This window comes from Marmota monax, unplaced genomic scaffold, assembly GCF_021218885.2.
Source record: "Marmota monax isolate L192 unplaced genomic scaffold, Marmota_monax_Labrador192_F-V1.1 WCK01_AAM20220418_F8-fsc00328, whole genome shotgun sequence".
In the NCBI taxonomy this organism is placed as follows: domain Eukaryota; kingdom Metazoa; phylum Chordata; class Mammalia; order Rodentia; family Sciuridae; genus Marmota; species Marmota monax.
Window position 1 is genome coordinate 312,810 of NW_026693470.1, and position 259,995 is coordinate 572,804.

General features: G+C 35.7%; 2 protein-coding genes and 1 long non-coding RNA gene across 14 annotated transcripts; 1 reads left to right on the forward strand and 2 right to left on the reverse strand.

Annotated features, from left to right (window-relative positions):
- Positions 1 to 4,935: 4,935 nt before the first annotated feature.
- Positions 4,936 to 158,255, reverse strand: Ankrd12 (ankyrin repeat domain 12). Of its 9 annotated transcripts, none has more exons than XM_058583464.1 (14): positions 157,924 to 158,255; positions 130,491 to 130,625; positions 108,310 to 108,457; positions 98,629 to 98,697; positions 94,293 to 94,439; positions 91,775 to 91,975; positions 90,513 to 90,655; positions 85,596 to 85,743; positions 66,572 to 66,607; positions 50,460 to 55,144; positions 43,488 to 43,586; positions 39,018 to 39,161; positions 38,073 to 38,168; positions 4,936 to 5,739 (listed from the first exon to the last, which is right to left on the reverse strand). In XM_058583464.1, exons 2-14 carry the CDS (start codon positions 130,575 to 130,577, stop codon positions 5,644 to 5,646), a joined length of 6,099 nt encoding a protein of 2,032 aa, XP_058439447.1. In that variant the 5' UTR covers positions 130,578 to 130,625; positions 157,924 to 158,255; the 3' UTR covers positions 4,936 to 5,643. The 9 variants fall into 9 exon arrangements, with proteins under 9 accessions (XP_058439447.1, XP_046313736.1, XP_046313737.1 ...); XM_046457780.2 differs by lacking the exon at positions 4,936 to 5,739 and adding an exon at positions 36,015 to 37,279; XM_046457781.2 differs by lacking the exons at positions 4,936 to 5,739; positions 157,924 to 158,255 and adding exons at positions 36,015 to 37,279; positions 157,761 to 157,906.
- A 2,364-nt stretch (positions 158,256 to 160,619) lies between these two features.
- Ndufv2 (NADH:ubiquinone oxidoreductase core subunit V2) lies at positions 160,620 to 192,499 on the reverse strand. The gene is made up of 8 exons (XM_046457787.2): positions 192,343 to 192,499; positions 177,921 to 177,986; positions 176,433 to 176,495; positions 176,223 to 176,339; positions 173,167 to 173,335; positions 171,606 to 171,715; positions 169,519 to 169,595; positions 160,620 to 160,772 (listed from the first exon to the last, which is right to left on the reverse strand). Exons 1-8 carry the CDS (start codon positions 192,394 to 192,396, stop codon positions 160,679 to 160,681), a joined length of 750 nt encoding a protein of 249 aa, XP_046313743.1. The 5' UTR covers positions 192,397 to 192,499; the 3' UTR covers positions 160,620 to 160,678.
- Positions 192,500 to 192,561: 62 nt separating this feature from the next.
- LOC124101677 (uncharacterized) lies at positions 192,562 to 226,039 on the forward strand. Of its 4 annotated transcripts, none has more exons than XR_006854686.2 (3): positions 192,562 to 192,714; positions 218,554 to 218,615; positions 225,137 to 226,039. It is a non-coding gene; the product is annotated as an uncharacterized LOC124101677 (long non-coding RNA). The 4 variants fall into 4 exon arrangements; XR_009228053.1 differs by having other exon boundaries at positions 225,195 to 226,039; XR_009228052.1 differs by lacking the exon at positions 192,562 to 192,714 and adding an exon at positions 192,737 to 195,930.
- The last annotated feature ends 33,956 nt before the right edge of the window (positions 226,040 to 259,995 follow it).

Below are 259,995 nucleotides of genomic sequence, written 5' to 3' on the forward strand. Positions count from 1 at the left end.
TTATCAACCAGGTGTTCAAGTTATAAAAACCACTAGGTTCTTATCTACATGAGCATAGCTCACTTATGCTTACTTTAAAGGTTTCTCTAATCTCTTTGGTAACTATATCCTTAGACTTTTACTAAGGCAAACGACAGGATGGATAGTCATTAAATATCCAGGCATTTCCCCATAGGATAATATATTAATATGTCACTAATAGAGTCAAGTGTATATACATTGGCTTCTTAAATTTTATAAAAAGAAAATATAATTGGATTTTTTCACAATTATGTCCTTTTACTCAATGAGGAAACACATATTTCTTAAAAATCATTAAATTGTGTTAATTTTCAGAATTATAATTGTTAAAGTATTAAAACTACTGATTATTCCAGCTACACAGAAGTGAGAGGTAGGAGGATCACAAGTTCAAGACGAGCCTGGGAAACATAGTGAGACCTTGTCTTAAAATAAAAGCAAAAGGATTGGGGATGTAGTTCTGTGGCAGAGCACTTGCTTAGCATGTGCAAGGCTATGGGTTCAATAACCAGTACTGCAAAATACATGTATCCCTCTCCAAAACTGATCCCTACCGGATCTGAAATTATTTATGCATTTCCTTAATTTTATGGTAATAAAGTTGTTTACATAAGTTCAACAAGAACTTTTCTCTTTACAATGGTGGTATTGTGTCCAGTGCATTGTATGGAATGGTACAGCTTCAGATATGACCAAACTGAGTTAAAGAACAGAGGACTGGCTTTGTGAAGCCAGTAATAGTCGTGGAGAAACTGGTTTTGGGTGGTATCAATTATTCAGAACAAAAGCCACTGTCCAGAAAACCAGGGATGAGAAATTTCCCTCACCTGGAAGGTGAATTTAAGCACAGCAAAAGGCAGAGCCAGAGTTAACATTCCTAAAGGCCAAGAACCTCTATCCCTTCCAGAAGTCTCCAACTGGCTGCAACCAGAGATTGGAGGATGAATCTGGAGGAAGAACTATATAGAAGAAGGGAGGGTGAGTAAGGAGGGACAGCCCTGGGCCAACTGTACCTGATTCACACTCCCCTGTCCTCTTCTCTTCCAAGAAGCATTCCCAGAATTGCTCCCCACAATATGGGTAACCTATTGTCTTCTCTCTAGTCTATCTTCCCTTCTCCTGTAAAGCTCAGAGGAGGTGCTGATTTACCCTGAATCTCTGCCTGCAAGGTCAAGCCTCCACATACCTAGACACACTGGAACACCCTTGTTCTCACCCTGACTTCACCCAGGACTCATCTTCACTTGTGAGAACCCAAGACCTGGGCTGGAAATTCTAGGTAGGCATAATCTAGTTAGTAAGTCCTATGGAGCTGGAGGAGACCAGCACCTTTCATTTACAGAACACTGCAGCTGCCTGTCCCTCAGCTGCTAGTGACCACTCCCCTAGGTAGGTGGGGTAAACTACAGAAAAGGTCCCCAAAGGGCAGTGAGGAGGAGACAGAACTGCCAGGATCCCACAACAGAAGGCAAGAAGGCACAAGGCAGGGAATAAAACCATTTTCCTACCTTTATTTTTTGGAAAGTATGTCTACTGGAATAAGAATCTCATGAATCCCTGGTGCAATGGTGCATGGCTGTGATCTCAGCTACTCAGGAGACTGAGGCAGGAGGATCACAAGTTTAAAACAAGCCTGAGTAACATAGAGAAACACTGTCTCAAAGTGAAACGTTTTAAAAGGGTTTAGGGACATAGTGCGATATACAGTATCCCTGGGTTCAATCCCCATTATAAAAAAATAAATAAAATAATGACCACCAACTTGAGTTTTTGGCCCCCATGTGGCTGGACCCTGAGGAAGAGGAGTTAAGAGTAGGCATTAGACAAATTTGCAGAAGAAACTATTTGCCTAGCACGGGGGGTCTGGATTTAATCTGCAGCACTATAAAAAAATAAATAAATAAAACAGAGCACACATGCACACACGTGAGTGTGCCCCCCCCCCCATATACACACATACACACTATCATAGAAGTTGATTGGATCACCCAGAGGTTACAAAGAGAACATTGGATCAGCAGGCAGGCATCCCCCTCCAGGCCTCTAGGAATACTAGACATGCAGAGGGCTCAGGCAGGATGATGAGTCCTTGAAGAGGGACCGAGGGAGAAATGGAGAAAGTGATGTGATGCTCTGACTAAACAAACTCTGAGGCTTTCCTTATCATGCACTGGCTAGTGCCTCCCACCCCACCCCCACATATATCTCCTAGTAACATCCCTAAGATTTAAAACCTCCCCTAACATGGGTATCCATGAATCCTTTCATTCCTTCACAAATGTATTTTTCTTTGTTTAAAACATAAAAGCAGGGGCAGGTGATATAGTCCACTGGTAGTGTTGTAGGAACAGATGAGATCAGACCCCAAGGAAGTACCAGGAAGCAGATGTATTTGGCTGCAACCAGGTTCAGAGGGGAAAGCTTTCACTATAATCAATCAATCTCCCTGAACCCTGGGTTCATGAAGTTTTAGAGCTTCATACCCAGTGTGTAGGGGAAGGGGCTCAGAAGTTCACAATCTGCAGAAGTTCACAAGAAGGCAGCTTTTTCTTTCACTGTTCTGGACAAGTTGCGTGAGAAGAGGAGAGCTTCTTTCCCCCCTGCCAGCTGTTTCCATGAAACCCAATTGGTAACATCTTCTCTTGTCTTTGAAATGTAAATATCCCTATGAAGACCCTCCAAGGCCAGAGATCTTGTTAAAGAATCCAACTTCCTAATCACACTCTGCATTTGTAAACATACTTCCCACTTGGAAACCTTTACAAACTACTAGATCATTTCAAACTAGAGAATATTTAATAGTCCATAAATGTTGTGAAAAGCTAATAAAGGGGCTTTCAGCATCTGGAGTGCTGATCTCTTTCAGGCCCATGGCCAAATTTCATTATTATAAGATAGAGCAACAGGAAATAGGAAGTTTAACTACATTGAACTCTTTTGTAGAGATCCTTTCTGCTGATAGTCCGAAGATCAATTATGGGGAAAATTTCTGGAGAAGCTTAACTAAGATTTTCTGTGGAGGAGGGTGTGCCTCTACAATAGAATGCTTGGATCATATGCTCTGGGCCCTGGGTTCCATCTCCAATACAAAAATCATCATCATCATCAAAATACAACTGAATGTGCAAGTTAGACCACAGATATCATCCAGGACTAAAATGTAGATATTTTTGTTTTGTTTGTTATTGGTATGTTATAATTTTACATAATTGCAGAATTCAAATGGTGATTCCATTCCTAGTCTTTTGAGGAATCTCCATACTCCTTCCTTTATTATTAGAGTGGGTTGAACTGCAAGACCCAAGTATGTGCTGTTTGCAAGAAACTCATATTATAGGTGAAGAAATCCACAGGCTGAAAGTAAAAGGGTGGAAAAACAAATATTCCATGCAAATGGAGTTCAAAAATAAGGAGGAGTAGCTATACTCCTATCCACCAAAGCATATTTCAGGCAAAAATTCATCAGAAGATATGTTGAAGGTCACTACATACTGGTAAAGGAACAATCTAATAAGAAGATATGGCAATGGTAAATACTTATGCCCCAAACATTGGTGACCTAATTGAATAAAATAAGTGCCCTTCAATATTAAGTCCCAGAAAGAACTCAATACAACTATACTGAATGATTTCACCATACTTTTCTCACCAATAGTCAGGTCATCTAGACATACAATCAATAAAGACTCTTCTGATCTAAATACTATAGTAAATCAAATGGATCTAACAGACTTCCACCGAATATTTCAGCTACTAACAATTGAATCATTTTCTTCTCAGAAGATCATGGAACCTTCTCCAAGATAGATCATATCTTAGGTCACAAAGCAAGTCTTAGCAAATACCAAAAAATAAATCCCAGTATCCTGCCTTACATCTTATGAGAACATAATGGAATGCCACTAGAAATCAATAGAAAAAATATGTTTAATGTATTTATTAATGCATTATAGTTTACATAACAGGTTTATTTGACATAATTATGCATTCATGAAATGTAATTTGCTCCATTTATCTACACTTCTTCCTCTATTCCTCCCAACCTCCCTCCCTTTGCCCGCCCCCCCCATCAACTGCTCTACTGGTCTTGCTTCTATTTATTTGTTGCTTAATTGGTACTTTATAGATAAATATAAAGGTGAAATTCACTTGGAATATTCAAATATGTACATAGCATAATTTGGTCGATTTCATTCCAAAGTTCCTCCCTTTTCCCATCCCTGCTTCCTCTTCCTTTATTTCCTGCTTCTACTCCACTGATCTCCCTTCTGTTTTCTTGGATTCCTGCTTTTTCCCCTTACTTTGCTCTAGCTTCTACACATGAAAGAAAACATTCTACCCTTGACTTTCTGAGTCTGGCTTATTTCACTTAGCATGATGTTCTCCAGTTCCATCCATTTACCAGCAAATGACATAATTTCATTCTTCTTTATGGTTGAGTAAAACTTCATTGTGCATATATGCCATGTTTTCTTTAACCATCCATTCATCTGTTGGTGGGCACCTAGGCTGATTCTATTAATTGGCTATTATGAATTGTGCTGCTATAAACATTGATGTGATTGTATCACTATAGTATGCTGATTTTAGTTCTTTTGGATAAATACCAGAGGACAAGATACCAGTATCATATGGTGGTTCCATTCCTAGTCTTTTGAGGAATCTCCATACTTTTTTCAAAAGTTGTTGTATCTATTTGCAGTTCTACCAACAATGTATGAGTGTATACCCTTCCCCACCCCACATCCTCACCAGCATTTATTACTGTATTCTAGATGATTGCCATTCTAACTGGATTGAGATAAAATTTCAATGTAGTTTTGATTTGTATTTCCCTATGTAAAGTGTGTTGAATATTTTTTTCATATATTTGTTGGCCATTTGTATTTCTTCTTTTTGAAAAAATGTCTTAACTAAAGTACTTTTGTTCATTTATTGGTTGGGATATTTGGTTTTGTAGGGTTACATTTTTTTGGAGTAATTTATATATTCTGAGTATTAATTCCCTGTCATAGAGTGTCTGACAAAGATATTTTCCCATTCCATAAACTCTCTGTCTAATTGCTTTTTTTGCTATTTGGAACTTTTATAATTTGAAGCCATCCCATTTATTGATTCTTTGTTTTATTTCTTAAATCAAATAATAACAGTGAAACAACATATAACAATCTGTGGGGCATTAAGAAGGTAGTTGAGTGCCAGAAAGAAAGAAGAGAAAAGAAAGAAAAAATAAAAGTTCACAAAAATAAATTAAAATAAGAAAGAAAGATGAAAGAGTCCTCTAATTTCTCCATTCTTTCAAGTCATTCAAGAACATTCTTTGGTTTGCCTAAAAACATTCTGTGAGGAAATAAAAGATTTTTTTCTATAGAATTTAAATTCAACTTACCTAACTGGAATTAAATACCTAGATATCACACCTTTCAATTCTCAAGTGATAATTTTTCACATATATATGATATTACACATTATATATCATATATATACTGTTATATATTATACATATATTGTATAATTACTAAAAGTAGCCTGAAAACCACTCTAGTTCTTTCCTACTAAGGTAGGACAGAAGAAATAAAAGAAATAGGTGGAAAAGAGATAAAAAGGAAGGACAAGGGAATATTATTTTAATTTTACTTCCATATGTCTTCTTCCAAGCCTGTCACTCTCCAAGCCAGTCTCTCTTCCGGTCCTGCCACTCCCAAATTTCCGGTAAATCTGTTAAAAAAAAAAAAAAGTTAACTATACATTCACTCACTTATGATAACTGTATTGTGTACTGTTTATTAGCACAACAATAAATGTACTAAGCAAAGAAAGACGATTTTTAATATTTTAGTTGTAGATGGACACTATAACTTTATTTTAATTTTATGTGGTGCCGAGGATAGAAATGCAGTGCCTTCCACATGCAAGGTGAGCACCATACCACTGAGCTACAACCCCATATCCAAGAGAAAAATATTTTAAGAAATCTATAATTTAGGTGATTTTCCAGCATTGTCTTCTGATTGGAAAATTGAGACCATGTCAGCCTAAGGATCCTGAGAATGATCAGGCCACCATAAACCATCTTGTGATCACCAGATTGATGAACCTAGGTTTAGTCCCCAGTATCACACACACAAAAAAATTTTAATGACATAGAAAAATGCCTCACATATATTATGTGAAATAATCAAGACCACTAAAGTAAACAACACACATTCTGATTTTTCAAAAATGAGAGATGTGAATCCAGTTTATTAAAGAGTCAAATCATTGTGGTGGAAACATGAAAATTTTGTTTTTTCTAGGACCTGCACTCCAGCTGTACTATACTAAACTCTTTTTCTGTCCTGGAAATATAATTTGACCATTTGAGGGGAGTGGACAGAGACATGAATTTTTGTTTCTCCTTCAGAAATTGATAATTGATAATTGAGGTCTTAATTGGGACACACTCAACCACTAAATAGAAAGCTTTGAACTACAGAGAATAGGCTGTCCTGAAGTGTTCTAAAACCAATGCTATTTCTTAGCTGTACAAAAAATGGTTGGCTGGGACTGGAACCAGAGGCACTTGGACACCCCCTCTCCCCAACCACACAGACATACAGTTGAAGGTATCCCCAACTCTAGCTTCCCTCGTTCTACTCCTTAGTCATAACTCTAGTTCCTAGACAAAGACATGTCAATCACAGCAACAGATAAAAATAATTAACCTAGAATATAAATAAGACCACTGGGGCTATACTTCAGGCCAGTTTCCTCATCTCTACACTGGAAATAACCCCACTCATTACCTCCTAGAATTGTTGGGAGAATTAAGTGAAACAGTTATGTAGCAGGCTTTACACAATGAACAATAGAATTACCCATTATTATTATTATCAAGATATCAAATGTTGTAAATGTGATAAATAAAAATTTGGTTCAATTTAAAGGGAAGAAATCATAAATTGGTTCTAAAAGCTTTTGAAAAAGTATGCAAGCAAGCATAGACAAAACTATCTTCACCCACCAAGTGTTTGCTTTTATTATTTTTACAATCAGTAGACTTTTTTATTAATTTTTTATTTATTTATTTATTTTTTATTGGTTGTTCAAAATATTACAAAGCTCATGATATATCATCTTTCATACATTTGACTCAATTGGGTTATGAACTCCCATTTTTACCCCAAATATAAATTGCAGAATCACATCGGTTGCACACTCACGTTTTTACATAATGGCATATTAGTGACTGTTGTATTCTGCTACCTTTCCTATCCCCTACTATCCCCCCACCCCTCCCCTCCCATCTTCCCTCTCTACCTCATCTGCTATTGTTCAATTCTCTCCCTTGTTCCCCCCCTTTCCCCTCACAACCTCTTATATGTAATTTTGTGTAACATTGAGGGTCTCCTACCATTTCCATATGCTTTCCCTTCTCTCTCCCTTTCTCCCCCCCACTCGTCTTTGTTTAATGTTAATCTTTTCCTCATGCTCATCCTCCCTGTTCTGTTCTTAGTTGCTCTCTTTATATCAAAGAAGACATTTGGCATTTGTTTTTTAAGGATTGGCTAGCTTCGCTTAGCATAATCTGCTCTAATGCCATCCATTTCCCTGCAAATTTTATGATTTTGTCATTTTTTAGTGCTGCGTAATACTCCATTGTATATAGATGCCACATTTTTTTTTATCCATTCATCTATTGAAGGGCATCTAGGTTGGTTCCACAGTCTAGCTATTGTGAATTGTGCCGCTATGATCATTAATGTGGCAGTATCCCTATAGTACGCTCTTTTAAGATCCTCAGGGAATAGTCCGAGAAGGGCGATAGCTGGGTCAAATGGTGGATCCATTCCCAGCTTTCCCAGGAATCTCCATACTGCTTTCCAAATTGGCCTCACCAATTTGCAGTCCCACCAGCAATGTACAAGAGTACCCTTTTCCCCACATCCTCGCCAGCACTTGTTGTTGTTTGACTTCATAATGGCTGCCAATCTTACTGGAGTGAGATGGTATCTTAGGGTGGTTTTGATTTGCATTTCTCTGACTGCTAGAGATGGTGAGCATTTTTTCATGTACTTATTGATTGATTGTATATATATAAATGAACACTGCAAGCATGCTGAGTGAAAGAAGTCAGACACATCAAGTCACATGTTGTATGGTTCTACTTAAACTCTCCAGAATGGGCAAATCCATAGAGAGACAGTTGATCAGTGGTTTCCATAGGACAGGAGGAGGGGGACCAGTTAGGGAGATGGTGACTGTTTAAAGGTTTGTTTGTTTGTTTGTTTGTTTTTAAATGATGAAAGTGTTCTAAAATTGATGAACCAGAATTCTTTGAACATGTCAAAAAAACCATTGAATTTTACATTCTAAAGAAATCTATTATATGGTATAGGACTTATATCTCAATAAATCTGTAAAAAAAAGAAATAAAAAAAGTCTTCACTACAGTTCCTAAGTTTGGCATTAGAAATAGTTTTCATTACTTGATTTACTGTGTTATTAAATTCATGTTAAAATAATATTCATTAGATAACAGGAGATTTATTAAACATTTTTATTTTCCAATCACTTCTGTAGTAAAATCCTCTCCCTCTTTCCACATATACTTCCACATAATAGTTAATGAAAAGTAAAACATACAGAATCAGCTTTTAAATTGAATAGCTCCAAATACTCCTCTTACCTATATAAAATTACTGAAAAGAAAGATGATGAGATATCACAGGCAGATACTTGCTAACCTGCCCTAACAGGTATGTGACTATTAGCAGATCAAAAATTAAGCATCAAAAAAATATATATTAAGTATCATGGTGGAGCCTGATGACATTGATCAGATATCATCTGTAGGCATGTTGGAGCCTGTGGCAAATATGTAGCGTTGGCATTCCTTTTGGTTTGGTCATGTAGTTAAAGTGAAAGTTCTCATCTCTGTTCCTCGAGTTGAAGACAAAGAATCACCACACACCCACATACCCAGCCTTGTGCTGGGTGTACCTGAAGGTAACACCTCACCAGAAGAAAAGGCATCACGTCTTCTTGTTTTTGATCACCCTCCTGTTGTCCTACTCTCTCTCTCTTTTCCACCTGCTCTCTGACCTCCAGGTGTGTGACCTCTGGACATGTATATAACCCTTTCCTCTTTCCAGGATATAAGTAATTACATCTTTATTCCACTCTCACGTTTCTCCTCGTCATTGAGGGGGGCTCTCCAACTAACCAATCTTAAATTACACAGTATGAGAACGGAACCCAGAGAAACCTAGCTAGTGAATGATCACCAAGGAAAATGAAAAGGGAAGCTTTGTTTGGTAAACAAAGGCACTATTCACCTGGAATAACTCCCATTTCTTCTTCTTCATCTTTGAATTTAGAATTCAGAAAAAAACATTGTCCAGAACCATGTAGAATAGAATATTCTACATTCTAGAATAAGAATAAAACCTGGTTTTATTCTTCCTTTCTTTTTAACTACAGAAAATAATTTGGTCACCAATAAGTGACCATAATCCATGACCTCTCTTTACTAACAGTGACTATAGAATTTGAGGCCATTGGATGTGAATACAAGCATCCCTGGGATTTGGGGGAGTGTGTTTAGATGGACTTGACATAGCTGTAGGAGACCCTTTGATGTTTCTTTTCTCCTTCCTGTCTTTGAAGTGCACATCATAGCTAGACAAGGCTGGAGCTCCTATATCATCTTGAGCCACAAGACAGCATAGAGAATCGAAACCACTTACTCAGATGAAATTTAAGACAAATGATCATGATTGACATGGATAGTCCAGAGTCAGCATAGACTGCCCACCTATAATTCTTCTATATGAGAAAGAAAGAAATCTCTCCCTAGTGTGCAGTACAATTATTTGGGGTTTTTTGCTATATGCAGGCAAATATAAACCTAACTGAAGCACTAGATTTACCATGGAATCATTGTTGGATGTCAGATGAACACATCACTTCTCTGGGACATGTCTCCAATCTGCAAAGTGGGAGATGGGGCAGGAGTAGAATTGACCTATATGATTCTGAAGTCTGGTTCTTTTTCTAAGCCCACATCCAGGTCTTCCACTTCTAACAGCGTCTCAGGTTTTCTTTGGGAAACTACCAGTTCCCTACCATCAGTACAAGTGTTGAATGAGGCTAGCACAACCTCCTGCTCCAGAGGACAGGAACAATGCTGAGTATTCCCTGTGCATAGGTAGTGGGACAGGGGAAGGCTGGGCTCACATGCTTGCATTGTCTGGGAACACTCAAAGGGTCCCGTGTACAAGGCTGACCATAAAATCAAGATCTGACTGTGCAGTGTGGGATATGTCTGTTTGTTCCCAAGTGAGGGAGGCCCAGAAACACCCTGACCATGCCCGTGCTACAAACAACCCAGGGGTAGAGAATTTTGGCCAAGCCCATGCTGATCTGTGGCTGAAACAATTCAGCATTCAACTTCTCATGGGAAAACTGGGAAACAGAGGCCCATTGGAGAGGCAAGTACTGCTTCAGGGTATCAGAAGTAGGTAGAGTTTGAGGGAGAAGGGAGACTTTGTATCTTCTAGTCAGGGTTCAACAGGCTTATGTACTTTTCTTTGGAAATGAGAACTTCTAGAATCCTGGGGTACCCCACCTATACCCACTTATGTGGAACTTTTTCTTTTTTGCATACCCACAAGTACACATTAACACAGATAAGTCCTACCAAGGCCCTAGGAGAAGCATATACTGGGGAAAATAACAATGGAAAAAGAAAAAGGAGCTAGACACAATTCTGCCATGGAACAGAGATATCCAGTCTCTTTGCAACACATCTGGGCCCCATAGTATGGAGAGTGGAAGAGATGAGAGAATAATGGGCAGGAGATCCTCAGGGTTCCTACCCGGATTGAAGCTGTCCTCAAGGAAGCTTCTAGATGACACAATCAAGTAAGATTTCTCTACCACTTGCCCTGGGAACCTGGAAATAGGATGAATAACCTTCTCCAGTGTGTAGGGAGCTGCAAAAGAGAAAAACTCAGCTTCTTCTTATATAATTTGGAGTGCTTAGCTTAGGTGACAGCAAAAATCCAAAGGTTTGGGGAAGTATCTATATATTGTCTTTGTTTATCCACCCATGATTTACTGCACCCTGAGAGCCTTGGGAAATGCTTTCTACACCTTTTGAACAGAAAATGACCTGGAGACTTGGGAGACTGAGTTCTTGATATAGTACAAAATTGGCAGAGCATGGGTCACTCATCTCCAGTGTCCAGGGACAAAAATCGTTCTTGTTGGAGCCTCAGGGTCCTCAGTTGAAAGTGAGCTTGGGGTCATTATTCTGGCTGTGATGAGACCTCATGAGTGAATTGGAAACCAAAGGGAAGAGATAGTAGGGAAGTGATACAGCCTTTTTAAGCCATCTTTTATTGCTTCTGGAGCTAGCAGATATGGCATCTTTGCCCCTTTGTAACTTGGCAAGCCACTGCCTTGAGTACACCCTAATAAATGTGTTTATTAGAGAGGACTAGGACTGTAGTGACTGGCAGGACTGGCAGTGACTGGGACTGCAGTGACTGGTAGGACTATTCTTCTGGAAGTATGGGAGCCAAGGAAGATCTGCCCACTTGGCAATCTTGGCATCACCCTTGCCTGGCACCCAGTATGCACTGGTTAGATTAACATGTATGTCTGCACTGGGAGCTGCTCATAGGTGGGAAAAGAGGTCCAAGACCCTCTAATTTCTTCATGTGAATTGTGCCCTCAGCACTCACCCTGTGCAAATGTTGTGTTCCTCCTGAGTGCAGTGCTAAAAATAACTGACAAGGTCCCTGTACTCTCAGAGATCAAAATCTAGAAGGATGAGGACAAGGCCACGAACTTAAATACATGTAAAGAGAAGAACAAGTGCTAGAGTGAAACAAAACAGAGCTGCTCTCAGAGAGAGCTGGGAGCCACTAGGTATGTGGCTCTGAAGGTCTCAATGAGCTGGCATGTAGGCTGTGACCAGAAATCAAAGGGGATTCATCTCTGCACAGTCTTGGAGCAGCGTGTCTGAGGAAAGATTCAACAGTGAAGAGACTCAAAGGAAGAATAAAATTTGCTCGGAGAGGAGGTTAGAAAGTAGCAATTGTGGCTGAAGAGACTGTGGAAGGAGACAATGAGAAGGAAAGAGAAGGATAAGGCCAGATACCAGAGCCTGAAAGAACGTGATAATCATCCATTGCAGTGTGACAGCATCACTCAACTCTTAGCTGTTGACAACAGCACTCATCTCAAGGTTTTTGAGAATGTTACAACACTCCCACTTCTGGTCTGCCCATTGTCTCAGCCAATCCACCCCAGAGGAGAAGGAGCAAGAGGGCAAGCAACAGTTTTTCTATGCCCTTAATTGGTCTGGACTCTCTACTTCTGAGCACCACATTGCTGATTCTATAAAAGGTGGACAGGACAGAGCCCCAGTCCTAGCCTGTAGGAGGGTTCCACAAGGGCAGCTGTCCTTCCTGTGGCCCTACAGCCCAGTGGAATTGAAAACTATTCTGTCAGCTGACTATGGGTGGGCTGGAATTCTGGTGCCGAGTCCAGAGTTCCAGTCTCTTCTCTTTTTTACTTGAGTAAATGAATTCAATCATCTGATTTGAGCTGGGAGTGGTGGTGGCACACACCCATGATCCCAGTTATGAGGAGGCTGAAGCAGGCAAGTTCAAAGACAACCTGAGCAACTTAACATGACCTTATGTCAAAATAAGGTCTTTTAAAAGCTGTTTAAAAAGCAATTTTTAAAGAGCTTTTAAAGGTGTACTGGTAAAGCACCCCTATGTTCAATCTCCAATACCTGGACGAAGGGGAAAAAAAAATTAGCTGATTTGTTTCACAAATTCTGAATCAAATGAGTTAGTTTCTCAGCTTCTCGGCAGTTCTTATGCCAGGTAAGAGCTGTTACAGATGGAAGGTTGTGTGAGGAGAAACCTCCTTTTTCTTGCTTTCACTCTGTCCTTCCTCTGTTAAGTGAATTGCTGAGAAGGTATCAGAAGAATAAGGAAAGAAAAAGAACTACTTTCAAAGGCCTATCACATCTTCCTGTTTTAAACAAAAAGAAAATAGAAATTCTTTAGGGTGTTTTGCCTTCTTTGTGTTTGAATTCCTAAGTCCTTGTGCTTTTCTCTGCAATGAACTTGAGTTGTTAACCCACCAGGCAAGAGCAAGACTCAGTGACTGGCAGCTGCCAAATTGCCAGCTAACTCATAGCCCCACCAACTGAAAGAAAATGCTCTTTCAGCAAAAAAGTATTTGCAAAGGGTCATCCGGAGCCATTGGAATATTTACAAATGTTCTTAGAAGCCTCAAAGGCTTTGCAAAATAAAAAAATTTAACATGTGGCTGAGTGTTGTCTACCAATGTAGACAAGCTTATTTATTTACTTAAAATATTTATTAATTTACTTTTACTTTTGCTTCCACCTACCCAAATTCAGCAGTAATACATTCTTGACTGGGGAAAATCTAAAAATAATGTAATACTTTTATTCCCTAGCAAAAATTTCATGTATATTCCTACTATATTCCTGTGACTTTTTATGGTCATCTATAGATATCTTTGCAAACGAGAGAGAGAGAGAGAGAGAGAGAGAGAGAGAGAGAGAGAGATATCAATCCTCAACCTCCACAGTATTTATATAAAAAACAAATTAGAAATATTACTTTTCCTAATAGGAATGTTTAAAAGAAATTTCTCCCATGTGGATTCTATGAAATGGATAATTCAACAAAAATATGTACTTGACAAATAGTTGCAGGATCTGTTACATGCCAATCTCTGCATTAGGCACTAGCTTATGTTAGGTCTGTAATTCAGGATAAATAACCCAATATCTCTATACCTCAGTGTCCTCACTTGCAAAATGGAGATAATAACAATTCTATAGGATTATTTTGAGAGTTAAATGAGATAATGCCAAGTGCCTGGCACACAGTAGGCTCTCAAGAAGCACCAGTTATTGCCACAATAATGATGATGATGAATAAAATTATACTTGACTTTTGGAGATACAGTTCAGTGTGTGTTGGGGAAGGAGGGAAACTGACAACAAATAGATCAACAACTAAGTCTATAATTACAAAATAGGGTCATTTGTGTGGCACATGCTGGTAATTCCAGGGTCTCAGGAGGCTGAGGCAGGAGGATGGCAAGTTTGAAGCCAGCCTCAGCAACTTAGTGAGGCCCTAAGCAACTTAGCAAGACTATCTCTCAAAATTAAAAATTAAAAAAGACTGGGGATGTGACTCAGTGGTTAAGCATCCCTAGGTTCAAATCCTTGACACACATACACCCTGCAAAAATAGGATAGTTCTCTGAAGGAAATAAGAAGCATGCCAGGAGGACGAATAACAGGGAGAGCATCATTTAGATATAATGATAGGGAAGGTGTCCTTGTGGAAGTGACATGGAAGCCAGACTTAGAGAATGTATTCTAGGCAGAGGGAATAGCATACAGCAAGTCTCTAAGAGAAGAAAGGGCTGGGGGTGGGCAGGCAGGAGGGCTAGAGGTGTAGCTCAGTGGTAGAGCATCTCCCTAGCATGCATGAGTGCTTGGGTTTGATTACCAGCTCTGCAAAAAAACAAACACGAACTAAAAACAAGTAGGAGAGCTGGGCACGATGGTATATACCCATAATCCCAGCGGCTCAGGAGTCTGAATTACAAGTTCAAAGCCAGCCTCAGCAACTTAGCAAGGCCCTAAGCAACTCAATGAGACCCCGTCTCTAAATTGAAAAATACCGAGTGGCTGGGGATGTGGTTCAGTGGTTAAGTGCCTCTGGGTTCAATCCCTGGTACAAAAAAAAAAGGCAGAAGGCACCAGATCATGCCTGGTTTGGACTCTAAGTTCAACAGGACATGGCATCTATAGATTTCAAATTCTTGAAAGATTGACTCTGGCTACTGTATGGAAACTAGATTTGAGGTAGGTATAACTGGAGCAGGAAACCAGTTAGGTTGTTGAGATGAGGCTGGTGGGGCTGGCATAGTGGCAGTGGGGAAGGATGGATATGATTGTATTTTTTAATAGGAACAAGAAACCTGGTGACAGATCCAAAGCGGAAAGGTGTCAGGGATAGATTGGGAATGACGTCTAGTCTTCTGGCTTCAGTTACTGGTTGTTTCATTTAGTGGATCGCAGATGAAAGGAAGCACATTAAGGAAAGGAAATCAAGAGTGTGGGTCAAGTTAGACATGTTTATTAGGCATCCAAATGGACATGTCAGTGAGGTTGACGGATATAGAGCTTGATGATCAGAGGAGAAGTTTGGATTGGTGATTTAAATTTAGGTGTAATTTGCATGATAGTGATCCTGAAAGCCACAGAAGTGAGTGAATTCCCCAAGGGAGAGAGCACAGAGACACTGAGCCTTGGGAAAGTCTCCAAAGTAAGGCTGGCAAGAGCAGCCCAGAAAAGCAGGAAGAAAACCAAGAGTCACACTCATCATCCCTTACCTGGTATAGGTGATGCTGTCTTCAGCACCCCACCTAAAACACAGAATCACACCCAGGGGGAATCACATAAAACACCTTGGCTTTTCTGTGAGAGGCCAAAATAATGTGTTTCAAGTTGTGCAATTCTCTACACATATCCAATTTCCTTAGGTCATTGCAAGCTAGTTTTTTTTTTTTTTTTTTAAGGCCAGGTCTTCGTGGGGGAAAGGGGCGAGGAATGAGAGAGACACAATAGAGTGAATTCAGCTAGAGGCAAAGTGATAGGATAGCTGCAGGTACTCGCCTTCTCTCACCTTCACCACAGGTGTTAGGATGTGGTCCTAATCATCCTCGTGAAGGTCAGGCTCTGGGGTTCTGTAATTTCATTGTGATGAGCCCTTCTGAATATTTTCCTCTGGAACTGCACATGTGTAGTTAGGCTGTTGATTGCCACAATATGATATTTGACATTTTAGTACCAGGAAAAGGGGGCACACTTCTCTGCTCCAATACAGATACTGCTGTACACCAGCTAACAGTGGTTCCAACTGAAAGTGAACAGGAAAGAGTAGGCTTTGATGAGATTCCACAAACAGTAAAATAGCAATTGGTCTGCAGGGCAGGCAAGGCAGGGTCAGAAGGCATGTATACATGTGTGGGAGCATCCCAGGCCTTTCACGATTATACACGCAACAGCATAACTTCCACAGAGACTCTCCACACCTGGGAGAATTGCAAGAGACATTACAGCCAGGAAAGGCAGGAGGATTGCAAATTTGAGGCCAGACTAAGCACTTTAAAGAGACCCTGTCCCCAAAAAAGTTGGAGGAAAGCTTGGGATGTGGTACAGGGTCTCTGGGTTCAATTCCCAGTACCACAACCACAACAAAAAAGAGAACTTAGGGACCTCAAGGGGCAGCTGAACATGAGGAAGCAGGAGAGCCAGGGGTTTTTCCAGGGATGTGGTGATAGCAATCAAAACATGGGGGATTTTTTGGTCAACACAGTAGCAGCAGTCAGGACCCCAGTGTTAATGTACTCATTCAACACACATTCACTGAGCACCAGCTGTCTGTCTTGCATAAGGCTCAGCACTAAAGATACAAGGAGGAGCAAGACCAAGAAGAGAGAGTTGTGACAATGTTGTGCTATGCAAACTAAGAGACTGGTTGACTTTAACTTCATTTTAAAATCTAAATCAGAGTCAGTCTGGTACTTGGACTTTTTGGGTTTTTTTCCTCTATGCATTGAAGATATCACATTGCAATCAGTGCTTTGGACTGAGCTGGATAATAGTTAATATGATGAATTCTTTCCACCAATGACCAGATTCAGGAGCTGCTGACTGCTCCTCCAAGCTCTCCCACAACATCAACAGGCAGCAATTTTCTGGAACTTGACCACATATGACCTTCCTGTGGTGGCAGTAGTGAGCACCTCCACCATCTCTACAAGTTACACAGATGAATCCAGTGTGCATAAACAGAGCACCCTGTAAAGTGGAAACCTGGGTGCAAAATAAAGAACTGACAAGGCGTATACAGAAATTCTGAGATCTGTGCAACAGTCGACTGCATCTGCACAACCTCCCTTTTTGTCCAAGTAAGTCCTCCAATGAACAGTTAGGTAACCCTTCCCTTGTGCACTGTTTCCCTTGTACTCCAGCACAATATAGTCCCTAGGAAGCCCCAATAAGGCTTCCTAGGGACTATATTGTTTGCCTTTTCCTGATTTCTATTTTAAATTGAGCACAAGAGTCCTTGGGTAGCTGATAGCACTAAGAGCTGGGAGTTGGTGACACTAAGAATTAGTAACATCAAAAAGTGCTATATTTTGCCTTTTCATAATTTCTACCCTGAATTGAGCAAAAGGAAACCATGTCAGTTGACAACGATTTCTCATACCAGAAATCTGACCCTTCATGGATAACACAGCCCTGTGCCTGGCACAAAACAGGTGCTCAGGTCTTTTAATAAACTAATGTCTCTTAAAGGAGACACATGAATCTTGCCCAAGTTTGGAAAATAATTTAAGCCCATAAAAAAACAAACAAACAAACAAAACAAAAACCTTGGTGATAGAGCTGATATAAAGAAAATTATAGCATTTTAATTTGAGTTAGATATAAGTAAATCTCTGCTCAAGTAGCTTCTAGCCCTATCTTTCCACAGAAATTTTTTACTAGTATGTTCCATCTTTTAGTTATTATTGCTACATAACAAATCACCCCCAAATTCAGTGGTCTATAACTGTAATAATCATTTCATTCTCTCATGTGTTTTATGGGTCTGGAATTCAGGAGAGGTGAGGATGGGTGGTTTTCATCTTAAGGTCTCCCATTTGGGTTCTGGTAGTCAGTCTTCAGCTGGAAGGGAGAAATTGGGGGTCATTTACAATAGCTGGGGTAAGCTGGGCCTTATTCTCGCTTCACCTAGTCTCAGACAGATCCTCTCAGGTGGTGGTTTGAAGGAGTGCACTGGGGCTTCCTCTCAATATAGTGGCCTTCTGTGGTTGGGCTGCTGATACAGTAGCTCAGGACTCCTGAGTATTCTGGAAGAATACCTTTAATGACCTAATTCTGGAAGTCACATTGTGTCACTTTTGCTGTAATCCCAAACCCATCCAGATGAAAGGAGTATCAGTATTAGAGCATGTGGAATGGGAGATATCATTGTGGCCAACTTTGGAAAATATAATACACTACATACAAAACTCAAAAGATTGGATCCTTTTTGTTTGTTTTTGTTGTGTTTAACTCTGCTAAGAAATAACTTAAAATTCTCCATTGGTGTCCCCTGCTCTGGATTTGACAGATAGGTTGACAAAAATAAATCAGTGTGCCCCTAAAACTGATGTGATTGGCTATTGCCTGAAAAAGGTTAGGCAAAATAGAGATTTACCAGGCATCTTTATTATCCTTCCTCTGTGGTTTTAATTTTATTTTCATGTGATTAGTAATGGTGAGCATCCTTTTATGTGCATATTTGTTATGTACATAGCCTCTTTAGTCAAGATTCTGTTTAAATTTTGGCCTAGTTATAAGTTGTGCTTTTGTTTTATTGAGTTGTAAGAATTTATGTATTCGGAAATCAAGTATTTTATCGGAAATATACTTTGCCAATATTTTCTTTCAGTGGATGCCTTACATTTTCATTTTCTTAACTGTTGTCTTTGAAAAATAAAAGTTTAAATCCTAGTAAGCCTTAATTTATCAAATGTTTTCTAATGTATCATGCTTTTTCTCTCTTAATTAAGGAACTTTGGCTAATTTTATGTCACTAAGATTTTCTCTTGTTTTCTTCTAGAGGTTTAATACATTCAACCCTACATTTATGTTTTCACTTTTTTTTAGTTGTAAATGGACATTTATTTTATTTACTTATATGTGGTGCTGAGAATCAAATCCAGTGCCTCATACATGCTTGGCAAGTGCTCTACCACTCAGTCACAATCGCAGCCCCCTGTCTTCACTTATTTTAAAATATTTTGTATATCATACAAAATAAAGGTTCATATTTTTGCTAACTTGTTATAGCATTATTCATTGACAAAACTATCCTTATCTCCATTGAACTTCTTTGGCACTTTTGTCAAAAAGCAATTGACTGTGGGTCTATTTCTGCAACAACTATTTAGTTCTACTAATATATGTCTGTATTTATTTCTCTACCATACTCTCTTGATTACTATAGCTTTATAGTTAAATATTGAAATTAGTGTAAATGTTCCACCTTTATTTTTTAAATTTTAGACCATTTTGATTGTTTGGAATTCTAAAAATGTTAGAATTACTTTATCAATTTCTGCAAAAATGCCTATTTGGGTAGCAACAGGAATTGGGTATAGACGACTTTCAATATTGATTGAGAAAAATTGATACCTTAACAATGTTGAGTCTTTCCTTTCTTAAGTACATTTGAATATTTTAATTTTCATTTTTTATTTCAATAGCTCATTACTATTATATAGAAATACAATTAATTTTTGTACATTAACCTTGTTTTCTGTGATTCTGCTAAACTTAAGTTATTAGTCCTGGTATGTTTTGTGTGGAGGATAGGGTAGATTTCTTAGGATTTTCTATATAAAGCTCATGCCATTTTTGAATAGAGATTTTTTTTCTTCTTTTCCTCTTATATACCTTGTTTGCCTATATTGCCTTGAAAAACTGATCTGGACTTTTTTTTTTTAATCCAGGACTTCTTGTCCAATGTTTAATTGAACTTGTGAGAGAAGACTTTCTTGTCTTGCTTTTAATATTAGGGAGAAAGCACTCAGTGTTTCACCATTAGGTACAATATTATCTGTAGTTTATTTATCGATACCTTTATCAACTGAGGAAATTCTTTGGTATTTCTCTTTTGCTACATGATTTTTATGATGATTAATGCTTGAATTTTCCAAGTGCCTCCCTGAACCTAGTGAGATGTTCTTGTTTTGCTTTTTTAGTCTCTTAATATTGTGAGTTACACTGATTTTCAGTTGTTAAACTGAAAATTTATTCCTGGAATAAAACTCATTTTGTTATATTATCATACTGATACATTGCTGGATTTGGTTTGGGTTTGCTAATTAGTACTACTACTACTACTACTACTACTACTGCTGCTATTAATACTGGGGATTGAACAAGGGGTGGATTTCCACTGAGCTACTGAGCTCTATCCCCTGCCCTTTTTATTTATTTTGAGACACGGTCTCACTAAGTTGATAAGGCTGGCCTTGAACTTAGATCCTTCTGCCTTAGTCTTCTGAGTCACTGGCATTACAGGTGTGTGCCACTGTGCTTGGAAGTTTTGCTTAGTTTTTGTTAAGGACTTTTGTGACTATAATCATGAGAAATGTTAGTGCAGACTTTTTTGTAATTTGTTTTTCTTTTTGGTATAGGGTTGTTGTCTTCATAACACAAGCTAGAAAGCATTCTATTTTCTTCTTTTCTGAAATTTCTCTTCTGCTTCCTGCTTTGTGCAGAATTGGTTTATTTCCTCCTTAAATATTTGACAGAATTAACCAGTGAAGCTATCTTGACCTAGAGGTTTCCTTTTGGGAAAGATTTTAAATGTAATTTGAATTTCTTCAATAGTTATAGGACTGTTCGAGCTATTTATTTCTTCTTGATATTTGCTTGGCTATGTCTTTCAAATAATTTCTCCATTTTATTTCGAACCATAAGATTTTGTTTTGCATAAAATAGTTATAGTATTAGGCTATAATAGGCTATAATACATTAGGCTTTCATTGTAGGATCTGAAATGATATTCACTTTCATTTATAATATTGATAATTTCTTATCGTCTATTTTTTTATTCCACATAACTGGCTAGAGGCTTTTTAATTTTTTATATCTTATTGAGAGAACCAGGTTCTGATCTCATTAATTTTTCTTTATTGTTCTTCAATTTTCTAATTCATTGATTTCATATCTTTCCTTCCTTCTGCTTTCTTTGTGTTTAATTTTTCTTATTTTTCTAGTTTCCTAATATAAAAACTTACTTAACTGGTTTGAGTACTTACTTTTGTAACCTAAGTACTTAATAAGTTCTTTAAAAAATATATTTATTTTTTAGTTGTAGCTGGACACAATACCTTTATTTATTTATTTTTATGTGGTGCTGAGGATCGAACTCAGGGCCTCGCATAGGCTAGGCGAGTGCTCTACCACTGAGCCACAACTCCAGCCCTATAAGTTCTTCTTGAAGAAGTATCTGAAGTCTTTTATACATTTCAGTCTATGGTCATTAGACTCCATTATTTTAGGCTTATGATAAGGCAGAAAACCATAGTTGGGAGCGTGTGGTTGTTATGGTTTAGATGCGAGGCATCCCCCAGAAGCTCATGTGTGAAACAATGAAAGAAGGTTCAGAGGTGAAATGATTGGGTTATGAGAGTATTAACCTGATCAGTGCTTAATCCCCTGGTGGGGATTAACTGAATGGAGAATGTAGGCAGTTAGGGTGTGGCTGAAGGAGGTGGGTCATTGAGGGCACACCTTGGGGGTGTATATTTTGTTGTAGTACAGAGAGCTCTACCCACCTCCCTGTATGATGTCTTGAGTCACTTTCCTCTGCCACATTCTTCTGCTATGACATTCTGTCTTATTTTGGACTCAGAGCAACTGAGACAGTCATCCATCGACTGAGACCTCTGAAACCATGAGCCCCCCCAAAAAACTTTTCCTCCTCTGATTGTTCTTTTCAGGTCTTTTGGTCCAGCAGTAAAATAACTGACTAAAACAGTAGTAGAAGTGAGCTGCTTGCCTCATAGCAATCAAGAAGCAGAGAGAGAGAAGGAATGGTCTGGGTTCCAATATCCTTTTCAAGTGCACATCCACAATCATCTAACTTCTTTCCACTGGATCCCACCACTCAAAAGTTCCACCACCTCCTAATAGTGCCCCAGTCTAGTGACCAAGTCCTTAAAACATGGGACTTTGGGGACATTTCAGATTTAAACTGCAGAAGATTTTTCTTTCTTTCCTTTCTTTTCTTTTTCTTTTTCTTTTTTTGAGACAGGGTTTTACCCTACTGCTCAGGCTGGACTCAAACTCTTCACCAGCCTCACAAGAAGCTGGAGCTACAAGCTTACAATACCATACCTGGATAGATTCTGTCAGCTTTTGCTTTATATGTTTTTGTTTATACGCTTTATATGTTTGCTTTATTACTAGATGTGTAAGTGTTTAGTATTTTGATATACTGATATTAATAAAGGCTCCATTTTTCATTTGATCAATATTAGGATGTTATCTTTTTCCATTCTTTTACTTTAGAAAATATAGAATTTAAAAATAATAGCACTTTTGGGCTTATGGCAAAATCAAGTGAAAAGTACACAAAGTTCCTATATATGTCCCTACAGACACCCACAGCCTTCTACAGCATCAACATCCCTCTTTAGAGTAGTACATTTGTTGCAATGAATGAGCCAATATGTGGGCACATCATTATCACCCAAAGTCCATAGTTTATATTAGGGTTCATTCTTTTCCATGATGTTATACAGTAAGAATTATACAAAATGGAGCCTCTCAAATTGGCTTCTTTCACTTGGTAAGATGCATTTAAGTTTCCTCCATGTTTTTCATGACTTGATTGCTTATTTTTTTAGTGGCAAATAGTATTTCACCATCTGGATATACAGTAGAGTTTATTTTTCCATTCATCTACCAAGTGACACTCTGATTGCTTTCCAATTTTGGCAATCATAAATAAAGCTGCACCTGTGAGTAGGTTGTTTGGACATAAGTTTCAACTCATTTGGGTAAACACAAGGAGTACAGGTGCCGAGTCATATGCAAAGAGTATGCTTAGTTGTGTAAAAAAGCTGATAAACTCTTTTCCAAAGTGATGATATGACTTCACACGTCTACCAGTCATGAATGAGTTTCCATTGCTTCACATATTTGCCAGCACTTGATGTCAGTGGTTTGGTCACTCTAATAGGTATGTAGTGGGATCTCATTGTTTTTATCTTTTTGACTTGTCTTTGCCTTTATAATTAAATTGCATTTCTATAGAAGGAAGATCAGTAGAAGAAGGGGATCAAGAGGTAGGAAGGAGGGGATGGCCTAGGGAAGTACTGGGGAGTAAAATCTACCAAATTATGCTACGTTCGTAAGCAAATACAACACGTGTGCGTGTATATAATCATAATGCACTAATAAAATAACAACATTGATACATGGGAGATCAGTAGAATAGAGCAAGCAAATCAGGGGAGGGATGAAGGGAGGGAAAGAAAAGGTATTAGGGAATGAGATTGATCAAATTACCTTATGTGGATGTATGACTATAGCATAATGAATCCATTAGGTATAATTTTAAAGCACTAATAAAAATATTTTTTCTTTTAAGCATCAGACAAGTCTTGCTTTTTTTTATTCACTCTAACAACCTTTGAATTTAAATATACATTAACATTTAATGTGGTCATTTAGAGGGTTGATCTTAAATTGTTAATATTGCTGTCTCTTCTCATTTTCCAATTTTTTGCTGCCTATATGTGTGTGTGTATTTATTGGTGCATTACAGTTATACAAAATATTGGAGTTCATTTTGACATAATCATACACGAAGCATGGGAATATAATTTGTTCCAATTTAGTCCCCAATATTTCCTCTCACCCTCTTCTCCTCCCAACCCTGTTCCCTTTCTTTTACTCTGTCTTCCTTCAATTTATTTATAGTTTTTTTAAGTTAATTCTTTGTAGATACGTGTAAAAGTAAATTCACTGTGGTATAATCATACATGTACATAAGATAGTTTGGTCAGTTTCATTCAACAGTTCCTCCCATTTCCTGTTTCTCCTCCTTTCCCCTCAATCCCCTTCCTCTACCAAATATCTTTTCTATTTTCATGGGATGTCCCCTATTTTTTCCCCTTATTTTGCTCTAGCTTCCACATATGAGAAAAAACATTCAATCCTTGATCTTCTGACTTATTTCCTTTAGTACAATATCTCCAGTTCATTCCATTTACCAGCAAATGACATAATTTCATTCTTCTTAATGGCTGAACAAAAACTCCACTGTGTAGTATGTATACCACATATTTTTATCCATTTATCTGTTGATGTGCACCTTCCCTGGTTTCACAACTTGGCTGTTGTGAATTGCACTGCTATAAACATTGATTTGGCTGTATAGTATGCTGATTTTCTATTCTTTGTTTTTTGAGGAATCTCTTACTGCTTTTCAGAATAGTTGTATTGGATATCCTCATGTAGGAAGAATGAAACTAGATCTCTATCTCTCTAGCAACTTAAAATAGGCCACTAAAATTGCAACTGCTAGAAGAAAATGTAGTCTCAACACTCCAACATGTTGGCATGGGCACCGAATGCTTTAACATGACTCTTTAAGCTCAAGAAATAAAACCAAGTATCAATGAGTTGAACTGCATCAATTAAAAAGCTTCTGCTCAGCAAAGGAAATTTTAAAAAGTGTGAAGAGAGAGCCTACAGAATGGGAGAAAAAAAAATTTGCCATCTGCTTCTCTAACATGGAATTAATATCTAGAATATATAAAGAACTAAAAAATCTTAACATATAAAATCTCAACTAAATAAACAGACAAAAGAGCTAAGCAGACACTTCTCAAAAGAAGAAATACAAATGGCCAACAATTATATGCAAAAAACGTTCAACATGTCTAGCAACCAGGGAAGTGCAAATCAAAACTACATTGAGATTTCATCTCACTCTAGTCAGTCTGGTAACTATCAAGAATACAAACAATAATAAATGCTGGCCAGCATGTGGAGGAAAAGGAACACTTATACATTGTTTGTGGAAATGCAAACTAGTACAATGCTTTGGAAAGCAGAAAAAAGATTATTTTTAATGAAGTGTGTGTGAGTATGTGTTTGTTGCTGATTCTGGGGATTGAAATTAGGGGTACTCTATCACTGAGCTATACCCCCGCCCCTTTTTATTTTAAGACAGGATCTCACTATGTTGCCCAATCTAGCCTCAAAATTGTGATCCTCCTGTTTCATCCTGCTGAGTAGCTGGGATTACAGGATGTACTACCACATTCAGCTTGATAACATATTTTTATGACTTTATTAATATTCACTATTGTTTTATTAGCTATCTCTTTTTCTTTAGTGACTGCTTTAGCATTAACAGCGTACACATTATAACTTATCACAATCCACCTCAACTAATAATCATATCACTTCCTGCACTTCATATTGACTTACAACTACGCTTTCTTTCCCCTCTTCTAGATATTGTACCACATTTATCATACGTTTTACTTACACATTATAATATCTACAAGATCTTTTCAATCATTTTGAAAGTTTCTTGTTCTTTTATGTAGTTCCAATTTTCTGTCTTTCAGCTTTTGAAAAATATATTTACTTTGCTTTCATTTCTGAAAGATATTCTGGGTTCGTAGGTTTTTTTCATTTTGCCATTTTTTCATCAAATGCTTCTTCTGTTGTTCTTCCCCTTACTCTTCTTCTGGGACTCTAATTGTATTTATGAGGCTACCTGGTATTACTTATAGTTGATACATTTTTTTAGTAATTTTTTCTCTTCTTTGTTTCATTTCGGATAATTTTTTCTTTTCTTCCCCCCCACCCTCTTTTTTCCCCCTCTATGCACCCAATTGATCCCAGAGTCTTGTGCTAAAGCATTTACTCTTTCACTGAACTATAACTCTGACCCTCAATAATTTCTTATTGCTTTCTTTAAAATTCACTGGTTTTTCCTTCTGCAAATGTCTACTTTGTTCATCTCATCCATTGTATTTTTTTATTTCAGGTATTATATTTTTCATTTCTCCAGAAGTTTAAAAAATTTGGAATTTCAAAACTTATCTCCCATTCTTTCCTTATGCCATGCCCCCCTATTTTATGTACTTACACAAAATATTTATAACTCTATTAAACAGACTTGTTCACTAGTTTATCACATTTTTATTTCTAGCTCTAATTTTGTTAATTAATTTTCTTCTGGTCATGGGTCATTTCGATGCCTATGCGAGGAATCAAATCCAGGGCCTCACATATGAGGGAAATGCTCTATCACTGCATTCCAGTTCCCTATTAATTTTTGGCTGAATACTGACATTGTGCATTTTCCATGTTTGGTTGTTGGATTTTGTTATTTAAGAGCTGTGGATTTGCTTATGTCATATAATTAAATTAGTTGGAATAAGTTTGATCTTTTTGAAGTTACTTTTCGAGATTCTTAGAGTAGATTCAGAGTTTATTTAGCTCTGCCATTGAAACAGCATTCTTCTAAGTACTCTATTTGGTACCCTGTGTATGAGGAATCCTTGGTTCTTGATTGATGATAACACAAACTAGATTGTTGTTTCTTCTTTTCATGAATGACAGTGGAGGTTTGTGAGCACTACATGTAGCATGTAAAAAGAAAGACTGTCCTAAATCAAAAGTAGCTCTCTTGCAAAGGAATTGTGGTATAAAGTGATGGCTCTTGTACAGAGCTAATAAGAGCTGTGGGATACAATGTTGAGACTACATTTTCTTCTAGTTGCAATCTCTCAAAGTAAGAGCATTAACCAGCTTCCACTAAAAGCTGCGATCTGTTTTCCAAAAAATTGTTAATTAAGGGAAAATACTGGTTTCATTATGTAATTTTTTTTTAAATTGATGCCAAGAGTTGGCAGTTTGGTTCAATAATTATTTTTACTTACAATTAAGAACCTCAAGATTAGGAGAGTTGTGTTTACCACAGCCTACTGGAAATATACTTTATAGCAAAAGACTGCATAGTGTAAAAAACACCCCATGCAACAATACTAAAATGATGCCAAGAATTAGAAGAAGCACATTTTTAGAATCATATATTTTCTAACGTTAGGGCATTGAATTGATTCCTAGTCAATAATTTTTCACCAAAGTTCATACTTTAGTATATAACCTCTGACTGATCTTTACCATGTGGGAAATTTTCCATAGCAGAGTTTGGGGAAATCTCCTAATTCTTGTTGGCCAGACCAGTTCTGTAAATAATCCTACGTATCATATTTCCTGAGCAGAAAATCTTATGGCTATGAGATTTTGAAAAATAATTAGGCTCCTGAGCCTATTCTAAAGTCAACAGTTTAGTTATGGTTCTACACACTAATTTTTGTCACCACTCTCAGTGGTATAGCACTTACCTGGCATGTGTGAGGAATTGGGTTCGATCATCAGCACCAAATGAAAAATAAATAAAAGGTATTGTGTCCATCTCCAACCAAAAAAAAAATTGTTTTAAAGTAACTATTACCAGAAGTTCATTTCCCCTTAGTGAAAGAGGGGGGGGGGGAATGACTGCTGAGATTGATATAGCTTTTTAAAAAAATTTTATTTGTTCTTTTTAGGTATACATGACAGCAGAGTATATTTTAACATATAATACATACATGGAGTATATCTTATTCTAATTTGAATCCTACTGTCATGTAGGTTTTTTTGTTTGTTTAGTTCTAATCAGTTATACATGACAGTAGAAAGCTCTTCAATGAATTCATTGTACACAAATGGAGCAGAATTTTTCAATTCTCTGATTGTACATGAAGTAGAGTCACACTATTGTGCAATCATACATATACTTAGGATAATGATGTCTCATTCCACCATCTTTCCTACCCGCTTGGCCCCTCTCTCCTCCCCTTTGCCCCATCCAGATTTCCTCTCCTTATCCCATGCCCTCTTCCATTATAGATTAGCATCCACTTATCAGAGAAAATATTTGGCCCCTGGTTTTGGGGATTGGCTTATTTCACTTGGCATTATATTCTCCAACAAGGATACAGTTTTAACATCAAGGAATTTATGTCAGTGCCAAGATGTTCACTGGACACATTTTCACTAGTAATAAAGATTACTTAAATGTCTAAGAAAGACCTGGATAAATAAATTATGGCATGTCTATAGGATGAAGGGTAAAATTATTTTGCCATTGAGCTAAGTGAAAAAAATATATAACATTAAACTTAACATACTGCCTTTTCATTAAAAAAAAAGTGTGCCTACGTGAGTGGTGGTGGGGGTGAGGTATGTGCACATCAGGTACTCTAACTGAACACCCAAGATACATTCCATACTCCTCCCTAACAGAGCCTGATTTTCTGTTGTGTCTAAAAGCAGTCACTTTCCCAGACTCTCTTGCAGCTAAGATGCCAAATAAGCCAATTGTGACCAATGAAACAAAAGAAATAGTTGCTGCATTGGCTTCTGGGAAAATTTAAAGAAAGAAGATGGATGTAGTGCATGGGAGCACAGCAATTATTTTGTCTCCATGAATATAAAACTACTTACCAATAAAGGTGAACATAAAGAAACAGCCCATTTTTTAAAGAGCACTGCCTACAGGAGAGTATAAAATATAAAATAAAGTAGTACCTGATGTGTACATACCCCACCCCCCACCCCCACTCACGTAGGCACACTTTTTTTTTTAATGAAAAGGCAGTATATTATGTTTAATGCTATATTTTTTCACTCAGCTCAATGGTAAAATAATTTTACCCTTCATCCTATAGACATGCCATCTTTATGTGTACCTTCATAAATATCTGCTCTTTTTTTTTTTTCCTGTACTGGGGATCAAAACCATGTTCTCATGCATGTTAGGCAAGTCAATATCAATGAGTTATACACCCAGCCCTCTGATCACTTTTTAAAAAATGTATTTAACCTTTTTTTTTTGATACCAGGGATTGAACCCAGGAGTGCTTAACCACTGAGCGACATCCCCAGCCCATTTTTGTATTTTATTAAAGACATGGTCTGGCTGAGTTGCTTAGGCCCTCCCTAAGTTATTGAGGCTGAGTTTGAACTCACAATCCTCCTGTCCCAGCCTCCTAAGCCCTGGGATTACAGGTGTGTGCCACTGCTAATAGAAGAAAAAAAATTAATGTTAGGCTAAAGGAACTGCCAAAATTTAAAAATAACAGATGTTTATTTCTAAAAGTTTATTCTAAATTTAAAATAGAAATAAGAAAATCATTAGAGGATGAACTTACATATTTTAAAGTAAAAGTTTTCTTAATGTACATAGACACAGGTTTCCAATTGGTAAAGATTACTCAACTGTCTCATAAGTCAGAAAATACCAATAATATGGCAATAACCTGCTTTTCTAAAGTGAAACAGGGCTATGGGCATAGTTCAGTGGCAGAGTGTGTGCTTAGCATGCTCAACGCCCTGGCTTCTAGCCCTAGCACCCAAGGGGCAGGGGTGCAGGAGAGAGAAATAGGGAGGTGGGTCATGAAGAAAGGAAGAGAGGGAGAGAGGGAAGGAGAAAGGAGGGGTCGAAAGAAAGGAAGAAAATAATACTAGCCTAATTTTACAATGCTTCTTAAGAGAAAGGAAAATTGTCTTTAGGCAAAATATTTCTTAGAAATGTCAACTCTTTTAGGGCAAAATAAAACAAAGAAGCACATAAGAGAAAATGATTATAAGCAGTCGTATTAGAACATAGAATATAAAAAAGTATGCATGAATTCAAAATTTCATGTTTATCTTCCCATCTTCCACTTACTTGACCAATAGAGGTTATACTTTGTTTCCAAAACCATTGCTCTTTATATTCCGACAACTGCTTGAAATTGCACCAGCTTTCCCCTGTTTACAACACAACCTTTTTTGCAGAACTTTTAATTTTACCAACTTTGTTCAATTCATGTTGAGCAGAAAAGCTATATCTCTGTTCCAACCACTGTCTTTCCAAGTTCCTAACAGTACAGTGTGTTTTAATTAGCTTTTTATCTCTATTACAAAATTCCTGGGAAAATCAACTTTAAAGAGAGGTTTATTTTGGCTCACCATTTCAGAGGTAGTCACTTGGCCTGGGCCTTTGGGCTTGTGGTGGTGCAGAATATTAGGCCAGGAGTGTGTGGTGGAAGAAGGCTTTTCTAGTCCTGGTAGCCAGGAAGCAAAGAGAGCCAAGAAGGTACTAGGGTCCTCCTATTATCCCATTCAACAGCACATTGGGGTCAATGACTTAATATCCTTGCTCTATGCCCTGTTTACCAAAGGTTCTACTCCTAACACTTCTAATAAGCCTTCAACACATGGGCCTTCAAGGGATTCAAGATTCAGACCATAATATTCAGTGTATATGAAGTATATTTGAAAGAATTGTATTTTCCTTTGGAAGATTCTATTCATAGCATCCTCCCCTTTCCCCTCTCTTCCTCTTCCTTCTTCTTCTTCTGTACTGGGGATTGAATCCAGGGCCTTGAGAATGATAGGCAATGCTCTACCACTGAACCCGATCCTCAGCCTTTTCTATTTGATCCAGGATCTAAGTTGCCAAGGCTGGCCTCAAACTTCATGTCCTTCTGCCTCAGCTCCTTGAGTAGTTGGGATTACAGGCATGTGCCACAGTGCCCAAATACCAACCCCACCAAACTTATTTTTCCCCAGGAAGAGTACATGAGTTTGCATGTTAACCAAAAGGGGAAAAAAAAAATCTTAATTCTTCTGGGAAAAGAATTTCAGTTTAAATTTGTGATAAGCAGAATCTGAAGTTGAACCCAAGGACGCTCACCATTGTGATCTCATTCTCTGGAGGATGTCAGGACTTGTCATTATGGCAAAGTGGTTTTGTGATGTAATAAGGTCCCAATCAGTTGACCTTAATATAGTAAGATCATCCTGTGGGCCTGACCTAATTACAAGAGTTCCTCAAATCTGGGTCTGGAAGTTAGTAATGGAAGAAGCTCCAGTATATCATAAGAGGAATGTGTGACTGAGGAAAACTGTTCCACTATTCCTGTCAATGCATAAGAAATATTTGAGCATCAGGGGCCTGAACAAGAATATGAGCAACCTTTAGGAGCTAGAGTATCCCCTAGATGACAATCAGGTGACTTCAGTCCTCCTGCAGGGGACTGGATTCTGCTACAAACAAAATTTAAAAAATAAAAAATAAGGCTGGAAGTGGAGTTTCCCAGATTCTTTCAGATGAACCTCAGCCCTTGATTTCAGCCTTATGACTCCTAAGAGATCCTAGAATACAGCCAGAGTGTGCCAGACTGGGTGTTGTTTTAAGCTGTTGAATTTATAGCAATTTGATGCCTCAGGAGCGAAAAAAAAAAAAAAAAAAAAAACTAACGCAAAAAGGCCTTCTCTCAGAATCTGAAGACCCTATACTAAAGGCAGTACAGTCTAGTGATTATAATCACACACTATGGACCCAGACTGCCTGGCTTTCAATTCAGCTCTGCCACTTAATTGTGTGATGTCAACTCTTCAGCAAGTAATTTAACCCTCCGAGCTTCAGTTTCCTCAACTGTGAAATGAGGGTGAAAATAACAGTATTTAAGAAAGGGGGTGAGAAGATGCACATGGACTCAGCATGTCCCCTTGCCCTAGCCAATACCCATCCTGTGAGGACCTTGGAAGCACAAGGTGTAGGGCAGGGACCCTTCCTGGTTGGGGCTAAGTCCAGGCTGCTCCAAACATACCTGGGTTACACTTCTCACAAAGTGATTAAGAGAATCGGAAGTGTTGGTCCAGAGGCAACAGTATCATCAGTGAGTGGACTAGGCTTTTGGTAGGAGTTTTCTAACAAAGGCATCCAGAAATAACTTCAAATGGTGTGTCCTCAGGCTGGGGTTGTGGCTCAGTGGTAAAGCGCTTGCCTTGCACGCATGAGGCCCTGGGTTCGATCCTCAGCACCACATAAAAACAAATAAATAAAAAAATAAAGATTTGTGTCCATCTGCAACTAAAAAAAATTTTTTTTAAAAAAGTGTGTCCTCAATTTAAAGTCTTAAAGCAAAGACGGTCAGATTTACACCTCAGGCAGTGTGTACCTGATTTTTACAAGAAAAGTACCAGCAGCCATCAAGACATTAGTGTGGGGTAAATTTAGGTTTGTTTTCATTTAACCCAAGATACTTTCCCTTCTATTTATGAAGTAATTCTTTGTGCAAGTTTGTAAACTATTTTTAGCGCATCTTTATTTTATAGACAGTGCTAATCTAGGCCGGTAGTTCTCAAAAGTCTGACCCAGAGAACTTCTCAGGCCTAGGACCCTGAGGTGGTTTTTGAGATCAGAACTACTTTTAGAACAATATTTGCCTTTGTGGCTATGTTGTCATTTACATTATGGAAAACTGCTACGGCCTTAGCACAAATTGAGGCAGCTGCACCAATTGTGGCATCGAATTCTCCTTTGACAAAATGTTAAAAAAAAAAAAAAAAAAAAAAAAAAGCAGTGAAAACCACTGATTTTATTAAATATCAATCTTTGAGTCTCTTTATTTTGTGTAATATTATATATAATCTTGTAGCACTTAAGATTGAACCCAGGGCTTTGCATGTGCTAATATTCTACAAGATGCCCAGCCCTTTTTATTTTTGAGATAGGGTCTCACTAAGTTGCACAAGCTGGCAACTTGTGATCAGCCGGACCACCCCAACCCATGGGAATATATGTTGAGAGCCACGGCCGAAGGGGCCCCAGCAAACTTCCAGCTGCCAGCAAACTTCCAGCTGCCAGCAAACTTCCAGCTGCCGTCTGATGATTGGCTCCTTGGCCCCAGCAACATCTAGCTGATTGGCTCCTCTGCGGTGATGCTCATTGGGCTGTTTCCCTGCCCTTTCAGACCACGGAGATGCTCATTGGGGGACTTTTTTGGCTCCGCCCACGTGACCCAGCCAATCGGCCTCAGGAGCAGGAGGATTGTGGGAGGTGGGGAGAAGCTTGTGTGGGAGAGAGAGGCTTGTGGAAAGCCGGTGGTGGCAGTTGAGGCTCTGAGGGTTTTTCCTGAGAGGCTGTTTTGTTTGGCGTGTGTGGTTCTAAAAATAAAGTTAGTTTCCTTTGACAGGTGGCTCCTGATTGTGTCCAGCCAGACTGCGGCATTTATATGAAATGGGTTTATTGATATTTTTAAACTTTTTAAAAAAAGTTTTAATTTCTGGTATCAATAAATGTCTCAAATCAATTTTTAAGAGTTTGGTGGAGAGGGGTGTCCTACAACCAGAGTTTGAAAACTGATGACCTTAGGTAAAATTTGGGTAAATCCTCAAGTGACACAGCCCCTGGCATACTATATGCACTAGGTGGTGCTGACCAAATTCATGAATGGATATGTATGAATCAGCAGGAGGAACTGGAAACTATGCCATGGCATAGTTCAATTTGTCTTCTAAAAAATCCACCTATGACACTGAGCTTTTTTATGACCATCCTCACACACTGCTAAACAAACAGTAATAGGAATTAATAAATAAAGTTCTACAACCTAGTGTCAAGAAATAATAGGTTAATTCATGCATTTTTTAAAAAGTTCTCATAGACAAATACTAACAGCTTTAAAGTAAATGGAGATGGACTTTAAGAGACTAAAGGTATGATTATGTGGCTTCATGGTTGTAGTAATTAAAGAGAAAACATTGTTTAGGGGTGTGGTTAAGAAAGTCACTAAACATTCCAATAAAATCTTATCAGTGTAAGTGTTATTAAAAAAGTGAGGAAACCATGGAAAGGCAAACCACACCCTGGATAAATACATCCATGATGTACTTGACAAAAACTTTTAACAGAATATAGAAAGGATTCCTACAAATCAATAAAAGGACAACCCAATAAAAAAGGAGCAAAATACTTAAGAACCTGACAAAATTAAGATGTATAAAAAGTTTTGATAAACTTATGAAAAGATCATTAGCAGAGGGATGAAAATTAAAATAATCAGGTACCACTACACAGCCATGATAATGGCTAAGTTGATAACTGATATATTTTTTCAGAGCTGATCTAATCCAGGATCTTGCCTCATCCTAGGCAAGTGATTTACAACTGAGCTACATCCCCAGACCAACTATACCAAATATTGATGAGGATTAAGAACAAGTGGACCTCTCATAGGTTGTTGTTAGGGGCAAAAGGGATACAATACTTTTGAGAAATGTCATATTTTAAGAACAAATCAAAAGAGATACTACATATACAAAGGAAAAAATTTTTTAAATGTCCATAACAAAAGTTTGCAGTGCTCATGTTTATTCACAATAGTCCCAAACTGTAAACAACCCATTTTTTAGGTGAAAAAAAAAACTGAGAATAAAACATACTGCTTTCTGGAAAAGAAAAATACTAAGTTGTTTTGCATTCAATTTCTAGAATAACTATATAATCCTAAGTCTTATTAAAATGAGCTTCCTTGGGTCTTTGCTTGATTTCTGCAGTTACAAGATTTGCACCATGTCTTCTACTAAAAATTCATTTGTGAGACTTTTGACTATTGAATACATTTCAACTTGAAAGGCTAGTTCTTCAGAGGGTTGTTTTCCCAAGATAACATTTTCTCCCCTCAGTGCTGGGGATTGAACCCAGTGCCCTGTGCATGCAGCGTAATCACTGCCCTCCATCCCCTCCCAGGTTGAATACTTAGGCAATCTTGCCAGCTGCCCAAGTAAACATTGTTAATTGGCTTATAGTTAAATGGGAGTAAAATTTTATGTAAAAACATTTAGCACACATTCCACTTTTTCTATAAAAATATAACTCTTTATTAAATAACATGCACAAATATCAACTAGTCATTTATTAAACAGATATGATTTAGAACAAGATTTAAAGAAATACAAATCCTTAGGTACAATTTAGTATCTTGTTCATGATATTTGAATAGTTTAAAAAGAATCACTGATTAAACTAGCCATCATTTATTTTTCTTTCAGAATCCAGAACCTTTTTAGGTATATACCCCATTCCAAGTTTTTTTTTCCTGGTAATTCAGAGCTTCAGAATATCTTTAATATCAAGAGCCCTTAACTATTTACTTGATTATAAATTTCCAATAAGAAGGCAGCAATGTTTCTTTTATGCTATCCTGATGAGCTTTTAGTCACCTTACAGAGAAAATCTGTAGAAGTAGAATCATGGCAGAGGCTCCAGCTTTTTGAGGTACCATTGAAAGGGGGAGTACTATGGTTAAGACTAAAAAGCTGGGATGACTGACATTTGCCAGATTCCTGGCTTGTTTGCTTTTTTTTCTTCTACAGCTTGTTCTGTTTGGCCAGTGATATTTCCCCCTACCTTTTCTCTAGCTGGACCATCAGAACAAAATGCTCTATACATTTATCCCTTTTATTTTTCATCACTTCAATGCTTAATAATCTGAGTTTATATATTTTATGACTTTCCACATGATCCCATCAAATTTTCTTTTGAGGTGAAAGTATAAATAAAGGTTGCAGTAAGTTTTTCCTATTAAAAAGTATTGCTTTTATAAATTAGCTTTTAATGTTCCCAGCCTTAATAAACTTAACTTCAACAAAACCAGTGCTTTAAAATCTACCCTGCCTCTCTGGCCTGATTTATCCAATAAAAAAGGCCAACATCGCTCACCTAAAATTCTAAACAAAACAAACTATATCCAACTTTTATAATAAAGTCCTTGCACTGTGTATTTTTTTTACACGTGCTGCTTTATTGCGCATGCTAAGTACAGTAAGAATGAAAATAGAAACTGATGTAAAAATTCAAAAATCCCTAAGCTTAATATGTACCTTTGCACTCAAAAACATTTTGACATTCTCTCCCAATAGCTGGCATTTTCAACTTGAAAGTTGAATTTAAACCACCTTCATTCCTCATATTTTCTTTTTACTTTTTAAAAACATCCAGCGTTATTTTATAAATCAAGAAAGTACTATGGAAAGTTTCATAAATTCCATCTCATATACTTATGATGAATTTTACACTAAGATAATTTTCCTTTCAAAAATGTTCTCCAAGTTCAGCAGCAGGTTTTAGATCTGAAATAGTCCTGAATATTTAATCTATGTTATAGGAGAAACTGGATTTTTCTAAGCATACTGCTAATTATTATAAAACAGCATACCAAATCTTAATTATAAAATTTTGCAAATTATGTCTTGCATCTTGATACACAAGGAAAAATACGTAACATATTAATCTTTCATAAACATTCCAGAGATCAATTGGAATATTTCTAAGAAGCTTTTGCTTATTTTGACTAGCAATATCTCTTTTTTAAGTACTCAGTTTTTATTTTAAAAGTGCAAAGGTTATTAAGCTTAAAACATTAAATTTAAGCAATGTAAAAAAGTTTTACAATGATTTAACATGACCAATAAAATTTATTAAACATATTTACATATATTCACAGATTCTTTCATAGTTGAGTATTAAAATAGACATTTACAATTTTCATTCAAAGGCATTTTTGTTGTTGTTCCAGCAGGAAATAGGCTCTACTGTGAGATGAAAAAAGAGCTGAGCTTCTTCATTTGACTAATTCTAAATAATGTGTCCAACACAGTAAGTCACAGGTTCTATCACAAGAGACGAGAATGAAACGCCTCACACTGTTCCAGGCATCAATATGGACAGAATTAAATTATAGGAAGCATGCAATACAATTAACTCACAATCTTTACAGTTATGATGATGAAAACAAGCTAACTCAAACACATGCATGCCTTATTTAAAGGTTTGCTACCTGAACACACTGCTAGTACACTCCTTACAAACTACAACTTTGGTCCAATAAAGCATTAGACAAAACAGTTTTACAGTTATTTCTTTGTACATGTTTTGACTACCAATCCCTTTGTATACACATTTTGACCATTAATTACAAGATGTACATCTGCACAATATGTATAAAATAAGTTATTAAAAAGGAAGACAATATTAAAACTTTCAAAAAGAAAACTATACAATTAATTTACAGATATAATAAACTGAAGAAATTTTGTGCCAAGTTTTTCTTCCACATTAGAAACTATTTGGTAGTAATGGAACTTTTTAGTTTACTGATAAATTTTTAATAAAACCTGAAAGAGATCTGAATACTAGTGGTTATCTTGTGACGAAAGAGTGCTAACAACTTCCAGCGCTGTTAGCAGATTCTCAACTTTTTAAATATCTACTACAGTCTGCTAACGTGCTTTAACCAATAGTAACCTTTCATCAATATAAATAATAGTTTTCTGTTAGAAACTGTGTTTGGACCTAGGATCCAAAATATTTCTCATTTTTATAAAATGACAGTGTTTACTACATAACCAACTTTAATCCAATTTTACGAACAACTGTAAAGGCATAGTATCAGTATTTTTGTCAAAAGGCAGTATTCCACAGTATAATGCTTGAGCATCATCAGTTTAGAACACACCACCAAGAAGTTATAACTGCTATATAGGAGTCAATTCAAAGTCATCATTAACATCAACAAGGGGAACATAGAACTCCTGAATTTCGTAAATGCTGATAGATTTATAGGTGGCTGGATCAAGTTCCTGGAGTTTGAGCTGCCATTCTAATCTCTGGACAGCATTTAAAGCTGCAGCTTCATGTTGTTGCCTCATTAAAAGACAGGTCTATTTAAAAGAGAAGAGTTAATCAATTATTATGTTAAATGTGCCCTGTTCAAAAGCTAATTTCCCCAATGGTTTCTTTTTTAAAAAAAATTTATTTTTTTTTTTAAGGTGTAGTTGGACATAATACCTTTATTTTATTTATTTTATGTGGTGCTGAGGATTGAACCCAGTGCATCGCTGGTGCTAGGTGACTGCTTACTGCACTCCACAACCCCAGCCCCACCCAGTTTCTTTAGGGACTTAGATATTTACACACATTAGGAATCCTAAAAAAAAATAAAACACTGAAATTAAAAGTCTACTTTTGTTTCACTCTATTGATATCAACACACCAACTATTTTTGGGTATGCACCTTCATATTCATGAATTTTGATTGAAAAATATTGTTTCAAATTATGAGATTTCAAATTACCAATGGAATCATTGAATCTACAGAGAACTGCCTGAAAATCTTAAATAATTTCCTGTACAGATCTACAAAATATATTCCATCTTTTAATGTTTTCCTTTTCTTCATATATTGGGACTATAACCAGACTGGTCTACTGGGGAAGCATGAAAACTCACATCAGAAGCTGCTTGTTCGATGGTAGTTTGGTCTTTTATACATTAGTCCTTAAAATGGACTTGCGGCCTTCATTTCCCTTTAGCTTTCCAATTGTGGTCCACCAGGAAACTCATTAACCATCATTAACCATTATTTCTGTTCCAAATTATCTCTCCCCAATAGAGAGGCAGTTTCCAACTCAGAAGGAAGAAACATTTATTTAAATTACTTTGAAACATACTTACCTTTAATTTGTCAAATTTATCATCCACATCTTGTAACCAAGACATGAACTGTCTTGCATTAAAGCGATCTCTCACAGAAGTTTTACTGTCATCAGACTGAAAGAAAATGTTCAACATAAAAGAATACTGTAATAAGCCACTTTAAAAATCTGTATGTCATTAATATACCTTTTTAATGGAATACATTCATTTTCCAGTAATGATGAAAATATATTTTGAAAATATAAATATAAATTGAATATTGTTAAATTTTTTAATTTTTCTATAAAGTACAAACTAGTTATCAGAAGTCTCAGGATGTTGTTTTTAGTTTTTAACTAAATAAAATCCTACTGCTCTATGAGTCTCAGATGTTTCTTAAAAGACATGACATATACTGTACACCTGTGACATTGTTACTGAAATACAATTAATTTCAGATTTAATTTTAATGTTAGAAGTTTACCATACATATGGAGAAAAATGTATTCAGGTGTGATAGTTGCCACTGAGACTGGCACTTCTTCCAAGACTATCTATATTTATACTTTTAAATTGTAATCATTATGTTTTTTTCTCTTCTAACAAATGAATTTCTTTCAGCTTTATGAGACATAAAAAGGTCTGACAACTGATATGGCTGATTCTGAATTCATGTAATTTATATGTGGCAGTAAAACTTATTGAAAATACAGCTCCAGTTTTTCACAATTAACTTATTCCACCAAAACCCAAGATCAAAATAGCCTACCCTTGGTCCATAGCTCTCTCACACCTAGAGGTTCTGCCTGCCTATACCGTGTTTCATGTCCAACAACTTCCTAGCTACATGAGGTCAGAACTAAATGTATAAACGTCCACTTTAATGACTGTTTAATTCAACTTTCTTCTACAGAAATAATAGATTTTAAAAGTAACAAACTTGTAATTTTTGAGAGCACACTAAATTTATCAAGAGTACTTTACCTGAGAGTCCAATGGTACATTATACACTTCTGCATCCAGTAAGACAGTACAAGCACTAAATGGCAGTGTCTGATTTGCCAATGTTCTTGCAGCTCTGTAATGAACACGGAGAACTTCCTGTTCATTGGATACAATAAGCTTTTCCTAGGTGAACAAATTAAAAAAAAAAAAAAACAACCTTGAACAAAATGTTTTTGAAATAAGATAAAATCACTTAAGATATGCTAAATAACTATAATCTCAGTTTCCTTCACAGTAGGCTTGAGAAATTAAAAAATTCCTAAAAGTATACAATTTAATTCCAGAACATTTTATCATTCCAGAAAGAAATCCCAATGCATTAGCAGGTACTCACTCTTTCCCCATCTTCTGGCATCCAGCAATCTATCTTTCATTTCTATGGATCTACCTGTTCTGAACATTTAATATAAATGAAGTCATACAATATGTGGCCTTCTGTGACTGCCTTATTTCACTTAGCATAATTTTTTAGAGGTTCATTCACATTATAGTATGTAGCAATACTTCATTTCTTTCTATGAAAACAATATTCCACTCTATGGATATACCATTTTATTTCTCCATTTCACCAGTTTATCATTGTGGGTTGAGAGCGCAAAATATGCCACTCAAAGCATGCCATTAAACATGGGAATTATTCTGAGCTGAAGTCACTTGAAAAATAGCAGGTGCAGTAGCACTCTGACTTCCCCCTTTCTTCCTGAAAGGAGGACATAAAACTCCATGGGAAAGATGTCCTCTCTATACCAGGAAGAAAAAACAAAAAAAAACCCAAACAGTTTTATTATCAGAGATGGAGAATCAAGGCCAAGTGAACTCTACAATAACATTTTATTAAAATAATTTATATCTTCCTTTAGTTTTTTTCCACAATTGCCTTTGTCCAAGTTAATATAAAAGCATTTAAGTTTTATTATTTCAAGTCTTCATTTCCTTATGAGGGCTCCGATGTTATATAAAACTTACATGAAAGGTTTTCTCTTGTTAATCTGCCTTATGTCAATCTAATTCTCAGGCCCAGACAGAGGTCCTAAGAGGGCAGAAGCAATGTTTTGCCTCCTCTACAGGCTGTTATCCTTTGGGGCTATCCTTAAAAAATGCTATTATGAATATTCAAGTTCAAAATTTTGTTTGGACATGTTTTCTTTTCTCTGGGGCAAATAACTTGGTATGAAACTGCTGGGTCACAAGTTTGTTTAACTTCTTGAGCAGCTGCCAAACTCTTTTCTACAGCAGCCTGAATCAATCATTTTACACTCCTACCAGTAATGCAAGAAGGTTCCAATTTCTTTATATCCTTCTCAATGTTTGTGATCTTTCAAATTATTGTTCTTCGAACAGATGTGATGTGGTATCCCTTTGTGGTAACAGCTTCTCTTTTATAATAAATATTTTCATATAAAATACTGTTTGCTGATGCCAACTGATTTAAACCTCTGACCATCACAGTAAAATCTTGCTTGAAGGAAATGAGGTCCAAAATGTAATAGAGTCCTAAAGCTAACAAAATGAAATAAGCAATTTTCTGCATATAGGAGACTAAGAATTCCAGGGGTCCAGTTGAAGATCTCACCCATCTTGTTCCAGTCTATAGACATGTGCCACCAAATGGTAACTAATTTGGTGCTTAAATATGAATGGGAAAAACTCTGGAATCTGTGGCTGGTAAAAACATCAAGGATAGAAGTAGTGACTCCAGCTACTACGCAAGTATGGTATTCTTTCATTTTGTTGGCCTTGTTTGGGAGGCTGGGCTGGGAGAATACAAAGGATATATCTTATCTTCTCACTACATGTTCTCCACTCTGTCCTCAAATGACAAGGACTTTAGTTTTCCTTCATTTGAGAATGCAGGTGAAAAGACTAAAGAATGATGGTCCAAATTAACTTGTTATGTGACAAATGATATTGAAAAGGGGTTTAAGTCTAAAGTTTATGATTAAGTTTAAAGTGCAACTTGAAATGATAAACACCCCAAAATTTGATCTGATAGTAAGAGAAAACCAGCTTAAAGAACTTTCCTAAGAAATTGTTTAGAGTCCTATAGAAATAAGAGCACTAATTAAAATCTTTCAAAAGCAAATACTGTGTGAAAAACATATTTTTCCTTCTCTTCATTTTTAAGTTTTTATTGATTTTGGTGCTAGGGTCAAAGCGCATTTTGTAAAGTTAAACCCTTCCTCTCTTCAAATAATTAAGAGAGATATGCTGCTTAATTGCTAGTCCAAATATGCCATTTTGGATCAGTGTTTCTAATTTTGTGTCTCTGAATGCCTAGAGCAGTGCTAAAGTACTGCTTCCTCTTATTTTCGGTGGTGCATGGGGCATTTCTGAACAAATGAGCCTGGGGCTAGCTGGGGTAGCAAGCCTTGTTCATTCACTTAGCATGGCATTCAAATGGTATCATTTTCTGCAGGGAAAATAACCCTATGATAAGAGTTCTTAACTTGGGGTCCTCACACTCAAGAAGCCTTTTTTAAATTAAAAGAAAAAAATTTTAGTTGTCAATGGACCTTTATTTTTTTTATTTATATGCAGTGCTGAGAATTGAACCCAGTGCCTCACACATGCTAGGCTAGTCTCTACCACTGAGCTACAACCCCAGCTCCCAAAAGCCTATTTTTAAGTGTGTGGAGTGGGGGAAGTGATCTGTAAAACTGGATTGGACTGTGCCATTCTGAGAAGCATGATGAAACCTTGGACCATTATGTTCTGCCCCATCTAGGAGGTGAATCATTCCTTTGTCCAGAATATTCACACTAAATGCTCCCCTCTTATTAGTAATTAATAGCTCATACAGCTTAGTAGTTACCAGCAGTTATCAGGTTGATTGGTACTAGTGTTTTGGTTCAAAAGTACCCTTATTTAACTTAGTAATGCCCCCAAGGTCCAAAGAGAAGTGATGCTGGCAATCTAGATGTGCCAGAGATGCCAGAAAGTGTTTCCTTCAAGTGCAAAGTTAAAAGATTAGGACTTAATAAGGAAAACAACAACAACAACCTGCATAGTAAGATTGCTGAGATCTAAGGTAGTAACAAATTCTGCACAGTCTGTGTATAGTATAGGATTTTCAGACATTGTGAGACAACCACATAACTTTCATACAGTCCACTGTTATAATTAGTCAATCTCTACTAGACCTAATTTTTAAATTAAACTGTATCATGGATGACTGTATAGGAAAAAAAAAACTGTGTATGTACATATGTGCATATGCACACACACATACACACATGCACATATATATACACACACACATGATGGTTTGGTACTTTTTGCAGTCTCAGACCAAGGGTCTTGGAATATATCCTTCATGGATAAGGGGGGAACTACTGTATTTGTCTGCTGCTGTAAGACATGACAGCAGTTCTTCTGGTAAAAACATTTCTGCAACACAGCCCAGTATCAAGTTATTCTGTAGCTAGTAGTTATTCATCCACCAAATGATAAAGCTGATCTCATGGTGGTCAGATATTTAAGATACTTTGTAGTAAGCTGCGATTTAATTGTTTGTTGGTCAATATGTAGGAGATGGCAATCCTGTTATTTGTTAAAATTCTGCAAAGTGCACAATTCAAATGAAAATCCTGAACTGTAACAAGGCATAGCTTTCTATAACCTGAAGAGGAGTATAGATAAATGCTATCGAGGCTTCAAATAGGCCTAATGGCTGAAATAGCTACTGACACACTGAATGACCTAATTGCTTATTGCTGTTAGGAAATTATGCCCAGTGCTTCTTTATTTGTTGCTTCTCTCTGTGATTCTACTAATTCCACATTATTCACTTAAAAACATTGTTCTAATGGATTCCAGATTGTTTCAGAAGTCCATTGTACAAAACACATAAAAAATTTCTGTCATGGGGAACCAATTATGTATGAATCAAAGGAGACTGTATATTTCTATGAAGGAGAACAATTTACATATTCAGATTCACTTGACCCTCCCACAAAATTAAGAAGGTGTTATATTTTTGTAAATCCAACTGAAATGACTTTCATGATTTTTACAAATCTGTTTTTTTTCCTATCATTTTATGCCAAGACTAAACACTGAAAACCAGACACTAGGGCAGAACTATAAGGCCAAATAAACATAGCCTCTATAGCTTAGCCCTAAAGTGGACAGTATCAAGTCAAGGATTCAAAAACTTGGAAATATGAATATCCTTCTACGAATCTATTGCTATCATTCTACAAACTCAACAATGATAATAAGTGTTTACTAGAGACTTCTATGTATCAAAAATATACTTAACATGGAACAACTATACTAAAAGAGGTATAAAATTTTTCTCTTTAATTGGATTAGTACAAGCTAACAAAGTCAGTTTAACTATTTCCCAAAATGACTCTAAATAAGGAAAATCCACTAATGGAAAATAAATTATAGGCCATTTTGTCACTAAAATAAATTATTGCATAAATGTATTTAAATGTACCTTACCCTTTCAATACTGTGTTGCAAACGTAGTTTCATCCTTACAACTTCTTGTTGCCGAAAAAGCTCTTTAAGTGGATCTGACAGAGAAGGTGGTGGTGTAATCTAATTAAAAAATTGGAATCAGTTATTTACAACAATGGGCTCTTTTTTTTTCTTTTAAAATTAAACTTCTGGCATATAACTTAAAATCCTGATGTTCTGTGAATTAAATAAAGGTACCAATTACACAACTGGTTGTTACTTCTCAGTCAATTCAAACTGTTTGAAATATAGCAGAATGTGCAATATGCATAGGTGTTTTGATTCTGAGGCCACAGAATATTTCAAAGAGTAAATCAGAGGGATTAAGGAAGTTATTTACTGTAGAGGACAGACATAAGCTTCTTTGTGGACATGATAAAAATCAAACACTAAAACATTTGAGCATTAAATTTAGTGAACTATCTCATATAAAAGTAGATGAAATGGTCTAATAAATTTGTAGTTTTCAAATTTCATTACTATGTGTGATATCATAAATTTGCCCATCTGTACTCTAAAATTAAAATTTACTGGTTACATTTCCATTTTGATATTAGAGTGTGCTTTTTCTGATAGATGTTGGTGGTTAAGGAAGTTGACTCAACATATGGATGCACTCTACTGATAATATAAAAAGATATCTAAATATGGATGTGATCTCTAAGTTTTCTCCTCTACCCCTTGGAGTATCTGTATTTTCCTTGCATATACTTGCTGTCAGTGTATTAGGGGAAAGTAAAATATCTCAGGATATTTGACTGCTTAACTGTCAATTCCATATGAAAGTGGAAGAATTCCCAATGTGGTACAAGAATCATAACAGTATGCATCAAAGCTCTTAGTGAAGAATTGGACATGGATCCACTAAGGCTCTATAATTAACAGATAAGAATTATGGGAAACCAAAATGTATTAGATAAAATCACAATAATTGAATCATTCCAATCAGAATGGAAAATGCTATATGGCAAATAACTTACTGGGCTAATCATTTTTCAGATCTCTAATTGCAGTAATATATTCGATTTCTGTCCTGTGAACTGCTTTAAACAAGAGCTATGAGTCTGGTGCTCTTTAGTTTTGCAAAATCTAGCTATCACAACTATCACAGAGGAAGAATATCCCGTCATCTAAGTTGGGGTACCAGAGACAGCTTCCTTGAATGGATTTAATGTCTAAGCTGTAGAACAGAAGAAATGAGTTCCCGTGGGGGTGGGGGGAGAAAGAAGGGAGGGACATAGTCACCAGAAAAGAGGGGAGCATGATCCAAGGTATGAAACAAAGAAACAGAACAGGATCTACAGGAAACTACCAGAAGTTTTAAATTTCTTTCAGATAATCTTTTTTCTTCCTATACAGGAAACTAAACCCATGAGCACTTTACCACTGAGCTACATTCCCACCCTTTTTAAAAATTTGAGACAGGGTCTAACTAAATTGCTGAGGTTGGACTCAAACTTGCCATCCTCCTGCCTCTGCCTTCTGAGCCACCTGCCTGCCTGGCTTGAAACATCAAATTTGAGGAAAGGAATGGTGAGCTATGTGGGTGAAGAGATCAGCAAAGCAATGAAGTTTGTAAATCAACCTTTACACAGAACATATGTCCATACAGATAATGTCCAGGAAATGATCTCAGAACAAGTATGTTTGGGAAACACAGTATACATGTATTTACGTAGGAGTTGCACAACTACACATTAAAGGTTCTAAGAAGTCCTGCAACAAAGCAATCTATTTATTTTTAGATAAATAGCATTTCCCAAAGTTCTGGACCATGAAAACTCCCACACAACACACATATAAAGTATTTAATTAACATGCTGGAGAAATATGCATAACATAATAAGTTTGGATATAACACGGAATCACTGAAAGAGCTTATGGTTGACTGCTGTCTCTAAGGAACATAATACTAGGGGGACAAGATCAATGTTATGTTGGTGTGAGATGCAAGATGGAGCTGTGAGGCAGGGTCCAAAAATATTAGTGATTAAGAGGGATAAAAGGAAGGAACTAGCTTAAGCCTCTAGTTCTCAAATTAAAACCTACACATTTTGAGAACAAGAGGGTGGTAATAGTGACAGAGACCACAGAGTGGAGAGTGGAGAGGAGAAAGAGGTTTTTTATTGTAAATCCAGTTCAGTGCTGATGTGTTGAGTTTGTGAAGTTTAAGGGACATATGCAGAAGCCAAGGAGTGAGAAGTCTGGGCAGAATACGTAAATTTGGCAAACAACATATATCACATGCAGAAAGAGATAAAAATCAAAGAAATATATGACTTTCTGAGGAAACTTTTCCTGTGCAATTTTCCTCAACTTCAGTAAATTATGCTTGGAGATCTTTTTGTTTGGCAGAGTGGGGAATGAGCTCTTAACTTAGGAATGCCTTACTACTGAGCTACATTCCCAGCCTTTTATATTTTTTGAGATAGCAAGGGCCTCACTAAGTTGCTGAGTCTGCCTCAAACTGGAGATTCTCTTGCCTCAGTCACACTGTAATTACAGGTACATACCACCACAGCAGGCTCTTGGAATTTTTTTTTTAATATTTCAGTCCCAGAAGCCCTGAAAATACTCTCTTGACAGATTCTAAGGGGACATACTTTCCTATTATCACTCAATCTTGGAAAACCTCTGAAGGGTTTCTGTAAAGTGTGTTTTTACTAGAAACCCCAGTAGATACCAAATTGGACATTTTTTCTCCCTGCTCATTTGATTTGGGAAACTTGTTGTGCAGTTTTATTTTTTGTCCGTTGATTTCTTCTGGGAAAATGGCAACATTCTGGTTAAAATGTGAGGGTAAGAATTTAATGGAAGAATAAATATATAAACTGACTTTGGGATGTTTATAAAATGTGATGACTTTGGGATAAATGTGAGTCAATTATTTTGTTAAGACAAAAAGTCATTGACTGGGAGAAAACTAATGGATAATACCATATTGGAAAGTACAAAAAACAATGTAGTATCAAAGTAATTGTTATTATTTCTGGTGTTCATTAGTGTTCAAATTAAACTACAAAACAAGTTTCAGTTCATAAATTCAAAAGCACAACTTTCTATAAGCAAAATATTGGATTCCATACATCATCTCTAGTAAATATTAGCATAAATTCATTTGGTGTGGGATACAGTAATGGTAGCTTCTTAAATCAGTATTGTTTTATAAAGGTTTTAACAGGTTTCAGGATCACAGTATTTCAAAACCGGCTTCAGGGTGGGGCAGACATTTTTCTTGTTTTACAGATGTGGCTGCTAAAGATCAGAAAAGTAAAAGGAATCATTCAAGAATGCTGGTGTGTAGCAAAAGCTGTATTTTAACTCATGTATGCTAAATGGAAATCTGTTCTTTCTACTATATTGTGCTATGTGTCTCTACATAAGTAATTCTTGCTATAGGAAAAAAATCCACTACAATCACAGATATTTCTCAGCTCTGCTTATAGACTCTTTTGAAACAATATTTGATACAACAGAGTTCTTACATAAGCAAAGACATTCCTTAGAACTACTTCATAGGAATCAAATTTTTATTATGTCACCTTTGCAGGAGTAAGATGATAGTACACACAATAACTTCTCTCTCTTACAGAGACTGTGCAAAGGCAGCAACCTAACATGGTTTATTTGAAACTTTTCTTAACCAAGGTGTTCAAAAATGTAATTTAAATATGCCTATGACATTTAATATTATAGACTATTATATAAATAATATATAGCCTATGATACTATATATAAATTTCAGTTAAAATTTCTTATCCTTTAAGGGGAAATCAAATTTAGAAATAAATAAAAAAGTTACTAGCTTAACATGCTTTAAATTATTAACAAATGGTTTTGCTGCAAGTCTATGAATGACAAATTTACCATTCATTACTATTCGGCCACTACTGCTATCTAATTTTCTTTTAAGATTGAAAAGGCACTGGCATTGGGTATATTCTGTGGCTGTAAGGCTATAAAACCAACTTCTAATTTTCTGATCTTTTCTGAACTGAGCTTGAAAGACAAAACAACATCTGTAAAGCATGATGCAAAATAGCACACGATAGTCAGCAGACTTCAAGTATAGCCAGTGTACAGCACAGGTAGTAACTAGTGTCAAGTATAGAAAGTAAAGGAAGAACACTGTGTGCAAAAATATGAAACTGTGACTTTAGCCTATAGAAAACTGGTAATCCCTCAAGTCTGGTAGTCACATAATCAGGTGTGTTTTATAATGAACCCAGACCGTAACAAGGCTAGACTGAGAAATTATTAGATGAGAACTACGGAAATAAGGCAGCAATGCTTTGTTCTGATATCTACTCACTAGCACAGTGAGCATACAGTAACTGGCATATAGTTATGAATTATTTGTGAATGCAACATGGATATGTGAATATGCAATATTTGGTGAATAGTTCAAGGAGTAAATGAAATCCCTGAATGGCAGTGGTAATAAAGAAAGAAGGAAGCTGGGTACAGTGACACACACCTGTAATCTCAGCTACTGGGGTGGCTGAGACAGGAAGAGTCCAAATTCAAGGCCAGCCTGGGCAACTTAGTCTCAAAAAAGGCTAGATCTAGAGAGAAAGCTCTGGGGATATAGCATTCTTGGGTTCAATTCCCCTGTACTATGCTCCCCAACACACACACCAAAAAAAAAAAAAAAAAAAAGAAAGAAAGTTGAAGAGGTGACTTAACAACATTATTTAGTGACAGATTTGATGGGAAAGCACAGAGGAAGAAATCAAACCTTCAAGGAGTTTCCTGTATGGGAACTGGAGAACAGGTAACAATAATTAATTAGTTTACTATTACTTAAGAATGTTATATATTCAAATATTTATCATATTGTACATGCAAATAATTTTGAGGTAAGATAAATGGGTTTGATATTAGACCTATGATTCTAAGAATCTTGAGGAACATTTATATATTCAGAAGGATATTCAGGGCTAAAATTGGGAGTCATTCTATAAAGGATGAATAGTATCCTATCCCTTAATTAGATTATAATACAGAGGCAGAGATCAACTAGGATATCATAGGGAAGAGATAAGGAAAACACAAGCAATTCTGCTTTGACAGAAGCAGAAGTGACATCATGGCTAGAACCAACACATGCAAAAATATCAAGGGGGTCTAGTGAGAAGACCATCTTAGGGAGAGGGATATATAGCAGTTCTATCACTAGGGTATCAAAAGTACTGAACCAGAGATTCCTGTGGAATAATGAGTTCATTTAAGGTACTAGGTGAATCTGGAAGTAGTACTGAGAAAATGAAGCTAAATAGGTAGACTGGGGTCAGATTGGTAGAGCGCTTGCCTTGCACTTGTGAGGCACTGGGTTCGAGCCTCCGCACCACATAAAAATAAATAAAATATTGTGTTCATGTACAACTGAAAAGATATTTTAAAAAAGAAGAATTGGATTTTAAGCTACAGCCCATGCAAAGCCAATAAACAAGAAAATGGCTTTTTAATTTTTATTGATGAATTAAGTAATTTTTTTGGGGGGGTACACGTTAGAGCTTGAGGTCTTAATGCAAGAATGAGGTACTCACTACCTAGATCCTGGGAGTGCTGGTAGATGAGAGCTCATGCTGGAGTCCCTCTCAAAGAATTACCTTTCAGGAAAGAGTGCTGGCTGCCCAAGGGCATGCTCCCTCCCTGAGGGCAGGACAACCTGTAAGATGGGCCATTCCACTCCCAAGGATTCCACTGAGATCACTGTTTTGCATTTCAGTTCAACTTCTCATTCTGTTCAGTTCTGCTTCCTCACACTTATTTCTCATTACACACCACTAATAAACCTCTAGCAAAATATTTCAGAGTCTGCTTCCTAAGGAACTCAACCTAAGACACTGTTTGAAGGATAGTTAGGTGATGATGCTCAGAAGGCACCTATTTGATTCTGGAAGTCAAATGATATGGCTAAGTACAAAATCTCTGAGAACTATCACCTGGAAGAGTCCTGAAAGCAGAGAAATAGATAATTTCCATATCTGAAGAGCTCATAGAGCAAAAAGTTGACTAAAGAATGGATAGTCAGAGAACTCATGTCTAAAGGGTGGGTATAAAAATGAAGTCATAAAGAAAGAGAAGACGATTTGTCAGGCAGAGAAACTATAAGAGAGCATCATCATGACTAAGAAAGGGAAAATTTTATGAAGAACTAGATGGTACCAATGTCAAATTTGCCAAAAAAAAAAAAAAAAAAAGAAAAATGAAAAGAGGCCAATAAATCTGACTCAACACATGAGCTCACTATTTTTCTCTGCCAGTAGATAATGGCTAAGGAATTAATAGGAGACGACACAGGAAAAACATCATACAGTCTATTCTTCAAGAGTATGGCAGTGAAGGAAAGAACCAGGGGCAAGTCCCATGAGCTATAATAGGCAAGGGAGAACTTTTTTCTCCTCCATTCTGGGGAGACCCAAATATATTCTGTATGGGTAAATAAAGAACAACAGAAAGGCCTAGTTTTATATACAAGGACAGTGTTTTAATAGAGGAAGGTTCCACATAGAATTGGAAAGAATAAAACCAAAAGAATATGGAGAGGCATTAGACTTCAACAAAACAAACACACCTCCTCAAAAACAAAAGCAAAGCAAGGAATAAAAAGAAAATATGGTAGACTTGAGCTATCCAGTAAGGAAGCTACTAGTTGTAAATGGCTATTGGGCACTTTCTGAAATGTGGTTAGTCTGAATTGAAATATATTGTAAACAAACCAGATTTCAAAGATTCAGTTAAAAACAAGTAAAATATCTCAATATTTGTCTACATTGATTAGGTGCTGAAATGACTCTTTGAAAGTACAAAGTTACATAAAATATTACAATTACTTTTAACTGTTTCTACTTTTAAAATGTTGTCTAGAAAATTAAAAATTACGTGGCCTGCATTACAATTTACATTGGACATTGTTGTATATGTGTATCAAGTGACACTTATACTTACTGTGGGAATACAAATCTTGCTTAAAGGGTTTCCATCCAGGAGGTATGATCCATTAAATGTTACATATTCATCATAATACTGAGGTGCTTGAGGAATAACACTACACAATAATTTGCGCTTTTCTTCAATTTTTTTCCTTATGTGCAAGTACTCAAAATATGGATTTGCTCTCTCGGAACTATATGGCTGAATCTCATCTAGTTTCAGAGAATCTACAATGGCTGCCAGAGATTGCTGTGTTTTCTCTTTTGCTTGTAGTAAAGAAGGACTCACTTGCACAGGCTGAGGTACACGGGACACTTTCCTTTTTCGAGGATGGTGAATCTGAGGATCATCATCTTCAGTTAATCTTATTCTTCCCCTAGGAGATGAAGATTCACTGTCTTTTTCTGGCAACAGTGCACAGCTAGAAAGAAGTTGTTTGCTTTGATTTGCCACCATATTTGCTTTGTTTCTAGTCATTCTTTGAGGGATCTGGTTTTCAGTTTTATCATCTTCAGCATTTTCTTCTAATTCTACTTTGACTAATTGACCATATTTATGCATTTCTGGCTGAGCTGACTGCTGCGAGTGGTTCTCCAGACTTGATAAAGTGCTTTGTTGAGATTCTTCATCTTCAATGGAAAGCAAACACTTTTCACTTTCAGGACAATGTTTTGGATTATCTTGTTCATTTAGGTTTCCTTTTGGCATCCCTCCATTCATTTCACATAAATCAGAATCGCACTTATTCAAATGAGATAAAACCAAACTCTCCAATTTGTTCTCTTTTTCATGTGAAATAACCTGAATGTCAGGTGAGCTGTTTTCAACTTCATGGCTACTGGAAGATTTATAAGCTAGTTTACTAAATGCATAATGTGGATTTAGCTGAGGGGAGGTATCACTTACGTTAAAATCTTTTTCTGATGGTAATATAGACAAAGTGTTAGCTTTCTCAAAATTTGGTGATGCTTCTTGACTAGTGCTTTCAGAGTACACTGAAACATCTGCTAGAATGAAACTACTTTCCATATCTTTTGCAGATTCGTTATCAGTATCCAAAACAGAAGTGATCGTTTGTACAGTATTTTTCTGTTGTAAAATACTGGGCTCTTGATTGGCAACATATGACAAAGACACATGTTTGGAGATAGATTCAGCATCTGAAAGTGACTGACTGGGGAAAGAGCAAGGTTGCTGTGAAGGAAGAAAGGATGCTGCATCTTGAGCACAAGAGTTTCCTGGCAGTTCAGTCTGGTGAAGAGATAAAAAATCAGTATGATGTTCTTTCAATACTTTGTTTTCTGAATTGCAAAAACCCGGAACAGAGGAATCTTGATCAGGTATACTAGTATTTGTGCAGATAAAGTCACCAGTACTTAGTGACTCTAGTCTATCCACAGGTATCTCCCATGATTTATTCTGGATCACACCAACCTGATTAGATGGTTCCACGTGCACAGGACTGTCCATGGCACCGACTGGAGCAGTATTCTTGATTACATTTATATCAGTTGAAATATATCTGCTGTTTACAGATCTAGTTGGAGAGGTTACAAAACTGGAATGTATGTTAGATACATTTGAGAGGTCTTTTTCAGGCACATTTGATGATAACTCAGGTTTGGGAGAAGGGCACATATCTCTTGGCACAGCTAATAAGCTACCTTGATTGCTTTCTTCTGATACTGTTTGGAATTGTTTCGTGTGTTCACAAATGACAGATGGCATGCTACATCTTCGAACTTCTACAATAGGTCTCCCCTCATTCACAACTAGTTTAACATCTTCTACAGAAGATGACCTGAGATGGGATGCTGGAAGTCTATTAGCATATGATGGTTTAATCCGTTCTGGCAGTTCAGCAAGGCTGTCCAACTCCCTATCGTGAAGGGCAGGAGATTTGGCAATTGGCAAAAATGGTGACTGGGAAAATGACATTTGGGACTCAGAACCCTCTAACATAAAGTCAGAGTCATATTCAACCAGAGGCCTTGGAGTTGTCACGGTAGTATGGCAGGAATCTTCTGAACTAGCAACAGAAATCATGGATACAGATCTGGAGCTGAGACCGGGCTTTTCACTTTCTGATCTAGGAGACCTATTTAAACTACTGTCTGAAACAAAAGATGACTTCCCTAAAGTGATTACATTTTTGGTGTCAACAGATTGTGATCTATTACTAACTGCATCTTTAGACTGTTTCTCCTTGGTATAAGCATCAACCAGTTCTGAACTCTTTGACCTACTAAGCTCCTTGTTTTTGGATTCAACTAGGGCATGTTTTGCTTTTTCTTTATCTTTCACTTTAACTTCTAAACAATTTCGATTTCTTAATCGTTCCTTTTCTTTTTGCTTAATTTTTTCCTTATGTTTTTTATGCCACTGTTCTATTTCTAGGTCTTTAAGGCTAAGCATTCGTTCAAAACTTGTCTGCATTAAATCATCATTCACTAACCTCTTTTCTTTGGGTCGAATATCTTTTGATGCTGGTGAAGATTTAGATTTAGACTTATCTGTTTCAGATTTTAATTTGAGTAAACTATTTAGATGGATTTTATCTTTATGTTTGTCTCGTTCTTTGTATCTATCTATATCTCTATCTTTTTTATCTTTTTCTTTTCCATCTGGTGTTTTCAAAGGTTCATCTTTTGTTTTTTCTTTAAGGGATATAGTTTTCTCATGTTGTGCTTTACTACTACTGTCTAATGTACTTGACTTTTTCTCTTCCATTAAGTGTTTGGAGTTAGCTATATTTATACTTTCTTTGTCTCTGGACTTTTCCTTTTTATCTACTTCCCTGTCTTTGTCTTTACTTCTGCCTTTTTCTGATTTAGCATACTCACTGTTATCTGATTGTTTATTTCTTTTCTCTAAGTGTTTTTCTTTGCTTTCTGCTAAATGCCTCTCTTTTTCAGTTTTTTCTTTGTCATGTTTTCTATCCATCTTTTCTCTATTTTTCTCTCTGTCATCAGTTTTTTTAGTAGTACTATTTTTAATCTTCTCACTTTCTTTATAGCATTTTTCTGTGTGATGTGAATACAGCTTGTCCTTTTCTTTTATTCTCTCAACACAGTCACTAAAATCTAATTTGTCTTTTTCTGACTTATGCTCATGTTTTATCTTCTTCTCTTTTTCAGAATTTTTTCTTTCAGTCTTTTCAACATCTTTCTCTTTAGTTGGAAATCGTTTCTCAGATTTTTCCTTACTTTCTTTTGTATGCTTTTCTTGTTTTTCAATGTCCATTTCCTTTTCTATTGAATGTAGCCCTACAGATTCCTCATTTAAAATTAAACATGAAGAACTGAATTCTGTTTCTTTATCTGTAGGTACATTTTCTCTTTCTTCTTTTAGATCTTTTACCTTGTCTTCCCTGAAAGTTTTCTCACTTTCCTTCTTAATCTTTTCCCGTTCTTCTTTAAAGTTCCTCTCTTTTGAGGTATGCTTTTCCTTAGTTGGTTTATCATCTTTTATGTTTTTTTCCAATTTTGATTTTTTTTCTAATGTTAAGGACTCATGCTCCATATTTAAAAACAGATCTTCAGTTTCATCACTTTTAAAAAAATTCTCTTTCCAAAATTCTCTATCAAATTCTACGCTCCTCTGCAGTTCCTTAGTGCCATCCTTATTTTTATATTTTTCCTTTTCACCATCAATTTCTTTTTTGTGCTTTTCTTTTTCCCTATCTTTATGTTTCAATTTATGTTTTTTCAGTGTTTTGCCCTCTTTATCCATTTTTTTCAGTGTACAATCAGAATTTTCAAATGTTGGACTATGATCTTCATCCTTCAATTTGGTATTTGATTTTTCACCAAATTCTAAGTGAAAATCTTTCTGATGTTTGTTTTTTTCCTTATGCTTATAAGATTTTACACAGGAACTTTCAGGCAAGAATTCAGATTCTGTATTTTCATACCGAACAAGATCAGGCTGTAATGACATTTCAGAGCTTCCTGGAGATAAACATGTTTTAGTATGTTCTTGTTTCAGTGGTGTTGACTGTTTTTCACTCAATCCACAAGAATGTTTGGGAGATTTACCAGTGGAAATATGAAATAAATGTAATGAAGTATCATCTTTTGGACTAAAAGATTTCCTGAAATTCCCCTCCTCTCTGGTCTTTTCTGGACAATCTAGTGCAGTAGTAACTGTCAAGTTTGTTACTCTGGTATTTTCTTTTCCCTCTTTTTCTTGCTTTAACTCTTGGTTTTCTTTATTTTTGTTCTGGTTTTTTAATTTTCTTTTAACTTTGCCTTTCTGCTTATATTCATATTCCTTTTTGGTTTGTATATCAGAATTTGATGTTTCAGGGATAGAACATGCAGTAGAAACCTTTTTGTTCTGAAGAACTTCTTCATCAGAACTTTCAGTACTTGAATACAGAACCCTAGACGATTTTTGTTTTTTACTTTTAAATGATTTAGAATAGAAGGATTTCTCTTGTTTTGCAAATAAACTACTCTTTTCTGCTTCAGATTCATTCTCTTTTCGTTGTTCTTTCCTAAGAATATGCCTGTCATCAATCATTTTATTTATTTCTTCTTCATCATCGTCTTTGAACTCATATTCATCTAGGGCAGATGGAAGAGGTGCTTTAGTGGAGAGAATCTGTTTACTTTCACAGAGGAGAGAGTCCTTTTCTGTTTCAGAATCAATATTTTCATCAACACTAGATGGATTGACAGACTGAGCCTCTTCAGAATCTAGAATAAGAAAAGTAAAGTCTTGTTGGTCAAAATACAATTATGAGAAAAATAAGACAGAGGAAGAAACATAGCTTAAATAGTAAATATTTTAAATAATTCAGACAAAATCATTTCAGATTTACATGTACATCATGCAATAAAAATATGCAAGAGAGCTGGGGATACAGCTCATTTGGTAGAGTGCTTGCTTTGCATGCACGAGGCTCTGGGGTCAATCCCCAGCACCACCAAAAAAAATATGTGTGTGTGTGTGTGTGTGTGTATATACATATATATAATGCAAGAGCTCTGGTACAGTACTGTAGAACAGGTTTATAGAGAATTACCGTTATGATGATTTCCTTTTGGCTATTCTACAAGTATATGTTAAATTCAAAATATATAAAAATACATAAAGAGCAAAGGACACTGTACTCAGCGCAATCATTAACTATCAAATGATAAACATAAAATTCTATATATATCTTTTCTGGAGAGAGAACAGTTAAGATCTTTAGACTATGAAAATATTAAGAACTATCAAAGGGTTTAAGTAAGTAAACATGATAAATTGTTTTGTTGTATCAAAAAACTTATCAGTAAAACTGGAAATGATCACATGATTCCCATGAAGGGCAATGCTTTATAAACAAAGGTTAAGTTTCCCTCCAATGCTGGTAATTGAAACCAGAGCATTGTGCATGCAAGGTAAGCTATACCACTGAGCTACACATGTAGCCACAAAAAAATGGATTTAACCATACCACAAACATGATTCTTGGGGAAAACAAGTTGTGAAAAACTAAAAGAAATAACCCACAATTACATAATCAAGATTGTAATAGATAAATTGGAATAAATATATAATTTGAAAAGAGGTGCTCTGTTCCTTAAGTTGTTATCTACAATTTCAACAGTTACTAAGATACATTTAGTTCAAAAGGGTGAATAAGCACATGAAAGCTTAATTTTATGAAATTACATCTAGCCTATTGTATAAATATAGCCAAAGCCTTGCTAGATTCTATTTTAGTAAAATTTGTTTAACAAAAAGAATGATTTTCTTCCCAGGTTGACATCTTTTCTTAGCTGAAATGTATACATGGAGTTGCAACTGAAAGAACTTAGGACTCTTAAGGGAAAAGTAAACTGAGAACTCTGACCAGGAGGAACTTCACTAAACTAATCACAATAATAATTAAAACACTTCATTTACTAATTGTGTGTGTATGTGTTCTGGGAATGGAATTGAGGGCCTCACACATGCTGTATCTCTAGCTCCTGGCTTAATATTTAATAATAGAAAAATGACACCTTATATATATTAAGCTTCCTCTAAAGTAATCTAGCTCCTAAATATTCTCTTCAAAGGAAAATTCAAATTCTAGAAAGATTTTTGAATGGCTATAAGGTACTGTCCTAGGATCTCTGAGAGATCACAATCTTCTTTTGAGGACAGTAATATTCCCACACATATCATTATAAAGTGCCATTCAATGATGTATTTACTCTCTATGTACTCATACTTGATGTACTGTCTATGTACTCACCTATATACTATAAAAAAATTTTAGAACTGAAACTCTACGTTCATTTAAAATGCTCTTTGCAATCATTAATTAGTGCAACCACTCTGCAAAGCAGTTTGGAGATTCCTCAGAAAACTTGGAATAAAACCACCATTTGACCAAGTTATCCTACTCCTCAGTATAAATCTAAAGGGCTTTAAATGAATGCAACTGGAGACTATAATGTTAAATGAAATAAGCCAATCCCCAAAAAATAAAGGCTGAATTTTCTGATATGCAGATGCTAATACACAACAAGGGGGGAGGTTTAGAGAATAGAAGAAGTACTTTGGATTAGACAAAGGGGAACAAAAGGAAGGGAGGGAGAATGGGAATAGGAAAGACAGAAGAATGAATTGGACATTACTTTCCTATGTTCATATATGCATACATAACCAGTGCAACTCTACATTATGTACAAGCACAAGAATGGGAAGATATACTTCAAGTATGTATAATATGTCAAAATAGATTTTACTGTCATGTATAACAACAAGAACTTAACAATCCTATTTGTAGTCATTAAAATTGCAATATGCAATATCAAGTCATAGAACTTTATCCAACAAATCTGAACATCTATTTTGGGGCTGTATTTATATTGGGCCTTGAAAACATGAATCAAAGAATACGTATGTGAACATCTTTATACTTTTAGTCTGGAGGACATTTCTCTCCTTAACAATTTTCAATATTTCGTTTTTCATGGCTTCTATTCACCTTATTTCTCAATAGATTATTAGTTTTCCTGGAAATTGGGTTCCCTTTTATTGTCCCATAAAAGACAATAAAAAGTACAGTGCTCTACATTTAGACTCAGTCTTGGGTAAATATTTATCTAGCTCCACTAGGCAGAGTGCTAGGTGCTAAGGGAATATAAAATGAAAAGATCACAGTCCTTGCCTAAAGAAGCAACTGTACTTATTTTAAGTTAAATGGCACAATAACTGGTAAAATGGCATTAGATACCATGCCCACAGGATATACTCAAGAATGAGCTGCTCAGAAGGAATGGAGAATTAAAGAAGGTTTCTCAGAAGTAGTACTGAAATGATGCATGAAATATGCACAAGAATTTCAGGTAAGATTTAAAGGCATGAAAATAACTATTATATAAACAAGAAGCTGAAATCACAGTAGGTAACATTCCCACCCCCATTCAATAGATTGTAGACACTTTGACACTGTATTTTCATTGCTGTTTTTAATAGCTGCATATTAGACTATTAAACTAATTCCTCTATTGAGGCAACATTTAGGTTGCTACTAATGACTTGATATTACAGATATTCAACAATGAAAAAGAATTTTAGAGTGTACTGTTACTTGGAAATAGCAGAATATAGTATTTGCATGTGTGTAAGAAAAAGGGAATAAGAGAAACATATTGAAATAGTATCTGCAGGAAACTAGTTGGAAGAATTATGATTTTTATTTTCTTATTTAGAGTTTTCTACATTTTCCAAATTCCTAGCACAATAGATCAATTTATTTTGTTAGGAATTTTTTTTTTTTAAGTTCACTGCTACTAAAATGGTCCCACTAACTTTTGTGATTATTGGTATGGATTACTGTTCCATGCATGTGTTCTTCTTTTTTGTGTAATGTCACTTTGTAATTTCCTCAGCTATTTTCTTCTAACCTTTTTATGCCTATGAAAAGATCACAGTCCTTGCCTGAAGAAGCAAGTACACTTTTAAGTTAAATGGCACAATAACAGCTCAATTATACTATACATATGTTACAATATTTCATTTAACATATCATAGTTTTTAAATTTTTGAATATATGTATTAAAGGTTAAACACAAATTCTCTTAAGGGAGTTACACATACATGTATACACTGAGAGATACATATTTTGTCTTTTACGTTCTTGTTTCATCAATTGAATGTATGTTCTTCAGTGTGTAAATGTCCTGACTTCCTCCTCTTAATGCTTCTTTTAAAAAGATATGTCCTGTTTTAAAGGCAAAACTACAAATTCTAAAATTAACAAGTTAGTTCGACAGGAGCTAATGTCCACAATGACAGTCTTCAGAAATTTCCCTGGGTGAATGAACTCAATCTGACCTGGAGTACCAAGTCACATGCTTACCAGGCACACTCTGACAGTTTTTCTGCGCCATCTGTGATGATCTTATACTGCTTGCAGAGGCAGAAGCTGATCACCAGCCACTAAACCTCAGCAAAGACCATCACCTCCCTGATGCCATTTCATTTGCAGAACAGGCTGAAATCCTTTTCCTTCCTTAATTACTCCTCAATTTTTAAAATCTTCTTTAACCACTAAGAAAAATCAACCTAGAATCTGGATTCTAGTGGGGCAGTAGTTTTTCAAAAAAATATTTGTCCTGCCCTTCTTAGTAGATGGCTGCTTAAGTGAGAAAATCCTCTGTGTCCAAATCCTCAAATTCCTACAGTCAAAAATGGCCATGGTTATTGTTATACTAAGCTATCATTTTGTCACACTTTTAAAAGTCTCTAATGTTTATCTAATTACTATATTTGAACTTTTACTTAAAGTAGCTTATAAAGTTACTTTTAAAAAGAGGCTGGAGATATAGGTGGGTTGTAGAATGCTTCCCTATAGGGGTGAGGCCCTAATTTAGATTCTCAGCACTGCAAAAGTAAATAAACTGTAAACAAAATGGACTTTTAAAATTTTTTAATGTTTATCATGAATCAATTTATTCTCTACAATCTTATAATCGTATTTGGGAAACTAGGAAAGGTAATGAGAAATAATCAACTGTTGTAATGTCTTATTGGAAATTTTTAAAATAATTTCTTTCCCATAAAAACTAACAATTAAGCTTCACTTTAATACTTAGCAAATATACTTAAATACATTTGAAAATTGCTCTTTTACATCTCAAGACAATTTTAGATGTCTGTTAACTAAGACTAATGTCATTTAAACAATGGCTAAATGTTATAAGAGTTCTCTAGTATTCTAAGCTTAACTAAATCTACCATAAATGTTTATAATTTCTTATAGATCAAAATCCAGATGTGACCAATTTGGGGAGATCACAGTATAATCAGTAAATCTCTCCCCTTGAAATCTCTCCAAAATAACAAGTAGAGAGGTTTTGAAGGACTTTTGAAACTATCTGCATTGTACATTACACATTTTTAGGAAAATAATTATTCTATTAACATTCACATACATTTCAGGAGGGTGTGATGTTGACACAAAATTAATATACCATCACTCTAAAAGTACAGTCGAGTCCAAGTCTCTACCTCCCACCTTTCCTCTGACATTCAGCCAACCAACTGTCTGGACTCCTGTCAACCACCTCAAAAATCAAGACTAAAAACATTAACTCATTATTTCCCTTCCATAAGTACTTCCTCTTGCTGCTTAAGCCAGTCTTCCCTACCTGAGCAATAACAAACAAGAAAGTTACTCAAATTAAAAAATCCCAGAGGCATTTTCTTTTTTTTATTTATTAAAATATTATTTTATTTTTCCAGAGTAATTTTCAACTGTCTCAATTCCTCAACTTCCAAAAGCAACCATTCAGTTTCAATCTCTGGAATATCTCTGAAATCCGTGTTTCTCTATTCTCACTGCTTCTGTTGAGCTCAGGTTTTCACCAGTTCTTGCCTAGGTAAGTAATTATCTTAAAACACAATGTGGTCAACACTACAGACGGTATTACATCTTGCCTTATTCAAGGGCTCTGCACGTTAGTATGAATCTTCCCAAGAAAGATCTAGACTACCACCTTTACTATCTAGAGCCCTGAGATGAAAGAAGAAATCAGCAATGCATCAGCCAGACAGCAAATGCTAGCTGAAAACTATATGAAATTACATAATGAATAAATTTATACTTGAAGTTTTTATGTTGTTCTAAAGTCTAAACAAATAATATCTAATCTTTACAGTAACTATTATTATTCCCTTTTAAGAGAAAAGCAATAGAACCATTAAGGAGCTATTCAAGGTCACCTATTATAGGATGTAACCCAGGGTGTCTGACTTTATAGTATGTTCTACATTGCTCCCTATGTTTCACTCCTTCTTCCTATACTAGGATAGTATTTAATATTCCTCAAATTTCAACGCATATCTATATAAATTCTCAATCAGTTGCTTCTCATTATTTTCCATCTGCTTAATTATGAACAGGGAGAGAACCAATTTAAAAATTTTATACAAGGGCTGAGGTTGTGGCTCAGTGGTAGAGCACTTGCCTAGCGTATGTGAGGCACTGAGTTCGAATCACAGTACCACAAAAAATGAATAAAGTCCACTGGCAAATTTTTAAAAAAGAGAATCAAGAAATCAAGTGTGATGGTGGGATTAAAAAAATGTAGGATGAGATAAAAATATCACATAAAAATTTATTCATAAAAATTTATTTATATAATTCTGTGTTGTTTTCGGGTCACAACTACAAATTCATTCTAAACTCAATAATTAGAAGAGATGGCTAACATTTCCTATGTGTCATTACGTCCTGTGGAAGTACAAGTATATTTGATTAGCTTTACAAGCTACCTTCAGCTGCCACAAAGCCTGTCCTTTCATAAATTACACACTGATATGCCTAATTTCCTTTTCTGAGCTTTTGCTTTTATATATAAATTGCTGAAGCTTTGTGGTCAGCCAAAAGTTTATTTTATACAATAGCACCATTTTTATATAGCAGTGTTTATAGTTATTTGGAGATATGTGTATTTTATGAAAATGAAAAAAAACTATTGATTCTAGTAGCAATTAAGATAAAGATGAAAACTGATAAAAGTGTTTAGAGAACCTACATAAAATACTATTATCTATGCATCTGTGTATGTAGACACACAAACATATAAGTGTAAGAATGCATGAGCAAGCACACTGTACAGAAAACATCAACATTTAGAGAAGTGATGAAAAATGGGGTTTGAAAAGTATGGGCAAAATTAACATGTAAGTGATTTTAATAATTCATGTAAGATATTTCAACATTATGAGCTGAAAATCCATGCAAAAGAAATCCAATGTCTACCTCAGTTCTTGACAAAAATTACAACTGATCAGAACCAAGAAAATTAACATTATGATATCCTATTCAATTGCCATTGCAATCTTGCAAAATCACCACATCAAGCTTTTTCTTCTCAACACCAAAGCCACCACAAGCAAACAGAAAATTTGAATTGGAAAAAAGAAAATACTTTAAAACACATAACTCTTTAAATCACACGATGAAGATGCTATGAATAAAATCTAGACACTGGCAAAATTTGAAGATATGATCAAGTTATTTCAACTCAAAATTGCATGAACATAAGAAAGTAAGATATAAGGATACTCAATTATGTGAATGTATAAATACATCACAGTGAACTTCACCTTTATGTACATATACAAAACACCAATTAAAAATAAGTGATTGGAAGGAACAGGAATACAAAAGAGGGAGATTAGGAGAGGGAAGAAAAGGTGGGGTGTAAGGAACTGAAAAGAATTAAATCTATGCACGTATAATAATATAAAAATAAACCCAATTATTATGTATAAATACAACAAACTAATAAAAGCATAATTGCTTCTCTGTCTTTTGGCTAAGATCAGGTATAAAAACATTAAAGAGATACTTGAGACATTAATTTCAATGTAAAGACTTCATTTGGATTCTGATTTTGAAAAAAAAATTTTAAATATGTAATTGCCTTTATTAACTTACAAAGTAGTGGTATAAAAAGATTTTTATAATTAAATAGGTAATTAGGAAAATTTTTAACATAAGGATTGTCCTGGATTCAGTAAGTTCAGTCAACCTTGGGTCATTCAACTTAACTTTTACTTTTAGCAACCATTGCCACTAATTTCCATTAATAGTGTACTGTAGGGCTGGGGATGTGGCTCAAGCGGTAGCGCGCTCGCCTGGCATGCGTGTGGCCCGGGTTCGATCCTCAGCACCACATACAAACAAAGATGTTGTGTCCGCCAAGAACTAAAAAATAAATATTAAAATTCTCTCTCTCTCTCCTCTCTCTTTAAAAAAAAAAATAGTGTTCTGTAAACTTTGGTTCAAACTAGAATTAGGCTTTTCCATCTTGAGACTAAAATTCTGTGATGATGTGACTAGTGAGGGTTCTTATTTGTCCATTCCTATATCTTCTTCCTTTTACCATGACATTCACATGATCAAATAAATGACTACCCAGAAAGAAAATTGTCCAGATTATTCAGATATAACCATGTAGCAGAATGTATGAATAGATAAATAAAATGTAACATAAAAATTCCAAAAACATTCAACGAGAAATGACTTGACACATAGGCTTTCAAGAGCTGGCATCTGTTAGCTGTTATTCACAAACATGGTGGGACTTAAGCAAGGGAAAAAACAGCAAAGTTTATCCAAATTCTCTTTCTTTTCCTCACAAGATAATTTTGGGATCAATGTGGTGATATTTGTTTTTTCTGTATTTCTTAATTAAATATATTTTTGGGATTTCTAAACATAAAATATACTTGGTTTGAAATCAAGTGGTTGGAACACTGTTTGACTTTTATCTCAAGCATGCTGTAGACTTAATACTGAGGAAGGTTTTGATTAACTTATCTTTGTCATTCTGTAAATGGGAACAGCACTTAATGGTTTTACCTGCTTTATTTTCTGGACCTATGCTCCAGGTGGATTTATTTTTTAAAGGGTTTAATTAATTTACTTTGGTACTGGGGATTGAACCCAGAGGCTCATTATGTATGAAAATATATTCTTTCATCAGGGATTTAAAATTAATTGATAGTAGATCTACGGTAAAAAAAAAAAAAAAGTACTATTAATAACCTAGACCTAATTGACATATATAGAGTATACCACCCAACATCAAGCAGTTACACTTTTTTCTCAGCAGCACATGGATCCTTCTCAAAAATAGATCATATATTATGTCACAGGGCAACTCTTAAGACAATATAAAGGAGTAGAGATAATACCATGCATCTTATCTGATCATAATGGAATGAAACTGAAAATCAACGAAAAAGAAGGAAGGAAAAAGCATACATCAATTGGAGAATGAACAATAGATTACAACATATCGGAATCTATGGGACACATTGAAAGCAGTTCTAAGAGGAAAATTCATTGCTTGGAGTTCATTCCTTAAAAAAAGAAAAAAACCAACAAATAAATGATCTCATACTTCATCTCAAAATCCTTGAAAAAGAAGAGCAAAACAACAGCAATCTATGCTAAGCCTCAGGATAGCATCATTCTGAATGGAGAAAAATTGAAGGCATTCCCTCTAAAATCTGGAACAAGACAGGGATGCCCTCTCTCACCACTTCTCTTCAACATAGTTCTCGAAACACTGGCCAGAGCAATTAGACAGACGAAAGAAATTAAAGGCATAAAAATAGGAAAAGAAGAAATTAAATTATCACTATTTGCAGATGATATGATTCTATACCTGGCAGACCCAAAAGGCTCTACAAAGAAACTATTAGAGCTAATAAATGAATTCAGCAAAGTGGCAGGATTTAAAATCAACACGCATAAATCAAAGGCATTCCTGTATATCAGCAACAAATCCTCTGAAATGGAAATGAGGGCAACCACTCCATTCACAATATCTTCAAAAAAAATAAAATACTTGGGAATCAACCTAACAAAAGAGGTGAAAGACTTATACAATGAAAACTACAGAACCCTAAAGAGAGAAATAGAAGAAGATCTTAGAAGATGGAAAAATATACCCTGTTCATGGATAGGCAGAACTAACATCATCAAAATGGCGATATTACCAAAAGTTCTCTATAGGTTTAATGCAATGCCAATCAAAATCCCAACGGCATTTCTTGTAGAAATAGAGAAAGCAATCATGAAATTCATATGGAAAAATAAAAGACCCAGAATAGCAAAAACAATGCTAAGCAAGAAGTGTGAATCAGGCGGTATAGCGATACCAGACTTCAAACTATACTACAGAGCAATAGTAACAAAAACAGCATGGTACTGGTACCAAAACACGCGGGTGGACCAATGGTACAGAATAGAGGACACAGAAACCAATCCACAAAACTACAACTATCTTATATTTGATAAAGGGGCTAAAAGCATGCAATGGAGGAAGGATAGCATCTTCAACAAATGGTGCTGGGAAAACTGGAAATCCATATGCAACAAAATGAAACTCAATCCCTTTCTCTCGCCATGCACAAAAGTGAATTCAAAATGGATCAAGGAGCTTGATATCAAATCAGAGACGTGCCGTCTGATAGAAGAAAAAGTTGGCTACGATCTACAGTCGGTGGGGTCGGGCTCCAAATTCCTCAATAGGACACCCATAGCACAAAAGTTAATAACTAGAATCAACAAATGGGACTTACTCAAACTAAAAAGTTTTTTCTCAGCAAAAGAAACAATAAGAGAGGTAAATAGGGAGCCTACACCCTGGGAACAAATCTTTACTCCTCACACTTCAGATAGAGCCCTAATATCCAGAGTATACAAAGAACTCAAAAAATTAGACAATAAGAGAACAAACAACCCAATCAACAAATGGGCCAAGGACCTGAACAGACACTTCTCAGAGGAGGACATACAGTCAATCAACAAGTACATGAAAAAATGCTCAACATCTCTAGCTGTCAGAGAAATGCAAATCAAAACCACCCTAAGATACCATCTCACTCCAGTAAGATTGGCAGCCATTAGGAAGTCAAACAACAACAAGTGCTGGCGAGGATGTGGGGAAAAGGGTACACTTGTACATTGCTGGTGGGACTGCAAATTGGTGCAGCCAATTTGGAAAGCAGTATGGAGATTTCTTGAAAAGCTGGGAATGGAGCCACCATTTGACCCAGCTATTCCCCTTCTCAGTCTATTCCCTAAAGACCTAAAAAGAGCATGCTATAGGGACACTGCTACATCGATGTTCATAGCAGCACAATTCACAATAGCAAGACTGTGGAACCAACCTAGATGCCCTTCAATAGATGAATGGATAAAAAAAATGTGGCATTTATACACAATGGAGTATTACTCTGCATTAAAAAATGACAAAATCATAGAATTTACAGGGAAATGGATGGCATTAGAGCAGATTATGCTAAGTGAAGCTAGCCAATCCCTAAAAAACAAATGCCAAATGTCTTCTTTGATATAAGGAAAGTAACTAAGAACAGAGTAGGGACGAAGAGCATGAGAAGAAGATTAACATTTAACAGGGATGAGAGGTGGGAGGGAAAGGGAGAGAGAAGGGAAATTGCACGGTAATGGAAGGAGACCCTCAGGGTTATACAGTGGAGGGGGTAGAGAGAGAGGAGGGGAGGGGAGGGGAGAGGTGGGGAGGGTGGAGGGTGGAGGATGGGAAAGGCAGCGGAGCACAACAGACACTAGTATGGCAATTTGTAAATCAATGGATGTGTAACTGATGTGAATCTGCAATCTGTGTATGGGGTGAAGGTGGGAGTTCATAACCCACTTGAATCAAAGTGTGGAATATGATATGTCAAGAAATTTGTAATGTTTTGAACAACCCACAATAAAAAAAAAAAAAAAAGTATTACCAATTTATTTCATTTTTGAGCACCCTTGGGTACAGAAAGTGTTACATTTGTGTACACAATGAAGAGATTAGTCATGCACATTTCATATTGTGTGATTAAATCAAGTAAATGCACAATACTAAATCCATACTTCAGTTATATGCTGGCATCAAAATCATCTGACTCTGAACTTCCTATACAGAGTAACAAACAGCCTGGAACAGTGGAAAAACACCCAGGTTCTGGCATTAGCCTTAGGTTCAAATGTTTTCTCTGCTACTTAACAGATCAGTAATCTGTTATTAGGGATTAATGCTTGCAGGGACGTTATGAGGATTAAATGAACTAATTTATATGAAGTGCTTGGAACATACCTGGCATATACCATGTGTGTGATCTTAATTCCCTGCCTAGAAAAAAAAAGAATGCATCACATGTCTATTAAACAATTTAAGTAACATGCCCTTCTGCCAAATCCAATGAAGTATATGACTATTTAAAAAACCCCAAATGCAATCCCATCACTTTTCATATTTGTTTAACTTTGAACTCTGAGACTGAAGACAAGCTGACTTATTTCATTTATCACAAGGATACAATGAGGACAGCAGAAACCACCAGACATAATGAACGTAAGCAGATATGAAGTTTTTCCCCCATGGCATGAAACAGTGAAGAGAAAGAAGAAATAGAGTGAACCAAAAACATTATATTGATATCCAATATATTATGTATTAGTGCTTGGTGGAATAAACACATACATACAGATATTTCCTCCCAGTGGTAAGTGATCTACCACTAAGCTACATTCCTAGCTCCAATTTATATTTTTATATTTAAAAAAGTATTAGTCACACAACCACTTGTGTAAAATACATTTTAGTACTTCTTGAAGAGGAGGGAGCAAAAATGGTAGTAGAGAGAGAAAAATAAAATGGTAGGAGATAGTAAAAATGTAAACTTTCATTTGCCAACTAAAATTTAATGATAGTATGTAATGATTTTATTAGGTGTTTTTATAACTAAATGGAAAGCTTTTATTGAAAATTAGCCTTGGTAAAATGAACACTGTATTTATACAAGTTCTATTAATTGTCTCACTTATCTGTCCATCTTACATGTTGAGAATGCTCCTATTTAACAATGTTGATACTACTAATAAATTTGTCCAAGACAGTAAAGCTACTAAGTAGCAAAGTGAGGTCTCCAAAGTTAAGTTCCTCTGATATTGGTACTCACAAGCATCATGTTGCATGATTAACTATACAAATGTCCACTAAAATGAGCTTTCCATAAGCATTCAAATGTCTTCTATCTTTATTTCACAATGTAGCATACTTACTGTAATCAATTTACATGTAAAGTGCTTTGGGGAAAAGACCCACAAATTAAACATATCCTCCTGAGTTTGAATTTCCAATGTGAACTTAGTATTTGTTTGTAATTCTCTTGATTTTGAAATATTCACATCTCAGATACAAATGTGTTGATTTATTTCTTAGCTTAAAATTCGGCAGATTAGATTATGCTAAGTGAAGTTAGCCAATCCCTAAAAAACAAATGCCGATTGTCTTCTCTGATATAAGGGGGGTGACTTAAAATGGGATAGGGAGGAAGAGTATGAGAAGACAACTACCTCTAAATAGGGAAGAGAGGTGGGAAGGAAAAAGAGGGAGAAGGGGAGTTGCACAGAAGATGGAAGAAGAACCTCATCGTTATACAGATTACATGTATGATGTAAAAAAAGTGTGTCACATTAGATTGGATAGAGAAATGATGGGAGGGGAGGGGAGGAGTGGGGGGGGATAGGAAGGGCAACAGAATAGAATAGACATTATGATTGCTGTACGTATATAGGTGACTCTAAAAAAAAAAAAAAAGATAAGAGGAGGAAAAGAAAGTCTTAGAGCAGAAGAGGCCTATATTTAAAAGGTGAAGTGAACCACTGTTACAGAATTGGTTGCAGGACCCCCAGACAGATAACAAAATCTGCACATGCTCAAGTCCCTTATATAAAATGGTTTAGTATCTGCATATAACATACACATATTCTCATGTATACTTTAAAGCATTTGTATTTATTTATATTCTTTTTTGCTTGATATGATGTAAATGCTAGGTAAATAGTGGTTATACTGTATTATTTAGGGAATGACAAAAGTCTGTATATATTCAATAAAGTTGCATTTTTTCCAAAAAAAAAAAAAAAAAAATTCTGCAGATTAAAGATTTGGGCACTATATTACTGATAATTGGCTTAGAGCCTCTAAGGATACAATCAAGGTGGTGATTAGGTTAAATTCCTGTCTAGGAGCTCAGGAAAAATTTCCAATTCTAAGCTCATTTTTGTAATAGGCAGAACTCATCTCCTTATGCTTCTAGGACTGAGCTTCCCATTAACTTACTGGTTGTCAAACAGGGGATGCCTACATTACTTGCTATGTTTCCATCATTCTTCAAGCCAGTTATAACTTGCCAAATCCTTCTCATGCTTTAGATCTCTACCTTTCTTTCCTGAGTCAGAAAAATGATTTCATCAGGCCTATTTAGACAACCTTCCTTTTTTATGACATGATCTGTTCATATACTTCTATGATCTGAGCATAGGAGTAAAATCTACCTTATCCATAGTATGAGGGCTTACATGGGATGTGTACACCAGTGGGTAGGAAATCTCAAGAGTCAGCTTAGCTTTTTGTCTATCACAGTAATGAAAGGGGGTTATCAGACCTACAGTCTTTTCAAGGTTTCTAAATTGTGTAGTCTAATTTTTTTCCCAAATAGGCTAGGCCTAATTCATGTTTCATAAATCTTTTCATGAAATGATTATTAAATGGCAAATTTTAACACCATGGAAAAATGAAATCTGATGAAAGATAATATAGGAAATGTCAAACTTTATAGTATACAAATTGAAGGGAAATATTTTGTCACATTGGTAAGATAAAAATGAAATATCAAATATGTATCAAAGTTGTACGGGGAAAAGGGCATTTTCATCAGTTTGTCAATTTAAGATTTTTTTTAATAAACATAATACCTTTATTTTATTTTTACGTGGTGCTAAAGATTAAACCTAGTGTCTTAAGCTTGTGAAGCAAGTACTCAACCACAGAGCCACAATCCAAGCCCCTTTTATCAATTTGAAAAAAAAATTTGAGCATGATTTGGGTGACGGGAACTTAGTGAACAAGAAGCCTGAGAGATACATATACAGCAAAATTCTATGAACAGCAGCGATTTGGCAAATTTACATCAAGAACATAAAATATTCTTATTCTTGATTCAGTAATTATACTTTCAGCGATTTGTATCATAATTTTCATTGTAATAGAAGCTTCAAATATGGGAAACAACTATCAAATCTAAAAAGTGAGTAGTTACATTATTTCATCAAATGTATATATAAATATGTATATCCATTAAAGTACATATTTGAAGAATTAAAAAAAAACAAATGTGTTGGTTTACATATATGAATTTTTACATAAAGATAAAAATAATTCATTCATCATTATTAATAATTTTTTTTAACAGATAATTAAAAAAAATTTTAATTATAGATAATTTCCATGTTGGAAATTCAATAATCCTTGAACATTATTTTCGTATTTCTAGTTTATCCTTATTCACATAATTACTTACAAAGATTATAGTCCTATCTTGTTTATTTATTTTTTTTATTGTTGGCTGTTCAAAACATTACATAGTTCTTGATATATCATATTTCACAATTTGATTCAAGTGGGTTATGAGCTCCCATTTTTACCCCATATACAGATTGCAGAATCACATCAGTTACACATCCATTGATTTACATATTGCCATACTACTGTCTGTTGTATTCTGCTGCCTTTCCTATCCTCTACTATCCCCCCTCCCCTCCCCTCCCCTCCCCTCTTCTCTCTCTGCCCCCTCTACTGACATTCGTTTGTCCCCCTTATATTATTTTTCCCCTTCCCCTCACTTCCTCTTGTATGTACTTTTGTATAACTCTGAGGGTCTCCTTCCATTTCCATGCATTTTCCCTTCTCTCTCCCTTTCCCTCCCACCTCTCATCCCTGTTTAATGTTAATCTTCTTCTCATGCTCTTCGACCCTACTCTGTTCTTAGTTACTCTCCTTATATCAAAGAAGACATTTGGCATTTGTTTTTTAGGGATTGGCTAGCTTCACTTAGCATAATCTGCTCTGATGCCATCCATTTCCCTGTAAATTCTATGATTTTGTCATTTTTTAATGCAGAGTAATACTCCATTGTGTATAAATGCCACATTTTTTTTATCCATTCATCCATTGAAGGGCATCTAGGTTGGTTCCACAGTCTAGCTATTGTGAATTGTGCTGCTATGAACATCGATAAAGAAAAAAAGTCATGCCTTGAATACTTTAAGTGATTTAACCTAGTGAATCTGGATGAAAATTTCCAGTTCAATAACGGTAAACACAAATGATATTTTAAGTTTGAGAATATTTAAGATGAAAATACTGTGTATAGTTACAAATATTTTATTTAAAATAAATGTCTAATTTGATGAGTTATCACTATTTTCAAAGCTAATATGTATTAGCTGCTAATGCTCAGTCAAGTTTTTATGCATTCATGTATTAACCCATTGAACTTTTATCACACCTCCACAAGGTAATACTGTGATTCCTATTTTATAGATGTGGAACCTGTGCACACACAGGTTAACTACTCTGCTCAAGATCAAAGAATCAGGGATCAAACCTAGACAGTCCAGGAGTGCTAAAATATAAGCTCCTACAATTAACATAGCTATTTTTAAAAAGCAGAGTGGGAAAAGATTATTGTCTGAATTATTTCAAAATCCCTACAACAAAAAGTTTGTGCATGTGTTTAAGGCACTCAATCAAGATTTACATATTTTTTTCAATACTAGGAATACTAAGAATTACTTTTACAATGAGAACAGTGTTTGTTTATAAGAATGAGCTAGTGCTTAAAAAAAGTCCCAATGTATACTTCAAGTGATCTTAACTGCTTTATTTATTTAAAAACAGCATTTATGGATTTTTTTGTTAAAAAATAAGACAGTTCATGTTAGAAAACCATAAAAATAGAGAGAGGAAGCTCTGTGCTAGAGTCTTACCAGCCTTGAACTTAATTTCAAACACTCAGCTTCTGGGAATAAATGTCTTATACAACACCAATGTGTCATTGGGCCTAAACCTGATCACCTAACAGTAACTTTACACAATGAGCAATATGTACTAATGATGTCAATGACCTAATGTAACTTATGGATATAAATAAAGCTGGCATCTCAGATGAGCAGCCCCTTTTACTCTGCCCCTGTACCTTGCTTGTCTCCGTATCTTTTTGTTTTTCATGACAATTGTGTGTTAAGAATCTAGTCTTTCCTTGAAAATATTTTCCACAAAATTCTGATCCTCTGTATTAAGGTAAACCAAGTGCTTATTGCTGTCATTCTAGAATTTTTCATCAAAAACCTGAATTTGTCGACACAACTTTTTTTTGCTTTTGTTTCTATCATGTTTCCCTGTTTCTGTTTCAAGAAATTTAAAATAAATCCTTATCCTTAAAGTTATGATATGTGTTGTGCATTTTTTTTTTCTTTTGGTCCCCCTCTCCTCTTTCACTGGAGAGGGAAGATAAAAAAAAAAATCTTTTTGATCTGAAAACATATATCTTTCTTCAGTTAAAAGGCACTTTTCACAAATTAAATTCTTTTCATATCATTTGCTCTTTTTTGGAATGTGAATAAGATGTTCTGGGTGGGTTTTTTTTAAAATAATGTTTTTCTTGCATTTCCAATGTTTTTGTTTACTGTATGTCTCATATACCCTTCTTCCACATCTCTAATTAGATCTTCAGCAATGTCTTAGTCTAGTCCTCAGTACTGTATAGAATATTTAGTTATCACATACTTGAATTTCAAGGTCTCTTTGGCCTCTTGTTATTCTCTTTTACAGCAATCTTCTCTTAATATGGTGGTGGATCCTCAAGAACACTGAGAACTTACCTTTCTTTTCCTGCAATATTTACCATCTACAGACTCAATTTTTGGCTTTAATTCAGTCATTTTCCTCAAACTTGGTATTTCTTTTCAAGTGAATAAAGAGAAAAATCCATTTGATTAAGCAGTTGGTTTATGGAAGAGTCTCCTGTGAGTTAGGAGGTTTGTGGTTAGTAGTCTCTAATCCTAGTCTTCCAGCTGAGAATGCTCTCTAAGTATAAGACTCTTCTACTAAGAAAACACAGAAATTAATAGAAAAAAACTGAGAATCTCAGTTTAAGAGAATATCTAGGGCCTCACTGGGAAGAAAGTTTTACAACTGCAGCAGGATCCTTTTAGTTGATATTTCCTTTGTTCTGCAATAGTTCACTAACCAAAACTACTATATTTATAATTAAAAATTATATAAACATAACTGTTATGTTACCTAGGCAAAGAAAGTAACATTTACAAAATGCACCTGTATTTAAGAAACAAACCTTAATAGCTTTCACATCCCCAAACTAAGTCATGTAGCTTAAAAAAGGGGAAATTAGATAATTTCAAACTGTCTCTTCTAAATTTACATCTGTAAACTTCAATTCTAAATTCTCCAGAATGTTAAGTGTTTTATTGGCAAAAAGTAATTATACTTCTATTTGAAAATAAGTTCACCATGTGAGCATTTATTTTCATTTTAGTTTTATAGTAATAGATATTGGAAAGAGAATTATTGCTGAGAGTGTAGTTGTGAGATGGAGAGGGAAAAGAACATCATCAATAGCTGAAAATACTAAGTCTGAAAGTAAAATCTACAAATGAAATAAAAATCAAGTATCACTGCACTCTATTTACACTCCCATTAGTTATCACACAACGCTCTTCTACTAAAATTGTTGCTAACACAGAAATTGATTCTACAAACAATACAGTTTCCCTCCTTTGAAAATAGGACAGGTACCACAACAGAAATTTTGATGTCACTAAAGGAAACTGACAAAAATCACCCAGTCTCAGATATTCCATCATGAATATATAACATTACATGAAGGTCCTTTAAATCATGACGAGATAAAAACATTTTTCTGCAGACAGGATGATGTAGCTCAAGATGAACTCATTTAAATGTACACACATATAATCAATGTTTTAAAGCAAAAGGGTTTTTAGGGTTCTGCCCAAAAATATCCCTTGAATAGAGTTTTTGTCTTAAATATTCAGCAATATCACACTATAATTATTATGTGACAGACTCACTTTAAGTTACTGACAGAAATTCAGCTTTTTAAAGAAAACCATAAAGAACACTAAAAAAAAAATTAATCTTGATATTTGTGATAAATAACTTTACATTTTGGGGGCAAATATACTTGGAATTTCTACTGTTACATTTAATAATATTACTATATTACATTTCAAAATTTAAACACTTACAACGTGTTAATGTGCAAACCATCCAGAGCACACGGCAGCTGCAACTATAATTTTCCATTTTTCTGATATATATGTGCATGCTATGCAAGTCAAAGATGCAGAATATAATTTTTATTGACACTGCTAAAGAGTGAATTTTTACAATGTATATTAATTTACGTATTCATAATTTCCACTTTTACCTCTACTTAAAAACTGACATATTTTTCTGTAATAAATCATGCCACCTGAAATTAAAAATTCTTAGATTTTGGGACTAGTTTAATATAATTAATTCACATAAAACACATGATAAAATCTGTATTGATTTAAAACTACCAATTTAATTTAAAAAAACTATAGATTTTAAAATATTGGTAGAAGGAAACTGACGGTAATTACGTAGAAAACATTTTAAAAATTAAAATTAAGAACTCTGTGTGTAAAGCATACATGCTACAAAAAAGAGGAGAAAACAGGGCATGCAAAAACACTAGAACAAAACTTCTTTTAATTAGTAATTAAGGAATACCTGATTGCCTATTATGGTGTATGCTCAGTCTTCTGAACATAAGATTCCTAAATAGCTATTTTGAAGTATTGATAATAAAGGGATATATATAAAAGATAAGCACCAAATATGGTGTTTGGTATTATTCAACAATTTCAGAAATAGGCTTTATCAAGAAAATCATTAACAATCTTGGTAAAATAGATTCTTGAGTTATAAATGGACACTGATTTTCCACAAAAGTTCAAATATATATTACAATCTAACAAATACACTGAAAGTTATTAAAATATGCCATTTGGAAAGAAACAAAAAATGCTATTTACATTTTAACTTTCACATAAAGTAGTGAAATCTTTAGTATACCAATATATAAACTACTCTATAAAATGCTCTATTGAGTCTAGAGTCTAATGATCAAACATGCTGACATACATAACACTTTAAGTAACCTCTTCCTAGAATATCCATAATTCTAATTACAGGTTTGCTTGAAGCTGGGTACAGTGAAGCACACCTGTAATCCCAGTGGCTTGAGAGGCTGAGGCAGGAGAATCACGAGTTCAAAGCCAGCCTGAGCAAAATAGAGGTGCTGAGCAACTCAATGATACCCTGTCTCTAAATAAAATACAAAATAGGGCTCGAGATATATGGCTCAATAGCTGAGTGCCGTGTGTTCAATCCTTGGTACGGCTTGCTTGTTCAATCCTTGTTCTACCGCTCAAAAAAGGTTTGCTTTAAAACTTCCTAAGGTGATCTTCTTCCTACTCATAGACAGTTAATATCACATAAGACATTCAGTTAAAAATTCTGGTATAATGTAACTTAAATATTTGGATTGTTTCTAGACTTCTTAATATATTAAATGTTACAATTTCCATAAGCATGTACTGATATTTGTATTTTCATAGTTCCTGAAATATGAAACTGAGGAAGTAAGTTTCAAAAATTATGACAATGTATTTGTGGTGTAATAATACGATTTACTATTTTAACATGGACAAAATGAGGATTCAAAAATACTGCTTGTTTTATATATTTTATGACACACAAATGCACTTAGTAAACACCATATGGTAATTATATATCACTGTTTTTTACAAGTCTCCTATCTCAAAAAACAGCTTGGTTATTTATTATGATGAAACATTTTCTTCCATATAATGTGAGGAAAGTTTATAGCAGCTGCTTAAGAAACAAGGCCAGACTGTTGACAAAGATCAGAAAAAGATGAATAGCTCTTATGACAATGACTGGCATTTAAAGTTTGTACAGTGGGCACTGTTTTAAAGTACTAAAACCAGTATCTGGCAAAGTTGCTAACAAAACCTCTACTTTGGCAATTAGTAAGTATCAGAAATTATAGGGGACATTATATGATAGAGAGTTACCCACTTTTCCATTATCATAATTATGGTTTATGAGTAAGATCTGGCTCTCTATGAATTCTCAGTATGATAGCAAGAAGCAATCATTGGTAGCAAACATTGTTATTAGATAGAATTTGCTATAAGAAGGTAATGTGAAATAAGACTACGGGAGAAGACTAAAGGGAAAAAGATTACAAAAGTATGCAAAATTAAAAGAACCACACATTTATACACAAATAGGCTATATTAATCAGAGCTTGTATTCCTGTAACACTTTCATGTCTGATATGCATGACACAAAACTGCTGCTCCAAGTGTGGTTCATGAAGTGAGGCCATCTGTAATTTATTTACTACTGATCTCTTACAAAAAGAAGGCTTGTGCCAGAAGTGGAAATTAAGTATGTCATTAAGCACACTGTTAATTTTAGTTGACTGTTAATTTTAGCTGATATTTTTCCACAGCACTTTTTTCCTTTTTGATGAAGAAAGTACTATGTTGATTTACATTTTGGCATGAGCTCCTCATCTTGAAGACTAGTAACAGATTATAGAATGGCTACTCTGAATAGAACTGACTAAAATAAAGCACAATGCCTAATGGAACAAAACATATGTGGAGTGCTACTTAGCTAACACTCTTCCATTTACTCCAAAATTTTTAAGTTCTAAAATTCAGTCTTGATTATTCTCTAACTTTGCAGCACTTAAAGTGTATCTGTCACATGGATGACATGACATAGCAGATAGATAACAATGCTTTAAGTCTTTCCACATATAAACATCTATGGGCAGTTAAAGTAATTCTTTTCCTTTTTCTTTTTAGTTGTAGATAGACACAATATCTTTATTTATTTATTTTTATGTGGTGCTGAGAATTTAATCCAGTGCCTCATGCACGCAAGGCAAGTGCTCTACCACTGAGCTACAACTCCAGGCCTTAAAGTAATTCTTGATTAAATACTAGTAATTCTGAATTTAGAGTGAATGAAGTTTGATAATAGTTAAGTCTAATAAGGACCTCATGTAAATTAAACTTTGGGTATTTTCATCAGTCTTTTTTTAGCAACTCCAAAATCTTTGTATGATACTTACTGATAATTTTTGCATCATTTCTTGAGGGACTTTGATTAAGCAATAATTCAGGCACATTCACCAGGTGGAAAGTAAATATTCTGAAAGATCAATACATAGCTGATGAACACAGGTAATCATTAAGATCTGTGAAAATTAAAAAGGTTCTAAAATATGTGTTCTGCTCTAATTAAACACATACGTTCCAATAAAATACCTTTCTTGTGGGAAAATTTTGTTGCAGCACATCCTTATATGGAAATGTTTTTTAACAAAAGCTGTTTTTCACAATGCCATTTTTCAGAAGAGACCAATGAAGAGTTCATAGCTATAATAAACAGAATATGCCGCATAAAAACGTCTACGTTTCAATCTTATTTTCTTACTTTCTAATGGAATAAAATGCAATTTCAGATAATATAATCCTGATTCCACATAGCACAAAAAATGTTTAGAGAATTTTCATCTTATGGCTAGCAGATGGAATTAGAAAATATAGGAAGCAAATGAAAATGAGATTCTACAAAGGCAGTGTGGGAAGCTGGGTGAAAGTCAAAGAGAATTATGTCCCAGAAACCAAGGTAAAAGAATTTTAGTAAGAATATGATCAACATTAAATTCTACATAGTCTGAAAGACAAGGACTAAAATATAGCTAACAACCTGTGTGCTCTCAGTAAAAATAGACTCCATGGAAAGTAGTCTATTACTTTAAGAAACTTAGTTATGAATGGAAGAAGTTAGAAAAGTAAACAGAGGGCAAACCAAGAGCAGATCATATTGACAAAATTTGTATATTAATATGCACACAAATACTGTCACAATTGTGGCAAGCTTAACATCTACCTTTTCCCCTCCACCAAAATCATCACTTCCTCTGCAAGTAGTCCCCAACACATGCTTCATTAGCAGTATGCTTACAAAATTTTATGCTAAAATATTATATGTACATATACAAATACATGTAGGTTTTCAAAATATTCTTCAGGGCCACTGGTATTGGTCAGCAGTAAAGCATCTGCCTACTAAATGTGAGGTTCTGGTTCCATTCCTAGCACCACAAAAATAAAACCAAACAAAAAACCCTAAAATTAAGGAACACTGCTTTCTTAATAAAAATGACCTCTGACTATTCATATTGATCTTTCTCACTCAATATCTTATGATAATCTCTCCAAGAAAACTGTAACACAAAGTATATTACTGACATTCTTTTTTATGATTGAGGGTAATCCATGTTGTGGCTGTATCTTGATTTAATAAAACAAAATCCCCTAGTGATCACTGTACACTTACTTTTACACCAACAACATCACCACAATAACCACAAGGTATTCCCAGAAGTATGCTGCTATATCAAAAAGTATAGGTATTTTTTTAAATGCTTTTTTTTATTAAAGTTTGAGCTTTCAAAAATGTAGGCAAAATATTATTGCCTTAGCTCCAATAATCATTAATCTTTGGCCAATTCACATCTTCATTCACCCCATTCTTACATCATTTTGAAGTAGAACTCATTCATCCTACCATTTCATTATGAATGCTATATATATCTCTAAAATGATAAAAGCTCTTGTACTTTTGTTTGCAGTTGCCAGACTTGACACTAAGAATTCACATATCCTTTTAATCTCCCTCAATTAGGTACTACATTTATAAGTTGATTTATTCTTCTGTTATTTCTCTCTAAAAAAAATCTATATATTTATATGCTATTTAAGTCTTTATCTGCAACTTTTAAAAATCTGACAAGTAAATGGTCAGGTACAGGAGTCTTAAGTCATATTTATTTTCTCTCAGTAGTCTTTTCTTCCTCTTTCGCAAATTAGAAGTCAAACACTGATCTGACTTTTTCTTTGTAGGTAAGAGCTACATTCAGAGCTAAGGAATTTGACTAATGCATAATCTAGAGATTTTTCACTAATTCACTTGGGGAATGCAATGAGTTTCACAATCAAGAGACTAAGGCATTTTCAGCTCAGAAAAAAAATTATTTTGTTGATTATATTATCGTTGCCTAGGTTCCTTGTTTATTTTTCTTCTACATTCCTATAAATTTTATGTTAGGTCTATTAGGGTTCCCTAAAATGTTTTAATTTATTTTTTTTTTTAGTTGTAGATGGACATGATGCATTTATTTTTATGTGATGCTGAAAATCAAACCCAGTACCCCACATGCTAGGCAAGTAGTGCTCTACCACTGAGCCACAACCCCAGCCCCTTTTTACTTTCATGATTCTTTCTCTTAGTATATTTTTGATGTATTATACAAAACAAGTTTAATTTTTTAATTTGATAATTTAAGTCTCAACAGTGAACATTCCAATCTTCCTCTACTAAGCTGTTTATAAAATTGTTTGTTCAAGTCTTTTTGTGCTGTATCTGAATTTTTAAATTTTTTTTTTCGTTGTTGATAGACCTTTATTTTATTTATTTACATGCAGTGCTGAGAATCAATCCCAGTGCCTCACATATGCAAGGCAAGTGCGGTATCACTGAAATCACACAGCCTCAGCCCCTGAATTTTCTTAATGTCCATTTCTGTTGCTGAAGTTGTTTCCTCTAGTTGTTTTATTTAGCTTGGTTAACACTGTTTGCTTATTCACATTGATTAGTATCTTTTATTTCTTGGAGGGTTGTTATTTTCTGTTGTTGGCTATCTGCAACTTAATGTTGGAGTAGGTTAAGTGGAAAGTCTCTGGCAAGTGGTGAAAGACAAAGTGACCTCTACCTACCCCTTTGGTTCCCAAGCCAGCAGCTGAAGCACCAGGAAGTCTCTCTGTTCTCTAATTCCAGGTCCTTTCCCAATCCTAATGATAGACTCAGCCTCCAAACAGGTTCAGGTGGTTCCTTAGATTTATAGGGGATGAGAGCCCTGGCATAATCTCCAAGAGCCAGTGTCTTATCCAAATTCAATAAATATTTACTGAGAAATATTTATGTACCCTACACTTAATAGAGTCCAAATTTTTTTACTGAAGGATAATGAGATAAAAAATAGAGACCAAGAGCAAAGTGGCAACCTTCATAATTTTGCCTAGTTTTAGCTCTATTCATTAACATTACTTTCAAGTAATGATTGATGTCAACTCTTTACCAAGATTATACTTTTCCCTTTATTCACCCCACATCCCAACTCCTTTCAACAATTTGTCTCACTTTTGGATAGACAATACCTTTGTGGATCATTTCCTAAGTGAAACCAAAGAATTATCACTATTGCTGGTCCTTTCTCAAATGACTTTCTCTTTTTTTGATACCAGGGATTCAACGCAGGTGTGCTTAACCACTGAACCACATTCCCAACCCTTTTTAAAATGCATTATGAGGTTTTTCCTTTAACACATCACCTCAAGAATTTCTCAGGATTAAAAAAAAAAATGAGTTTATCAATACCGCGAAACATATATGTGCCATTTAATGACTTTTTTTGAAAATTTTTTGTAGCTGTAGATGGACAGCATGCCTTTATTTTATTTGTATGTTTTTATGTGGCGCTAAGGATTGAACCCAGTGCCTCCCATGTGCAAGGGAAGCACTCTGACACTGAGCTACAGCCCCAGCCCTAATGACTTTCTCTTTTTTTGATACCAGAGATTCAACGCAGGTGTGCTTAACCACTGAACCACATTCCCAACCCTTTTTTATATTTTACTAGAGACAGGGTCTCACTGAGTTGCTTAAGGCCTTGCTAAACTGCTGAGGCTATGTTTGAACTCATGATCCTCCTGCCTCAGCCTCCTGAGTCAATGGGATTACAGGCAAGTGCCACCATGCCTGGTCATCTAATGGTTTTAGAAAAATCTTCTACAGAAGAATAAATAATCTATTAATTTTTTAGTTGTACTCATTATTGGAAAAGTATAATGTGCCTTTCAAGTCATTTTTATTCCTACATGTTCTTTTTTGTTTTTGTTTTAAATACAATTTATCTGTTGATTGAATCGCACATTTGGGTTTCCCACAATCCAAATTTTGCTGATTTGCAATTCAATATGCTCTCTCACCTTCACATTCCCTATAAACTGGCAATTGGATTCTGAGAGCTGAAAACACTGAGGATTGCACCCTTTGACAAGGCCACAGAGGGAGTTTAACGTGTTCTTTCATCCATGGCACATGTTTTCTTATTTGCTTTCTCACTTTTTATTTAATGTTAGCAACTGCTGATAATTAAAGCTTAGATATATTAACTGGGGGTTGTAAGATGTTCATATTTTAATTTTTCCCCACTTATTTTAACTGAATTAATTTTATAAAAATACTTTTCCTTGCCCTCAATGAAGTCCAGTGACAGGAGTTCACAGAGGAAAGAAAAATTATTTTTCTCTTTATTACTTAATTTTAGAGTTAAATACTTCATTGTCTTCTGATGACAGATTGTTTTTAAGTTATCATAATAAGCTCATGGACTTAACCATATTTGATGGGTTCCAAACCTTTGTAATTAATACCCTTTTCAGAGCTTAAATTCCATCTTTGACCAGTGGGAAAGTGCTCCAAGTTGTCTCCTATTTTTGTTTTGCATTGTTGGGAATCGAACCCAGGGCCTCATGCATGCCAGGCAAACATTTTACCACTCAGCTACAACCCGAGGGCCCCAAGTTATCTCTTAAGGCCTTCTGACAAGACTTCATATTAATCTTTGATTCCTTCCTTGAAATCTGGAATGAAAAGATGCTTTAATCTCATCTTACATATTTCCTACTCTTGGTTTGGAATCATCCTTTTCTAAATAAGTCTTCATCTTCTTTTAGTAGAAAATGTTTTTAAGATCATAATCTGAGAATTAGAAATGATTATTGCTATTGTCTTAATGTTCTTAAGTCTTTTTAATTGACAGAGCAAGGAAATTTTTGTGTATGTATATATTTTAAATTTTATTTGGAAACAATTACAAACTTACAAAAAGAAAAATTAAAAATATTAAACATTATATATCCATTATCTATCTGGACTTCTATATTATTAATCTTTTACTCTCTTGCTTTATGATTTTTTTTCTTTTGTTATCTACACATGCACATGTAAATATATTTTTCTGAAGCTTATGATAGTAATTGCATGCATCACAGCACTATACTAAGGAAATAAGTATTTGCTAAGATAAAGATGTCCTTGTATGTCATCACAATACAGCTGTCCACCTTATAACACTAATCTCCTGTCCATATTCCTTGTTAAACTACCTGATAATATTCTTCATAATCATTTTCCCCATCTAGTATAGGATCTAGTTTATAGCAAGTATTGCCTTTATTATCATCTCTTCAAATAGTCTGAAACATTTTATTGTCTTTACTGAATAATGAGAATAATCTTTCTCATTATCACTGCCATTTCTAATCTTTCATATCATGACCCTGTCTCTGTTTAAAAAAAAAAACAAGCATTCATCATGATTATATATAATCAGCTATGAACTAAAAAGTGGTATTATATACCCTCTCAGGATATTATATCTGGAAGTACATTATGAACATCTTTCCTTTCTGGGATGATGTTAATTTTGATCACACAATCTAGGTGTGCTATATTTCTCTACTACACCGTGATTGGTTTGTTTTCTTCTTCCCTCTCTTTTGTTGAGAAAAGGCTAATATGCTCACAATTTCTCCTATATTTTTCAAGTCATGAGTGATTCTTTGCTAACCATTTTTATCATGATGGGTATAAAATGATCAACTGTAGGAGAGGGAACTGACTCGGAAAGGAGGATGAGGGAATTTTCTGGAGTGTGAAGGCATCTTGTTACCTTGAAGGGGTTAGACTGCAATTCAACGCATTTCTGAAAATCCACAGAATATTACAGTCAAGAGTTGCAAGTTTCACAATGCAAATATTACTAAAAATTATAAACAAACATTGAACTCAAATGAAATGTATGCTAAAGTACTTAGGGATGTATGTAACTTATAATGAAATGCATAAAAAATAAGAAGAATTGGTGATTATGTAATAATGTAATAAAGGAAGCAGCAAAAGTTAACAATTATAAAATTAGTTGATGGATGTAAGTATTTACTATACCATTATTAGAATTTTGCTATGTGTTTAAATATTTTCATGATACTGAGTTTTTTTTAAAAAATGGTTTATAAAGACTATAAAGAGTGTTTGCTAAATGAGTCATTATAACTTGAGATAATTTTCTCATGTTAGCATAATATCTAGATTTTGAAAGTGCAACATATATAAGATTCTGGATGTGAATAAAGTTATTGTGTTCATCCACGACTAAAAAAATTTTTTAAAGGTCACTTCATAAGACACTAGAGCAGTAACAAAAACAGTACTTCCAAATAATATATGTGTGTGATTTCAAATGAGTACATTTAAATTAATAAATAGTTTAATTAGAGGTCTATTTTCTCCATATCACTAAGCAGTTTACTTATTTAAGAAGGCCATAGCACTTTCTTTTAATTAAATGTAGTTTACCTTTTATTTTGAAATATACACAATAAAGAAGCCAGTTTATAATGTTATTAAAATAATTAAAAACAATTTTAAACAGCTATACAAGTTACATATGCTTTAAAATTATTTCTCTGCTCATTTAGGGGCACTTAGTTCATTTAAAATTTTTAGTATAAGCACTACTATAATAATGGCTTTATACACATACTGCCAGCATTTCCAGCTACATCTTTCTGAATTTTTCATACATATAAAAAATGATTTTCTAGAAAGTCAATAAGAATGTATGAGTCCTCTCAATAAGAGTCACTGCAAGTTCACCAATGACAGAAAACTCTTTTAAAAGCCTTTAGCAATTTTATATGGCAGTTTTTATTAAGTACTTCTGTATGCTAGGTACTATGTTATAGTGGAGCCTGTTTTGAATATTTCTATTCTGTCTTATAGTTAAAGATCAGCATTTCACTGGCTTAGAAAAAGCAGCAAGCAGTTCTTTATAATTTTATATGTTAAAATGAGTTAGAGTTGCAAGACAACTTGACTTTTTCTGTACCTGCCTAATCTTTCTCCTGTCCCCTCTCTCTCCTTTTGTCTGTCTCCCCCTGTAGCCGCTTCTCTTGGTATCCCTGTTCTCTGAATTTGTGTGTATATGTCCTTTTAATTGTTTTGGTAAGCTCTACATATATTATTGTGCTGAAGTCTAAAAGCATCTTTCACACTTTTGGAGCTCTATCCATCATTCTTCAGTTATGTTTATAAATTTTCCAATGATTAGATCTGCTGTTTATTGATTTAGTTGATCTTGTCAGATAAGCTACTATTTAATAAACTTCATTCCACTATTCTACTTAGAAACATTAGAAAATAAGTTTTTTTAAGAAAGAAATTATACTTAGAAACAATACCTAGAAAATTTATTTTTCACCATTGGACTCTGCTCATTATTAATATTTTACCTTTCTTTCTTCTCTCTGATTTCCTGAAGTTACTTATTTTCTTTCTTTTTAAGTTTAATGATAGCTACGAACTTTTACCAAATATAGCACTATTTTGGCTCATTCTGTACATACATATTAATAGTTATGTACACACTGTCTACAATTTTGAGATATTCATAATATGCTGGAAACAATGCTGCAGATTCAAAGTAGGACTACATTTCTGTCAATTTTACCATAGATTTCTAAGTTAACGTTTTACATATTTACATAATTCTCAGCTTTGAATTATATGTCCTTTATTACCACAAAATTATCATCTTGCTACCATGGACTAGTTTCTGACTTATCCAATTCTTATCCAATGTTAATACGATAATTCTTGCATTTTCAAAAGCATTTGTAACTGATATTTATTCAACTACCATAGAATGTCATTATACAACCTTTCATATTTGAAATACAATTTTACTAAACCTTTAGTGTTGTCTTTTCCCAAAGGTTTTAACTTGATACTTAAACTCAATTATTTTTATTTTTCTTATGTGATCTCACATTTATAGTCAATTTGATATCTATAGCTATTATTTAAATATCTCTTTTGTGGTAAGTGCTCACTGCTGAATCTTTTATTTCTGAAATTCCTTATTCTATTTATCATAATTTGGCACCATATCCTAATCAGTTGGAGTATAATTGCAACTAAGTTTTGTTCAGCAAGGCAGTAAAGATGTATTATTCAGAAGGTGGGTTCTTTTGGTTGTCCTATCAGGTGAAAAATAAAGTTGTATCATGTAAAATAAAAACTAGAACTTCTCTGCTTCCAACTGTAGATGCCTGTCTATTGCTCTCTCAAAATTTCTGAGATGCAATTAGGTAACATCTAATTGCTTACAGGAATTCTTTAAGCTCTTGAGGATATGGCCACAGATTGAAAAAAACTCTATTTTTTTCTTTTTTTGGAACTGGGGATTGAACTCAGGGATACTAGACCACTGAACCACATTCCTATTTTGTATTTTATTCAGAAACAGGGTCTCACTGAGTTGCTTAGTACCTTGCTTTTGCTGATGCTGGCTTTGAACTCTCCATTCTCCTGTCTCAGCCTCCTGAGCTGCTAGGATTAGCAGTGTACACCTCAGTGTCCAGCTTAGAATTCTTTTTCATTGATTTTTGTCTGAAATATGATTGAACCTTTTCCATCTATATACACAGACTTTTTCAACATAACCAAAAAAAATTGTTATATTCTTTTGGCTCTTTCTTTTTAAAAACCGTTTATAAGGAAATTGCCCCTACCCTACAACAATGTCCAGAGTGAAGATGACTCATTAATGCCAGAAAAAGAGAGGATTTGCTTTTTAGGGGCATAATACAGAATAGACTGAAAAGAAGTCACAGGAGCAGCTATGCATGGGGAGAGGATCTACAATATACTTGAATATAATAAAGGAATAGCTCAGCAATTTTGTGGAGAAAATACAGAAAAGGGGTGGAAAGCACTATGACGCCATTCATACAAGGTATGTGTAGCAAAAACCTAGATTACTGACTACATCATTTTTAGGTAGCTAAGATTCTAATAAGAGCTAGCAAGCATTATTCTACAGTATTTAAATTTCATGTATTAAAAAATCAATCCAGAATGAGCTACCAAAAGTTAAACAGTTGAATATAAATTATCTAAAACCAACCTGTATAACTTTCATCATCATCAGACAAAGGCACCTCTCTTTTTAGCAATAACTCCAATTCCTCTGTTTCTGCTACATCCACTGGGCGCTCCCCATGTTTATTAGCTTGAAATGGGTTTCCACCATGACGAAGCAACAGTTTCACTATCTGCAACATTAAGTGGTAGGAAGATTTAGTCTCTTTATAGATGATATCGTTTTGATCATTCTCTTGATAACACAATGTTCTTCCCAGTGTTAATTCTACTCTCCATCCAATACTTGCATCCTATTCTAAATCATTATTCTCTTCCAGTTCCATTTTCACTGACACCTGCTTCCATGTGAAGACTGGCATCTACTAAAAAAAACTTCTGCCTTGAAGTTTAAACAGGGGCCTTTTAATGCTTAATTTCATTGCTTTTCTTCCTGTTTTATCATAAAATCAATAAGAATTTGAATATCTATTAATAAGTACTATTTCAGGTTCAGAAAAATCAATGAGTAATAACATAGCCACTTGAATTGTGGAAATTCAAGTAGAAATCACAAAGGATCTAGTTCCCTTCTTTTTAAAGCTAATACTATATTATAAGTGCCCTAATCATCCTTTCTTCCTCATCTCCCAGGAATTTCATCTGTCATATGCCCACACAATTTACTTAGAACTAATGAAGCTTAGACTTTAAGGCCTTTCATTTTCACGGGAACCTTACAATTCCTTACATCTGATTTTGTATTCACTCTTTAAATTTTTTTCAAAAAGGACCCCTTCTTCCCATCAAAGTATATAAACTTCAGGAATCATAAAACCAGGATCTGTCGGGTTAGTCATCATTTCTTTTCTTTTCTTTTCTCTTTGTATACTCTTCCTTTCAATATTTTTGAAACCCTTTTAGTTTGGCTTCTATCTAGAAGACAATCTTTTCAGTTCATGTCTCTTTCTACCTTAAAAAAAAAAAATAATGTCAATGAAGAAATAAAACAAAGACAAAGAAAAAACTGTGTTCAAAACTATATTTCCAATCCTAGATGCTTGGGAATCTGAGGCAACAGAAAGGCAAGTTTGAGGTCAGCCTGGGAAACTTAGGAAATTCTGTCTCAAAATAAAATAAAAAATAATTGGGCATGTAGCTGAGTGGTAAAGAGTCTGCCTGCCATGCAAAAGGGCCTGGATTAGACACTCAGTACTACCAAAAAAAAAAAAAAAAAAGAAAGAAAGAAAGAAAAGAAAAAAAGAAATACAACAACAAAAAATCAAGTTCCTGAAAAAAATGTTTATCTTTGCAGCCTTCTCTTTTTAAAATAGCTCTTCACTCTTCTACCTGCCTGCATCAGTCCTATGAAGTACCTATCCCTGATCTACTTTTTCAAACTTTAATATATATCACCTCTTTAGTGTTCTCACCTACTCTGACAGAATGTGATCAATATACAATTCACTCATTTTCATTCTCTTGTTCTCTTAATGCTAAACCCAAATATTCAAATGTTCATTGGATATATCCAATTGAGTATATGTGTATTTCAATACAAAAGCCCCAAATCAACAAGTTTCAAATTAAGTTTATTAAAACTTGTACCTTTAACCTTGCCATTCTTAGTGAAATCTACCCATTTACCAGAGTTAGCCAACTATTATCAATTGTGACTCCTTCCCATCTCTTCTTGTTTTGATCTTTTACTTCCACTGACATTGATGTGATCTATGTGACACAAACCTACATTAAAATTTATTAATATATATTTCCCCCCTTATTATAAGACTATAAGCTTCACTTGGGATCAAGTCTTAAATATATTACTCTCTGTATCCCCAACAATTAACAATGGTGTTTTTGTATACTTAGAAAATATATAATTTAAAAGACTGTTTAAACAAATAACATGAACAGATGAGTATTAACTACATTGACCATTAAAATAATAATTTAAAAAGATACTGTAAATCTAGAATTTCAAATTATTTAAGAATGAAGATTCACAATGAATTAAATGAAAAAATATTCTTGACTATTTTTGTAGAAAATTTGAAATGTTAGAATGTATAGAGATAACAATTTACTTTTGACTCCAAATGCTAATATTTTATTCATGTTTATGATTATTAAATTACAAGTGTTTATCCTTTTAAAACATCAACTAGCTTTCCAAAGCTGCTACTGAAGAACAATTGTTCCTGATCCTTAGCTCCATATTGGAAACATCTACCAAGTTACAAGAGGTGAAATCACCTGGCTATGTAGGATTGGGGAGGGGCTATAGAAGAAAAAAAACAAACAAAACATTGATTCAGTTATATTATTTGCAGTCCAAACAAGGAATTCCAGAGGCAAATGATGCCATCAATTCCTGAGCTTCAGTTTCTCTACAATTCTGTGCCACAATGGCTTTGGTTTCAATGTTCTTATCTCTCCTATATCAGAGGTAGACAAAATATGGCCTTTATATTTTTAAAGTTTTGTTAAAAGAGAAAAGAGGAAAGAGTAAAAAGGAAGAGTAGAAAAGAGGTGCAAAGTTTAAAATATTTATGATTTAACCTTTATAGAAAAAGTCTGTCAAACCCTGTACTGCAATTATATATATATACTTAATTTCCACCTTTTAAAATCTTCCTTTTCCATTTCTTCTGCTCTTTGTCATTGTGGGTCCGTGTCTTTTAAAATTTCACTTAGGAAAGACATTTGAGAAGGTTAAATAAAGTTTAAAAAAAACTCTAATCATTATAAATAACACTGTAGTGAACATTTTAATGAGCTGAAATGTTTTCCATTTTAAGGTTTATTTTCTTAGAAAAAAGCCCTAGGTTGGGAAACCAGAAAAAAGGATCCTGACATTGTGTCCTATGCACCAGGAAACGATCAATAAATATAGAGTACATGTCTAAGATGATGAGTCAGGTAAAGATTCAAGCATGATGCAAAAATTTTAATAGCCAATATTTTATAGACATCATTCTCATATGCAGATATTTATTCTAAAAAGGACTTAAGGCAAATTAAAGTTACTTGTAACAGGCAACAAACTAGAAGTATGTAAAAATGATAAGACAAAAAATGATAGATACCAAACAACTAGAACTAAGACTAGTATAAAATTATGTATTGTGAGGTATAATACACTTATACAGCAGGTCAAGGAATACATTGCTCAGAAGCAAGGTTAATCTTTTCTTATTCTAAATAATTTAGACCTCGCTGTAAAGAAGCTATGTTTCTGCTTCTTCCACATTAGGAATTTTTAATGGATAGTTGAAGTTGTCATGGCTATCTCTGAATAAAAGAAATCCAATTCCTTAGGGAGAGGCTCATAAGACCTAATATATCTGTATGCAGAATTGAGAGTTTTTGGTAGATCTCAATTCTCTTTTCCTTAGACTCAAGTAAAAACAACAAAGAGAAAATAGCTCTCAAATTGGGACTCCTACTATCCTAGGCTTGTTGGTAGGAGGAAAAGCAAAGGTCTTTTGAAAATAGCATGCCAATCTTGCTCAGAAAGAGACTGTAAACAGTGTTTGAATCCATTTTAGTACATGAGCCAAAAGGTCGGCTTCTAGAAATATTTTGCAGCTATGTACATATTTAGAAACTTATACTCATGTGAACAAACATGTCTTAGTGACAAGGCATAATTCTTTTAAATTACACTTGGAAATCAAGAAACCTTTATATACCACATTTAAAGGAAAGTTATTCATTTTTTGAAACTATTAATAATGCATTTTTTAAAAAATGGTAAAGTATGGCATTAGCTAGAAAACACATCTCTTCTGATAAAGTCAGAGGAAAGGGCAATGCCTCCTATATTTTGTCAGGCCTTATGGACTAAGCCTTTGCCCTTTTGCCTGTCCTCAGTTATCTATCCACCTATCTATCCATGCATCCATGCCAAATTTATTATTTCTTTTGCAACAAACATTTCCAGGATCAGTAACAGAAAACACAAAATGCCTGTATGTATGATATTCACAGACTAGCACAGAAAACATGACAATAGGTAAGTAAAGAGGAAGAAAAAAGTGGTATCACATAGATATGTACCAATTGTTGATGCAGCAGAGAGGAAAGAATGGTCAACAAGACCAAGTAAACAAGACCAGTTTAGAGAAAATAATAAAGATTACATTTTCCTTTTAATAGAACTTAATGAGTAACATGGAAAAGTATATTATAAAATTATAAATAAGGAAAATAGCATTTTTAATCTAAATTTTAGTTTCTAAAATATTTGAGTATATTTGAAGTAACAATTCAGGTATAGTTTTAATTTTCCCCCTGATATTTCTACAATATTTTAAGAGTTTAAGGTGTGCTTACATGCAGTGTCTTCTTTTCCTTAACCAAATTCCCCTTAGATAGGTATTATTTATTATATGATTTTAAGATGAAATGGAAGTATAGAGGAGAGACATAACTTGTTCAAGATCACAAGCTTCTAAACTAGTAAGGTCGGAATTCAATTCATACTTCTCTTCACTCTGAATTCCATTTGTCTAAGGTAAAAATGCTTTCCCAAAGATACATAGTCCAATTTTGTAAAAGTATTATAAGTAAAATGTGCTTTAACCACATTTGGTTATCTGACACTACAATGTCTTAAAATAAAATTTCTTCCAAACTGTTTTAACAATCAATTACCAAATCAAAGATTAAAAGATAATGCTATATGTGACTGCATGACCAATGTGATTCTGCAACCTGTATACTCAGAAAAATGAGAAATTACATCCCATCTGATTCAAATATATGTCAAGATCACTATACTTTCATGTGTAACTAAGTAAAACAAAATAAAAAAAGATAATGCTAAATCTGACTATAAAGTAGCAGTTAGGAAAAAAAGGGACAAAAGATCGTAAAACTAAGAAGTAAGCTAAATTATCCTGGGTTGAAATCTATGATGGAAATGTACATTATTGATTTCTTCTTTCATACTTACATCTCTGTGCCCACTACTAGCAGAATCATGGAGTGGAGTGTCATCATCTAATCCTTGTGTGTTAACATCTGCTCCAGCTGCTATAAGTATCTTCGCAACATCGTAATATCCAACATTGCAAGCTTCATGCAGTGGTGTCCAACCTAAAGTTAGAATATTAATTTAACATACAATTTTAAGATACATGCAAGATATATGCAAATTTATAAGAAACATTTACTACCATTACTGATTATGGATATCAAAATTAAAATTTTAAATTATTAGATCATTAATATTTAAGTTAATATCTTCAAGTTGAGTAACAGACTCTTGATGGTAGTATAAACTGACACAGGAGCATTATTTTGGTGGGCAGTCTGCCATTATTTCAAACATTTTAATGTGCATTTGCTTTGTTACAACAACAGTTTCAATTCTACTAAAACAGTTCCAAGCTACACACAAAGTTGTTTTTTTGTATTGTTTTTTAGTTATAGGTGGACACAATGTGGTGCTGAGGAGAACCCAGAGCCTCACGCATGCTAGGCAGCACTGTATATCTGAGTCACAACCCCAGCCCACAAAGTTGGTTTTACAACAGTGTTCACTAATGATAATATTATGAAGCTGTTAAAAATGAAGTAAATTTACCTATATGTACTGAAAGAAATACCTGTAATTACAGACAGGCTGCAGAACCACAGGTGGAATAATAATATTTTTTTTAAAAAAGTTTATAAGTAAATGTTCATATTTACATATGATCATGAAAATAGTAAAAGAATAACCTACAAATTATTAATACCATTTCTTTGGAAAAAAAAAGCAGAAGGGAAACAGAGTAGTATAAGATGGGAAATTAACAAGAATTTCTATATTATTTGAATTCTTCATAGTAAAAATACATTGGCGTATTATTTGAATAATTAAAGTTAAAATAATGCCACTCTCTTACAATCTTCATGTTCAAGTTAAAGTTTCTCAAGAATTATTAATGAATTAACTGCTTTGAAAACATCATGTACTCAAATTTACTTTGGATAGAACCAAAATTTAAAAACCATTATACAGTAATGTCAACTAAAATTTAAGTTCAATATGCAAAAATGTAATTATTGACAAGAAAATACAGCAGAGAAGAAGGTTTTATGCACATACAGCAAAATTATTGTAATAAAATATATTTTCAGAACTCTTTTGCAAAAGAAATATAAATAAAACTGGAACAAGAATCTGTTTCAATATTAGATCCTGAATATCATTCTTGAGTTTAATCTTACCTGCAAAATCTTTCACATTCACATTTGCTCCTAAACTTATTAATTCTTTGACTTGTTTCACATCTCCTCGAATAGCTGCCATGTGTAAAGGAGTTTCACCACGCTCATTTCTTTTATTAACTTTATCTTTTTGTCGAGATGAAGAACTGGGAGTTTTCTTTTGGGCTGCTGCTGTTTGTGATGGATGGTTTGGTGTGGAGTCTATAAGAAAAAAGTTCACAAAGGTTCTAGGCTAAATATTGTATATATTTACTAAAAGATTCTTAGTGATAATGTGTCTATTGCTAGAACTTTCTAACACCACAAAACTTGACGTGGATGATACGTTAATAAATTTACACAAATACATAGAGTAAAATTTCTTTTAGGATTACCAAAGATCACAAGTTGATGAGAAACATTTTATTCTGTCAACTTATAAAACTGGTTTAAAATGATAATAATAAGTATCAAGTATATACCTTAAATGTATCTGTTTAATGAATAATCAATGAACTGCAAACAACTGTATGTTTCCTGAGCACTTTATACTATTAATTTAACACCTAGATAAAATTAAATTGAAGGCCAAAGTTCATATCTCTAACTCAAAAGCACTGCAGTTTTGTTCTGATGTTGAGTGCAAATTAAGTTAGAGATGATCTTAGTATGAAAATAAAGCTAAAGATCTGAAATAAGGGCAAATGGAAAAAATCCCATAGATGTTATTCTTTGCTTTGATCCCCAACTTTTGATTTCTATTCTAGTTTTTATGTCAAAATCAGGAAAGTTAAACTAGATGATGCCCAAGGCACCACTCTCCTCTCTTTTTAGAACCACAGGGCAGGGAGAATGGGATGATGTTTTCTTAATTAAAGGTATGACAATATTAATTAATTCTGAAAATTTATAGCTATTTAAAAGAGTTAATACACTAAGAACAAACAATCTTGGAAAATAATTTTCCATCATCAATCTTGCAAACTGATATAATTATGGAGTTCTAAAGCAATATCAATAAAAAAGTAAAGTTTTACAGTTTGGATTTTGAAGTATGTTGTCTCAGTAACAGTTTTCTACTTATTTCTAGAATGTATACTCCCATAAGAGTAAGAATTTCATCTCTCTTATTCATCAACTATCTTTTTCAACTGTTTCAAAGACTTCTTGCTACATACTGTAACTCAAGAAAACTTTGCTAAATGAATAAATTTTATTATACACTTTATAGTAAAATTTTTAAGACAGTTATTTTGTTGATTTTCTTAAAAACTAAAGGACCAAATTAATGGATAATCAATCCTAACCTCCAAGTACATCTGTTTGGTAACACAGCTTGATGTCAAGCTTTCTACTCCAGTTATATACATATTAATAATAAAAAATGACAAGGAATTATCCTTAAATGAAAAGAGCCAATAGAACAACAATGTTATTGTGTAATTGTATTTACCCTAGGAAAAAAAATAAAACAACCAAAAAATGTATATTTATGCCTAAAAATTCCCTGGAAATATAGATAAGAGACTCTGAAGAGTAGTGCCTCTCAAAGGGAGTCACTGGAGATAAAGAAGACTTCTACTCTTTGTCTTAATGTATTAATTCTTTAATATTCTGAAGACAAAAGTTCATGTTGTAAAAAGACATTTTTACAAAATAAGTCTTTGTAATTCAACATTTTACAGAAACATTTAAAGTTGTAGCAGTGTCAAATAATTTGACCACTCTTCTACCCAAGTTACTGGCAGAAAAGGTGAGAAAAATCCAAAAATACACTATTTTAAAAAGCACAAGGATCTACAATATTTGTAGGAGTGAAAGATATTAGATAGGCTCATGCTTTGATTGAAATCAGGATACTTAGAAACACTAAGAATTTAACCATCATGTCCCCAGGTGCTTACCCCCAATCCCTACTCCCACTAAGAGTCAGTATAAGAAAAGTTCATTGGAAAAATTTTCTTTTTCAATACATTTCTTCATCAATATATTCTTATATAAAGATGCCTTAAATTCAGAGCCAAATTTTTTTTTCTTCAGATACCTTCCTGTCTCAGTCAGAGAGAAGCAATGTATAATAAAACTGCCAATTTAAACAGCAGGGGAGTAGTGAACTGGAAGCATAGAAAACATTTTTACCGAAATTGGGATAAATCATTAGTAAGGTAAAAGCACAGTTTTGCCATGAACTTCCCATGTTGTTAACCTATTTCTAAATGACTCATTTTATTTAACAATTATCCACTTATGAAAAATGAGGGAAAGAATCCCTGCTCTTATACACTTTCTATTCTAGGGGAGGATTCATATCATGAACTTTCACACAGATAAATTATAACATTACAAACTGATGTTATAAGTAATTCTGATTAAATTCAAGAAAGAATAAAAATTAAAAATAGTTAAAAGTAACTGTCAACACAATGCAGCCAGCATTCTCCCTAAGTGCCAGGGAATTCAGACTGAACTAGATTCCATAGGTACAAACATACATATACTAGATTATACTACAAATTAACTTAATGATGTTAGGTATCACCTGGACTGTTGTCTCTTGCTGTCATCTGCATAAGAAGTGCCATCTGCTTTCGTTCAGAGAGTGGATAACCAAAAAGAATGCTAACTGGTGTGGATTTCTTATTTCCAGCTTCCTTTTTTGTTTTCTTCTTTTCTGGACCTTCTTTCTCTGAAATTATTAAATATGTAAGAATTTGAAGAAAAAAAAAAAGTACTCCAAAGCAAAACATAAGACAACTTTTTTGACAGCTGCTATAAATATGTATGAGAATCATTTATAATATATAAACTGGTAGTAGCCAGAGAAAAGAGCACTGGCCTTTAATTATATGAGAAAATTTTTGCTAAATGCTTTGGAAAAATTATATTCTTGTTTTATTGCTTCTAGGCACTTGAAATTTTTATTATTTTTAAGATTTGTATTTTAGTGATTAGTTCTGCTAAAATTTAATAACTTCAAAAACACTTCAAACATTCCTTACTATAGTCATCCCTTAGTATCTGCAAAGGTATGGTTCCAGGAACTCCTGCAGATACTAAAATCTAGTGCTCAGGTCCTTGACATGAATGGTGTAGTATTTACATACAATCTGTGCTAATCCTCCCATATTCTTTAAATTAGCTCCAGATAACTTATAATATCTAAAGTAATGTAAGCACTATGAAGTTATACTGTATTGTTTAGAGAATAATGGGGGGAAAGTCTGTACATGCTTTTGTATAGAGCAATTTTTAAAAAATATTTTCAATCTATGATAAGTTGACTCTGCAGATAGAGTGCTAACTTGTATATGATATCTTTGAAATTTTTCTTAACTACCATTTTATTCTTATTACTGCTAAACATACATATCAATGCTTCTTCAAATTACTTTCCTAATTCCAGTAATGATTTGTACAACCTGCCAAGAAACTAAGTAAGACAATTCTAATCACTCAGCAGTTAATGGAATAAAAGCACCAAATAAATTCCTTTGAGTACAGGACAGTGGAACATGGGATGATATTAATCAAAGTTAAAAAGGTACAAATTAAGGACTCTGTGTGCCTGTGCGTTAATGAAAAAAAAAAATCTTACAAAGATTCAAAAATTTCTGAGGCCCTTTTCAAAGAGACTCCATCTATCACAAGGTCTGATATCAGATTTCGTTTTTGGAAATCCTTTGGCAATGCAGCCAGCATTCTCCCTAAGTGCCAGGGAATTCAGACTGAACTAGATTCCATGGGTATAAACATACAAATGTCTTTTCTTTAGAAATCCTCTGGAAGTGAATGCAGTTGCTTTGTGCAAGTGAATACTGAGTTCTGACTACTGTCAAGGCATCTATTTCTTGGAAAGTCATATATAAATATTTGATATTGCGGTGGTTTAGGAGTACATGTAAAGTGCAGCTAGAAGTAAACAAATTCAAAAATGAGTGGAAGAAGTGAAGGCTTAGTAGTCAGTACAATGTTTTTTTTTTCCCCCCACCTCCCCTCCCCAGCAGGAAGATGCAGCAAGCAGGTAGGATATTTTGAGAGAAGCATTTATTACTCTAGTAAGTCCAAGAAACTAAAATCTGGCATTAGTAATCATGAGAAATTAAAGTAATGATGATTCAAGCATGCCACTTTGGATTATTAGGATAACTGGCATCCTAATCACCTAGAAAAATTAGGCTATAATATTTAAACTCTGATGGCCAAAAGTCACCCAAAATTCAATAATTCCTAATATAACCACTGTATTAAATTTTTATTTTACATAAAACCAAACATTTCAAGACCTACTAAAATCAACTTTTTAAAATATCTCTAATATAATCTTTAATTTTCATATTTCTCATTATCAATAATGATCCAATTTAGTATAAATCTAATCTCAGCACAATTTTTAACCTATTACTACAATTATTATAAAGTCCTAAACAGGTCTTTGAAACAGGCTATTGTTTTACCTGCAATGTATATTCTTTCTCATAATTTTCTGTACATTTTGGTTTTCTAGTATTTAGGAAACACTACAATTATTGTTATTTTAATGATTTTTCAGCTAAATAAACATTTTAAATATAATAAACATTTCTCTACTATAATTAAATAATTTAAATATTGTAAAATTTTACAAAAAGCAGACGAGATGTTTCAAGGAAAAGTAGTAAAATCTAATCATAGGCAGAAACAAAAAATTCTTAGTATCTATCCTTTAAATGATTTCTAAAATTTGGGAGAAGGAGTAACTTGTATTTTTTTTTTTTTAACTGACAATACAGCTAACTTTTTTTTATACTTTCTGCATTTTACTGCAGTTTTATAAAAGACACTAAAGTAATATATACCTGGGGTACAGAAAACATAAGTTCATTAATAGAACTCCATTCTGACAAATAATCAAACATAAACTCATTATAACCTGGAAAAGAATTAACAAGTTGGAATACTCCAAACATTTAAGCAAAAATTCAAATTAGATGAATTAACTTTAAAGGACAGGTATGGTCTGAATTCATGTTTTCCATAAATTGGAAAAAGGTGGTTAAGTGATCAGGAGCTGGTATAAGTTAGATGGGTGTGAGATCAGTATACTATTCAAAAATTTTAAGTGCTACAACTATTATGTACCAAAATATGGTGATTTTGTTTTCAAATTTAATGCAGTCAATAAGACTTTGACTATTCAGTATCTTGTATGAATAATTCATTTCCTCTAACGTGTCATAAGTAAAAAAAAAAAAATGATACAACAGTTCTCCAGTTTTCAGTTATTCTAAAAATTTTTTTTCTTCATAACAGACTAGAACTTCAAAATTTAAACCCAGGTATAATTATAAACATTCTCATTTAGCATAGTCTACAGAGCCCTGAAATTCTACTCAGTTAGCCTGGAGATTTGAAGGAAAAACCTGACAGATTTATTTAGACTACCCAAGACAAAAAAAAAAAAAAAAAAAAAAGAACTTCACATCAGTACAACTTCTTTCTTTCAACATCCAGAGGTGCTCCAGAAAAAGAGAGATGTCCCAGTTTTATAATTTGTAAAATGTATGCTTTCTTTTCAGGTCTTGCCAAAAAAGCAGAAGTAATATTGTTACTTCCCAATTAAGTGTAAAGTACATTATGAAAAGATAAAACTATTCTATTTTTCTTGGGGAACTAGGTTCAAAAATAAATGAATATGACATTTCCCTACAAAGCAGTCACTGTAAAAAAAATAATAATGAAGCTACAATTAAAAAACAGATAAAAGATACTTCTATCAATCATGTTTGTAGTGTGCATACTTCAATTCTGATAAACAAAATTTGCCATTCTGGTTTGATTCTAAGATACTGTGAATTTGTAACCTCTGAATGTCAATACTATAACTTATTTTCAGCAATTACAACTCAGATCATGAATGGCTTCATCACATTTAGCTCTTTTAAGTATACCTTTTAGGTACCTTTCTTAAAGGCAGGCCTGATTCCATAGTAACTAGATTGTAAATATAACCCCCACCCAATTTTTGTAATAAAAAATGACTGACTTAATACCACATTTCAATTAATAACTATCAGAATAATTTTAAGGATAATTGTTTAGTTCTGCTATTATCTCCATCCAAGCCCCCACAAATTCATAAAATAAATAAAAAGCACATCATAAAAGTTTTATCTCAGTTTCATACCCAAATATTATTAAAAACTGGACACTTAAATACCCAGGGACTTAACAATATTTACATTTTAAAAAGTTCAGAAATAAGCACATCATGTACTTATTCAAAAATACTATAATCAAAACACTTAACTAGCTTTAGGGGTAGTATTTATATATTCTTTGGCCTTGTTTTATATGGAGTAATTATAAATCAGTAACATATAATGACTGGTGCCACAGTCAAATAGAGAGGTTCTAACAATTAATGGTAATAGCATTTCTCCAAGCAACCTGTTATTTTAATGTACTTAATTCAACCTGGGCAGCAAAGTCAATAATGAGTTATGAGTACAATGGAAAAAATTTTAAATGTGCTTTTAAATAAACATTATTTGACTAAAGGGTAAGAGAAACTGTGTATAGAACTCAGTGTATTTGGTGTACCTAGTGATGGAAATATAACAAACACACTGAAGACCTTGGCTATCTTCACACAGAGGTCCAACACCAGGGAAGGGAATTGACTTTCATACTGTTTTCCAAATAAATGGTACCTTCATATTGTGTTATACAAAACTTAAGTGGAGGTATTTTTAAAATGTGTTAAGATAAAATATACTAGATTTCTCAGAAAAATTAGATAACTACTAGTTTGAAAATAAGTTATTTATAGTACAATGCTTAACTGTAAATGTGACAGAAACCACTCACTGAACATGAGCACCTGATAATCTAATTACCTGAATATGTCCTGTAAGAAGATATAAGTCTCTCCCCCCAATTTTCACTTGTATGTCCTGGGTCTGAATCTACAGAATGAGAAGAGACAGGAGAAAAGAAAAAGGCACACGAAGGGAAATACAGAATTCAACAAACCAACATTATTTAAAAGACCACCAGTTAGTTAGGCAATGATCTATTATTGTTTTTCCAAAAATTATTTTTAAGGTAAAGCCAAAAGTACATTCAAAACACAGGTTTGGCCACCACCTACGATTTCAGTTTCTTCAAATGGAATTCTTAAAATTAAGAAATTCAAACATGTAGTTTTAATAACAGACATTGCTGAAGTTGTTTATTAAAACACAAATCTTTTTATGCTGTATCTTTTTTTGCAATATCTGAATAACAGTAACAGGCAGCACTCCTACATCACTGATTTTTCTCTTCAGAATTTGTCTTTGATGAACTTGAATCACACTTTTTGTTCTGAGTGCCAAAACTACTCTGAAGACATAAAAACACTTTGGACTGCAGTATCATGTAAGACGGAAGACCTTCTATCCATAACAAATATTTCAATAGACTGAAGTACTAGAGATCACTACTGAAGAATCTTAGGGAAAAAGGCAATCGAAATCAAAATAAAGTTTATTAATTAAAAATATGGACTTCTCCTTAACAATTCATGACAGAGAAACAAGAATATGAAGAACTGATTTTGTTGATTTGGACACAGCATGTATTTTAACTTTTAAATAATGTGGCATCTCAACTCACAATATTATTATTCTGAGCAATCATATCGTCAATTTATGGACATACATTTTTCTTTCCAGGGTCGTTCTGATAGACAGGATTCATGATTTCATTTAGGTGTAAGTAACCAAGTGTTGAAAAACACAAACTTAGCAAAAAAGTAACCCCTAAACAGAGTATTTGAAATTTTTAAAGATAATCCTAAAAGTTTAGTGATGAGAAGATTCACTCATTCAAAAGTGTAATCATTAAGAACATTTAGACCAATTCTAAAGTAAGTAGATGGACTGTATTATAAGAATTTTAAGGAACCTTGCATTTCAAAATCGAAGGCATTAATTTGGCAAGCACAAGAATTCCATGAAATCAGTATTTTACATTACATATGAAGACAAGCAAGAGACTGAAAACTGCTTCCATACATTCAAAGCAAAAAAAAAAAAAAAAAGGTGGCAACCAATTAAGTTATATCAACCAGATTAAATGGTTATTGAAAGCAGATTATGTTATTTAAACATATTAAAGCACAGTGGATAAAATGACTTTCAATTATATTCATTAATGCAAGGAAGCAGTTTAACAGTTCAACCAACTCTTCCTTTAGAAGTAAGCAACTCACTCTGACCCAATACCCCCTCCTTTAGCTTTCACTTGAATAAGTATGTTTATATTTGTAGCACTCAAGCATGTATTCTGTAAAGATTTACTTCAGGAGCTGAAAAATAACTATTATTTTGGTCCATGCTCTACTGAGATGAGGTTGTATGAGACTACTGCTATTTGTCTTTGAGGCTGATGTAAAGCATTGTTAGGCAGAGCAATTCTCTCACCCTAATGAGTTCTTTATAGAAGGCAAGAGAAGCCAACACCTGTATTTGAAAAACAATCTTTTTTAAAGTGAATATACTCTGCTTTATGAGTATAGTAGCATAGGAGAAAAATACCAAGAATGATTTTGAAAGTCTGTATTACAGGTTGAAACTTTTTATAATAAAACATTAGGAAGGGGGCAGGAGTTAATCTGTAGTAGAACATTTGACTTTACCTGCTACCTTAACACAGTTCTCTATTTAAAAGTGTTAACCTCTGCCAATTTGTTTAAATCCCATTAAGTAAGGTAAATCCTTTAATGGCATCTAAGGCCTCAGGAGAATAGAACGTCTAAAACTGGTTATCTGGCAGAGAAAGTTAAAAGCTTATGAAATCTCAACATGTTCTTCAATTGCTCTCAGAGACTTTGGGAAAAGATCATACTAAGTCTCTGAATTTTCTCCAATTACATTATCTAAACATGCCAAAAGAAAAAACTATAGTAAACAAATAATACTAAGACGAGACAATTATTAAATTTTAAACAGTGAAGCATATTATATCTTTCTAGTTACTCAAATATGCAAATTAAAATTATGAAATACTGCTGGTTTATTTTATTAGGATATAAAATCTATCAAACCTAAAGAAAAACATATGTCCCAATACTTAAAGAACACTGAGTCCAACAACATTCATATACTGATGGAAGCTTTTAAAACTAGGTAGGATTATTTTGGAGAAACATGAAGAATCACAGAAATGTTCCCATTTTTGATAAGGAAATAGTTCAGAATAGGACAAAAACATATAAAGATAATCTTCATGGCATCATTCATAATGAAATAATTGCGAATTTAGTTTGGAGCCCAAAAGGAGACTTTTATGCAGCCCCCAGAAAGCAGCTTAATACTTTTACATGAGGGGTTATGACATTATGTTAAGGGATTATGGTTTTCCCTGGATGTAGGAGATAGGGAAAGAAGTATGATTTTATGACTGACAGTACAAGAATAAAGTTAAAAACCTTAATTGCTAAAGTTAGTAGTTATTGATTAGATTTTATATACAATACAGTGGCAGATATTATAATCTGCCTACTCAACATTCATTCTCCTCCTCTTCCCAGAATAACCCAATTAATATCAGGGTGACAATATGCCTAGTTAAAAGTACTTGACTTTTCAGATTCCCTTGTAACTATAGTGGCCTAACCAATGAAATGGACAGATGTTTTTAGAGATATTGTTTTATCAATAAAAAGGACAAGTCTCACTTGGAAAAAGACACCTTTTGGGGGGTATTTCACCTTCTACTTTCTCCTAGGAAAAAGCAGCAATCCTGTGACTTCACATCTCCTGCTCAAGAAAAGGAGAGCAGAGAGATGAATCTAGTCTCGGTGTTACTGAGCTACTATACTGACTCTGGACTGCCTAAGTCTAGTGCTCTCACTGCATTAAATTTAAAAATCCCCATCTGTTTAAGATGGTATTCATCTGTTTTGTTGTGTTTAATTAACATATCACAAAGTGAATTTATGCATTATGTCACCTAAAGGTCACAATTTTCTCAGGCTGATATTACAAGCAGGTGAGAAAACTGGGGCTTATTAAGAAGTAAAATTAACTGGCCAGTGTTGATACTGGTCAGATTCCAAAATCTTCAAAATTAAACATTATTATCATTTATCTCCATTACAGCTATAAAAATTTATCTTATGTCAAGAGTTTGGAAGAAGACAGTTTGAAAATAAATTTCAAAAGCTAAAAATAAGCAATGAAGCAAGTTGATATGGGAAGCATAATATCTTCTACATCAGTAGTAGTTGCTTTTAGGCTTCCATATGTTCAACGGGTCTTCACTCTATCTATTGGCTTCTTAGTATTCCATACAACAAAAATTGTAGGAATTTTCTCACAGGATAAGAAAACATGGATACATACTGGAACAGATATGTTGGTGATTTTTTGAAAGAAAGTAATTCAGAATAAATGGTACTATCATGTAGCTAGCTACAAGGACCCACTGGAAAGACTTCAAATTGTGCTATAATTCTTTCCAACATTTTATCTGTCTAGCCAACCACCTACTTTTCTAGAAAGACTTATCTTTTCAAAAAGTTATTATTAAATAATTAAAAATTTGCAAAGTTTTAAACACACTAGGTTATCATAAGACCAAGAATTCCTTATTCAGTTGCTGGCATTATTGCTGATTTAGGGACCCCAGGGCCTTCTATGCAAACATCTTTACAAAAGATAACTTAAAGATATGCTTATTTTTTAAATATCCAACCTACAAAAAAAGAGTAGAAACAAGCAATTAACAAACATCCTAACCCTTGAGAATAAAGTATAAACATTTGGTGAACATCATTCCAAGCATACCTCTAAATATATACAAAGACACAGGGACTAATGGAGAAGACACAGGAAGAAATAAAATTTATGTAGGAAAAAGCATATAACATACATACACACACACACACATACACATCTTAAAGTTTATTAATTTAATATTACTCCAACATAAAAGAAACTGCTTTTATTCTGTTAGAGACAGTGTATACGAAGATACAGACAAATATACACATAACCTTGCTATAAGAGAATATGAGCCAAGTATTAGTATTAATTCTTGCCATTATTCCCAATTTCCTGTTCTTTCATTCTTTCAAGTCAGGGTTTAAAACCTTTATATTTTGATCTGGACCCAAAATACACCCACCAACATTAGGCTTAGTTCCTACAGTGAAAATGACTTTTATATTCAAGTCTTTATTTTATCTTTTCATATGTGTGTTTATATGTTGTACACATATGTATATGCATATAAACACACCAATGATTTTAATGCAATGAAACACTATATATTATTTCCTGACCTGGGTTTTCACTTCCAATAACATAAATGTCTTCCCTATCATGCATTCTCCGATGTTATTTTTCAGTGCAAAAAACTATTTGCTCACTGGATTTACTATAATTTAATTAATCCTTTATTTATGACACTATTTTCCTAGTTGGGAGGGAGGATTTTCTTTTATTATATATTCTTAAAGATAAAAATTTGCTTCCATCAATAATTGCTTAAAAATCATTGGGTAGTAATTTTATCAATTATTATGAATCATTTCTCTGATTACCATTGATAAATTAATCAAGCTGAGTGGGGTGGTACATGCCTATAATTACAGCTATCCTGGGAGTTATGGAAGGAGGACTGCATGTCTGAGGTAAGTCTCAGCAACTTACTGAGACCCCATCTTTAAAAAAGGATGGGAATGCAGCTCAGTGGTAGAGACATCCTGGGTTCAATAGTTTAATTGCCAGTACCACCAAATAAATAAATAAAAATCGATGTTAAACAAGTTTGATGTTATATTATTTTTCATATGTAAGATCTTGCTTAATAGTATTTGAGATTTCTTTCTCATTTTTTAAAATAAAAAATAAAAGAGGCTGGGGCTCAGTGGTAGAGCGCTCGCCTAGCATGTTCGAGGCCCTGGGTTCAATCCTCAGCACCACATATACATAAAGTTATTGTGTGCAACTACAACTAAAAAAATAAACATCTTTTAAAAAAATTAAAAAATAAATAAAAGACAGTTACACTGCTTTGGGCCTACAAAAATTCTTAATGTCTTGGTTGTGTGTGGCATATAAAAAGCAAGATTTATAAATTCAGCCTAATCAATACATATTTTAAATCCAACAAAACTTTAGAGAGGAGAACTTCTAGAGCTAATAAATGAATTCAGTAAAGTAACAGGATATAAAATCAACACCCATAAATCAAATGTACATATACATCAGTGATGAATCCTCTGAAAAAGATATTAGGAAAACTACCCCATTTGCAATAACCTTAAAAAAAAAAAAAAAAAAAAAAAAAAAAAAACTTGGGATCAATCTAACAAAAGAAGTGAAAGACCTCTACAGAACATTAAAAAGAGAAATTAAAGAAGACCTTAGAAGATGGAAAGATCTCCCATGTTCTTGACTCAGCAGAATTAATATTGCCAAAATGGCCATATTACCAAAAGCAATATATACATTTCATGCAATTTCAATTAAAATCCCAATGTCATTCTTCATAGAAATAGAAAAAGCAATCATGGAATTCATTTGGGGGAAAAAAAAGACCCAGAATAGCCAACACAAACCTTAGCCTGAAGAGCAAAGCAGGAAGCATCACAATACCAGACCTTAAACTATACTACAGAGATACAGTAATGAAAACAACATGATACTGACACCAAAACAGACATATAGACCAATGGTACAGAATAGAAGACACAGAGACAAACCAAACTAAATACAATTATCTCATACTAGACAAAGGCACCAAAAACATACATTGGAGTAAAGATAGTCTCTTCAACAAATGATGCTGGGAAAACTGGAAATCAATGTGACAAAATAAAATTAAACCCCTATCTCTCAGCCTGCACAAACTCAACTCAAAGTGGATGATCAAGGACCTAGGAATTAGACCAGAGATTCTGTGCCCAATAGAAGAAAAAGTGGGCCCAAATCTTCACAAGGTCATCTTAGGACTTGGCTACCTTAATGATACTCCTAAGCACAAGAAATAAAATCAACAATAATAAATGGGAGGGATTCAAACTAAAAAGCTTCTTCTCAGCAAACAATCAGTAATGTGAAGAAATTGCCTACAGAATGGGAAAAAATCTTTACCATACACACATCAGATAGAGCCCTAATCACCAGGATATATAAAGAACACAAAAATCTTAACACCAAAAGAACAAATAACCCAATCAATAAATGGGCTAAGAAACTACACAGACACTTCACAGAAATTATACAACTAATCAACAAATATATGAAAAAATGTTCAACATCTCTAGCAATTTGAGAAATGCAAATCAAAACTATTCTAAGATTTCATCTCATTTCAGTTGAATGGCAATTATCAACAACACAAGCAACAATAAGTATTGGTAAGGATGTGGGGGAAAAGGTACACTTATACATTGCTGGTGGGACTGCAAATTGGTGCAATAACTATGGAAAGCAGTACTGAGACGCCTTAGAAAACCTGGAACGGAACCATTATTTGACTCAGCTACCCCACTACTCAGTTTACCCAAAGGACTTAAAATCAGCATACTACACTGACGCAGCCATATCAATGTTTATACCAGCTCAATTCACAACAGCTAAAGTATGGAACCAAGCTAGATGCCCTTCAACAGATGAATGAATAAAAAAAAATGTGCTACACATACAAAACTGAATATTACTCAGCCTTAAAGAAAAATGAAATTATGGTATTTGCAGTTAAATGGATAGAGTAGGATAAATACCATGCTAAGTGAAATAGGCCAAACCCAAAAAAACAAAGGTAGAATGTTTTTTTCTAATAAGCAGATGTTGATCCATAATGGGGGGGGGGGGGGCTACAGAAGAATGGAGGAACTTTGGATTGGGAAAAGAGGAGTGAAGGGAGAGAGGGTGGTGGTGATGGGAAAGATGGTAGAAAGAGATGGACATTATTACCTTATTTATATGTATGATTACCCTAGGTGTGACTCTGCACTATGTACAGCCAGATGAATGAGAAGTTGTGCTCCATTTGTATACAATGTGTCAAAATGCATTCTACTGTCATGTATAATAAAACAAATTGAAAAAATTTTGGTGAGTTCATATAACTTTTCTAAAACAAAAATAGGAGTTATGAAATGTTGTTCGTTCCTCTTTTTTTTTTTTGGTACCAGGTATTAAACCCAGGAAATCTAAACCAATGAGCCACATCCCCAGCCGATTTTTATTTCTATTTTTTTATTTTGAGACAGGGTCTCACTAAGTTGCAAAGGATGACTTTAAACTTGTGATCCTCCTGCCTCAGCCTCCCAAGCCACTGGGATAACAAATGTGTCTCACACAACCAGGTGTTATGAAATGTTCTTAAAGAGAGCTGTAATTTCATTCCACTAAGTGGAAAAATTATCAGGAAAACAAGTATATAATTTGATTAAATTCTAATCAGATTATGTTTATTCAGTGAAGTTAGTTTACTTCTATGTAACATTTTCTCATCTGTTCCTAAGTAACATTTTCTCCTTAAATGGTTAACTATATTTGATTTTAACAAACTCCCTTCTTCAAACTAATATCAGAAAATATCACTGTTCACCAAAGGGGCTTCCAAAAAGAAAATATGAGAATGGTTAAATCCATAATAGGTATCTGAAGACACATACAGTTATACAACAATTAAGGATGGGGAGATGCTCTGAGGAATGAGCCATTAACAGAGTTCACTGTTATGCAAATTCATAGAGTGCCCATATACAAAGCAAAAAGGCTACATCATCATTAGGTGATATAATGTTGTAGGATCATCATTATACATGCAGCTTGACTAAAATATTATATTTCACTGCATTGAGGTATATTCACAAGTATTCTAGGTATCCTATTCTTGGACAAAAAATAATTTAGTAATAACATGATTTGTAAGTAATATTGGCACAATTTTTCTAAAAAAAAAAAAAAAAAAAAAACACATAAAAATCCTAGGCTGGGCACGGTGGTAGAGCATGCCTGTAATCTCAGCAGCTTGGGAGGCCAAGACAAGAAGATCATGAGTTCAAAGCCAGCCTCAGCAATGGCAAGGCACTAAGAGCAACTCAGTGACACCCTGTCTCTAATAAAACACAAAAACTGTGCTGGTAATGTAGCTCAGTGGACAAGTGTCCTGAGTTGAATTCCCAGTACCCTCCCCAAAAAATTAAAAAAACAAACGTCTTCACACAATGTCATACTCCATTTCTTGACAAAAAGAAAAAAAGGCGTAAAATCAGCAGTGAAAATTAATGCAGCGAAATACAGTATCTGGCACAAGACGACTTCTTGGCTACCTGACTAGTGGTAGTTTTAGAATACCACTGAAGTAGAGTTGGGGTTCAAGAAAAAAGTTTCTGAATCTCTAGAAGAAACCAGTGCAACTTAAAATGAACAAAACACATCGTTTCTTAATTTCTGCAAGAAAGAATACACTTTGAGGTTTAAAAATGTCATGACTGAGAACAATTTCCAATTCAAACTAAAAAACAGTGAAATACACAGAAGGAGATCTATTTACTAAAGGTGTACACTAAAAATTGAGTATTTACTAAAGCTATGATAGCACAAGGTGTTTCAAAATCTTCAGAGTATTTTCAATAATTTCTAGAGTTAAAACCATTTTGGTATTGATGATTAAAGTTTTCTAAGAAGATATCACTAGGATAAAATCTCTGCACAGAGCTCAAAGTGGTGGCATAAACCTGTAATGCCAGTGGCTCAGGAGACTAAGGCGGGAGGATCACGAGTTGAAAGCCAGCCTCAGTAAAAGAGAGGTGCTAAACAACTCAGTGAGACCCTGTCTCTAAATGAAATACAAAACAGGGCTGGGATGTGGCTCAGTACTCAGTGGTCGAGTGCCCCTGAGTTCAATTCCCAGTGCCTACCTCCCCAAAAAAGTCTCTGTACATAAGCTCAAAATGGAACACTAACATTCTAAAAGTAAAGCAAAAACATTTTTAAGAAAGTTTATTAATATTTCACACAAGGAACAGAACACCTGTGACAAATATATTGAAGTTTACATTAATTTAAAAAAATTAATAGTTTTTTTAGTTTAGTTCAGGGCTACAGTACAACCTGGTAACTTATTAGACAGTAGTAATATTAGATAGTGGTTCCACCTATTATGAATAATTTGGATTGACTGATTTCAAGTTTTGAGAAACAAACGTCCTATGAAGAGCAGTCAGTCTCTTTTTTGGTGTTCTTTGGTATGTTCCATCAGTCCACAAAACTTTTTTTCCAAATCTACTATATTCTAGTGAATACTTATTAACTGAGCAAAATTTCACCATTCTTAAGAGAGTAAAGAATAAATTTTTCTTCTCTCTGGTGAAAAATCACATTTGTGTGATGAATTAATTTATACCCTCGAAATAATAAATCATAAATAATTAATAAATAATAAATCATACATAATAATACAAATATTTCTCTATAAACTGGGGTACCAAAAAGAGTGATACATATGAAAAGAAAAATCACAGTATGGAAATAAGTAAGATTTTACCAGAAAATAACTATTTATTTTACCTGTGTCTGAATCTCGTTCTTCATTTCTTGATGGGCTAATAGTAAAAGGAAGTTTACGTTTCATGGATGATTTCTCCTTCATCTCCTTGCCGACATCACTTCGGTCAATTTTTGGAGTTTTGCTGTAAGATGCAATCTTGTCTTTACTCTATTAAAAAGCCAATTATGAATAAAGTTATATCAACATTATATAAAGAAACACTGTATTTAAAAACTACTATTGAAGGAAATTTTCAGACAGACAAAAATAGGTCTTACAAACCATCACTGTATTCAATATACTCATGACACAGATTTAACATTTTTTCTAACTTCTTTCATATATCCCTGCTTTTTATTTAATAAAAAAGTTTTAAAATGACAATAAAATATCTTCAATATAACAGTCATATATCAAACTGGAGTCTAGATGTATCAAATGAATAAATATACAACTCTGAAAACACAATTTTGGACTGAATTAAATGGATATACATATAGATAGATTATAGATATAGATATAGACATAGATATAGATATCTATATTCTGGCCTATTATATCCTTGAGTTCATCCTCTGTAGATTAAATCAACCACAGAATAAAAAACATTTGAAGAGAAAATTATATCTCTATTAAACCTGCAATTTTTTGTCATTATTGTCTAAACAAGAGTATAATAACTATTTATACAGCATTTAATGTTGTATTAAGTGTGATTAAGTAATCATCAGGCAATTTAAAGCTAATGAAAAGAATATGTATAGGGTATCTGTGGGGTGTCTTAGGACAATTCCCCTACAAATCATCTATACCAATTCTTAGGGGATGCTAGACTAACAGTATCAACTTATTAGAAATGGAAATTCTCTGGCTCTATCCTAGACCTACTGAATTACAATGGCAAGGGGCCTAGTGATCTATTTTAATATTCCTTCCAGTTTAAGAATCACTGCTTTTAATCAATAAAAAAGTAAATATGGAGATCAAAGGACTAGAGAACACTTTCCAGCTGCCTCAGAGCTTGGGATTCAGCAATCTGTGTGATAGAATTCACTGAAATTCACATAGGACAGTACAAGACTTAATAGAGATCCAGAAATTCAGGTGTTTTGGACACAGGACAAAAACGAGTACATTGGTGCCAAGCAGGCAGTAGCAGTGATGACATTTCACCACAGAGGAGAGGCGTAACACAAAGTAGAGAAAAATATAGTGGAAAAATTTGGCATGGGACAAATTATAGAATAGTCCGAATTTGGATGAACCAGAGGATTAACACCAGATGGTGTTTGAAAAGTGCTCTATGTTTCTCGACTGGCAAGTGAAGTGCTGCAGCAGGGAACCATCTTGAATAGGTCATGATGCAGCTTGTTGCTGTAGAAGCCCAGGAAATTATAACAAATATTGTCATATCCTCAGCAAGCACCCACTGTGCTGCCCAGGGTGTACCTAGCAGAATGCAATTGAAACAAGCACAGAGAAGATTGTACCCAGGGTTATTCAGGTTAGAGATATAGAGGGGAATGCAACATGCTTCCCTCTGAGTCTTGCTGGTCTAGAAACTTAACCAGCAAACACAAATACAGACCCTAAGCCTGGGAAGGCAGTGCATGTGTGGGCAGTGTAGTGATACCTGTGAGGGGTTGGTTACAAAGTAGAATTCTCAGGACATCCCTGAGATGGAGACAGCCAGAAGAGATGAGCATCCACCTGGTCCTAGAGATGTGCTGATTCACTCTCTCAGGAGCAGATACCATCCCAACAAAGTTCCCAAGGGTATGATCAGAGCTAAAACTTAGTTGACAGAACTTCCTATTTAGAATTCAGAATCAGCCCCACAGAGGGAGGATATCAATCTAGTCTGTTCAGATGAAACTGCAATGGACAATACTTCTCATTTTATCCTACTGGTAATCAGGGAAGCTGAAGACTAATTCAACCCGGTTTGTGTTCCATGTAACTCCAGCTGGCAGCTTGGTAAGTAACAACAAAAAAGAAAAAAGGTTTAAATTCCTCAGCTCTTGTTCTAAGGGGTGCAAATCCAAAGAAGAAATGGAAAATAAGGCAGTTATGGCATAGGCAGTGAACACTCATCCTTGTTGTTGATAGTTTTGACTTCGGTGGAGATAATTCTTTTTTTCCCCCTTTGTATGGTTTTCTTGCTGTGCTGATTGAGTAGTTCATGAAAAAACACACGTATTATTTTTTTTTCATTTTATTTTGTTTTTCTTTTTCTTTCTTCTTCCTCTAATACCCAAGTTCTCTTGTTCTCTATTAGCCCCTACTTCATTTCTCTTTCTCTATTATTTCTTTTGCTCTACTACCCCATTTTCTTTTCTCCTAATGAATTATAATTTTACTGTATTTTAGACCTCTTTAGTTTATATAATTTCTGCCCCCACCATTCACACTGTCACAGTTATTAGTACTGTGGATGATGTAGCTGATGCCTGCTATTTATTTTAATGCTAGACCTAGTTCACTGTCGTCTACTACTACTGCTGTTAATTGTTGACGTGCTGTTCTTGTTTTTGCAGCAGTGTTATACATGCCATTGCAGGCAACAGATAAATTTTAATGTTGCATATTATTCACTTTTTTTTCATGTGTGTGTGTGTGTGTGTGTATTTCCCTTTTTATGAGTTGTTGGGAATCTACTAGGATCCTATGAGTTCACAAGGTAAAGACTCTGTTGGTAAACTAAATCCAGTCAAGAGACAGCACATCTTGCTCCACACATAAAATACCCCTGGCTCAAGCTTCAACAATCCTTTAACACAAAGAATAGATAACAAAAGCCCCATACCAACAACCAGGCCATAAGTAAAAAAGGCTATAGGAAGGTGAGCTCGGATCCCACTCGTGGACATCTATTCCTACAACAAAACAGGCAGAGGCTACAACACTGCATCTCACGGAACATACTGTTGCACAGCTGAGTTACACCAGCAGGTCTGCAGTGGTACACTGAGAGCCACTAGAGGTTGAAATTTACATCTTAAGCCTGTGTGTCGAACTAAAATATACCAAAAGCACATAACTTCAACAGATACTCAACAAAGGACCTCTTTGTAATAGAGAAAGAGAACTTCATTTCAACAGATGTACAAGTACACACACCAAATTTAAAATTACCCAACTAAGAAATACTGGGGATGACTTTCCAGAGAACATCTGTAAAAAAATTGATTATTAAAATGATTAATGAGAGGCTTGGGTTGTGGCTCAGCGGAAGGGCGCTCGCCTAGCATGTGTGAGGCCCTGAGTTCGATCCTCAATACCATATAAAAATAAACAAAGATATTGTGTCCAACTAAAAAATAAATATATGTAAAAAAAACTTGATTTCACAGAAAACAGAACTTCAGGCTTCAAAAAGACAGGTATAGGAACCTGAACACTCAGACACAGTAAATAAAAAAAGGCAATGACAAGAATATACAGGAATGTTGGGACAACATGAAGAGATCAAACTTGAGAGTCACTGCAACTGAGAAAGGAATGAAGATATAGGCTCATGGTATAAGAACCTTTTTATCAAAAATAATAGAAAACTGTCCAAATCTTAGAAATGACATTAACATTCATATATTAAAAACATATATTCCATGCTTATAGAACCCCCCAAAAAAAGAACCTTTCCAAGAGAAATCATAATCAAAATGGAGAATAAGAATAGAATATTAAAAGCTGCAAGAGAAAAAACATCAAGTTACATTTGGATGTAAGTCAATAATGCTTATGTCTGACTTCTCAGCTAAGACTCTAAAATCCAAGAAGGCTCAAATAAGAGAAAAAAGCTTGGGGAAAAAAAAAAAAAAAAACCCTGTCAAACTAGATTGCTATATTCAGCAAAGCTATTATTCAGAACTGAAGAGGATATAAAAACTATCCACTGTAAGGATAAACTAAAAGAATTCATGATTACTGAGCCAGCACTACACAAAATGTTTAAAGATATACTATACACAGAAGAACTCAAAAACAAACCTTAAAGCTCCCGAATGGATGACACTCATAAGAAGAGCAAATAGGAAATGCAGATTAAGACTAAATTCAATATATGAAACAAAGCAAAATGTCAGGAAACAGTAATCACCTCTCCATAACAACTGTGAATGTAAATAGCCTCAATTCTCCAAATAAAAGACACAGACTTGGTAAAGTGGATTAAAAACATGATCCAAATAAATGCTGTTTGCAAGAGACTCATGAAAGGCAAAGACATGGACAGGTCAAAATAAAATAATGAAAAAAGATATTTTATGCAAACTGACTCTGAAAACAAGCAATAGTAGCTATTCTCACATTCAACAAAGCACACACACACTTCAAGCAGAATTAATCAAAAGAGACAAGGAAGGTCACAACATAAAGATAAAGGGAAAATTCCCAACAAGAAGATATAATAGTAAATATTTATACCTCAACCTTGGTGCACCTAATTACATGAAAAAAGCAATTCCTGATGTTAACATTCAGATATCTCAATATGGTAATACTGGGAAATTTCAACACACCCTTGTCACCAATAAACAGGTCATCCAGATATTATATGAACAGATACTTATGACCAAAATAATAGTATAAGTGAAATGGACCTAACAGACATAACATTTTGTCCAACAGTACCTTCTCTGCAGTTCATGGAACCAATTCCAAAATGAACTTTAATTACAAAGTAAATCTCAGCAAATACAAAAAAAAATTAAAAAGATAATCCTTTGTATATTACCACCAGATGAAAATGAAATCAAATTAGAAATCAATAGCAAGAAAAACTATAAAAACCACATAGTCACATGGAAATTGAACAGTAGTCTTTCTTTAATTTATTTTTTAGTTGAAGACAGACACAATATCTTTATTTATTTTTATGTGGTTCCATCCTTGATCGAACCCAGTGCCTCGAATGTGTGAGACAAGCGCTCAACCGCTGAGCTACAGCCCCCAGCCCCTGAACAGTAGTCTTCTGAACAAGGAATGGATCACTGTTAGAGGAGATATTTAAAAATTCTTAGAAGAAACAAAGAATTGTGAAACAATATACCAAATTTTCTGTAACACTACAAAAAACCTAAGGGTAAGGTTAAACTATTTAATGCCTACAATAAAAAGAACAAAGATCTCATATGAAAGGCTGGGGATATAGCTCATTTTATGGAGTGCTTACCTAGCACATACAAAGCCCTGAGCACCCAGCACCACCAAAGAAAGAAAGGGGAAAAAAAAAAGAAAAAAAAAATGGAACTATCTAATGTTACATTTCAAGGTCCTAGAAAAAAAGGAACAAACTAATTCCAATACCAGTAAAAGACAGGAAATAATTAAGATCAGAGGGAAGTAATACAATTTTAAAAACACAAATAAACAATGTAAGAAAGATAAATAAACTGTGAGCTAACTACCCAAGAAAAAGAAGACCTAAATCATGAAATGGACATGAAAAAGGAAATATCACCACATATATTCATGAAATTCAGAGTAACTACAGACTGCTTTGAAAACTTACATTCTAATAAATTAGAAAACCTAGAAGAAATCGACAAAATTTATAGATGCATATGACCTACCCAAATTGAACCACGAGGATACACACACCTAAACAGAGGTATGGAAGAAGGCAGAAGTGAACTAGCCAGCTGATGGTGATCTACTCACAACACAGAAAGGAGGCAAAGGAAAAGCAGAATTGAGAAATCACCCAAGGAAAATCCACAACCACAGTTTCTGTGCTCACAGACAGCCACCAAGATCTTCACTACCATAAAAAGAATCCAGTAGGGGGTATGGGTATACTGTGACCCACAGCAAACACAGGGTCACTTCAGAGCCTGCATCCTGAACTTACTACACACAATAGAAAGAGCCAACTCACAACACTGCACCCTGTGAGAAGTAAGCTTTAGGCCTCTGAGTTGTCAAACCAGAGACTGTTATAGGTAGTTCTAATGGGGAAAGTTCATAGCATTTAGCTCATACATTAAAAGAACAGAAAGATACCAAATAATAATCTAATCCAACTCAATGTCTGAGCAAAAGAAGAACAAACTAACAGAAGACAGGAAATAATTAAACCCAGAGGTGAAATCAATGAAACTTAGATTTAAAAACAATACAAAATATCAATGAAACAAAGAGTTGGTTTTTTTGAAAGGATAAACAGTATTTATAAATCCTTATCCAAACTAACCAAAAGAAAGAGGAGAAAAAAACTCAAATTATCTAAATCTAAGTTAAAGTGGTAGTTTGAAAAAGGAAATACCACCACAGACACAACTGAAATCCAGAAGATCATAAGAAACTATTTTGAAAATTTATATTCCAATAAGCTAGGGTATACAAAAAAACTCAAAAAACTTAACCGAGTTAATAAGTGGACAGAGGAACTAAACAGAAATTTCTGAAAAGAAGAAATACAAATAGTCAACAAATATATGTAAAAATGTTCAACATCTCTAGCAATTAGAGAAATACAAATTATAACTGCACTGAGATTTTACCTCACTCCAGTCAGAATGGCAATTATTAAGGATACAAGTAACAATAAATGTTGGCAAGGATGTGGGTGGGGTGGAACTGGTATACTTACACATTGCTGGTGAGTCTACATACTAGTGAAATCACTAGGGGAAGGCAGTATGCAAATTCCTGAAAAAACTAGAAATGAAATCACCATTTGACCCAGCTATCCCACTCCCTGGTATATATCCAAAGGATTTAAAATTAATATGCTACAGGAACACAGCCACATCAATGTATATTACAGCAACAAAATTCACAATTGCTAAACTATGGAGTCAACTTAAATGCCTTCCAACAGATGAATGGATAAAGAAAATGTGCTATATAAACACAACAAAGTATTACTCAGCCACAAAAAAAGAATGACTTTTATGGTATTTGCCAGGAAATGCACAGAAGTGGGAGACTATTATTTTACTAAGTGAAATAAGCCAGTCCCAAAAAGCCAAAGGTTGAATGTTTTCTCTGATATGCAGAAGCTAATCCAAAATACATGGGGCGGGGGTGTAGAAGAAAGATGAGTGGGGTAGACATAGGGGAATGAATGGAAGGGAGAAGAAATGAGATGAAGAAAGACAATGGAATGAATCTGACCTAACATTCCTATGTACATACATGAATATATCACAGTGAATGCACACACTATTAAAACACACTAATTAAAAAAATTTATAATAACAGAAAGATCAACGGAGTAGGAGGAAAGGAACAAGCATGGGAGGAAGAAAGAGGAAGGAGAAATACTAGGGACTGATTTAGAACAAATTGTATTTTTTGCTTTTAAAGTCAAAATAAATTCTGTATCATTTATAACAAAAAAGGGCCAATAAAAATATGTTAAAAAAAAAAAAAAACTAAACACACCAATATCAAGTAATGATATTGAAACAGCAATTAAAAGCTTTCCAAAAAAACCAAAAGATTAGTACCAGGTAAGTACTCAGATGAGTTCTACCAGGCCTTTAATAAAGAAATAATATCAACTGTCAAACTATTCCATAAAATAGAAAATACTCACAAATTCATTCTATGAAGCCAGTGTCACCCTGATGCCGAAATCAAATAGAAATATGTCAAAGAAAGAAAACTACAGCCCAACATCCCTGATGAACATAGAAGCAAAAATTCTTAATATGAGAAATCTGCATTCGAAAGCACAATGCAGACTGTATGAAAGTGATTTCATCCCTGGGGTGCAAGATTGGCTTCACATATTCGAATCAATAATTGTAATTCACAACATAAATAGAACTAAGGACAAGAATCACATGATACCTCAACAAATGCAGAAAAATCCTTCAGCAAAATTCAGCACCCATTAAAACACTGAAGAAGCTAGGGAAATAAGGCACTTATCTCAACATAATAGGCTATTTACAACACACTCACAGCCAACATCATACTAAATGAAAAAATAATGAAAATATCTTCTCAAATCAAGAACATGATAGAATTTCCACGCTCACTGTTCCTAGTCAATGTAGTTAGTGAAATTCTAGTCAGAGCAATCAGGCAGAAGAAGATAATTAAAGGGATACAAAAAAGAAAAAGAAACTTAAAGTACTTTTACCTTAGAAGACATAAAACCTCCACCAGAGGGCATAGAGAGCTGATAAACTCAGCAAAGTAGCAGGATATAAGATCAATATACAACAATCAATAGCTTTCCTATACACCAATAATCAATCTGTTGAAGAAAAATTTAGACAAATAATTCCATTCACAATAGCCTAAAAATAAAATCAAATACTTAGGCATAAATCTCACTAAGGAAGTTAAAGAACTGTGAAAAGAAAAGTACAGAGCACTGATGAAGGAAACTAAAGAAGATCTTAGGAGATAAAAAGACCTCCCACGTTTTTGTTAGGCAGAATTAATATTGTCAAAATGCATGTATGACCAAAAGCAACTGCCAGATTCAATGTGATTCCCATTAAAATGCCAATGACATTCTCCACAGAACCTAGGAAAAAAAAAACTCCTAAAATTCATATGAAAGAATATAAGACAGAGAATAGCCAAAGAAATACTAAGCAAGGAGAGTAATGATAGAGCCAGGCACATCACAAGTTGAAAGCCAGCCTGAGCAAAATAGAGGTGCTAACTAACTCAGACCCTGTGTCCCAGTAAAATACAAAACAGGACTGGGGATGTAGCTTAGTGGTCGAGTGCTCCTGAGTTCAATCCCAGGGACCCTTCCCCCCCATGAAAAAAAAAAGAGTGATGATAGAGGCATCATAATACCTGATCTCAAATGATAATACAAAGTGAGAGTAACAAAACCCGCATCTTACTGACATAAAAACAGACATGAAGACCAATGAAACAGAAGACACACGAGATAAATCCACATAAATTCAGTCATCTGGTCCTTGAAAAAAGTGCTTAAAAAATTTGGAGAAAAGATAACATTTGTAACAAATGGTACCAGGAAAACTGGATATCCATTTAAAGAATAAAATGATGTACATCCCACTCATGCTGTACAAAGATCAACTCAGTGTTTCAAAGACCTAAGAATTAAACCAGAACACTGCAAGTGGTAGAAGAAAACACAGTGTCAACATTCCCAATATACAGGCACAGGAATCGTCTTAGTAAGACTCCTGACTCTCAAGAAATAAAACTGACATTCAATAAGTGGGATAACATCAAATTAAAAAACTTCTGCACAGCAAAAAAAAAAAAAAAAAAGGACATAAAGAGAGAGCATACAGAACGGGAGAAAATATTTCCTAGTCACTCTTGTTATAGGGGATTAATATCCATAACATAAACCAATCAATAATATATGGGCAAACAAGCTAAATTGACATATCTCAAAGGAAATACAAACGGTCAACAAACATATGAGGAAAAATGTTCAGCATCTTGTAAATAGGGAAATGCAAATCAAAACCATGAGATTTCACTTCACCCCAGTTAGAATGGCAATCAGCAGGAGTACAAACAACAATTATTGTTAAGAATGGGAAAAGGTATAGCTGTGCAGTGTTGGTACAACTGCAAATTGGTACAATCACTTTGGAAAGCAGTATGGGGAATCTTCAAAAGTCTAGGAATGGATCCACCCATAGGACCTAGCTATACCACTATCTGGTTCTTTATCCAAAAGAACTAAAATCAGCATACTATAGTGATACACACATAGCAACATTATAGCAGCACAATTCACAATTGCCAAGTTTCAAACCAGCCCACATGCCTATCAAGACATGAACAGATAAAGAAAATGTGGTATACATACACAATGGAGTTTTACTCAACCATAAAGAATGAAATTATGTCATTTGCTGGAAAATGGATGGAACTGAAGAATATCATGCTAAGTGAAATAATCCACATTCAGAAAATCAAGGGTAGAATTTATTCCTCTCATGGAGAAGCTAGAGAAAGAGAACCAATCACACAAAAACAGAAGGGAATCCAACAGAGTAAGGTAATCTTGAAGACGGGAGGAGGAAAGGAGGGAAGAAGGGTAGAAGGAAGATCTCTGCTTCCCATCACCTTGAGGTAAATTTTGTTAACTAGATAACAAAATCCACCAAAGTATGCTATGTCCATGTGCCACTACAACACAGTGAATTCCACTTATGTATATAATTGTGAAGTGCTAATTAAAATAATAACAACAGTTAGAAGGATATCAGTAGAGCAAGCAGATGAGGGGAGGAAGGAAGGAAAGAAGGGGCAGAAAGGAAACATACTAAAGAAAAAGGCTGATCAAATTATGTTACGTGCATGTACAAATATGGCATAATGAATTCCACTATTATAATTCACCATAAAAAGATTAAATATTAAAAAATAAATAAAAGTTCTCATTAACCTTAGAAGGAATATTTATACTAAATGCTAAACTAAGTTCACAGTCATGAGCAACACATGACGTTTAAAAATATTCTAACAAAAGTTAAAGTAAATATATTTGGATGGAAGAAAGCAAAGGTTAATCTATCTAGTAAGAGACTACCACACTTCTTTCATCAGAGAAACAAAAGTAAATTTCTAATTCAATTTTGAAAAAGAAAATATATCAAATAAAAATTTCATGTACCCAACCACTCAGGTCAAGATATCCTATTCTCCTGCTCTACAGCTAAAACCCACCATCCAAACAGTACAATACATCTAAACCAGGCTATGAAGCCTCTGTTGTGAAAAGTAAGCAAAAGACTATCAATAAAAGCAAAGGGTATCCTAAAAGAACAACAGAATAAACAAACTTGTGGGAAGTTTAATTGTGAAAATGAGAGAAAAGAGAAAAAAGGTATTACACTTAAACACAACTTCAGAGTGGATATTAAAGTTACAAAACCATGTTGCTGTTTCTTTATACAATTTAAAACCTAAAGGCCTGGAAAAACTGATAATTTTCTTAGAAAACCTGAATCACTAAAAACTGGCTTATGAACAGAAGAGAAAACCTGTATCCCAAAGGTTCATGTGTTAAAGACTTGGGTCCCCAAAGCAGCAATGTTCAGAGGTGGGACTTTTGGGAAGTGACTAGCTCTCATCAGTGGATTTGTCCACTGATGGATCCAGGACTGAATGGACTATTGGAAGGTGATGAAATCTATAGTTGAAAGGAGAGCATGCCCTTGGGGACTATGTCTTGTCCATGGCCCCTTCCTCTCTAGCTCTCTGCTTTCCAGTCACCATGAGGTAAGGGGTTTTGCTCCACCATGCTCTTCAGCCATCATAATACTACACCTCACAATGGGCACAGAAATAATGAAGCCAGCCCACCATGGACCAAAACCTCTGAAAACAGGAGCCAACATAAATCTTTCCTTGTCTTCTCAGGTATTTTGTCACTGTAATGGAGAGCTGACTAACACAGAGGCTTAGGGAACAGGCATAAATGCTGAAGTTCTGGCTACTGTTATTTCTATTAGTAACAAACATTCCTCTGTGTCTCCCCAGGAATCCTGTGTCATCTGTGAGCATCCATAAAATTGATCAGCTTCCAAGCAGGGTAAATCTCAGGTCTCTCCTGGTTTTTGATAAGGTAAATTTAATTTTCATTATTTTTACATGTATTTTGAAGCTCTTCCACAATAAACGTGTATTATGTTACCCAAATAATAAAATTTCTTTATAATAATTTGGATAGACAATCAAGGACTTAACTACACTAATGATGATGAAAGGATAGAACTATTTTATTCAGAAGGTTAAAATTATTAATATGCTCTCGTATATTAGGAAAACTCAGGTTTTAGATTATCACATGAAGCTTTTTGTAAGATCCTATTTTATTAGTCATAAATATTGATTAAACTATGCCTAATTTAAATGCATTTAAGAAGTTAAAGTTTGGCTCCAGATTTTTATTAGGATTTCAAAACAATAATATTTTGTCCCTGTGTCTTCCACAGACCAAGGGAGTGGAAGACACAGAGACAAAATATACAGACACTCAGGGCTGGGCTTGTGGCTCAGTGGTAGCGAGCTCACCTAGCATGCGTGAGGCACTGGGTTCGATCCTCAGCACCACATAAAAATAAAGACAATAAAGTCCATCAACAACTAAAAAAAATTTTAAAAAAAACATACAGACACAGTCACCTGATCCTTTAAAAAGGTTCAAAAAGACACAATGAAGAAAAGACAGAGTCTTTAAAAAAATGGTGCAGGAAAGCTGGATATTCATATGTAGAAGAATAAAACTATATACCCAGCTTATCTCTCATCCTGCAAAAAAAAAAATCAACTCAAAATCAATCAAAAATATAGTTATAAGAGCATAAACTCTGCAACTGCTAGAAGAAAACATAATGTCAACACTCCAACACACAGGCACAGACAGCAACTTCCCCAATAGAATGCTTAAATATCAGGAAATAATTCCAATAATTAATGGGATGGCATCAAATTAAAAACCTCTGTATAGAGGAGATTCAAGATGGCTGATGAGAGGAAAACTGTATTTTCAGTTGCTCTATGACTCGAGTTTCAAGCAGCAGGAGTACTGCTTTTTAGTGAAGTAGGTCAAAGAAGGATTTCACTAAAATTCAATATTGGACAGAGTGCCTTAAAAACTCAGAAATTTGGGTGCCCTGAACCAAGAACAAGAATCAGTACATCCAAGTCAAGCCAGGTAAAGTAGCAGCATTGGTGCAACACAGAGGGGAGGGAAAACAGAGAGAAACACAACAGATTTGGCATGGAAAAACCTATAGATCAGAAAAGTAGACTAATTTAGTTGACGCAGAGACTGCACAAAGAACTGGTATTTGAAAAGTGCTCTCTATTTCTCAACTGGCAGGTTGAAAGCTCACATAATAGTAACCTTAAGGAGTCCACATTGCAGCTTGCTGCTGGAACCCAGGAAATCATAGCAAACATTGCAACACTGCCCCATCAAGCACAGGACGCACAGCCTAGGGTACAGACTAGGAACACAAGTGAAAAAAGGCACAAAGAAAATTGTACCCAGGGGAATTCAGGTCAGAAAAATGAAGAGAAGTCCAGCTCGCTTTCTCTTTGAATCTGGAAGCTGTAGAGGGTAATGAATCTGAATAGATGCGTGTGAATACACTCAGGGACTAAACCTAGGAAGACTGTTCATGGGCAGCAGTGTGTGGGAAGAATTGACACCCCTGATCCATGAGCATAACTGTTAGGAGGCTCCTGAGACCCACACTCACATTGGAGACTGGCATCTGCTAGGGTCCCATGGTGTGCTATCTAATCTCGCCAGAGCAGACACCACCCAACAAAGCCCCTAAAGGCCTGATTAGACCAAGTCTCCTTGATAACAACTCCTCTCATAGAACTCAGCAGCCTCTCCCTGAAAGTACATGAATCTGGACGGTGCGCAGAAGACTCCTATTCAAAGTACTACCGTCCTACTTTATACTAGTGAGAAGGGAAGCTGAATGTTATTTCAAATACCATCAACTTTAGACCATTCCAATTGGCAGGCAGTGAGCAACATAAAAGCAGGAAGGGGTAACTCTCAGCCCTGGCTCTTGCTTGCTATCAATACCAATGCAAGAAGAAATGGAAAGAACAGTTGGGTATAAGGTGGTGACCAACCAGTCTTGAATACCTTGTGGAGATGATTCTTTCACTGTTCATTTAAAATAGTCCTCCTTTGGTGTGTCTTTGTGTATGTGTGCTGTTGGTTCATGGACATATGTTTTGTTTTTACCATTTTTAGCATTCTTAATGTGGTTACTTTTCCTTGTTTTTTGAGGGTTAAATTTTTTGTTTTAGTTTGATTTTATTTCTTTCTCTTTCTCCCTTTTCTTCTCTAACAGCCAAATTCTCTTATTCATTGTCCTATTTAATTTCCTACTTTTTTATAAACATCAGTAGTTGCATCTCTTCCGCATTCTGTGTTCACATTTTGAACACTACAGACTCTCTTCTACCTTCCTATCACATTTTCTTTTCTATTAATGAACTGCATTTTATAACTTCTTAGAACTATTTGGTTTATGTAACTCCCACCCCCGCCAATTCTGACATCTTAATCATTACTGCTGTGGATTACATAGCTGGCACCTGCTGTCTAATGCCAAATCTATTTCACAGTTATTGTTTTTGCTGTTGGCAACTGCTGACCCCCACCATTCCTGTTCTTATGGTAATCAGTGGTCACTGTGGTAATTTAGTGGTGTTATAGTTGCAGCAAGGTATTTATTTAAATGCTCTATATTGTGTGCATCACTTGTTACTACTATTTCTTTCCCACTTTTCTGTAAGGTTCTGGGAATCTATTGGGAGACTACAAGTTCACAGGGTAGAGACTCTGCTACTAACAAACTAAATTCAGTCAAAAGACAGTACATCTTGCTTCACATGCAAATTACCAACAATCAAACTTTAGCTATACTTTAATATAAACAATAAAAACACACACAAAAAAATCAAAACAACAAGTATCCAAGTAAGAATGGCTAGGGGGGGCCCTCCGGTCCTACACATGGACCTGTACTCTGATAACAAAAAGAGAATTAACTGTACTCTGATAACAAAAAGAGAATTAACACAAAGGCTGTGGATAAACCTCTGAGGGAGATCATAATCTAGAGCACTCTAGGGCACTCTGGCAACAGAAAGCTGTGCTCCTAAAAAGCCACACATAGTGTGGAAGAGAAATCTGTCTCAAAAGATACATAAAATCCAATACAGGAATATAAGAAATATGAAATGGTAACACAACACCTCCTAGAGTTTATAATTCACGAACAACTGACTTCAAAGACATTAAAGTGGATGAAAGAATAAACAATGCCAAAGAATGATTATGAAAATAATCAAGTAATTCCAAAGAACATAGAAAAATAACAGTGAATTAAGGAAGTCAGTACAGAATATGACATTAAAAAAGGAGATAGAGATATTGGAAAAGAACCAAACAGAAATCCTGGAAATGAAAGACACAATAAATTAATCAAAATAAAATATTCAGTTGAAAATCTAATAATAGAGTAGACCATGCTGATGATAAAATTTCAGAACTAGAAGACAAAGTGGCTGGCCTTGAACATTTACACAGAATTAAAGAAAACAAGCACTCATGATCAGAGTATACAAGAACTCTGGGATATTATGACACCAAATTTAAAATCACTGGAATTGAAGAGGATTTTGAGATATAGGCTAACAGAATGGATTTCTTCAGGGAAATAATAACAAAAAATTTTGCAAATCTTGAGAATGAGACGGACATCCAGATACAGGAAATTCAAATCCCCAAATAGACAAGATCAAAAAAGAACCTCTCCATGACATATTATAAAAAAAATGCCTAAAATATAGAAAACAAAATTTCAGAAGTCTCTAGATTAAAACATCATGTCACATTTAGAGGCAAGTTACTTTTGATTTCCAAGATAAATAAAAACTAACAGGATTCATGACTACTAAGGCAGTACTACAGAATTTCCTAAAAGAAATACTCCACATAGAATAAAAACTAAATTCCAGAAGCCAAAAATAAACAAATATCATTTGAAGAACAGTACCAAATTAAATATCAGAAATTAATCAAAAGGAAAGAATTAATAAACATCTCTTTTTTAATAAATACTGAATGTAAATGGACTCTCCAATTTGAAGGCATAGGCTGGTAGAATGCTTTAAAAAAAATAAGACTTTAATATATGTTGTTGCAAGACACTTTACAGGAAAATACTGCCACAGGTTCAAAGTGAAAGGACCTGTCAAAATTGAATAAATTTTGATATACTAATATACTATACAAATGGAGCCCCCAAACAAGCAGAAGTAGCTCTCCTCTATCAGACAAAGGCAAGTTCAAGCCAAAATTAATCAAAAGAGACAAAGAAAGTCACTTCATACTGGTATACAGAACAATTTGACAAGAAAATATGATAGGAAATACTTCTGCCCCAAATATTCATGTACCTAATTACATAAAAGAGACACTATGCAAAATAAAACCTCAGATGGAGCCCTATGCAATATTACTGGGTGATTTCAACACACCTCTCTCAGCAATAGATAGGCATTCAGGCATGAACTCAAAAAGACTCTTTGGATCTGAAAAATATTATAAATCAAATGGATTTAACAGATATCTACAGATTATTTTATCCTAAAATACCTAAATACACTTTCTTCTTAGGGTTAGGGTTAGGGTTAAGGCTCATGGAATCTTCTCCAGATGAAACATATTTTAGGTCACGAAGTAACTCTTAGCAAATACAAAAAAATCTGATATAATTTCTTGCATCTTATCACATGATAATGGAATAAAATTAGAAATCAATAACAAAACATCCTACAGAAACTATAAAAACACATGATGTTTGAATAATACACTTTTGAATGATGAATGGATGATGAAAGAAATCAGGGAGAAATTTTTAAATTCTTAGAATCAAACAAGAATAGTAATAGAACATACCGGGAACACTGGGACATTATGAAGGCAATATAAAAAGAAAGTGTATTACTATGAGTGCCTACATAAGAAAATCAGAAAAATCCCAAATAACTTACTGATGCATCTCAGGGATCTTGAAAACAGCAAACTAATACCAAAACCAGTAGAAGGAAGGAGGAAATAATTACGATTAGAGCTGAAATCAATACAATTGATAACTAAAAAAAGACTCCCAAGGACAAATGAAACAAACAGTTGGGTCTTTGAAATAATAAGACTGATGAGCCCAAACTATCCCAAAGAAAAGAAGACTCCAGCCAGGCACAGTGGTGCATGCCTATAATTCCAGCTGCTCAGGAGGCTGAGGAAGGAGGATATTGAGTTCAAAGCCAGCCTCAGCAAAATCAAGGCACTAAGCAACTCGCTGAGACCCTGTCTCTAAATAAACACACAAAACAGAGCTAGAGATGTGGTTCAGTGGTAGAGTGCCCCTGAGTTCAATTCCCAGTAAAGAAAGAAAGAAAGAAAAAAGAAAGAAAGAAAGAAAGAAAATAAGACCCAAATTGATGAAATTAAGAGATGAAAAAGGAGAAACATTACAGAGACATCATAGAAATCCAGAGGCTTACCAGGGACTATTCTGAACATACTCTCATAAATTGGAAAACCTAGAAGAAATGGATACATTTTTAGATACATGAGACCTGTCAAAATTGAATAAAGAGGACACATAAAACCTAAACACACAGAACTAGCAATAAGATAGAAGCAGTAATAAAAATACTTCCAATACAGAAAATTCCAGGACAAGGTTGATTCTCAGTTCTTCTTTAGAGGTCTGGTAGCATTCAGCTAACGCCAATGCTCTTTAAATCATTCCATGAAATAGAAAGAGACGGAATACTTCCAAATTCACTCTATGAAAACCAGTATCAGTCATACAAAAAACCAGATAAGGACACATCAAGGAAGAAAACTGCATACCAACGTCATTGATGAACTTAGATGTAAAAACCTTAATAAAATACTAGCAAAACATATTCTTCAACATATTAAGAACATTGTACATCTTGACCAAGTTGGTTTTGTCCCAGAGATGCAAGGATGGCTTAACATACACAAATCAATAAATGTAATTCATCACATAAACAGATTAAGGACTTAGACATGTCAATAGATACAGAGAAAGCCTTCAACAAAATTAAAAATTCAGCACCCATTTGTGGAAAAAAAAAAAAAAAACAAACACTGAAGACACCAACCTCAGAAAGAGAAGGAACCTATCTTAACATCATAGAGGCTATATACAAAAAGCCCAAAGCCAACATCATAATGAATGGGGAAAAACTAAAAAGCATTTCCTTTGAAATTTGGAACAAAACAAGTATATCTACTTACATCACTCCTATTTATTATAGTACTAAAAATTCTAGCCAGAGGAATCAGGCAAGAGAAGAAAACAAAAGGGATAAAAATAGGAGAAGAAGATGTCAAATTATTATCATTTGCAAATGACATGATCCTGTACTTACAAGATCCAAAAACTCAACCAAAAGACTGCTACTGTTAAAAAGCAAATTCTGTGAGTAGCTAGTTACAAATTCAACAAATAAAAATAAAAAGCTTTCCTATGAACTAATGATGAATCTAAGAAAACACTTAGAAATAAATCTAATCACGGAGGTGAAAACACCTAGAAATAAATCTAATCAAGGAGGTGAGGACAGAAATTGAAGACTTCAGGAGATGGAAAGATCTTACATGTTCATGGATAGGTAGAATTAATATTTATTAAAATGGCCACACTACCAAAAGCAATATACAGATTCAATGCAATTTCCACCAGAATACCAATGACTTTGGTCACAGAACTAAAAAACACAGTCCTAAAATTCATTCGAAAGAATAAACACCCAAACAGCCAAAGCAATTCTAAGCCAAAAAAAACAATGCTGGAGGTATCACAATACCTGATGACCTATGGTAAAGAATAGAAGACACAAGTACATACAGATACAGTAATCTGATCCTTAATAGAGGTGCCGAAACATACACTAGAGAAAAGACAGCCTCTTTAACAAATGGTGCTGTTAAACTAGTTATCCATATGTATCAGAATGAGAATAGGTCTTTATCTCTCATCCTACACAAAAATCAACTCATAACAGATCAAAGATCTAAGAATTAGACCAGAAATTACACAACTCCTAGAAGAAAACACAGGGCCAATGAAACCAGTCCCAAAGGGGATGTGGGTCAGGGGAGGGAAGTAAGCTTCTGCACAGCAAAAAATTAGAAGCATGAAGAAGAAAAACTAAAATACAGGAGGAAAATCTTTACTACTCTCTGACAGAGAATCAATATCCAGAATATATAAATAACTCCAAAAAAAAAAAAAACCCCACCAAAGAAACAACCCAATCAATGAATAAGGAAATGAACTAAAGATATTTCTCAAAAGAAGAAATAGAATTGCCAACAAATGTATGAAAAAAATGTCCAATATCTTTAGCAATTAGGAAAATGCAAATCAAAACTACACTGAGATTTCAACACACTCCAGTCAGAATGGCAGCCATCAAGAATACAAATAATAATAAACACTAGAGGGGATATGGGAAAAAAGGAACACTTTGGTGGGTGAAAAGCTGTTGAGAGCCACAGCCGAAGGGGCCCCAGCAAACTTTCAGACTGCCAGCTGATGATTGGCTCACAGCACCCCAGCAAAATCTAGCTGATTGGCTCCTCTGCAGTGATGCTCATTGGGCTGTTTCCCTGCCCTTTCAGACCACGGAGCTGCTCATTGGGGGACTTTTTTGGCTCCACCCACACGACCCAGCCAATGGGCCTCAAGAGCAGGAGGATTGTGGGAGGTGGAGAGGCTTGTGGGAAGCCGGTGGTGGCAGTTGGGCTCTGAGGGTTTTTCCTGAGGAGCGGTTTTGTTTTGCCTGTGTGGTTCTAAAAATAAAGTTCGTTTCTTTTGACAAGTGGGTGAAAAGCAGTATGGAGGTTCATCAAAAGACAAGGAATGAAATCCCCATGTGATCCAGCTATACCACTCCTTAGCATTTATCTTAAAGAATTAAAGTCAGCATACTGTAGCAATAGATGCATGACCATGTTTACAGCAGCAAATTACAACAGCAAATTATGGAACCAGCCTAGGTATCTGTAAACAGTTTGATAAAGAAAAGTGTGGTTTATAAACACAATTCAGAGTGAAGTTATATCATTTGCAGGTTAACAGATACAACTTGAGAGCATATGTGAAGTGAACTAAGACACACTAAAAATTGACTGGTTCATGTGTTTTCTCTCCCATGTAGAAGCTAGAGAGAAATAAAAGAGGAAAAGAAGGTGAGAGGGTGAGAGAGAGAGAGTGTGTGTGTGTGTGTGTGTGTGTTTATATATAGCAGAGGTCTCGTGAAAATAGAAAGGAGAATAGTAGAGTAGAGGAAAGCAAGAAGTAATGGGGAACAAAATTGACCAAATTATAATATGTACAAATATGTAACAACAAATTCCTTTCTTGTGCATAATTACAATGTATCCTAAAATAAATAAACAAATAAAAAGTTTGAGGCCAACCTGGACAATTCAGCAAGAACCTATCTTAAAAAAGACTGGAAAAAAAAAGGTTGGAGATTGTACCTCAGTGATAGGGTAATCCTAGATTCAATCCCTAGTACTGAAAACCAAATAAATAAATAAATAAAATAAAAATCAGAAAAATAAAAATACTGAAAAGTATTTAAAACAAAAAAAGGCAACACAGAAGAAGAAACATGTATGAACAAAAAGAAAAATAATAGATATAAACTCTGACTAGATAAAAACCACATCAATAATTATGTTAAATGTCAGTGGACTAAATATGTAAATGCCCGGGACTGCCAGTACAATCAGGAAAGAAAACATAAAATCCAGACTGGCAAATAAGTAAAATTATCTTAAGTCACAGATGATATGATCTCACATGTAGAAAATCCTAAGCAATCATAAACTCTTAGAGCCAATAAACAAGTAAGGTCACAGGATACAAGATCATTATATAAAATTAAGTTGTATTTCTATTTTATCAACAAAAAATCTAAAATGAAAGTATCTAAAATAGCATTGACATAAAAAATACTTGTAAATAATTTAACAATAAAAGTACTAAATTTGAACACTGAAAACTACCACATAGTTTTAAGAAAAACTGAAAAGGACCTAAATAAGTGGACCAAACAAGCTCGTATATTGGAAGACAATATTGTTAAGATGGAGATACTACCCAAAATGACCTAAAGATTCAATACACAGGGCTGGGGTTGTGGCTCAGTGGTAGAGTGCTCACCTAGCATGTGAGAGGCCCTAGGTTCAATCCTCAGCACCCCATAAAAATAAATAAAAATAAAGGTATTGTGTCCAGCTACAACTAAAAAATAAAAGATTCAATACACAGCTTCAATAAAATTCCCATTAAAATCCTAATAGGCTATTCTTTCAATGGACCCCGAATAGCCAAAACTATTTTGAAAAGAAGACAATATGAAAACAGATACTTCTTGAAGTTTGAAAGCAGATTTAAGATTTCCTGGGGATGGGATAAGAGTGGGGACCAACTGCAAACAGGCAACAAGGATCTTTTCACAGTGATGGAAATAGTGTAAAACTAGATTGTGATGACAGCTGTACGGATCTGTTAGCAAAAAACCAGGGGAAACCTCAGATGTCCTTCAACAAGAAAATGGCTTTAAAAGAAATAGACTCAAAACAAAAAAAAAACAAAGAAAAATTTGACATAATATATAAAACCAACTAGAAAAGGAAATTAGAGATAATGAGATCAGTTAGAAGACATTAGTTTATAGGTTCTGGGTATCTAAATAAAATAGGATGGAGAAGGACAGATGGAAAAAGAATCACCTGTCATTGGCACTAATTACTAAGACAACTGCTAACATTTATTAAGCATTTACTTTGTGTCAACCCTTGTGTTAACTATAATATGCTATTTCTCCAACAAAACAACCATTTAAAGCATTATTTCCCTCTATTAGACATAGAAATACTGAGGATGGAGAAGTTATATAAATTTACCCAAGTTACAGACCTGGAAAATGTGGTGGCTAGTGTGTATATGTGTTTTGTCAACAAAGATTAGGAGGTAGGGAAAGAAATGCCAAATAACTGTGAAGTCTTGGCACTTCCCCCTTTCTTGTGATTAATTATTTTTTAGTTGTAACCATGTTCATATCAGGGAATGAAATAATTGTATCCTCAGGAATCCAACTGATTTCTGGTGCTTCGATAAATAGTTTGGACTTACCTGGTATTATGGTTTAGACATAGAATGCCCCCCAGAGGCCCATGTGTTTAAGGGCTGTGTCCCCAGCATACACAGTAGAATTAAGAGGAAGTGGAACCTTTAAGAGGTGGTGCCCAGTACTAAACCTTAGGTCATGCGGTGCATGCCCTCAAAAAGATAATGGGAATCCAGCCCTATCTCTTCTTTTCTTTTACTGGCCATGAGGTAAATGTCTCAGCTCCTCCAAAAACCACTTATTGCCTCACCACAGAACTTAAAGCAGTGGGCTCAACTGCCCATGCACAGAAACCTGCAAAACTGTGAGCCAAAATAAACTTTTAAACCTTTCTTCATTGCAAATCACCTCAGGTAAATGTGTTATACTAATGGAAAGCTGACAAACACATCGGACATCAATGTGGCTTTTTATTTTATGAGTAATTATTAAAACTACCAAATTTGGTGTCATTTTCCCCAGTTCCAAAAGAGTAAAAACAACTTAAGTTACAATCATGTACCTTTCTTCCATATGGCTTCTCTACCATATTGCTGTCACTGTCAGAATTTTCACTCTGAACTGGTTTTGCAAACCCAGATTTGGGCATTTTATAGCTGTTCAGCTAGCTTCTTCTATCAGTCTTCTCATCCTGGATCTGTAAAGAATGGATATATGAGTTATTTGTGAGTGTGTGTGTATATATGTGTGTGTGTGTGTGTGTGTATACACACACATACACAATAGAACCTCTTAAAGTTAGGCACCACAATTAAATTAGGCACCACGATTAGTCCAATTTTTTGTTTTCTCCATGTCTCTATAAGATCATTTATTTCCTCAAAGCTATTCCAACCTAAAATAAGTTTTTACTTAACAATTTGAGGTTCTAATTAAAGTTCTGTTGTTCAAGTCCACTTAACTAGTCACTGACAAAAAAGAAAATCATGTTATTTCCCATCTTCTCTACACTACGAATACCTTTTGCTTTCTGAATAACCACAAGCAGTGAAATCTCCAAATACATTCCCTACTAGTTCTGTGTTGGCCGGAATTCATTTCTGAAGATTCAACCAAGAACCTAATTAGTCTGATTGGTTATTTTACATCATGTAATTTCCTATATTAAGCCTTTCCTACTTAAAATCCCTAGTATAATTTTTAATTCTTCATTGAATATCCCAAGACATTTAATAATTTTATTAACCTGTTCACCAATACAATATTTATGTTGTATTGTAATTATTACTATTTGCACCATTTGATTTCCAATTTGTTCAGCCTATTCTCTCCTACTCTGTATCCTGCCAAAAGTTATACTTAAGACAAGGTTATGCTTGAGAAAGCTAGAAAAAGTTTTTGAGGTTTTATATGTAAAAGAGGAAGATGATGCTAGACTTGTTTTGCTGTCTGATGAGCTATTAGCTATGCGTGGCAATTTAAAGCTTAATTAAAATTAGATGACATTAGAGTAGCTATTGCAATTTACACTGCAGATATATAATTCTATCATCCCAGAAAGCTTTAGTGCACTGTATTGGGTTAGACAGAGGCTCCTGGCCAAGAGCCACACAATAAGCAGAATGACTTATGAGTTTATTTTTAACTCTTCATGCTATAAATTTCTTATACGTGAATATCATTGGTCCAAGAAAACTGTCATTCTGTGAATAATTAAAATCTAAACACTGTCAATCAAATATTAATGAAATCTACTATGCTCTTGAAATTGTTCTACTGGTTAAAATTTTGGTTTTGATGTTTTCTTGACTTTACAGAGAAAAAATACAGCTTATACCTTAGGGCCACTCAACTGTTTCAACTATTACCAAATAAACAGAATCATTTAAACATCAGTGTCTTCAAAGCTGGCTATGTGTAAATCTTAGGCAGAGATAGAATTATATAAGTCATAAAACACAAACTCAAAACTGAGCATTATAGTAACACAAATCATCAGCTTAAGTGAAACTAAGAAAGTAATAGTAATCTCTCCTTTATAGATGAAGCAAAACAAGTTACTAGTGAACTAAAGGAGTGTGGTGAATATTAAAATACTATAGGCAATATATTAAATAGATTATATTATGAAACTTTATTTTTTAAATCTCTACTTGGAAAAAAGTTAGCACTTATGTCATAAAAATCACAATTATATTCCAAAAATATTGCTTTAATCAACAAATATTAATCATTTAATATATAATTAGGTTCTGGTCCTGAGATGTAAACTATAATCACTAGATCAACCACCATATAAACTATACAAAGTAAAACCAAAATCACAGTAGATAATTAAAATAGAATGTATAAAAATGTACAAATAACCCAACAGAAGGCAGGAAAAGGAAATTGAGGAATGAAGTACAGTGGAAACTAAGCAAAAAATGACAGATCTAATTCAAAATACCAAAAATTATGAAATACTAATGTTTTAAATACACTAACCAAACAGAGATTGTCAAAAAAGAGGAGAAGAATGGACATGAAGAAATTCGCTTCAGATATATTAATATAGGTAAGTTAAAATAAATGCATAGAAAAACAGTATGCCATGTAAGTGTACTAATCAAAGGAAAGCTAAAGTGGCTATATTAATATTAGTACAGATCTCAGAGCAGAAAAACATACATATTACTTGTTGATAAAAGGGTCAATTCACTAAGACATATAAATCATAAATACATATATAACCAACAGAGAACTATAAAACACATGAAGCAAAACTTGATAGAACTGACTGAAGAAATTCTAACAAATTCAAGAAATAAATTCAAGTAGGCTTCAACTACTCTCTAAGAAAGAAAATTAGCAATAGTGGATCTAATTGACATTGACAAATAAGCTTTCCCATCTAGAATAGAATACTCATTATTTTCAAAGGCACACAGAATATTCACCAAGATAACAAATTTAAAACTTTAAACAAATTTAAAGAAAATTAAAATTATACACAATTTGTTATCAGAAAAAAAGAAATTACACCAGAATTATAGAAGATTAAAGGACTATATCCAAACTAAAAAGTCAAGAAAAATTAATTGAAACAGAAAACTTGTTCTTTAAAAAGATCAATAAAATTGATAAATCTCTAGACAGATCAATTAGAAATAAAACAAAACTATACCCACATGAACAATGAAAAAGGAACAACATGCAGATACTATGAATACATAAAAGACAAAGGGATATTACTAATACATGCAAATAAGTTCAATAAATTATTATGAAATACACAAGTTCCATCAAAGACACAAACACCAAAGCTCACTCAGGAAAGATCACCTCAAAAGCTCTGTATTTATTAAAGAAATTAAATTCATAATTAAAAAAAAAAAACTCCAGGTAAAGATGGCTCCAACGGTGAGGCCCATAAAATATTTCAGGGAAGAAATAATGCCAATTATACACAAACTCTCCTGAAGAAAAGAGGCAGGAACACTTTTATGAGGACACCATTGCCCAATACCAAAATCAGACTATGCCTTCTACAAAAAATATTCAGACCAATATACCTTATGCAAACTAAAAAACAAATCCCTCAAAAATATCAGCAAATCAAACACAATTATATAAGGATATATACCATGAATGAGTAGAGCTTATCTTAGGAATTTAAGGTTAACTTATTCGATATAATTGCTTTATTAATTAAAGCAAATAAAAAAGAATATCTCATATGACCCAATGTTTGATAACATTCAATACTCATTAATAATAAATCTGCAAAATAGAAATACAAAACGGAATTTGAATGCTTTCTATGATTAACAATGAGTCAAGGATGTCTCACCACTATTATTCAACACTGTACTTACTGGTGGTCCTTATCAATTCAATAAATAAAAAAAAAAGAAGTAAAAGGTATATAACGTGGAAAGGAAGGAGTAATAGCAGGCCTTATTTTCAGACACCATGATCACCTATGAAGACAAAGCCAAAGTATCTACTAAGAAGTTAACAGTACTAATAAGTAAGAGCCAGGTGTGGTGATACACACCTCTAACGCCAGCAACTTGGGACAATCACAAATTTGAGGACAGTCTTAGAATTAAACAAGACCTTGTCTGAAATTTAAAAAAAAAACTTTTTTTTTTTTTTTTGTCTTTTAAGAAAAGGGCTAGCATGCTCAGTGAAAAAGTGCCCTGGCTGTGTGAATAACATTGCTATAATCTGTATTCTTAAGTAGACCAAAGGTCCATGTGATCAATGCTTGATATCCACAGTGGCATTATTAGTAAGCAGTAGAAAAAGACTTTAAGAGGTAGGATCCACTGGGAGGTCTTCAGGTCATTGGGGGTGTGTCCTTAAAGGAACTGTGGAACCCCAGTGTCTTCCTCTTCTTTTTTTTCCCCCATCTCTTTTACTGCCTGGCTATGAGGTGAGCCATTCCGTATCACTTTGAGGTTCCACTAAGGTATGTGGCTTTGTCACAGCCCTACAACAACAGGGCCAATTGCTCACGTCTGAAACCTCTAATTAAAATTTGAGCAAGAATAAACCTTTTCTCTTTATAGGTTGATTACCTCAGGTATTTGTTATAGAAAGGGGAAAAAATGACTATCACAAATATCAGAAACACTAAATCCTTAAGGATAAATATAACAAAATGTATTTAAGGCTGTGCAGTGACAAACACAATACATTGATGAAATTAAAGACCTAAATAAACCTATACCATGTTCATGAATCAGAACATTACCTGATTTCCTTCCATTTTTACTATAAAGATAGAGTAATCAAGACAGTATTTACTAACCTAATGTAGATATGACACGTAGGAATATCCAGAAATAGATATACAGGTATGGCCAACTGCTTCTCAAAGAGTTATCAATACAATTCATGGGGGAGAAAGGATGCATTCTTTTCAACACAGGTATTCTACAACTGCATATCAATATGCCAGAAAAGTGATATTTGACCCTTTCCTCATATCTCAAAACACATCATACATCTAAATGTATTACTAGCAGTAAATATGAGAATATTTCTGTGATCTTGGATTACACAAAATTTTCCTAAATGGATTATGAAAAACAAAAACTTTATAAAAGAAACAGTGAATAAACTGGATTTCACAAATAAAATCTTTTGCTCTTTAAATGACCTTGTTAGAAAATGAAAAGTGCCAGGTGTGGTGGCGTATACCTGTAATCCCAAAGATTTGGGAGGCTCAGACAGAAAAATCCCAAATTCAAGGCCACCTCAGCAACTTGGCAATATACTGTATCAAAATAAAAAATAAAAAGGTAAAGCACTCCTGAGCTAAATTCCCAATAGCCACCTCCTCCCCACAAATGAAAAGCAATTCATAGAAGGAAAAAATACCTACAAAAAACATCTCTGCAAATCACATCTTTATAGAAGACTCATGCCCAAGACATATAAATATAACTCCTGTGAATCAATAAGATAAAAAACCCAAATTTAAAATGAATAAAAGATTTTAAAAGTTCATTAGAGAATATAGAATAAGCTGGGTGTAGTGATGCGTGCCTGTAATGCCGGTTGCTAAGGAGTATTGCATGTTCAAAGCCAGCCTCAGCAACTTAGCCAGACCCTGTATCAAAAGAAAAAATAAAAAGGGCTGAAGATGTGGCTTAGTAGTTAAGTAACCCAGAGTTCAATCCCTAGTGGGAAATAAAAATTGTGTGTGTGCGCCTGTGCGCGCACACTGTATATAATGGCAAATAAGCACAGGAAATGATGTTCAACATCATTAGTCATGCGGAAAGTTAGTAATGAACCACAATACACACTCAAAAAAATAAATTAATTAAAGACTAGGATCAAGTGTTGGTGAGGACATGGTGAAACTGGAACTTTCTTTCACATAGCCCTTTGGGTTCAGGAGCAAAGTGGCATAGCCATGTAATAAATGAAAACAGTTGGCAGTATCTTCACGTGGCTAAGAGTTTACACTGTTCCATTCTTTTATAACAGTCTTGGTATCTATTACACTACTTGTACTTTAACCTCTTTGCCATAAGAACTGCAGAGAGGCATTAATACTTGTTTAAGGACTACTTTATTGTTTAAGCCAGACCAGGTACAAGATCTACTTTAGACTTTGCTATCCAACAGCTAAAGGATACAATATAAGTAGTTGATTCTACTTTTGGAAAAATGTTTCTTTCCTTAAAATTAATACATTCTTGCTTCTTACAGACCAAAGACATGACTGAAGGAAGGAGAATTAGGGAGAAACTCTCAGGTGAGGTAAAGAGTCCAAGAAAAAAGAAGTCAAAACTCTTTGCAAGATAGGGCTGAGAGGGAGTAGTAGGAAACAAACAACAACAACAAAAATAATCACCTCCAACTGATAGTGTGGTTAGAGAACTTTCAGGAACAGAAATAGAATTTGTGGGGGTGAGGTTGTGGCTTAGTAGTAATGCACTTGCCTCAAATGTGTGAGGCACTGGGTTTGACTCTCAGCACCACATATAAATAAAAAGTAAAGGTCCATCAACACCTAAAATGAATAAATAAAACTTTAAAAAAGAAACAGAATTTGTGGATGGGTAGATTCTACATGTAAAAGTTTTTACAAAAGTATTCCTCTAGGAGTTACATAGAAAAAAAACTATTTGAAGATTGCTTTTATAGTCCTCTGCATTTACTGAGTGCGGGGGCCCTCAAAGTCAATGCTTTAAACATTGTTATTTTGTTTGTTCTAATTACTCCATCTTATCGCTTTAGGTTCAACCTGAAGACTGTTCATGGGAGTCTAACAAAGCACTACCATTATCCTTTAGCTTCTATTTTAAAGGAAAGAAGGGACCCAAATAAAAGTCTCTAAATCTTTCTTTTAGTTGTTCTTGCTATAAACATGACAGTAGAGTGAATTTTGACATATTATTCATACATAGAATAACTCGTTCCAATTAGGATTCCATTATTGCATGCTACATGATGTGGAGTTACGTCAGTCATGTATTCATACATAAGAAAAGATATGTCTGATTCATTCTACTGTCTTTCCTATTTCCATGCTCCCTCCTTTGCATTAATTCCCCTTACCTAGTCCAATGAACTTCTAATCATTCCTACCCTTGATGTGGATTAGCATCTGCATACTACAATGATGCAGCCACTTCAAGGTTATGGCAGCTCAATTCACAATAGCCAAGCTAAGTGCCCTTCAACAGATGAATGAATAAAGAAACTGTGGTACAACAAGGGACTATTACTTAGCCATAAAGAATAAAATTATGGCATCTGCCAGTAAATGGATGGAACTGGAGAATATTACACTAAGTGAAATAAGCCAGTCCCAAAAACCCAAAGGCAGAATGTTCTGTCAACAAAACTTTCCTAAAGTTACCAGGTACACTTAGCTTTACAACAAATCCATAGCTAGCCACTAGTCAATTAGCACTAATCCTGTAAGACTGCATTTTGACCAAAGCATTGGGGCCTGGAATATTGGGGCCTGACAGGGCTATACAATTTTTTTTAAAAAAAATTAAGCAGGTGGGAGAACAACAAGGAGAGCTAGGTGTGTGGTAGAACTCAGTGGCACAGTGCTACCTAGCATACACAAGGACCTGGGTTCAATCCTTGAAACCACAACACAAAAATAATTTTTAAAAGGACAAAAACAGAACAAAACACATCAAAAGTGAAAAATACTACATATTAAAACTTACCCTGAAATCTAAGCACTGATGAAAAAAGCTGACAGTTTATAAACTGGTTTCTTTCCCTCATTTCATGCTATCTAAGCAAACTTTAAGGATCTTCAAACTTTGCTGGCATTGTTTTTAGTTTTGATGAGGTGATCCTTGAATTTGCATTACTGCTTCTAGAACATTTTAATTTTTTCTCAAATTTTAAAAAGCTCTGCTTTTAGGTTCCTGCTACTTGATAATTCTAGCCTGCCTGGTTACAAGAAGCAAGAACACTTTTTTAAAGATACAGATTCCTAGCTTCATTTCAGAATACTGAATCAAAATATCTGGAGCTGGTGGTGGTGGTGTGTGTTGCGGGGGCGAGGGTGTGCGCAGGGGTAAGAAAATCACTTTCTAAAAAGCCAACTTAGTAGTTGCTGGTGAATATTGGAAAGGGGAACTGCTTGATACTTCTTGATGAGTACCAGAGGTTTTTTTGGTTTTTATAAGGTGACAAAAATATTCTGGAATTAGTGGTAACATTTACACATCATTGTAAATACACTAAAAACCACTGGAATGTACTTCAAAACACTGAATTATGTTATGTGAATTTTATTTAAATTTTAAAAAGTTTCTGGGAAGGCATGGGTTTAAATTCTGAAATCACTATACATGCATATACTGGAAATGAACAATTGAATAAATGGATGTTGAATGGTTGCGCCAGATTTATCACTGTGAAAGTGGGAAGTTAAAAGTAAGGAAGTCAGGAAAATGCTAGAATGTAGTATCGGATTACAGCTGGAGATATCAATATGAACTCATGTTTGGTTTAATATATAGATGCAGATGGTTACATACAATATTTATAGATATGCATATATAATTAGTATACACACATATTTCTTTCCAATATCAGCTGAGAGCTACAAGCAGCAGTAACTCTGCAGCAAGATGCATATATTAGACACAGATCTTTGTTACTATATGTCCTTTTTTTTTATTACTACAATGAGATCTAAGGCTGGTACTTACAAAGTATTGGGGCTGCAGGTTCAAAGGTATGGTACAGGCATCTGCTGATGCCTGCTAAAGGTGGATGGCATAAAAACAATGGGAGAACATGTGAAAGAGAAACAGAGAAATCACACTGTCAGGAAGATGAAGTTATTTCAAGGGCCAGCCTTGCTCTTGTAACAACTCACTTTCTTTAGAACTTTGGTCCCATGAGAACCACTTTAGTCCCTTCCAAGGACACCACACACAGTCACCTAATTCCCATTAGGTTCTACCTAATATCAACACAATGCAGACCAATCTTTCACACATGAACCCTTGAAGGATAAGTCACAGTCAAACCATAGCCATCATCAACACCTTTCTCTAATAAAAAGGTCCCTTGGAGAAACAGGACTAAAGCAGGATATGTACAAGATGAGACTAGAAAATCTTATACTGATAGAAAGTAAGAAAGTGCTCAAAAAGTATGCATAAATATATAAAACACAACAATGGTGACATTATCAAAGGCACACAGGTATCAACTGAAAGAGACCCCACTGGGTAAAGAAAAAAATTTTGAGCAATAGAATGAGTAAAGTACTATTAGATTACAGACCAAGATGTTATCCACAGTGACATAATGATAGAATAAATAAATGGAGACAACAGATAAATCTTTCATGAAGAAGTAAGTACAGCTAGTTTATGTAGATACTCTGCTCCTAAGGAGATGGAGCATGTAAGTCCCCACTCTGTTAAGTGTGGGATAGGCATAGTGACTTCCTTTCCAAGAATACAGTATGGAAAGGCAGGGGAGGAAGTTACAGTACTGTGGGGAGACCTAACAAATACATTGTCTCAGCCAGGTGATCAAAGTTAAAATCAATGGTGTAAGTCATATTTACTGTATATACTCTTGATTCGATGAAAATGACAATTTTACCCATATAATCCTCCTCCCCACAACCCCAGTCTAATCATGAAAACAAAAAACCTAAGACAAATTCCAGTAGTGTGTCATCCTACAAATATCTAATCAATACTCCTTAAAACTTTCAAGGTTTTATTATAGCCAAGAGAAACCCAACACCACATGATTACTAAATGTAACGTTGCATCCTGGATAGGATGCTGGAACAGAAAAAGAAACTCAATAAATCTGAAGGATATTATAGACTTTGGCTAATAATAACATAAATATTGGTTTGTCATTTGTGACAAATTTACCCTATTAGCACAAGTTATTAAGAATAGAGAAGACTAGTGTGATGTATAGAAAATGCTATAATTTTTCTGTAAATCTAAAATTATTCTGAAGTAAAAAGTTCACTTAAAAAACAAACAAACTTCCTAGGTAATTTATTTTGATGGTTTGGCTTAGGAACCATTAAGCAACAACTCTCTCCACCCTTCTCAGAGTATCTACACGCCTTCCAGTCACTTTATGTTGACTTTTTGTCACAGTGGATATTTCTAACTACAGTCCTATCCCCCAATCTGATTAACTTCGAAACACATCTATATCCCATTGCACATTCTAGTGGTTGCTAAGTTAACATCTCACTATCAAAACTTTTTCCACTCTATTTCATCCACTTATTCTGTTTTATCTCTTCAGAATTTCTTTAATACATTTTATAATTTGCCTACTGTGGTAATCATCATTTTCCTGTTTGTGAAAAGAAAAAAATCTATACTGATATTTTTTGTTGCATAGTTTTAAATTTGTGATTAAATATAGATAGCAAAATTTACCATTTTAAATATATTTTAAGTATTTTTAAGTATATTTTAAATTAAGTATATAGTTTTGTGGCATTAGGTATATCCACACTGTTCCACAACCATCACCACCATCTATCTCCAGACTTTTCATCTTCTTTCCTCCCAGCCCCTGGTAATCATCACTCAACTTTCCCTATGAATGGGACAATTCAGGTCCTTTTGTAACTGGCTTAATTCACCCAGCATAAGGACTTCGAAGTTCTGACACATGCTAAAACACTGAATTTCTGTGCTCTTTCCTTTTTTAAGGTTAGGTAATATTTCGTTGTATGTATATAACACATTTTACCAATCCATTCCATTGATCAAAGGGTATTTAGATTGTTTCCATTTAAGGTTTGGATACAAAGTGTTTCCCAAAAGTTCTTGTGTTACTGTGTGAATGTTTGCAAGTAAAAGATTGGATGACAAGAATTGTAACCTAATCAGTCCATCCTAGTTTGAACAAACTAACAGGGTGGTAACTGCTCTTCCTCTCTGCTTCCTGGCTGCCATGGAAGCTTCCTTCCACCATAACCTTCCACCTTGAATTACTGTCTCATCTTGAACCCAGAGCAATGGACTCAGCCAACCATAGCCTAAACCTCAGGAACCCTGAACCAAAATAAAAACTTTCTCTCTTCTAAGTTGTTCCTGTTGAGTGTTTTGGCGACAGTGACAAGATGCTAACACACATATCCATCTTTCAGCTATTATCAATAATGCTGCCAAATATGAGTGAACAACATAAATACATTTTTGATGTCTGTAATTTTCTAATGTCCTTTGCTTTTACATTTTAATCTTCTCTACCCACAGATCAGAAGATACACTCTTAATTTTACTTTCTTTTAATGTTTAAGTCTTCCCATTATTTCTCTGTAATGACAACTTTGAAAATCATAATCTTAATCCTTTATGTAACTGTTTTCTGGGCTTTCTAATCTGTTCTACTCCTCTCTCCATTTTGTGTCAATACTACACTATTGTTTTCTCATATTAGTCTCTCCCCCATTTATCTTTTTCAAAATTATCTTGACAATTCTCACCAAATAAATATTAGAATCAATTTGACAAGTTAAAAAAGATTAGTACCTAAGTACAAGAAATAACCAGAAGCATTAAACTACCTAAGTACTAGGGGGAAAAAAATCCTTTGGTGGGGAAACTTTTCCAAAATGCTAACAAAAAAAAAGAAAAGAAAATTTAAGCCCTAAATAAAAATTTATAACTACAATGCAAATCTCATAAATGGAAGTCTGAAAACATGTGCAATACTTGTGAAGTGAATGATCAAAAAGTTACAGCAAATCAATAAAAAAAAAACTATGAAACTCAGAAAATGCAATTCAAAGAATAAAAATGTTGAGTGAACACACAGAATTCAAACTCATAATTTTAAAGCTATAAAATAATGACACAATTTCTCACTTAAATTTTTGACAAAGATTCAGGCTGTGTTGGCAAGCATTCAGGAAAACCAGCATTTTCATACATTAGTCACTAATAGGGGAAGAAATTTTGGATATCCTCTTTGGAGAGAAATTTGGCAGAAACTATCAAAATAAAAACACATGGCTTTTGTCCTAGTAATTCAACTACCATTATATTTACACAAACATATAAGATAAACAGTCAAAGGCATTCAAGGAAGTGTTGTTATCATGCCTCAAATACTAGGGTCAGTGTGGGGAGGGGAACAACAGGGATTTAAATATCCATTTGAAAGAATATGGGTAAGCAAATTATGGTACCCTTTTATACTGAAAATTATGCAGATGACATGAACCCTCAAAAAGAAGCTTTCTTTTCTTCTTCTTCTTCTTCCTTCTTCTTTCTTTCTTTCTTTCTTTCTTTCTTTCTTTCTTTCTCTTCTTCTTCTTCTTCTTCTTTCTCTTCTTCTTCTTCTTCTTCTTCTTCTTCTTCTTCTTCTTCTTCTTCTTCTTCTTCTTCCTTCTTCCTTCTTCTTCCTTCTTCTTCTTCTTCTTCTTCTTCTTCTTCTTCTTCTTCTTCTTCCTTCTTCCTTCTTCTTCCTTCTTCTTCTTCTTCTTCTTCTTCTTCTTCTTCCTTCTTCTTCTTCTTCTTCCTTCTTCTTCTTCTTCTTCCTTCTTCTTCTTCTTCTTCCTTCTTCTTCTTCTTCTTCTTCTTCTTCTTCTTCTTCTCCCCATTTCTCCTCTTTTAAAGAACTTCTAAATGTGTGGGATGCCTGAGCACCTGATGCTGGGCTCCTTTCTAAATATATGAGTTAGAAAACTCAGTCTTGTGACTTTACTACTATATGCTACTGACATCCAAATCTGTATCTCTAGCTCAGGAACTTCTCTAAAATGCCACACTTGTACATCTGACTGCCTCCTTGACATTTTTACATGAATGTTTAATAGGTTTATCAAACCAAAGGAATGCACAATCTTTTCAATAAAATAATATCAGAAAAATTCCAAAAGCTAAAGAATGAAATGGAAAACCAAATACTAGAGGCTTACACGGCCCCAAATGTGCAATATTACAACAGACCAACATTAAGGCACATTATAATGAAACACCTAGCTTACAGAATAAAGATAAAATTTTAAAGACTGAAGGAGAAAAATATCAGATTACATATAAAAGGAACCCAATTCAGATCTCAGCTGATTTCTCAACCCAGACCATCAAAGCTATGTGGTCCTGGAATAACATATACCAAGCTCTGAAAGAAAATGGATGCCAACCAAGAATCCTATATCCAGCAAAATTATGCTTCAGGTCTGAAGATGAAATAAAAACCCTCCAGATAAACAAAAATTCAAAGAATTCACAACCAGACAGCCTGTACTTCAGAATATTCACAACAAAATATTCCATGATGATGAAATGGGGGAAAAAAAGTGAAAACCATCAAAGGGAGGAACTATACTGAAGGAATGGTCAGTCATAGGAAAAACTAATTCAAATTAAAAACTAAAAATAAACCAAAATAACCAGGAACACAAACAATACCTCAAGAATAACCTTGAACATTAGTGGACTAAACTCATCAATCAAAAAAACGCAGACTGGATTAAAAAACAAGACCCAACAATATGCTGTACCCAAAAGACTCAACTCACAGGCAAAGATATCCACAGACTGAAGGTGAAAGGATGGGGGAAAAAAACATATCACTCACATGTATTGCATAAACAAGCAAGGGTTTCCATCCTCTAAAATAAATCAAATTATGTAAGCTATATATTTGTAATTATTCAATTGTAATACTACTTTAATACAATTTTAGCATATGAGGGGTTGTTTTGATAGCTCTCTTCCTGTTGATATTCTTTCTTGCTTTTTTTATCTTGATTAGACTTGCTAGATTTTTATCAACTTTTAGATGTATTTCTTTTCTACTCACATATTTCTGCTCCTACTCTTATTTTTTCCTTCCTACTACCTAATTTGAAAATAATTTGATTGTTATTATAGCTTCTTTCTGATACAAATACTTTTAAGTTATAAGTGTGCATCTGAGTACTATTTCATACCAGAGATTCTGATATTTTAAGCTGCTATTATCACTCAGTTCAAATCACTTTTTATTTACTTTTCTTGTGCTTTCTTCTTTTATCTGTAGAATATTTATATGTGTGCCATTTAATTTTGAAGTAGTTGAGACCTGCGGGTGGAGTTCTGTATATCTTAAGGTGATTGATTTCTAATGTAATAAATCATGCAGAAAACATAGTCTGCACAATTTCAAATTTTTAATCTTTCTCAAAGCTTATTTTATGACAGAATATAGTCTATCTTTATTAATTTTCTATTTGTCATTTTTTGTATAGTTCTCTATAAATAATAGGTCAAAGTGTCTGATAGTAGTAGTAAGCCTTCTATATCATTACTCCTTCCAGCAAAGTGAGGGGGCTTAAAATCTCCAAATATTACGTGGATTTGTCTTTCTTGTTTTATTTTTATTTCATATATTTTGCAATTTTGTTGTTAGGTAGCTATACACTTAGCATTATTATACTTTCATACCCTATTATGGCTATGAAATGTTCCCTTTTATCTCTGAAAATACTTTTTTTTTTTTTAGTTATAGGTGGACACAATATCTTTATTTTATTTTATTTTTTTAATGTGGTGCTGAGGATCCAAACCCAGTGCCTCACTCATGGTAGGCTAGCGCTCTACCTATGAACCACAACCCCAACCCTGAAAATACTTTTTCTTGAGATTTATTTTACATTAATAGCTCTACTTCAGATTTTTCATGCTTATTTTCCTTCTTCTGCCTTTAACCTACTAGTATGTTGATATTTAAAGTGTGACATATGTATAGAGCATATAGTTTGCTTTTTACACATGTTGAACATTTATACCTTTTAATTACTATATAGATCATTTATATTTAAATTAATTACTGATACTGTTGGGGAAAAAAAAGCACACCTGACATGAAGGTCAGTGGAAAATTGGGTAAAGGATATGTTTCATGATGTAATATTTTGGAAAACAGTTGAACAGTCCTGCTGTCAGACTCAAAGAAAAGATTGTTGGAACAATTGCTGCAATTGTTCATTCTATCTTTATCATATAGTACACAGAAATAGATTTATTTTATTATTTAACACTTTTTATTTTAAAACAAAAATAATACATGCATTACACACACACACACACAACACACTAGTACCAATGGCCATCTCTTAGGTATCCCATTATGGTTTTAATGTGAAATTCTCTACCAACACATAATGCTAGGTATTTTTTCATATATTCATTTGTCATTTGATTATCCTCTCCAATGAAATACCGGTGTATGTGTTTTGTTAATTTTTAATTGCATTATTTGCTGATGTTGACTTTTCCAGTCTTCATATATTTTATAAACAAGGGTGTGTACCACCAAAATAAAGAAAAAAGAAAAAAAGAAACCAACTATGGAAAATCAGTATCAGAATCAATAAAATAAATCAAATTATGCTTTTGAAAACATAATACTATGTGACAGAAGGCATAAAAATATTTAAAAATTGGTAAATAGAAATATAATTTCCAATATATGTGTGATGACAATAAATACAACTAATCAAAAGATTAAAAGTCTCTGAGAGTGGATAAAGAGGATTTAGCCACATTTTTAAGACAGACTACAAAAGGACTCTAAAAATGATTGAAAATAAAAGAACAGAAACAAGATATACCAAGAAATATAAACTCAGGCTGGTACATGGGCCTTTTTTAAAACCCCATTCATGAGTAATTCAGTCTTCCTGGTCTGGGATTTTATTCAAGGAACCTAGTTTCAACTCTCTGCTATTGCTAGGCCAGTGGATTCTACCACTAAACTAAAGTTTACACACTAAGGAGCATCTGTTTATTTTCCCTATGGGACCTGGCTTCAATTTTTGTTTACTGCTATCACTTTGAGTTCCTTTTCATTTTAGGCACCAGGAGATTACTCTTTCTTGCATTCAAGCTCAGCTGTGAATTTTTATGTTTTCTTTCTAGCATTTTTTTATATTTGAAAAAGGGGTTTTCCCCTGTTCAGCACATGCACTTTAAATGCAATTGAACGCAAAACCCAAATTAATTTCATCATTTGTATTATGAAATGATAAAGTTCAACTCACAAGGCTATGAAAAGTAAATAAAATTATCTGAGTATAGTCATTGGTACATAATCCAAAATATTCAAATCTGCCTTCTAAATTACTACCAATTCCACACTCTACTTGAAGAAAGTAAAACAAAACTTTGAGCACGGAATGAGAGTTCCAGTTTCCACTGAGCTGCAGCAGTTTGGAGATAAAAATTTTTCTCCAAAATTTATCTGGAAAAGAAAAAAAGAGGCAACTATAAAATTACAGTAACAGATTACAATGGCCTTCAAAAAACATACACTTAGAAACGTGGTTATTACTTTCTCTGTGATTTGATCTGGGAGCTTGAAGTACAAAATTCTATTCTGAGATCTACCACTGACTTTTTGGTTGACCTTCATCATTGAATTTTATATTCTACCTGAAGAAAGTAAAACAAAATTTTGAAGAAAGAATAAGCTACTAGTCATATACATTAGTATTTCCTTACTTAAAGACCAAACAACTTAACCTCAAATCTGAAAATGGGTTTTGAAAAAAAATAATGCAAAGGGCCTTAAAATAAAGGGCCATGCTTCTGAGATATTAACAGGACTCCCTCTTCCCTTTAACCATTTAAGTCATTCAAGCAAAAATTCAGTCTATCAAAGGGGAATGGCTTTCTCTCTAACAGCTTCTCACAGTAGTAGTGATTAATTTTCACCACCACCTTTTCTGGCAGCTATTCCATAACATTTCCTCCACAAGAATCTAATGATTGCATTCCAGACCAAGAAATTAGTAATACTAAAACAAACAAAAAACAGAATTTAACCAATAGCATGCAAAGAATGCCTCAGGGATGACATTATAGCTCAGTGGTAGAGTATGCACTTATTTAGTATTTGAAAGGCCCTGGATTTAAACCGCAACACCACCAAAACAAAGGCAAAGTAGGATCCTTAACAATAAACTGTCCTCCAGAATGTCCTTAAAACAATGTAGTGAAGAGTTCTTCAAGAACTTTAATGGTCTATCTTAAGGAGTCTATATATTTTTTTTTTATTGAATGTGTACTACGTTTTACAATCAACAACAACAAAAAAAAAAAATTCAAAAAATAAAATAGGCTCATTTCTGCTTAGTTTATTCTGAAGAGCTACAGTGTTCTGGGTAAAATCCAAGAAAAAAAATATGTAAGATTGCAAGTATGAATTTGCTTCAGGCAGATATAGAGGGCAAAAGAAAGAAATAAAAGGTAATTACATGTTTTCTAAACCCATTACCAGAATAAGGAAGGAAGCAAGAGATTCAGGACAGAAGCTTAATCCAGTAAAACACAGGCTTTTGGTTGGTGTTGCTAAATGTGATATGTGCCAGAAAATTGAGAAAAGCAGATAATTCAGAAGACTATGAAAAATAAATTACCTAACAAATGGTTAATTTGGTTTAGCTCATGAGCACATTACCTTCAAATTTCCACAAAGGTAAGCATAGAGTATAGAATTATATTTTGTCAGTCCAACTGCTTCAAATATAAACAATCAAAATCTACTAATCCTAGCCAAGTCTAAGGCAAACTATATTAGGAAAAATGAACAGAGCAGAAAAGAGCATTAGAGGACAGGTTCTAGTTTTAACATGAAATTTTGATAAACTGGGTTTTTAGTTTTCTCATCTTTAAATGAGGTTCATTCCAGCTCTACCATTCTTTATATCCTCCTTTCCTTTCCTCAAATGCATCCTAATAAATAAATGTATTTTAATTCTTCTCAAAACTTCAATAAAAATAAACTGTGACTTTAAATTATTTAACTACGGGAATTTCTTTTAGCTACTATTCATTCATGAGTTACTCTTTTATTTGACATTTACTAAGCATCTATATCCCATATAATAGAACTAGGATAAACAAGACATAATCCTAGCCTTAAGTTTTAAAGGGACAAAAAAAACATGAAATTCATTACCATATGAAAAAATAAGTGCTAGGGAAGTGTGATAAGGATACAAAGGAATGACCCAGCGTTGAGTATAGAGGGTAGGGGTGAGGAAAAGAAGACTACAGTAAAAGAGTCTTAAGGGTGACTGCAAGGCAGGTAGATATGAATGAGGCTAAGATAGGGAAGAATAAGCATGTGCACAGCTGTGACGCATGCCCACAGAATAAAGCAGGCCACACTGCAGGGAGATCAAAAAACGGAAGCACACTGACGTTAAAAAAAAAAAAAAAATGAAGTTAAAGAAAGTAGGAAAAAAACCTAATATTAACATTTTTTCACACTGTAGTTTGACTAACAGTGACAAAAACTAATATAAGGCTTTAAAAAAAGACAGTAACATAATTCAAGCAGTGTTTAGAAAGGTGCCCTTGTTGAAACTCTGGAAGCTGAATTTAAGAGGAACTAGATGACAAAGAGACAACTTAAAAGTATAACCAGAATGTGAGACAGGGTAGAAAAGCAAATAAGAACAAAGAGGCTACAATGACTTAAACTTCTAGCTCCAGCAAGAGGTAAAAATACTTTGGAAATAATTTAAAGAAACAATTAGTGTTTATCTGTTGCATTTTATCTTCTAATAGTAACAAACAATACCTCAAATGTTTAAAACACAAAATTCCCAAAAGATTAGTTTTTTAAAAAAGTTTTTTCACAGTATGAAACATCTGCGTATAAGGGATCCCATTCTAACACCACATTTAGAATTTAGAAATAACATAATTAGTATGTACAATCATCTTGTGTTTGTGTGTGAGTGACAGAGTGAGACATTATCCCTCCAGAAGTTAAGTGGGTATATAAAATACTCATCTGAAGTCCAAAGGGTTGGCACAGCCAACTTTTAAAGATCTAAGATTATGAAAGTGAGTTGCTCAGTTTATTGACATTCTGGTCTGAATGGTTCTAAATTGTTGCAACCTCCATAAACCAGTAGAGGGCTGCAATAGCTCAGAGAAAATGGTTAGTCAGTTTTGCTTGTATTTCTACCAATGGGAATTGAAAAAATTACCAATGCTGTAAGTAGAAATCTAACAGCCAGTACATTCACTTCACTGTCAACAGTGGAAAACCCTTACAGATTCAATTCCTGAAAAGCAAAAACACCCATAATTACAGATTCTGCCACCAAATCCTTTCTCTTCTTGCAAACAGGTAAACTATTCCAAAGTCAAGTAAAATCTAACAGAATAACTAGCAAAAAAAATAAGTTAGCAATTCACAGCCTACTTGGAAACTCCTAGCTCCACAAGGCTGCTACTAATCTTCCTAAAACTCTTTTGTTAGGTTACTCTTGCATCTAGTTTATCAAATCAGTTTGGCAGGTAGTATAATATAGAAATCTTAATTTTCCTTTCAATAAATTTCAAGGTAGATTTCTATCTCATGGTACACAATCTTTTCAACTCCTACTTAGATGCTCTTAACTGTTATACACAATGCATATCAGGGTTAACATGGAAAAGGTCAGATTTCATTGAATAAGTCACACTTGAGGTGAACTTTGAAGAAAGATCCACACAGGCCTAAAGGAAGGGAAAAGTCACTGTTGGGAAGGCTAGTGAAAAGAAAAACAGGACTTCACATGGGGGAATTCAGTATATGGGAGCTTCCTTTAAATTTGTAATGTTTAATTCTTAAATTCTTTATGCTATTTTTGTATCTTTAAATTACCAAAAATATTACAAAATTTTTAAAAATTTAAGTATTTTAATTTTACCTCCTCTTCCACCTCTCCCAAAAGTCAAGCTATTACAGCCAGTCTTCAACATTTCATAACAATTATGAATAAACCTAATAACATTCTAAGCACTTTTTATAGCTTAATCCCAAATAGTACCCTACCTCACTCTTACAGCTTTCTTTTAAAATCATAGACACATACTTCAGCCTTAAGTGAATGGAAATAACTCTTAATTGCAGGGATGACAAGTAGTTGCAATGGTAGCACATAAAGTAAAATAGATTAGTATCATTTTTAAAAAAAGAGTTTACAATAATCACTGCTTCTGCAACGTAAGTCTGATCTACAAAACTTCTTTACTTCTGCTCAAACTCTTTATGCAATTATGTAGAACTGTAATTAATAACCTACAGGAAACCAATTTCTAATTCACATTCAATGCCACTTCTATCCTGACCCAACTATATTGTGGTTTTTAACACTACTTCAATTACAGTTTAAAATTGTCACTTCCAGGACCTCATACCAGGATTGAACTGTTTACGTGTTACTTTAGTCCTGATCTACTACCTCACTTTTTCTCTTTCCTACACACTTTCCAACATAAACCTAGCTCCCTCCTATACTAAGCATAAGAATCTAGGACTACTGTATATTTCAGGGCATTAAAAGGAAAACACTCTACAGTGGTTTAAGATAGTTTTATGTGTCATGGTAGCTCTTCTAGCCAGAATAATTAAGAATTATAAGCTGTTTCCTGCCAAAGTATGCTGACAAGAGAAATAAGGTAATGAGGGACTGGAGCAGAGTAAGTTCACTACAACCTAATAACTGTAACAAAGTAATATGAAGGGCTGGGGCATTAGCTCAGTGGCAAAGCACCTGCCTCACATGCGTGAGGCACTGGGTTCCATCCTTAGCACCACATAAAAATGAAACAAAATAAAGGCATTCTGTCCATCTACAACTATAAAAAATTAACAAAAACAAAGTAATATGAAAGGTTGGTTCTTTGATAACTCCAACTCCCAATGGGAAAAAATAAGTGCATATTTGGCTTCATTTTTTAAATAAAATATTTCCTGACATATAACTATATAAATGTTTTTGAAGGAATAAAAAAGAAAATCTCACTAGTGGTACAAATATTTAAAAGCTTTGTTTGTTAAAGGAAATATAGTATAAAAATGCCTAAAAAAGAAATTTAGAACTATTAAGAATATAAGAGTTATATAAGTTTCCAAGTCAGTGATTCTTAGCCTTTTTTGGCAACCTATTATCTGTTATTTTTAGATTATGCATGACAGTAGAATGTATTTTGATATATTATACATATTTGGAGTATAACTTATTCCAATTAGGATTCCATTCTTGTGGTTGTGCATGATATGGAATTTCACTGTGGTTACTTGGAGACCTGTTTTACAGCCTAAATTCCAAAGATTTTATCCTGTTCATTAAAAAACCTACAACACTCACAGAAACTCTTCCTAATTACAGATCCTTGTTTTAAGTAATTTATCTCCTCCTGCTAGACTTAAAGCTTCCCATAAGAGGAGACTATCTTCTTTAGATACAAGCTTAGCATGAAGCCCAAAACCTTACAACGTAAGAACCTTGCCAATGATCCTTCCTTCCATTTGAATGCCATGTAGTTTCTAGATTATCAAATGTAGAGTATTTGTAATTATACCTCTATCAGTCAATTAGCACTTCATAATGAGTATGACTCAAGTGTGAGACTCCATGCTTTTCTTTGTGCCCAAAGGACTCTCACTGTTTTTGGCTAACAGAAGTGTATACAAAATCTATAGGCAACAGAAACTCTTGGACCAGGGATGTGAATGAAATAATAAAAGAGCTTAAAAAGATATCACTCCAATTAGATAGGCGTCAGTAGAAACCCAGCTACTTCTGGGATTTGCGAAGGAGTAGTGCTGCTTTAAGAGTTATGATGCAAAAGATAAATGGTAAATGAGGAAAAATATTTGTAACATACAAGATACAGACGACACTCTCTAATATACGAAGGTTGTACATTAAGAGGTTGAAAAATTCGGACTGGGGATGTGGCTCAAGCAGTATCGCGCTCGCCTGGCAAGCGTGCGGCCCGGGTTCGATCCTCAGCACCACATACAAAGATGTTGTGTACACCGAAAACTAAAAAAATATTAAAAAAAAAATTCTCTCTCTCTTTAAAAAAAGAAAAAAAAAAGAAAAATTGTTGACCTTTTCATTAGAGTTTAATTATAACAAAAGGATACAGATTATTCCCCTACATACTAGCTAATGATTAAAATTCCTATAGCTAGAGTCAAATATCTTTCACAACTAAAGATAAAAGCTTTCAAATACATCAGTAGTAATAGGATTTATATTTAATAATACAAATATAAGTATTTTTTTTTTTTAGGTGTTTCACTGGGTGTTTGCAAAGCAAGAGAACACTAACACCTACCTGAAAGAGGAGGAGCCATGGGGGGGAGGATGAGTAAGCCAATTTGATGCCAATCATTCTTATTTACTTTCAATAAAAGAAGGACAAAAAAATTGGTAAAGAGGTATTTTTTCAACTGTAGCTCAAACAGAATACTCTTCTTCAGTCTAGCAATGTTTTTACAAATTCTGGAAGATAGGAATAATTTCTGAAGGCTGAGTGACAACCACCAGATAATCACCTCAACTGTAAATGTATGAATGAATTGAGCTGATCATAATCAAGAAAACATTTCTCAAATAGATTGACATTTTTGTAACACTCCTAAATTCCAAGTTAATTCTCAATAGTATCTAGAGTTGGAGATACTCCAATGACAACTAGTTCAAGTGTTTTCATAACCAGACACGTAAAATACTTACTCTTGTCATAAATGAAAATAACAGTATCTACTATACAGCTCATAAAAGTTCTTCTCCTAATAATCAAGAAATTTCTAAATAGAATTAAAATCTGCTCTGCTCATGCTTCCCGTACATGAGTGAATTTCAAAGAAGTTGATCACTCCAGATAATTTTAACCTAGATTCAATCCATAGCTTAATATCATCAGATTAGCTGACAAACTGTTTTGCCTATCTCAGAGTGTAAAATTCAAAAGATATCAGATATAAAAAGTACTCTGTAAAATACAAAGCACTATAATTTTTAAACGGGGGGAAAGAGGGAGAAAGGGAGAGGGAGAGAGAGAGAATGAATATGAATATTTTTTATAGATGGACACAACACAATGCCTTTATTTTTAAGTGGTGCTGAGAATCGAACCCGCGTCCCACCCATAGCTAAGCGTGAGCTCTACCGCTGAGCCACAATCCCAGCCCAAACACTATAATTTTTAAGGTACTCTTATTTTGAGTCAATACAGCTATTTCTAGGCAGAAGAATGCAACACATGGTTCTTGTTCCATTACAGAAATCAGAATGCTGACAATGTCCTACATAGGAGGTAAGATGATATAAAATCTGAGGAGTTATGTAGTACACTTGTAACTCTTTCACTAAGTAGGGTAGTTAGAAAAATGTATGTATACCTAATATTTGTGATACTTCCTCCATTATGGCCCACATAAAAACTGATAATAAAGATATTATGTCCAATTACAACTAAAAAGAATAAATATTTTTTAAAAAACTGATAACCAGAAATGTAACTATTACATATTTTGAATAAATATTAGTGCAGTAGACAGATATTATGGAATTGGCCAAAAACGATTCCATTTTTAAATTTTTAAAAGACAAAGGGTAACTTCCATCCTAAGATTTGCAGCTTCATAAATTATTTAATTTACTTATATAAATCTGGAAGCATATCTGCATTTAAACTAATTTTCTAATGATATGAATTAAAATTTAAATTTGCTAGAATTTTTTTTGGAGGATCTTATTAATCAGAAATCCCAGTCTAAATGTTATTTCTAACTTGGATAAGCTCAAATTTTCTATTGCTGGATCTATTCCTTTACAAAAGTGCTAAATTAATTTGGTTAGTTATCTTTTTTCCTTCTGTGATTATAATTAATGTCTCATTAGAATGACATCAATATTAAGGTGGATTTTGTTAGGCAACCTTCTTGTAACATTCACAACTGTAGCCTTTTTGTAGCAGAGAAGAATAGCGTGCTTCTTACAACATAAAAAACCATAACTACACAGCAACAACTACATGACCATCTCATAAAAAGACTTGTTGACCTATTTTCTATGATTTTTCCATTCTTTCTTGACCACGAGTAGAAGGTAGAATAGATAGCCTCCAAGCATTTTTCATGAAGACTTAAATTCAAGAAAGGCTGCTTTAAAAGTCTTCAAAACCAGTTAACTGCTCTTTATTAGAGGGAGAGCACCAAAAAATGGTTAAGAAAGGGGACAATGAACTCTGTTACTTAGTTGGTAAACATCTAACATCACCATAACTATTTACAGTTCAGTTTCCTCTACCATATGTTAAAATAATAACAGTATGTTTTATAAAGTTAAAAATCATATAAAACACTGCACTTAGAATACTCATATATTCTAAGTACTCATCAAATGTTATCTATGATTATCACTGTCTTTAAGGTTACAAATTTTCAAGGTTACAAATACTTTGGTAATCTATGTAATACTATATTACTGGTATGTTGACTTCCAGTATTTTATCAATTTAAAGAGGAAGAGTTTAAATTTAACACAAAAGTCATGGGCTGTGGTTGTGGCTCAGTAGCAGAGCACTTGCCTACTAAGCATGTGTGAGGCACTGGGTTCAAGTCTCAGCACCACATATAAATAAGTAAAATAAAGATCCACTGACAACTATAAAAAAAAATTTAACACCAAAGGCAAACACAACAAAAACTCATTAAGTATTTCTACATATATTTCAGCTTTACCATATGACCTTAATATGAACTATTTAAAATTGAGTTTATAAAGGAAATTATTTGCATCTCTGCCACATATGCGGACTAAGATACTTTCCTTATTATTTTGAAAAAGATACTGTAAAAGAAACAGCTTATGCATGCATGAGAGTATACAGGAATGTTTTCAAATACTATGTGAAGAAATGTTATATTCTCTAGGGGAACACAGGTTTTAACAACTGCAATGTTTAAAATGTTCATAAGCAGCTTTACTAAGATTAGAACTAAGTGGAGATCAGAAAAATGTTCCTACAGGGAATTACAATTTGAAACACAGCAAGTGCAGAAAACAACAGAGCTAAGACTAAGCAAAAACTTAAGGATCTAAACACTTGACACTTGTCACACTTTAAGAATTCCATTTTTCTTAACAAAAAAAAAAAAGTAGTGTCCCCTTTTATCTGTATGAAATTTATAGCATAAAATGTGTTTTATATACACTACTCTCATTTATTCTGTCCAACACTGTTATAACTTAATATATTTTTATAGATTAAGAAGGCAAGACTCTGAAAGTTAATGTGATTTGTCAAAAACCCCTGTTAGAAAGTGACAAATCACGAATTTAAACACAGGTCATCTTCTCACATTTCAATCTTCTTTCCATGACTTCATAAAACTTTTTTTTTTCTTTTTTTAGGTACCAGGAATTGAGCCCAGGGGCATTTTACCACTGAGCCATGTCCCCAGACATTTTTATTTTTTGTTTTGAGACAGTCTTGTTAAATTGATGAGGCTGGCTTTGAATCTGGAATCCTTCTGCCTCAGCCTCCCAAGCATTACAGGCCTGTGCATAAAGTTACTTCTGAAAGAGAGAAATAAGCATCTCACAGGAAAACAAAAACAAACAAACAAAAAAACCTCTAGGCAAAACCACACACTGTTTAAACTAGCTGCAGACTGTTTTACAGGGTTAAAAATTACCTGACTTTAGACTAGCTGTAAGTGATTTTACCTTGCCAGCCTATATTTTCTCATCTGTAAAATGAGTGACATGTATTAGAAAATTGAGGTCTGTTCCAGATCCAAGGATAAATCTCCAGGACTCTACCATTTACAAAGCAAAGGCATTTTACAAACACAAGCTGTTAGCAATAAATTACAAGTCAAATAAATAGTAGTGTCAACAGTTTCTCAAGCAACATATGGAGATATGTTCAAGGTTATGAGATAGATGTTTACTACCATATTCTTAAATTTATATACATAAAGCAGTCTAACCTCTATTCTCCTTTTAAAAAGACTAAAATGCGGGATGGAGTTACTGCTCAGTGGTAGAATGCTTGCCTAGCATGCAGGAGGCACTGGGTTCAATCCCCAGCACCACATAAACAAACTAAATAAATAAAATAAAAGTATTGTGTCCATCTACAATTTAAAAAAAAAAAACAAGACTGCAATGTTCTTAGAACATTAAAAAAATGTTTTAAATTTTAACTACTGATCAGCTAATATCAAGAAACTGAAAAAAATTACAATTATTCTTAATACTTTTGAGAATAAAAATCTCTTTCCCTAGGAAGTGTTTCCAAATATACCAACTGACTACAATTTCTCCACTCTATTTAAAAAGCAAATCAGTCACATTTTCCAAAAACTTCTAAAGGGAAAAAAGTTAATACTGGAATTTGGATAAACATCTTCCTTCTATATTCATACTGATTGGAGACTTGTCTCCAAATTATTTTCTCGGTTATTAAAGAAAGTAATACCAGACACAGCAAGACATATTTTCAGCTACTGGGTTCTTTCCTTGTCCTAATATTTGTTTTCTTTACTCTTCATGGAATAAACATCCAGAAATTTTCATTTGTCCAGCTCTACTTAGTTCATAAAATGATTCTAACTACAAATTCTAAATGACTATAGAAACCATAAGCCATTAATACTAAATACAACCGATTTTCAGTGCAAATTTTCCTTCCACTTAACACAGTAGGTGTTCCTTCATTTTAACAACTTTCCTGTCTCTAAAATAGAACACATACCCTGAATAGTTAAGCTTAACCGGAGTCAAGCTATCTGAAGAGCTTCAGAAATTTAGTGCTTATATAAATTATAAAAGATTCTTAAGTAGTAAAACCTTTTTTTCCATATCTATAATCACCAGGAGAAATATTTGTAGATTTTTGCTTTTAACCCCAATTAAGGACTATTCTCCACAAGATTAGTTAATATAACGTCTTCATCTTACATAGTCGACACTATCTCATTTTGCTTTTAAGCCACTTGGCACCAATAAAGCACATGTTCTGCCAATTCTGAGCTAATCTCCAGGAAAGCCTTTGTATAAGGATTGAAGAAATTGAAACAGATCAGTGCCCAAAATTTTTAACTACCTACCTGGGCATAAGAACAGTTACTTTAGTCAAAAATAGCCATTTTACTATGTCGCCTTCCTTTATTAATAAAATGGACTGTTAATTATAAAGAATTCATAACTGAGAACACGGGTTCACTTCAATTTCAGGATTAAAAATAATCTCAAAGCGTTTCAGATCACTAGATCTGTACATTTCACCCAACTTCGAGGTTTACCCACGTGTCCAGTGGAAATCACAATGCCGACAAATACACTGCTTGAAACGTTTCCTAGTTTTAACTAGTGCAATGTCGTTCATTTCCCATGCCGAACAGTTTCTTACTGTGATTATTAAAACAGCTGTCAGCTGAGCCTCAGTAACCTCTTTGTACAACCGTTTGTTCAGCGCTTTGGGATCGCGAGGATGCGTCATCCCACATTACTCTTTAAAATGAGATCCAAGAATCCGACGTGCTCCAAGGATCTTTGAACATTATTCCAATCGGCGCTTGAACAACGATGAAGAGACCTGAATGCCCAATGCGGCAAGGACAGATTACGCCCAGGCAGAACTGCAGTGTGGTTCCTCTCCTTTCTCTTGAACTACTAGAGTACAATTTCCCTTCTCGCTTCCACCCACCCACCGCCAGGTCCGCTGTACCTCCGACGGCCCTTGCCAAAGGGTCTGTGGCCACTCTTCCGCACCCGCGCACACCCCGCGGGTGGCGGCGAGAGCGCGCGGCAGCCGGCGCGCCTCCGTCCCGCCCCACCCCGCCGGGTCCGGCCGCGGCACTCCGGCAGCGCCCTCTCGGGCCGCGCACACTCGCACGCACAAGCTCCGCCGGCCCCGCCATGTTCCGGGAGCGGCGGCAAGGGACGCCAGCGCCAAGCCCCACACCCCGCCCGCCGCCCCCCGCCCTCCACCCGGCTCCGCCCCGCCCCAGGCGGCGCCCCCGCCCAGCTGGCAGCTCCCACCTGAACCGCGGATCCTCAGGAGGCCGGGAGGGGCGACAGGCGGGCCTGGCGAACCCGCGCCGGGCCAGTAACGGCCTGTCACTGTCAGGCCGCGTCGCCTCGGGCCAGGCCCGGAGGCGCGCAGCAGACTCTGTGGTGTGGGCAGGGCAAGGCGCAATCCTACCTTGCTCTGGGGAGGGGAGACGGGAGCAGCGCGGAACCGAAGGGTCTCCTCCCAGGCGCCGGGGACAGGCTCGAAACCGCGCCCCTCCTTCCTCTTCTCCTGTCGCCACGCCCCCCTCGCCAGCACGGACCCGAGGCACGGCGGGCACAGGAGGGTTTACCCCCTGAACGAGTGACTCCGCGTGACCGTCGCTGTCGTTGTCTTCGTCGCCGCTGCAACCGCCACTAACGCCGTCGAGACTGGGCTTGAAAACATCTCCGGTCTCGGTCCGTCTCTCACCACAGCCTCCTCGCTCCCAGTACAGCGTCGACCAGCGATTGGCTGCGGCGCGAGCACGTGACTCCCGCTGACACGTGACTCTTGTGGGCACGGGACGGACGCCGTGATGGCCCCGCCCTCTGGCTCCCGCCCCTCTCCAAGCTCTTTTGAGAGGCTTCTCTAGCCGCAGGGCGGGGGAGGCGGATCGTACCAACTGGAGGCGGCGGGGAATGCGGGCCGGAACTCCTCCGTGCTGGTCGGCCTCCTCTCCGCAGTCAATGGCCCGGGAAGGGAGGAGGAACCAAAGGTTGGAATAGAAAGCATCGCAAATTCCTTTGACACTGAGGGGAAAGCGGACTCAGTGTCGCCTTTTGCGGCGACCATAGCAGTAGCTGTGACTGGAAACTTCTGGGAATGGTGGCGGCGATGAAGAGGCTTCATATAGGGTATTTATATGTTATTTCTGCAGTGGGAGGATGGACGAGGTAGGAATTTGGACCCGGGAAAAACAACACTTCGATCACCACGGCGGGAACCTCATGGCTTAAGGTCCTGGCTGCCGGGAGCTCACCTCGCAGTGCGGAAAGTGGGGCAGACGGGGGCGCGCTTGCCTGGGCGGCAGTGCACCTGCACCTGGAGCTCTCTGTACCCTGCGTTAGGTGGGCTCAAATACCGAAAGTCCAGTGGCGTGTACCTGCCAGCGGGGTCCCGAGGTTTTAGAATATGCCTTCTCCCATCCACATCTTACAATGATCTTTTTAACAGGAATTTCAGTACATTTTCAATATGTGGTATTGAGGATTTCAAAGATACAGGAGAAGAGTGCCTGAGAATTTTAACGTCTCAGCACAGCAGTAGTGTGTTAGCTCTTCTGGCTGCTTTTTACCCAGGTAGAGATTGATCTGCAAGTTTGTATATGCCTTAACTACCCAAGGCGTATACAGGCAACAAGAAAGGATCTTTTTTCTTAACGTTAACTGTTGTCTCAAAACTTCAGCATCCTATTTGTTGCCTTAATGAGTGTAGTTACAGGGTTTTTAAGACTTCCTTTATGAGTTTTCTAGAGTTTAGGTGTGATATTCACAACTCGAGGGAAAGCTAAATTTCAGCAAATTACTATATAAAATACAAGCCCGCGTTATACAGAGATTTTTTCCCCTCCTTTTCTACATTCATTTCTCCCACCTATAAAAACAGGTTCAGTATGAAAAAAATGAAGCTAGGCGTGGTGGCACTTGCTTGTAATCCCAGCAAGCCCAGATGCTGGGCCAGGAGACTGGCAAATTCGAAGCTAACCTTGTCCATTTGGCCAGACCCTATCTCAAAATTTAAAAATAAGAAAGGCAGAGGATGTAGTTCAGAGGGGAAGTGTCATTGGATGCCTCAAATAATAAATAATGAGTAGTCAGAGCACCTTATGTCTAGAGATGGAATGGTGTTACATTTGAGTTACTTATGGTATGCAATACAATGAAACAAAAAGTTGCTCATAATACCATTAAGAGGGTTCTCAGATGAAAGGAAGATATTTTGTGTTATGTCATGTGGTGCTTAGAAAATTACTGTTATTGATATATCCTCTCAATTAAAAAAAACTAATTTTTAAAGAAAACAACGTCTGAAAGTGTAATTCAGTTCTACAGTGCTTACCTAGCATGTGGGAGTCCTTGGGGTTGTAAAAGAAATGAAATTTTAGGCATCATAATTACTAGTGAAAGGTGATTCTGTTAAAAACAAGACCAAACAGTGACTGATAAATCCTGAAACAATCTGATTAAATTTGACCATGTAAAGTTGGCTCTTACTTTTCTCAATTTGCAAAACGAATGTACTATATAGCTAACTTCTTGAATTGGTCATAATATACAAATGGTTGTATTCTTACTTCTAAATTATAATATCCATAAACTAAGCAGTAAATTTTGCAGGTGCATATACATCCAGTTTTCTCCCCAATTACTTTTTGGGTGAAGAACATTCTAATACTTGCAGTATCAATGTCAAAGTGTTTTATTCCTTTCTTTTTAAAAGTGATAATGGTTGTAGACAAAACTACCTTATTCCTACACTGTGCTTGAAGTCTTAAGTACCAGTTGGAAAAAAGTATATATTTGTGTGCTGTAAGTATTAAAATAATTGAAGTACTGACATAAATGTAAGTTTATAGAAAGATAACGTTAACTAAAACATAATTGTGGTTAAAGATGGGAAGGCAAAACATTTGAAATTTGATAAAATTTTTACTTCATAAAAACCTAATATTATTGATAAAATGTGATCTGGCAGTTGAAAGTGGGTGACAATGCAGTACATGTTAACTTGATTATATAGTTAGCCATTGGTAGCAAACAATTTTTAAAATGGTGTTGTATTTTGACATAATATTTACAGCAAGTTACTATGTTACTACAAAGATAATTCAGAGTAGAATAAGAAAATATAGTTTATGTATATAATATTTTATTTTTGCAATAACATATTTACAGTTGATTATAAATTAAAGGCCTGCTTGCACACCAAAGCCAGGTCCTTTGGGTGGTTCAGTCAAAGAGGTAAGACCTCCAGCTGGCTCACAACAGAAACGTCCACTCCTGGAAAGACACAGTAACATTAAAGTAACTATAAATGATGAACATTTATAAATTTTTTAAGGTTATAAATTTACTATAACATTTTTTTCTTCCTAAAGATAAAGACTATATCAAAACTCATCACAAATACGAAAAATACATAAATAGCACTGAGTTTCCATCTAGTGAGCAGTGTGTATATATTAGCTTACCTAATCTTTACAATGAGATAAGTGATATTGGCTTTATTTTACAGATACAGAAAGCAAGGTTGGTAGTATTCATCATCTGTCCAAGGATCGGAGCTAAAAACTATGACAAAAATAGCTCAACCCCAGAAGACATTTTTAAACTACACTTTAATAAACTAGGCTATTACATTTCTTCTTTAACACTTTCCAGATTAACATTCACTGTCACAGTGAATCAAAAGAAAACACACACTTGTACACTGCATTTGGAAATAGAAACTGGATTCATGAAGGAATCTGCACAACTCGGAGGATGTCCCTTAGAAGCAGTGAATCTTAAATATATTTGTAATTGGTTTTTAAAGGGTATAATTAATAAGAGTTTTTAAGTTTCTAGACTACGACGGCCACTAACAGCCACAAAAAGAAAATAAGAACAGGTCCTAATGCAGAGGTAGTGAAGTGAAAGGCTGGATATAGCTCAGTGGTTGAGCACTTTTCTAGCAAGCACAAGTCCCTGGGTTTGATTCCCAGGGGGTACGGGGCAAGAGTGAAAAGGGCAGAAGAATCTGTCTTTTTCATCTCCACATACACTTTTCCAAGTAGTTGCTTACCTCTATCCTATTTGACCTCTGTAGCTGGAGTCCATTGCAGTACCTACGTATCACCTCAATCACTACACACTGTTTTCCCTTTCTCCATTCCCTGGTTTTGCTAATTTACATTGTTCCTGTCACAGATTTTAGTTGAAAACTTTACCTAATCTTTTTAATTCCTTCTGGCTTTGCCCCTCATATTCTTTCATCAATCCTATAAGTCTATTCTTTAGGACCCTAGGATATCACTTTTTGTTGACAAGAGAAGAAAATGACATAATAATCACATAATACAAGGAATTAAGTAACTTACACTAATGAACAATGCCTACAAAATCAGAAATCAGTATATGTCAGCATTATAAATCTTTTTTATTTACTATGAAAAATAAATCAAAAAGCACTCACAGGTTTGTACTACCTGTCAGAACCTTATGTAGGTTAAGTAGCAAAATGATTTTAACTTAAAAAACAAAAAGCAATACAAGAATTTTTGGCTTTTTATTTTTCTGGTAATGGGGATTGAGTGCAGTGGGTGTTCTACCACTGAGCAAAACCCCAGCCCTTTTTGTTTTGATACTAGGTCTCCTGGATTGCCCCAGGCTGGCCTCAAAATTGCAATCCTCCTGTTTCAGCCTTCTTTGTAGCTAGGATTAAAAGAGTTGAAGATTACAGGCCCATACCACCTCTCACAGGTGGCTCTGTAATTTTTTTTTTTTTTTGAGGGGGGGTACTGGGGATTGAACTCAGGGCACTCAACCACTGAGTCACATCCCCAGCCCTATTTTGCATTTTATTTAGAGACAGGGTCTCACTGAGTTGCTTAGCAACTTGCTTTTGCTGAGGCTGTCTTTGAACCACAATCCTCCTGCCTCAGCCTCCCCAGCCGCTGGGATTACAGACCTCTGCCACTGCACCCAGCTTGGCTTTGTACTTTTTAAATGTTAATTACTAATAGGTAAAATAGGTACACATGCTGCTCCTTAACTGCCAATGAAATTTATTTTGAGGGACTTTGGTCTCCCCTGTCATCAGATTTCTTTCTCTACCTATAACATTTTTCTTGTTAAATGTCAGAATGGAATGTGATTTAAATGTTTCATTTTAGAAGTCTACTAATAACTGAGCATTTGGTATCTTAAAAACCTCTTACCAGTTTGGATATGAATCTTTATACATTAATGAATTCCTTAATATTGATATATTCTTTATCAATACAAAGGATCAATTTAAGTAAAAAAACTGAAGTTTCTGGAACAATAAATGGGATAATCAATTATATATACTTTCTAAGATCTTCACAGAATTATGGAATTTTACATGTGGAAGTAATTTTTAAAATAATCTAATCCAAAGTTTCCTAAAGTTTTTGCCATGAAATTACAATCCCACAACATATTTAGAGGGGGAAAAGGGGGTCTTGTATGTCTGGCTGCAAATTTTTTCTTTTTCCCCACCATTCACACAATACATAAGTATAAGGCTATAAAAACCACCAGAAAACCCTATAACTTTACTAATCATCTAATCAGTGAACAAAAAGCGATTTTTCTGATACCACATTCTTAAAATGTTACCTATTAATTTCCCTATCTTCATTAAAATCTCAAAAATAAATGGTTTTTCAGCCATTCCAGCATTATATGTATAAGCACCAGTCTAACTCATTTGCATTCTAGAATCTTAGCCTTTCTGTGAATCTTTATGGCTTAAAAAAGTGCTATATATTAAATAGAAAAATTACATTGATTTAGTGCTTATCATTTTACTACCACTGAGATACTTGCTTTTAATATTAAAAACCCAAAGTTACTTTATTGTTTAGAATTATCTATTAACAACTGCACGAAACTGTACCCTAGACATCCATTTCTTACGATTTGGATAGTATCTGCATGCCAGAGAATTCTGCAGAATTTAAGATATCTTTATAAAACCAAATATGAAGAATGAAATTAGACTTTAAATTTATAAATGGATTATAAATGAATACACACCAAAAAAATCATGTATTAGTAAATTGAAAGCATTCTGATAAGTTTTTCAATGCCTTAAATTGAAAATAAGAGCAATCTTAGCTCAAAAATATTAAATCAAGAGTATTATCTTACCATTGTTTAATATAACAGTCATTTATAAAAAATAATTTAAAAAGCAGTTTTCAACTACACAGACACATCAATCTTGAATCATTTTTGCTAGGGTAGACTTGGTGCTGATACTTCAATTACTAGTCAACCAATCTAATTTCTCTCAGTTCTTCAATGCTTTGAAATATGTGAGCAGAGAGCTTTATTATAAAAATACTAATAAAAAAGAATTAGCTATTTTGGCTAAAGAACAACTTCTAACACATTATTGTTATTGCTGCCCTAATGTATTTCATTATCCTACACATCTAAGACATTAACTAACAAGGGGGAAGGAAAAGTGAAAAGTTCTCATTCTCATGTGCTGATAAGACCATATCCAAATACAGGCTTGACACTGAAAAATATTGAAAAATAAGCAAGCACATGTGCGCATGCGCACACGTTTGCTTTTTTTTAAACAAGAGGTGATAAGGAAAAAATAAAAATAGGTTTAGACACCAGTAACTGTTATCAACAAAATCTCAAAACTGTTCAGAATTACTGATAAATGACATCCTTATTATTAGATGTTAACTGTGCTACTTGGTTCCTGCTTACTAAAAATAAAAAATATTACAGTATTTCCCCAAAACTACAAATTCTGTTTTACTCTTTAATCTTCTCTAGACCATGACTTTAAAAACTATAATAACTGATGAATACTCAATTAATATATCTAGCTCTAATCTTAATTACCTAAATTCCAGACACATATTCTACCATAATGTCAAATATGCATCTTACACTTACCATGTCTAAAATTTCTGACTTTCCTTCCCGTAACTTAACTACCTGTTTTGGTTTAGATATTAGGTGGCCCCCAAAAGCTACTGAGAGAGACAATGCAAGAACATTCACAGGTGAAATGATTGGGTTTTAAAAGCCTTTACTCAGTATCCCCTGATGGGAATTAGTAACTGGCAACTGAAGATAGGTAGGGTGTGACTGGAAAAGGTGGGCACTGGGTACATGCCTTAAGATATATGTATTTTGTATCTGGCTAGTGGAGTCTCTCTCTGCTTCCTGATGCGATGCTCTAAGCCACTTTCCTCCACCAAACTCTTCTGCCATGGATTTCAGGCCTTGGGGAATAAGTCAGCCATCTATGGACTGAGACCTCTAAAACCATGAGCTCTAAAATAAACTTTTCCTCCTTATAATTGTTCTTGTCAGGTCTTTTAGTTGCAGCAGAAAAAAAGCTGACTAAAACAGAAACTGGTGGGGCTATTGCTGTGACTAACCAGACCATGTTCAGAAGTTTTTGGAGCTTTTTGGGATTTGGAGATGTTTAGCAGTGTAAGCTAGAAAAGCTTTAGACTGTTACAAGCAGAGCTTAATGGGTGTTCCTAGTGGAACTCAGACTAGAATGCCAATGGGACCATGGACAGTGAAGATGGCTCAAAAAAATTTAGAGGAAAAGAAGGACACTACTGGACTAGAGGCCATTCTGGCTGAGAAGTTGTCTACATTTTGCCCATGTCCTGAGACTTTCTATAAGGCCAATTTTAAAAGTTTCCAAGCAGCATAGAATTCAGGCAGTGACATAGGTATTAGCTTTTAGTCAAGTTTATTGTGATATTCAGGAGCAGAAAGCAGAGCAGAAAGATTTGAAAAACTTGACCTTGAAACATGAGAGTAAAACTGGGGCTAAGGAAATTGGAGCTATAAAGACATTATCAGAACTAATGCTAAAGACCTTGCCCAGAAACAATAAAGATGGCTTGAGAACATCTCAGGAGTTGGCAAGACCATACCCATCTCAGGCTCAAGGGTGTTAAAAGTAAAAATTCTTTTGAAAAGAGACCTATGGGGCATTCTGCTTGCACAGAGAGGCCTAGGAAGTTGTTTCACCATGCTCAGCCACCCAGGCACTCAAAGAAGCTTCTGTAGCCTTGTCCCTAGAGACTTGGCTACTACTTGAGATGGCAGTAGACCTTGGTGGTGCTGATTCTGTAAGATTACAGGGTGCTGGAGTTAGAGGATCACAGAGATTTCCACCAAGGAAAGCCTGGGAGGCCAAGGAAGGTGCAACAGGGTCAGAGTCCCTGTGGGCAGCCCCTGAGAAGGCAATGCATGGAGATGTGAGGAGGAAGACAAAGCTGCAGCGAAACCCCCAACATTAAGAAATATCAGTTACGTGGTACATCTGCCAAGGAAGGCTGTGGGAATTAAACAGACAAGCCAACAGAGACACTGTGGGCTACAACCAACAAAGCCACTGGGGCAGAGCTTTACAGCCCTTTGGAGAGAACATCAAGATACAATGTACTTCAGATGTCAGAAAAAGAACAGGACTTGTTTGTCTAGCTGAATTTCCATCTTGCTTTGGTCCCACCCTTTCTTTTTATGCCCCTATTTTTGCAAATGGAAATGTTTACTCTATACCTTTATATATTGGGTAGTTGTAAATTGCTTTTGATTTTTACAGGAGCTCACAATGCAAGTTTGTCTTGAATCTTAGTGGAGACTTTGGACAATCCTGGAACTGTTGAGACCATGGGGACTCTTAGAAGTGGACAAAGTGTATTTTGCATTGTAAGATGAGCAAGAGCTTTTGGAGCCAGGGGCAGAATGTTATGGTTTGGATATTAGATGTTCCCGCAAAACTCATGCATGAGACAAATCAAGAAGGTTTAAAGGTGAAATCAATGGGTTATGAGAGCCTTAGCCCAATCAATGAATTAGTCTCCTGACAGGAATCAACTGCATGGTAACTGTAGGCAGGCAGTACATGGCTGGAGAACATGGGTCTCTGGAGGCATGTCTTTGGAATATATATGTTGTATTTGGCGAGTGGAGTCTCTCTCTACTTCCTGATCAACATGTCAGCTGCTTCTCTCTGCCACACTCTTCCACCATTATGTTCAGCCTCACATTGAGCCCCGAGGAACAGTCTAAGGACTGAGACCTCTAAAATCATGAGCCCCCAAATAAACTTTTCCTCCTCTAATTATTCTGGTCAGGTCTTTTGATCACAGCAGTGAAAAAGCTGATTAAAACACTACCCTAAATCATCTCCATATTAAAGGAACTAGGGAGAGGCTCAAACCAAAAAGTTAGATTATCCATAATTCCTTAGCTCTATAACACCCATTAAATTCTAAAACTATTCCCTACTTAGCAACTAAGACAATATTTTCAGCAAAATCACATATCATTCCCTATTGGATATATTCCAACAGTAACTTGTTATTATATATCTCACTCATCCCATTGCACTATAGTGATGTCTTATTTTCCCTTTAGAACTTTATTATAACTTTTTTATCCTTCATGGAACATTGCTCATCATTCAGATCACAGCTCAAACATTATCATCTCAGAGAGGCATCTCTTGGATAAATTTACTTCCATTCTCTTTACCCTAACTCTACTTCACTTTTCTTCACAGTATTTTTCACTCAGATATTATATTAGTTGTCTGTCTCCATCAATAGAACATAAGACATATAAAAACTTTATCTTGTTTATAACTGTGTGCACAACCTAAAATAGTACCTAGAACGCAGCAGGCACTCAAAAAATGTTTGTAAAGTACATGAATGTTGAGTATTTAATGAAGTTTATCACGATGAAGTAAACAAACTAACTTCTGTGGCAGGAGAATAATAATATTGGATTAACGCTATAAACCACTGATCCCAGTTCACAAGAAGAGATGTAGGAGGTTCTAAACAAAAATTTTGATCATAAAATTGTAAGCATTCAATCAAAACAAAGGGGGCCACCTAAAGAACCTAAGTGGATTTCACAAGGAAATCTGTCCTTAGGTTTTTGAGGGGGTTGTTCTGTTTGCAATACAGGGAAAAGAAACCAGGGGCACTCCACTAAGCTACATTATCAGCCCATTTTATTTTTGAGATAGGGTCTCATTAAGTTGCCTAGGCTTGCCTCAAACTTGAGATCCTCCTGCTTCAGTCTCCTAAGGAGTTGGGATTACAAACATGACAGTGCATGCAACTCTTGGATTTACATCATTTTTAAAAACATCCAAAAACTGAAAAGTTATAGGTTAATTACAAAAATAGCATAAACTCATTTAAAGACTTCTAAATACTAAAGGATCTGAGGCTTGTGGAAAATACTATGAAATACAGATGTTTTAGGGGATTGAGGGAGAAATCAACTTTTGAAGCAAGAATAAGTTTACACAGGAGCACTGGTTCAGTAAGATCCTATAATGTTAAATGACAAGAAGTTTCACTTAATTTTCATCCAGGAATGATTTTGTACAATGGAATTATTTTATCTCCTGAAAAAGCAAGTATAATCCAATAAAGAGAGGAACCAGGAAGAAATGCCAAATCTCTTTAAGCAAATTCAAGTATATATGCACAGTGTGTTGAAAATAGAACATGTTAGAAGTTAATAGTCAATAGGGTCAGTTAGTATTCACTAACCCTCAAGTTACGTTGTACTGACCTTATTTTCTCATTAAGTAGAATCATTAGTCTGCTAGAATAATAGATGCATTCTTCTAAAATGCAAATTACGAACCACTCTATACTCTTTACTTTATAAGTCAACTTCAAAGAATTGTTATTTATAATAAAAACTAGGATCAGGGACATAAAGAGCACATCATAGCTATTTTAAAACATCAGTTACTATATGAATATTAAAATCTATAAATGTGTTAAAGAGAAGAAAACATTTGATACAAAAAAAAACAGGGATTACAACTATATGAAACCATTAGTGTTGCTAGTATTAATAAAGAATTTTTATTCTTTATTAAGTAACTGAACACTTAGATGTGGAATAGGGGTTTATTTAGCAATAGAAGTTTGAAATTTCAAAGAAATTTTAAAGTTTAATTGAAAGAAAACTAATATAATACAACTATAGGATAAGAACAACCTGGATAAACAGTTGAAAAAGATCTGAGCTTTCTATCTGACTATGTGAGTAATTGTGTAATTAAACTGAAATAAGAGTTGATGCAATTAGGTTACATTATTCTAAGTATATCTGGAACAAAAGGAGGTAGTTCCACAGTGCTCTCTGTATTGATCAGTACATAACTCAAATGTGTTGCTTAATAATAAGAACAGTTTCTGAGAAATGCATCATTACCCAATTTTGTCACTCAAGGTACATCACAGGACTGTACTTACAGAAATCTACATAGCCTCATATATACCTACTACATACCCAACTGCTCTTCATTGCTGTAGTGAATACTACAGGCAACTATAAACATATTTTTATGTCTAACCATATATAAGCATAGAAAAAAATATAGTAAAAATACTAGGTAATAGAATTTTTCAGCATCATTTTAATCTTATAGAGCCTCACCATTGCATATGTAGTTTCTTGCTGACCAAAATGTCACTGAGGTATGTGACCACTGTGATCAGTTTAAATATCACTTTGAAGTCACAACCACAGAAATCCCACAAAAATGGGAAACCAAAACTGTGTCATAGGAAGAACAATCGAAGAAATGCAGATATTCATCTGAAAAAAAGATATGGGGAAGACAAAATAGCTATTTCTAGTACCTGAAGAGCTATCATTTGGAATAAGTATTAAAATTATCTTGTGATTTAAAGGACAGAATTGGTTCTTTAGGTGAAAATTACAGGGAGCCAGACTTCGGGTCAATCTCATTTCAACATAATGTCTGTTTGTAGTAAATTTTTCTTTTCTATAAATATTCAGATATCAAATGATTATCTGATAGGATTTTAGAAAATCAAAATTCTTGCTCTACATGACAGATTGGTTTAGATATCCCAAATCCCTGCAAATTCCTATGAATATAAAATTTTTTAAATTGTTTATGTGAAATATTAATTTATGTAAAGACATTAAAAGTTATTATATATAAATAAAAGCATACCTTGGCCCAGGTTTTGGAATTTTGCCTGCTTTGAGCTCATCAATAATTTCCTCAATATCCTTTGGTGTCAGATCCTCCTAGAAAAAAATTTCACTTGAAATCATTTCTACTGCTACAACTGGCGTAAATCTCCAACACTGGTTAGTTTATTGACTGTCTCTTTCAGATCAGATATACCAAGATAGCAATAACTGAATAACTCCAATATAGAGTACATGCCCCCAAATGTAACATGCAGCAAGAGCTATAGCTGAAGAGGCAAAAGAGAGTATGCTTGAAGTAAAACATATGCATTGGAAACTTGGCTCCACCATTTATGACTAGTCATCTTTGATAAGTTACTCAGCTTTGTCAAGCCTGGTTCTTTAATTGTAAACCAACCTGAACCTGTTTTTGAGGATTAAATGAGAAAATTTATAAAAGAGAAACAGTGCACCAAGGCACAAAACCAATAAATGCTATATTCTTGAAAAAACAGTGAGATACAAATAGTAATTAGTTGTAACTTACAAGTAGGTGTCTAATATCTATCACTAGTCTAAAGATCTAACTACTTATTAACTGAAAGAATCTCTTTTTTTTTTTTTAAAGAGAGAGAGAGAGAGTGGGAGAGAGAGAGAATTTTTTTAATATTTATTTTTTAGTTCTTGGCGGACACAACATCTTTGTTTCTATGTGGTGCTGAGGATCGAACCCTCGAACCCGGGCCGCACACATGCCAGGCGAGCGTGCTACCGCTTGAGCCACATCCCCAGCCCAGAATCTCTTGTCTCTTACACAAAGCTTCTGTAATCTACTGTGTTTAGGCTTATACTCCTTCATACAAAGCCTTGACTGTCTAGCTCCTATTTAAATTGAGAAATAAATACCCAGAAGCCAAAACCTCAATGTAAATCCAAGAAGACAATTAGAGCACCAAGCAAACTTGGCTTCAAATCCTAGAGAAGCCCAAAAGAATCTAAGAGACCACACAAACCACACATTTAAGATCCCAAAAGCTATACCTTCAACATAAGAATAAACTAGAAATTAAACTCTTCCACAAAAACTGAGTCTAGAATCTTTTATGCTGGGGGATGGGAAAGACTTAGGGTGTAAGGATATGGGGGTTGGGGGGGTGATCTTTCAGTAGTAAGAGAGAAGCAAAGTAAAGTCTCTTCTTTGAAGACCTGTTTTTAAAATACAGACCTAAAAGAATTTCCATAACAGATTTCTAAGAAATAGAAGCTAAGAAGACATCACAAATGAAAACCAAAATGATTAAGAAAGCAAGCAGCTTAAAAATGGTAACTAGAAAACTTTATACATTTGAATATTAAAAACCCTTCTAAAAAACTTTTAGCTCAAAGACAAATTAAAATAAAAAAACATCAAACTTTGTAAGATCCAGCTAAAGCAAGACATATTAAGGTAAGCTACCATATCTCTATAATTTTTTTTAAAACAACATAACATTATATATTAGTATGGATGCATACATATACAGAAAAAGAGAATACTGGAAAATAATGGAACTCTCTGCAGATGAAGAGAATAGGATTTGGAGTAAGAGTTTTTCACCTGTATTTGTAACTCATTTTCATGACAAATAAAAATGACAGTGATGATTAATAGCAATAGTACCTGAAGTAAATGTTACAAAATCTTACTGTGCAGTCTCCGTTGCTACACCAAGGTTATTATCTGCATTTGTATGTCAAAGAAGATTAAATTTTTCATAATTTAAAGTCTTTAAAATTTGTCATTATCTTCTGGAGAAAATGCAAAAATGTTTTAAGGTAATTTTTAAAGCCTTCTAGATATTAATACCATTTCTTTTATTTTTTTTTTTTTTTATTTTTTTTTTTTTAAAGTTTATTTATTTTTAGTTCTCGGCGGACACAACATCTTTGTTGGTATGTGGTGCTGAGTATCGAACCCAGGCCGCACGCATGCCAGGCGAGCGCGCTACCGCTTGAGCCACATCCCCAGCCCAATACCATTTCTTTTAAATGAATAATTCAGAACGCAACATCTGAAGGACATGGAACAAAATATTTTAAATATGACATCACAGAACTTTAGCTTATATTAAGTGGAATACTTACATAGTAATTGTCATTTATTTGAACCATCGGTGCATTTACACAGGCTCCTAAACATTCCACCTCTATAAGGGTGAAAAGTTTGTCAGGTGTAGTTTCCCCAACCTTTATTCCTAAAAAATACAAATGATCACTGAGAAGTTATACCATAATATAGGTTATACTCTTGGATCTGTGAGGCTATAGCACAAAAGCAATCTGGTTTAAGCAGGGTGGGAGAGAGGATAAAGAAACCCCACAATATATTGCAGAGGTATACAAAAAGTATTTAAGAGCATTAAATTTCTTTAAGGAAAAACTTCTAATTATAACATTCTAAGATTTTTTAAGTTGACTTGTTCATTTAAAAACAATCAAATTTAGGGACCCTTTTCCAGTATTTATTGTTATGCAGTAGTGTACAAGACTATTATTTTCATTCTGATTGTGATAACTACTAATATCACAGTCTGTGATAAGATCAGAATAATTCCTAATGTCAAAGACTATTACAGAGGTGAGGAAAAAATAGTCTTATACATTTAGGAGAAAGCAATTTAGGAAAATATGGTAAAATCTGTCCTAGCAATTCTACTATAAACAACCTCAGGGAACAACAGGACAAATACGCAAACAGTTTATATACATTTAGGGTACTGAATAATAAAAAGTTATAAAATCTGTAACTAACATACCAAATAGTTATCAGAATATATGCCTGGGACTTGGGGCCAACGTAAGTTTTTCTGCTTTGTACACTTCAATACTGCCCATCTATTTTTACAACATACAAGTACTTATATTCAAAAACAAAATTAAAAGATACTTTCTTTTAGCTTCATTTAACAAATATAAAAGCAGCAATGGCAATTTTGTGTGGAAAAATTCCCCCTTATTTTTTAAATGTTGCTGTAATAACATCTGTCTTAAATTTCCCATCCCGTGAAGCATTATTACTGTTTATATCCTATTTATTCCATGGCTTCTTTAGTAGAATACGCAAACAATACAGTCACTTTTTCATGTACCATCTTCTATCATGAAATAAATCATTTTCTAAGCAATGAAAAAAAAATAGTTGATGAGGGGCTGGAGAGAGAGATCAGTGCCTAGCATGCATGAGACTCTGAGTTCAATCCCCATCACCACATAAAAAATAATCAACAACAATGAAAAGAAACATTAAAAAAAAAAAAAAAAGAGAGAGAGAAAGCCATTCATTAAAAAAAAAAAAAAACTTGATGACTAAAATAGAAAAGGTAAAAACTCCCAGAAATGATGGCACATGCCTATAATACCAACAACTCTGGAAGCTGAGACAGGAGGATCTCAAGTTCAAGACCGGTCTCAGAAACCTAGCAAGGCCTTAAGTAATTTAGTTAGACACTGTCCTTTGAAGCTGAGAATTAAGGACACACACAAAAGGAATGAAAGTATGCAGAAAGTATGCAAACAATAGACACAAATTTATTAGGGATATACAAGCCTACTAAGATGGAAGAAGTTGGAAAATTTAGGTAGAAATACATCATTCTAGAAAGACAATTGTTTTCTAAAATAAAAGTTACAGATAAGCATTCCATACCAAGCTTCTTCTGAATGGCCCCCAGTATGCTGTCAGAGTTTCGAAGCATGCAAGGTGTTGTAGTGCAGACCTGAATGTGATACTTTCCAACTGGTTTTCGATTATACATGGTATAAAAAGTTGCTACTTCATATACTCTCATTGGAGGTACTTGTAAAATTTCTGCAACCTAAAACATTAGGAAAATTTTAAGAAGGTAATTGCCATATTTATATATTTATTTATTTTTAGTTGGAGTTGGACACAATACCTTTATTTTATTTATTTATTTTTATGTGGTGCTAAGGATCCAACCCAGCACCTAACACATGCTAAGCAAGCGCTCTAGCACTGAGCCACAATCCCAGCCCACCATATTTATTAATTGAGCTTCTGGTATGTTGTAAAACATGTAATTTCAATCAATATAGCCTCCATTTGGTTAAAACAAAAATTCTTCAAGAGCAGAATTTGTATTTGTATCTGATAATTGTGATATAAGCCCTGGAATTCTTAGAAACAACTTAAACCACAAAGAGTCCAGAGAACCTAATAGAGTTGTCATACACACACACACACACACACACACACAGTTTAGTAAGGATAGTACTTAATTAAACTAGCTTTATAACCGCTTTCATAGAGGAAAAAATACTAAAGTTCTATACAGTATTATAGACCTGGTCCTCAAAAGGATATTGTATTATTAGAATTTCTATTTTGATCATTTCAAACTCTTAGATGTTGTAATTTAAGCTATTTCATTAATTTTTCAAAGAAGCTTGATGTCACTTGGTGATATGTACGTATGCAAAAGATAGGGCAAAAGAAAAAAGGTCAGTATTGACCCATATGTTTTTATATATCTTTACATTTAGATATGAAAACATAAAATTTTATATTTCTACAATTTTATATTTTCAGAATAATACAAAATTATTTTCAGAATAATACAAAAAAAAAACTACTTTTATTTCATATCACAATACTTTTTACAGAAGCCAGATCTTACAGACTAGTACTTCCCAACCCTCACATCAAGGAATTGCCGGAAAATACCTGATTTTAGGTTTTAGGACTAAGGGGATCACTTTCTCAGCAGGGCATACCTTTTAGGGCAAGTCTGTATGGAAAAACAAGGCTTTGTAGTTGTTAGTTAGGGCTGGTCTATCATTATTATAATCCTGGCTTTAATTTTCTAGATGACATAACATCATTAGTCTATTGAGTTTTCGAAGGCTTGCTATCTGGCATTCTTAAAAATTATGCATATATCTATATCGATATGAAAGAGGTCATTAAATGGTATTTCAGATAATAAACATGTTGAACTTTTTTATATCAGGAATTCTAAAGGGAAAGGTATTGTCAAAAATATCTAATTCAGCTCACCTATGAAAGACATAGTTGTGATATGAAATACACTAGTTCTAAACCAGGACAAACTGCTAAATCTGGGGCACTCTCTTATCAAAATACTCATGTCACAGCCCTACTACTATAAATAATTTAATAAATATGGAGGAAGACCCTGATTATTTAATTTGAAAAGCTACCCCTGGAATTTTGCTCACTTCCTTACACTTTAGTCACTATTAAGAAACTAATGAGTGAGCTTCTGGATTCTTTTGTTTTGTAGGTTGAATGTTTCTTGGGTTGGAGGCAGGTAGGACAGTACCATTAAGTCTTAAATGTAAAGTAGAAAGAACCTTAGTTTTATTCTCTGTATTTCTTATCTCTCCCTCACTTGTATTTAACTCTAAATAGAACAGGACAATATGTTTTAAATGTTCTCACATTAGTTTCTTACATATTTCATATAGCTCTGCTAAGCTTGCCATTCAGCAAACTTCTAATAAGCTTGCCATTATTGAATACAGAAATTTCTGCAAATAAATAAAAACTGTGATTAGAAATATACACTTAATTTTAAAAACAATGTAACTCCCAAAGAAACATGATTAAGGAAAAAAAAAAACTGTTTAGTAAGGATAGTACTTAATTAAACTAGCTTTATAACCGCTTTCATAGAGGAAAAAATAGTAAAGGTCTATACAGTATTAATAAGAGATCAGTCAACCAAAACAAAAATTTTTATTTTTAATTTTATTAGATAAATGGAGGATGTTTCTATTCTCCCCAAAACGATGACAGTCTAGCCTAACAGTTATGATCAAATAAAGTTCAGAAAGTGATAAAAAGAATGAAGTACAGCAGAATCTCTATGATAGCTGATCAAGTAGAAAATAAACTGAATTGGGAATGAATTCAGTCCCAGCTGTCATTTAGAAATCATAACTTAATGACTTTAAAAGCTTTATTGCTAGTGAGAGTAAGCCCAAATAAAAAGATCTCTTAGTTCTAAGTCAAATATATTTTCCATTATATAGCATAGCTTAATAGTTGTGTGACTCTCATAATAATCAAATTATATGTAGTTTTTATATGGAGCTTTGCAAATGATATGCTACATTACCACACAAATGTAGTTATTTTATAAACAGGATATGAATAAACTTGAAATTTGGATTATTGCTAAAAACTGTTAGGAAAAAAATGAGTCTTAAAATATGTATAAGCAGACCAACTTCATATTAAGTAGGTCATGGCATTTCTGGAGGTTGATTCTAACATGGTATAATCAGATGACATAAATACCGCATATTATATAGATTTTTGTTATAGCCTGTAACCAAAGTTGCAAAATACTAAGGGTCACACTGTGAGATTTTTTTTTCCTAAATTCTAGTCTTAAAATACATTAATTTTCAAAATATCTTGACACCAAAGTATATACACTTGAGATCTTTTACCTTTATTATGACCCTCAAACAGGAAAATGTCAAAAAGACTCTTTCACCATGATGCCTTCACTAATTCCTGCAAGAATAGAAGGCTATACTTCAGTTCTCTGTATTAAGAGAACCAATAAATGTATTCAAGGAAACATATAAATGACTAAAGAGCTCCAAACAGCTAGATTCCAACACTAATAATTATCAGTGATTTCTATATAAGGAAGTTACCACACACAATCCTCCCTGCTTTTCTAACTAAAGCAAAAATGAATTTAGTACCTTGTTCATAGCAGAGATGGGCAACCACCCATTCTGCCTTTGGGCCAAATCCAGGACTGGGAGCACAGCTGCTGCTTTATGCCCTGCTGGATAATTCTTTACAATTGCCTCTATCCTCTGTATTAAAAAAAAAAAAAAGGCACCCATTTTACACTCTGGAAGATAATATTTTATAAATGAATTATAATATTAATTTAGTCATACCCATACCTTATAGTTTTCTGGTGTGAAATCAAATGGGATATCTGGGTTATTCTCAGGAGTATCCCTGTGCTACACAAAGAAGAAGAAAAGATTTCCCAAAATTATCAAAATTCTCTCTAAAGTGTGAATAGCACTGTACATTACTATACTATTACTGATCATTTAATCTCTTTGCTTTAGTTCCAACCTATGTCAAACTATCAGAAAGAATGACTAAAATACATTTGATACTATGATTACCAAAGTTAGCAGAGATCAAATATTTCAAAGTTTCAGAAAGCACACATTAAAGGTTAAAAGTAGTAGTTTTCCTCTAAAATAAAAAAAATTTTATCCAACTTCATCAGGAATCAGATCTTCTAAATTAGGTTACAAAAATATTACCAATCATTGCAATCCTTATAAAATTAAGACAAAATTTTGAGTTTTAACATATATGTGTTTTTCCTAAAGAGTGGGTATCAATCAGTATCAAAGGGATCTGAGGTCAAAAAAGTTAAGAACCACTGCTTTAGGTTTTCCATAACAGAAACTAGCAACATCAAAAAGATTTATTTCTTTTCCTTAAAAGAGCAGAGCAGGCTCTATTGAAAAACTGACAAGAAATGGCATGTCAACAGGAAATTAAGTGAATCACACTGAAATTAACACATCAATTAATGCTTTGTATGTGTGCTGAATACAAAACTGAATCTCTTGAACATTAACTCTAAGAGTTCTGCTTTGTAAAAAGACATAAAGAGGAAAGAAAACAAACTCTGATAATAATTTTAAGTATCTGGTCAATATGGTATGTTTTTAGACAAAGGTGATAAAGCAGGAAGCTACTTATTATACCACTAACATTAAATAATCATACAAATCTACTACATGGCCTTTAAACAGTAATCCCTGAAAACTGCATCAAGTCAGAAAAAGTAGACACATAATACTTTCTGAACTGTGCAACTAAGTTGGGGAGTTCATATATTTCTACCTGTAGTTACACCCTGGAAACAAAAATATAAAGACCAAATGCTAATGTATTCACTACATTAGTGAAATCCATGTGTTTCAAATTTGGGCCATTTGGGGATGCCCAAATTATAGCCTCAGAATCTTCAGTTAGCCAACATAACTCACTTTTAAGAATCTAAAGTGTGATGAGAATCAAATGAGGTTTCATAGTAATTTCATCAAAGAACAATCAAAATTCCTATTTCAAGTTTCTCTAGTGCCAATTTATATTTCTATTTGAGAGGTTTAGTTAGAACGATAATTTCTTGAAATGTGGAATCAGTTATGTTTAAATTCCAACAATGGCCAACATACACCAAATATACTAGTGTTTATATTTTGAGTTTTTTTTTTTGGGGGGGGTGATGTTGTGAATTGAACCTAGAGTCTTGCACATGCTAAGCAAGCACTCTACTATTGAGCTACATGCCAAATTTAGATATTACAATGAATTCAAGTTTTCAAGTCTTGCCACTATAAAAAAATCTGATTACTTACCACAAACAAGGCTCCTCCAGCACCATTCTGTACAGCTGTGTTATGCAAATTCTTTATATGTCTTCCCTGAAATTTAAAATGTTAAGAAAATGTAGTAAAAAATCATAAACCTTAGAAAATACTTTCAAATTACAGAGTAAAAGATCTTAAGAGATATGGCCTACTACCCCACTCTTGCTGATCTCTTATTTCAGGAGAGGCAGAAGGAAATGGGAACTCTAAAGGCAAGGTTATTAACTTGCCTGACCACAACCCATGTCCACTGATTTATATACCCTTTCTACTAAGCTCTGCTAGCATGCACGTGGAGAATTAATGTACCATTTAACTTACTAGCTTTCACTTTTGAATCAAATTGGATGCCAGCTTTTGTTTAATGTGGATCTTCATAAACATGTTTTCATACTGTATTGTATGAGTCATATACTCTGTACAAATGAGTCAACATTATCTTCCTTTTTAAATTTGACTATATTAGTTCAGAAACTCCAGCCATATGAGTAGTTTCTGAAAGTTATTTATGATGCCAAGCAGATAAACAAGGTATGACTGCTTTGGAAGGTACATGATTATTCTGTTACATTTCATTTCTCTTTGCCTTCTGCTCCCCTCCTCAAGTAATTCAACTATTCTAAAATCCTACAACTTCAGAGTTCTATACACCACACATGGTAAAAGATTGGATTAAAAATCAAACATGGAATTGATGAAGAATTGGTCAATTCAAAGAAAGTTAACAGAAAAGTAAAAAGAGTAATGTAACATAATAATATATTTAACTTTTCTCTAGGTCTAAGTATTATCTCAACTGAAGAAATAAGTTTCCATGGAACATCTGCTTTAATTAACAAGGGAAAAAAACTAGATACAGAATATAAGACATAGGTATTAAAACATGGGAATGATAAATATCAGTTCCAGGATAACTGAAAGGGTAATCAGAGAGAGATACAAAAATCTCTCTCTGGCATTAAACAAAAGCTGACATCCAAGGGGATTTCAACTCTGTTGGTTTCTCCCAGACCTTAGGTAGCTGGTAGATATACAACTGTTACCATTCTTAATGTTTTCTGATATATATATATATATATATATTTTTTTTTTTTAAAGAGAGAGAAAAATTGTGATACTTATATTCAAGGAGACATTGTATGTTCTTAAACTTTCATTCAGTTTCTCCAAAATTGCTTCTAGGATCAATCTATGAATTAAACAAAAGGTTATTCCTATATCCCTAATCTGCCTGTCTAGATCCCGAATAGATAAAGATAAAACTAAGACTGTGATTCCCAAATAATACCAAAACAATGATATCTGTATAAAACTTTAAAAATTAACAGAAACACTGCTATCACTTCAACTGAGAATGTGTTTTAAAAATCAAAACAATTTTTGAGTAACATAAGTGAGTTATTTAACTAAATTCTGAGAGAAAGGACCTCATAAGGATTGATGCAAGAGTAATATTAAGGAAAATATTCAATCCTCTCCTTTCTGAATTCTAACATATTCTGTTTATTGGCTTTTTTACCCACTCCTTATAAGGTTTTCCTCTGGTTCAGTCATCACTCCTACTTCTCTATAAATCCTTTTTAAATTTGACTATATTAGGGAGGAGGGTTTAACAAAACTAGGTATCAAAGGAGCCATCACTGAACTGCTTGCAGAACTTGCCTGGACTATGTATCACTTGTATGCATTGTGAACTATCTGTTCCTGCAGCAACTTGTGGTACTGTTGGGGTATTTTTGCTGATGGTGTCATCGGTGGTACAATTTTTCCAAAAGGAGCTGTCAATTGGCTTGGTGTATCCTCCTCCCTTCTGCTTGTGATGGTCGTTCAGCTAAAATTTGGGGGCCAACAGAGGTGAGGCAAAGAACCTCACCCCCCTGCTGGTACAAAGACCTATCCACAAGTGTGGCTGTATGCTGGACCGGTAGTCAGTGACGGGTATGATCCAATTGAAATGGTACCAACCCAAGACAGGAGGCTGACGCCTTGAGGTCAGCTCATCAGATGACGGGTAAGGACCATATGTAGTATTGGACAACCTAAGGTAGGCACGGTCCCTAAGCCACACGCTTGTTGTTTAAACAGAGAGGGGGAGATGTTGAGAGCCACAGAGGAAGGGGCCCCAGCAAACTTCCAGCTGCCAGCTGATGATTGGCTCATAGCGGCCCCAGCAAACTTCTAGCTGCCAACTGATTGGCTCCTCTGCCGTGATGCTCATTGGGTTGTTTCCCCGCCCTTTCAGACCACAGAGCTGCTCATTGGGGGACTTTTTTTTGGCTCCGCCCACGCGATCCAGCCAATCGACCTCAAGAGCAGGAGGAGTGGGGGAGGTGGAGAGGCTTGTGGGAAGCCTGTGGTGGCAGTTGGGCTCTGAGGGTTTTCCTGAAGAGCTGTGCGGTATGGCGTGTGTTCTAAAAATAAAGTTCGTTTCTTTTGACAAGTGGCTCCTGAATTGTGCCCAGCCAGACTGCGGCAGGTTCAGTCATCACTCCTACTTCTCTATAAATCCTTTGTATCTGAGAGTTTACCCATTATCATCTATTAACTATGCTGATGACTCTTAAATCTTATACATATTTGGTGACAGAGGTTAATAGCCTGCCGAGATCATACATATATTTTAAAAAATCAGAAATAAAGAATAAAGATCATGAACAAAATTTGACAGAAGTCAATGTTTTAAAAACTTACCAGTACTTAAAAACATTTAAACATTTTTGGCTATCAAGCTAGCAAATTTGTTTTAAAGACAATATTTCATTTTGTTAAACACATGGGGATATGAGCATACTGATATATTAGGGAAAATCTGCTACAGTCTTTTAAAGAAACAAAATTAGCATAAAATTTATGGAGAGCCTAAAAAAGTTTCCATCTTTTAACTTAATAATTCTACTTTTAGAAATTTATCCTAAAGAATATTTAAAATGAGGACAAGGTTTACATAAAAATGTTGCTTCTATCATGTTCATTGTAAATATAAATTTTTATTAAACATAAAAAAGGCCAACTTTGGAATATTATGTAGCTGACAAAAAAAATCTAAAACATGAAAACAGATATGAGGACCAACGGAATAGAAGATATAGAGCCAAATCTATAATGGTGCAGTCAACCTGATCCTTGATAAAGGTGCCAAAAGCAACATTTTTAACAAAGGGTGCTAAGAAAACTGAATATCCAAAGAGTGAAACTACATTCAAATCTCTCACCATGCATAAAATTCAGCTCATAATGGAACAAAAACCTAGGAATTAGACCAGAAACTCTGTAAATACTAGAAGAAAACAAAGGGTCAATACTCCAACGTATTGGCACAAACATCAACTTCCTTACTAAGACTACTAAAGCTCAAGAAATAAAACTAAAAATCAATAAGTGGGATGGCATCAAATCAAAAAGCTTCTGCACAATAAAGGAAATAAGAGCACCAAGAAAGAGCCTGTGGACTGGACGAAAATCTACTATTCCAACAGGGCATCAATATCCAGAATATATAAAGAAATCAAAAACTTACCACCAAACAAATACAAACACAATAACCCAATCAATAAGAAATCAAATGAACTACAAACACTTCTCAAAAGAAGAAATGCTAATGGCCAACAAATATTTGAAAACAGCTTCAGTAATTAGGCAAATGCAAATTAATCTTACATACTCTATTCCTGAAGGCAGCTGAGGTGAAAGAGGACCAACACCAACATGTTCTAGTGTAGGAAATGTCAATTTCATTGTTTCTAAACAAACATAATTCATTATTGTCTACATCACATCTGTAACTGGGACAATCCACTGGAATCTAATATTCCATAAATACCCTATCTAGAGAGAGACAACTTACCAAAGTGGTTAAAAACTCAACTCCAGAGCAAGTTTCTTCATCTGGAAAATCAGTTACTACGTATTACACAGGATTGTTGAAAAAAATGAAAAAAGATATTTCATGTAAATTACTTAATATATTGCCTGGCACATCTTAAGTACGTTTTCATTGTTACCTATCATTAGGTATCAGGAACTAACTTTTAATGTATTATTTAATTCTCAAATTTCCTGCAAGGTATTAGAAAATAGAGATTTAAACAAGTTATAAAAACTTCTCTAGGTTTCATCATTAATTAGTGGCAGAATTCACAGTAAGTCCCAAGATCTTATGGCTATAAAAGTTATGACATTATTACTTGCCATTTAAAGGAATTATTTGATGACATTAGAGCTCTGAAAGAACCAAGATCTAAGAAACTAAGGAGATTAAAGAAGAAAGCTGGGCATTCACATACAGGAAGACAAATTAGAAAAAGACTACCCTACCTCCTTAGCTTATAATGCTCTAATTTAGAGAGAAAGATGTAGGTTAATGTTTTTTACAATTAGGATTTTTACATAATTGCCAACTTTCTCCTAGTCCTGTAGAAAACCTGAAAAAAAATACACACACACACACACACACACACAAACACACTGTATATAAATATATATACATACACATACCCACATACATACACACACACACACACACACACACGTTTGTATAAGGATAGTATTTGAGCAAATTCAATTTCAATACCTGAAACTGACCTCTTCAAAACTATAGAAAAATGGTTCAGATAATATATTTAAAATGAAAGAAGTAAGCAAAATAGTGAGGATAAATTGGTAAACATTAAGCCCTCAATTTTTTTCAACTGGCACAAACTTACTCATCCATGCAGGTTTTATATACATCTTTTCAAAGCTACCCTGTTTTTTTTCTACATTTAGGAATGTCACCTATTTTATATTCACTATAATATTCCTGTCAGACCACTTTTGAATAAAGGAATAAGGAAAATATTTTAAAAGTTTGAATTAACATACATACACTACCTTAACTGGCTATTTAAACTCAGTTTTACTCAGTAATAAAGAGGCACATAAGAACCAACCAGCCTTAGAACTGGCAGGGGAGAGGAACTTAACCTAGACTAGACTGATTTGGAGAATAAGCCGAGTTCTATTCCAGGACCCCCTTGAACTGGACTATAATTTTTTCTCTGTAGTTTCTCACTAGGCTTGGAAATAGCTATACCTCAACAAAATTCCAATTAATTCAATGAACTCCAATTGAAAGTCCAAATAACTTTTTTTTTTTAACTAAACAAGAATATAACCTGATATATGGCACAGAATATTGCACCTTATTCTTTTCCTAAACTGGCTCAGCATCAAGCCCTTCTATATATTTTTTTTCAATGACTCCTCAAAAACCTATGGTAAGTTATTATTTCCATTTTACATTTAAAGAAACTCAGGCTCAGGGCTGGGGTTGCAGCTCAGTGGTAGAGCACTTGCCTAGCATGTGAGAGGTACTGGGTTCAAACCCCAGCACCACATAAAACAAATAAAGGTATTTTGTCCATCTACATCTAAAAAGAAAAAGAAACTCAGGCTCAGTGACAATAATTTGTCTCATACCACAGTGACCAACGGAGGAGGATTTTGAGCTCAGGCTTAAGTCCTGTGCTCTTTCTTCTAGCCTTTCCCTCTTACTATTATGTACAACATCAACACCAAAGCTCAAAATAACAAAAAATAAGTAACATTTTATATTCTCCCTGAACATAGATCGCTTAATGATGTTTTGATGGGTCCTATTCTTTTTCTGAGTTTCTTGTGTTGCTCAAGCAGTAGTATTGTTGCTCAACTCACATTTGAGGTCTATCATATATTTGAATTATAAAAGAACATTTAGCCAGGAGAACTTAATAAGGGACAAGAAAGCTGAAAGAAAAAACTGAAAGACTCATTAATTTAATTAGGTAAGACTAAGGTCAAGTAAATGAAAAACAATCTTTTCCTTTATTGGCAGCCAACTCAGGCAAGGACTATATACCATATTTCAAACAATCCCTCACATTTACAGATTAAACTCACAAAGATATGTTCACTTGAGCAGGGTCAAAGTACACATGTGAAAAATCTCCCAGTTGTTTCAAAGTGCTGTGGGATCCTTCCATACTATCTTCACACTGTTTACAACTCTTGCTAACTTGTTACCCTACAGCTACCCCATTACTAGCTCAAGCAACAAAATAAAAAGCTCCCCAAAAAGTCAATGTCCATGATACATTCACAGTAGATATTTTCACAATTAAAAAAAAAATGTTTTTTCAACAAAGTCACTGCTGAGTTTAATAATAATTGTGATACTTATTTCAAGGACAATCATAATACAAATGCTTACCCTGCATCAAATACTCTGCTATAAATTTTATAAATACTATATATAACTTATTTACTCCTCATAGCACGTCTACCAGATAGAAATTATTATTATCCCATTTTAACAGAAAAGAAAAATTATAGTTTTAAGTTATGCTATACTTTCAAATATACATAAGAACAGTTTTACAAATACCCTTCAGACAAAGTTCCATTGATAATTTAACTAAGAAATTAAATGTAATAAATGTAATAAATAAATGTAAGTGAACTTCCCCACACTATGAAAATCATCAAATAAAATTTGGCTAATTTTATAATACAGAAAAGCTATATGAAAAGCCCAGACATTACAAGTATGGTGCAGTACAAATTAAGATAACCATATTAAACATTATTTCCAGACACCTTGACCATAAATTAAAGAAAGTATTTTTTACATATGTAAAGCACAGCATGTAAACAAGTAACACCAATTGTTCTAAGGACAAGAATAATTTATAGAAATAAAATGTTAAGACATCATTTCAGTCAGTGGACCTGGACTCTGTCTCATCTATACCAACGACTGTTAACCTAAGGCAAGTTGCTCACTATACACCTAGATTTTGGTACCTAGAGAAAATATTCATTTTAAAAATTTTGGGCTGGGGATGTGGTTCAAGCGATAGCGCACTCGCCTGCATGCGCGGGGCGCTGGGTTCGATCCTCAGCACCACATAAAAATAAAATAAAGATATTGTGTCCACAGAAAACTAAAAAATAAATATTAAAAAATTTTCTCTCTCTCTCTTTAAAAAAAAAATTCAAATGATCTCAGATTTTGGGCCTCAGGAATTACATGGTAAACCCTAAAACACAAATAAATGTTGTATAAATTCAAATTGCTTTATTTTCTAGTACTTAAGGGTTAATACTCAAAAACCATGTTCACGTTGAATATCCTCTATTAGAAATCCTTGGGATAAGAAGTATTTCAAATTTTGGAGTTTTACAGATTTTGAAATTCTTGTATAGATCTTTCAGCTGAGCATCTCTAATCTGAAAAACTAAAACTTGCTAAGTGAAGCTAGCCAATCCCTAAAAAACAAATGCCAAATGTCTTCTTTGATATAAGGAGAGTAACTAAGAACAGAGTAGGGTCGAAGAGCATGAGAAGAAGATTAACATTAAACAGGGATGAGAGGTGGGAGGGAAAGGGAGAGAGAAGGGAAATTGCATGGAAATGGAAGGAGACCCTCAGAGTTATACAAAAGTACATACAAGAGGAAGTGAGGGGAAAGGGAAAAATAATACAAGGGGGACAAATGAATGTCAGTAGAGGGGGCAGAGAGAGGAGAGGAGAGAAGAGGGGAGGGGAGGGGAGGGGAGGGGGGATAGTAGAGGATAGGAAAGGCAGCAGAACACAACAGACACTAGTATGGCAATATGTAAATCAATGGATGTGTAACTGATGTGATTCTGCAATCTGTATATGGGGTAAAAATGGGAGCTCATAACCCACTTGAATCAAAGTGTGAAATATGATATATCAAGAACTATGTAATGTTTTGAACAACCAACAATAAAAAATTAAAAAAAAAAAAGAAAGAAAAGAAAAACTAAAACTTTATAAGTATCAAAAAGTTTTGGGATTTTAGAGCGTTTCAAATTTCAGATTTTCAGAAAATGATACTTAATCTGTATTTGTTTAAATTAAGAAAACTGTAACCCAGGAGGAGTTTTGAGTACTTCTTAAAACATCTAACTCAATCTTTTCATCAGGTTGGAACTCACTACCTTAAGATACACTGTATTTAATATATATTCTAGCTCACAGTTCATGGATTTTACTAATAATCTTCAAGGTGATAATGAATCCAAGAACAAGAATGAGATAATCTTTTCCAACCTGGAATCTTTGGAATAAGGCATAGTCAGTGATTTTAAGAAATTTCCCTCTTCACACCACAAAAGATTAAAGATACATTCTATCACTATCAAATCTGAAAGACAGTATGACATATCTGTACTTTCCAAACTAATTTTCTCATGGTGCAAACATGAGATCCCCTAGACACAACTGCATTCTTTTATTAGAATCAAAAATATTTTCTTTTGGGCGATGGAGATATAACTCAATATCAGAGTACCTGTCTAGCATGCAAAGACCCTGGATTCAATCCCAGCACCACCCAAAACATAAATAAACAAACACTTTAATCATCAACTATTACGAACCCCTTTAAAATTAAAAGCAATTACTTTTCTACACCCCAAACTTCCTCATGCTAAGAATAAAACCTGAGAATTGACCCCTTGACATAGAAGGATTCCAGGGAAACTGAGACTGTGACATGTTTCTTATTAACATAGTCTAGCTAAATCTATGTATATTCCCTGCCTTTGTCCCATTATGCCTCCCTCTCCTCATAAAAGCTTCCAATGGTGCACACCTGTAATCCCAGCAGTTTAGGAGGCTGAGGCAGGATCATAATTCAGCAATTTAGTGAGGCCCTAAATTACTTAGCAAGACCCTATCTTAAACTAAAAAAAGGACTGGGGATGTGGCTTGGTGGTTAAGTGCCCCTGGGTTCAACTGCCAGTACCAAAAAAAAAAAAAAAAACAAAACTCTCAACTGGAGATTTGAGACAGAAAAAGGTCTTTTTCCCCTCATCAAAATGTCTCCTGAGCTTGAGTAGGACAAGTGCTAAAACCTTTCTTCCCAGTAACCTACTGTTTTGTAATTAAGTTAACAAGTCTGCACATTCTCATCTTTAAGATTGTGTCTTTGTTTTCACTTCAGGTAGTCAAAGATTCTATCTATCCTCATACAGGAGCTAACAAGCTGGATTTTAGTTACCCTCTTCTAGACATTTTTGTACCTTCATTATGCTATCCTTGAGCTAAAGAAGGACTAAAACCTGTGCAATAGTCTTGTGTATTATATTAATATTAGTGTACTGTATTATACATTAAAATTATAATGTTTTTATATTTCCAACAGTCTATCAATCATCTATATTTTACCATTACAGTACATTAAACCGATAATGATAATAACAAGATCATCTTTCTGAGTCATAAATCATGGCTTTTAAGCAGCATTTCCCAATTCACACCCCTGCCATATGTATACTTTTACTGTGCTGGTAAAATTAAACTTCTGCCACTCACCATGATAGTTACATAATTCTGCAACTTAATCCCAAACAGCTGCTTCGCTACCAGAAATAATATGTAGATGGGTCAAGTACTTTCACAAATAAGTGACTTAAGTACCCTCTTACCTGTGAGATTATCAAGAGGGTGGCCTTTATACTGAACCCCAAGATAACTGATTAACACTTCTTTATTAAGAGAAATGTAATTTTATGTCTACATTTTCCTACCTTTATGTCAATTTCTAGTAACTTTTAAAAATGATTCCTCATCTCAATCAGAAAAGGATGTAACAAAGTATTTTTCAGGCCCATGGTATTTCAACATTAGATAGGCATTAGAGATAATATCCTACACTGTCATCATGAAAAACACTTCAGAATCCTCTTTTCTTTCTCACTGATCAATCATCAAATTCTATCCATTTTACCTGTACAAATTTTTAAATTGGTATTCCTACCCCTCCATTTTCCATGCTTATATCCCCATTCAAATTTTTCTTATTTCTCTCCTAGATTACTACAGTAACCTTCTAACTGTCCCCTACCTTCCAGTCTCATCTGTCTCTACATCTCTAGAGGCTCTTACCAAAATTACAATGGAGAAGGGATTTGGGGGTCCTAGTGGTGGAATCAATCTGATTATGCTACTGATCTACTTAAAAACGTCCACTGCATAGAGAATAAAATTTAAACCCTGTGGTATGATATATACCAAGCCCTTTATGATCCTTTCCTGTCTCAACTTCTAAGGTGATTTTTCTTTCTCCATTCTACTTCACTGTCCTTCACCTAGACCTAATACTCTCATTTTATATTTCCCGTTCATCCATCATGACAAAGTTAACCTCTTCTTAATCTCTACAGCTCCTAACTCCATCTCTTTTCCCTAAGTATAATGAAATCACTTCCATAGCCTCTGAGCACACTGGCACAGCCTTCTATTATTACAGCACCTATTAAACTTAGATCTTCACCGTATATAACAATGTCCCTTGGTACACCTGAGCAATTTCAGAAAGAAAGATAAAAAATAAAATAAAAACACTTGAAAAAAATCTCAAACTCTAACTAAATAAATAAGTCAATACAAAATAAAATAAAATAAAAACAGACATGCAAACATGAAGGTGAACTCGACAGTGAACTATATTGCTAAGCTACAATATTCCACAGGTTAGGTTTTCTGAATGCAGTTTAACAATGGGTTTATCTGGACTTGACACCAACACATCTATATATTGCATAGAATATTGTATATTCTATACAATATATAGAATGGTATTCTATACATTCTATATATTGTATAGAATGCTCTTTATACAATCTTCCTAAATATTGTATAAAGAGCATTCTATATAATATTTGGGAAGATTTGCTCATATTAAAAAGAGAACTCTAGAATCCTTAAGCTAAAATGGAAATCCCTTGGTATAATACAAAATTAGGGTTAAGAATCTCTAATGCAATTGGGAAAACATTTCATTCCACACAACTTAAAAATTAAAAAAGAAAGAGGCTGCAGTTGTGGCTCAGTGGTAGAGCACTTGCCTAGCATGTGTAAGGCACTGGGTTCAATCCTCAGCACCACATAAAAAATAAATAAAATTATTGTGTCCAACTAAAAAAACTTTTTTAAAAAAATTTGAATGAAAACATTATCATGGAAGGTGGCATACTTCTAGCATAACCAAGTAGATATATTAAGCCAAACCACTGGTAACAACTATAGACTTACAAACACTGAGCAAAATGTTTACTTCTGAAGGAATTGGAGAACAACCAAAGATAGACACACACACAGAGCAGGGAGTCTATATTCAGAAGAAGCAAAAGCCAGTAAGATTTGTTTTTGTTTTTTTCTTTACATCTTTTAGCCTGAAGACAAAGCCCCTAGTTTGCCACTACTGCTGGACAGCTCAAACCAAGAGAAAACATTCAGTCTTACTGGTTTGAAGGACCAAAGGAGTGTCTGAGCAAGTGGGAAACTTCAGAAAATGAAGTACCAAAATGGGGAAGCACCATATATAACTGTACTTATCTCTGGCTGAGCCCTGTGCATGCAACAAACTTCAAGCAGCCCAACTAAGAGAACTGAGTCAATATTTCATCTACTGCTCACCACAAGGAAATAAACAGCAACAACAAAAGACAGTCTTTGAAGGAAAAAAACAACACCTAGAGCCTCTACATTTTTCACAATGTTCAAGATACAATCCAAAATTATTCAATATGATTGGGGAAGGGGAACACAACCTATTTTCAAAGGAAAAAGAACAATTATCAGACAACAATTTCAAAAGTAGCAATAACCATCATTACAGACATAAAGAAAAATATCCTCAATGAATGAAAAAGCACAATATTTGAAAATGCCACCATAACTCTCTCACTACCAAACCAAAAGTAGTAGTTCCGGAATGAAATAGTTCTGAGTTTGAAGTGGTGTCAACATTACAAAAACTGACATGTAATTATTAAAGGAAAGAGAGGAATAAGTCTGTGTCATGTCTATTGCTATAAAATATCACACTATAATTTTTAGTCAGTTCTTACAATCTTCCATTGTGGTGTTAATCCACCTTAACAGAGAAAAAAAAAAATGAAGCTCAAACAGATTGGTATTAAATTCTGGGTTTGAGTGGGTAGGGGTATGTATGCCAGTGTGCAGTGATGGGATTCTGGCTTGTAGGCAAGAGCTCCAATACTGAACTACACCCCCTAGCCATAGGCATTTTTTTAGGCAACTATGAGCTGAGAAACTTTTAGCTGAACAGATTAGTGGCTAGCTAACATGGCAGAAATTATGATAGTAAATTTTTTTGAAAATGTAAATGGTCAAGATTTCTCTTAAGAAGCTAAGCTCATTCTTTACTATCTGTAAAAAGTTTAAATAGCCTGGCTATGTAAAGTTATAGAATCTCCTCATGATAAAATAATATACAGCATTAAAATGACAGTAATGTCAACTGATAAGTTGATCAAAATTATGAGGAAAAAACCACATGACTAGTACCTTTTGATTTTGTATATAAAAAAATTATAAACTCTGAAATTGCAGACATCAAAATGTTAACAGTAGTAATTTTCAGATTGATGAGACTATAGGGTGGTTTATATTTTTTTTAGCTTATTCTATTTGCTACTCCCAATATTCTGTTTTTCCAGCAATATATTACTTGCATAATAAAAAATTAAACTTGCCAAAAAATATTTATTGAACACAAACTAAGTATGAGTATTATTTGTAAAAATAAAATTGCAAACACTAACATAAAACACGAAAAAATATCCAAAGTCCCTTTTTTTCAATGTTAAAAATCTCTAACCCTTTTTACACCTCTAATCCCAGTTGCCTCAAAATAAATCAACGGGTATTCTTATTTCTGTTTTCCTAATAGCAGACAAGGTCTGATCCTCATCTTTCATCTAGGGTTCTGCAAGCCTCTTATGGTTGTAGCCTCCCTGTTTCTATCTCCAGTCAAACCCATTCCACCCTCAGTCCCATCCAGTGACCTATCCAAAACAGAAACCTGACTATATCCCTCTATTCTAAAACCTTTCACTGACTCCTCCCTACCTCCAACATAAAATCGGATTTAGAATAGCAGAATGCAAGGAGCTCCAAGGTCTGGCCAATGCCCCTCATTTTATTAGAAAACTAGCCTTAACAGCAACAGTAGAGTTGGCTGCTCATATATACCAACCTTTCTCTTGCCAACATCAATAAGTCTTTTTTCATGCTGCCCTGTCCACCTAGATTACCTCCTGACTTTTCCCCACTCTGTTAATATTACCTCCAGGAAAAATCTTATCCCACCTTCAAACTAAATTGGATGGCCCTATTCAGATTTCTAACATTGTTGTTTTGTTTTTTTGGTTTTTTTTTTAACTGTATCATATTTACGTTATCAATTCCACAAGAACAGAGATTAAGTCCGTTTATAATCTGTAATAAGGGAAAAAAAACAGTAGGATCCCAAAGATGAGATGTAAAAATGTAGATGCTTAATACCGCATTTGGCACACATAAAATAGTAACCAAATGTATCAATACTATTATACACAGTAACCTGCACCCAGCAGAACACGACCTACTCAAATATTAACTGAAAGATATAAATGGAAATATTCCCATTTTACCTCTAAGGAAACATTAACAGCCCAAGGCCATATAGCTACAAAAGGCAGTGAAGATACCATCCAAACTCTTATCTAACTCTACAGTCGTGAATTAATATGTTATCTGCCTCTCTTTTGCTGAAAACTGGCTCAATCTTTCTTCTTCATTTCTAGCAACAACAACAACAAAAAAAAGACCAAAGGCAAATTAGGCTTTTTTTTTCCCCCAGTAAATGACCTGCTACTATAATCATCATTTCTGGAATCTGCATTAACTAACTTGAGTGCTTCTTTGCAATTCAACTTATATGTACTTGAACCTCAAAGATGACCGAAATTCTACATTTTTTAGTTGGGTGCAGTTGTTTGTGACACAGTTTTTTTCGCACTTAGATTGATAACGATTACTAAGAGCATTTTCAATATCGAAGCACAACTGCAGTCAATCAAACACTGGTCACCCTTATCTAGACCTAAAGAAACTCAACCTTCAGCAAACAAGCCAGAGTTTTCTCCGGTATGCTGTAACCCCACAGTAACGCCATCGATAGACTTTATGTGTAACGTGCCTATTTCCTGAGATCCGGAGGTCTTGGATACGGCCCGACCAGCCGAGGGCAGGCCTAGGTTCCGTACTAAAGCAAACCAACAAAATCCATCGGTAGCCCTGCCCTCCTGTACTCTGACCAAATTAGGCGTACACTTCCCAGTTTGGAGGGGGAAGCCACGCACCCGCGGCAGCTACTGTTGCCGACCCTCCCTCGGGCTTCTTCACTCTGCGTGAAGCTGCAAACGCTCGGGACAGGGCCAAGGCCACAGTGTCCTTGCCGCCGCCTGCTGATGGGTCCAGAGCCCAAGGTCCTCCTGTGCCCCAAACTAGGGGAGGCACAATAAGTGGGAGAAGGGTGGCGGCAGTGCCCGGGCTTATCCCGAGCCTCCTTACCCACGGGGCGGTGAGGCCTGCCGCCCGGGCCCGGAACACCAAGGAGAAGAACATGGCGGACTAAACTATTCGCCTTTCCCCGGCCGCGCCAAGCGATACTCCCGAGCGAGCCCGAGACGCACGGCGTGCGCGCGCCCGAGTTCAGGCCTGGCGTCCCGGGCTGCGCTCCGCTCTCTACGCTGAGGGGCGGTGGCCTACAGAGGCGCGCGGAGACTGCTGGGCCCACTGGGCGGGGCGGGGAGGGGAACCAGCCAAGGCCCTAAATGGCTGGGTCCTTCGGTTCAGGCTGGGGTCCTGCCTTGAAAGGAAGAGTCCCCGAGCTGCTCCTTGGGCTCCTGGGGGAATAAAACGCCGCCAAGCGGGATTTATGGGGTGAGCTTCCCCGCCCCCCCGACCCGGGAAATTCTTGTGAGGATTAACTGCCTCTTCTTGTCTTGGAATTACTTTAAAAAGAAAAAGTTGTAAGTTTTATTTTTACAAATTATGACATTCCGTACACAGAAGTAAGTTAGATAGAAATGTTTTGGTTTCCATTTCTTTGCTTCAGAGATGTGTAACGAAGTATTTGGGGGTGAAATGATGTGCTGTCTGTAATTTGCTTCCTGGTAATGGGGAGTGGGACGTAAAAATTAAGATTGGTCGTTAGGGATGGCCTTTAGAGCCTCACACTACATCTCATTACTGTTCCCCGTAATTTTCTGTATCAGAAATGTTTCATAATACTGCTTTTAAAAAGTCATTTCCTTCTTAATGTTTGTTTGGTCATCTCTGGAAATTCCAACAAGTATTTATTCAGTGACAGCTAGTATACTCAAAGCACTGTTTCCTACTGTGGAGAGTTTACCAAGCACTTACTGCCTCCTGATTTTTCCCTTCACTGCCTTCTTTTCTTCTGTGTCACATCCTGTACCTGCTCCCTTCCTTTTGTCCATTTTTTTTCCTATAATAAATTTGTAAATAGTATCTGGAACTTTAACAGCAGCACAGGAATTTTAAAAGTTTAACCTTCCTGAGTTTAAAAACTCAGTTTAAGATATTCCACTGCATCCTCCATGAATTATAGAATTCAAGACACAGAGGGCTGCCAGCCAGTGACACCGAATGCCTTGGTTCCCATTTCTTTGTACTCTTTTATATTAGTCCTTTATATTAGTTTGCCTTTTCTAAATCAGCAGCAATATTCTTTTTTCTTCCTTTCTTTCTTTTTTTTTTTTAAGTCCTGGGGATCAAGATCAAATCCAGGGCCTCAAAGCTTGTCCTGCATGACTTTGACCTATCCTTAGTCCAAATAATTCTCAAGTTAAAGTGTCAGGATTAATGTCTCTCACACCCAGAAATGTAAGTTGGTTTCCAGAGCCATTCCACTTATAAAGTAACCCAATGTGCAATCAACTATTCTTTCTGGAGTCCTTAGGTTAAAATTGTAGGGGCTATTTGAAAAATCTCTATTCTTCCTCCCACTTTCTAAGTTATTGCCTCTGGGCACAGACCAACATAGATGGCAATGATTTCAAATGAAAGTAGCCTAGGCTGGGTATGCAGCTCTGTGGTAGGATGTGTGCCTAGCATGCTTGAAGCTCTGGATTCAATCCCCAGCCCTAAAGGAAAAAAAAAAAAATAGTAACCTAATTCTGTGGGTTTGATAGATTATATACATATAATGAACAGTATGTCTGGCAAGTTAGATATATTCTACTATTCTAAGTGCTACTACTCTCAGCTTAGGAAAATTGGCCATAACTAGAGTGATCAACCCTTTAAATAAAGAATGTGTTCCCAGATGCCGTGGCACACACCTGTAATCCCAGTGACTCTGGAGGCTGTGGCAGGAGGATCACAAGTTCAAATCCAGCCTCAGCAAGGCGCTAAGCAACCGAGTGAGACCCTGTCTCTAAATAAAATACAAAATGGGGCTGGGGATGTGGCTCAGTGGTCAGGTGCCCCCAAGTTCAATCCCTGGTACCAAAAAAAAAGAATGTGTGAGCTAGAAGAATGTCTATCTATGGGATAATCAAACGTGGGAACTTCAGCTTTCTCCTTCCCATGATTTCTTCTCCAGTTAAACCATCACACACACACAGGCCCTATTGAGGACATGGTATAATGAAAACGATGAGCTTTGTAATGAGATAGACTTAGATTTGAATTCTGACCTCATCATTTACTGGATTCTGTGAAGCTTTGGTTCCCATTTTCTGAAAATATAATCAGAGCATTAAATCATTCAGTTTATAGAAAATGGTTAACATGTAGCCTGTCACACAGTAATGATTCAAAAATGCTTCATTTCTTTCCAATGTGAGCTGCTCCATCTATGGAACATTTGAGTCAAGTATCTTAAATTATAATCATCTCCTAAATCACATCCTTCTTATTAAAGCAGCCACAAGCAGATCATGCATTCTGCCTCTCAGCATGCCTGCACATAACAATACTGGCCTGTGTACCTCACTGGACTTTACATGAATAAGAGACAGGTCCAGTCCTGCTTTTCAGAAAGAAGTACCAAGAGCTGGTAGGTAGAAAATCAAAACTCCATAGAAAGGGGAAAAGGGATAAGACTACTGTTTGATGAGTAAGAGAGAGCTTTAGAGAAATTTTTTTTAAAAAAAAAAAGTTTCCAACAGGAAATTTGAATTGCAAAATAGAGCGATCTGGTCACAATGGTAAACTAAATTGTTGTTTCATGACCTTTCCAAATTCTTATCAAGTGAATCATGGATATGTGGGACCAAAGAGGAAGTAAAAGTTCATAACAGCCAGTAACATAACTATATAGACTTCAAGAACAGACTGTTTAAAAAAAAATAAGCAGAATATCATTGAAGCCATTATTAGATTCATGTCACTTATTATTCCCCCAATATGGCACTGAATCTTATTGGCTTCCATGGGTAATGTGAGATTTTTCTGTCATAATTTGATCAATCCTTCCCTACCTAAGTAATTGTTAGTCAGCTTCCTATTACTGTAACAAAATACCTGAAATAATCAGCTTATAGAGAGAAAAGTTTTATTTTTGGCTTACAGTTCCAATGTGGTTCATTGGCCCCATTGTTTTTATTTTTTTAGGTTCACTCTTTTTGGAGGTGGGTACCAGGAATTGAATCCAGGGACACTCAGCCACTGAGCCACATCCCCAGCCCTATTTTTGTATCTGTTTGGAGACAGAGTCTCACCCAGTTGCTTAGTGCCTCACTTTTGCTGAGGCTGGCTTTGAACTCCATCCTCCTGTCTCAACCTCCTGAGTCTCTGGGATTACAGGCATGCACCACCTCACTCGGCTGGCCCCATTGTTTTTGGATGAGGTAGTACATCATGGCAGGGAGCACATGGTGAGCAAAGCTGCACACCTCATGGTGGCCAAGGAACAGAGACAGGGAGAATAGGGACTGGAGCCCTATTACTCCCTTCAAGAACATGCTCCCGGTGACCTGGAAAGCTCCCACTAGGCTCCATCTCTTAATGTCCACCACCTCTCAATGTCCATCACCTCTCAATGTACACCACTTCTCAATAGCCCCAAGCTGGGGACTAAGCCTTTAACACATGAGCCTTTGAGGAACATTCAAGATCCAAACTATTGCCGTAAGTAAATAACAGGGAACACTGTTTATGCCTAATAGATTGGAAAAATTTTGAGATTGCTAATACTGGTATTATTAATGTATGGGTAACATACTCTCACCCAGCAATGGGAGTAGATCAGCCTCTGAAGATTGTAATTTTGCAATGTACATTCAGTTTCTTAACAAGAATTTATGCTAAGGAAATAACTGGAAAAGTGTATAAAAATGTTTATTACAATGTTATTCAAAATCTCGGAAGCCTGGGTCCATTGGCCCCATTGTTTTTATTTTTGGAAACTACTACCATGGAAACTACTATCAATAGAGAGTCCATTAAATAAATTTACAGTACATCTCTACAAGGAAATATATTTACCTGCAGATTTTAGAATAACAATGAAGATCAATATTTAATGTGTGTTGTCTTACAATCAGTGTTTGTGTTGCTAGAGAAAATAAAGGTGTGTTCACTTTGAGAAATAATCTAACAAAGGAAAAGGAAAAAAATTAATCTTTTATACCCATTTCTTTTTAATAAATGAGAACTTTTTTTTTTTTACTGCTATTAACTTTCTTTCAGGTTTTAGTTTAGAGTATTCATTAGTGTGGTGAGCATTCGAGAAATGGGCCAGTTCTTAGGCTCTTTGGGAAGCTTTTAGTCTATGCAGAAGAAACAGCTTTGGATTCCCCCTCCCCCTCCCAATCCTGCATATTAAAATCCCTGTATTTGAATTCATGTCTTCCTTACCCTGTTACAAAAAGGTTCATATAAAATTTCTTTAAGTAGCCAATTCTCCTTGCATGTATAAAATTTTTTGACTAGAAAAATTATATTGAATCATAGTAGTTCATTTGCTGCATATACGTGTGAGGTGTAATATAAACAGCGTAAGTGATATAATAAAAGAGTGATCAGAACAAAGTGAAATTTGCCAGGAAAAAAACTTATTCATTTAGTACACAAATATATTTTTAGCCCCTTTTGTGTTCTGGGCACTAGAACACTGGCGATACAAAGGCAGAAGACCATAGCCCTTCTTAGGAAAACCTTACAGGAAAATAATACAGAGTTATATGCAAAGTGAATTGAAAACTTACAGAAAGTAATGCCAAAGTCTTACTGAGAGACTAGCTTTCACAGAGTGTGATTGGGCATAAATAGGTCAAGGGGGCAAAAGCAACCTTCATCATCCTTAATAAAAGCAAAATGCTTTTGGCAAAGACTAGCACACTACTGTGTATTGGTGTCAAGATGATGTGGGATAGGATCTCCAAGCCAGATAAGAGGAGGCTGTGGTATCAGGGAAGTGGAAGGACAGGCATCTTTGTATGGATTATGACATGGCCTGTTGGATGGGTACAGGTATCAGCCTTGTATCAGAATAGAATAGAACACATCTGGTCCAATCTCCTTAATCTACAAGTAGAAGAAGAAAGGAAAGAAGGGGAGTGAAGGAATTTGGGAGGACTAAAGAGAAAAGAAAAAAAAAATGTCTGAGATTGCCAGGAACTTAACAACTTCCTTCTTAATAAATGATTGAATGTAATGTTCTATGTAATGGCATTTGTATATCTCTGTAAAACCAATGGGAAGGTTTCTTTTGTTAATCTGGATAGCAGAAATTTTAGGCTATGTTCCCTAGCTCTAGCTCGTGGTTCTTATATTTATATAGTCAAAGGTCAAAAGCTGACTAAGAACAGATGAGCTCCTTCCTTTTGCATCATTTTTCAACCTTTCAAAGGGCTTAAAATAAACTATCATTTTTTCCATTATTTACTTAAGAGATTTGTTTTTCAGAATTCATAGTTCTTGGAACCCCCTCCCCCCGCCCCGCATCATACTTATGAAGTATACAATCTGACTCCTACTCATCTATCAATACCTAAGGGATGCTAGCATTAAGATGCATGCTTTAAATCACCCAAAACAGTAAGAAGGCCAAATTGACCAGTAATGTTTGTGATTTTCCATAAGTATCTCTCACGTGTAGAATCAGGAAATCTCCTTGAGACAGAGGACGATAGAGAAATTCATCAAAGAAAAGAAAGTCGGCCCTTATCAGGGACCATGCTTGCAGAAGGACGCAAACAGCAGGCCAGTTTCACTTTTTGCAACCACGTACGAATATACCATGAGACGCAAGGAATGAAAGGGGTAAAGGTTAGCATTGTTTGATAAAATGTTTATGGAAGTTAAACTAAAGGTCTTAATCTTTAGCTAAAAATGTCATTATATATCTAAGTAAGAAGAATCATGAAAAAATGTGAAAATATCTATAAAAAAATATCTACTCCAATTGAAGGTTAATCTGATTTTATAAGTAGGATACATTTTTAAATGTTGATTTGGCCTAAAAATAAGAAAACAGCTCAAAAAAGCTTTGACATTTTTATGGCATTTCCCAGTGAATAAGACATATGTGTATTGAAAGAAAGTTGAAAAGGGAGCTAGAGATATAGCTCAGTGGTAGAATGCTTGCCTATCATGTACAAGGCCCTAGGTTTAAACATCCCATCACTGCCAAAAAGAGGGAGGGGGGGGGGCTGGGAGGGAAAGAGGGAAGGAAGAAAAAAGAGAAGAAAGGAAGAGGAAGGAAACAACAGATGAATGAATTTATTTTTCTAATCAGCATTTCTTCTTAGGTAAATAATAAAACAATTAACATAGTTGTTTTTGTTGTTGTTTTTCTGCTGGTGTTCCAACCTAGGGCCTTGTGCTCGACTACTTAACACATTCTTAAAACCTACTTACAAAAATTTGTAGTTTTCCTTATGTAGAGAAGGATTTGGACAGATTTTCATATAGATTCACTCTTCTACTGAACTGCAACTCCAAATCTCTTTGGGGTACAATTACCCAGAGTACATCTAGTACCTAAATCCTTTCTAACAACCTCTAGATAAATCTAGATTCTGAATCCTATTTGCCTGAAGCCTCAGTTGTGAAGACTCCTTCTGACTGTCATGGCAAGTGCAGTTTTGACTAGATACAGCTTCTATTTTTTCACAAAACAGATTTTCTCTGTTTAGCATTTTGAAAAGCATTATTGAAAAATGAATATATCCAGAGCCATCATGGGGAAAGACTTGTTGACATTCATTTCATACTCATTTGGTATTCCTGCAATAGTGAATTTTCCCTTTCCATGACTACATTCTAAATTCCACATTTTATTAAATGTGTATCCTGAGAGGTTATCCTAAAAGGAACAGATTTTATCATCCTCTACAATTTCTCAACCCATTTAATATTTTCCAAATTCCTTTCATATTTCAGGGACGGACACACTAAGTTTTAAAGATGTCATGATAAAGTCTTGCCTTCAGGGAACTGGCAGTCTAGCTATTAGTACATGTCAGAGTTCTTAAGTGGATCTGTTCACTAGAAAGAATGGAATTTGCAACTCCAAATTCTCCTACTATATTGCTTTGCCCACTCTGAAATCTGATGTTAATCTTGCTATAGTGCAATTTTCAACTCTTCGTGTTGTTGTAGGAAGATAAAAATTCAAACTAACAAACACCATTAAGAATCTGCTATAACCAGGTGTTAAAGAGTGGGCAGACTTCTAATATGGCTTCCAATTATCCCCACTTCCTTGTGTTCATGAAAGTAAACTTATATAAGTAACCTCCTCATCTAATGTGTAGACTGGACCTGGGACTTGCTCCTAAACAATGAAATATGGCAAAGGGGTTGGAATGTCATGTCCACGATTAGGTTTGAAAACAGTCTCTATTGCCCTTCTGGCTTACATACTTTGGTAAACCAAACTGCTGTGATGGAGAAGCAGGAAATTGAGGGTGACTGCTATCCAACCACAATCCAGTAACTGATATCCTCAGCTCACCAGTCTGGGAGGAACTGAATCCTGTCAACACCCATGTGAGTTTGGAAGAAGATTCTTCCCCAGCTGGGTGTTCCAGTAAGACAGAGCATTAAGCTGAGACTAGATCCCTTACACACAGAAACTAAGGTAACACACACATGTATCTTGTTTTAAGATGGTATGTTTTGAGTAATTCATTATGCAACAATAGATAACTCATGCAGAAATCATCCCTGTTTTTAAGGAATTGATAGTAAAGCTGGAGTCAGGTATATCACTATAGAACAATGTTAAAAGTAGTGCCATCTGTTGAAGCTCTGCAGAGGTAGCTAATTCTATGATTCTAGCATTTTAATCTTGTCTCAAACCATCTTAATTTCTGTTATTACAAGTTTTCTAGCTGGAAAGTCTCTTGAGAAGCTTTAGTTCTGATCTCATATTCTGCATGAAAAGAATAATGATACATAATGCAATTGCCCAACTAGACTACATATTTCTCAAGCTCAAAGAGAGTATCTTATACTTAATGTTCTTTCACAGCATGTAGTTCAAGCCCTTTCAGATGGGGAAAGGCTAACTAAACAGTGTATGATAAACTGTATTTTCAGAGTTGGTAAAAACAAAATATACAGGAAAGATCTCTGAGAATTCTGAATGTAACTGGAGATAGGATGGGAGGGCTGCCAAAGCAGTCTTGTATAGGGCTCTGATAATGCAATTTTTAAGTCAAATGTGAAAAACCTAATAGGAGTCCATTGCTGATACTAAGTACTTCCTCCTGAAACTTTCCAATCACTTAGAAAACAGCTTTGATGCATATCATAGCAGATGCTACCTGTGCTCTGCCTATAAGTAGTATATGTCAGGGCAACCTACCATAAGCACCCATGACTCTGCACTTTAGAATTTTAGCATAAAGTGCAGGTGCAGCCCTCAGTCAATGACCACAGGAAAGCCTCCAAGCTTTCTTGTCTTCCTTGCATGGAAAGACTAGGGTGTGTTTCATGTTGTCATTCAATGGCACTGAGCCCCATGTACACACAGGGGTAATCACTCGATAACACTTCACCTCCAAAATAAATTACTTGGACTCAAATTCTTGTCTCAAAGTTGACTTTTGGGAAAACACAACTTAAGACACTAGTGAACAAAGAGAAGGCTTGAGTCATAGTCATGTTGATTTAATCCTGCTGAGGTTGTCTTGCTCAAGAGCTTCAAGAAGGAGCTAGACTTAAATGTGGTTAAATAGTATTCAGTGGAGAGGATTAGGAGTGGCAGGACTTATAAACTGACTTACTCACTAGGCTGGAGTTACTACTGAGAGCTCAGACTTAGTTGCTGCTTCTAAAAGAAAATTGGGCTCCAAGGCAGTAGGTAGCAAAACTTATAGTTTATATAAGCAGTTGGCTTCAGGAATCTGGTACTATATCAGGCAGAAGAGTACAGTGATGGTGAATTGAGGTTATATTTGGATAACCAGGCAGTGATGGAGCACATTGTCAGAAGGAAGCTGGACTCAGACATGCCATCAGATCAGAAAAGCTGTTCATTCTCGGAGAATGAGCTGCTGGAACATGGCAGAGTCCCATTCTTAGGAAGACCTTGGTTCTAAACATAAAACAACATGTGGACTCAGACAAAATGAATAAGAGAAAGCCAAACTAAAAGACCAGGGTCATAAGACAATGATTAAGAGCATAGGCTTTTTAATCTGAGAATCTTTAGTTTGAATCTTAGCTTCTCAATTCCCTGATGGGTGACTTTGGGCATGCTGTTTTAGCCTTTCCTAATCCAGTTTCCTCACCTGTAGAATGGGGATAACAGTTCCTCTCAGAAGGTTGTGGTAGAATTTCAATGATGTAAATATAAAGTGGGAGGAAGAGGTTGGTATCTCACTTCTACAACTGAGTAAGCAGGAACAGCCCAGACAGGTCACACTTTCCACTGGAATCACAACTTGCATAGAATACAGAAAGAAGGTAATGATGTTCTAAGAAACATGAGTGATCAAAAACCCTATCACATCCTTTCTTACTAATGTCATTTCCTTGTACCAGCCAACCACTTTTACTGAAAATGATGCATTCCAGGCAGAGAGCAGAAGAAACAATGTGGCTTAAAAGTACATGACTAGCTATAATAAGCAGGGTAGCATGACCCAAGAGCATGGAGTACATGTAAGTGTGTGTGTGTGTGCGTGTGTGTGTGTGTGTACCGGAGAGTTAGGGGCACAGGGTTTAAGGGATGGGGTAACAAGTAAAGCTGGAGAGGTCTTAGGGTGTCAGGCCATGTTCCCTACTATGGACACAGCACCAAATCCAGGGTAAGGAATAGCGAGGTTCAACTATTTCCTGCCTAACATTTGATGGGCCTTGGAGATTGCATAAGGTGAAAATGAGGACCAGATACCTGTCAATGGGAAGAGGACGACTGGAGTAGCAGTAAAACTCAATGTGGATTTTACTGCCCAGGCACTAAGTCTGCCAAGACTCATATCTCAGGCAATAATGAGCTCCTGGGCCATGACCATATCCACAATGTTGAACTCCTGGTAAGTCTCAAGTACTAACCTAATTGGATGTTGGCCACTAAGCTGATACATAACAGTGTGTGTTGAATGTAAATCTTGTCTCCAGTGGTCTACCAAATACCACTCAGAGGGCATTTGAATGGTGTTGCAGGTAGTAATTAATACATAGAACTTGCTGAATGTTTTATTTCCAAGACTCACACTTAGCAGACTAAATTTGTCTTAGGCCTGTTAGAAAGGAGAAGAGATTACAAAAAAAAAAAAAAAAACAAGCTTTTCAGTGGAATATAACTAATCGCAATACTTACAATGCTTGCATCAAACAGGGAATCCTTAAACAGATCTAGAAATTTAAAAAAGAAAAAAAAAATCAAGTTGTAGTTTTCTTTCTTCTTTTTTTCCTCCCTTGGTGGTACTTGAGGACAGAACCCAGGGCCTCACACATGCTAGGCAAGTACTCAACCACTGAGCTGTATCCCCAGCCCTCAAGCCATACTTTTCTCAAAACAAAATTGTTTGCCTTATCTTTGGGTTGATAAGATACTTTTATTAAATGATATAGACTCCCCAATGATTTTTAGAATATTGACAAATAGTGGATAACTGCTATAAATCAACATAGAGCTTATTTTCCTTTAGTAAAGCTGGAGGAATATTTGTTGCCCCACAGGTCCATCTCTGCCCAGGCAAGTTCCAGTAAATTCCCAATGGAGTAGCTGCACCCTCACTTGGGCCTCTTGTCCTCCTAAGCCATCCTAGATGTTTTTTTTTTTTCTTTCTTTCTTTCTATTTTTGATTTAATCGTAGCTGGACACAATACCTTTATTTTATTTTTTGTATGTGGTGCTGAGGATAGATCCCAGCACCCTGCATGTGCAAGGTGAGCGCTCTACTACTGAGTCACATCCCCAGCCCACCGTCCCAGTTCTTAAATAGTAAAAGCCAACAGCATGGCAACTTCTATGGCAACTAGCTCCAAGTATAACTACCTGAACCAAGCCCACGAGAGTCCAGGTAACACTGGAAAAGTACAAGTGCTTATTTTTAAGTATGTTACTTTTTCTCAGATTTAATCAAAAAGCTTTTGATAAAGTTTGGGTTTAAACCATTTGTAATTCATCTCTGATGGGTTTGGCAAAGTTTCTTCCCCCTATCTCTAGTATTTTCACGTGGACATGACACTATTTAAAGTAAAGCTGTTTCTAAGCACACAAATCAACAAGTATAAGATTAACTATGACAACTTTGACTGATAAAGAGCTTAGAATGTACTGACAACGTGCCTTTGAAAGAAACTAGATGTTGAAGTCATCACACTATAAAAGCAAACACATTTTAGTGTATAAATTTGCAGATTTTGTTTGTACCTTGGTTTTCTATCTTAGGCTTAACAAAGAGTTAAGTACAGACTTTAGTAGACAGATGGATGTACCGAGTATCTTGTTTTAATTAGTATTCTCTAATTATAGTGAGACTGAGCATATTTTGTGATTTTTCTTGGTAATTTTGTCTTCCTTTTCTGCTTATATTTTTGCCCATTAAATTTGTTTTTGCTTATTAATTTTCCACCTCATTTATCTTGAATGCTAATACTTTCTTATAGATGTTAAATACACTTTATAATTTGTAGTCTATTATTTAACCTCATTTTAGTTAGGTTTTTAATTTAATATTGTTTATAATTTGTAAACATATATATCTTTTTCTTTATGACTCATGTTCTTTCTGTCTTAAGAAATTCTTCTTAACTCAAGGTCATTAAAATAACCTATATATTTTCTTCTAATAGTTTGAAATTTTTACTTTATATTTTTTCTTTTGTTCTATCTGTTACTTGCTTGCAAATAGAGTATTAGGTAAGGATCTAATTTTATTTATTTACATAGAGAAAACCAATTTATCCAATAGTGTTATTTTTACAATAGAAATAGCTTTATTGTATCTTTCTAATTTATAAAGAATTCATGATCATTGTTAAAATTAAAATAATCATAATAACAATCATTATTTTTAATAGTGCTAGGGAATCAAACCCCTTATACATACTAGGCAAGCGCTCTACCACTGAGCTATAACCCCTGCCCCAAATAATTTTTTTAAATATGAAGAAATATGTTAGAATTTATCTAATTCTATCTTTGGCTTAACAAATAGTTAAGTACAAATATTCTGAAATCCTTCTTCCCTATCATGGTCACCATTGATATTTCCAGCACCATTTGTCAAATAATCCATCCTGCCCCCACTTGTTTATAATACTAACTCTATAATACAAAAGAGCATACTTTTCTAACATTTGGAAAACTTAAAAGAATTGATACTAGATTTGGATATAATTTACAGAATTTTAACTATTGTCTTAAAAGGATTTTCATAAGGTAACCTGATTTCCTTAAGCAGGGTAAATAAGTAAAAAGAATACAAAGTACTATCATGTAAGAAGTAAAGATTTCCTAAGAATGGCCAGTTCTTTTATGGTTTGAGGAAGTATGAAAACTAAGAACTGCAAATTTATGAAACAGAGGCACAGATTGTCTTAGTTTCACATCCAGCGTGCCATATGCATCTTGCTAAATGTTCTTAAATTAAGACCACTAGCATTTCCTCTCACAAATAATTTATCTGTAATGTGTCATGGAAGTATCCAAGAGAAAACAGCCAATTTCTAGAAAAGCACTGCATAAACAGTCTTGCTAGAATGTGAAGCCAGGAATACCTGCATTACTCTCTTTGGGAGGCTTTATGGAAAGAAGTCATTTGTTATATTTCACCACCACCATGAAACAGATGACCATAACTTTGCCCTACCCATGAATATCTTTCAAGAAAATTAGTGACTTGTCATTTTTGTGAACTTCATTGTTATATTCCTCATGAGTATATTAAAATATATTTGATTTATAAATTTAAAAAATTATTAGTACCAGTTACAGACCATATTGATCAGCATTTAGGATGAGAGTCCTTTTGTTTTTCTACCCTTGGGCCCAATTTTCTTGCCAAAAATACCGATGAGGTTACTCAGCTTTTAGGAAGACATCCTATGATATATATGACATGAAGTTTTGAAAATGTAGTCAATTATTATTCATCTCTTTTCCAAAGTGGTTTAAAATATTTTAAATGATTAAAATACAAACCGTCTTCAACCTAAAATGGTTTGACTTACAATTTTTTCTACCTTACGATGGTATAAAAGTGAGATGCATGCAGTTAAAAACTATACTTTGAATTTTGTGATATACTTGTGATTTGCAGTACCATCCTTTCTTATGATGCTGGGTGGCAGCAACAGCTCCCAGTCAGCAAGCCATTGAAAGGGGAAATAACCAGTACTCTATAATAAAACACCAGTTTTTAAATACAGATATTCAGTGACATTAGATGATTTTTCCTAACCATAGGCTAATTTTGATATTCTACACATGTTTAAGGTAGAGTAGGCTAACTTACAATGTTCAGTACATTTGGTGTATTAAATGCAATTTCAACTTGTTTTCACCTTACAATTAGTTAACTGGAAGAAAAACCCATTGTAAGTCATGGAGCATCTGTATTCAGTGTAGTGTTCAGTTATAAATTGGAAAACTATTCAAGAATTAAGTCACTCACTCCAAATATAGCAAAGCAGAACTTAAAAAAAAAAAAAAAAAAAAAAAACACCTGAGGTCCATCTCTTCTTATTTTGACTTGTCTCAATTCTGCATGTTTTACGTTTGACACAATCCAAAACCAAATTAGCAGAAAAGAAAAGCACCAAAAAGTATAGCCAGTATGTTACTGAGACTGAATTTACAGCATCTGTGACTTATAAGTTTGTATAACCCCAGGTGAATCTGAATGAGTCCTTTACTAAGAAACTGCAAATTAGCCAGACACCAGTGAGCTCCAAATCATCCTTAATACTCAAAGCCCACTTGCTGCTCAACCCCACATTAATTCAGGCTTCTAAACTATTCTACTGCTCTCACAGGTTAGATTTGAAACACTGTTTTTCTTGAGAACACTCCAAAGAATAAAAAGGATATTGCTCACATGTGTGTTTCTGAAACAACTTTAAGGGGATTTCAGTGGACAGAAATTTTCCATTGTATGTTTTTTTTTCTCTCATTTGAAAGACACTGTGGCTTTTAACTAGCTTGGTGCTATTACTATAGTCATTTTACCTGACCTCTTTCTTTAAACAGGCATAAGACAGGATGAGCTCATGCTTTCATGAAAGCCACTCTGCCACCTAAGCAAAACTAGCACTGTCAGAAGAGCAGGCAAATTGTAATTTTAAAAAAATCCATAAGCCAGCAGTTTCTTTTAACCACAGTGATTTTTCTCCCTCCTGCTCATTCTGCTGATACAGCAGCATTGTTGTGCACAGCAAAGCTAAAGCTCTCTGCTCTAATTTGCTGTGCTTCTGATGAGAATTGTGCATTTGAGGATATTGTTTCATGTGTAAGTGTCACACATGCAGCTGGATTTTGTTTCTAAAGGCTCGGACTCCACTCCCTTTACCTCTCTCTTCTATGGGATCCACTATGGTGTTCCATTGTAGGTGCTTGATTATTTTGTTGAAAGAATGCATCTATTGATTAAATAAGTGACTTTACAAATATTTCCATTCTCTCATTTTTAAAATGAAACAGTGCAAACTGGATGGGATTCACTTCAGTGATACAGGAGAATCTGTAGTAATGCAGAAATGAAAACATGAGAATAGAAAATAAAGATGAGAAAAATATAAAAAAATTATTTATATATTATTACAATATAATAAAGACGGGGTGTGGTTCAAGTGGTAGATCACTTGACTAGCATGCACAAGGCCCTGGATTTAATTCTCAGCACTGCAAATATTAATAAATAAATCAATACAATAAGAATAAAGATATGGTTCTGGGGTTGCAGTTCAGAGGTAGAGAGCTTTGCCTCACACATGTGAGGCACTGGGTTCAATCCTCAGCACCACATAAAAATAAATAAATGTATCTATTTATAACTTAAAAATATTAAAAAAAAAAGAAAGATGAGAGTAAGAACCGACAGATTGAATCAGGAGATAAATTCTATAGTGAAGGTGGTTTAGCTATAAGTAGATGAATATATGTAGAGGAATACATGTATATATGTATATAGAGAAATACATGTATATATGTATGTATGTGTACATACATATATACATATATACATGTATTTCTCTACATATGTAGAAGAATACATGTATATATGTATGTGTACATGCATATATACATATATACATGTATTCCTCTACATATATTCTACATACATATATACATATACATACATGTATATGCACACACACAGAGTATACACACTTGGGAAGAGGCTCAAGAAATTTTATTTATATCTTAAAAAGTGCTCTTCCCTTTTGTCTCTGAGTTCCTTAAAACCAGGTTTAAGGTAAGAGATTCAGAAATCCTTTCTATATTTCAACCCACCAGTCTCTTGTATAATCTAATTAAAGCTCAGATTTATAAAACAAAATCAAGAAAATAAACTCACCTCATCACCTCTTTGAGGGGTTGTTAGTGATAGATATTCCACCAGGGAAATCTGGTTAGCAACTACAATCCTGATTCTAGTGCCAAATCTGAGCAGGTGAAATACTCCACACAGATAGCTGGTAACCACATGCTTCACCTTAGTGATGTGCCCAGATGAAGGCACTAAAGAAGCAGTCTATGAAAACATGGCAGATTGCTGAAAATATTTGTAACCTAGTACTGAAATCTTTTCACCTTTTCCTCAGGATTTGTTTAATGAATACATTAAAAATATAAGGGTAATTTTTACATCCCTATTATATGGATAGTTACTGTTCCTGTTTTACAAGTCAGAGGACTGTGCCATAAGCTTGCTCAGCACTAGCAGGGCAGGATTCTGAGTGAGGAATGATGATTTCCCAGGCTGGGCTTGGTTCACTGAACACCATTGTCCTCTACAAAGCATTTATTGTGAAATGTTTACAAAAGCACTTTTAGGAAAAGATCAATGTCTTTTTCTATGTTGGTTAAAATGTGGGTGAATCTGTATGAGTCCCCTGGCAGAAGGCAGAAGGAATTAACACTTGCTGTGTTCTTAACCATGAGCTCTGCATCAGTGCCAAATTTGGAAATAGTATGAATGTTCATGTGTTGGAAGCCGGGTCCTTATTGTAGTTAATAGTGGGAAATGGTTTAAACTAGTGGGAAGATCATTAGGGGCACTGCTCTCAGAGTAAATTAAGGTAGTTTTCACGGTACCCTAGTTGTTTTTGTACAGGAGAGTTGTTATAAAAGAGCAAGTCTGACTCCTCCCCTCTTATTTTCTGTCTCACCATGAAATTTCTTCCTCTTGCATGTACTTCCACTATTATGATCTCACATTCTTTAAGATCTTCGTCAGAACCAAGCAGATACTTGGCTAAAAGCATTAGAATGCTCTTAGAATTCCAGAACTGTGTGCTAAGTAAACATCTTTTTTAAAATATTTATTTTTTTAGTTTTTAGGTGGACACAATATTTTTATGTGATGCTGAGGATTGAACCCAGTGCTTCACACATGCCAGGCGAGCACACTACCACCACATCCCCAGCCCCAACATCTTTTCTTTTATAGATTACACAGCCTCAGGTATTTTGTGGTAACAACAGAAATTAGATTGATACAACCAGGGTTCTTTACAAACATTCTGTGCCCTTTATGAAAGATAAAGTGGTGGGGACAAACTTTCTGGAAAGATGTTATATTCTCTCACCTAGTAAAATTGGTATAAGATATACATTTGTCAATACATATCAAATAGTACACTTAAGTTGATAAGGATGTGGGGGAAAAGGTACACTCAAACATTGCTGGTGGGACTACAAATTGGTGCAACCACTATGGAAAGCAGTATGGAGATTCCTTAGAAAACTTGTAATGGAACCACCATTAGACCCAGCTATCTCACTCCTCAGTTTATAACCAAAGGACTTAAAATCAGCATACTACAGTGACACAGCCACATTAGTGTTTAGAGCAGCTCAATTCACAATAGCTAAACTATGGAACCAACCTAGATGCCCTTCAACAGATGAATGGATAAAGAAAATGTGGTCCATACACACACTTGTGTATACTTGTGATCTTCCTACCTCAACTTTCCAGGTTGCTGGAATTACAGGTTGTGCCACTGTGCCTAGCTGCAGTGTGACATTTCAATAGATGTACAATGATCAGATCAAAACAATTAGTATATTCATTAACTCAAATGTTTATGATTTCTTTGTTTTGGAAACATACGAAATTCTATTAACTGTTTTGAAATGTACACTTAGTTGTTGTCAAGAATAGTTGCCTTACTGTGCTATAGATCATTAGAAGTTATACTTCCTATTCAATTGTACCCAATAACCATCCTTTGTCCACCCCACTTTATAGGTTTGCAATGTCATCTTTTAAAAACACAAATCTAATTATAGCTTTTTTCTATTTACAACTCATCAATGGCTTATTACTGATCTTAGGATGAAACACAAGATAGATATTGTGGACAGCAAGGTCTGCAGTGCTGGGGCCGTTACCTGCCCTATCCTTGTCTTCAGTCTTTTTCCCCTTCCCTCACAAGAATCTCCAATAAACTAAACATTCGTACCTCAGGCCATTTCATAGAGCAGTCCCTCTTGGAACTTTTCTTATAATTGTTCCTGGTAAAAACCTACTTGTTGTTTAGATTTCATCCTAATTAACACTTCTCAAGACGAACTTCCTGACACACATTTCCTCCGTGGCCAACTGCTGTCCAAAAAATGTTAAATGGAAAATTTCAGAAATAAACACTTCTTAAGTTTAAAATTGCATGCCATTCTGAGTAACATGTAATCTCATGCTGTCCCACTCTGTCCTGCTCAGGACATGAACAATTCCTCTGTACAGGGTGCCGCAGTCTGGCTGGGCACAAAATCACGAGCCACTCAAGCAGGAACAAACTTTATTTCTGAAACTCCCGCCAATGCCACGCACGCTCCCGGGAAATATGCCGAACCACACATGCGGTGTTCTCCTGGGCCACACTACACCAACCGGAACTTCCCTCCTCCGGAAATCCCTCCTACTGCACTTCCCCAACCAATGGGAACTCTCCGGGAGTCCCACTAGAGCTCCAAAGTAGCAGGCCAAGGTGAACAGCAGGGGTCTAATATCCAATTGAATGCAGATCTTAACATAATCATATCATCTCCATGGCTTGCTGGCGTCACCTTTCAAACAAAGATGCCATGCATCATTCCTACATGGCTATGGCTCTCAGCATCTCCCCCCTTCTGTTTAATTAAGCAACAAGCAATGTGGCTTAGGGACCGTGCCTGTTAGGTTGTCCAATACAACATATGGTCCTTACCCGTCATCGGATGAGCTGACCTCTAGGCGTCAGCCTCCTGTCTTAGGTTGGTACCACTGCAATTGGATCATACCCGTCACTGACTACCAGTCCAGCATACAGCCATACTTGTGGATAGGCCTATGCACCAGTTGGGGGGTGAGGTTCTTTGCCTCACCTCTGTTGGCCCCCAAATTTGGCCTTGGTGCCGGTGGGGGGGTGAGGTTCTTTGCCTCACCTTTGTTGGTGCCCAAATTTAGACCATCACTAGTAGAAGGGAGGAGGATATAGAAATACCACAACACCAAGCCAATTGATGGCTCCTTTGGAAAAATTGCATCACTGGTGACACATCAGCAAAGATACGCCAGCACTACCATAATTCGCTGCACCAACAGATAGTTCACAATGAATACAAGTGATACATAGTCCAGGCAAGTTCTGCAAGCAGTTCAAAGCAGAGGAATCTATCAATATGTCCATTTCCTCCCGAAATAAATCGACTCCTTGATTGAGCATTACTTGTTGAGTTATTATTCATTGATGCATCAGATTATACAGTTTACTGTGATAGCTATCAAAGAAGCTGTAGTTTGGTTTTATCTTTGTCTTCACCGGCACTGGGATGAAGGTAGGAATTCTGACAATGATGGCTAAAAAAAAAAAAAAATTATGTAACATTCCAACAGGCACTAAGAAAACAATTTTCTGAACAATTTACATTATTCTGAACAGAATTATTAAATATAATGAGAAGGAAAGGTGAAAGTAAACAAACAGATCTGTTAACCTCCTTATTTGTTCACATATTAAAACAATCCTCAACAGCTGTTTACCCAATTAAAATTAAACCATTTAAATCACGTGAATAATAAAAAATATTTGGATCCATTTTTTCATGAGCGCTCCTCATATATGATCTGTGGACATATGCACATACAGACATACAACACAAAACACAAGTGTGTACACATAGCGTACAACACATAAGACAATAGTAAAGGCCTTGTAGCTTACACAGGTGAAATCTCCATTGCAATGTTTAAAAACTCCACAGTCAAAAAATAAAACTGATCAGAAAAACATTAACCTAGGTCTGTATGAGCTCAAAAAATAACATAGAACTTTATGATGTGGGAAAAGGCAGTAATAAAATAGATTTTGAAAAAAGCTTCCTGGTTAATCACTGTCGCAGATGTAAGAATAGCCAAGCTGGAGCTCTGGATATCAGTTGTTACGGATTTGAGTCAAATCATCTTCTTTTTGGTCTGTAGAAATCACTTTGGTTAGTCTCTCTGGAATCCAAATCGGCTGCTGTTCTCCCTGTGGAAACACACAAATAGAACCCAGACTCCAGACAATCACTGGGTCAGGACCTTTCCATTGTCCTGTTAGAATATCCTTCCAAAGTACCTTAGGCTTATGTACATTGTTTTGGATACATATATCTTTCTGCAGCACTAAGTCCTGATGAACCCAAATTTTAAAAGTTTAGAGTAAAAAGGGTTATTTTAACTTTATCTTTGGGGGATATATACCCCTTTCCAATTTCCTCTTTTTGCTTTAATAAGTACATTTTAATAGTTTGATGAGCTCTTTCAACTATGCCTTGTCCCTGTGAATTGTATGGAATTCCTGTTATGTGAGTAATGCCAAATGATGAACAAAATTGTTTAAAAGAGGTAGAAGTATAACCAGGACCATTATCTGTTTTTAGCTGTTTGGAATGCCCACAGTGGCAAAATTTTGTAAGCAATGAGCTATAATATTTTTAGTTTTCTCTCCGGCATGAAGGGAGCCCATCAAAAATCTGGAAGAAGTATCAACTGTAACATGCAAATATTTTAATTTTCCAAATTCTGGCAAGTGTGTGATGTCCATCTGCCAAATATGGTTAGGTATCAATCCTCTAGGATTGACTCCAAGATTAACTTGTGGTAAAAAGGTCACACAGTTTTGACATTGTTTTATTATATGTCTGGCTTGTTAGTTATTTTAAAACACTTTTGTAAAGTATTAGCATTGACATGGAACCTTTTATGAAAATTTATAGCTTCTTCTATTGTGGAGAAAATATGTATGTCATGTGTAGATTTATCTGCTAAATCATTGCCCAAACTAAGGGCTCCAGGCAATCCTGTATGTGCCCTGATATGTCCTATAAAGAATGGATCTTTTCTGTCCCAGATTAGACTTTGTATAGTGGAAAACAAAGAGAAAACAGTAGAGGAAGGGGAAATCCTACCAGCATCTTCAAGGGATACTATAGCGTTAACTACATACTGACTATCAGAAAATAAATTAAATACAGAATCTTTAAACATCACAAAAGCTTGTAATACTGCATTAAGCTCTACCTTTTGAGCTGATTGTTTGGGTACTAAAAATGTAAAAGTTTGATCAGGAGTAACTACTGCTGCTGTACCATGATTTGACCCATCAGTGAATATATTTGGAGCATTCATGATAGGGGTTTTTCTTGTCATTTTTGGAAAAATTACAGTATGTGAAGACCAAAAAGACAACAAAGGATTAGATGGTGATTATCAAATGAAACATTAGATTTACACATGATTATTGCCCAAGTATTTAACTCATTAGCTAACTCATCAATTTGATCCATAGTATATGGAGTAATAATTTTACTGGGAGAAATTCCAAACACTACCTTTGCTGCTTTTATTCCTTTGAGTTTTAATTGTCATACAGCCTCAGGATACCTAGTAAGAATAGTGTTAGGAGAATAAGATAAATGTATCCACAATAATGGACCTTCTTGCCAAAATACCCCTGTAGGAATATTTTTTGTTGGTAGTACAATAAATAATAAAGGCAAACTTATATCAATTCTATCCAAATGCATATTTTCCATATATGTTTCAATGATTTTTAATGCCTTTCTTGCTTCAGGCGTTAACATGCAGGCTGAATTTGGATCTGATGGACCTTTTAGGATATCAAATAAAGGTCCCAACTCTCCTGTTGGTATGCCTAGATAAGGCCTTATCCAATTTATGGCTCCCAATAACTTTTGAAAGTCGTTAAGTGACTTGAGTTGATCTACTCGTATTTGAATTTTTGGTGAATGGACCATGGTTGAGGATAATAGAACTCCTAAATAATTAATTGGAAGATTTAATTGTACTTTATCTATTGCTATCTCTAGATTATAATTTTTAATAATTTGTAAGTGTGGCATAACATTCTAGCAATGTGTTTTTATCTTTATGTGCCAATAATACATCATCCATATAGTGAAATATTTGTAGTTCAGGATTTTGATTTCTAAGTGGCTGGATTGCTTTGTTAACATAAATTTGACACATAGTTGGGCTGTTAGCCATCCCTTGAGGGAGTACTTTTCATTCATATCTCTGATCAGGACCTTCATGATTCAGTGCAGGGATAGTAAATGCAAAACATGGACTATCCTCAGGATGAATTGGAATTGAAAAAAAACAATCTTTAATATCTATAGCTAAAACATACCAGGTTTTTGGCAAAGCAGACAGTTGGGGAATCCCTGATTGAGCAGGTCCCATAATAACCATCTCATTATTAATGGCTCATAAATCTTGCAATAATCTCCATTTACCAGATTTCTTTTTAATGACAAAAATGGGAGTATTATGGGGAGATATGGAAGGTTGTATATGTTCCTCTGCTAATTGTTGTTTGACCAGGTCATGGGTTACTTGTATCTTTTCTTTAGTCAGGGGCCACTGAGGAACCCATACTGGTCTTTCTGACTTTCAAGTAATTTTGATTGTCTCAGTGGCCCCTTCTGAAAATCCAATCCATGTCTATTTATTCCTTGATCTATTTTAATTGGTGCTGCTATACCTTGTTTTTGTTCTTCTAATCTTTTTTCTTTCCTAAAACCTTGTCTAGCCCTAGTAGTGGGCGCATTAGGATTGATGTTATTTGTTAATGTCAAACCTAATTGATCTAGAACATCTCATCCCCATAAATTTATAGGAAGATGATCCAATACATATGGCTGTATAGTTCCTTCACATCCTTCAGGATCCTTCCAATCTAATACCATTGCACTTCTATGGGGATTAGTTGCCACTCTGAGGCCTCGAAGCGTTAGAGTGGCTTGTTATAATGGCCAATGTTTTGGCCATTCTTGACGAGATATGATGCTAAGGTCAGCACCTATGTCCAGTAGCCCATTAAATTCATGTCCTTGAATATTTAGTTTTAGCATTGTGTGAGAATCTAAATTTAAAGACAGCATAGCCCAATCCACACCTGTGGAGCCTAATCCCCTGGAATCTCTTTCTACAGTATGACTGGAAAATTTATCATGCAGGCTGGGTATTATTAATAACTGTGCTATTCTATCCTCTGGTGAAATTACTGATATACCTCTTGGAGAACTAGCTATAATTTTTATTTCACCTTCATAATCGGGATCAATTACCCCAGGACTTATCATAAGTTCTTTTAGTGTAGAAGAATTGCGTCCCAATAATAAGCCTACTGTTCCTTGGGGAAGAGGTCCTTTTACTCCTGTGGGAATGATTTGAATTCCCATCTCTGGAGTTAGTACTGCTCTGGTGGAGGCACAGATGTCCAACTCTACGTTCCCTCTGGTTTGTCTGATGAGGGATTTAATGGATAATGTGTCCTGGGCACTACCCTGATGGTGTTGCTGGGTTCCTCCATTGCCCCGTATATTTGTGGTTGTGGGCCCCGGAGCATTGGGCCCCCCGGTCCATTTTTTGGCAATGGAGCCTGATGCCTTTCTCCATGATATTGTGGGTAAACACTTGGTCCTTGTCCGTTTTTTGATAACGGAGTACCCTCTATGGTAGTTTGAGAACGGCATTCATTAGCCCAATGTCTCCCTTTATGGCATCGTGGGCAAATACCCGGTATTCTATTCCTTTGATACCTAGTTTTGCTAAACCCTCCTCCTATGGGGCAACTCCTTTTAAAATGTCCTGTTTGTTCACAATTGTAGCATGTTTTTGGCCTGGCATCTAAAGCCTGTTGTACTGCAGCTGCCAAGACTTGCCCTTGTTCATTAATGTCTCTACATAATTTAATATATGTGTTTAAATCTTCATGTCTCCATGGTCTAATGACCTCTCTGCAGTAATGATTTGCTTGGTCATAAGCCAGTTGTTTTATTAATGGCATTGTTTGTTCTGTATCCCCAAAAATTCTGGCAGCTGTTTGAATAAGCCTATCTACAAATTCAGCGTAAGGTTCATTAGCTCCTTGTATTACCTTAGATAATTGACCTTGTAAATCTCCATGTCCTTGTAAAGTCTTCCATGCCCTAACTGTGTCTGCAGCAATTTGCGCATATGTAGCAAGATCATATTCAATTTGTTGCTGTTGACCCTCATAAGGTCCTTTTCCTAACAACATATCTAGATTTCTTTGAGAGTAACTGGCTGCATTTCGCCTAGCTGTCTCTGTGCAAAATTCCTCATTGGCAACCTTCCATAACAAATACTGTCCTCCATTTAGCACAGATTTACACATGTTAGCCCAATCTGCTGGTGTCATGTCCAAGTTGGTAATGGATTCGACCATGCTTACAGTGAAGGGTGCTTGTGGACCATAGGTTGTTACAGCCTCCTTTAATTGCTTCACTGTTTTGAAATCTAAAGCATGGTGAATTCGTTGCCCTCCTGCCTGCTCAAGTACAGGGCATGCTAATCTTTGAGGTCCTGCCTCAGGATTCCATCTATCAACTACTGGGGTTGAGGGCCACTCAGCTGTCTCTATAGATGGAGCTGTGGTTGAATTACGCCCTCTGGTGATAGAACGGAGTTAGTAGCAGCCTCCTGTTGTAGCTTCCCTCCTGATAGCTGTTTGTCCTCTAAGCTTTCTTCCTTTGAATTTTCTTCCTCTATCTGAATAGCCTGAGAGACCTTCTCTTTTGCTTGATCTAACATGTTTTCTACCATAGTCTGGACCTCTAACAATTTACTTAACACTCTTTCGGTTTGTTTTTCACTAATTTCTAATCTACTATAAAGATAACGCAACCCAATAAGATTACATAAAACAAAACCAAAACAGAATGAAACAAAAACGGAACAAAAAAATCGTTGTATCAATTTTCTCTTCCTCAGGGCCGAACAACTTCAAACCTTGAGCCAACCATTTTTCCCCGTTTGCCTGAGAAAGTTCTAGGGATAGGCAGCTTGAAACAAAAACAAAATAAATCAAAACAAGAAGACATTGTTTTTTGAAATGGTCACCCATTCTTTCACCTTCCCTCAGGGGCGAGCAATTTTACTTACCTCCGAGCTTCAGGCGTCCCCTGCATGGGCCACCAAATGCCAGTCTGGCTGGGCACAAAATCACGAGCCACTCAAGCAGGAACAAATTTTATTTCTGAAACTCCTGCCAATGCCACGCACACTCCCGGGAAATATGCCGGACCACACAAGCGGTGAACCACACACGCGGCGAACCACACACACGCAAGCCATCAATTGGCTTGGTGTCGTGGCATTTCTGTATCCTTCTCCCTTCTACTAGTGATGGTCTAAATTTGGGCACCAACAAAGGTGAGGCAAAGAACCTCACCCCCCCACTGGCACCAAGACCAAATTTGGGGGCCAACAGAGGTGAGGCAAAGAACCTCACCCCCCACTGGTGCATAGGCCTATCCACAAGTATGGCTGTATGCTGGACTGGTAGTCAGTGATGGGTATGATCCAATTGCAGTGGTACCAACCTAAGACAGGAGGCTGACGCCTAGAGGTCAGCTCATCCGATGACGGGTAAGGACCATATGTTGTATTGGACAACCTAACAGGCACGGTCCCTAAGCCACATTGCTTGTTGCTTAATTAAACAGAAGGGGGGAGATGCTGAGAGCCATAGCCATGTAGGAATGATGCATGGCATCTTTGTTTGAAAGGTGACGCCAGCAAGCCATGGAGATGATATGATTATGTTAAGATCTGCATTCAATTGGATATTAGACCCCTGCTGTTCACCTTGGCCTGCTACTTTGGAGCTCTAGTGGGACTCCCGGAGAGTTCCCATTGGTTGGGGAAGTGCAGTAGGAGGGATTTCCGGAGGAGGGAAGTTCCGGTTGGTGTAGTGTGGCCCAGGAGAACACCGCATGTGTGGTTCGGCATATTTCCCGGGAGCGTGCGTGGCATTGGCGGGAGTTTCAGAAATAAAGTTTGTTCCTGCTTGAGTGGCTCGTGATTTTGTGCCCAGCCAGACTGTGGCAACAGGGTATCCATACTACATTCTATCCACAATTTAGTTTCTTAGCAGCTATCTTATTTCAGATCCACTGCCATGGTATTGCTGTGCTTGTGTTCAAGTAACCCTTATACAGAGACCTAATTCTATGTCTGTCACAATGCCTACATCATTCACTCTTTAGGCCTTTTACCATGTAGGCATTTTATCATCTCAAAGCATCATAAAAAGGGTAAGTACAATACAGAAAGATATCTTGAGAGAGAGAAAGAGAGAGAGAAGATAACATTCATTTAACTTTTATTACAGTACATTGTTATAATTGGCCTATTTTATTATTGTTCTATTGTTTTTAATCTCTTTCTGTTCTTAATATATAATTTAAACTTTTAATAGATATCTGTGGATAGGGAAAAACATGATATATATAGAATTTTGTACTATCTGTGTCTTTAAGCATTCACTGGGCATCTTGTAATGTATTCCTTGAAAAACAAATGGGGACTTCTGTTTTCATCAGTTGAATGAACACGTGGACATGCTGCAGGAAGATGTAACATGAAAGGCAATGACCAATATCACAAATTAATATGATTTTAAGATTCGGCATTAATAAGGTCTGTATTGTGTACCTAAGAGAGCTGCCATAAAGAACTCGTTCAACATTGGGAATGAGAACATAATGGGCACAGCCTGTTCTGTATGATTCCTGTCCTTCTGTGTTCCTCTTCCCTCCCCCAGCCAACTCCCTGCCTGAAGAGGAAGAAAAAGCAACACAGAGCATCCAGAATTTTAAATGACTGGTAAGAAGTCTTCCTCTTCCTCATCTATACCTATGAAATGTTTGGAGGCCCAGTCTCTAGGACCACAAAATGCAAGACACATGACCTGAACTCAGAAATCAAATGGTTGGTCCTTCCACATATAGAGAACCCCACCTTTTACAGATATTCTGAATGTCTTAGAATTTTATATCTATGTGTCCCATCTGTCTTGTATAATCATTAGGAGTACCGAGTGAACGAATGTATGCCAGAGTGCTTCTTAGACTATAAAACTATAAACCATCAGTTGAGTAGCTTCAAGAATAGTAAAATGTTAAATATACTGATTTTGCTGTTTTTTAGAACTATAAGTACTACTACTGGTTATCTGTTTTCATAATAAGAATAATGAACAACTTCTTTCTACTTTAAGAAGTATATTAAATTATACATAAGAATATGGTAAAAATGACCTAGGTCCAGAAATTATTTCCAAAATCAGCAAGTCATATTAAAGATCAAACTATACAGCACCTAAGTGGTGTGAGGATTCATTGACCTACTAATAATAACTTACTAGATTGCATCATAATAAAATTAATGTTTTCACTCACAGTTATATATCATTCTATAATTAAAAATGTTTTTATTATTCTATTGGTAAAATAATACATAGTCACAAAGCTCAAATGATATGCAAATATCAATAGCAAAAGAAAATGATTCATAAATATCTTCTCTTTTATATATTTCAAAAATATTCTAAAAATAAGCAAATATAGGGGCTCGGTTGTGGCTCAGAGGTAGAGCGCTTGCCTAGCATGTGTGAGGTACTGGGTTCAATCCTCAACACCACATAAATATAAATAAAAAAAAGGTATTGTGTCCATCTACAACTAAAAAAATTTTTAAAAAATATTATCAATTATGCAAATCAAAAATTATGCAAACCTTCATCACCCATGAGGATTTTTTAATATTTTAAAATCTCATACATGTATTTATTTCAAAAGGCTATTACTATTGCAAAAAAGTATACATTTTTTGTTTATGATACATTTTCATCTATCATTTATTAGCTCTTTCAGGGAAAATGGATTGCCAGTGTGTATCCAAGAAGACCAATCTTTCTAGTTGAGCAATAACAACCAAAATGTTCATCAAATATTTCCAGTGGCTTTATAGAGCAACGAAGAAATATAGCAATGGGAAATGACATCAGGACCCATAGTGTTTTTTAGATGTTAGATGAAAGGAGCTAAAATAAAAGCTTAGTGCATATTGTTACCTTTTAGATTATTAACAGATGCAGACAGTATACTGATTTTGACTTTACACAGCAGCAACTCATCTGCATTGCCATAAGGAAATAGTCAATGAAGTTACTAATTTTAGATGCCAGCCTGTCAGCAAGAATGAAGTGGAAATCCAGGAATGTTCCAAGAAAAGGTAGAAAGATGTTAGGAGCAGTGAGCAAACTTGCAGGCAGAATTTATATGAATTATCGGTAACCCTAGATTTCAAAATTCCTTTGAGGCACACACCATGCTAGCCTCAGGAAGGAGGCTCAGGCAAAGGCTATTTCTGTTCGATATTGCCATCTAGTGGACAATGATCCACCTATTCTTTGGTGCATTTGCTTCAAAGAGAGATGTGCCCTGTTAACAAATGAACAGATGAATATTACCTAAGCTGACCTAACCTTTGAGTTTTAGTTTCCTTTGGACATTGAAATGTCTGCTTAGTGAAGTAAATGTGTTATCTTATCATCTTTGATCAGTCTTTAGGGAAAAAAGCAGCATATAAGCAGCATCTTCTTTTCTTTTCAAGAATTAAAAATGCATAAGGGTGTCTTAAGATTTCCACTGAGTTGCCATCAATAGTTACTTTTAAAAATTTATCTTCTTTCCTCCCTTTACATCTGTCTTTGCTACCCCCCCCCCCACAAAGTCTTTACCTGTTCTTTTGTGTAACCTAAGGCAAAAGAGTAGTTTTAGAACTTGGCTTCAAGCTTCTTAGCTGCAAAAGCAGTATAGTGGATCCTGACATCAGTAAAGTGGTCTAAGACCAGCAATAAAAAAGAAAAGACAAAAAATGAAAATATCTATTTTAATTGTTTTGAGGGACTTCTAATCTGTTTTCTACTGCATGATTCCACTTATATATGATAACTGAAATAGTCAAACTCATAGAAGCAGAGAGAGGATGGTTGTTAGAGCCTGCAGGGAGGGGAAAATGGGGGAGATGTTCAATGAATATAAAGTTTCAGTTATGCAAAACAAGTATGTTCTACATGACATCATGCCTGTAGTTACCAACACTGTGTACACCAAAAGTTCTAAGAGGGTAGATCTCCTATTGTGGTCTTACCACAATTAAAAAAAAAAGATAAGAAAGATTATGAAACAGAAAAAATAAAAAGGAAAGAAAGAAGAAGACTAGACAGAATCTAAAATGTCCCAGTACTTCTCATGAGTAGATATTGTTCTGTAAAACTTCTGTAACATAGATGTATATTTGTGGGTATTAGGGTATAATGTAAAGGGATTTTCATTCTGTTGGTCAAGGTCAAAAAAGTTCAAAAGCCATGTTCTATTTTTCTAAAAAAAATCAAACTAAAGCAAACTAAATACAATTTATTATATTTCTAGTCAATTATTTATAAACATGTTTTTATAACTCTTTCTAAAAACTTGTTTAAGATAGGACAAGGTAGTAAACAGGATAGAGTTAAAGGTACATAAATGATTAATTATATACTGCTTGCCCAATCTATTCTTTCTATTTGATTTAAAGATATTGTATGAATGATCTGGAATCATCAGAATCTTCATAATGATGAGGCATAGCCTTTGGAGCAGGAAAAATTTAGTTTTTAATTTTGATCCAGAAACTTGCTAGCTGATCCTTGGTGTCCGCTATGGTTTAAATGTCCCTCCACAATTCATGTCAAAATTAATTACCATTGTAGCCATATTGAGAGATGGGACTTTTAAGAGATGATTAGGTTATGAGAGCTCCCCTCCCAAATGGACTAGGACTGTCATCATAGGAATGGGTTAGTGATGGTGATAGTGGATTTGTTCTAGGCTCAACTCCCGCTTGCATCCCGCTCCAAATTTCATGTGCTCCCTTATCCTTCTGCTTTGTTTTGACACAGCATGAAGGCCCTCACCAACAGATAGCCCTTTGATCTTGGACTTCCAGCATCCAGAACTACAAGCCAACAGATTTCTTTTTTTTTTTTTTTTTAATTTTTAAAATTTGTTTACAGGTGGGCTGTGACTCAGAGGTAAAGTGCTTACCCATCATGTTTGAGGCAGTGGGTTCAATCCTCAACACCACATAAAAATAAAATAAAGATACTGTGTCCACCTATAACTAAAAAATAAATATTAAAAAATTTTGTTTTAATTGGTTACATATGACAGTAGAATGCACTGTAGATGTATTTTCTTTATAATTTACATATTCTTTGATATCCTGCTGTAGCAGCAGTGAATGGACTAAGACAACATCCTAATCTCAAAATGAAGCTAACAATTCTTTTTTGCTTGAAGTTGTTGTAAATGTGCCCATCATATGGTAGGTGCCCAGTTTAAGTAGCTATTAGAAATAGCTAGAGTCACCAATTTTCTGGCCCTTTTAAAAATAGTTCTTGTCTTCCTTTATTGCCCTAGATGTCTATGTCTTGGAATTGTAAATGTCCTTCAACAATTAAAGCCTAGAAGTGAGCCTGGCCCCCAGTAAGCCCCAGTTTCTTCTTCTTCAGCGCAATCTGACAAAAGCCTTAACTCTCCTCTCAATCTATTTACAACTATGTTTAATTTATCATAAATCTCATGGGAATTGTTTTCCTTATTTTTGTGCTGCATTATATATTTTACAGAGCACGTAGATTTCTGATGGGTTTCCTTCTCAAAGTGGGGCACCAACCTGGGTGATTGATATCCAAACACGATGACAGTGTTTTGTGTGAACAGAGCAGCACTTGGGGGAGGAGTGAGAGCCCTGTCTCCCTAGTGTTCCCTTCAGCCTGATCTCTCTTCTCTCTCTCTTTCTTCTTCTTCTTCCTTCCATCCTGGTTGATCAATGCCTTTCCCCTTAGTTTGTGTCTTGTTTTCAGAGTCACAGAAGATGGGGACCTATTAGATGCAAAATGGAATTGTTGGTGAGAACATGAGGAGGAGAAGAGAAATAAAGGAGGGAAAGGAAATTTTTTTGTACCATTCATAGTATATGAGGTGATTTTAGTTGGCAAACAGTTTAGGTGGCAAGAATTTACTAGAATAAATTGTTGAATTACATCGACACAGATGGACTCAATTCTCATAAGTATTTTTTTAGTTAAAATATATAAGCAGTGGACTCAAGCACTGATTTTAAAGATATATTATTTAGGGCAACATGAAAGTAAATTCAGTTTAAAGTTAAAAACTGATTTGATGTAAAGAAGAAATCCATAGTACAGATGGTACTCACCCATGACAAAAATTTTAACTACTGTGTATGAAATACTGATATATGAAAAGTACTGTTAATAGTACTGTAAGAATGTCCCACATCCTAGGCTAAAGGATGGTTCTCTTATGTGGAAGACTGTGAGCTCACAGATGACGCTTGAGAGAGAATGGGGAGAAGAGAATAAGGCTGGCCCAGCTGGCTACTGGGCAGACATGGATATCCCTGAATTTAGTTCTATTTCTGTTGTGCAAATAAGCTGAGAATTAGAAAATTACCCCCAGCTAGAAACTGACTTACTGGTGGGTCTACTTTTGGCTCAAGCTTTCAAACAGGAAGTATCAGCTGGTGTTGGAAGACTCTATGCAAGGTAGATGCATTCCCCAAGAGTGGCACCTGCTACTGTGGTCACCAGGCCCCACCATGAATGGGCCAGCTGAATAGTGTAAGTGTACTAAAAAGGAGATGAGATTTATTTGAGGAAAAAAAACAACCTGAATGGGTTGGTGATGAATATTTTGAGCAAACTGAAAAGGAAAAGAGACAAAGGAAAGGGCAGCTTCTTTTTTTCCAGGAAGCCAGGGCCATAGAAACTTCTGGATTAGAGTCAATGTACAGGGGAAGGAAAAAATATCCAAGCCAATTCAACGCAAGGTTAATTTGAATCCAAGGAGAGGAATCTTTGGGACTAGGTAGGGAAGGCCCAGCAACAAGGGCAGAATCTTTCAGGATTTGCTGTCCTCAAGTGGCTGCTGAGAAACAAATGAAGCTTGGTCTTGAGTCAGAGGTCTGATGGGGTAGAAAGGAAGTATGCACAGGAAGGCAGCTTCTGAAAGTTGTTGGGACTCTGAGAACTGTGCTCATCAATAATGTCAACTTGAATCATCCTGGGGCCTAATCTAGCTTTATCAGCGTTCTAGTCAAATAAAATTGGGTAGGAGTCACCCTAGAATAAAACCTAGAGAACTAGAAAAGAAGAATCTAAAATCATGATCCTACTACTGCTATGGTTTGACTGCAGTTGTCCCCATGAAAACTCAAGGGCAGGCCTGGTCTCCAATTAACAGTATGGAGAAGTCAAGGATCCTCAAGAGGGATTGTTCACCCCCCTGCCCTTGGGAGTGAATTCTCACTGACAGGACCGGATTTGTCATCATGAAAGTAGGTCGTTGTAACGCAAGTTAGCAAGTCTGTTACCTCACCTTGGTCTCTGTTGCACATGTGTTCTTCTGCATGCTCTGCTTTCCATTTTTCTTCATGAGTTGAATCTTTTTGAGGCCCACAGTAGAAGCTGAACAGGTGCTGGTACATGCTCTTAGAGCTCCAGAACTGTGAATTAAATAAAACTCTTTCCTTTGTAAGGCATCTAGCCTCATGCATTTTGTTACAGCAACACAAAATGGACTAAGAAAATTACCTTTCCTCATAGACAAGGACCAAATATTGCTAATGTTCTACATCTCAACAATTTCTATTATTTTTTTTAAAACAGCTGCAGTTTTTCTCAAGGAATAACAACTATTTTGTTACTCCTTGTCAACTTCCCTGACCAGTGTCTCAGTGGCTAGAGATTGGCACTAAAAGACTGTTTAAGAACAAATAATTATTCCATCATTTAACATTCAGGTCATTTCAGATGAGTCATCTACCCTCTCTGAGCCTGAAGATTTTGCATTTGTACCTACCTCATGGCAGTGTTATGAAGTTCAAGTGACAGAGTATGTAGAACACTGGGTCAGTTGTTATTTTTATAAGCCTTAAGGGGATTTTTGTTTATAAGTTTTACTTTCCATGGGCTTGGGGGTAAAAGAAAGGAGGCAAAAGAATGAGAGGTAGCAATGAAGAGGAACATAGACAAAGCTTCCATGGTCTTTGGAAAAAGAAACTCATGTGGTTATCTCTTGGTACCTATGGAAGACTAATTCCAGGACCTTTGCAGATATCAAGATTTGAGGATACTCAAGTCCTTTATATAAAATGGCAGAGCATTTGCATAAAACCTGAATATTTATCCTTCCATATACTTTAAATCATTTCTAGATTACTTATAATGCTTAATGCAATGTAAATGCTATATAAATGATTGTTATATTTTTTAGGGAACAGTGACCAGGAAAATGTCTGTGCATGTTCAAGATAGATGCAATTTTTTCCCAGGTATTTTCTATTCCTGGTTGGTTGAATCCTGGATGTGAAACTCCCTGACATAGAAGGACAATTGTATTTGGCACCGAGGATTAAGTTACCTATGTGACATAAATTCCACTCTCTAAACACCACCACCACCTTCCAAAACCAACCAACCAACCAACCAGCCGACTAAACAAACCCACAACTTCTAGGAGTGGAAGAAGAAATGAAGAAGAAAATGAAGAGCAAGGAGGAAGATACTGAGGAGCAAACTGCAGGAACAAACTGATTTTGTAGCCTTGGTATATAGGAAAAGACTCTATTTTGATGACTTACTTGCATATATATTGTCCCAGAAGGGAAAAAATATAGAGAGTAAATGAAGAAATCAGAGATAGCTATGCAGATCATGCCAAGGAGAAATATGTGCAAATGGAATGATATTCTATTAAAAAATATAGACTTGAAAGAGGTATGTGGCCTGTGCCTTTGAAAACATCAGGGAAAAATGTATACATGTTCATAAAATTTTAATTGTAGTGACACATGCTTCTACATTAAGAATAATTAGAAGAAATTTGGCATAATTAAAATAAAAAATTCAGTAACTTTTAAAACTTAAATTTATATAAAAAGTAAAAAAGAACAGTATGAAATAATTTTAAATTATTTTTTAAAAACTACATGGGAGAATTGTTTTTATTGATTCCCATGAAATTACTATGTGTGTATATTTTACTGGGGATGGAACCCAAGGCCTTTTCTTTGTAAAAAAAAAAAAAAAGTACTTGATCACTGATCTCCCACTGAATTATATCTCTAGCTCTTTTTATTTTATTTCAAATAAAATAAAATGCTCAGTTGCGCCTTAACTTGCAATCCTCCTGCTGCATCCTCCTGAGTAGCTAAGATTATAGGCATGTGCCAACAGCCCTGGAAATACTATTAAGAAAATTTTCCTTCATTTTACTATTAACTATAAAGGATATATACATATCCTATATAGTTTAACAGTATATATATATATATATATATATATATATATATATATATATATATAGACACACACACACACAATAACAATTAAAAAAAAATTACCATAACTCCTTAGGTGGGATAAGATACTGGGTTCAGCAAATTGAAGTATGCAGGATGTCAGAAGGTATTGTAGTTTGGATCTGGAATGTCTCCCACAATCCTGTCTTAAAGCTTTGGTACATAGTCCATGGCACTATTCGGGAGGTAGGGCCTAGTGGAAGGAAGTGAGGTCACTGGGAGCATGCCTCTGAAGTGAATAGTGTGGCTCTGGCCCCTTTCTGTCCCTCTCTCCATTCTTCCTGGCTTCCATGAAGTGAAGGGGTTTCCTCCACAGTGTACTTCTATCATGATGTTCTGCCCCATCTGTGATGCATTCAGAAGCAACAGGATCAAACAACCATGAACTGAAACATTTTTTTTCCTTTGGTACCAGGGATTTTTTGTTACCCAGTGGTGCTTAACCACTAAGCCACATCTCCAGTCCTTATTATTTTTTGTTTTGAGAGAAGGTCTTTCTACGTTGCATAGGTCTTCTGTAAGTAGCTGAGACTGGTCTTGAACTTGTGATCCTCCTGCCTTAGCCTCTTGAGTTGCGGGATTATAGGCATGTACCATCATGCTCAGCTGACTGATACATTTGAAACTGAGCCAAGATAAATGTTTTTTTTTTCTTTTACATTGTTTTTCAAAGGTATTTTGTCAAAGTGATGGAAAGCTGACTTACACAAAAGAACTTCCTTGAAAGTCCTTATTTTTAAAAGAATTCTCATCTGGCTCTCCCTAGTGTAGCCCTCCTTTATAATCCTGTAATACTTTGTACTTCTCCAAATGTACCACTTACAAACTGTGTTATAAGAACCTATTGATTTGTCTTTCTGTCTTAGACTGTAAACAGGAAAGGTAATAGATAAATATCTGTTGAATTAATTAATTCAGCAATAATTTATTGGATACTGTATTAGTCTGTTTTCACATTGCTATAAAAATACCTGAATGTAGATAAATAAATTTATTTAGCTCACAGTTTTAGAGAATTAAGAGCATGGTACTAATATTTGCTCAGTTGTATGAAGGCCCTGTTGGCAGTGTCCCGTGGCAGATGGCCTCATGGTATGAGGATTTGTGAGAGGGAGAAGTCACATGGTGAGAAAGGAAGTCAGAAAGTATGGAGGAACCAATATTTTTCTTAATAACAACCTACTCTGGCAGGAACATACTGCAAAAGACCAGCACTAACCTCTTAAGGGCAGTGTCCTCAGGGACCTAATTACCTTGCACTAAACTCCACCTCTTAAAGGTTCCATTACCTCTTAAAATCCAAATGTTAGTAGATCCTAGTGTATGGCAGCCACTTTCTAGGTATTGGGAATATAGTAATGCACATAATCACAAAAAGAATCCCTCACATCATGAAGTGTTCTAGTCAGAGGAGAATAACAAAGAAATGAACATTTGTAGTATGTCAAATAGGGGTAAATATAGGGATAAAAGTAATGCAGAAAAGGGGTGGAGAGTGCTGGGGCAGGAGACCTGAAGGAGAAGCAGAAGTTGGTCCTGTGAACATCCAAAAGAGGAGCACCCAGCAGAAGGAGTCACAGTGCAAATGCCTTGGGCCGGGTGTACATAGAACTAGAGAGGGGAGGCAGTTGAGAAGAGATCAGAGATGGAAGTTGGCTTGCAGATGTAAAGGAGACTGTAGCTCACTATGAGAATTTGGCCTTTTATACTGAATGAGTTAAAAGGCAATGGGAGGTTTTGAGCAGAGAAGTGATATTATCTGGCTTTCTATTTAAAAGGATCTTGTTGGTTGCTGAATTGAGAATGGGTGTGAGAAGGTAAAGATGGGCAGCAAAACAGTTCCACACTCTTGTAATAATCCAGGCAAGAAATGACAGTGTCTTCTGAATTCACTTGGCGGATTGAGGGGGCTGTGAACTTGGAGAGAAAAAGAGGAATCAAGAGTGATTCCAAGATAGTTGTTCTGAACAGCTGGAAAGATGGCACTGTCTTCTCTGTGACAGAGGAACTGTAGGAGGAGAAGCTGGTGAAGAAGACTAGAAGTTTCACTTTGGACTTAATAAGTTTGTTGCTTATTAGACATATTTTTCTTATTTGTATAGAGTTCCCTATCCAATTTGGAGAATACGTATTGTTTCTTTTTTCAATATTACAATCTAACAGGAACTGAGCACTTACATAACAGATCAGTAGGAACTGAAATAGTGGAAGGGCTGGGGAAGAGGATTTTGAGTGGTTTTGTTTAAACATAGGATACCACATCTATCCCATTATCTATTTTGCTTCATCAGCTAATGGTGTATTTTAAGCAGTCTTCAACAGCCAGTATTGGTTGTTAGTAATCAGTGTTTTAGACCCTTGGTTTCAGGTAATTTCTGAAAGGAAAAATTTGGGATTATAAAAAGTTCATGGGCCCTGTTGGAAGATGTAGTCTGCCATTGACCCTGAACATCTCTGCATATTCTTGCAGAGTGTGCAGATTATAAAACTAATCTGTCTCCTAAACCTGAACAGTTTCTCTAGTTAGTCACTTAGTCAATTAAATAGATCACAGTTGAGAGAGATTAACTTATTTGTTGTTTGCTTTTGTGCTTGCCTCTGAACCTTGGGTTCCTCTTTTGTAATGTGACCCATTGTGTACACTAGTGTTTCCTAGGATCATCACTCCATCTGTGTGTTATATAGAAGCAAGGAAACTCTTTCAAATATTTGATGTTATTTGTTGTGCCAATAGTAACAAAGTCCTTTGTCTCTAACCCAAGAGACTTGTGTCTTCTGTCAGCATCAGTGAAACAGTAACAGTATACAATGGTTAAAGTTTCAGATCATTGACAGGCCTCTACTCTCTCAAAGGAGTTGTCTAAAGCCACATTCTGGGACTGAGAAGTAGCTTGTAGCAAAATATAAAGGGATCAGGCAGATGCTCCAGGGTCCAGCTAGAAAGGACCCCACTTCCACTTGGGGACTTTGCCTCTGAATGAAGTACTTTGCCTCTGAATGAAGTATCTTGATGGGGCAAGATAGGAAAAGATCAGATAGAGTTGTACGGATTAGGCTAATTTCCAATTCATGGAAATTCCTTTACTCAACATACATGGTAAACGTGAGTCCTTCTCACATGATGCTTCTCACATGTTCTGTGAGGGAGTGAACTAATAAGTTAAGGAAGCATTTGCACTGTAGAGTTTTGAGTATTTCCTATAGGTAGTACTTTTAGAGTAAAGGTAAAGATGATGGCAACTAAAACAAAAGAAATCCTAGACGACTTTTGCCTGTGGATGGACAGATAGCGATCCCACAAAAAAAAAAAAAAAAAAAAGCAGGGACTTTTATTTTAACAAAGAGAATCCATTTGCCATTTACTTTTACGAATTTTTGATTAACTAGGACTGGATTGATGAGCACTCCTTATTTACACTCATCACTACTGAGTCCACTTTCCTTGGCTGTGGAGCTGAGGGAACCAGCTACCAACACCCTGAAGGTATTGAGGGGATGTATGGAGACACAGAAGAGTTGTTTATTATCTAAGGGAACACCAAAAGAGAACATCACTTCAGTAAGCATTAACCTTTTAAAAATGTGTGTTACTATTATGGTTTGGATATAAAGTATCCCCCAAACGTTGCTGTGGTAATGCAGGAATGTTCAGGGGTGAAATGCTTAGGTTACGAGAGCCATAAACTAATCAATAGATTCATCCACTTTAGGGATTAATAATATGAAAGGACTACTGTACTGGATGGTAACTGTAGGCAGGTAGGATATGGATGGAGAAGATAGGAGTGTACCCTTAGGGATTGCATCTTCTCCCCCAAATCTTCCTTCTATCTCTTTGCTTCTAGATGCCATGAGTTGAGCAGTTTTTCTCTGCCATGATCTTCCACCATGATGTTCTTCCTCACCTTGGGCCCAGAGCAACAAAATCAATCAGGGAACCCATGAGCCAAAATTAACCCATGAGAACCCCATGGCTCTGAACCCATGAGCCAAAATGAACATTTCCTCTTCTAAATTGTTCTTGTCAGATATTTTGGTCAGTGGCAAAAAATCCAACTGATATAATTACTAATTTAGTAAGACACTAAATTCATAAACTATTACAAATCTATTACTTACACTATGTAAGTAATCTTCTTTCTAATGGAATTCATATTTCTGAGGGGATATTAATGACCAAAAAGGAAGGAATTGTGTAATGGTGATTGTCTGGAACCATCAATACAAAAAGCACAGATTAATCAATATTGCAGAAGTAGGGTCAAATGATATTTGGTGAAATTTCATTTACCCTCCAGTGAGAGTTCCTTGGTAGTTTACCCAATGTCCCCTTTGGTTTCTCCAGTCAAAATCTATTCTTAGATGATGGAGGAAAGGATTTGAATGGCACAATATGACAAATCATACTTAAATAAACGAATATTGATATATTCTTTGCTTACTTTTTTTCCTCTAAAAACATAGAAAATACTTAAGTCTAATACTTCTTTAATCTGTCTGAACTGTGTTGCCATCTCAAGTAGGAAAAGATATAAAAGCAGAAATATGGTGAAATTCAAAGATGCCTCAGAAGCCACTTTGGAAATTCTGTACTCGTATACACATGCAGCACTTTTATTTTACAGAATGGGTTGGCTGAATAAAATGAATCTTATCTTCCCCCATATGAAATAGTCTGCCTCATCTTAATTTGCAAAATTTCTCATTACTCCTTTTACTCATTATTCTGTGTTTCCTTAAAAGCACAAGCATGATATCTCTAACTGAAATCTATATCATTCTCTTCCAAATTAGATGCTAATTATTTCCATCCTCTTGCTCTCATGTCATACATGAAATACACTCAATTCAAACAGTCTCTGAATCAGGGCTCCAGCAGAAGGATTGGTAACTTAATGAAAGTTTCCACTTCATTTAAAAGCTGAAAATCACTAGTACAAATGTGTATTATTTCTACAGCAGTGATTTTGTGGATAATCACTATTTGCTTGAATCTAAAGACAGGGAGATAATTACATTCTTCTCTGGGGAATGGTCTGTTGAGAAAAAACACTTTTTGGTTTTGTTGCTGAGAAGCTGCATTAGGCTTAGAAAGGAAAGAAATGATGCTTCTCACATGTTCTGTGAGGGAGAGAACTAATGAGTTAAGGAAGCATTTGCACTGTAGAGTTTTGAGTATTTCCTTTAGGTTCTGAGTCTTGTCTGTGGGCTTTAGACTTTCCCAGGTTCCAATTGGGAGTAACCCAGCAGGCCTATTTTTCAGAGTATCAAAATCCCAGAGCATCAATCATCCATCAGTAGGGCCCTGTTAGTACTGTGTCTACCACTAGACATAGAATCTTCCAAATCCAGTCACATGTGGCTATTTAGCTCTCACAAGATGACTAGTTTGAACTGAGATGTGTTGTAAATGTAAAATACAGTCGTACTCCCTTCCTCATGGTTTCACTTTCTGCTGTTTTAGTTACCCATGGCCAGTTGCTATCTGAAAATATTCATAAGTTTATTATGACTAAGTTTATACATATTATGTGCTATTCTATGTGATGAAATCTCATGCCATCAGCCCCCTTGGCCAAGACTAGAATCATATTTTTGTCCCGGGTATTCATGCTGTATATGTTACTTATCCATTAACCCTTCAGTAGACATCTCGTTATATAAATCAACTGCTGTGATATCCCAGAGTTTTGTTCAAATTGCTTTTTTAAGTTTTTTTTTTTTTTTTTTTTTTTTTGTAGTGGGGATTAAAGCCAGAGATACTTAACCACTGAGCCACATCCCCAACCCTTTTTAAAAATATTTTATTTAGAGAGAGTTATTTAGGGCCTTGCTGAGTTATTTAGGGCCTCGCTAAATTGCTGAGGCTGGCATTGAACTCAAAATCCTCCTGCCTGGGATTGCAGGCATGCACCACCATACCCTTCTGTAATAGCTTATCATTATATAACAATGCCTACATCATTGACCTCAGTTTATCTCGTTATGTAGACAGCATATCATCTTATATCATCACAAGAAGTAGAAAGGATAAATATAGTGCAATATGATATTGATGAAGGGAGGAAAAGAAAGAGATGGAGAAAGAGTGATTATATTCATTCAACTTTTATTAGAGTATATTATTATAATTATTCTATTTTGTTATTATTGTTAATCTCCATGCCTAATTTATAAATGAAATTTTATCATAGTTATATATGTATAGGAAAAAACATAGTAAATGCAGGGTTTGCTACTATCTCAGGTTTCAGGTAACCAGTGAGGGATGGAGATAGATATATATATATATCCATATATATTCAGGTGTCCAATAAGGATCTTGATATATATATACATACATATATACCATGGATAAGGGGGACTACTGTACCTGTTGGATTTTGAAGTCTTAGTTTTATTTATATATATATATATATATATATATATATATATATATATATATACACACACACACACACACACAAACACAGACACACACAATTTTTATATCAAGTATAGATTGAAAGGGTAATATTTTTAATATATTGGGTTAAATAAATTACTATTATTAAAGTGAACTTTACCTGTTTCTTTTTATTTTTAACATGTGACTAAATCAAATACATTTAAATTAAATGTATTACTATTTGAAAACACTGCTTTAAATATGCACAACAATAGAATAATCACATGTCCAGGAGAAGAGTAACAGAGGAAAAAAAATAAGGGTATTGAATTTTCTCTGTCCTCTAGATCCTGAGGGTTGGGGAAAGAGAAATATACCTTGGAATTTTAGAGCTGGCAAGGTCATTATAAGTGATAAAGTCTGGCAATTCTCAAACTAGTGAACCTATGAGCCTCTGAAAACAATTTATAGATGGGGAGGAGTCCTCAAATCCCAAGCTAAGAAGTAATGATAATTTCCAACAATTAATTTTGTAGATTAGGAAACCAAGACTCAGGTATACTAGTTTATGTGGCTCATGGACCCCAGCTAGTAGTTAGTTTATCTACTATTTTTCAAATTGATGTTCCCTCTTTTAAAACACACCCTCTGCTTACCAGAAGTCTTTTCTTAGCCACAGAGTCTATAGCCTCCACGTAATTGAATGAGCTAACTGGGAGATCCTTCCAGACAGTACATTATGGTAAACTTCTTTATAGAGTTTCATTCTATAGCAACACTGTGTTTCCTTAAAAAGATGGAATGTTCTAGAATGTACCTATTACCTGCCCAGACTTCCTGAAGGTCTTTTCTTTCACTCCACTTTTTCTCTTGCTTGGCATAGATAAAACCCATTAATAGATATCTGGCAGACTCAGTCATGGTGTTTCTTAAGCCTAAGAAAATCCAATCTTGTCCTCAAGTTCCTGGATTTGGAGCAACTGGGAAATTGACTTCAATAGTTAAATATACAGATTCTCCACTTTTCCTCTATCTTTGTCTATTCTGAATGCATTAGGATCATGGAATATAAATATTAGAACTCAGAAATCTTTCAAGTAACCTATATGACTCACCAGCACATTCTCCATGTGCTATTGAATGAAAAATGAGAATTCAGAATCTTTGAGATTACTTTACAAAAGAAAGATATTATGAGGAAGCAGTCTAAAGAATTGACTCATGCTAATAAGTCAGTGTTTATATTCATTTGGTGATGTTTATCAGCTATTAAGTCTTCTGGTTATTAAGTCTAACAATTTAAAATTATTTTATTGTGTAACCAAAGAACGCAGTATTTCCTCTACTTGTTTCCTGTTTTATGACAAAATGGAAAGATCATCTTGTTCTTATTGCATTTCTCCTTTACTCACTACCAAAAAAATATAGTGAGTACAGGTTATATATGCAGATAAATAAAATATATCCAGAACCTCTTTAGTACAACACTAATAATTCCATAGACACATCTGTGGCAAAAGTATACAAGATATTTTCTTTTCTTACCTGAGTTACTTTTCTAACACACTGGATAATTGCTTCTTCTTCTGAATATTTAAAAGACTGATACCAAAAACTCCTTGATGTTTCCAAATAAAGGAAGAAAGGTAGGTTTCACTGAGTGGTAGTTCATATCTATACATGCCAAAATAATATTGAACAAAATAAGATTCAGCAATTATTACAATTCATTTCTTTGTCATTACATTTTTCAAAATTATTACTCCAGTCATCTCATCTCATTTTTTGGAGATAGCTATATAAGCTTGTCTTTTAATTTCCAGTTTTTCCCCATTATATCTTTACTTTCTCTTAAAATAGGTTACTGACTGATTATAGATTCAGTTACTACATTATTAAACCTGGACCAGTGTCATGTTTAAATAGAAAACCATAATTAATTATTTCTACTCATTATTTTTCTATTAACTATTTATGGAATATCCAGTAATAATCTGACTCCTACTAGCCCTGAATTCCTTCAAAAATAATGATTTTAATTTACCTCTTTCAGGTAGCTGTCTGAAATCAGTGATTGTATGCACAGAAAACTTGGAAAATGTCTATTTTGATACATTGTATGTTGTAATCAGATGGGTCTGAATTTACATCCAGACTTTTTGTTAGGCATTGTGATTTGGAGTAAGATGCTCAACTTTAGCCTAGTTTTATCCTAATGTATAATGGAGATAAAACACCCAATTTGCAGTCTGACTGTGAAAATAAGGTGAAACAATAGCTACCAGGCCTGCAGATGATTCCTTTTCAGAAGATATACCTGTAGGGATCAGAAGATGGTGAAATAGAGGAAAGCTGCATTCCAAGTCATCTCAGGGGTTCAAAGTGTGTGAAAGAGGGATTTCACTAAAATTCTATATTATACATTGAGAGTGGCTTAGGGACTCCGAAATTTAGGAACAATAAACAAAGAAGAAAGAATACATTAGAACTGACCTGGCTGCTATATTGGTGCCTAAAGCAGTGGTGATTGTGGTGCCTATTCACAATAGAGGGAGGTAGAACACAGAGAAACAGATTTGGTATGGAAAAAGTGGAAAAACCTGAGTTCAAAAAGCTGCCTGAACTTGGCAGATTCAGAGGCTGCACTGTGCACTGATGTTTGAAAAGTGCACTCTGTATCCCAACTGGCTGTGGAGCACTGAGGCAGGAACCATCTTGGGGTGGTCTTACTGCAGTGGGGGCTATGGGAAATGGGAGATCAGAGCAAGCACTGCCACAATATGCTGACAGGTGCCTACTGGGTGGCCTCGGGTGTATCTGATGGAATGTGAGTGAAACAGGAGAAGAAAGGACTGTACTCAGGAGGATTTGAGTTGAAAGGGTGAAGGGGAGGCCAACTTGCTTTTCCTTTGAGTCTGTTGGCTCACCAGCTGAAGCAGGCTGGGAGCCTGAGCAGATAGGGATGAATATACTTAGCTCCGAAAGGCTGTGCTCATGGACAGCAATGAATAGAAGATTGGCACCTCTGCCCCAGGAATGGAATTCTTAGGAGGCTTCTGAGATCCAGACCCACATCAGAGATCATATAGTCAAGCTGTAAAAGTGGGTCGATCTACTCTCTCTAAAACAGATACTACCCAACAAAGTCCCTGAGGCCTGATTTGATTAGACCTAAGCCCCACCTACTGGAACTCCCTCACAGAACCGTAAGCTTTACGATGGAAGTGCCCTGTACCAGTCTGAATGGACAAAATTCCAGCTAACAGTACTCCCTAACCCATCCCACCTCATAGTGGTGACAAGGGAAGCAGAGTCTTATATCAAACAGCATCAATCTTAGGCTGCTCCAATTGGTAGCTCAGAGAGCAACATATAAGCAGGGAGGAATTAATGACCTCCCCCCCCCCAACCCCCTTGCTCTATTTCAAGAAGAAATGGAAAGAAAGACTGTTGAGCATAGATAGTGACCACATTCTAGTCAGTTATTTTGACCACCTTAGTGAAAACATTTCCTTCATTCTTCATTAAACATCTTCATTCTTTTCTCTTTCTTTGTTATGTGTGTGTCTGTAAATTCTTGCTGTGTTGATTGGTTCAGGGACATATATGCCTATACTTATTTATTTTTATCTCATTTACAAAAAGTGTAGTTATTTTTTCCTTGATTTTTTTTTTCTTTTAGGGTTTGGGTTTGAGTTTGGGGTTTTTTGTTTGTTTGTTTGTTTTTGAATGTATATTTTGATTTTGTTTTGCATTATTTTCATTTGTTTATTTCTCTTGTTTCTCTTTTCTGCTAACAGTCAAATTCTGTTACTCTCTCTTCTTCTCTTCCATTTCTTTGCTTTTCCTATTTTCCCCTCCTTCCATATAAACATCACTTGCTACATCTCCTCTGCATTCTCCCTATTAACTTTTTGAAATTGTAAACTCTTTTTTACCTTCCTGACACATTTTATTTTTTCCTAATTAACTTTATTTTTACCATTTCCAGAACTAATTAGCTTATAAAACTCCTGATCCCACCATTAATTCTGATGCAATCATTACTGCTGTGTATGATATAGTTGACACCTACTGTTTGCTTTAAAGCCAGATCTAGTTCATGAAAATACTCTTTTAAGTGAAGAATGGATCAAAGAAGAAATGAGCATAGAAATCAAGATATTTTTAGAAATAAATGAGAAGAGAGATGCAACATCTCTATGACAGTATGAAAGCAGTTCTAAGAGGAAAATTTATAGCATCAAGTGCCTGCATTAAAAAAGTAGAGATCCCAAATAAATAAACTTAAGCTCCAGCTCAAAGCCTTAGAAAAAGAAGAACAAACTAACTCCCAAACCAGTAGAAGTCAGTAAATAATTAAGATCAGAGCTGAAATCAATGAAATTGAGAATAATAATACAATATACAGGATCAATGCAATAAGGAGTTGGTTCTTTGAGAAGACAAATAAGTTGACAAACACTTAGCCAAACTAATAAAATGAAGGAAGAAAAAGACCCAAATCAACAAGAGCAGAGATGAAAAAGGGGATATCACCAAAGACCCTTCTGAAATCGAGGGTTATCAGAACCTATTTTGAAAATTTATACTTTATTAAGTGGAAAATATGGAAGACATTGACAAATTTCTAGAAATGTATGAACTGCTCAATTTGAATCAGGAAGATATAGAAAACAAAAACAGACTAATACCAAGTAATAAAATTTAAACAGCAATTAAAAGGCTTCCAAAAAAGGAAAACCCAGGACCAGATGGATTCTCAGCTGAGTTCTACCAGACCTTTACAGAACAATACCAGTCTTTCTTAAATTATTCCTTCAAGGAGGGAACACTCCCAAATGCATTCTATGAAGTCAGTGTAATCTGGATAGCAAAACCAGAAAGAACCATCAAAAAAAGAAAACTACAGACTAATATCCCTGATAAACATAGATTCAAAACCCCTTTAAAAAATTAGCAAACCACATTAAAAAACACATCAAAAAGGTAATACACCATGTTGGAGTATAGGAAACATACTGACCAAGTGGGTTTCATTCTAGATATGAAGGATTGCTTCAACACACACAGAAGTCAACAAATGTAATTTACCACTTAGACAGAATTAAGGACAAAAATCATATAATCATCTCAATAGAAGCAGTAAAGGCCTTTGATAAAATCCAGCACTCATTCATATTAAAAACTAGGGATGAAAGGAACTTTCCTTTATAAAGTCCATTTCTGATAAATTCAAACCCAAGATCATACTTAATGGAGAAAACCAAAAACCATTTCCTTGAAAATCAGGAACAAGACAAGGCTGCCCATTCTCACCATTCCTACTTAACATAGTCCTTGAAATATTAGCCAGAGTGATTGGGCAAGAAAAGGAAATCAATGGGATACAAATAGGAAAAGAAGAAGTAAAACTATGTCTGTTTGCTGATGACATGATTGTGTATCTAGAAGACCCTCCAAAAAAATCCACCAGAAGACTTCTAGAGCTTATATTTGAGATCAGAAAATTATCAGGATAGAATAGCAACACCCTTAGATCAATAGCTTTCCTATACTCCAACAGTGATTCAGTCGAGGAAGAAATCAGGAAAAACATCCCATTTACAATAACCTCAAAAACAAACAAACAAACAAACAAAAAACCTTGGGAATTAATCTAACCAAGGAGGTAAAAGAGCTCTACAGTAAAAATTATAGAACACTGAAGAAATAAATCAAAGAAGACCTTGGAAGATGGAAAAACATCCCATGTTCTTCAATAGGAAGAATTAATATTGTCAAAATGGCCATGCTACCAAAAGCAACTTACAAGATTTAATGCAATTCCCATCAAAATACCAATGACATTTTTCATAGAATTAAAAAAAAAATTCTTGGGGCTGGAGCTGTAGCTCAGTGGTAAAGCGCTTGCCTAGCATGCATGAGGCACTGGGTTTGATCCTCAGCACCACATAAAAATAAACAAATAAAATAAAGGCATTCTGTCCATCTACAACCAAAAAATTTTTTTAAAAAAATTTTGAATTCATTTGTAAGAGTAACGGACCCAAAATAGCTAATACTAATACTAATACTAATAGCTAATACAATTCAATACTAAGCAAGGAAAGTGAAGCAGGAGGCATGACAATACCTGACCTAGAATTATACTACAGAGTTATTGTGGTGAGCCGCTTCTGCCGTTTCTGCAGATTATGGTCGCCATTACAAGATGGCGCTGGCTCCGCTGTGGTCTGTGACAAACAATTTCTTATCTGGGAAAGTTGGCACATGATTTTTCACCACCCTGTGAGAAAGTTCCACGCGGCAGCTTTGCATTGGGGCTTGGGATGCTTTATTAAGGCTGGGAGGGGCACCCGAGAGGAAGAAGAAGAAATATCCAGGGACCTGAATAAAACTGTTGAGAGAAGATTCTCGAGTTGCGTCTTCCTTGCGGGCAAGGGGTCGCGACAAGTGGCGCCGAAACCCGGGAACCAGAACTTTCAACAGTCAGGGGTGGTGCACCGGTTAGTCCCAGGTAAGTGGGATCCGCGACCAAAGCGGGGTTAGTCCCAATAAGTGGGATCCGCGATCAAAGCGGGGTTAGTCCCTAGTAAGTGGGATCCGCGACCAAAGCGGGACAGCTCCTCTGTAATGAAAGAGAGAGCCTTATATTTTATTGCAGCTGCACTGTGTACTTTCGCTCCTACTTTCGCTTTCTTTTTTTTGTGCTTTCTTTGTTGTTGCGTCATGGGTGCCGCATCTTCAAGTCCGCTTCTCCTGGCCCTAGATGGCCTGTTACGTTCCAAGGGACTGGAAGTGAAACATAGTACTTTACAGAGATTTTTACAGAAGATAGATATCGCTGCACCGTGGTTCGCATTTTCGGGCAGCCTTACTGTGCCTAGTTGGGATAAATTAGGCAAAGATCTTGACTTTGCTTCTGAGCAGGGCATATTAGAGGGTGGGGTGATACCCCTTTGGAAAATGGTCTGTAGTTGCCTTACAGATGATAGATGTCAGGAAGCACTTACTAAAGGACAGGAGGTTTTAGAGCGATTGCATGAGGAAAAATCGGAGATGGCAGAAAGTGAAGTGACTCGGGAGGATGGGAGTGTGCAAAGCATGAGACGGGGGAGGAAACGGTTGTATCCAGATCTCAGTACGCTGCGTACACCCCCATGCAAAAGTGGGTCAGAGGAGGAGAAGGATGAGGAAAAAGAGCTCGAGAGGCTGTCTCGTCAGCTAGGGAGTTTAGCTGTAGGAGAAGGAAACACAGATAAGCAAGGGCTCAAGAAAAGCGATCCCCCGGATCCACCGCCGGATGGCGGGGGCGTTTCGGGAAGAGCTTTCCATGCCCAAACATGGAGGGCTGTTCACGCTGAGATGGGTCTTGCTTATCCAGTTTTTCAGGATGACAACAGGGGAAGAGTCCATGAACCCTTAGATTTTAAAATTGTGAAGACCCTGGCGGAGTCTGTACGCACTTATGGGGTGGATGCCGCCTTCACGCTGACTCAGGTGGAAAATCTGTCTAGATACTGTATGACTCCCTCTGATTGGGCTAGCCTTGTTCGGGCTTGCGTTTCCCCGGGTAAATATTTGGACTGGAGAGCATTCGTGCTAGAGGGCGCAATAGAGCAGGCCGCCCAAAACCATGCAGCGGGACGCCCCCATTGGGACAAGGATATGCTCTTGGGACAGGGTAGATTTGCAAATCAACAGACAGGATTTCCTCTTGAGGCATATGATCAAATTAACAATATTTGTATTCGGGCATGGAAGTCGCTTCCAAATAGAGGAGAGGTGTCTGGCAATTTGACCAAGATTCTACAAGGCCCTACAGAACCTTTTTCAGATTTTGTAGCAAGGATGGTGGATGCTGCTGGAAAGATTTTTGGGGATCCTGATAGAGCCATGCCCCTTATCAAGCAATTGGTCTTTGAACAATGCACCAAGGAATGTAAAGCGGCAATCACTCCTTATAAAAATAAGGGCATAGAAGCATGGATGAAAGTGTGTAGAGAGATTGGAGGACCTCTAACTAATGCAGGTCTTGCAGCTGCTGTCCTTCGGGTGGCAAAAGGGGGCAATCCTGGTGCCGGAACATGCTTCCATTGTGGTCAGCCCGGTCATTTCAGACGTGAATGTCCTAAAAAAGATAATTTTACTGGACCCCCTCACGGTGGCCCTTCCAATGGCTTTCGTCAACCAGGGCTGTGTCCAAAATGTAAAAAAGGGAAGCATTGGGCAAAAGAGTGTAGATCAATGAGGGACATCCATGGACAGCCTATTTCAGCTGGGCCAAAAAACGGCCGAAGGGGCCCCCGACCCCAGGGCCCACAAATATATGGGGCAATGGAGAATGTCACACCCAAACCCGAGACATGGCCATCTCTACGCCATCCCATGAGACGCGGAGAGCCACTACAGGTGCCGCGGGATTGGACCTCTGTTCCACCTCCAGACTCGTATTAACACCTAAGATGGGAGTCCAATTGGTGGAAACTGAGTTCAAAGGGCCTTTACCGCCTGGCACTGTAGGTTTGCTAATTGGACGTGCATCTTCTACTTTGCAAGGTCTTCATGTCTTTCCTGGAGTTATTAGCCCTGATACTGTAGGGACAATAAAAGTTATGGTGGAAGCTCCAAGGGGCATTGTATCTATTTCCCCAGGAGATCGGATTGCCCAATTGTTACTTCTACCCAGCCTGCATACCCGCTTTTCTGCTGATTCCTTTTCAAGGACAAGTGATGAGATTGGAGTTACTGGAGGGAATTCTGTTTATTTGTCCTTAGATATGAATGACCGTCCTACTTTAAACTTAACCATAGAAGGCAAATCAATTTTGGGATTGCTCGATACTGGAGCAGATCGTAGTATAATTGCACAAAAGGACTGGTCAAAGGGGTGGCCGGTGCAGCTCTCAGATCAATCACTGAGAGGCTTGGGATATGCCCAAGCCCCTCAAATTAGCTGTAGACATCTATCTTGGAAGGACCCAGAAGGACACAATGGCACTTTTCAGCCTTATGTACTTGATTTACCTATCTCTTTATGGGGTCGTGATCTGATGAAAGACATGGGGTTCACTCTTAGTAATGACTATTCCCCGGCGTCTCAACAGATTATGCAAAATATGGGGTATAGGCCAGGTCTAGGACTAGGAAAACATCTACAGGGGCGTAGGCATCCTGTGCAAGGTCATCAAAAGCTTAACAGATTTGGTCTGGGTTTTTCCTAGGGGCCACTGGGGCTCAAATACCCATAACATGGCTCACCGAGGAGCCTGTTTGGGTGCCTCAGTGGCCTCTTCCCTCGGTTAAATTGGCAGCAGCCCATAATTTAATCAAAGAACAACTGGACTTGGGTCACATCCAACCTTCCACTTCTCCATGGAATACTCCCATATTTGTTATTAGGAAAAAATCAGGAAAGTGGCGCCTACTGCATGATTTACGAGCAGTTAATGCTCAAATGCAACTTATGGGGCCCATTCAAAGAGGGCTGCCTCTGCTCTCCTCTATTCCTCAGGGCTGGCATATTATTGCTATTGACATTAAAGACTGTTTCTTTTCTATTCCTTTGCATCCTAAAGACTCACAACGTTTTGCTTTCACCCTTCCCTCGTGTAACCACGAGGAGCCAGATCTTAGGTTTGAGTGGGTAGTGTTGCCGCAGGGAATGGCTAATAGTCCCACGATGTGCCAGATGTATGTGGGGAAGGCACTCGCACCTCTCAGACATAAGTATTCCTCCATCAAGATCATTCATTATATGGATGATGTGTTATTGGCCGCTAAGTTAGAGCAGATAGTTAATGAGGCCTATAGAGACTTAGTAAAGCTGTTAGCTCAATATGGGCTACATATCGCACCTGAAAAGGTTCAAACGGGGAATTCTATTGAGTATTTGGGAGCAATCATTGGGCATGACAAATTGAAACCACAAAAAATCACCATAAGAACTCAGGATCTCCAAACTCTGAATGATTTTCAAAAACTGCTGGGAGATATTAATTGGATAAGGGGATATTTACATATTCCTAATGGTGTGCTCCAGCCTTTGTATGCTACCCTTAAGGGTGATCCAGATCTTGCTTCTCCTCGTAGCCTCACCAAAGAGGCCAGGGCAGCCCTTATAACAGTAGAAGAAGCTATACAACATGCTACTCTATGCAGGCTCCGCAGTGATAAACCTTTCCAGTTATGTGTGCTTGCCACTATGCGGCAGCCTACTGGAGTACTGTGGCAAGATGGGCCTTTACTATGGATCCACCCACATATATCCCCAGGAAAATCTTTAGAATACTATCCTGATGCTGTTGCAGCGTTAGCACTTAAAGGGATCCACCAAAGCATTCAATTTTTCGGACAATCACCTTCTTCTCTTATTATACCCTATACTAAGGCTCAGCTTAATGTTTTGTGTGCTACTCTAGACAACTGGGCTATTCTATGTTGCTCGTTTCAAGGGGATATTGATAATCATTACCCTTCCCATCCATTACTCCATTTTGTTAAAGAACATCCCATCATTTTCCCTAAGGTAACTTCACCCAACCCAATTCCGGGGGCTGTTAATATTTTCACTGATGGTTCCAAGTCTGGAATGGGAGCTTATGTAATTAATGATTCTCCCCCTGTTCAGCATCAATTTGCTCCTGGTAATCCACAATGGGTTGAACTGCAAATTGTTATTGAGGTTTTTAAACAATGTTCTTTTCCTTTTAATCTTATCTCGGACTCCATTTATGTGGTACAAGCACTCAAAGTCCTGGAGGCCGTGGGAGCTATTAGTAATGCCCATAATGTATCTGCTTACTTTAATCAGCTTCAACAACTTATCTGTAGCCGCACTGCTCCTTTTTATCCAATGCACATACGGGCTCACACCTCTCTTCCTGGTCCGTTATCACAGGGTAATGCCTGTGCAGACTCAGCCACTAGAGACCAGTTGATATGCTTGGCTTCCTCCTTAGAGGGGGCTAAATTATTTCACCAGAATTTCCATGTTAATGCTTTAACGCTGCGCAGGCGTTTTTCCATTTCAAGAGCGGATGCTCGTCAGATAGTATTACAATGTCCCCATTGTGTCACATTTCTTCATCCCCCTACTTATGGAGTGAACCCACGGGGATTGAAGCCATTGGTTGTCTGGCAAATGGATGTGACGCACATACCTGACTTTGGTAACCTCAAGTATGTACATGTTTCTGTTGATACGTGCTCTGGAGTTATTCATGCCTCTGCTTTGTCGGGAGAGAAGGCACGTAATGTTATTACTCATTGCCTAGAAGCATGGGCAGCATGGGGTGCTCCTGCATCCCTTAAGACTGATAATGGACCTGCTTATACTGGCAAACAATTTACATCCTTTTGTTCTACCATGGGAGTGCAACTTACTCATGGTCTGCCTTACAATCCTCAAGGACAAGGCATTGTTGAGCGTGCTCATCGCACCTTAAAGGAAACTTTACAAAAACAAAAAGGGGGAATAGGAGCTGAACACACTCCTAAAGAACGCCTGTCCTTAGCTCTCTTTACCATTAATTTTTTAAATTTGGATATTCATGGTCACTCTGTGGCCGATAGACATGTGTCCCCTCAGCCCTCTGTGATTGGCTATGTTAAGTGGAAGGATGTTCTTACGGGCCAATGGAACGGCCCCGACCCCGTGCTGACATGGGCACGAGGATCTGTATGTGTTTTTCCCCAGGATCGCACGGAGCCGTTGTGGGTCCCTGAACGTCTGACAAGAAGAGTCTTGACATCAACCGACCAACAACAAGAGATACCACAGCAACCCTGTGATGAGGATCTTCACTCTGCTACGTGCTCTGGTTCTGGTGCTGGTGCCGATGGCACAGACGACACCAATGCAGTGGTGGGCAGTGGCACGGGCTTGGCCAATGCCGATGCCGGTTCATGGTAGTTCTAGTGTCCTCCCCACTCTTTTCTCTACCTCATGTGAGATGTCTGCTCCCTGTGCCTCTCCTAGAGGGGACGTGGAGAGCATTTTTAATCAATCTCAGGTTAATCTCACAGGAGTTTTTTGTTTCAGCCTTGGAAACGCTAATTGCATCAGCCTTAAGACCAAAAATTTGACTAACTGGGAGGATCCATTGCGGTCCAATCAGGTCTCAGGGAGTATTATTAATGCCGTACTGAGCCAAGTAGTTTCAGGGAAGCAATTAGGTTCAGGGACCCCTGTAAATAGCTCTGCTTTTAACATAACTACCTTGGCTATGATCTCCAAGGTACTAATCCCAGTGCCTCCTTCTTCTAATAGTACTTACAATGCCACTCATTTCAAGGCCTCTCCTTACTGTACCCCTAATCTTGGTTTCCCCCCAACATTTACGCCTTGTCAGGATCATTCTTGGGAGAGACTTCAAGTTGCTAAGGGTTTCTCTTTTTCCCCCTCTCTTAAGAGGTATGTTTATAACTTTAACCATAGTGCCAACTCCTCTACAGGAGTAGGTTGGTCCTGGTTTCAATGGCTGATTTTCAATGAGAAGGGGGCTTCAGCTGATATTTCTGCATTGGCTCAATTGCTGGGAGTCAGAAGCTGGCTGGCTAATGTTTCTGGTACTGTTCGCGAGAGTGAACGGGGTAATAGACTTACATCTGTTTCGTTCAACTCTTTGCTATATAATGCCACATTGCCCCCTGCGATGGTCTGCGTCCAATCCCCATTCTTGCTCCTTTTGACTAATGACACCTCGTCAGGGATGCTGGATTGTTCTAGTGTTACCTGTCTCTTATCTGAGTGTTGGAATGGTTCTTGGACTGTAGCAGTGGTTATGAAAATTCCAACCTTTGTCCCAATCCCAGTCACTGCGGACCCAGATAAATTCCCCATTGTTGAGCTACTTAGAGTCCGCAGGGATTTTGGAATTACGGCAGCTATAGTGACAGCTGTGGCAGTGTCTGCTGCTGCAGCGGTTACGGCCGGAGTGGCCATGGCCAGTCAAGTACAAACTGCTGCCACCATTAATCAAGTTGTTCAACAAACTTCTACCATACTTGAGTCCCAAAATTCAATTAATCAACATATTTTGTCAGGGATTTTAGCTGCCAACCAAAGAATAGATTTACTCCAAGCTCAGGTAGAAGAATTGGCCGACTTGGTGCTTTTGGGTTGTGTTGATCAACGTGCACATTTATGTATAACCTCTGTCAGATTTAATGATTCCAGAAATGCCTCCCGCATCATCGGAGAGTATCTATCCGGAACCTGGTCCATGGAAGCAGAAAACTTGATCCAGTCTCAACTAACTCAGATTGCTGTTTTGAATAGTACCCGTGTCGAACCAGTGACTTTGGGTCAATTCACCGATTGGATATCTTCTGCTTTTTCCTTCTTCAAAGAGTGGGTGGGGGTAGGCATTTTTGGTGCAATGTGTTGCTTCAGTGTTGTACTTTGTTTGTGGCTTCTCTGTCGCCTTAAAACTCGCCATGCACAAGAAAAGGCTATGATCATACAAGCTCTTGCAGCTTTAGAAAATGGCAACTCGCCTCAAGTCTGGCTTGCGCATCTTAAGCAGTAAACCTTTGTCATGGTCGTTACACCCCAAGTTATTATAACATTGCACTGGGATCGACATGACTTTCCTTGTTATTCTCTTAGTGTTGGAAAGCCCTTGCACTCTGCCGGTCTTACTGCCATTGCACGCAGATGGGTTTCCACACTAGTGCTTTTCTATCGCCTTAAAGTCCGTGCCTTTCTTTCAGGGTGCTGTCAACTTGTTTGTCGTTATAAACAGCCACAGTTCAGCCTCAGCTATCCCCCTTCGTCCACCATCGTCACGATACAGGATGCGAGGCAAGGCACTGCACTTGAGTGATCCTTGAAGAGGACCTCAAGGAGAGCATGTCCTATTGCATGCGGGTTAGACGCGTTCACGCCCCGCCCCACGAAAAAAGGCGTCGGCTGATATGGCCTCAGATCTGGGGAAGGGCCCTCCTTGGGACTGAGCCATACTATGCAGCCACTTCTGCACAGTGGGATAGGACCTCTACTCTCGCCTGTATTGTTTTAATAAAATAGAAAAGGGGGAACTGTGGTGAGCCGCTTCTGCCGTTTCTGCAGATTATGGTCGCCATTACAAGATGGCGCTGGCTCCGCTGTGGTCTGTGACAAACAATTTCTTATCTGGGAAAGTTGGCACATGATTTTTCACCACCCTGTGAGAAAGTTCCACGCGGCAGCTTTGCATTGGGGCTTGGGATGCTTTATTAAGGCTGGGAGGGGCACCCGAGAGGAAGAAGAAGAAATATCCAGGGACCTGAATAAAACTGTTGAGAGAAGATTCTCGAGTTGCGTCTTCCTTGCGGGCAAGGGGTCGCGACAAGTTATAGTAACAAAAACAGTATGATATTGTCATCAAAATAGACATGAAAACCAATTCAACAGGATAGAAAAAATACAGACAAATCCATATGCCAACAGCCACCTGATATTTGACAAAGGTGCCAAAAATATATTTTGGAGAAAAGATAGTGTTTTCAACAAATGGTGCTGGGAAAACTGAATAGCTACATGTAGAGAAATGAAACTAGACCCCTATCTCTTATACTGCCCAAAACTCAAATAAAAATACATCAAAGACTTAGGAATTAGACCAGAAATCTTACAACAGCTAGAAAAAACACAAGGGTCCACACTTAATCATAGAGGTCCTGGCACAAACTTCCTTAACAAGACCCCCAAAGGGCAAGAAATAAAACCAAGAATCAATAAGTGGGATGCCATCTTCATATCAAAGGAAACAATCAAGAGCATGAAGAGAGAGCCTACAGAATGGGAGAAAATCTTTGCCACCTGCCCTTTAGATGGAGCAATCTTTATATCTCCAAGATATATAAAGAACTCAAAAAACTTAATGCCAAAACAAAACAAAACAAGAAACAACCCAAATAGGCACTTCACAGAAGAAGAAATACAAATGGTCAAAAAATATTTGAAAAAAATGTTCAACATCCCTAGCAACTAGAGAAATGCAAATTAAAACTACCCTAATATTTGTTTCTTTTTTTAAAAAAAAATTTGTAGTTGTAGATGGAAAAAGGAATGTCTCTATTTTATTTCTTTGTTTTTTTACACAGTGCTGAGGATCAAATCTAGTGCCTCACACATGCTAGGCAAGCACTCTACCACTTAGCTAAAGGCTCAGTCGCCTTATATTCCATCTCACTCCAGTAAGAATGGCAATTATGAAGAATACAAGTAACAATAAATGTTGGTGAGAATGTGGAAAAAGGTACCCTCACACATGGCTGATGGATCTGCATACTGGTGCAACCACTCTGCAAAACAGTATGGAGATCCCTCAGAAAATTTGGAATGAAACTATCATTTGACGCAGTTATCTACTCCTCAGCATATGCCCGAAGGACTTAAAATCAGCATACTAGAGTGACATGGCCACATCAATGTTTGTAGCAGTTCAATTCACAATAGCTAAACTATGGAATCTAGGTGTACTTCATCAGATGAACGGATGAAGAAAATGTGATACACACACACACAATGGACTATTACTCAGCCATTAAGAAGAATGAAATTACAGCATTTACCAGTAAATGGATGGAATTGGAGACTATCATGCTAAGTGAAATAAGCAAGGGGGGAGGATTTCATTTGGATTAGACAAAGGGGAATAAAGGGAAGGGATGAGGGATGGGAATAAGAAAGACAGTAGAATGAATCAGACATAACTTTCCTGTGCTCATATATGAATATATGACCAGTGTAACTCCACATCATGTACAGCCATAGGAATGTGAAGTTATACTCCATGTATGTATAATATGTCAAAATACACTCTACTGTCATGTATATCTAAAAAGAACAAATAGAAAAAGAAATTGTGGCATATATATGTATACAATGGAATTCTACTCAGCCTTAAAAAAAGAAGAAAATTATGGCATTTGCTGGTTAATGGATGGAAATGGAGAATATAATGCTAAGTAAAATAAGCCAAACTCAGAAACTCAAAGGTTGAATGTTTTTTCTCATATGCAGAAGCTAAAGTAAAATAAAGGAAAAGGGTAGAAAAGATTAGAATAACATAAAGATCAGTAATGTAACAGAAGGGGATTTAGAGACAGAGTGGAAAGATGGCTAAGGGGAAGCAATGCAGAATGAATTCTTTAAAAATCATGTTATGTGCATACATAAATATACTATAGGGAACTTCACCTTTATGCATAGATAGAAAGAACTAATCAAGTATAAATAAATAGATGAGCAAAAAGAAGTCTAGTAGAATAGAAGAAGGATAATGGGAAAGGGAAAAGAGGTGGGAAAGAGTGGATAACCATGAATTGACAGCCAATTCCATGCATGTAAGAGTTTGTCAGGATGAACCCACTACTATGTATAAATACAAATCTCTAATTAAAAAAAGAAGACATGCATGTATCTCCACCATTATTGGTTTTGAATCAAGAGAGGAAAGTAAATAATAGGAAAATACTTCTACAAATATTTTGTTCCTTTAAGAACAACTGTTTAATTGGTTTATATGTTCCCTATAGGCTGTTTAAGTAATTCATTCAAACAACACATGGAGTAGCAAGTAACGTTCCTTTCTAAGGGTCTTTACATGATTAACTTCTTTAATTCTCAAAGTATCACCATGAAAAGATACTGTTACCGCTGTTGACTGGTGACGAGTTCTTGCTTCCCCAATGTTGAAGAATAACACCAAAGAAGCACGCCGAGGCAAGGTCAGAGTAGAAATTAGAAGTTTATTAAAGGACAGCAGAAAAGACTTCTCCCGGAGGAAGAAGGGGACCCAAGAGGTGGAATCCGTGGAAGTGAGGTTGTTTCCCCTTTTTATAGTTTTGGTGATGGAATGTAGGTTGGAAGGCCCGAGGGGTGGGACACAGGTGGGCCAAAGAAGTAATCTGGTCAGGAAGGACTTCTGAGTCAGCACCTTTTTGCTGGGGGCTGTTCATTAACATTTCTTTGAGGTGGACTTTGGCCTAGGGCCTTTTCGGACTTCATTAACATTCCTTGAGTTGTCCTGCGTTTCCCGGAATCATTGCCAGCATGGCCTCCATTTTAGATTTCACTCGGTATTAGACCCGGATTTATCTAACTACACTGACTACCTAACTTTAAATCTGGCTTCAATACTATCATCTCTACTTTATATCTGGGGAATGGAGCCACCAGTTGTCCAAAGTCACAAAGTTAACAAGATGGGAAATCTAGGATTCAAAACTAAGTAGTTGGGCTCTGGAGTCTGGGTTCATAAACATTATGTTATTCCACATGTCTATTTTCTCTGATAAAAAAAGAAAAAGAAAAGTGCCTTAGAAGGGAGTTTACCCTGCTGTTTTTTACAGAATATGAGAGAGTGGGTCAGGGCTTAAAAAGAAGACAGCCACAGCTTTCTTTGGTTCCTGGTGCCATATTCCCAGCTGTTATGCTCTACAACACGCTTCTATCAAGATGTTCTTTCTCACCTTGGGCCCTGAGGAATGGAGTGAGACTGTGGACTGAGACCTCTGAAACCAATCCCACTGTGTCCAATTTAGAGATGCACCACTTGATTGTTCCTCAAGAAAGGAGTTGCTGCTGCCAGCTGTGTTACCAAAACCTTGGTCCTAGTCCCTGATGCAATCCAATAACAAGAACATGGTTTGAGAAAAAGGAAAAAGAAGTTTTATTGCTTTTCTAGTAAAGGAGAAACACAGGGATTTCTTTCCCAGAGGCAGTGACCCAGGGGGCTTTTAAAGAGGTGATTCAAAAAGCTACATTCCACGGGTTCTCTGCTGGAGTTGTAATTCACTTGTTAATTGGGGAGGCAGTCATTTCTGAGATCTTCTGGTACTATCCCCAAAGTCTGGATTACTTCATTCCAATGGTGAGTGTGTACTCAAGGACACATAAATCTGCCTGATATGGGGAAGAAAGGGAATCCTGTTTCCCCTGAGATTAAGGAGGGGGAAAGATTAGGGAGGAGCAGGGAGAGTAGAAGAGTAAGAAACACGTCCATTTTAAAATAAGTTGCAGTGGCAGAGTAGCAAGGGCTATCTTCAAGGCATAAAGTGGACCACTGTTACATGAAGAGCAAGGTCAGTGGAGGGCCTCTAGCCATCATCTCCTGGCTTTTCCCCTGCAATCCTGCTCATCCAGGGGAAACCCATAGCTGATGACAAAGCAAGATGTTGGCAGACGGCCTAGCCACTTCTACTCAATGTGAACTTCTCCTACAGGCAATCTTTGCACCTTATTGGACCGAGAGGCTTAAGTGTTTGCCACCATCTAATGATTTCCCCTGCTTCCTCTGTAAAATTCCAAATAATTTTGAAAAGTTTTCTTAAGATTTACAAATTCAATACTTTGTTAAGAAAATCCTTAAAAAATAAATGTGTATTTTTTGTAAAACTATTCAAGATAAGTTGCCCTCCAACAAAATCACTTCTCATTCTATGTATATGAATTAATAAATGTTGGGTATTTGCAGGCCAAAAAAAGAAGGAGAAGAAAGCACAGATACCTGTAGGCTCTGAGAGTGAAAGGGTAAACTTTCTAAGCTGCTTCTAAACTGCAAAGCCTGAGTTAAAATGTAAAAGACCGGGCATTGTAAAGTTTCTAAGCTGCAAGGCCTGAGTTAAAAAGTGAAGGACCAGGAATTGTTAAAGTTCCTCTGCTACACCCAGAACCTGAAATTCCTGAGGCAGTTAAGACAATGCCCCACTGGCCATTTAGTTGATTAATATCCTAGGGCCCTGTGCAACTTGTCACGTAGGCATACAGGGCCGGAACCAATCAGTTTGAATGTAACCCCCTCCTTAGGAATGACCTATCACTCCAGCCTGCCCTGTTCCCGCCAATGTATGTACTAATCAAGTCTAAGAATTGTTGTTTGACTTTCCCGTGGTGTATGGTGATTTGTTAAAGGAGACTGTGATGTATGTAAAGTCCCCGCCCTCCCCCCAAAAAGTGTACTTAAGCATTGTTCAACCCCGGCTCTGGGCTCTGGGCTGCTCTCCCTTCTCGAGTGGGCATGGAGCCCCAGCATGCTGGAATCTCAATAAACCCCCTCCTGCTTATTGCATAAAGTCAGTCTCTTGGTGGTCTCTTCCTCCGGTGTTAGCTGGGCCCTTACAAGAGAATAATTGCAGAGGTTTCTGAAGGCTGTATTTAGGAAGAACCAGGGGTGATCTTGATTGTCTACACATCAACTTGGTAAAGGAGAAGGTAGACTAGCTATAAAAAATATATCTAAAAATTGTGAGGGCAGCATTGGGAGATGTTGGGAACTCATGTTGGGAGAGCTTTGTTATGGTTTGAATATGAGGTGTCCTCAGTAAGCTCCTATGATGGGAAATGCAAGAGGCAAAATAATAGGTTATGAAAGCTATAATCTAATCAGTGGATCAATACATTTGATGGATAAGTAATTTGAATAGAGTACTGAGTGTTAACTGTGGGTATGCAGGGTATGGCTGGAAGAAGTAGGTCACTTAGTACCCTTAGGGGTTTTTATTACACTTATGCCACAGTCTGGCTGGGCACAAATAACCGAGCCGCCAGGAAGCACTTGTAGGTTCAAAACAGCAACTCTTTATTGCCGAAATCCACCAGCACTCCACACACGCTCCCCGGGAACACTCTCACCCTCCACCGGGGTCCGTGCGCACTCTCCCTCTGAACGAGTGAGAACTCCACGGGAACTCCAAAGTAGCGGGTGCCGAGGCAGCAAGAGCCACCCTATTGCCGGACAGTAAAGGTCAAATATACAATTGAATACACAGTTTAACATAACCATCATCATCTCAATGGCTTGCTGGCATCACCTCTCAACCACTCCCTTCTGGCAATATGCCATGCGTCATCCTGACTCAGCTGTGGCCCTCAACACACTTATCCCCCTGTCATTTCTCTCTCTCTCTCTCTCTCTCTCTCTCTCTCTCTCTCTCTCTCTCTCTCTCTCTCTCTCTCTCCCTCCCTTCCTTTCTCAACTACCAAACAACCAGAGCAGCTTTGTTCTTGAATGCCCTTTCCCTATAATGTTCTGCCTCACCTCAGTCTCAGAGTAGTGGAGCTGACTGACAATGGACTGAACCTCTAAAAGAGCCAAAATTAACTTTGGCTCCTCTAAGTTGTTCTTATCAGTCATTTCAGCCACAGTGATAAAAAGCTGAGTAGCCCACCTCTCATCATGAGAATTGTGTTGGAGATGTTGGGAACCTAGGGCTGGGAATCTCCCATCATGAGGTTGGGTTTCCTTGGAGGCTTCTCTTTGTTCACTAAGGAATCCTGATAGCATTTGGTTTTCTTTGAAATCCTCAAACTCTGGGGGCAGTTATTAGTTCAATCAAAAGGTGAATGACTTCCCCCTCCCTTTTCAGCCAAAGAACCAACTTTTTATTTATAAGATAATAACTTTGCTCCATATTTTATTTCCAACCCCGTGTTAAAGCTAGTGAAGGCAGATTTCCAAAGTTTAGACCTAAAACATTATTAGTTGGAGCCTTAGTTCGCATCATCATGAGTCGTAGCTCTTACCACTTTTATTAATAACCTTGTGGAAATGAAGCCGACCCTGTGTCACATATTTGATCACTTGTGGTCCAATGCCAATCCTGTTCATCTTCTATTCCTTTCTTTATCCCAGCCCCTTATTGCTGGTCTTTAGCCCAAGAGCTTCCTGTTATTAGTCTCTTTCCACTGTGTTTCTTGGAGTCTCTATTCCATTGTGAACTTCTCCACCCTGTAATTTGACTTTTTAACACTTAAAAAAAAGAAATTGGAAAAAAATATTGTTAGTCAAATGTATCGAGTCCTTAGCTCTACCCCCAAATATTTCTAAACTTAGAAGAATATTTTGAAAATCTCCTTACACTTGTTTCAGAATAGCTTCCCCATAATGGGGTGGTTTCAAGAACTAACAGGGATCCATAATAGCTATTTTAAGTTGTCACAGAAGCATCTTCAGTATCTGCTAATAACTTTATAGGAGGTCTCATGTTCATATGACAAACTGCCTCCACAATGGCAATCAAATGTCAACATGAGTTTTGGAGGGGACGAATTATATTTAAACCACAGCACATATTACGCTGCATATGCCTACAAAACTAGATTAACTTTATCCAAGATTTTAAGAAACATTTTTAAATAAGACGAGCTGGACACAGTGGCACATACCTATAATCCAATTACTTGGAAGGCTGAGGCAGGTGGATGTCAATTTTGAGCCCAGCCTCAGGAACTTAGTAAGACCCTAAGTTCCTCAGCTTTACCACTGAGCCATATTGGTAAAGCACCCTTACTTCAGTCTCTAGTACCACAAAACAAACAAACAAACAAAAACCGAAATCCCTATTCTTAAGTAGTTTAGATGGGAATGAGACTATTGCACAATTTTTGGAGGATAACTTAGAACTATCTAGTCAAAGCTTGAACCGGTATATGCCCCCTGACCCAATAATCTCACTTCACAAAATCTATGTTTTAGAAATAATGTGATGGAATCTATGGTCTATGTGCAATTAACCTTACAAACGGCTGTATTAACTCTTATTATGTGGTATATACTATTCAAATTCTTAACATGTATTTAAGAATATTCCCAACAACTGTAAGAGGACTTATGACAAGATTATAGTATATATCTTTGTAACAGTTTTGTGTGTCATGATAATTTATAGAGATGCATGTCTTATAATTAAACCCATTCACTGTATGTACTGTATGTTGAATTTTAGATGGGAATACGGAATTTAGAGACAACAGGAATGTTAAATGTCATGTATCCAGTTCAGATGGGGGATATGGGCTATGGTAGTAATGTGACTGACTTTCTTGAGGTCACACAGTGAGTTAGTGTCAGAAACAGACTATAACCTGAACTTACCTGACACCTAGCACAGAACTCTTCTATATAAATCTCACTTTTTGGTCTCCATATTGATCAAGCTACCACCCTTAATGTAAATATTATTACACCTCCATTTTTAAAGATAGGGAAATTAAAGCATCAAAAGATTCATGTTTAAGACAACAATAACAGGTAGCATTTCCAAAAATATCTACAACAATATTTTCCATCACATAACCCTTTCCAGAAACTTCCCATTCCCTATTGTGAGACAGTTCTCCATGGGTCTCTCACATTTCTGAATGTCTTGTGAGCATAAGTACTGACAGCTTTCATTCTGGACTATTTTTTAAGGACCTTGGCAGAGACAGCAGAGGGCAGATTTGTTTGTTGTCCAGTATGATAAAGAGAATGTCTTGTTCTGGAGCAAAGGTCAGGTTTGCTCGCAGATCAGGGTCGCTCAGCTGTGATGCAAACCCGCTGTGCATATAACATGCACTTAGAACCCTCTGTGGGGTTTGAACTGAAACTCCTGCTGCCTGCTGTGCCATGAATAATAACATCCTTTGTTTGACCTAGCAGTCTCATGTCTTCTGCCAGAGTCCTTGAAATAGTAACAGGTAACTTGTTAGCTTCCGATCAGGATAAAATCTCAAAACCTTCTCATTTCTTGGCAGTCTCAGTGATGAAGAGAGGATTCTGATAGAGTCATGGCTTTCTGAAAGAGGACAGAAAAAGGTCTTGTTGTATAATGAGCTGGGCTGTGTGACATGAGAAGTCTTCCTGGGATTTGGTACTGAATGTTCTTGCCCGAATAGTGGTAGTGGGGAGTAAGGGTATCCCACCTCTTAACTCTGAATGAGTGTTGTTATCATTTGAATCATGAATGTTCCCCAAAAGGCCCATGTGTTGAAGGTTTAGTGCCCAATCTGTGGTGCCATGGGAAGTGGTAGAAACTTTAGAAAGTGGGCCTAGTCGAAGGAAGTCAGATCACTGGGTGTGTGCCCTTGAAGGCAATAGTGGGACCCCAGTCCCTCCTCTTCTTGTGGCTTTGTTTCCCAGTGGCCAAGAGGTGATCAGCTTCCTTTACCATGTGCTCTCACTATAATATATGGCTTCACCACAGATCCAATAGAAGAGATCAACTGAACATGGATTGAAACCTCTAAAACTGTGAGCCATAGCAAACCTTTCCTTTTTTAAAGTTGATTATCTCAGGTAGTTTGCTATAGTGACAGAAAGCTCACTAATGTAAATGCTTAGAAGCTGAGAGGCAAGTATTAAAACAAGCCTCTAAATGGTGCTTTGATTGTTGCACCTCCAGGCAGGGGAAAGAAGGGATATTATCATGCACTGCAGTCCCAGATAAAGGACAATGTTGCTGACTGCTGAGTCAAAGGTCTCCAAAGCTAAAGTAAATGGTGTCAATAATGAGGACAGAAAACTTTGGGTGGGTCAAAACCAAAAGTCCAAAAGTTGGATAGTTGGTATTGAGAAGACATGAGTTTGCTCATGAGCACAGACCTGGTTCCTATTCATGCTGTCTGATCTGCCCCTTTTTCTTCTCCCCTGCCTTAGCTGCTTTCGGTGGAAAAAATAATAGAGGTGGGGCCAAAGTCACTCTGTCCTCAAGGGAATAGGTTACATATGTATTTACCTGTGCTGAATAATTTCTTTGGTGGGTTGTCAGAAGAGTAACTCAAGCTTTTGTGTCTCTGTTGAATGCAGATATCCAAGTGAGCATCATACCAGGCCCTGTAGGGAGAAAGGCAAAGAATTCTGCTGACAGGGTCTGGATGGGGTTCTTTTTTTTTTTTTTTTTAGTTATAGATGGACACAATATATTTATTTTGTTTGTTTATTTTTATGTGGTGCCGAGGATTGAACCCAGTGCTTCACATGTGTGAGGCAAGTGATCTGCCACTGAGCCACAACCCCAGCCCTGTAGATGGGGTTCTTATCAGAAAAAAGAAGCCAGTGGGAACTCTTGGACCGGGCCCTTGAGCCATCATGTACTGTGTGGGACCCTCTTTGAGGTGGGTTGTTTTCAGTGACCCTTCTCATGCAAATAAGCCAGTACTGTTTTTTTTCTCTCCATGATTTGTCAATTGTGCCGATTCAAATTTCTGACAAAGGGAGGCTAACCCTAAGGGTCATAAGAGTTCCATATAGCTCCCTAAGGAATCAGCTGAGGGAACTATTGCAAGTGAACTGCAATTGAACTTCTGCCTCTGCAAAGTCCTGTTCCCCTTTCTTCTTACAAGTGATATCTCCTATAAACTCCTGTATTTAAAAAGGCATTTTTTTTTTAAATACAGGAGTTTATAGGAGATATTCAAAAAATTGGGTTGGGGCTGTGGCTCAGAGGTAGAGTGCTTGCCTGCCATGCCTGAAGCACTGGGTTCGATCCTCAGCACCACATACAAGTAAAATAAAGATATTGTGTCCACCTATAACTAAAAAATAAATATTAAAAAAAGGCAATAGCGGGACCCCAGTCCTTCCTCTTCTTGTGTCTTTGCTTCCCAGTGGCCATGAGGTGATCAGCTTCCTTTGCCATGTGCTCCCACCATAATATATAATGACTGCCTCGGAATTTTCATCGGGAGAGTGTGGTAGAGGGTGGAAGGTTAGGAGGTTGGGAAAAGCCAATTCAGTGTACTATTGTAGGACCCTGCTCAGTTTCCCTCTCTGGACCTTTGACCTTTGGTACCAGTCATACATAACCATAGTGTCTAATCACTACTACCACTTTTTTCCCCCCAGTACTGAGGATCGAACCAAGGGCCTTTTACATTCACTATTCTTAACTGCTTCTAATCTCCATGTACTGGTATCAGTTTTAAAATTGGGGACCAATGCTTTAAAATTAAGAATTCGAATGGGTCTCCATCCAGGAATTATATTTTAAGATACTAAAGGATCGGCTTCCATCAAGTCCTTTGTCAGACATTTGCTTATCACATGATAAATAATTATCTTCTACGCATGGTCAGGATGGAGAGGAGAACTGAGCTTAAGTTTTCAATTTTGTTGAGTAAGGAGTTGGTTGTGGAATAGAGAGGAACAGAGAGGTCATGAAATTGAAATCAATGATCTAGAAACATTTCGGAAGCAACTTTAATGAGGGAGATGCAAATGAGGGCAGACTAACAATGCAGCTGCTATCCTTTACACCAGACAGCTGGTCTGAAGAGATGCTTCCTTGGCAAGCCATCTAGGATCTGGTTGCTATGGCAGCAGTAGTAGCCCTGTACTGCAGACTCCAAATAGAAACACATTCCTCTGAATCTCATTCATTTTTTCCCCTTTTGTGTGAAAAATAAGCTTTTGAAGTAAAATATCCAGGGCTAGCAGTCTTCCTTTTATGTGTGGTAAAGCAGAGCCTTACATATTACATATGTAAAATCAAAACTTCAATAATTGCAATATGCACAGAATTTTAAAAAGTAAGTTTTGTACGGCTATGGCCAAATAATTAGAAGGACATTACTATGTTACAAATACAGAAGAGCTCTTTAATCATCTTTATAAAGTTGGATTTCTTTTTGCAGTTCAATCAAAAAACATTAATTTGTTTACTAAAGTGTTACATTTTATTTGTCTCTCCATCATAGCAAATTTTTAATAAATGATTTTTGTTAATACTTTTTCTTAGATAATGTGCTTCAAATCAGAAAGTGGAAAAATTGAAATGAGTATCAATCAAGACAGTTTGAAATCAGGAACTTGTTTGGATAGATTCATAAGTAAAGATGTTTTAATGAGTTTTCTTGTAGCAGATATTAATTATTGTAATTTATTGAGGACTTAGTCTGTTCCAGGTACTTTGCTAACCACTTACAAACAAAATTTTATTTAATCCTCAAGTTAACTTTATTAGGTGGTAAATCTCCATTTTACAGATGCAAATTTTGCAGAAAATAGCATCTTTTTTGAGGTAGTGACCATATTTATGTACTGTTATATCTACTAAGTTTACTGTTAGTATTGTATGTTTGGGTTTGCCTTCTTTGGTGAGGAAACAACTTAAAGAGGTGTGACATTTTTTAGCAATAGACCTTTGAAGAGAGCAGGTGTGTCCAGGGTCCAAATTGATACTTTTTCTTTAAATATAGGTATATTAGATATTTTTTTCTTTGAAATACAACTTGAAGTTAATACTATTCAGCAAGCATTTATTTAGCACCCTCCATGTGGCAGACACGGTCATAGGGATCAGGATTCAATAAAATCTCAAAATGGTGCTTTGTATGCCCCAACCAGGGCTTTTTAAAGGCCTGTTTATTATTATCTTTAAAAACAGCTATATTGAGCTAAGTGCAGTGGCACATGCCTATCATCCCAGTGGCTCAGGAGGCAGAGGCAGGAGGATTGCAAGCTCAAAGCCAACCTCAGCAAAATTGAGACAGGTAACTCATGAAACCCTGTCTCTAAATAAAATACAAAATAGGGTTAGGGATGTGGCTAAGTGGCCAAGGCCAAGGTACCAGTATCCCTGGTACCCCACCCCAAAATAAGCTATATTGAGATGTAATTCACATATCATGGTCTAAAACTATACAATTGAATAATTTTTAGGATTTTTACAGATATGTGCAAACATTATCAGTCAATTTTGGAACATTTTATCACCTCTAAAAGAAAACCCTACCTTTTATCTATCACTTCCCCCCACACTGGCCTATTCACCCCCTAACTATAAATAACTACTAAGCAACTTTTACCTCTGTAGATTGCCTAATCTGAACATTTCATGTAAGCAGAATTATATAACATGGTCTTTTTCCCTGGCTTCTTTCACTTAGCATAATGCTTTCAAAGTTTAAATATTTAAACCTTGGTCCTGATCCCTATGACCGTGTCTGCCACACGGAGGATGCTGAATAAATGTTTGTTGACTTGTATTAACTTGGTACATATATTTACAGTGGTAAATATTTATGCTGTAACATGCATCAGTCTTATATTCCTTTTTATGGCTATAACGTGAACATAACACATTTTATTTATCCATTTGTTGGAGATGCTTATTTGGATTGTTTCAACTTTTTAACTATGATTAATAGTGCTGTTACATTATGTACACATTTTGTTTAGACATATGTTTTCATTTCTCTTGGGTATGAAACTAGTAGTAGAATTGCTGGGTTATATGGTAACTTTATCTTTAATTTTTTGAAGAGCTGCTGAACTATTTTTCTAGAATGATTGCATCATTTTAAATCCTCATGAGCAATGTCTGAGGGTTCTAATTTCTCTACATCCTTGGCAGTGCTTCTTATGTTCAATTTTTTGATTCTAGTCATCCTGTATGTATGAAGTGGTGTCTTTTGTAGTTTTTATTTACTTTTTTCTGATAACTAATGATGTTGAACACTTTTCCCTATGGTATTATTGGCCATTTATATGTCTTCCTTGGAAAAAACATTTACTTTTTTTTTTTTTTTTTGTGGTCCTGGGGCTTGAACCCAGGGTTAGGCACAGATCTTCCATGGAACTACATCTCCAGTGGTAAATATTTATTCAATTCCTTTACTCATTTTTAAAT

What these genes read in the sequence shown, in the direction of transcription:
- Ankrd12 (XM_046457780.2), bottom strand. Translation starts at nt 130,577, where the DNA reads ATGCCCAAATCTGGGTTTGCAAAACCAGTTCAGAGTGAAAATTCTGAC. An exon ending in AGCAAGAGACAACAGTCCAG is followed by an intron (nt 91,976 to 94,292) that starts GTGATACCTAAC and finishes TTTTTCTTATAG; the next exon opens with ACTCCACACCAAACCATCCA. An exon ending in ATGTACCATTGGACTCTCAG is followed by an intron (nt 38,169 to 39,017) that starts GTAAAGTACTCT and finishes ATTTTCTTTCAG; the next exon opens with TCTGATGACAGTAAAACTTC.
- Ndufv2 (XM_046457787.2), bottom strand. Translation starts at nt 192,396, where the DNA reads ATGTTCTTCTCCTTGGTGTTCCGGGCCCGGGCGGCAGGCCTCACCGCC. An exon ending in CTGGAGGAGCCTTGTTTGTG is followed by an intron (nt 176,496 to 177,920) that starts GTAAGTAATCAG and finishes TTCTTTGTGTAG; the next exon opens with CACAGGGATACTCCTGAGAA. An exon ending in AAATAAATGACAATTACTAT is followed by an intron (nt 169,596 to 171,605) that starts GTAAGTATTCCA and finishes ATTTTTTTCTAG; the next exon opens with GAGGATCTGACACCAAAGGA.